General features: G+C 49.0%; 4 protein-coding genes across 9 annotated transcripts; 1 reads left to right on the top strand and 3 right to left on the bottom strand.

The window, feature by feature from the left end:
* Positions 1 to 73,914: 73,914 nt before the first annotated feature.
* Positions 73,915 to 109,286, top strand: NEURL1B (neuralized E3 ubiquitin protein ligase 1B). Its single transcript, XM_014891191.2, has 5 exons — positions 73,915 to 73,976; positions 99,506 to 100,066; positions 103,051 to 103,758; positions 104,976 to 105,101; positions 105,807 to 109,286. Exons 1-5 carry the CDS (start codon positions 73,946 to 73,948, stop codon positions 106,049 to 106,051), a joined length of 1,671 nt encoding a protein of 556 aa, XP_014746677.2. The 5' UTR covers positions 73,915 to 73,945; the 3' UTR covers positions 106,052 to 109,286.
* A 1,101-nt stretch (positions 109,287 to 110,387) lies between these two features.
* Positions 110,388 to 178,627, bottom strand: SH3PXD2B (SH3 and PX domains 2B). 4 transcript variants are annotated; one of them, XM_088173506.1, is made up of 15 exons: positions 178,525 to 178,627; positions 168,073 to 168,153; positions 151,842 to 151,917; positions 143,743 to 143,819; positions 140,287 to 140,378; positions 132,164 to 132,189; positions 131,844 to 131,879; positions 121,898 to 122,032; positions 120,479 to 120,583; positions 119,770 to 119,853; positions 118,535 to 118,652; positions 116,750 to 116,976; positions 115,828 to 115,877; positions 115,551 to 115,676; positions 110,388 to 114,746 (listed from the first exon to the last, which is right to left on the bottom strand). In XM_088173506.1, exons 1-15 carry the CDS (start codon positions 178,594 to 178,596, stop codon positions 113,265 to 113,267), a joined length of 2,787 nt encoding a protein of 928 aa, XP_088029632.1. In that variant the 5' UTR covers positions 178,597 to 178,627; the 3' UTR covers positions 110,388 to 113,264. The 4 variants fall into 4 exon arrangements, with proteins under 4 accessions (XP_088029632.1, XP_088029631.1, XP_014746683.1 ...); XM_088173505.1 differs by lacking the exon at positions 131,844 to 131,879 and having other exon boundaries at positions 110,390 to 114,746; XM_014891197.2 differs by lacking the exon at positions 119,770 to 119,853 and having other exon boundaries at positions 110,391 to 114,746.
* A 6,580-nt stretch (positions 178,628 to 185,207) lies between these two features.
* Positions 185,208 to 229,625, bottom strand: STK10 (serine/threonine kinase 10). 2 transcript variants are annotated; one of them, XM_088173503.1, is made up of 19 exons: positions 229,408 to 229,625; positions 218,840 to 219,004; positions 205,746 to 205,794; positions 201,671 to 201,820; positions 200,730 to 200,802; positions 199,045 to 199,239; positions 197,993 to 198,074; positions 196,904 to 197,038; positions 195,653 to 196,210; positions 194,294 to 194,424; positions 192,959 to 193,082; positions 191,753 to 191,932; positions 190,658 to 190,750; positions 190,339 to 190,468; positions 189,462 to 189,586; positions 188,663 to 188,851; positions 187,746 to 187,871; positions 187,406 to 187,519; positions 185,208 to 186,666 (listed from the first exon to the last, which is right to left on the bottom strand). In XM_088173503.1, the coding sequence occupies exons 1-19, from the start codon at positions 229,561 to 229,563 to the stop codon at positions 186,526 to 186,528; spliced, it is 2,916 nt and encodes a 971-aa protein (XP_088029629.1). In that variant the 5' UTR covers positions 229,564 to 229,625; the 3' UTR covers positions 185,208 to 186,525. The 2 variants fall into 2 exon arrangements, with proteins under 2 accessions (XP_088029629.1, XP_088029630.1); XM_088173504.1 differs by lacking the exons at positions 218,840 to 219,004; positions 229,408 to 229,625 and adding an exon at positions 205,973 to 206,019.
* A 7,270-nt stretch (positions 229,626 to 236,895) lies between these two features.
* Positions 236,896 to 279,195, bottom strand: UBTD2 (ubiquitin domain containing 2). 2 transcript variants are annotated; one of them, XM_088173502.1, is made up of 4 exons: positions 279,094 to 279,161; positions 262,169 to 262,264; positions 255,921 to 256,157; positions 236,896 to 242,747 (listed from the first exon to the last, which is right to left on the bottom strand). In XM_088173502.1, the coding sequence occupies exons 3-4, from the start codon at positions 256,093 to 256,095 to the stop codon at positions 242,350 to 242,352; spliced, it is 573 nt and encodes a 190-aa protein (XP_088029628.1). In that variant the 5' UTR covers positions 256,096 to 256,157; positions 262,169 to 262,264; positions 279,094 to 279,161; the 3' UTR covers positions 236,896 to 242,349. The 2 variants fall into 2 exon arrangements, with proteins under 2 accessions (XP_088029628.1, XP_014746676.2); XM_014891190.2 differs by lacking the exon at positions 262,169 to 262,264 and having other exon boundaries at positions 279,094 to 279,195.
* Positions 279,196 to 283,311: the final 4,116 nt, after the last annotated feature.

The raw sequence follows: 283,311 nt of genomic DNA, 5'->3' as shown, positions 1-283,311 counted from the left end.
GCTGTTTGCATTTGAGAATGTAAAACAGGGTTCCTTTTTTTAAAAGTCTCTGCAGTGCAGGCATAATTACAGGATCCCATTATGCAGCATTGTGTCTACGGTGAAGCCTGCCCTAATGGAATATTCTGCCTTCTGCTGAAGCCTTACCTGCTTTTTACCAAGACACTTAAGGACTTAATTAGCGTCATTATAGCCTGCCACCCCCTTCCCCAGCCCCGTGCATGAAGGGATAATGATCTGTCCAAGCTAGCAGCGTGTTCACTTCCCATGGTTAACAGCACTGTGTGCAGGGAGCGTTCTGGAGCTTGTTGCTGCTCTCCTGAATTGAACATGGAGGAGGAGGAGGGGGAAATGAAAGCATTTCCTAGAGCAATAAAGACACTCTGTGTTTACTTGGCCTGGGCCCTGCCACTGAGCTGGAGGGTGTTTGTCACTGGGACATCCCGTGGAGCTGCTCTGTGTGAGCCTCAGCTGAGCTCAGAGCAGCCCTGCAGGACACCCCAGCCTTCAGCAGAGTGCCTGGGGACAGCAGGAGCCCTGAGCGTGCCAAAACCTCACCACGGTGTCCCTGTGGATGTGCTACGTGTGGGCAGCATCTTCTACTGACCTGTGCATCCATCATCCATGGATCCATCATCCATGGATCCATCATCCATGGATCCATCATCCATGGATCCATCATCCATGGATCCATCATCCATGGATCCATCATCCATGGATCCATCATCCATCATCCATGGATCCATCATCCATCCATCCTCCATCATCCATCCTCCATCATCCATCCATCATCCATCCATCATCCATCATCCATCCATCATCCATCCATCATCCATCCATCATCCATCCATCATCCATCCATCATCCATCCATCATCCATCCATCATCCATCCATCATCCATCCATCATCCATCCATCCATCCATCATCCATCCATCATCCATCCATCCATCCATCATCCATCCATCCATCCATCATCCATCCATCCATCCATCATCCATCCATCCTCCATCATCCATCCATCATCCATCCATCCATCCATCATCCATCCATCATCCATCCATCCATCCATCATCCATCCATCATCCATCCATCCATCATCCATCCATCCATCCATCATCCATCCATCATCCATCCATCCATCATGTGGAATTAGAGTGGATGGAATGGTTTGGGTTGGGAGGGACCTTAAAGACCAGTTAAATTCCACCCCCTGCCAGTTAAATTTCACACCTTCCACTCTCCCAGGCTGCTCCAAGCCCCAATGTCCAGCCTGGCCTTGGACACTGCCAGGGATGGAGCAGCCACAGCTTCTCTGGACCCCCTGTGCCAGGGCCTCCCCACCCTCCCAGGGGACAATCCCTTCCCAAAATCCCATCTAAACCTAATCTAAACTGTTTCCTTCTTGCTGGACAGCAGCTGTGCTCAGTGGGTTGGAGTGACAGGAGGTGGTAGTGGCTTGAGGACACTGCTGTGATGCTGGGGAGGATCATCCTGCTGCCACAGGACAGCATCTGCAAAGCTCCTGTCAGCTGGAAGCTCAGGCCTGATCCCCAGAGGTAAACAACATTTGCACTGAGCTGCCCAACAGAGTTTTATAAACATCTGGGGGCTTTTTTTGTATTTTATGAGATGAGGAGTGTTGGCTTTTGTACCAGAGATGCGGCCAAAGGAGTTTTTATTGCTGGTTAGGTAACTTCTCTGGCATGTTGTGCTGGGAGCCCCAGCCATAATTAATGAGGTGTGGGAGTGCTGTGGTGCATGTGTTGTTTTGTGTGATGGCTGTTGCTGCTGTACCCCGTGCCAAGATGTTTTCCTTACAGATGGACAACCCTCAGCCCCCTGCACCTCCTGTGTCCATTCTGTGCTGGCATTTCTGCCCTACCTGCTCCTGGTTTTTTGCTCTCCCAGCAGTTTTTATCTGAAATTCTGCTAATATCTTGTAGGAAAATTCACCCCAAAACTCTGCTCTTTGCATTGGTTGGTTCAGGTGGGAAGGGGAACAGTGAGAGTGGTCAGGGATTTGGGAGCAGGTCCTGTGGGATGTGGCTCAGGGTTGATGTTTAAAGGCTTGTGGCTCATCTCTCATGAGAAGCAAAGACAGAAAAGAAGGAGCTGTGATGCTGATGGATTTCCCGTTTTCCTGGACTCACCCGGAGTCCTGAGCATCACCTGCTGCTCCCTCACCTCAGCAAATGTGGCCTGGGGTGGTGCAGGGAATTCACCCATGCTGGGAGCCTGCAAATCCCAGAGCTGCTCCAAGGTCCCATTTCCTGGCTTGTGAAAAGTGTCCCTGCCATGGCAGGGCGGTGGAAGCAGATGATCTTTAAGGTCCCTTCCAACCCAAACCATTCCATGATCTCTTGCTCTGCTTTGCTCATCCAGGCTGGCTCTCCTGCCCTGTCCATTCCCACAAAGGATTGGCTGCTGTGCCTGATATTATTTTTTTTTTTCCCCAAAAACCTCTTGCCTTTTCTCTGGCTTTTCCAGCCTCTGTCCTCAAGGAGAATGTGTGTGATCCCTGCTCAGAGAGCTGGGAACATCTCCTCAGCCCCACACAGGCACAGGAAGGTGCAGGCAGTGCTGGCCCCCAGCACAAAGCCCATCCAAGCTGCAGCTCCTCGTGTTTTCCAGGGAGGTGGCTGGAGGTGTCCAGCAGTGCCACGTTGCCTTTGGCTTCATAAACACTGAAAAATGGTGCCAGATGGATGGAGCTTTACAGGATCTGCCCTGTGCTCCGTGTATTTTAAACAAACCTGGGAGGGGGTTTGGGCTGGATCCTTGTTTGTTCTTGAAGGAATTGATGAGGGCTTCAGAGTCCTCGTCCATCCATCTTCCATATGGAGATAAAAAGTTTTGGCTGAACACTGCTAAATGTGCCGTCATCTATCACAGCGGAGGCGGGATTGTGTCAAGGAAAAATAATCCACCATCAGGCTCAAAAGGAGAAAAAAAGGGAAGGAAAAAAAAATAAAAAGGGAAAGAAATAAGATTTCCAGTAAAAAGCATCGCTTTTAAAAATCCAATTCACTCTTTGCCAAGTCATTGTTTGGTTTTAGACTTGTTTCACATGAAAGCAACCTTTAAAGGTTATTTTATCCCTCTTTAATGAGCTATAGAAATGAGGCTGGTCTGCTACAGGGCAGAGGGCAGGGCTGGGGCTGTGTGTGGAGCTGATGCTCCCCTTTGGAGCAGCTTTTTCTGCTGTGCCACAGCTCCCTGGCTGCCAGATCCTGCAGCCAGCAGCTTTCAGCAAGAGAAATGAAAGAGGATCATTGATGTGTATCTCTCCCCTTGCTGTGGTGGAAGTGATATGTGCTGCAGAGTGCGTGGGAGAGAGAATAGACAGGGCTGGCTGTGTTTTTCTGGAGTGTTCTGGGTGCTGGGGTTTGCACCCTGGGGACCAGCTTTGCTGACACCCCTCCTGTGCTGGCTGCTGAGCTCTTTTTGGAGATGTGACCCCAATGAAAGCTCTTGGCAACCTGATCCCTGCAGCGAGTGAGACCTGGCCACCAAACCCCCTGCCCAGGACAGCCCTGTGCTGCCCCTTCTTTCCTCCGTGGGGTGTTCAGGTGACAATGAGGGTGTCCCAGCACCTCTGCAGGGAGGGACTGTCCCAGCCTTGACCAGCAGGACACTCACAAAGCCTCCAGCTGTGCTCTAGGGCAGTGTGAAGGAGTGATGGGCAAGGTGGGCATGGGGTAGAGCTGCCCGTGGCTGCAGGAGCTGAGCAGGACTGGCAAACACAGCAGCAGGGTCTCTAAATGAGATTCATCAGTGTGGGTTGGGCTCTTCCTCCTCCTAGCAGATGATTTTTCCTGCCCAGGCATTGTGCAGGAGCAGACCCAGAGTCCCCCAGCCCAGCTGGGAACCCTCCCAGACCCTCCCAGTGCGGGGCTGCTGCATTTGCTCACTCTGCTCCCGAGGTCTGTGCTGCTGAAACCTCTCCCTCATTTTTCTCCCATTCACGTCACGTTGCCTGAAGCTTTTAGGGGAGCCCTGGCTGATGCAGGAGGAGCAGCAGTGGGGGGTAAACGAGCAGTGCTGTGCACAGAAAACCCGATGTGTTTGTGCTTCCTTGTGCTGCTGTGCATGGGGGACACAAACCTTGCATGGCCACGTCTGCTCCAGGGCTGAGGGCAGCTTGGGGACCATGGTGGCAGTGCCCCAAGGGGGGTGATTTTGACATCCCCACCCGATTTTTGACATCCCCACCTGATTTTTGACATCCTCACTGCTGGGATGCCAGCAGCAGTCTGCACTGGAGCTCTGGCCCTGCCTTTTGGAGATGCATTTTTCCTGAATCCTCTTTCCCAGCAGGAATCATCTCCATCTTCTGCATGGAGCCTTTTGTGTGGGAGGGGGTTTTGCACAGGAGGACTGTGATGCTCAGGCTGCTTTTGGTGCTGGGGTGTGAAGGCTCCCCCAGGGATGCTCAGTGTGAGCAGGATGTGGTGGCCTGGAGAGGAGCTGCCAGCTGGGAGAAATTCCCTCTGAAGCAGAGCTGAGGAGGATGCTGCTTTCTGTGGAAGTGTCAAGAGGCACTGAGCAACAGAGAGCAACTTTCCTATGGGAAAGTAAAGCCTTGTTCCATTTTTAACCCTTGGTAATTGAGTCCAGGGTGAAATGTGACCCCAGGTTACATAGCTGTAATGCCTTCCCTGTGTGCTGGGCTCTGGGCCCTCAGCAGGGGGAAGGAGCAGTCGTCTGCTGCTTTTGGCCCAGCTCCATGAAGAAGAAAATTTGTCAGTGCTTGTAAATAATGAAGATGGGGAGGCAGGAAGTGGACATCTCCTCTAGTGACATCGCCCTGGGTGGCTTTGGGGACACTCACCCTGCCAGTGTGTGTGGCCCAGAGTGGCAGGGGAGTTTGGGGTCCCTGGTGAGCCATGAGGTGGGAGCGTGTCCGTGGGGGAATCTGTGTCCTGGGAATCCCGTGGGCAGCAGGAAGGAAGGCAGCCCAGACAGCCCATAATTTTGGCAGGGGTCTCTCCCAGGTGTAATGACCTTCCCATGCTCAGCTTTGTGCTCCCTGCTCAGGGATGGGGCTGGGGAGTGACCCAAATCCTGTGGGGTCAGCAGTGCCAGTGATGCCCAAAGAGGCTCCCTGGAACAGAGGCTGGGCAGAGTTAATGGAATAAAACAGGGATTTATTAAAATCACTTCAAAGGATTCACCTTGGGCAGGGCAAGAGCCTGGCTGTGCCTCCACCATCCCACCCAAGATGGGCCCAAGTCCCGAGTTCTCACACTTTTATCAGTTTGGGTCCATTTCCATTTTGGGGTTCATTGTCCAATCCCAGCTCCAGGTTCTGCAGTCCCATCCTCCCAGATTCTCTCCCCCATTCTCTGCTGTTTGCACTTTTTGGGGCTGGAGCTGCAGCGTGTCCTTGGTTGTGGGGCTGGAAAAGGATTGTTCTGTGTGCCTGAGCTGGGAGGAGAACTTGGAACACTTGATATGGAGTTCAGAGTTCTATCCTAATGCACTGCAGAGCCTGGGAAATATAAAAGCTAAAACTTCAGGCATCATCCCTGGGAATTTGGGAGCCCTGCAGGCACTCCCAGGGCTTGGAAACCACACCCAGCAGGGACATCCCTCAGCCTTGTCAGCTGGGATCTCCTCCAGCTCCCTCCTGCCTCTGGTCTCCAGCAGGCTTTGTAATCTGATGATTACACTGAGACAACACCGATTAAAAATTTATTTGAGTGTTGTCATTAAAAATAGATGGCTGTAGCCTAAAGGTGACTTGTTGGGTGACTTGCTCGCTGTTCTGCTTTGTTATGAAGCCTGAAAAATTACTGCATTTTTTAGTGTTGCTTGTTTTCTTCACACTTCTTTCCAACCTTACAAATATTAAATATGCTATGTCAGGTTGGTTTTGTTGCAGTCTCTATGGAAGAGCTGCCCATTAGGAACTTTCTCTGCCCTGAGAATGTCAACAGATCATTTATCCACCACGAGGAAAACAACAGTTGACTGTAAAATGAGACCTTAAAAGTAAAAAAAAAAAAAAAAAAAATTAAGTGGAGAGTTAGCAACAGTCCTCAGTTCCTCAGGACTTGCTACTTCAAATATCCTGGTTGTGAATTCCCTGGAAAAAGGGTAGGGTACACAAGAGCTGAGTTTTTGGTGTTAAATACTTCCAGATCTCCATCAGGAGGGAGCAGGCCAGCTGTGGCTCCAGATGTTGCCTTGGGGAAAGGATCACCCACAGGAGCTGGATCACTGCAGCCTCTCTGCATGGTGTGAGGCATCCGGTGCATGAACCTTCTGGTGGTGTGAGGCAGCTTTGATGAGCCCTGCCTCCAAAAACGGCATGAGATCCATCTCTGGGGACGCTTGGGAATGTGGGGTGGGGAAGGAGAAGTGGCAAGAGCCCAGTGGAAACCCCAGAGGATGCTCCAGGCACAGGGGATGCCACAGGCAGGAGAGGACAGGACAAGAGTGTGGGTTCCACTGCCACCCCAATGTCCCTCTTTTGATGTGGAACAAGGAATTCTGTTCACCCTGCTCCCTGCTGAGCAGCCCAGGCACTCTCCCACCTCTTGGAAATCCTGGGAAATGCATGTTTTGGTGTTGGCACAGAGCAATTAGAAAGGGAGGTTTGTGTTTTCTTGCTGGATGTGCCTTTCCCCAGCTCCTGGATGAATCCTGGCTGCAGATGCTCACTGTCAGCTCAGCATTTGTGTGCATTGCCAGGGCCTGACCTGCATCTCCTACCAACAAAAGCAGATGAAACATCTGCTCGAGGGGGAAAGAAAACCCCGTGGTGTTTGCTGCCAGCTTGGCTGGCACAGAGGAAGGGACAGGAGGGCGGGGAGGGCACCGACCAGAGAATGTTCAGGGTGGAAAAATGCAATCTGGCTTCTCCATAACAAACTTGTGTCCCACAGGCTCTCTGCGACAGCACCAACAGGATTTTTGCAGTGACTGGAAAGCCCAAACCTCCCAGTCCCTGAGGCTGGTGAGGGGCTGGGTGGGAATGTCCTCCCCAAACCCTCTGGGGAGGTGCTGAAGAGGGTTTGGAGCTGGGATATGAGACAAAGGCCATCAGCCAGGCAGGGGACAGGGTGTGTGACACCGTGGCACGCTGGGGACATTAATTCCCAATGAAGTGTGAGTGCTGAAAGGCTGCATTGTTCCTCAGGGAGGGACAGATGAGGATCAAAGTCATCCTCGTTATTGCAGCTATTATTATTACTATTATTATTATTATTATTATTATTGCCGTTATTGCAGCTGCTGCTCACTGGGGACAGAGCCAGAATGCTGCTGGTGGCAGTGGCAGCCCCTGCTGAGGTCACCTGTGGTGACACCAGGCACAGAGCACCCAGGGACTTTTTATAAGTGACAGGAGAGCTGAGAGTGGGTTTGGACTGGATATTGGGGAAAAAGTTGTTCTCTGTGGAGATGGGGATGCCCCTGGATCCCTGGCAGTGCCCAAGGCCAGGTTGGAGCAGCCTGGGACAGTGGGAGGTGTCCCTGCCCATGGCAAAGGGATGGAACTGGATGATCCCAAACCATTCCGAGTTTCTGTGTGGTTTTTCAGGCAGCATCTGGCACGGGGGAGTTCAAAGGAGCAGTCCTAATGCCCCACAGGAGAAAGGGACACTCTAATAAACGAGTGAGTAGGAACCTGGGGGCTGCTGAGGCTTTGTGGACACCCGTGGATGTGTTTTGGATGAGTCAGCAGGGACAGACATCCCGGAGGTGACAGCAGACAGGGAGGGGGGACAGTGGTGTGTTCCAACTTGGGAAAAACTGCTCCAAAAGTGAAGTTTGCTTTGTCTGGAAATTGGTTCTGATGGAGCCTGTGGCTTTAGTGGACAGAAAGGAATAGTTTTTGTTCCTTTTCCAATGAGGAGCAATATTAGACCATCTTCAGGGCTTGACAGATCACCTTGCAAAATCACTGAGCAAGTTGCTATTTGCAGAAAGGTTTTGTGGAAAAGACATTTAACCCAGAGGAAGAGCTTTGGATTCCAGAGCAGCCAGCGTGGAGCTGTGTCCAGCTTCACAAAGTGAAGCTTTTCTCAGAGGTAAACATCACTTTAAAGCAGGATAAACCCAACCCAAAGCAGGGTTTAGGGTTAAGGGAGGGATGGCTCTTCCACAGGCACAGGTTAATGAGTGTGGAGCTCTAAAAAGGGCAACTCCTGCAGGCAGCTCCGTGCTCAGGTCCCTCAAGGGTCCCCCCCAGGGTCCCCCTGCCCAGGCTGAGCTGGGGAGGGATGAAAGAGCAGCAAAGAATTGACTGCTGAAAATTCCCTTTCCTCTGCTGGGAAGGATGAGTGAATCTTCACTTCCTCGGGGTGATTCACACTCCGTGCTCAGCTAATCCTGCTGCCTGTGCTGATAAACTCTCCAGACAACTCTGATGATTTTCCAGCATCTTTATTAGAAAAATAATGTCAGGACCGCTTGCAAGTCAATTATGTTTCGTGTGACTAATGTTAATTATTATTACTTTTGTTAGTTCACCTAATCCCCCAGGATTCTCCCATTAATAGATGTCACTACTTTGTTCCCAGAGGGCACTGTCTCCCACCAGTGGATTTTGGAGCATTTCCCCAAACTGCTCTCTATTTTTTTATTTAATGTAGCATAAAATTTGATTGGAAGTTAATTATTGTGAGCTGGAAGTTTCCACAGGCTCCTGTAAACATCAACTAAGCTTTGCACTCTGGGTTATTTTTACAACGTGTCAGGCAAAGAAACCCAGGATAACAGTTTGGGAATGCTGGGAGACATCTGATTGAAAATGGAAATTGGCAGATAAGTGATGTGGAAGAGCACATCCCTGTCTGTGCAGGAGGTAAGGAGTGTGATGGATGTGGGTGGAGCAAAAAGAGGGTTGAGATAACCTGAATTAATGCCCACAGGCACAGAGAGAAATCTGACTTCTCTCCGTGCTCTGGAGCACAAGGAGTTTTTGCATGGATGCTAAACAATGTAGGGATCATTAAGACAGTAGGCTGTATGTGGGAGAAAATCCTTGGATAAAAGCTTTTCCCTTGCTTCATTTTTAAAATTTCATTCACCCTTTTTTTTCTCTCCATGAGGCACCAGGGAAATCCAATGGATTTTGTGTGGTTTTGGATGTGGAGCAGCTGGCAAGTGGTGCCCATTCCCTGTCCAGTGCTGCTGGGGGGGATGGTTTGGTGCAGCCCACAAAGAGAACGGTTTAACAGACAATCTCTGTGACTGCAGCCTGTGTTCAAACCTTGTGCACAGTCCAGCACATCGAGCTGTGCTAACACAGCTCCTTGCCAGAGAGTGAAGTGTTTGTTTGGAGGTGGCACTGTGAGCCCTGCAGAGCTGGGCAGGGATTATTTTCATTCCTAACAAAATAACAAACCACAACACTATGGAATTTATCATATAGGAGCAGCAGGAGGAGGCCAGGGGCTGTCTGAGCACAGCACTGAGGGCTCTGCTTGTTGTGTTTGGCTTGGAGACAGAATTCCCAGTGGGATTTTTGGCACAGCAATCAATCCCTGCCTGCTTTTCTTTCTTTGATGGAGTGACAATACAAGTGTGTGCTGCCAGGTGGAGCCTGGTGCAGGATGGCACTGGGGGGGTACCAGGGATGGATTGGGCTGGGAGGGACCTGAAAGATCACCTGGGTGCAACCAGGGACACCTCCCACCATCCCAGGCTGCTCCAAACCCCAGTGTCCAACCTGGCCTTGGGCATTTCCAGGGATCCAGGGGCAGCCACAGCTGCTCTGTGCCCCCTGTGCCAGCCCTGCCCACCCTCATGAAGGCACAAGAGGAGCTCACCTTGTCCAAAACTTGTTGAGGCACTGGATAGTCAGTAATTTTATTTTTCTAAGCACAATTCTATCACTGGGTTTTTTTTTAAATAAGGACACCGCTTAGTTTTGTAGAGACTTTCAGGGCATCCTTTGCCTTGTGACTGATTGCCTGTGTGTCTGTTCTGGGGTTACTCAGCTTCCTGCCTCACATCTCCACCTCCAGTTGGCACAGTGTTGCTCATTTCCCACTTTTAGTTTGAAGTGCAACCTTAATGGAAATGTTAATTTACAGCAACTGCTTCCCAGTGCGTGATTTGGGAAAAAGCTCTCAAGTTTTCCATGTGGTTATCAGATGGTGACTGAATGTAAAACCCCAGCCCTCTCCTGGACCTGACAAAGGCCCTAACAATGGGTAGTGAAAATAACAGTGCCCTGCACTCAGCTCATGCCCTGTGGGGTTATTTATGGGCAGATTTCTTGAGAAGTATCATAAACTTTGTGATTAATTACTGGGAGAAAGGAATTAATGCTGTTGGGACACGATAGCAGTGGGGTTTCTCTGCCTGCAGCCTCGGGGCAGGGCAGCTGCTGCACAAAAGTTGCCCTTGCAAAATAACAAAGCAGAATCCTGGTTTATTTATTTGTCTTCTTGTTCTTAACACCCTGTAGGGGTTGGGAAGCTGAAGGGAAGCTCTTGCAGTGTTTTTGGAGGAGAGTTTTGCACGTGAGGAATCAGAGTATGGCACTCAGGCACTGAGCAAACCCCTGGGCAGGTTTTCAGAGCAAATTGGAGCAGCATCCCTCGGGCTGTCCTCGCAGTTCTCACTGTTTGGGAACAGGGATTTAGGAACCTCCTGCACTGCTTGGGGGCAGAGGAAGGATGCTCTGGTCTGGGACCGTCCCTTTTCTGCCTGCTGCTTCCAGTGCGGGCTTAGCTGGATCACTTATTCCTGCTCTGCTTTGCTTTCCCGCCTCAAAAACGGGAATAAAGCAGCTTTGTGCACTTAAATTCAGATATCAGCCCTGTTGTCTTAGACAAGGTGTGAACGAAATGAGATCTCTCTTAGCCTGCATCCCACTGGCTCCTTGTGAGTGGCCAGTCCAGAGCACGAGGAGATTTTTTGGGAGGTGATGCGGTGACACAAGGTGGCATGAGAATCAGGAGCTGGTTATTTTGGAGAGGGCAGCCCAGCAGGATTGCTCCTGGCTGGTGATATCCTCGTGTGACCAGCACAGCCCAGGACACCTCAGCCTTGCCTTTTTCCTCCGGGAGAAAAGAGAGAATTTTGCTGGAGGGTGCTGTGTTGGGTGCAGATGTTTCGTGTGCAGATGTTTTGTGTCTCCCATGCCTCGAGCTCAGCTGGAGTCCTGCCAGCACCAGTGAGGTGGGATGTGCAGCAGGGACCAAACCCTCCCTCAGACACCTCTGTGGGACTGCTCTGTGCTCTCTGAAGGATTTTTTTTGGCATCAGGGTACAGAGCTGAGCTGCTGGCGCTGGTGCCACATCACCCAGAGAAGAAGCTGTCCTGTGGCAGCACTGTCCCCATGGCAGGCTGGTGTCTGTGGAAAGCTGCAGATTACTCATTTCCCTCCTGAATTCCTGTCTTCCCTCCCTTTGGCCATCTCGCTGCCAGCACAATGCTCTTTGCTCACTCTATTTATAGAGAATTTAATAAGATATCAATTAAAGGAATGAAAGCAAACCGAAGATGCCTGTCAGCCGAGAAGCTGGAGGTTATCGGTAGCAGTTGTTTCAAATCTTGTCAGCTCTTTTTATAGGCGATCCCTGTTGTCGTGGGACAGCTGGGCTGGCCCTGTGTGTCCCAGCAGGTGGTGGCAGCCACCCTGTCCCTGTGCTGGGACCTTGTGCTGCCAGCTCCTGCCTCCCCTGCTCGTTAAAAAGGGCAGGGATGCTAATGAGAGAAGTGGGCTTGAGGGAGTCTCTCTTTGTGAAGCACGCTGTTAATTAGCTCTCCTGATTTACTGTTTTCCTGTTTGGGGGATTTGGTATTTATGGTCCTATGGGGAGGATGTGAGCTGGCACGGAGAGAGGAGATTTCTGCTCCTTCAAGGCTTTATGATCCTCCTTCCTCTTGAAAATTCCAGCTGTGGGGAGAGATCAGGAAATTGGAGATTTGTTTCTGACTGAGTGAATTAGTGTCTGTCTCTGTAAAATCTGTTTCCCTGGGTTTTGCTGCACCCTAAGTATTCTTTTGGCTCTCTGCCTGGCACCTCTGCAGTGTCAGCAGGGGGAGAGCCTCCTGCTGCAGTCTGAGGCCATCCCAAACCGTCTCCAGCTCTGTCTGGGATCTCTGGGATGTTCATTTGTTCCATGGTTTCGAGAGGCTGGGGGTGAACAGGCAGAAATCCTCCAAGCTCAGAGCTCCTCTCCTGCCCCAGTGGGCTCCAGGGTCCCCGAGGGTGTGCCAGCATCCCTGTCCCCCTTTTCCAAAGCTACCTGGAACAGATTATTTATCTTTAAAATTTGGAGGTGTTTTTGTTCTTTATTCCTGTATATTCTGTATTCTGTATTATTTTTATGAGAGTAGTGACAGGACGAGGGGGAATGGCTTCAAACTGACAGGGAGCAGCTTTAGATGGGATGTTGGGAAGAAATCCTTCCCTGGCAGTGCCCAAGGCCAGCTTGGAGCAGCCTGGGACAGTGGGAGGTGTCCCTGCCATGGCAGGGGTGGCACTGGGTGAGCTTTAAGGTCCCTCCCAACCCAAACCATTCCGTGATTCCCAGCCTGGGGATGTTATCCCTTGCCTGGTTCTCTCTCTGGGGACATTGTGATGAACTAAGCCAGATGAAGTCCCACTTGTCCCTCCTGTCACTGTCACCTCTTTCTAGAGCTTTCTGCTCCTTCTGTGCCCACCTCTGCTCCAGCTGCCTCTTATTTGTCAGGTACTTCCTCTCTCCTCCAATTCACTTCCCCAAAATTACCACACAGAGCAAAGCACCTTATCAAAAACACAAGGAAAATGTATCTGCACACCTCCTGGACTCCAGCTGATATTGTTTGATCAACTGAGAGCAAGAGGAAGGAAAACGCTGAGTTGGGGGAATTCAGAGAGAGATGTTAAAAAAAAAAATGAAAAGAAATGTCCAAAAGCACAAGCATGATCTCATGCAACATAGATGTTGTGATCTGGGAGCTACAGAGGGCTGAGCCTTTGTGTCTGGGCAAACAAAGGCACAGAAATAGCAACCCAGAAATGTTAATTCATTGTCAAAGTGATCCCCACTCCCTGGCCATATGATTTATATGGAGCAGAAACCAGGGCAGCTCTGCTTGGCTTCTTTCTGTAAGGGAAGAAGAGTGAAAAAAGTGAAAACTCATGAGTTGGGCTCAGCTCTGGGGGCTTCTGCTGTGGTCTCAGACATTGGAGTTTCTCCTTCATGCCTGTGTTAGAAAATCAACCCCCAAGTCATGCTGTGGCTGAAGTGCACTTGGGGCCACGCTGCTTCTAATTCAGGAATTGGATTTTATCAGACAAGCAGTGCTGGGTCCTGCCTTGGCATTTGCACACCCAGCTCGTCCTGGGGGCTGGCTCTGGCTCTGCTTCCTGCCACTGCCATTTCTGCCCAGGGAAACCATCCAAGGAGAAGAGCTGGGAAGGAGAATGAGGACAAACATGGTTCACAAAAAGCCCCGTGGGGACAGGGAGCTGGAGGGGCAGGAAGTGTTTCAGAGATTGGTCTTAATTTGGTTTATTTTCTATTTAGGCTGTCCCAGTTTATCCCAGTCCCTGTGTGTCCTCTGCTGTCCAGTCCCTACCTTGGACCAGCTCTGTAATGGGCCCTGGAAAGCCAAGGACATAAAGGGTAAAAAAGGGAGGTTAAAATAAAAATTAACAGGTAGAACTGGCACTGTGCTTGTGTGTCAGTGTGAGACCCTGCTCCAATGAACCATCTTCTTTTTGTCTTGTCATTTCCTGTGAAATAGTTTTTTTTTCCCCCTCTCAGGATCCCTTTTTATAAAAAACCACAATTTGATTTGGCTGCTGTGTCTGTGCAGATCAAACAACATCCTTCCATCATTACAAGGCAGTGAGTCACAAGGGCCACAATGGCTCTATCTTAAAAATAACCCCAAAGACCCCTTGCAGCAGCTCTGCAGGCTGGGATAAGTCCCTGCATTCCCCAGGCAAAGGCAGAGGCTGAGGAAGAGACACAGGGAGAGATGGTCACTGTCATGAAAAGGCTTTGATGACTTTTCATTTCAGCTTTTTGTCCTCTCTGCAGCTCTGCTTTATGCTCTGATGTGAGCTCTGTGAAATGGATGTTTCCTTTCAACCCTCCTCCACCTCCATTCCTTTTGCCTTTGTCTCCTTTTCTTCCCCCATTTCCTTTTTAAATTTTTTTTATTTTTAATTTTATTTTTTGGGGTTTTTTTTGGTATTTTTTCCAGGGGTGAGGAGAGGTGGGGGTGATTTAGAAAGATCTCATCTTTCTAAATAAGATAAATAATAATAAAAAAACCCTGCTCCAGCCACTTAACATCATGATATTCCAAATGCTCAGCTCCTTCTGAGGCAGTGGAAGAGGAGAAGCTGGATTATTTCCTGAAGATTCTTTATTGCAAAGAGTTTTGAATCCAGTTTTGATCCTTGGATTAAAGTGCAAACTTCCAGCTCTGAGTGTTTGGGGAAAGCTGCAGCTCGGTCTTGAGGTGATGCCCTTAAATTCTTGTGACATTGTTGTCTTTGTGGGAAATGTGGGATAACTCCTCTTCCCCCCACAATCGCTCCGTTTTGCAGTTCTTTGGGATGTCTGGACAGATCTTCCAACAAAAGAGGCTCCAGTGCAGCAGGAGATTTTCCAGAGGTGTTTTTTCCCGGAGGCAGGACAGTGCAGCACGTTTCTGTTTATCCCCAGGCTGGGAAGGGATAACAGCGCTGCAGGAAGGTTTAATTTAAAATCAGCTCCCACTCAGGGCTGACAGGGTTTTGTCATCAATGAAAAGAGAACCTGGGACACCCAACTGTTTTTCCTACCTCTCATGAGACCCAACCCATCATCATATCCCTGATTTGTTTTGAGCTGCTGATCCATGGATATCCAAGCTACAGCTCTGCCTCCAGCCTCTTACCTGTACCTGTATGCAATTCCTGACACAATTCTTCCAAGTCTTACCCCTCAGCATTTAGAAAATAAAATTTCATCCATGAAACATGCACTGAAAAGAAAGAGACCTCACCGAGACAAGGCTAAATACTGATCCTGTTTAAAACTAAGGAGTTGTGGGTTTAAATGGAAAGAAGGGAAATTTAGGTTGGATTTTGGGCAGGAATTGTTCCCTGGGAGGGTGGGCAGGGCTGGCACAGGTGCCCAGAGCAGTCCTGGATCCCTGGCAGTGCCCAAGGCCAGGTTGGACATTGGGACAGTGGAAGCTGTCCCTGCCCGTGGCAGGGTTTGAAACTCAGTGATCTTTAAGATCCTTTCCAACCCATTCCTATAATTCTATAAAAAATTGCTGAATAAATGTGATTTTTCACATAGATCTCCATGACAGTATGTTTTGTCCAGCTGCAGCCAGCAGCAGCTTTGGGCAGTTGTGCTTCTCAAAATTAATTCTCCTAAAACTCCTAAATTTCCTAATTTTTTTTTTTTTTTTCATGGAAGTTTCTCCGGGTGGTTATAAATTATTAGCAACTGTAGCTAATTAATCTCAAGGGTTTCATGGTAAGGTTGTCTAGCACACATAAGAGAAATGAACACTTTTATTTTCCTTGGCCATTTTTTAGTTTGCTCTCAGGATCTGCTCGTTCCTTAGGATGTGAATTTGGGCAGCGTGTGTCCCTTGCAGCTGAATTTTTTCCCCAGCACGTTAATGCTGGTAGCTCTTAAAGGCTTTTGTGGAGCACTTGGAATCTGTGAGAGATGAAAAACATAAATAAGCTACAAACTAGCCTTGGCTTAACTCCCTGAGCAGTGCATCTATTGATATGGGGGTTGGCTACAGATAAAAGTATCCTTCTGCCTTGATAGTGATATTTTTTTGGATGAGGTTTTAATCCAAGACTGTGAGGCCAGAGGAGACTTTTTCAAAGGAGTGTCTTCCCTTGGATCATTCACCAGCTTTGGAACCCTTAGAAGTCATTTTATGCCGTGGCTTTTTTTTTTATTTCTTTACTTGCTGGTTAAGTGTTAACAGAATATTTCTCTCCAAAGTATCTTAAGAGCCTAAATCTTGAAAACAAACGGGGTTAAAGTAACTAAGCTGTGATTAAATACTTAATTAAGAAAGCGTTAAAAAAAAAAAAAAAAACACTTAAATGATTTTGTTTGGATTTTTTGGGGGGAAGATGCTACATTTTAATTAAGTTTTGAGGTGTGCAGTGGCAGAATCAGAGGCAGCCACACTCGCTGCTCCCTGTGCTGAATGCACAGGGGATCGTGTTTTTACCTGGGGGACATTGGCATTCTCTGCCTCTCTGATGGGTTTCATTCTGCCCCAGCAGCAGCGATTTACACTTGGGAAATGAAATTCCCTTGCACACAAAGCATTTCGGGCTGTAGAGAGCAATAATGTGATTTCAAAGCCGTGTTCTGCTGAAGGACAGGCAGCAGTGGCAGAGCAGAGATTTGGAGCCCTGCTTTGTAAAATTCTGGCCCGGATTGTTGCCTCAATCCCACGGGGGAAAAGGAGCACAAAGGTGGCAGGGTGGGAAAGAAGAAAATTAGGAGAGGGTGGAAAGGCTCGCTGGTGGAGGGAGAGGGTGTGAAGTGGTGGGATTGGAGCAGAAAAATACACAAATTTCCTTTTTTGTCCTTAATTTGGGGGATTTGCCACATTTTAGCTGTGACATGTCTGTAATTCTGTTATGGGAATAAGGGCTGGAGAAGAATGGAGAGTGGTTTTGGGGTTTTTTAGAGTGGTTTTGGGGTTTTTTAGAGGGGTTTTGGGGTTTTATAGAGGGAGTTTGGGGTTTTATAGAGGGAGTTTGGGGTTTTATAGAGGGGGTGTTGGGGTTTTATAGAGAGAGTTTGGGGTTTTATAGAGGGGGTGTTGGGATTTTATAGAGTGGTTTTGGGGTTTTATAGAGAGGGTTTGGGGTTTTATAGAGGGGTTTTATAAATGGGGTTTTGGGGTTTTGTAGAGTGGTTTCGGGGTTTTATAGAGGGGGTATTGGGGTCTTTTAGAGGGGGTTTTATAGAAGGGGTTTTGGGGTTTTCTAGAGGGAGTTGGGGTTTTTTAGAGGGGGTATTGGGGTTTTTTAGAGGGGGTTTTATAGAGGGGGTGTTGGTGTTTTATAAAGTGGTTTTGTGGTTTTATAGAGTGATTTTGTGGTTTTATAGAGTGATTTTGTGGTTTTATAGAGTGATTTTGTGGTTTTATAGAGGGGTTTTGTGGTTTTATAGAGGGGTTTTGGGGTTTTGCAGAGGGGGTGCTCTGAGAAAGCAGCAGGACTTGCTCCCAGACAAGGATGTGAGGTAGAACACTCCCAATGTTTCTGGAACATTGCAGCCACCTCTGGAGGTTTTTTGGGGTTTTTTTGGTGGTTTTTTTTTTTCCTTTGGGATTTTTTTACACGTGCTTGTTGCTCTCCCTTTTTAGTTTCTTTGCCTTGCTGCTCCTCTGCCTGGTACATACGTCTGTGTTAATTAGAGAAAAAAAAATGAGTTATGCTTTTAAGTGTCTTAATTAAGATTTTTCTTAACACTCCCCCCCCCCCCAACGTTTTCTCAGCGCTTTTTTCACTGACATCTAAAACTGTTCTTAAAAGCTGGTGTCAAAATAATCTTGTGCTTAACAATTGATGTTTAGATATCTTTGCAATCCTTGAATCATTTACCTTCAAAGCACCACTGAGACCTGTAAAAGCCTTGCTTGAGGTGAACTGTGTCAGGTCAGAGGGAATTGGGATTGGATCCTCAAGTCTGGATCTTCTTGAAGAATGTCTCTAAGTACAGCTGGAAAGTTGGTTTGTGTTTAAAAAGTAAAATTATTGTTACTCATAGCACAGCCATTGCAGAAATTTGCATTTATTTGTTCAGTGTTAGGAATAAGGAGTTCCTTAATGGCCTGATGGAAAAGCTGCAGGGAATTCTCCTTGCAGCTGAAATTCTCTGGTGGGGATTGCAAACCTCTGCTCTGTGCTGGGTCTGTGTTTGTGCTGGGAAATTGAATTACAGCTTCTTATTCCCAGACAGCTCCAAGGAGACTCGAGTGACTTCAACCCAAATTCCTTGGGGTAACTGAGACATGTCTCTGCTCTCCCTGCTCCCCAAAGCCACCAAAAGCTCCTCACTCCTGGCCATTACCCTCAACAAAAGAGTGGGTGCTGCCAGTTTGGCATTTTGGGGTCCAGTTTGGCATTTTGGGGTCCAGTATGAAATTCTGGGATCCTTACAGCCTTGGGAGGAAAACCACTGTACTGAGGAAACCTTCCTTCCCAAGGTTGCTGTATCACACCTTGTCTAACTCTGAGAAACATCTGCAGCTCCTGTTCCCTGCTGACCAGGGTGTGGGGTGAATTCTCTGCTGTGGTTTGGTTTAAAGCAGATTCATCCCAGAACTTCTCCATGGTTTCCAGGTGGCTCCTCTGCTCCTTCTGATGTGGCCAAGACCCTGAGCAGGATCCTGGGGGCTGGTGGTAATTCCCTGGATCCTGGCTCTGTGGGGTTTTGGGAATTTGGAGAATTGGGAATTTGGAGTTTTGGTGAGAGTTGCTTATGGGAAAAAAAAGGTGCCTCCATTCCCCTGCTTGTAAAATGGAAATTCTGCTTCTCTAAACCTCCCTGTGCTCGCCAAATGTTTTCAGGTAAACAGATGAAAAGTTGCCCAGAGGAGGGATCTCAATTAGCCATCAGATAGCTGGAGTTAATGAGATGGAGAAGGAATAACCCCATGGGGGGGTCAGGCTACACTAACCCTGTACCTGTGTGCATAATTGATGATGCCCCCGTGCAGAGATCTGCTCCCCAGCCTTCTGCACCCTCAGCCACCTGGCACAGCTGAAATCCATCCCTCTGTGCCCACCTGGCAGCCAGGGCTGTGCCTCTGTCAGGGATTTGATGCCGTTCCTGCTCCTGGGGTTGGGTTCCCCAGCCTGGCACCGAGATGGGGAGGCAGAGCCCTCCCTGCTCAGCCCCTGGGAAGGAGCCTCAGTGTCCCAGAGCTGAAACCAGAGCCAGGAGCTGCTCCCTGAGTGCGAGTTTCTCCTTGGACAGTGGGTTTGGGTGTGCTGGGGGATTTCTTGGCTCGTGTGATAGCAGCTGAGGAAGGATCTGGGCACGATGTACGGCACCATGTCCCTGAGGAACGAAGCCCAGAGGGGGAAATGCAGCACCTTGCAAGGTAGGAATGCCAAATGTGCCCCAAACTGGTGTGATGAGCACAGCCAGGTGTCTGGCACAGTGGTTAGCTGTTGTTTTGGGGTTATGTGCAGTCCCTGCTAGAAGGTACAGAACAGTCAGATAACAAGTACAGAGCAGCACTTCAAACCCCTGGCATCTTTTCCTTTGGGTAGCTGTAAGACCTTGGTGTTCTGGACAAATTTTAGGGATTTTTTTTTTTTTTTTTTTTTTTTGAGACTGGAGAGGAAAAAAACCTGTATTTTCTCCCACTTTTACAGCTCCTTCCATTTGCAGTGTGCCTGTGTGCTGCTGAAGCAGCTGATGCCTTCTCCTGTGCTAGCAAGTGTTGGGTAGAACAGCCTCCCAGAGCACTGGGATGTGCTGGAAGGAGCCAGACAGACTGCACAAGTCACTGTTTACGTTCCAGATAGGACAGGCTGCACCCAGAGCTGAGTAATGGATCTGAATTAAATCCTCCTGGTAGGCTGAGGCACCTCGAGTGACTGAGCTCGGCTTACACAGCCTGGCAACGTGACTGTTGCTTTATTTCTGCATCTTCCTTTGGAAGTACTATCACTCCTCAGGGCAAAAAACTCCACTTTCCCCCAGTGGCTGGGCTGCTGAGGTTGGAGAATTTGATTTTTGGCTTCTGCAGAAAAGCTGGGCTGCCTCCCCTGCTCAGGGCTCTGGCCAGGCTGCAAATTGTGGAAAGGTCTGACTCAAGCAGATGCTTCCTGATCTAAAGCCAGCTCCTTAAGCTGAGTGTGCTTCCTAAGGAATGAGGTGGATTTTGTCAGGCTTTGGCCTCTGGGCTCAGCTACTTGATCTTCAACTTCTCCAGCACGCTCTGGGCTCTGGCAAGAAAATTGCTGATGTTTAGGCCTTGTCTTTGTGAGCAGAGTTTAAACAAACCAAGCTCAGCTTGTGCCAGTAAATTCATGTTTTATTAGGACCAGGAAAGGTTTCTTGTGGTGTGTCCTGGCCAGATGAGATGAACAGAAGAGGCCACTCCTGGCTCTTTTCTTTTCTCTGTCGTCTCCAGGTTCCCTTTATTGCATTTGGGTTTTGGTGAAGGATTTTAGAGCCTCTTGGTAATGAATTGATTGTGATTGATACCAGCAATTCTCAGATCCCTCCTCTGCCAGCAGAGCCTTATTGGCTTTGGTGCTGGGCATGGTAAGAAACCTGGAGAGAACGTGGCAGGGCTGTGGTTTATTGGTTTAGGGCTCTGAATTTCCATGGTTTATACTGAGTTTTGTGTTGAGACGCTGTAATTGTACAAGAGACAAACAAGCATTGCCCTGGTGCCTTGTCATGTGCTGTGTAAAAGGAGGAGGATGTGTGGTTTCTGAAATTTTCTGCTTCCCAGGCCGTTGAAATGCGATTTTTGAAGCAAATTTTCTTCCCTGACTGTTCATGGATCAAGAAAAGCCATGTTCTTTCTGGAGCTCTTTTGTAGGCTCCTATCTGCAGAAAAGCACAGGACAAATGCTTTTTAAATTTGGGACAGTAAATTCTGTTAAGAATGCTCAAATTCTGGGTGGGGAGGGGGAGGAAATGCTGCATTCTTTAGCTGAGAGCTTCCATCAGCTCCTCAATGACCAGCAGAAGTGTCCTTCAGACTGAGAACAAATCCTTGTGTCCATCTCCTTGGAGGTTCCTCTAGGAGGGGCTGGAGCGTGTCCAGGGCAGGGAATGGAGCTGGGAAGGAGCTGAGGGAGCTGGGAAGGGGCTCAGCCTGGAGAAAAGGAGGCTCAGGGGGGACCCTGTGGCTCTGCACAACTCCCTGACAGGAGGGGACAGCCAGGTGGCCATCCATGACAAGAGGGAACAGCCTCAGGCTGGGCCAGGGGAGCTCAGGGTGGACAGCAGCAGGAATTTCCCCATGGAAAGGGTGGGCAGGGATTGGAACTGCCCAGGGAGGTTTGGATCCCCATCCCTGGAGTGTCCAAGGAATTCCTGGAGGTGGCACTGAGTGCTCTGGGCTGGGGACAAGGTGGGGATGGGGCACAGCTTGACCCCGATATTCTGGGAGGGCTTTTCTCAGTGATCCTGGGATTTTTATGGTTTATGATTCTATAAGCACAACTGTCCTGATCCTTCTGAGTGTGAGTGACCTCCTCCAAAAACATCCTTCACCCTGGCTGCTCCCAGACACATCCAGCCTCTCTCAAAGTCCTTGCTTTAGGAGCCCTTGGGGTCATGCTGCAGAGCTAATTCCTGCAGCTTTTCTGTTCCTAGCAGCCATTTCCATGGGGGCACAGGGGGCACAGCTCCTTCCACGTGCAGGCTTCAGAGGCAGAGCTGGCACTCAGATTTTTTGGCTGTGTGCTGGCAAAAGTGGCTCTGCTGAGGCTGCAGGGACACACTGGGAGCCAGGGCAGCTGCCTGGCTTTTGGAGAAAGGTCCAAGGCACTTTTTAATCTCTCTGCCCTCCTCCCATGGCACACCCAGAGCCTGCAGATGCTCCAGGCATCCTTGTAGTGGGGCTGGGCTTAGGTAACAGCACAGCAAGAAAGAGGGAGATGAATCCAGGAGGCCACGTGTGTCTAATTTATTCATCCTGTCATCTCCTGGCTTCTCTTTCTCCCCCTGTTGTGTTGGAGGCTGTTTGGAGACGCTTGGGAAGGAGGCACAGAACGCACTGTGTGCTCAGTGATGAGCTGGCTGCAGGATAAACACAACAGCTCCAGCTCCATTTATTTCTCTGGGGGGGAATTTGTTATCTGGTCACAGCCAGCAGAGACTCAGAGCAGTGAAATGCAACATGCACTGACATGGGTAGGCTGTGGATTTAAAACCTTGGCTTGCCCACCCAGGCACATTTTAATTTTTTTTTTTTTCTTTTTTCTTGGTGTGTTCTCTGTTCCCCAGAATAGTAATCAGCTGGAGATCAGAGTTTTCTACCCACTCCTTTTCTCACAGGAGTTGTGCTGGTGGAGTGGATGCTGCCTGTGATAACCTCTCCTTCAAAACATGGGGTTTTTAAAATAGTCACTTTTGTAGTTTCCCCTTCCTTTCATTTCCCTTCCCAGTGTTTATTCAGGAAAAAAAAAAAAAAAAGTGAGATGTGGGTGAGCCTCCAAGGGCACCTCTGCTCTGAGTTAAAATGAACTGGAGGGGCTGTGGCAGGAGCTGTGCAGAATTTTGGCCATGGCAATCTCAAGCCACACATTTTCCTGGATCATTTCTTATTTCCTGGCCTTGGAGCCCTCCCAGCAGAAATTTTCAGGGTTTGTGTGCTCTGTCCCTGCTCCTGCACAGCCCAGAGCTGCTGCTGGCACACACAGCATCCCCGGGGGGATTTTGCTCAGCCATAGCTGTCAGAATTCCCTCCCCACTTTGAAGGTTTTAACAAGATTTCTGCTGTTGTTTTGTTTCGTTTTGTTTCCCCCTCCATTGATAATTTCTGACCTTTTTTTTTGACAGAAGCCAACGTTAACATCAAGAAAATAATTAAAGCAACTAAAATAGCATGAGAGAAATCTTGAGGAATCTGAGGTTTTTTTTCATTAAGCTCTCAAATTTTATAAAGAATAAGCAGGAAAACATGATCTTCCCTGTTGTAATTTCATTACAAGAAACAGCCTGGGCCCCATGTGTGGGGAAATGCTGTGGGGGATGTGTTTTCTGCAGGCTGTTGAGCACCAAAGAGATATTTGGGGCACAGGAGGAGGATGTTTCCCTCTCACAGGATGCTCACCCCTTACCCCACCACCAACACATTCTCCTGAGGCCCTCTCTTAACCTTCTACTCCAAAAATCACTTGGGTTTAGGTGTTTCCCCCCTAATTTTGGTTGAGAGAGAGTGAAATCTCTGTTAACCACAACGAGTGGAGGATTCCTGTCATCTCTGAGCTTGCAGCCCAGCCTGAGCTTTGGAGAACTTTGCATTTACAATTTAGGATTTTATAATAACCAGGAAACAAGAGACTCTTTCCCAGCCCCACACACACAAATACACACAGAGCAATGCTTAATTCTTGTCATCCCCTGGCCTGGGGGGCTGTTTATATCCAGCATTGCATGTTTATATGTGGAGTTCATCTCCTCAAGTGAAGACAGATTAAGCAGCAGGGTGAACAGACCAGTTATGTGAACTATGGGATTTCCAGCCTAGAAATTCTGCCAAGACCAAGCCAGACAAATTGGTAGCACAGCAGTGTTTCTCATTAATGTACATGGAAAGTTGTGCCTTGCTGATAATGCACAACAGCATCCTGTTGGGAGGCTTGGGAACCCATCTGGGAGCAGCTATCAGAGCTCTATTCCAGCCTGGATTGAGTTGTCTCACTTTCCTCTGTGTTTTCTCCTCTGACAAGGGGAAAAAAAAAAAAAAAAAAAAAAAGTGCAGCTCCCTCGCATTGACATCCTGAAATATGTGGGAATATTAGTGAGTGGTATGGTTTGCTGAACAGAAATGAGATTATTATACTCTCCTTTCCCTCCCTGCAGCAGTCCCTTGCTGTTTGTGGTTTTCTGGGTAAGTGGTTGTGGTGCCCATCTTCCATCCCAGGACAAATTATTTCCAACTTGAAAATAAGATTACCTGCCATAATTGCATGTGGTGGTTTCCTCTGCTGCTGCCAAGTGTGGATGCTGGTGCTCAGATTTGTGGGTTGGCTGCTGTTGCATTCTGCTTGGAGAATATCCCCCAGCACTGTTAACACTTCCAGGGGCAGCAGAAAAAGAGCCACAGCTTTGTGTCCTGACCTGGGAATTGGTGATGGTTTATTCTGCTGGGAACTTCAGAGCAAACACTCAGAGCAAAAGAAAGGAACCACGTCTCTCCGTTGCCATTCCTAATTAATTTTTTGTCCTAGTCTTCCCCCCCCTCACTCCTTCCTGTCTTGGAAAAATGCTTTTTAGTTCCAAATGCTTGTTTATGGCAGAGCAGAGGGTGTGTCCCCAGTGTCTGGCACAAAAGGTTCCAGTCCCCATCATCCAAAATAACGAGAGGCCACTTGGCCTCCTTGGTCAGGGACCAAACCCCCAGAAACCCCCAAAGGACCAGACTGGGAAGTGCCCAAATTCCCTGAGAATCTGAGTCTCCAAAACTGTCTCTTGGACTTGAGGCTTGCTGCCATTGCTGCTGGTGGTGTTCATCTCCAGGATGCTGTGATTTCAAACATTTGCCCTGATTTAAAGCACAGCTGCTATTTCTGGCACCTCCTGTACTGGAACCGTGGGGAAAAAACCCCTGATAAGGGAACACAATTGTGCCCAGAGGGGCTTTGTGTGCCAGCCTGGCTCCTGCCAGCCTTTGCCTCCTTTTGTGCTGGAGGAGGAAGCTGGAAAAGGGCAGGAATTGTTCAGGGCTGGATAAAAACTCCTGCCTCGGGTGGGGCTTTAGACACCCTGCCCATCGGGGTGGAGTTACAGGAATAGAAAGGATTAAAGAGCTTGGACTGTCCTGGAGTCTTGGAACCCTAAAACCTGGGAATTTTGAGATTTCTGTGCTTTCTGACACTGACCCCCAGCAGAACACTGCTTGTGACTTGAGGCCTTGGAGAAGGCTCCCAAATTTGAGTGGTGGAGTTAAAATCACTGGTGTGTAATTAAATACAAGTGTGTGGTGTCACATGGTGAAGGGTTTGGAATTTGGGGTTTTTAGGTATTACTATATGGGACCTATTACTACATATACTAGATTGGATTACTAAATAAGATGGAGGTTCTGGGATGTTCTCTCTTTCTGTCTTCTTCTTCCTTCTTCAGGTAGTTTTTGGTTGGATAGTTAGTTCTGCACTGCAGGTCACAGGAGTTTGGTTCTTGGGTCAAAAGTATAAATAATAGAGGTGTGAGCTCTTTATTGGACTGCTTAGCTTTAAAAGACCTTGTAACAACTAAATTCAGCTCCATTTTGCTCATTTTTAGCTGTTAGCTGGAAGTGTTGCAGAATTCTCTGTACTTTAGATAAGATTTAACAAACAATCGAGTCTGAAGGAGAAATTCATCTCCTTCTTGCTTTAATCCCAACTCTGAGTGAAGGCAGAGGAAAATGAAGACAAGGCATTAATTAAATGGTGCAACTGGGCCATTACACTGGGGGATGATGAGAACCCAGCAGGAGCCAAGGGTTAAACATCTCTGCATCAGCTCAGCAGCCCCATTCCCTGAAGTGGGATTTCCCACTGCTGCAGAGGCATCACTCATCTCATGAAGTGATAATACCAAAAGTTTCTGCCTGTTTGGAGCCATTTTTCATCCCATGAACACATTTCTCACTTCCCATCACAGCCATCCATTCAGGCAGTCACTAGGATCAATGTGGGGATGCTCCTTGAAGAGCTAAACAGCTGCAATTATTTTCTCTTTTTCTCATAATTTTTCTTGATCAATCTGGGGATGCTCCTTGAAGAGCTAAGAATCTGTAGCTGCAATTATTTTCTTTTTTTTTTCTCATAGTTTTTCTTGTTCAATGTGGGGATGCTCCTTGAGGAGCTAAAAAGCTGCAATAATTTTCTCTTTTTCTGATCGTTTTTCTTGAAGGAGGGGTTATGTTGGTTCAGGATGTGAAAAATATGTGTCAGCCAGTCCCCAAATCAGCCTGAATTCCTTCTGGTAATTGTCAGTGTCCAGCTGCCACGTTGTGCCTGACTGCTGAGAGGACAGAAGAGATAGCTCTGATTCATGGGAGGGAGGAAAAAAAAAGTGATTAAAGAGCTTGGACTCGGTTTGGAGATCTCACAGAAATGCCCAGGGATGAATAAATATGGTTTTGACCCTGAAAATGACAGTGATGTGCATGGAAACACCTTGTCCTGCAGGGCAGCCTGAATTCAGAGCAGTGTCTGGGGAGTTGTCCACTGAGCTGGAGTAAACTTGGGGAATATTTATGGGCCAGTGAGTGCTTCTCAAATATTTGGAGAGTTTAGCTTCATCTCACTATCCATGCTTTTCTTATTTTTTTTCTTTCTTTCTTATTTTTCTTTATTTTTCTTTTCTTTTTTTTTCTTTCTTTTTTCTTTCCTTTTCCTTTTTTCTTTCTTTTTTTTTATTTTTAATTTTCGTCTTTTTTCTTGAATTTTTTCTTTTTTTTTTTTATTTTTATTTTTAATTTTCTTCTTTTTTTTCTTTAATTTTTGCTTTTTAAATTTTTTTTTTTCCTATTCCTCTTATCTCTCCCAAATCTTGCTGAGTTCCCTCTGATTCTCAGCAGCAGCTGCCTGTGAGTCTCTGGCTGATGGAGAGTGAGCAGTGAGGGCTGCCCTGTGCTAGGAGTGGGATTGCAGAGTGTTCCAACTTGGCAAGAAACTCCTCTTGGCCTTTTAGTATTTTTTTTCCCTTTAGAAAAGCACAGTTCTTATCTTGTGAAAATATAGATATTTTCTCCATAAAGTCAGATTTTTCCTAGTTAAACATCCTGGCTCGTCTGCTCTAACAAACATCATCCCTTTGTTATTTGGGTTTATTTGCCAGATTTTTATAATTATTAAATAGAAACAGTGAATTTTCGTATTTTATGGGACTGGCTCAACTTTATAAAGATCTTAAATCTGTGAAAGCACCTTTCTCACTTGCTGTGGAGTTGCATAGCAACCACCTGCCCTCCAGGTCCTGCCTTGAACTGAGTATTTTTTGTGGAGAGGCTGAACTTGACTTAAAAATAGATATATTTTGCCCCTGATGAGTCATTTTTCCACGGGAAAAAATATGTAGTTGGAGTATGGCTAAACTAAACTTCCCAAATTCCATCTCCAGTGGACATTTCTTGACATTTCTCAAATGTTTGAGGGTGAATTGAACCTGAGGGTTGGGCTGAGTGATGTTGAGCTCCCATGCAGAGGCTTGAAGAGATGCCCAGAGCATGGAAGGGAATCCTTAGAGAATTCCACCAGGAGTATTTGTATGGGAGCATCCCTTGGGTGAGCTCCTGAACCCCTGGCTGGGGAGATTTTCAGTTGTTGTGGAGGAGTCTGATGTTTTAGAGTCAAATCCTTTGCCAAAATTCCCCCCAGTGCTCTGCTCAGGGACAAAGAAAACTTTGCATCTGAGCCATGTTAACAGTTCACACTCGAACAGAGGGGTTTGGGTGAGGTATTAAATAACAAATCTTTATTGGGAGGGTGGGCAGGCCCTGGCACAGGGTTCCCCTGGATCCCTGGAAATGTCCAAGGCCAGGCTGGATGGGTTTGGGATGGTGGAAAATGTCCCTACACGTGACAAGGGTCTGGCACTGGATGAGCTTTAGGGTCCTCCCAACCCATTCTGTGATTCTGTGACTCTTCCTTTTTTCTGTTCAGTAATGAGGAGAAAATAAAATGCTTTTGGGGTATTCAAAAATAAAATGCTTTTGGGGTATTCATCACTTGAAACTTGTTTCTGTCCCTGGCCCTGTTGCAGGAGAGGAAAACGTTCCTGATTTGCACAGCTCTGTTGTAAAATACATGGCCAGAACAGGAAAGATTGAGGAAAATGTGATTTTCCAGTGCCTTGTAACCCGAGGATCCTTCCCCAAATCCATGTCCCTTTGCAGAGTGGCTGTTTCCTCCTGGATGCTGGGGGGCAGCAGGGCTGGGAGGGGATGATGAGGATCCTTTGGAACCACAGCCAGCGTGGGGGAGATGAAAACTCCTCACAGGTGCTTCTGCCAAAGGCCAGCACCTGGTGGGACATGAACCAGAGCAGCTTTCCTGGACTTTTTTCAGGAGTTTGGCTCTGGTGTCCTTGTGTCCCTGCAGGCTGGGACAGGAATGGCTGCACTGTGGGTGCTGTGGGTGGAAATGCTCAGGCTCTGAAGGAATTGAGGCATTTTTGCACAGCCCTGACTTTGGGGATCACTCCCAAACCCAGGGGAGCCTCCGTGCCCCCCCAGCTCCACCCCACAGAGCTCCCTGCAGAATCCCAGCATGCCAGGGCTGGAAAAGCCCTCCCAGCCCATGGAGTCCAACCTGTGACCCATCCCCAGCCCCTCCCTGGACACCCCAAATCCAAACCTTCGATGCCTGACCCTCCCTTTCCCATGGAGAAATTTTCTCCTGGGTCTCCCCTGGCACAGCTTGAGGACATTTCCTCTCCTCCTGTCCCTGTGGTTTTCACTCTCCCAAGCCAGCTCAGCCATGGCTTTTCTTTTTGCCCATGAGCCTCTCTCCATCTCACTTTGAGCAAGCTATAAATACCTGTTCATAGCAGGACCTTCACATCATGCAAATTTGTTTAGATCTCGTTATGTCTGTTTTCCCTCACGGGATTTCTCTGGGAAATCTATTTGCTAAATGAGACTTTCATCCCCTAAGACCCTGCAAATTTCTTGTGCAGCCTCTGCCTTTGTGTTTTGCATTATGCCTGCATTTTTTTTTTTAAGGCTAAACAGATAACCTTGGGGCCCAGTGTGATTTTCTTTTACTGTTAGTCCTTTTATAAGACCACGGGACTCTGTGAAATATGGATTCTTCGGTGGTTATGAAGAAAAATAAAAATTCCAAGTATCCCCTGAGGAGGGGAAATAAAGGCAGCAGCAGGGTTTTGTTAACATTTAGGCAGAACCAGCCAGGAGAATGACACTGTCCAGATGGAAAGAGCCACTTCCTGGCTGTAAAGATAACTCACTAAAGGAAACATAAGCTGTGGCTGTGCTGGCAATGAGAAACACAAGCAGTGCCAAGAATTCACCCCAAGCCCGGTGGGAGCTGCCTCTTTCTTTCCCTCGTGCTAAGGGTTCAAGTTTACTTAGTTGGGAAATATTCCCAGCATTTCCTGAGGAGATGGGGTGGCCCTGGAGGCCCAGAGCTCGTGTGGACCCCCAGGAGCTGGGCTGGTTCATTGCTGTGCAAAAATCCCAGAGAATTCTGAGCTGGAAGGGACCCACAGCATCACCCAAATCCAACAATCCCATCCCTGGCAGAGGTGTCCAAGCTCTCCTTGGAGCTGTGCCCATTCCCTGGTACCCTCTGGGGGAAGAACCTTTCCCAAAAAATCCCAGCCAGACCTCTCCTGGCACAGCTTCATCCCATTCCCTGGGGCATCAGGGTGGGCATGAGCACAGCAGAGTTTTGGGGTCTCCTCTCAGTGGTGCCCCAAAGTGCAGCACAGCAGCTGCCAGCTCAGAATCCTGTCTCTGAAAAAGGATTTCACACTCTCCCTTAGTGTTGAGATTTCTATTAATTATATCATTAATATCCCTTTATATCTATAATATCTATAATTATATTAATAAAGGGATGGGGCTGTAGGTATGGCACTCTCAGAGTTTTTATTTCAGCACTTCAGTCTCATTACAGGGTGAGACACAGGAGATGGTGAAAGCTTTTGCCAAAACAGCAACAGCGAAATTTTTTTTCATGACAAGGTTTTTTTAGAGGTTTTTTTAGTTAATAGGATATTGTTAAAAGTTTATAGGTATTTAAGTTAATTACTAAAGTTACACGTACGCCTTGCTTTTAACAATGCTTGCTTGTTTCTAGCTTAAAAACAATGGATAAAGCTTCATTATTAAACTTAGATTTTTCTATTATCTTGCTTAATGTATTTTCTAAGGCCTATCTCTACACAGCTTAAAAACACAGCCTTATTGTTTCTTCTCTTTGCATGGCTGCATTTTTGCATTCTTCTATTCTGAGTTTTGCTTTCACACAGCTTTTTGAGAGATTTTTACCTTTTCCATTTCCCACACCTTAGGAAGAGGTTTTTTTTAGCAAAAAGGTGTGAAAGAAAAGCTCACATTTTTGGGGTTGGTTGTGGGGTTATGTCCACCAGGGTGTTTTCTTGGTTAATTATCTCTGAGCTGGCTGTGCCAAGGATCTGATGAGATCACATTTATCTGTGTTATTTTTCTTTCTCTCCAAGATATCCCAAAACCTTTTAACTCCCCAAAATTAACTGAGCAAATTGAATACCAGACCACAGACCAAGGACTATTTGCCTGTAATTTGACATGGAGGTGAACACAAGATGCATCACAGGGTGTATTTGACTCTCCAAATGTAGAGCCCCTCACTGTGCCGTGGATTTCACTCAGAATTCATCCCTGGTGTTGGCTCCATGCTGTGGGTGTGCCTCAGACTGGAGGTGTTTCACAGCTTTGCCTTTAATGCACTTGGATTTGGATGCTGCAGATTTTCCTGGATGTCAAATGAAGCCTAATGCATAGGCTGATGTGTAGGATAAATTTAAGACCTGTGAGTTTGTGTTGTTTTTTTTTTTTTTTTTTTTTTTTGGTGATGTTGGGTGCTCTGTGCCTCCTTTGTTAATTCAGTTCTCTCTGCCTGAATATTGCAAGTTGAATCTTAAAAATATCCTCTATGTGGGATCTATTTTGGTTTAGATTTTTATAGAAGTTTATGAATTTTATTTTTTTTTTTTGTCTCGAACAGATCTGGATTCAAATTCTTCTTGATCATCTTGGCTTTGCAGGCAAAGTGATGTAAAAAGTGGCACTGAGCACAAGTTCTCTGGGAAAACCAAGAGCCTGTTTGCAGGGAATGAGGAGGGATATAATATTTTCTTTTAGATGAGGTTTTGCAGTGGTTTGCCTGTTTCTCTGTGTTACAAAAACAATGCAAAAATCAATTTTCAGATAACACCACCTATCTGAAATGAGATTCCCAATGATTCTGCTCACCAGGAAGGATTTCAGGCAGATGTTCCACACAAGCTTTGGTTTTTCCAGCCCTGGCTGAGGCTGGAGCTGTATCAAGGCTGTCAACTCCTTTCAAAGCTTCTCCTTAATCCACACTTCCTCTCTCTTTTGGCACAAAACCTTCTGATACTTTTTCACCCATTGAAAGCAGCCCAGCAATTCTGCTCTTCTATTTATGGATTTTTCTATTGTCCCGTCAGAGCTGCTTAGGATCTGGCATGTCACAAATTCACCATTGTCTTCTGGTCCCCTCTTTGAGGGCACAATTTATCACGTTGAGCTCTGGAAAATCTCCATGTTGCATTTGCTGGTGCTTGGTCACCCTCTGTAGCACAGTGAGCTGGGGATGTTTTTTGTCACTTAAATATTCATTTTTTTTCCCTCTTCTCTCAGTTTTTTTTTTTTCCCGTATCTGTGTGAGTAAATCAGAAAGTTGGTATCACCCAGGGAGAACCTGGGCTCCCATCAGTTCTGAGATCACAGGGGGAAAGCAGCAAGGATGCTGTGCCTGACAGAAATAACCCTGCAATGTGGGTCAGTGTGACAGGACTGGCAGTTCCAGCAAAGAACAAACCAGAAAATGCTACAAGTCAACCCCGAGGTGTCTTGTCCAGGTGCCAGGAGAAAGGAAAAGCAGAGAATGGTGCAGATCAGAGCTGGGAGAGGTGGGAGCTGCTGCTCCAGCTGGCACTTGGCAGCCCCAGAGTGTTTTGGTTTTTTTCTGCAGATGGTGTGTGTGAGCTGCCGTGCCCTCAGTTGGCCACTTGCTCCTGATATTTCAAACACAACCATTCAGTCTCCTCTGGAACCTGAGAGATGGAGACTCTTTTGTGGACGCCAGAAAATCCACATTTCTGCCCACTTCACACTTCAGTCATTCCCCAAAGAATGTGTCAAGGGCAGAATAAAAAAAGAGGTTTCTGCCCCAAAATGTTGGCAGCTGAGAGGGTGGAGGCTGCAAGGAATAATGGCAAAGTGTCAGCGATCCCAAGTTCAGACTGAAGTGCCCTGGATTTGTTTAATTTCTCTGCTTCCCCCCCCCTTGTGTTTTCCTAATGCCTTCTGAAGGGGGAAAAATATATTTGTGAGGAACGTTTGGAGTAAATTGCTGGGAGAAGTTGGGAAAACATCATGCAGTGCCAGGGAAGGGATGGGGAGCTTTGGCTTGGGATGCAAGGAGCTGGTGGATGAGACCAGGGAGAGAAGCTGAGAGGTGACAAAAACTTTGAGGAAGGGAATTTGCTGCCTCTGGTTACTCCCTGTCCTGCCTCTGTGAGCTTTATGTGCTGCCTTTACTCTCTTCATCTGCCACCTCCTCCTTGGGGACACCACTCTCAACTTAAAGAGGGAATTAATAAACTCTTAAGGTCAAAGCTTTTGTTGCAGCAGAGGAATAATGCACTGGTAAATGCTTGAGCTGTGCTGGGGTCCCACTGGGCCTGAGCAGAGGATAAGGGAGATGTGTGATATAAAATGGATGCAGAAAATCAGGATGAGCTGTTGGCAGGGAGGAGGACATGGGCAATCATTTGTTACTCAGAGTCAAAAATAGCCTTGTCTTCATGCCTGGATCTGGGGGTAGTAACAGCCTCTAGAAATGCTGCATGTTTCTGAATATTCCCTGGATATTTAGGCTCTCCAGTCATCCCATGCTGGCAAGGAAAATGGGAGAAAATGTCTGAGGGAGCAAAGCGACTCCTTTGTGTCATCCCAGCACATCTCTCACGTACCATGGACAGATTGGTGTTTCTCCTGGGCTTGGAGACATCAGCCCTTCCAGCAGATCCTGCCAATTGTGGTTTGGAGCAGCCAGAGGATCCAGGTTTCCCGTGTGGGTCCCTTGGAGGAGCCCCTCAGGGTGTGGGTGATGAGCTCCCGTCTCTCCTGCTTTTTCTGTGCTGATAAACTCGGTGTGATCCAGGCAGATGAAGCCACACGATCTATTTCTGGTCTCAGCAGAGATCTTCCCATGCCTGAGAGGCAATCTGCCTGACTTAGCATCCCCAGGATGCTGCCAAGCACAGCAAAGCACGGAGGAAGTGGCTCCTGCCTGCACAAACAGAGGGGCCAGAGGGAAAAGGAGCCAGGCTGGTCCCTCCTGAGGCATCTCAGTGCTGAGCTCTGCTTGTGTTTGGCCACAATCCCATAAATGGGTCATTTGTCCTCCTGAACCCCCCTGCCTGCCTGGCCTGGAAGGTGACTGGGGAGAGAATGGATGTGCTGACCCCCGTGCCCTCCTTGTCAGCACACAAAGGCAGTCTGGAAATGGGCAGGCTCTAAAAAAGCTTTTCTTCCCTCTTTTCTTCTGGGTAGAGAAGACAAACTGATGGTGTTGTCCTCCCAGTTCTCTGTGCTCTGATGAGTGAGCAACCCAGAGTATTTTTGTTGAAAAGGGCAAAGAAAAGATGGAATATGAAATCTCTTCAGCCTGTCTTGAAGTTAAAAAAGTGAAATATCCTCTGCTCTCATCTTCCTCCTGTGTGTGTGTGTTGTTAAAGGTGCTTTCTCCTCCTCATTGCCAGCTCTCCTGTTATTTATCTCACCCCTGCTTTTCTTTATGAACCTCCAAGACATTTTCTGGCAATGCTGATTTAAGAAATGCCAGCCCAAGGGAAGGTCCCCAGCCTGTCCCTGGTGCTGATGTCCTGCACAGGTGAGAGGTGTCAGTGGTGTGACCAGACCTGCAATGTCTCCTCCTTTCCCAGCTCGTGTTCCAGGGATGTGAACTTGCAGCCACACACAGGATTTACAGGAACACACGCAGGATTTGCAGCATGCATGAGATTTGTAGGAACACACAGGATTTGCAGCCACAAACATGAGATTTGTAGGAACACACACAGGATTTTCAGTCACAAATAGGATTTTCAGGAACACACAGGATTTGCAGTCACACACATGAGATTTGCAGCCACATGTGAAATTTGCAGTCACACACAGGATTTGCAGCCACATGTGAAATTTGCAGCCACACACAGGATTTGCAGTCACACAGGATTTGCAGTCACACAGGATTTGCAGTCACACACAGGATTTGCAGTCACACACAGGATTTGCAGTCACACACAGGATTTGCAGTCACACACAAGTCTCTGACGGGAAAATAGAGTGGGTGGATTTTTGAAAAGGGCCAGGATTAATCTGACAACCTCTGCAGCTATAGATAGAGAGATGTCTGATAGAGCTGCTTCTTGGGGGGCGTGGGCAGAGGATTTTCATCCCCAAGGGTGTCAGAAAAGATGCAGTAAAGGTCCTGGTGTTGCTGAAGGACTCTCTCCCTCCAGAGGTATTAGGAATTCAGTGTGTGCTGGGGTGGGCTGGGCAGGCACAGTGATGAAAAATGATTTCTTGCATTCTCAGAAGGGATTTCCTGCTCACCTCAGCCTCACCTGGTTTCTCCTGAATGCTCCATCTGCATCCAGACAGTGCCTGCAGCACATCTGGGAGGAGCTGACCTTCTGCAAGGCTCCCTCTCCTCCCATCAAATCCTTCATTTTATATTTTCTGGGCATCTCAGCCATCTCCTTCCCCTGTTGGAATTCTTCTCCTGGTTGAAACATCACAGCTCAAGGGCTGATTTTCCCCTCCCCCAGTCTTTCACTTTTGTAGGTTCAACCTGTAGAGGAGGGGGATTTATGCCCATGATGTTGAGGCATCTGCAGGGGGTGTGTGGCCTGCACTGAGTCAGCTTGGAAAAGGAGGACGGGATATTTTAAATATCTCGATCTAAAATTGAATCCAATCTGTCTCTTTATGGCAGCAGGCTGAAATAATAACATTTCCAGGCAGGTGAGGAAAGCTGCCTGATGTGGAATTTGAGTGTGATCGTGGCTGACACGGATTTTGGGGCTGTTCCAAGGAGAAGACATGTATGAAAGTAAATCCTCTGGCAGCTCAGCAGCAGAGTGGCTTAGAGCCTGGGTAAAGGATTGCAAGAGGGGACATCTCAGGAATAATAAAGCTTCAGAAAGACTCTGCAGCAGGGAGATGCATCTGTGGAATGCATCAGTACCCTGAGCAGCGAGCCCAAAAATTGAAAAAAAAAATCCCCAAAAGAAGTGCAGCAAATAATCCCAGCAGCTTCCTGGTGCTGCCTGTGCCCCCCAGATAGGAGGGACAGACAATCTGCACTTGGAGGATGCCCAGGAGGAATGCAGAGCCTGTGGTCTCCCCTGCTTTTACTCAAAAAATGATTCCAAAATCTCTGCTGGTAAATGGAGAGGCACCTGATTCCCATGGCTGACTGTCTTTTCCTGAGTGGTTTTGTTTCTGCACTGGTAGTTTCACAGTCTAAGCAGAATAAGAATGCAAAGAGGAAATTACTGTCAAACAGACCTTTCTAAATTGCTGTCAGTGAGTGGCAGGAGACGAGCCAAAGAGATCCTGTTCTTGTCAGCCTCACTGGAGTAGCGTGCTGTCCTCATTCAAGGAGAGCCCTTGTCTTTTTTAGCTGTGTGTAGGATGGAGCAAATAGTAAGTGATGTAAATGATTGATTTGCTTTGCTGCAAATGATTGAAATGTGGCGAAGTGGCAGGAAAAAGGAGCGTGCAGTGCTTGGAGTGGATGAATAATGAATGGGGAAACAGTTTGCTGGGGAAATTGTGGCTCCTGGTTTTCAGCTGAGGTTTCCAGGGTTCCACCACACCATAACACACGAGGAGAGATGAGCATGGCCATGGTGACCCGTGTGTCCTCACCCCTCTGGTGACACCCCCTGCCCGTGCTGCACATCTGCACATGCACAGCTGCAGCAGTGCTGGGGGTGAGCAGCCTTGCAGCAGGGACAGGCCAGGGCGCTGTGATGAGCAAAGTGTGACTTCATGAAGCTTCAGGCTGGGTTTTCTCCCACACCATGTTTTTAGTGGTTTTTTTCCCAGTGCTGATTTCCCTTTCCTTTTCTCTCTCCCTCAAAATGCTGCTCTCACCTCTCCAATTCTTGCTCAGTCCCATACAAGAAGCAAAAGCCATTCTGGATACTCAGGGTGGTGAATGTTTGGAGTTCTGGGCCTCCCATCCAAGACAGGACCACAACCAAGGCTGGGCTCTCACGACTGAAGAGCACTGGCCCACATTCACCATGCCCTAATTTCCACCTTTGTCTCATATTTGCTGTTGGCAGATGCTGCTGAAAGCTGTGGGTCTTCCCACGGACCACAGGCTTGCAAATGAGGCAGAATTTAGGTCAGCTGAACCTGGGCCAAATGGTGTTGGGCTGTTCATGTGGTACAGCCCATCCCTTTGAGGGTGCATTCTCCTGCAGCTGCTTCCTGCTGGGGCTAGGAGAAAAGGAATTTTTTTGCCACCATTTTTTCTCTGGCTGGGTGGAAAAACAGTCTCTGTCCTGCCTAGGGGGCACGAATTTGGAGCAAAAATGTGTGATGGACACAAAGAGAATTAGGTGAGAGGATGTATCAGCAGTGATCTCTCCTTATTCCCAAGTGACAATCTCAGATTCTTTCCTGCCCTCGACTTTTTCACTGGTAATTTTTCAGAAAAACAGCCCTTAGACATTTCCTCACACTTTCGTTTGGGGAATGTCAGACGATTTTTGGAGGAGGGATCATCATCATCATCATCTCTGATTTGCAGTGGCCTTCAGCCCTTGCTGTTCACCTGATGTGCCACAGACCCTGTTCCCACAGGGATGGTTTTTGTGCACTTGTGCAGGTACATCCACATTTCACCTTTCTGGCCTGGAAACAGTTAAATTTCTGCTCCTCATGCTTCTGAGGAGAAAAATACATGCCTGAGGTCTGTAAACCTCATTGGAAAAAGTTGGGTTTAATTTTAGCACAATGTGCTGAAGGCAGGTCCTGAGGTTATGGTCCAGGATTTCCAGGGATTAAGCAAAGTAGGGCACAAATGATCTGGGTCATGGAAGGTCACCTGCTGCTGTACACTTGTCCCACAGCCCTCTGGGCTCTGCTCCCATGGGAGCTGCTGCCCTGCAGCTGTGGGAACATGGACATTGCATCACCAACCGTGCAAAGGACAGAAACTCCTTTCCCCAGAATAGTTGGGAAGAGTGAAAAAAAAAAAAAAAAAAAAAAAAGCTTATTTTCATTGAAATGAAAGTGAGATGAATTGAAAGAGTGGAGGGAGTGAGCAGATTCAAGGATCATGGAATAGTTTGGGTTGGAAGTTCAGCCTAGTCCCACACCCTAGAAAGAGCAGGGACGTTTTCAGCTTGACCAGGGTTGATCAAAGCCCTGTCCAAGTTGGCCCTGAACGTTTTCAGGGATGGGGCACCTGCCACCTCTGTGGGCAACCTGTTCAGTGTCTCACCACCCTGCTTTGAATTCTGCAGTCCCTGCCAATCCCTGAGCACCCTTTCCATGGGGAAATTCCTGCTGGTGTCCAACCTGAGCCTCCCCTGAGGCTGTTCCCTCTCATCCTGGCTGTCCCCTCCTGTCAGGGAGTTGTGCAGAGCCACAAGGTCCCCCCGAGCCTCCTTTTCTCCAGGCTGAGCCCCTTCCCAGCTCCCTCAGCTCCTTCCCAGCTCCATTCCCTTCCCTGGACACGCTCCAGCCCCTCCATGTCCATCCTGAATTGAGGGTCCCAGAACTGGACACAGCACTCCCAGTGTGAGCTCAGCAGTGCCAGCACAGGGGACAGTCCCTGCCCTGCTCCTGCTGCCACACTATTGCTGAGACAATATCGCTGTGCCATTGCCCTCCTGGGCACACCTGGGCACACCTGGGCACACCTGGGCACACCTGGGCACACCTGGGCACACCTGGGCTCGTGTTCAGCTGCTGTTGACCAACACCTCCAGGTCCTTTTCCCCCAGGAGCTTCCCAGCCTGGAGCTGCAGACAATTGTTGTGACCCAGGGGCAGGACCTGGCCCTTGTCCTTGTTGAACCTCACACCCTTCCCTCAGTCCATCAATCCAATTATTCAGATTCTCGGCAAGATTCTGGGCTGGGCTAAACCTGCCTGAGCTCTGCCCTCCCCGGTGCCCTGTCCAGGCTGGGCACAGCTGGCTCAGGAGCTGCAGATGTGCAGGGGGGTGATGGTGCTGCTGCATCCCTGCACATCCAGATGTGCTGGGAAGGAGCTCCCTGGACATGAAACATCTTTTTAGGCCAGAGCAGGAAGGGAGCTGGACAGGCCAGCTGGAGTGTGTGAAGGCAGAAGGACTGGGTGGGAGGGAAGGTGGCTGCGTTTGTCTAGACAGTGTCTGTAATGGCTTTTTTATGATTTATTTTATTTTTATAACCACTCTCTCTGGACAGTCCATTGCAGCCTGGTCCTGGCAGGGCTGGACTGGGCACCTCAGAGCTGGTACATGGCAGGCACAGCAGCCCTGTGGGTAGGGTGCTGTTTGTTGTCAGGATAAAAATACAGATGCAGCTTTCCTGGGAATGTGGAGTTTTTTTTCACTTTGTCTGCCTCGCTGAGCTGACACTGGGCTGTGCTGGCTTGACAGCTGTCACTCAGACTGGGAGGATGTGCCAATTAGCCAGGCTCATCAGGGCCTTTGGGATTTGTTGTGAGGGCTGTGCTGGCAAAAGCAGCCCTGTGAGGTTGCCCAAAACCCAACATCCTCCTGTCCATGGCAGGTTTGGAAGGAGCTGGGGCAGCACCTCCATTCTCAGCATCTCCATCCCCAGCAGCCTGAAATCCTGAAAATGTGTGAACTTTTGCCTGGCCCCTCTTCTGCAGCTCAAGGAGCCTGTCTGAGTCTGTCATTCCTGTCTGCATACTCATTTCTTGTTCTTCTGCTGCCTTTTGCACTTCCAGAGAGCACAATTCGGTGTTTCTCATGAAGGAAAAAAAAAAAAAAATCCCCATTTGGAGCTGCGCTGTTTCTTGACCCCCCCAGTCAGCAAAACCTCTCCAGGATTGTCCAAAGCCTTGCTGTACTCTTGTCTGGGACGGATTTGAGCTCCACAAGAGAGCATTCCTCATAATTGAATCACTTTAATGCTTAATTAGAAAAATTCGATGTTTCCTTGGGGAAGAGTGAAGCATACTGTAAGTGAGGGCAGGCAAGGCACTACTGTGCTCCTTAACCCAGCCCAGCATCCCTGTGGGAATGCAGTGGGAGAGCTGAGCTCTCCAAAAATGCAGCTTGTTCCTCGCCTTTTTTTGCCCTTTCTTCTCCCAGGACAGGAGGCTGGGGGGAGCTTGTGCTGAATTTGGTTTTTTTGTGAGGTACTGGCTGGAGAAAATGCTGATTTCTTCTTCTGCACAGCCCTGGCGACCTGGAGAAATCAAATAAAGGTTGCAGTGAGGTGGGAGCAGGGCTCTGCTCCAGGGAACAGGGACAGGAGGAGAGGGAACTGCCTCCAAGGGGAGCTCAGGGTGGACAGCAGCAGGAATTTCTCCATGGAAAGGGTGGGCAGGGATTGGAACTGCCCAGGGAGGTTTGGATCCCATCCCTGGAATATCCAAGGAATTCCTGGAGGTGGCACTGAGTGCTCTGGGCTGGGGACAAGGTGGGGAATCACAGCTTGGATTCCATGGTCTGGGGGGGCTTTTCCAACCTCGGGGATTCTGTGAATACCTGGAGATATTCCTTTGTCCAGGGGTTTCCAAGCAGAGCTTTCAGTGCAAACACAGACGAGCTGTGGTCAGAGATCAGCAGCAGAGCCATGATGAGGAATGACACCCAGCAGGAATGTTCCAGAGCAGGAGCATCCTTCAATTCTCTGTGTCCTGCTGAGGTTTTCTTTATTATGGAATTTCCATAACTCACTGTTCCTTAGCTGAAATCCCACCAGAAAAGCAGATGGGATCCTTTCCATAGGGAGGCAGGGATCCCAAATCCAGAGGTGCCAGGTGCTGAGGAGCTCACAGGTGCCCACAGCAGTTCCTTGGCCGCCAGAGGTGTCCCTGCTTGTCATTGTCACAGCTCCTGGCTCATGGTCCCAGCACGGAGCCGGGGTGGGAGCAGCCCCAGCCACTCCTCCAGCTCCATTCCCAGTCAGGTATCAGCTCACCTGGCTCTGGGACAGCCCTCCTGGTGGCCACCAGGCTTTTTTTCTGCCTCTCCCAGGTGATGCAGGTCCCTTGTGGCAGTGCCAGCCCAGCTCTCCCAGCTTTTCCCACCTTCCCTGCTCCCTCGGCTTGTGCCAAAGCATTCCTAGGGAAAGATCAGGGCGGTTTAGCAGATGGATAAAGGCTGAAGAGCAAATTGTTTTAACCGAGCTCCCCTTTTTTTTTTTTGAGGACACCAAGTTCTTACTGAAGTGGTGAAGCAGCTTTTCCCCCCACTCGTTTCCTGAGGATGAACCAGCCTCGACTCTGAGGAGTTTCTGGGGCTTTTTTGGATTCCTTTTTGGGGAATCAACTTGCACTGGCCTTTCCCCAGGGGCATTTGTGCTTGCTGCCAGTTCCAGGATATTTGAGGAATCCACAGATTTTATAAACCAGTGGGAAAAAAAGAATCAACTCCAGTCCCTCTGGGCATTGTGCTCCTCTGGAGAAGGTGCCAGGGACCATCTGGGGTTTTAGTGGTTTTGGGAAAAATGAGAGGTGGTTCCTGTCCAGCAAAGTGCCCTTAAATAAAGGAAAATAAAGGTGGGAATCTTGTTTCCTGCCCCAGCTGGCTGCTGTGGCCATTTCCAGGAGTTTCCCTGCTCTTCCAAGCAGGATTCCATAGAGAATTTCATTTGGAGTGAGCACAAATGAATCTTCTTGAGATGAGGATGGACAGGGATTGCTTTCCCTGGCTGTGCTCACAATCTGGCTCAATTGATGGGTGTTTAAAACCTGGTTTAGTCTGTGGGGGCTAAACCCCACAAAAAGGTGCTAAAATTCAGGAACTGTGGGCCACCAATGGCTTTTCCTTGGCATCAAAGGAACTGCATGCAAGGGGAAATTGTTAATTATCACAGCACACATTTTTATGGCTGACGATTTGGGTTGTTCTGAGTGGCAATAGGAACTGTCTGTGGCTGTGTGGGTGGGGAACAGATCCTTAGGAGATGCTATAATTTGTATTCCTGCTTTTGCTTGGCCAGCTCTGTCGTGGATCTGCTCTGCTCCATCGTTTGTGCTGTGCTGGGCTTTGTAAAACACGAAATTCCAAGGAGTTCATCACCTGGATCGTGCAGCCAGGACTGGAATTGTGGGAGAGCTTTGTCCTTTTATCCAAAGCTGTCTGCCTGGCCTGCCGTGGGTGATGTGCAGGGTCAGAGATCCCAGCTGTCAGCTGGATCCCACTGTGCCCCCTTTCCCTGGCAGCTCTGCAGGGCTCTGGGTATTTTCCCCACCTGATTTTCAGTATTTGGGAAGATGCTCTGCAGCTTTTCTTTCATTCTGCACCCTCCTGTGCCTCAGAGCTGCCCTCATCTCCTCCTGCCACAAATTCCTGCAGCCCCTGTCCCCCTGAGCAGCCAACCTTGACCCTTTTTTTGCTGCTAAATAAGAGCAAAATGAGGCATGGGGTTCCTCCTTTGTAGGTTATTTACACAGGGCACCATTTGTGCCATAGTTCAAAGAGGAGGGGGAGATGTTGGAGTCTGTAAATTAAGGCTCTCTCTGAATTTTTCAGAGAGAAATCGAAGAACAGGGATTAAATTACTATTTTGGGTGGATTAAAGGATATTAGGTTTTAATTTAATCCCTGTACTTTAATTTCTCTCTAAAAAAAATTCAAAAAGACCCTTAATTTACAAACTCCCTGCTCTCCCTGGTGTTTGTGGAAGGCTGGAAAAAGCTCCAAGAACTCCATGGAAATGTTCTCTGTGGGCTGGGTGGCCCCACTGCCACTGGGGACTGCAGCTTTGTCCCTGTAGACTGGAGGGACAACAAAGGAGGGGAAAAAAAAAAAAAGAGATTTTCTGCCCAATGCCTTCCACAGGAAAAAAAAAAAAAAAAGCCAATAAAATGCCAATAAAAATTCCAATAAAATGCCTTCAGGGTGGGTTTCTGCAGCCCCAGGAGAGGGGCTGGAGGGAAGGAAAAAGCCTTGGAGAGGGTGAAAAGCACCCTCCACCCCAGCTCCATGTTGGGTTGCTGCTGTTCAAATGTGACTAATGCTAAAAATAATTCTGGGGTTGCTATAGAAACTTGCAGGGTTGCTATGTGTGAACCTGGAGAGAATTGTACCCTCCTCAGAACATTGTTTTTCCCTTCCAGGACCAGCACAGCCTTGCTGGGTTGCCACAGATTTTTTTTTTGTTGTTGTTGTTGTTGTTGTTGTGCCAGAGGATGGAGATGAGAGGTCATTATTTTCCCCATCCTTATCCATCCATTTCTATTCCTTCCAGCTCCTTCTGACGTGGATTTTTGAGTCCATGTGTGCATCCCATCTCCTGCTCCTCCACCTCCTCAACCCTCTGCCAGGTTTTCCCTGCTTTCCATCTGTAGTGGAGGAAAAGGATTTGTTGGGAGCTTCCTTCAAGTCTGGAGATGAAAAGTGCTTTTATATTTATTAACTTTATAAGAATGCCCCAATCTTACATCCCCACCTTGCCATCCCTCCCAGTTCCTGTGCTGGAAGATGAGGTTTTCTAAGGTTTTTAGAAAAAAACCCAACCAACCAAACAAACAAAAAAAAACCAAACCAAACCAAAAAAAACCCCAACAAAACAAAAAAACAAACCAAACCAAAAAAATCCCCCCCCCAAAAAAACAAAATAAACCCAAGCAAGGTATCAATTCATGTTTTTCCAGGCTGGAATGACAAATGCTAGAAATTTCCACTTGTCCTAAACATTTGAGTCCTTGGGGTCAAATTCCCTGTTGTGACAGTGTCCCCCTGCAGTGACCTGGGGATGATGCAGAGGAAAGGACAGAGAAGAATTTCTGTTTCCTAGAAGAAAAAAAAAAATCTTTTCAAATCCTTTTCAAGTTTGTTGCTTTGAAAATCTTCTTCTTGCTTGGGAATTTTAGAAGGATTTTAGGATTTTTTTAGCTCACACCTGAGGGTTTGCATCCCTGCAGCAAATCCAGTCCTGGAGGTGATTCACAGCAGCAGAGGGGCTGCAGACCTTTCAGTCCAACCTCTGCTCAAAAGCAGCTGTTCCCTCACATCCACAACCCATTTCTCCACAAACCAGGTTTTTGGGACTGGGAAAAGCATTTCAGCCCTTGCCTTTCTGATGCTGGAGAGGCAAAAAGGCCCAGCTCTCTGCCAGCCTAGCAAGGGCTGCTTTTTTTCTGCTTTATTTTTCAGCTTTTCTACCAGCACCCAGACTTGTGATGGTGCCAGAGAAGGGTTAAGAATAGAAAGACAGATGAGACAAGCTTCTGGGAACTTCCCCTTCCACTGAGGCACAGGAACATGTGTTATTCCCTGCCCCTTTGGCAAACAGGGCCAGCATGACTCTCCCCACCTACACACATTTGCCAGCTGGTTCTTCTTTCTTTCTTTTCTTTTCTTTTCTTTCTTTTCTTTTCTTTCTGTCTGTCTTTCAGCATCTCGAGCTGGTTGAACCTGCCCTGCAGCCTCTCCACAAAGAAATCCTGAAATCTTTCTCCTGGCTCGTTGCCACCTCCTTCCCCACCTTTCTGCAGGGGACAGGGTCTTTCCCATGCCAAGGAAAAATCCCACGTGCCACAGGAGGGACAGGTTGTGTCCTGTCCCACCTCTGTGTCAGGTCACCCACAGCCCTCTTTTTGTTTAAAATTTGGCAGCCCAGCACTGCTTGCAGTCAGAAGGGTTTTGCTGTTGAACCATCAAATAGTTTGGTTAAATATCAAGCTGTGATTTGGCTTGTCCAAACATTGTTGAGGATGGATGGCCTCTTGTTTGGGATGTGGCTGATGAAGCAGAATCCAGAGATCTGACATGTTTTGTGGTTTTTAATGTGACTGTTGGACTTGAGTTTCCTTCCTCTGAAGTGATTGAAAATAGGATCCATGCTTAGGTCAAGTAGCTTTGGATAAAGAAGGAATCAGCCCAGACGTATGAATTGGCCTTAAAGAGAATTTCTTGAGAAATCTGAATTTAAAAAACCCCAACAAATAACATTGGCTTTTCTTGAAGTTGTTTCCATTTTCATAACCATGTGCAATTTCTGATGTCAAGCTCCTGACAGACACTGTCCTTTGGGAACTCCAGTCTGGCCCAAAGTAGGAGCTAAATCACAAGGAATTTATTCACAAGATTTATGGCCAATGGTACAGATGCCAAGGGTTTCGTTGCAGGAGGATCCAACACTTCTGTGCCTTGATTTTGGAGGATTCACAGTAATTAATACACCAACAGAAGTTAATTAGGGGCTGAAGAGGCAAGGATGTCTCTGAACTCCTTCCCTTGGCTGAAGTTATGATACCCAGGTCCTGACTTAGTCTTTTAACCTGGACTTTTTCATCTGGGTGGAATATTGAGAACTGGAGCTGTAACTTGAGCTCTCCCTGCTCCTCCTGTGGATTTCTGGAGGAAACCCAAGAGGTACAGAGCTGGAGTTCCTTCAAAGGACTCTGGAGCAGAGTGTCCTAAAAGTGGGATGGAAAACTCCATGAGAACCAGCTCCCCTGTGGTATCCCAATGTTTGGGATTGTCATCCCATGTAAATATAAATAAGCCCTTCCAGAAATCTTGATTCGAGTTCAATTCCAAAAGTGGCCCCAGGCCAATGTTTCTTTGGGACAAATCCTTCTAAAACCCTCCCAATTTTAGGACTCACCAGCTACCAGAGGATCAGTCTTGGACTCTCCAGGAACGAGTTTGGCAAGGGGGGACATTGCTGCTGTGTCACCCCAGCAGAGGTTTCAGGGAGTTTCCAAGGGAGGAGGGAGTGTTTTGATCTGCAGAACGTGGTGCTCTGTCCCTGTTTCATGTGGGTAATTTCTGTGCTCTCCCTGCCTCCATTTTCCATTGGTAGTTTGGATGTACTCACACACTGCTTCTATCGTGCCTCATCAGCCTCCTTTAATTAGGTGCTAAGATCATCAGGGGAAGAACATTTAGCACATAAGGCAGCTCCAGTACATTTAATGAATAATAACAAATGCGCTTTCTCAATTATTATTTTTTTTTTTTCATTCTCTTACAAAATAACGTGTTGGTGGCTTAGTCAGCAACCTGCCTCGTGCTGTGCCCCAGAGATGGGGGTCCTGAAGGGGCTCAGATCCTGCAGTTTGTGCTGCAGGTTTGGGATAGACTCTCTGGCAGGATGGGAGTGCTCCTGTGGGGTAACACCACTTCTCTGGTGAAGAGAACCAGGTTGGAAGGAACCTTAAAAAAAATCTCATTTCAACTCACTGCCATGGCCAGGGACACTTTCCCTCAGAGCCCTGTTCAGCCTGGCCTTGGACACTTCCAGGGCTGGGAACAACTTTGGGCATTCTGTGCCAGGACCTCACCTCCCTCACAGCAATGAATTTCTTCCTAATATCTAATCCAAACCCTGCTCTGTGTCAGTGTGGAGCCATTCCCCCTTGTCCTGTCACTCCAGGCTCTCTGAAAACTCTCTGTCTTTCTTGTAGGCTCCCTTCAGTTCCCATCCCTTGCTGATCACAATTAGGTCCCCCCATAACTTCTCCAGGTTAAACATTACAAATTCTTTTAGCTTTTCCTCACAGAAGTGTTCCCTCCCTGCGATCATGTTGGTGGAATCCAAGAGCTCCGTGTCCCTCCTGTGCTGGGGAAAAAGGGATTTCTTCTCACAGAGAGGTGCTCCTGTGAGCTGTGGGCAGCTGGATGTGACAGTGCCAGGCTGGGATATCCCAGCTGGGTTTCTTGTGTCTCCTGGCATTGGGTTGTTCATTTTACTTGGGCTGTCCTATTTCCTCTTGTCTCAATTATTATCCAGAACAACAACAACAAAAATAAATAAAAAAGGAGCTCAGGAATACTCAGCTTCTCCTGCAGAACTCTGTGAGATCCGTGGAAGAAAGCTGTCATATCTTAGGAAGCAGTCACATTAAAGTGGTAATTCTTGGTGTTTAAACAGGATCTGATGACAGATGGGATTAAATGCAAAGCAGCTTGTTATGAGGTTTTAATAACTGTGACAGACCTGGGGAAAGTGGTGTGGGGGGTGTGAGTGATCCAGAGAAGGCAGAAGCACATGATGCAGGATGACAGCTGATGGCATTGCCCGGGAGGGAGGAAGGATTATGCTGCAAGAAATTCGTGTGAGTGTTTTGGGGAGAAGGGAAGAGGAAGGGGAAAAAAAAAAAATAACCCAAACAGAGGAAAACTCCACGTTCCCACTGCTGTGCCATGTAACAGAGCTGCTCGTGACAGCACAGCAGTGAGTGCCAGGTAATGTGGCCACTAAATATAGGGGGAAAATATGTCAGTGTTAGTGTCAGGTTGGGGAATGAAGGGAAAAACAGATTCTGCTTCCTGTCAGAGCTGGGGACTGCAGAATTTGCAGGTTGTAAAGCAAAGAGAACGTTCTCTCCTTCACTCGTGCCCACTCTGTCTTGCAGTGTCTCCCTGAGGGTGAGGACAGGATGTCCCTGGGAGCTGAAAAATCCTGGTTTTGTGCTGTCTGGGGAGCAGTGGTGGGGCTGTGCCCTTGTAAAGGCTCTGTCCTGCAGCAGAGAGGAGGATGGAGGATGGAGCTGCCTGGTTTTGCTGAGGAAGGGTCTCCTGGGGGTGGAGGTGCTGCTTTGCTGGCTTGGAGGGAGCTCTGTGATGTCTGATTAGAGAGACAGAAATCACAGCACAGAATCCCAGAATAATTTAGGCTGGAAAAGCCCTCCCAGGCCACAGAGCCCACCCTGTGCCCCATCCCCACCTTGTCCCCAGAGCACTCAGTGCCACCTCCAGGAATTCCTTGGACACTCCAGGGATGGGGATCCAAACCCCCCTGGGCAGTTCCAATCCCTGCCCACCCTTTCCATGGGGAAATTCCTGCTGCTGTCCACCCTGAGCTCCCCTGGCCCAGCCTGAGGCCATTTCCTCTTTTCCTGTCAAACTCAATCTCGTGGTGAGGAGCTCAATGTCAGCAGTAACCCTTGTTTGGACCCATTAAAAACCATGGAAAAACTCCATTCAGTTTTCCACAGGGCTCGTGCATTTCACAATTTTGCCTCAAATCACAGCAGTCTGTGCTTTAAGGAGCTGGGATTGGCCATGGCCCAGCATTGAAGTTGAGTCTTTGACTGGGTGTGTTTGACCCATTCATTTTTTTGGCCTTTTGCAGCTGCCTCAAGGTGCTTGTGCCACCCCAATCTTGAAACTGGTCCGAGCTAGGGCCACCCCAAACCCACCTGAGGCACTTTGCAGGGGCTCACAGGTGATGCAGAGCTGCCTCTGCTTTTAATTCTGAGTTTCACCCAAGCAACATCTCCCATTTTGTACCTGCACCCTCTCTGTGGGGACATCCAGGATTGAGCCCCGTGGCTCCCAGGAGCTGCTCCCGTGTGCCAAGGGGACAGGAGGCTCCTCAGCTGGCTCCCACTTGTGTTCTGCTGCTTCAGGAAAGGGGCTCGAGTTAAAAGGCAGATCTGGAGCTGCCCCAATTTTAGCAATTCTGGAGTCCTGAGAGCTGGGGAGCTTCAATGAGTGAGCAGGAAGTGAGTTGGCTCCAAGCCTTAAAGGATCTGTCCTTACATCCAGGCTCCCTCTCTGGATATATCTCTGGGTGTGTATATATATATATATATATATATATATATATTTTATATGCATATATCCTTATATCTCTTTTTAGGTCATTTGAGATACTTCCTAGTCTATGGCAATTCCTAAAAAGAAGTTTTACAGCCTTCAGCCTGCTGTTAAGGAGCAGATGATGTTCTGATGATCATTCTCTTTCCCAGCCAGCTTCCTTTCATCTTCTGGATTTCTTTCATGGGGAATTTTCCCCCCCTCTCATGCTATATTCTGCTAAAGGCAGCTACATGGAACTGGAGGCTCAGTTGATCTTTTTGCTCATTTCCACCCACAGAAGTCTGTCTTTTTTAACATCCTAAATACCTTGGTAACAAGATCATGGGTCTTGACTTGAAATCAGTCTTTAAAAGATTTTTTTTTTTTTTTTAATCTCCGTTCTTTTCCCAGATCTGAACACCTTCACAGGGGTAAAGACGTGCACCTTCCCACAAAAAACTGAGAGGGTTTCAGGACCCAGGTTCCATTTGGCCCCTTTCAGGGAATTTAATTTAAGGTTTCTTCTTCCCCTGAGGAAAACTCTGGTAATTCAAAGCATTGCAGTGGAGGAGAAGACTTGGCTTCTGCAGTGTAAATCCTGGCATTACCTCCATGGGAAATCACAGAACCCTGGAATGGTTTGGGGTTGGAAGGGACCTCAAAGATCATCCAGTCCCAACCCCTGCCCAGGGGGGGTTTGCACAGATCATGGCTGGGCAGGATTTATCCCACTCTGGGCTCTGCTGGGGCCACCTGAGAGCACCTGGTGTGTCCCCAAATTCCACCTGCGAGCCCAAAGCCTCCCCCAGAGGCAGAGCTGCAGTCAAATGGGATCAGCACAAGCTCAGTCCTTGCTTTGTGCCACGCTGTGACCACTCTCCAGTCTCCACAGCAACGCTTTCTGCAGGCCTGGCAGGGGACTGGGGATAAATGTGTGGAGAAAAGGGCATTTTTTTGATGGATGAAGGTCTGTCTTATTAGAAAGCAAGTAAAAATAACACAGGGAACAGTCTGCAAGCTGCTGTCTGCATGAAGGTCTGGATTTTTGGGCTCTCAGCAGAGGGTCTGAAATGGTGTCAGCTTTGCATGGCTGGGGGTGGGATGAGAAGAGCTTTAAGGTCCCTTCCACCCTAAAGAATTGTGTGATTCTCTGAATGTACAGGTGTTTGCAGGGCTCAAATCTGAACATCTCCAGGCCCTTGATGGATGGTGATATTGTAATTGCAGAGTTTCAAGCAAACCTTTCCAAGTGCTTTGTACAGATCTGTGAACTGAATTCCTGTGAATAATTCTTGCAATTAAAGCAGAAGAACTGGAAGGTGGGGTCAGCAGTTCACGGGGCTGCACTCAGACATCCTGTGCAGGGGGTGAGTCAGGGCTAGCAGACACATCACATTCACTGGAACAGATTTGTTTTAGTGCAGACATTGGCCTGAGGTCATCCAGCCCAGCTCTCAGTGCCTTGTAAAATCCTCTGGTTCATGAGCACAGGCAGATGTGCCCCAAGGTGATTCCTATCTCTGCCTGCTGTCCCCCAGGTCACCCCGTGCTTTTGGAAATTGCCAGCAAATTCTGACTTAATGAGCACAAAGTCCTTCTGGATGAGGGTGTGGGGGGAACATTTCTGGCTTTTCCAGATTCTTCCTTCTCTGTCACAGCAGCTGGGAGCTTTCTTTGTCTCGGTGCTTAATCACTGTGCTCTCAGACCCAGCAAGGCTTGCTGTGCTGCCCAGAGATCCAAATGGGAACTTGGATCCCAGTTTGTGAATCAGACCTTCCCTTCCAATCCCACCCCACAGCCTGCATTTGGGACTCACACGGTGCTCTGGAATCCCACATGCATGGATTAACCTCGAAGAGCATCCAGGGAAAGAGTGGAAATTCACTGACTTCAGTCCCACTTTTCATTTTTCATTCTGTTGCCAGGACAAAAGGTGATTCCAGGGAGCAGAGCAGCCCTGGGGGTTAATCCTGGTGCAATAGGAGCAGGATGTGGCTCCAGCTGGTTTTAGGCTCTGTCCTCAGCAACTGTGAGGCTTTGGCAGTGGAAACTTTGGCCTTTCCATCTTTGTTCAATTGGCATCCTCATCTCCCAAAGACTTGGTGTAACAGGGAGATTTTTAACATTTTTAACATGGCCACGAACTCTAGTGAAGGAGAAAAGCCATACTCGTTGATGGTTATTTTCAATATTCCTTGGAATATTTGCCAGGCCTTTTGCCTGTCCATATTTCCATATTTCCAGCTGGCAGACCTTGGAGCATGGTGTGGGTATGGCCTGGGATCAATGGGACAATTAATTTTGCTGAATGTAAAGATGATTTCTCTTTTGGGGAAGAATATTTCCACAGGATAGCTCATGTTGGGACAAACCCCACGCAGTTCAGGGTTCCTTTTTCTCCTAGGAAGCTGAAAGGCAATGGTAAATAAAATGCATTTTCAGTAAAGGAAACAGAATGGATAGTTGTCCTGAAAAATCTAAGTGCAATAAAATAAGGGGCACCTGAAAAAAGAATGAGTGACCTCACCTGGAGAAGGTGGAGCCCCAGGGACAGGTACAGCTCACATTCACCTGAAAATTAGAAAATTAGAAAGTGAAAAGGAAAGTGAAGCTCTCTTCTGAAATATATTCCACAAATGAGGATTTGAGAGCTCCACACTGGGCAGGGGGTGACACCAAGGGGGTGACACCAAACAAACCCGAGTGCAAAACCCACCAGGAGCCCCAGGAATGACTGTGGGTGTTGAAAGCACAGAAGTACAAAACAAATGTACCCATAAATAAAACATAAGTGAGGAGGAAATTTGTTTTCTGAAGGCTTTTAGGAAGGAGAGAGAAAGAGGCAGAGAAGTGTTCCCATGGGAGTATTTGTGTGAGAGACAGAGCAAAATCCACCTGGAGCTGAAGAATAAATTCACCTGGAGGAAACTGCACATGGGAGATGTGGCTGCTGTCAAAATGATGCTAAAACTGATTTCTCTGTTACCCAAAACGATTTCTTTGTTCCTTGGTTTGGGTTGACACATTGCACGTGTTTACCAAACTATCAGAAGTTGTCAGCTGCCTTTCAGCTCCCTTTGTGCCTCCACAGCAACTGCACCCCAAGCACTGACTCCCTATCCCAGGGGAAGGTCCAGGATCCAGGAAAAAACATGACTGGGTGGTTCCAGCAGTTTGTAGGGTCTGTAGGACAGGCAAGGAGAGCATCCTGAATTGGTGACATCTCTCCTGACCATCCCAGAGTACAAAAAGGAGTCCCTGGGACTCCTCCCTGAGCAGGGCAGAGCGTGCCTTGCTGATTTAAAGTCACGTTTCCAGGGTGTCCTTGCTGATTTAAAATCGTGTTTCCAGGGTGTCCTTGCTGATTTAAAATCATGTTTCCAGGGTGTCCTTGCTGATTTAAAATCGTGTTTCCAGGGTGTCCCCAGTGTGGATGTGATTTTGGAAGTGCTGATTTTGGAGGAGGAGATGAACAAGGCAGAGCTGCTCTGGCACGTGGCCCCTGGGAAGGACAGCAAGTGGCTCAAGCTGATATTTTTCAAGTGGGAAAGGATGAAATCAATGGGGAAAAGAGTAATTGTTCCTAGTTCAGAAGAGCACGTTGCAGATGGTGGGGAGGAAAACCCATTTCCCCAGAGGAGTGTGCCTGGGCATTTTTCAGCTGAAGGATCCTGAGAGAAGCCAAAATTGATGATGTCCACTTGGAGGTGAAAGCTAAGATAACCACACTTTAAAAAATGATGATGATGTGAAGGTTTCTCCTACTCCCAATTTTGTTTTTTTTTTTTTTTTCCCTTATCTGATCTCCACCTGCAGCTGGGAGTTGGCTTGTTTTTTATTGTGTTGAAAGATCTGGTTTGCTTGAGATCCTTCCAGTAACATTTGCAGCAAGGTTTCCTTCCAGACTGTTGTCATGATTTCTCAGATACAGCTGGATCTGGATGGAAATTCAGCTTTTCTACCACAGACGTTCTCAGTGACCAAAATGCATCATGGCTGGAAATTTCTGGGGACGAGACAAAATAAAGCAGATTTTTCCCAGTCAGGAGGGTGGATATGGAGGATTTGGAGAGGACATCAAAGATCATTTCTACCCCCCAGCCAGGACAGAAACTCCCAAACCCTTAGATATTATTGAAAAGGAAGAGAATGTTGTTCAGATTTAATTTAGGGCCAGCCCAAAGGGATAGCCAGGAGAGTGGTAGGGAGCAGGAAATGTCACAGCAGAGATTCCCAGCATCACTGATCCCTTTGCATTTTGTGGATAATGGTGAAGAGAACATTTTTATTTTCGTGGCACATCAGCCATGTGCTTTGTGCCCACAGACAAAACTTAAATGCAACGTCCTTGCCCAAAGCAGCCTTGTACTGAACTTTTATTTTATAAAAATAAAAATGGCTGGAGAGAAACAAATTGCACTTAAATTTTCTTCCTTCTCACACCCATTGTTGTAGATGAGATGAAATTGGGCCAGTTGCTTGCATTGTCAGGTTCTGTCAAATCCTTCCATCTCTGCAAATGCTGCCCATGGGGATGTTCCAGAGGGCACAGCTGGGCATCTCCTTGGAAATATTAACAGCAGGATTTAGGATTTAGGATTTAGGATTTAGGGAGGAGCTCTCCCCATTCCTGCCCTTGCCAGTGCAGGCACCACTGGTGTGGAACCACATCAGGTGAGCTCTGGCTGTTGGTGACAGCATTTTAATTTAACATTCAGATTGCAGCCACAGGGAAAATGGAGCAAAATCTGTGTAGCCAGGAGTGGGCTTATCCTAAAGACTCCAATATCCTGATGTGAGGGAGGTCTGGAGGATATGAAAAGAAACGAGAGACACCAGGTTCAAAAGCACCTGCAGGGATGCAAACTCACATGCTTGCTTTCAGGGTAGAATATATTTTTATTCAAAATTCCTCATGACATGAGAGCTTCAACCTCTGCTTCAGGCAAGCCTTTTTTTCCAGCCTCTGAAGCAATCATGGAAAATTTGCTGCTTTGATTTGAGAGCTGTGCTGTGAAAAGGTGGCTGCACACCTGGTGTGGGAGAGTCACTGCTCTCCATTCCATTTATTTGGTTTTTTTTTCCCCCCTCCAAGCACAAGCTTTTGTGACCATTTAAGGCTGAGAGATTTGGTTTCCTGGTCATTATTTCTCCCAGCACTTGTTCTACCATGCCTGGCATTTCTGTTGGCTTCCTGCTAGTTAAGTTTTACATTTTCTATATCCAAACAGATAAGAGAGTAGGTTTAGATTATGGATTAGGAAGAAATTGTTCCCTGTGAGGGTGGGGAGGCCCTGGCACACAGAAGTTGTGGCTCCCCCATCCCTGGAAGTGCCCAAGGCCAGGCTGGATGGGGCTTGGAGTAACCTGGGACACTGGAATGTGTCCCTACCCATGGCAGGGGTGGGGCTGGATGAGATTTCCAACCCAAACCATCCCATCATTCCATGATCTTTCTCCATCAAACATGTTTTTCAATACTTGATGTTTGGGAATTCCCTAACTGTGTGTTTATCTGTTTATTCACTCTGCACTGCCCCTGCAGAGTTTGTGGGGAGCAGGACCCCAAGCTCTGAGCTCCTCCTGCAGGTTTGGGGCTCAGGTGCTTTTGTGCATCGATGTTTGCACAAGGACAGCAATAAATTTCAGGCTTTCGTGCCAATTAATTGTGCAGTTTGGCCTGGGATCATGTCCCAACCTCAACAACTGTTTGTTAATAGTTAATAAAGGCTTGACAGATTCTTAACTGGTTAATAAATAACTCAGGGGAAGAGTTCTTTTCTAAATTACAGATTAGTTTGCTTTATTTTTAATGATGTCCCTTGCGTGTGCCTTGTAAAATTTCTCAAGAGCATAAGTGAGTGACAGGCCAGTGGCACTGAAATCTCTTTTTTCTGTGTTTAGCCAAGGCAACTTCATTTCAGTCTCTTCCATCCTATGAAATATGGTACAGGGTTGAATATACTGCCATAAATAAAGCTTGAAAAGGCCTGTGCAACTGGGCCTCTTGCAAAATCCCAGGATTATGAATCCCAGGTGAAATCATCCCAGGTATGAAATCCTTCCAGCCAGCAGAGATCAGGTTATTTTCCTCATAGCATTCCTGAGAACCACTGCCTGTGAATCTGGGATCCTACAATTGATTTTGTTTCTCCATCTGTTGGAGCAGCCCTGGCAGAGAGTGCTCAGTCTCCCATCCCCCTGGATTATTTGGTGAATGTTTCTTTCATCTTAGATCACAGACAGACAAGCATCAGCTCACGAGGTGTCATGTACCAGCTACTGAATTTAGAGCTGCAAGAAGCACAAAACACAGGCTCTGCTTCTTTAATTAGTTCCTGCATCTGCTTTGTGAGCTGATCAGAAGTCCAGGAGCAGAAGGAGTATTTGGCCCAGGACACTGATAGCCCTGCAGTGAGATCATCAACAATTCTTTCCAAAAGGGAATTTTAAGGAGTCCTCCTTTGAGGTCCCAAAATAGATTTCCTGCTGAAAACCCAGAGAGTTTCACTATTTCAGTGTCACAGGACCACTTCTGGCCATTGTGAACCTCTGTGCAGTTCCTACCCTGGAGCACACGATTCCAGCAAACCCTCAGGCTGCAGCTGAGGCATCTCTTGGTGTCTCCCAGCAGCTCCTGAGCTGCTCATCCCCATCCTGCCACATCTCCCAAAGGACAAACCTGACCCAAGCACCCAGAGGTTTTGTTGGTTGGTCGATGCAAAGCTTTGAGTAACACGGGGAGAGGGTGAGATCAAAGCTTCTTGGTTGAGATTTTAATTTGGGGAAGGCACTTTGGGGTTTGTCAGCAGCGACACGTAGGAAATTCTCCTTCTGTGAGCAGGAAAAGCAACGTGAAGCAAAGATTGTGTGGATGGGATTTTTTGTAGTGAGCTGGTGGCTCTTCTCTACAGGACTAAAACTCAGCAGGCAGCAGGGGTGTCTTTGTAAGGAACCACAGGGAAAACAGATCAGTCTCATGCAGGTGAGGGTAATGCTGTTTTCTGGGAAATACCTGATTCTCTAGAACCTGGATTCTCTAGAACCACCAACTTCTGCTGCCCGTGTTGATCTGTTGGTAGGACAGGGTTCCATCCACATTTACTGCTCAGAATGAGAGCAGCCAGGCTGCTCAGCTTAGTATTGGGTTAAAATAGAATAATTACATGTGTTTAGTTCTCAATGTGATAAAATCAAGATCTGGCATGGTTGCTGGCCTTGTTTTTACCCTCACATCATGCACAGACTCCAGCTGAATACTAAGGATCAATTCTAAGCTGCAGGGGTGTCTGAGGTTAAGAACAGGGCTGATGATTGTGGGTTTTGTCCACATCCTGCCCACCACAGGATATGTTTAGGGCTCCCTTTTCCAAGCACATCCTTTCTATCTTTAGGCTTTGGGTTGAGAATATCTCTTTCCTGAGCTGCCCAGGGTCTGCAGTGCAGGTGCTGTGCTTTTATTTCAGGGGTTTCATTTCAAGGGCTGCTGCTGATTTCTGGGCACAGGGTCTGGCTGGCACTGGGAGCACTCAGCTGAGTCCCCAGTCCAACCAGGCTCCATGAGCTGTCCTGCAGATCGATTTAAAGCACAATTTATGTCATAAACTCTTTGCTGGAAGCTCCACACTCTTCCTGTCCTGTGCCACAGTTTGACTGTGAGCTGGAGCAGAGGCTCCTTTCTGAAACTGGGACCAGTTCCTTTCTCTGGTTCACAGGACTCCAGAGCAGTTTTATTGACTCAGATGAGAAAAGGAGGGATAGAAGCACATTTTGGCAGGACACAAGGGTGAGAAGGAGCAGCAGGGGCACAGGGCTGGCAGGGGACAGGGGCTGCCACACACCAGCTCTGCTCTGTGCCCCCCAGTTATCCCAAAAGGGACAAACTGGAGCAAAGTTAAGCCAGGCCTGGAATGCAGGGGTGCCACATGTGCAGACAGCAGAGCTCAGAGATGAGCAGATATCCTTGGCACTACAGTGCTCAGTCACACAAGGAAAACTGTCCCGGGTGAGCTCTTTTAACTCCCTCCAACCATTCCTGAACCTGGGAGGAGGCAAGTGGAGCTCAGGGCCCCACCTTGTAATTAAAGCAATCAGAGATGAGGAGCATGGAAGACAACAATTCCTAATCAGCAGCTGCCTGGGTTCAATGCCAGCTGGGTTTTACTGCTCAGTGATGGGGACAAGGTGAGGGACAGAGGGGGACAGCCTGGTGTGCAGCTCTCTCTGTCCCCATGGGGAGGGACAGCAGCCACTCTCAGCCCATTAATTCCAAGAGCTTTCCACTCTGAAGGGCACAAAGCAAATAACAAACAACAGATGTCGAACTTTGTGCCCTTTCCTGGAGCATTTCTTTGTGATTTTCATTGCACACAGATATTCTGGCTGTTGTGCTGCTTCTCCCCTTGCCCCTCCCTTGCTGTGACTTCATTTTTGGACAACAAGGGGACTATTCTTGGAGACCATCCTCATCCTAAAAATCCCAAACCTGGCAGCTGGCCTGGCCCTTTTGCTTGGAGTGGTCCTATCTGCAATGTTTGTGGCACATCAAAGGAGCCAACACGTGCAACACAAGCTCTGCTCTCTGCTGGGGACACGAGTGGCCTGTCCTCACTTACCAGGCTGCTCACAGAGTCTGGTTTACTGCAGCCCCATGGCCAAAAGCATCTTTAAAAGGAAATATTTGAAAAATAACGTCAGGCCAGCATAAATCACATCAGCACGTGAGTAACATGGGGAGAACTAGGAAATTCTAAGGGTGGGATTGGAAACTCTCACAGCCCAGAGTTCTGTCTGTATAAAATGACAGCTGTGTGTGGTAATTTTTGTTTGGTTTATAATTTTAAGAGACTTTTTGGTTCGCCCCCCTCATTAGCATTTCCTTAATAGGGATTTTTTTTTCTTGCCATCAGCCCTTTTAAAGATGAAGAATGAGAGAGATCCAGTGTAGGCTGGGGCAGCTGCAGGCTGTGTCCTGCTCCAGTGTTTGTCACTTGGCACCTGGGGACAGGGAATAGCCATGGCCTGGCCACACATTGCCCACTCAGAGGAGGTGCTGCCACTTCAGGCCATCACCTGGGCTCATTCACTGGGAATTTGTCCTCTTTGGAGATAAATAAATAGGTGAATTTTGAAAATTGTGATTTATTTCACCCCATCCCAAACTGTGCAGGGAGTGGCTTTTGAGAGCAGTGACTTTTCCCTCTCACACTCGCCTGTGTCCAGGGCAAGCACACAGTGCAAAACCTAAAGAATCACAGATTTCCAGCATGGACCCAGGGAAAATTCTGCTTGGTGTTGAATGGTTCTCATTAACGTGATTAACTCTGCTCTGAGTCAACTCAAACATCAACATTTTCAAAGCAGAAGTGATTTTACAAGAGTGAAACGCTGAGGAAAAGCCTTTTATTTTACACAACATTTCAGACTTTCTCACCAAAATCTTTGTTATTCTTGAGGAATTAATTTTCTCCTCTGAGCTGAATGTTTGGACAGAAAAATCCACCTCATTCTCATGAATTTTTTTGGCAGCACTGTCTCAGTGAGGAGCAGAGAGCAGGGCTGGTGTGCACGGAGCAACTCTTTGCTTTAGCAAATTCTCTGTAAAGCCTGGGCTATTCCTGAGGTTTTCTTTCCCTCCAGGCACTTGAATTCCTCACTGACACAAAATCCACTTGAGTGAGGAGTTCAGTGTGGGCCAGATTTGGCACCCACTGTTGCTCTGTGAGTAGTTTTAATTCTGGGATTAATTTCATCCCAATGGGACTCTTGGAAGGGTTGTGGATCCAGAGCAGCAGATAATGGCAGTGTGGTAAATTTTTGGGGTGATGGAGCTCAGAGGATGAGCAGTTTGAGTTTGGGACTGGGAAAATCTGCAAAGCAAAGGGTGGGAGCTCTGTTCCTTTGCACATTCTCTTCCTGCAGCTTTTTTGGGGGGATGAGGATCTGGGAGTTTTGTCAGGCTCCAGAAAGAGGGGAGCTGTGTTTGGGTCAATCACCCAGGGAATTCCAGGATCTTTTCCTGTTTTTTCCTACCCTCCTACAGACAACCTGCAACCCTCTGCAGCATCACTATCACTGGGAACAGCTTTGGGCCCAAAAAGCCAAACAAAAAAAAAAAACTGATGAAGGGATCAGCACAGCTGTAAAACCATAATATTTTCCTCTCCAAAGCACAAAAAAAAAATAAAAAAGAAAGAAAAAAGTCCTGAAAACATCTCCAGGTGTGGTGGAAGGGCCGGTGCCAGAGCAGAGGGAAGGATTTCTCCTGGGGGTGTTTGGCAGGGGCACGATGCACTGAGGTGATAATGAGCTCTGAGTCACTCCTCAAACACAGAACTGGCCAAACCAGAGCTCAGGGTGATGCCTGGGAGAGGCTGACCTGGAACAGAGGCTGGGCAGAGTTATAGGAATAAAACAGGGATTTATTAAAAACCCTTCAAAGGATTCACCTTGGGCAGTGCAAGAGCCTGGACATGGATGGACAAGATGGAACCAAATCACGAGTTCTCACACTTTTATCAGTTTGGGTCCATTTCCATTTTGGGGTTCATTGTCCAATCCCAGCTCCAGGTTCTGCAGTCCCATCCTCCCAGATTCTCTCCTCCATTCGCTGCTGTTTGCACTTTTTGGGGCTGGAGCTGCAGCGTGTCCTTGGTTGTGGGGCTGGAAAAGGATTGTTCTGTGTGCCTGAGCTGGGAGGAGAACTTGGAACACTTGATATGGAGTTCAGAGTTCTATCCTAATGCAGTGCAGAGCCTGGGAAATATAAAAGCTAAAACTTCAGGCATCAGGGGTATCTCAATTACCATGGCCTGGCTCACTGAAGGAGGGGAAATGAATGATTTTTTCAAGGGAACATCAGGGCAGTCACACTCTCCCAGGGACACTCCTGGCTGCTGTCAGGACATGGCCATGGCCTCTCTGGGGAAGCAAAGAGCAGCTTTTGATATCCTGGTACCAATTCAGTTCAGCAGCAGCATTTGTGGCTGAGCTGTTCTGCTGATGACTTTTCTTGTAGCTTTTATCAGCTCTTTCCACTCCAGCAAACCAGTTCTTCCCTTTCTGACTGAATGTCTGAATGAGGCTTTGTGGGAATGAGGGAAATCCCAGGAAATCCACTTTGCTGTAACCACAGAGTGGGGTTGGAGGGGACCTGGGGAAGAATTCCCAGTCCCAGGCAGGTTCCCCCAGAGCAGCTGTGCCCTGTGTGAGCTCAGGGGGCTCTGAGTGACCCAGAACAGCCCAAAGAGCTGCCAGCAGTCTCTGTGCTGTGCCTGCTGCTCCAATTCTGGCTCCAGCACAGAGTCCTCTGCACACCCCGTGGTTGTTCAGGTCGGGGCACATTCCTGGGAGCAGCTCTTGCCCTTTCTCAGCTCCTGCCTCAGCTGAGCTTGGCTGTGAAGTTTTCCCCAGTGGCTCCCCAGAACAAACCTGTCCTGTCATGAACTGCCCAGTTGGGTTTAAAAGTGATAAAACAGCAGGGTCTGAGCTGGGACAAGAGGAAAACAGAGACACAAGCATGGAAAGAGCCATGGGTGTGGCACTCAGGGCCCTGGGCAGGGGAGATACAGGCTGGGTATTAGGAAGAAGATTTTTACTGAAAGAATAATAAAATATTGGAATGTTTTGCCTGGGGAGGTGGTGGAATCACCATCCCTGGATGTGTTTAAAAAAAAACCCTGGATGTGGCACTCAGTGCCATGGTTTAGTTGAGGTTAGGGCATGGGTTTATTTAGGGCATGGGTTGGACTTGATGATCTTGGAGGTTTCTTCCTCCCCAGTGATTTTATGATTCAAGGTGGGGATCAGGCACAGCTTGGTCTTGGAGGGCTTTTCCAAACAATCCTGTGGCTCTCTGGTGGTGCCTCACTCCCCACCAAGAAGGTTTTTGAGACACCTCTGTTCTTCCTAGGTGAGGGGAAAATGTGTGAGTAAAGCAGGAAGGATTTCATTGGTCCTTGTAGGGTTTTAAAAAGCTTCCTCCATGAAAAAAAGAGTTTAGCAGTTTTCCAGCTGGATTTAACATCTGCAGCTCCCAAGGAATCTCTGGGTTCCTGAGCCATGCCTGTTGTCTTTTGTGACAGTCCCACCAGGTGTGTTTGGGTGGTTTATTTCCTCTTTTTGATTTAGGTGACACTGGTTTTTAAACCAGCTGGGCCAGAACTCCCTGAGCCTTCTGGATAAGCAGCATGTGCTGCTCAGCCTGTTCTGAAGGGAGAGCGGGGTCAGTGGTGTCAGGGCCAACCCCTCATTTCCAGAATATCCAATTTTAGCTGGTTTTGCCCCTGGAGGCCTGTCCAGGTCTGTGTCACATCTGAGGATGCTGAGCAGAGCTGGGCAAAGCTGCAGAGGGAATTGGTGCTGGAGAGGAGCAGGGTGAGGCTGTGCCCAGGAACAATCCCATGTCGTGGGGCTGTGTCTGAGGAAGGCTTTGCTCTGCTTGGAGCCCCTGGAAGGCTCTGCCTGGGCTGTGTTTGCCCTCCCAGACCCTGCTGGTGGCTTTTGGGCTGTGCTGCCCTTCCCTGCAGCAGCTCTGTGAGGTCTGAGCATCTCCCACTCCCACTCTGGTGCCACTTCCCAGCCCCTAAGAATTCTCCTACTCGTAGAAAAGGAGGGAGATGGAGCCAAGAGCATCTTCCTGCCCTGTGACACCACAACAGGGCTTGACCTGAGCCCCCAGCTCTGCCAGGAGGGACCAATTCCTCCCAGGGGACAAGTCCTGTCCTTCCATTTTAAGCCCGTTTGGAAAAGGAGGGCTCTTTTCAATTCCCCCCCCCCTTTCTTCTCTTGATGCCAGTCTCTATTGTTTAAGGAATCTCGTGCTAGGAAACTGGGGCTGGGGAAAAGGAAACTCAAAGACAGAGCAGCCAAACCCTCTGCAGGAATCTGCTCTCTTCTGAAGGTTAAAGCTTGTCATTTTTCTGATTTACTGGAAATGATTGGTGTTTCCTTTGTTCTCCTTTGTGGTGGCTGCTCTGATAAGCCCTCAGGGATACTTGCCTTGGACAGATCTGGAAATTTTACAGCAAAAAAAAATAAGGAAAGTAAACCCATGTCCTGTTTTCCCCTAGTCCGTTTCTTGTAAATTTTGCTTGTTTCAGTGAAGGACTCAGGGCTCTGTATCTGTCATTTCTGGGGGCTTTAAAAGGCTGCAGAAGGCTGCTGTGATGGGCGTGCTCTGAATGCACTGTGTGGTCTGACCTTTGGTTTTTGGAGCTTGGCTTCTGGGGCTGACACAGCTCAGAGATGGAGAGGTTTTGGAGCCTGATGTGAAGTTTGCTGGGAGCTCAGAGCCCTTTCCAGACAGAGTTCAACCCTGAGACCTTTCCAGGCCAGGGCAGGAGAGAGCTGCAGCTCCAGGCTGAGCAGGACTGTGTGTGGCCCAGAAATACAGAGATGCTGCAGGTCAAACCCCACTGATAAAGGAATGAATCCTGCTGATTTTAGGAACAAACGTCTTCTCCCAGGCTGGGTGAGGATGGTGAGTGGAGAGGGGCTTGGCCAACCATGGTGTGCCAAGGTGGGGTGCTCTGACACCCTGGGAGCTACTCCAGGGGTGCAACAGCACCTGATTCCCTGTGCCAGGGGATTCCCTGTGCCATGGTCTCACCTGTTCCAGGATCTCACCTGTGCCAAGGGATCCCCTGTGCCAGGGGCTATTCCCACATTCCCTCTGGAGCAGCAGGAGATTTCCCCAGTGCCTTCAGTGGGCTGCAGCCTGCTCTGTGCCACCTCTGTGCCCCTCTGTGCCACCTCTGTGCCACCTCTGTGCCACCTCTGTGCCACCTCTGTGCCCCTCTGTGCCACCTCTGTGCCTTGCTTTCCCAGGGTGGAATGCAGCCCCCACCTCCCCGGAGTGTTCTGGGGCAGTTTGGATTTTCTGGAGCTCTGATCTGGGAATTCTGTGTCAGGGAGGTCCCTCCTGGCCTAGAGGCTGCTGGCACCAAGCTTTGCTTGGAGAGAGGAAGAGAAAAGGACACTCTTGCTGTTTGGAGAGAGCTTAGACCAAAATGTGGAGTGTCCATCCTCCTCCACCCCTCCCCACAACTTGAAGACCTTTTTCTGCCCATGGGGAGGTTTTTTTATTTGTGCTGTGAGGACTTTTTGACTTTTTGAGGAGCTGGGCTTGGTACCACCCTCCTGCCTTCTCCCTTCACCAGCCAAGCTGCAGGGTGATGGCAGTGCCACCAAACCTCTGCAGGTGACCCAGAAAGCTGCCCTAGGTGGGTTAGTTTGGGTTTGTTTTTTTTTTTCAGCTGGCACACGTGGTGGGAGCAGCTGGAAGGAGACACCTGGCAGCACTGTTCATAAAAGTCCAGATGAAGGATGGAAACACCTGCTGGCACCAGGAAAAATGTTTGCTGTGGGACGCTAGGAATTACACCCCGTGGTGCACATGGCTGCTCTCATGCATAATTTCCTCCTCATTGGCAAATAAAAAGGCAGGTGATGGATGGGCTGGTGCAAGCCAAGAGCAGGGGGAAGGCTCAGCCCTTGCCAGGCAGTGGAGATGATGTCTTGCAAATTGTCCTTAATATCAAGAGGTATCACAAGTATTGTGAGACATCTCCTCCTTTTTACTGCACGATCTATAAAAGATGCTGCTTCCTCTTTTCTTGAAATAAAACTCTTCAGTGACAACGTGCTCGGCAAGGATGGGGCATTTCCTTCAGGATAGAAAGGAGTGGGATGGGGGTTTTCAAAGGGAAATGTTGACTGTCATCCCAAAATTTCAGTTTCAGAAGAAAGGCTTTAAAGTCCTCCTAAGTTTCGGAGCATCTTCATCACCTAAGAGGTCTTTGAGCCCAAACCCAGCCTGAGGGTGTGATGAGTTCAGTGTTCTCCCTCTGTTAAACAGCTCAGGTTGCTGTGGCTCTGTAAACATCCCCAAATCCACGTGCTGCTGGAGTAGCTGCGTTTCAGCTGCCTCTCCCAAAGTGACACAAATCCTGCATCCCCCTCCGAGTCAGCATTGAGATTCAGACCTCAACCTTGTATTAGGGGGAAAAAAAAAAATAGCCAATACAGGTGTAGGAAGATTTTATAACTGCAGAGATTTCAGCAGGATTGGAACAAAAATGATCTTTAAGGTTCCTTCCAGCTCAAGCCATTCCATGATTTATTGGAGTCTCTTTAAAACCACATTGCGTGACTCAAGGGTTGTTATCTCCAGCCTGAACTGTTGAGTCTCAAGGGGGTGCTTGGGATTTTTTTTTTTAATAAAAATATCCTGTCTTTATTTAATAGCTGAGATAGAAGGTTCAAGCCAGCATCTCTTGGGAAGACTCTAAAATTGGCAGCTAAAAAAGAAATCCCAGTAGGATTGAAGAATTACTGATGCTTTATAGGAGAATTACTGATATTTATAGAACGTGGATGTACATTTAATTTGGAGACAATTGTGCAGATGTGGCACATCTTGGCAATTGTTGTATTTTGCACAGGAGGGTGCACAGGGACAGGAGTGTCACTCCTTGGGACTTTCTGCTTTGTTCCTTCTGCCTCTTCCTTGTGGTGGCCTCGCTCAGATCCCACCTGCCTGTGCTCACTCAGGGCTCCACACCAGTCCTGCAGTGCTTTAGGATCCCTGGTTACAGTGCTTTAGGATCCCTGGTTACAGTGGTTTAGGATCCCTAGTTACAGTGATTTAGAACCCCTGGTTACACTGGGTTTAGGATCCCTGGTTAGAGTGGTTTAGGATCCCTGATTACAGTGATTTAAAATTCCTGGTTACAGTGCTTTAGGATCCCTGGTTTCAGTGGTTTAAGATCCCTGGTTACAGTGGTTTAGGATCCCTGTTTACACTGGTTTAAGGTCACTGGTAACAGTGGTTTAGGATCCCTGGTTACAGTGGTTTAGCATCCCTGGTTACAGTGGTTTAGGATCCCTGGTTTCAGTAGTTTAGGATTCCTGGTTAGAGTGGTTTAGGATCCCTGTTTACACTGGTTTAAGGTCACTGGTTATAGTGGTTTAGGATCCCTGGTTTCAGTGGTTTAGAATCCCTGGTTTCAGTGATTTAGGATCCCTGGTTATAGTGGTTTAGGATTCCTGGTTTCAGTGGTTTAGGATTCCTGGTTTCAGTGGTTTAGGATCCCTGGTTTCAGTGGTTTAGGATTCCTGGTTTCAGTGATTTAGGATCCCTGGTTACAGTGGTTTAGGATCCCTGGTTTCAGTGATTTAGGATCCCTGGTTAGAGTGGTTTAGGATCCCTGGTTTCAGTGGTTTAGGATCCCTGGTTAGAGTGGTTTAGGATCCCTGGTTTCAGTGGTTTAGGATCCCTGCTTCCACTGGGCACTGCCCCATTCCTGCCCTGAGCCAGCCCTGCAGGACAGTGATGATGGACGATCCCCTTGGACTCAGCTCTGGGTACCAGCTTTGCTCCTGCTGCCATCCCAGCGAGCTCCATTTCCTTTTCCAGCCCTTTGAGCACTCAACCCGTGCTGCCTCCAAAGGAATTTGATTTTTCCCGTGGCACTTGGTGAGCCCTGGAATGGGGAAATCCCTGCTGAGTTTGGTGCTGGGCTGCAGAGAACCTGCCAGACCCTGCCCTTTGGGTGGCTGTCAAGGGATAATTTGATTTTCATTACACACAAACACTTCTCCAAATTCCTGAACCCAGCCTTTGGGTCAAAAAGTCTAACCTGAAACCTCTTGCAGGATTTTTTTAAATTAAAGCAGCTACTCTGATTTTTTTTTTTTTCATGGCAGAAAAGCCAGCAAATCTCTAGGCTACCTGCTAGAGAAGAAAAACCAGGCACCATATGTAATGTAGCTCTTGCTCTAGCTCAGAAATGCCGAACTCTGGGAGAGAATTCGTCCCACCAAACGCCCACTGAGCACATTTTTTAAATCTGGTTTCTCAGCCTTTCAGGAAAGGAGAAGCAAAATCTTCTTGCCTGCTGGAACTGGGCCCCGTTTCATGAAATTAAATGGCTAAGGAGGGGGAAAAAAAAATATATCCAAGGCAAAGATGCTATTCTCAACAAAGGAAACAGTATATGCAACAGCTTCTGCAGCATTCCTGCAACATGATGTCTTTCCCTGCAGAGTCTCAGTCAGGAATTGATTGTCTAAGCAGAGAATTGCTCGATTCAGAAAGGCTTAAGGCACACTTCATGAACTGTTTGCTGAAAGGATGAATAGATGGGCATGTGTGTATATAAATCTATAAATCATGTCTTGTTCTGCCTGGAGAGGACAGCTGAGATTGGCTTCTTTGTCACTCGGTGTCTGTTCTCAGGGCTGGGGATAAAGGCAGCAGTGTCTCACACGTGGGGTCAGGGTTTGATGCCACAGCTCTGGAGGGACAATCTGTGAAAAGGGGAGGGGGCACTGATGTGAGAGCTGCAGCTCACAGAGGGCTCAGAGCACTCCTGCTGCTCTGATGGGCTCTCAGTTGAGGGGAAGTCTGGTGAGTGTCTCTCATTTGGGTTCTCTTCTATCCCAATTTTTTTTTTTTTTTCCCCCAAGTGATGCATGGATTGTGAGTTGAGCCCTGGGGGTGTTTGGTGGCACTGCTGCTGTGTTGTCACTGTCCACCCCAGCCCTTGGTGCCCTTCTGCTCGGGGATGCTCTGCTGTTTGGGCTGATTTGGCTGGAATTTGGATGAATTTTGCCCCACTGGGGGGTTCTGGAGGAGGGGTGGGAGCTGGCACCAACCTCAGAGCTGAGAGAGGACCTGTGCTGGGACCAGGGCTCCTCTGGGAGATGCTGAGCAGGGAGGGGAGGGTTCAGGAGCCAGGGGACCTGGGGAGCTGCCACATGTGTCCCCCTGAGAGCCCTCCTGCTCCCCAGGGCAGAAATGATGCTCTGTGTCCCCCTCCTTGGAGCAAGCCAGAGGAGCCCACAGCAGGGCAAACCTGAACCCCTCAGCCAAAACCTCTTTTGTGTCAGCTGGGGCTGTGCCAGGGGGGAATCTCTTCTAGGAAAACCCCCAGAGAAAAGCTGTGAGACCCCACAGGAATCCCTGCAGTGCCTGTGGGAGCAAATGTGAACCCCCAGCCGAGGCTGAGGGACACCCTGAGTGTCTCTCCATAAATCCCAGGCAAATATCTCAGTGGTTCTGTGTCCCTGGCTCACCCCATGTGCATTTTTCCTCAGAGGTGACACGCTGGGGACAGTCCCTGTGTGGCCCTGGCATGGCAGGTCCAGCTGGGCACAGCTTTGCTGGGCTGTGCTCTGTCCCTAACCCATGAAAAGTTGTTTATTTTTGGTTTTGCCCATCAGGTTTTTTGATGGTTTTGCCCATCAGGCAGTGGTTTTGTGCCTTGGGTAGCTGGCACAGGAGCACGGGCATCCCCTGGGCACAGAGCTTCTCGCTTATAAATTAACTACAAGTCACCAAGGGTCAGCTCCTTTTTACTCTATTGTGCATGAAAAGCTCGGGAAGGTCAAGCAAGGAGTCAAAAAATGTTTTTTTCCTTGATGGTTTTCTGCCTATCCAACAGCCCTGTGCCCTCTCTTGATGCTTCATTTCAAGACAATAACTCCTAAGCAGAGACTTAAGAAGTTTTAGAAGGTGACAGAGGCAGTAAACACAGGATTTGTCTTGGTTTGGTTTGTTTTCCCCATGAGCTGCTAAAATGTAAAATATTATCAACTGCTGCATTTAAAAGTGGCCTTTCAGTCATTGCCCTGCCTGGGGAAATCAGTAACAGGTGACAGAGCTCGAGGCAGGGGCACCTGAGCTCCTCTGTTTGTGTTTCTCACTTGTCAGCTGCCCCCCAAAGAGCTCCCAGAGGTCAAACAATTCTGTCTGCCTGCTTTGTGTGCCACTGAGACCTGTCCTGCTTTCCTGGGAAAAGCTGGGCTTTGGGCAGCCCCAGGACACCCCCAGACACCTCCCAGTTCTGACAGATTCGCCTTGGCTGCTTTTCACAGAGCTCAGGAGAAACCCTCCTGCCAGAAAATGTAGTTTTGGGGGGTTTTTTAATTTTTTTTTAAATTTTTTCATTTCCTCTGCAGAATTTTCTTCTTCCTTCTGGGAAGGATTTTTTCAGTCTTTCAAAATTTGTCATGTGTTGTTTGCGTCTCATGAAATGAATTTTGTTTGCTTGTGGAAATGCTGCTCTCTGCTAATCCCAGGCTGTGGGAATGGTGCAAAGGAAGGTGTAGGGATTCAGGGATGGGATGGATTTGGGAAAAATGGATTTGGGAATGGTGCAAAGGCAGATGTCAGGGATTTGGGGATGGGATGGGATGGATTTGGGATGGGATGATTTGGGAATGGTGCAAAGGAAGGTGCCAGGGATTCAGGGATGGGATGGATTTGGGAATGGGATAGATTTGGGATGGGATGGATTTGAGAATGGTGCAGAGGAAGGTGTCAGGGATTTGGGATGGGATGGATTTGGGAATGGTGCAAAGGCAGATGTCAGGGATTCAGGAATGGGATGGATTCAGGGATGGGATGATTTGAGAATGGGATAGATTGGGTATGGGATGGATTTGGGGATGGGATGGATTTGGGAATGGTGCAAAAGCAGATGTCAAGGATTTGGGGATGGGATGGATTTGGAATGGATTTGGGAATGGTGCAAAGGCAGATGTCAGGGATTCAGGGATGGGATGGATTTGGGAATGGTGCAAAAGCAGATGTCAAGGATTTGAGGATGGGATGGATTTAGGGATAGGATGGATTTGGAATGGATTTAGGAATGGTGCAAAGGCAGATGTCAGGGATTCAGGATGGGATGGATTTGGGAATGGGCACCAGCTCTCCTGCCTGCCCAGTGCCCCTTGGCACAGTTGATATTTCCCAGAAGCACAGGGAATGGGAAGCCTGGGGGGGTCAGGGGTAGCCCTTGCAGATGTTGCACTCTGGGTTTGTTTGTTTGGATCTCCAGAGCACGCTCTGATCCCAAACTTTTCCACTCTGGGTAAACTGATTGTGGAATTTTAGCCCAGCCTGAAGTGGACAAATGTCCCCAGCTCCTGATTCACACGCACTTCCCCTGCCCCCGTGGTGGCTGCTCATCAAACATTGACTCTGGGAGCCTCCCCAGGGAGAAGGGAAAGGAGAGAGGAGTTTCCCTTTCCTCAAGGGTTTTATTTGTTTATTTTATCAATATTTGTCAGAAATTATGCTCATTTTCCAGTCCCAGTTTGCAAACCTCCACGTTTCCTGTTAGGAATTCCTGTTCACCATCTGAAAATCCTTATCCCCATTTAGCTTGGGATTCGTATCCAGCACCCCGAGATTGGATCCAGTCCTTCCCAAGACCAGCCTGTTGCACTGGAAAGTCCTTCTGCATTCCTTCCCTTACTGAAATAATAATTTGCTTTTACATAATGTTCTTAAAACCTCCAGGGTGAGCATTAGCTGACCCTGCTGCAGACACAGGAGTGTTCCTGCTCTGCAGATGAAGGAAGGAGGGCAGGAGGACGATTCCAAATTCCTGAAGGTCACCCAGCAAAGCAGGAGCAGAGCTCAGATTGCAATTCCCCCCTGCTCCTTCCCTCCTGCTCCAGGCGCTGGCACACAGCACTGAGAGTCCAAATTAAGAGATTATAATGCATAATCCACACTGGTGTGCCAAGAATTCTCTAAATCATATTACAGTGTCACATAAAAATGATGACTCATTCGGTAACACAGCCCACAACCAGTTCCTTTATGTTAAAATTACGTGGACAAGACTGGGTTTAAAAAGAAAAAGGAGAGCTTGTTGTTGTGTGTAGTGAATGCTGAGTTATAGATGCTTTCATGGATGTTATTTTGGCTGATGCTGAAGGAGCATTTGTGAGCCTGTTTGTTGACAGTGGTGCTGGGGATGCTGACATTCCACTAACAATAATAGGAACTGCCTCTGTTTGTTTCTAAATTGGAAATTCTTCCTTCCATGGGCCCAGCCCACCCTCCACCCCCACAGGAGGAAAGGGCACTTGTCTGGCTGGCAAGGGAGCATCTCCCAGCAGGGCTGGAGGGGTTTTATTATTAATATTATTGTTATTATTGTTGTTGTTGTTGTTATTATTATTATTATTATTATTATTATTATTATTATTATTGGTTTTTTGGGGTTTTGGTTTTTGGGGTTTTTTTGGTTTTTTTTTTTTTTTTTTCTGGGCTGCAGGGATGGACCTGCCTTGCTCCATCATGGGAGCAGCCCCTCTCCTCCCCACACCCATGGCAAGGTGGAGAGAAAGCACCTTGGTTTATCCAAAACATGAATAAGTGGAATTAGCCTGGTTACACTTTTCCCAGGGAAGGATGCTGTCACCGTGTCCCTCTTGCTGCCTCTGCTCTCCTTCCTCCTCCCTGCATCATCATCCTCGCTGCCACCCCAGCTCCTGCCCTTCCTGGCAGCCTCTGCTGCTGTTTGGGGACTGTCATTATCCTTCCCAAAGCCACTTGGGACGTGGCTGCTGTGAGTGACACTGAGCTCTGTTTTGCTGTGCTGTGGTTTCACCATTTCCTCTTCCTCTCTCTGCCTGGCCTTTCATTCCTGCAGCTGAGGAATAATCCGTGGCAAAATCCCTTTCTGCCAGGAATGCCCACATTGTTCCTCAGCTCCGAGGAACTGGCACACACAGAGCTCTGTCAGGGCAGCTGCTCGCTGCTCCTTTGGAAGTTTGACCACAAAATCCATCCATCCATCCATCCATCCATCCATCCATCCATCCATCCATCCATCCATCCATCCATCCATCCATCCCTGCAGGCTTCCCTTCCCTGTCTGCACCACATCCTGTGGGTCAGCTCTGGCCCAGCAGCACTCTGCCCTATATTCCAGAAAGGATGGTTTAATCTCCCAGTTTTGGGTAAATAAGCCAAATGTCCAGCAGGCACCGAGGGCAAGGATCAGGAAACAGCTTCGTAGTCAAGGCCAGTTCAAGAAGTTCTTTGCAAGATTTTCCTACTGTTGTGCTGGAAGCTCCTGCTTCCCTTCGTTTCTTAGAGGGGAAAAAAAAAGTCAGAACCAGTTTGTGAGTGTGACCCGTGGAGACCCTGAGCATCCTGTGCTGGTGCTGGGAGCAGGGGAGGGAAGGAATTGCTTTCAGCAATCGGGAGGCGTGGGTGGAATGAGGGCTGTGTGTGGTGCTGGAGGATGCTCTGTACACGGATCCCTCCTGAACAAATACATCTTTAAATGTGTGTGATGGGAATTTACATGGATCCCTCCTGAACAAATACCTCTTTAAATGTGTGTGATGGGAATTCAGGGAACAGCGCTTTTTTTTTTTTTTTTTTCCTGTTTTTTCCACTCGTCTCCAAGTAGGAGAGAGGTTTATTAGTACTCTCCTTCCATAGGCAAGATGCGGAGGCTGGGAAGTTGTGAGACGAGTTACATTTGCTTTTATCAGGCAAATCTGCTCTCTCCTGGACAGTCCCTTCAGCCAGGGAGGAGGAGGAAAGAAAGCACAAGGTGCTGGCAGGAGCTTTAGGGGGAATCTCATAAAAAAAACCCAGCACAGCCACGGAAATGAACTCGTGGCAGGAGCAAGGAATTATTTCCATGCTGCTGCTTCCATGCTGGAAAAGCACCTGTTGAAGAAAATGTGTTGAATGTCACTGCTGTGCATTCAGAGGAGCTGCACTCTCTTGGACGTGGTGGTGTTTGTAATTTGGGAGGTAATTTGAGGCTGGGACAGTCACCTCACGTGTTTTTCCAGGGAATTTTCCATCTGCAGCCTCTGAGAATTCCCAGGGAGCTCCTGCTAAGCAGGGGAGGGAAAGGGAGGTTTCAAGGTGAGGTGTTTGGGCAGCCTCAGAGCTCCAGACAGATGGAGCTGGAAGAGAAATGGATGCTCTGAGCATCTCCTCAGATTTAGTGACAGAGAAAGGAAAAAAAAACAAACCAAACCCAGAGCTGAGAGTGCAGGGTGTGAAATGGGAGTGAGAGCTGGCAGTGCCCAGGTGTGGAGCAGGGCTGGGCACAGCTCTGCAAGCAGCACTCTGGTGTTTGGGAAAGACAGATCACTCTGGGAAGTCCCCAGGATTCCAGTGGAGCTGTGAACGAGACCAGTTTGAGAGGGGAGGAGCAGAACTGGTGTTTGCTGGGAGGCAGCTGGGAGCAGGAGCTCTGCTGGCCAGGGAAGGGGATCCCACCCTGAACTGGGATCTGGGATCTGGGATCTGGGGTCTGGGGTCTGGGATCTGAAATCTGGGGTCTGGGATCTGGGGTCTGGGATCTGGGATTTGGTGTCTGAGATCTGGGGTGTGGGGTCTGGGATCTGGGATTTGGGGTCTGAGATCTGGGGTCTGAGATCTGGGGTCTGGGGTCTGGGATCTGGGGTCTGGGGTCTGGGGTCTGAGATCTGGGGTCTGGGGTCTGAGATCTGGGGTCTGGGATCTGGGATCTGAGATCTGAGATCTAAGATCTGGGGTCTGGGGTCTGGGATGGGAGGAGACTCCCCTGGAGGGCAGGGGGCCTCCCTGCCCCACACCCAGACGGGTTCTCAGGGTTTTTTCTCGCTGCTGCTGGAGTCTGTCATTATTTACTGCCATCTGTTAGAGACACGAGTGGCAGCTGCTCCCACTGATACCTTACAGCTCACAGCAGCTTTCAGCCCCCAAAACTCGAGCCCCCGGGGGATTTACAAAGACAATGCAGCCCATTTGATACCCCCGGAGCTTGTAACAATCACTGGAAATGGAGCTGTTCTGTGTAGGCTCTTTGCATCTCTGGGAACATTACATTTATACAAATATGTTTATATGACTGATAATATTTCCCTCTGTGAGAGGCCTGGCCTGTGTGGGTGCTTACAGGAGGGTTTGTGTCAGATTCTTGTCTGCAACAAACCTCAAGTGGAATTCGTCACATTTTTGATTCAGAAAGAAATTTGTCTCTCTTTTCTCTCTTTTCCTATTTTTTTTTCTTTTTTTTTTTGGTCCATATTTGAAAGGCCTGGGTACACACCCCTGCTCAGTGAGATTTAGAAGTGATTACAGTGAGCTGGGAAGCAGCTGTCTGACATCAGCAGGGTACAGAAAGCCTCCCAAAGACTTTTTCCTTTGCATAATATTATCCTGATCCTACTCCACTGATCCTACTGCACTGATCCTACTAAGATGAAGTTGTTATGGGGAGCAATAAAAAATGCAGAGGGAGAAGCAACTAAAATGTGGGCAGCTAAAAGTGTCCAGTCCTGCAAGATGGATTCAGCTCAATTTTGTGGCCCTGCTCCCAAGTTTGCCAATGGCCAACCTGTGACCTTGTACAAATCTCCTTTGTGGCTTGGTTTCATCCCTTATGAAATAAGGATAATGTCACTCACCTTGTCTGCAAAACGGTTTGAGGTCTAGCGGTAAAAATTGCTAGGAAGGAGCTTAGGTGAGATGACAATTTTATATTTATGGGAGTGCAGATGGCAAAGCAAATGGTCAGGCTGTCCCCTGGTCAGAGAGGGAAGGGGATTTCTTACAGGAGCAGCCACGTGCCAGACACACAGAAAAAAATTGCTGAAGTGTGTTTTGATCAAGAGTTATCAAAACTTCCTGGAGCAGAAAGAATCTTAAAATGCTACTGAGCTTTCATCTGTGGAGCCTTGGTTGGGCCAGGCTGTGCTTTTCTCCAGGCTGACTTTGCAGTGCTGCTCAGTCCCTGCTCAGGGTCCAGTCCTGGCTCTTTTACTCTCTTTTTTACTCTCTCTTTTTTACTCTCTCTTTCTGGGGAGGGTGAAAACCCTCCTCGCTGAACCATTTCCCAGGGGTGTTGTTTTGCACTGTGAGAAGAAGGTTATTTTACCAAACTCTCAATTTTCCCAACGCCAAGAGCAGGAGCGTGGATTGCGTTCCTGCAGGCAGCCGGTCCAAGGATGAGCATTTCCATTTCATTGTCTTCTATTTTTACCTCGTTTTGGGGAGGAGGAAGGGCTGGGACACCCTTGGGACAGGCAGTCTGTGGGCTGGTGTGGCCGGGGTGTGGCAGGAGGGACAGGGACAGGGACAGGGAGGTGGCACCAGCCCGCACATGGCACACACATGACAGCTCCCGGCTGTGCAGAACCGGCTGCTGCCGCCGCCGCCGCCTTTTGAAGGCGAATTTAAGCCCTAAAATAACAACTGCCACTCCCTGCTGAGGGAAAGCAGCCGCGATTAGCGAAGCCTCCCATTCCCCGCTGCCTGGTGACACAAGGACTTTCCCCTCTGTGTCAAGAGGGTGACATTGCTGCCCTCCCCTTGTCCCCAAAGAGGAGCACGGGGCTCCTGCTGCCCTCCTGCACCGAAGGGAGTGGGAGACATGTGCTAACCTAAGGAGACAGCAGATGGGTGCAGGCGCTTTTAAGAACAGCTGCTGGTGTCTCATTCAATAATCCCATTTTTAACGAATCCGTATGATAGCGAAAAAAATGCTGGGAATTAGGTTTTTCTGTCCTCTCTCATCTCCCGAGCCACACTTGACCTGTTCAACATGATCTGGGGATTAAAGGCTTGTTATTTTAGCTTCTCTGTAATAGATCAGAGGCTGATCTCTGTCAGGTTATTGAGCTACTATTCCTCGGCTCTCCTCCTCTTCCCTCTTCTTCTTTCGTGTCCCAAGATATGTGACAGTCCAGAGATGTGACTCCTGCTAAGGGACACGGTGGCTTTTCCCCAAATACTGTGCACCATGTCGTGAGCCCAAGGTGTTGGCTGCAGAACATTTCGTAGCTCTGAGGTTCTCAATTCTAAAGTCTTAGAAGCTAATTGTAAACTCTGGAAGCTGCCTCAGGGGAGGAAGGCTCGGCATCCTCACTTCATCATCGTCACCCCTGGGGCAGCAGCAGTGTGGCCAGGAGGAGGGAGGGAGCCTTGCCCTTCTCCATTGGGGCTCTAAACGTGTTTTTTTTTTCTGTCTGAGATCCGAAGGAGGGAAATTGTGGAGCCGATATTGTCAATGCTGAGCTGTCGGCTGTGGGCTGATGTGTCCTTTGTCACCGTGCTTCCAGCTAATCATGCCTCTGCCGACACAACACTCCTGCTAATTCCCGCGGTTCCCAGGTGGGGAAGCCGTGTCACCGAGATGCAAAGTGGCTTATCCAAGGTCACCCGCAAGGAAATGGCAGGGAAAGAGGGAAAGAGCTCGGGTTTATCGGCTCCCAGTGTTCCCAGTGCAGCCGGTGCCCTTCGCGAAGGTGTTGCTGATGGACAGGTGTGGTTGTGCTACGGGACAAAAAGGATATATTTTTTTTTTTTTTTTCCTAGGAGGGAGAGGCAAAAGCTCTGTCGGGGATTTCTGAGGGAGAGAGCCGGGCCCGTGTTTGCCGGCTGGGAGCTCCTCCGACAGGTGCCAGGGGATGCTCCCCCGAGCGGCACATCCCGGAGAAGAACAGGGACAGGGATGGGGGCAGGACAGGGATAGGGATAGGGATAGGGATAGGGATAGGGATAGGGATAGGGATAGGGATAGGGATAGGGATAGGGATAGGGATAGGGATAGGGATAGGGATAGGGATAGGGATAGGGATAGGGATAGGGATAGGGATAGGGATAGGGATAGGGATAGGGATGGGGATGGGGATGGGGATGGGGATAGGGGCAGAACAGCACATCCTGGAGATACACCGGGACAGGGACAGGGATGAGGGCAGCACATCGCAGAGAGAAACAGGGACAGGGATGGGAACAGGGATCAGAGCACACATCCCGGAGAGGCACCGGGACAGGGAGCGGGGATCAGAGCAGCACATCCCGGACAGGAACAGCGACAGGGCCGGCGCTCAGAGCCGCACACCCGCGGCTCGGGCGGGGCGGCTCCGCGGGGCGGGGCGGGGGCGGGCGCGGAGCGGCTGCGGGAGGCGGGCGCTGTCCATGGCCCTGCGGAGCTCCGGGCGGCCCCGGGCTCCGCCGCGCCGCCGAGCGAGCGAGCGATGGGCAACACGGTGCACAAGACGCTGGCAGGTACCGGCGGGGACCGGGGGGCTGCGGGCTGGGGGCGCGTCCTGCCCCGGGGATGCTGCGGGCGAGCGGCGGCGGCTGTGCCGCCCTCCCGGTGCGGGGCTCCCCGGGGGAAGCCGAGCGTGTCAGGAATCCCTGGAGGAGCCGAGCGTGTCAGGAATCCCCGGAGGAGCCGAGCGTGTCAGCAATCCCCGGAGGAACCGGGCGTTTCAGGAATTTTGGCCATTCCCGTTGTCGGGGATGCTGAGCGCGGGGCGCGGGTGGAGCGGGGCTGATCCCGCAGCTGGAGCGGCGCTTCCCAGCCCTCGCAGCGAGTCCTTGCAGGGGCTCTCTGGTTCGTTTTCCCCTTCTCGTTATGTTTATTTCTTTTTTTTTAACGCAACTTTTTAATGGGGAGAGAGAGAGCTTGGTTGTTCGGAGTCGCCGGGAGAAAACTGCAGTGAGGTCTGAAATGTTCGGGGGGCTGCCCTGGCTTTAAAACTGCCTTTTTAGCCAGTTCTGCACTTACACAGGAGATGTACAGATTCTTTTCCCTTGCAAGTTCGTAGCTGTGGGGTTTTCTCCCCCCTCGGAGATTCTGTGCATAATAAAAGCAGTTGGTCTCTATAGAATCAACAGTGTTGAATTACTGAGCCCTTGCCAGGCTGTATCTTCAGCTACTTTGCTTTTCTTCTCTTTTCTGGTCTTGCAGAGCTCCTGCATTGCATCCTTTGTACTTCAGGCTCCCATAAATAAAAAGGGTATTATTAAACTTATTTAAAGAAGCAGGAGGACCTATTGAACACATACACGTCTGCCTGTAATCAGCCAGGGAGCTGAATATAGAAATAAAGAGAGGAATAGATTTGCATTTGGATGTGCCATATATTGTCTTTGCAAAGAGAGGGTGCCTGGGACCTTCAGGGCACAAAAGAAAGCTGCTAAGCTTGTGGTTTAGCTATGAAGCAGTGATTAGATTTCTTGTTGCATCTCCTCTCGCTCTCTGTTACATTTAAATGGGACATTAGCTCCTCTCACAGTAAGGAAGTTTTCATTTTTTTTCAATACTTCACCAATTGGCAAATAAAAGGCATGGCGAGGAGTGCATGACCTTGGAGAAAATTTATTTTGCGGGTTGGCTTTTCAGCTGGGGGCACGTGCAAAAAACCTGCGGGGGGGGGGAAAAAAAAACCAGGGAAAAACATCTTTGGGTCAGCAGAGGTTACCTGGGTCAGGCTGGAACTTCCTGAAGAAAAAAATATCTGTACCTGCTGGGCCGTGGGATCTTGCTGAGAGCTCTGTTCCAGAAGGAGTTGTATCAGCCCTTCTGCCTGGTGCTAGAACAGTCTCTCCTGAGCAGCCTCCACATGCTCAGCCTTCCACACGTGAATTTAAAAAAAGGGATGACATCAGCTGCACCGCAGCTCCGTGATTCAGGCCTTCCTCGCGGTGCTTTCAAAAGGAGTTGCTAAAGAGGAAAAAGTTTGATGGAGGGGAAAAAAAAAAAAAAAAAAAAAAAAAAAGAAGGTTTGATTTATGGAGACCTCCCAGCTCTAAGGTTTGTTGTGGTGGCCTAAAAAATGTCAGCGGTGTCCCTCCAGGTGGAGGCTGTCTGGGAGGATTGCACGGCTGGGGATGCTCCATTTGCAAACATTTGTCAAATTTCGCAAGGCAGAGCTATGCAGGACACTGGAATGCCTTTGCTGAGGGCTGGATGATGCTGGGAATGTGTCCTCTCCCCAAATTCAGGGCGCTTTTGACAAGAGTAATGACAGTCCAAAGGAGCTGTTAACCTGTGGCTGCCGGAGGAGCTTTGTGGATGTTTGCAATTTGGGAGTTTATAAACGTCCTTTGTCGGGTTGGACCCCGTTCAGCAATTTTTCATATGAAATTGAATTTCGGATGGATTGTTTGTCTTTCATTATCCAAATGGCATTGTGGAGGGAAGCAGGTTTAGAGCTGTTCTTGGAACAGTCCCTTTGAAAATTAGAAAGTTTTTCCGGCAGACTGAATGGTTGGATGAAGTCCTATTTATAATTGTGAGGGCTGTTTAGAATTACACCAAGATAATCAGTCAGAATTAAGACTTTCCTTTTCTTGGTCCAAAATGCACCCCTTTCTGAACGTTCATTTTGACAAACAGAGGAATTGATCTCTGTCCCATGGACTGAAGAAACTTCTCAATAAAACCCAAAGAACCGAACAGAACTTTGCTTCCTTGTGTTAAATTAATTCACTGCAGAATCACTTGGTAATTTTGTTCATCGTAAATAGCTTAAGGCAGAAAAAGCCTTTTCAATGAAATCAAAGGTAGGGGGAATGTGCAGGAACCTGGCTCCTGGAAAAGCCAAACAGGCAACAATTCAGCTTTTATATAGAAATGGCAATGCTCTTCTCAAGCAGCAGAATTCAATTGGAAATCCTACTGAAGACAACTCACTTTTAGACCTGACTTTGTCCAAATGTGCTTGAACAAACCGTTCTTGTTGCATCTTTAAATCCTTGCCCAGCCTCATCCGCTGCTGTGCACATTTCCGTGGGATGATACAAGAGCACACGCTATCGGTGCCGGAGGAATTTGTGCCGGGAGCTTGGGAAACTCGTGTTTGCCAAGGATCCGATGCTTGGCACACAATGGGCCGAGGTTTTGTCAAATTAACAGCGAGCTTCCAAGCGGAGAGGCACCGAAATGAGTAATGAGGCTGTGGCTTTAATGAGAGCAGCTCCGGAGGAGGCATTTGAAGGGAGAATTTGGGAGGGATGTGTCAGATAGGCTTAACAACAGGCCCGAGGTGCTGCTGGAAGTGCTTTTATCTGGGTGACAGCCAAATGACACCCGACACACGCGGATGTGCCTCCGGGCTGCCCCGCAGCCTTCGGGATGCTCCGGGACCGCGTCTCCAGCTCCGCCTGGGAATTCACGCTTGGATGTCGCTGTTCCCCGGCTGCCCCCGCCTCCCGTGGTCCGATTTGCGGGCGGGTGGATGAGGCAAAGAGGGAATTGTTGGTTCTTGGTGTTTTCCTGGCTCTGCAGGTGATGGGCAGCACCTGGCCTGGCCAGCGGAGTGAGCTGAGGGTTTTGTGGATTTATGGCTCTTTTCTTTATGGTTCTTCTCTTTTCTTTCCTGGGGTTTGCCGGGCAGTACAAATGTTGCCGTGTTGACACTTCTATCACCAACAGCAGATTTTCTGTGCTTGATAAGGGAAAAACTCTTTTCCACTTACCTGGGAGAACAGCACACTCCAAGTAAAACTGTTATTTATTTATAGAACAAAAGGGGAGGTACTTAGAGAAGATCAAGTGTGTAGAATGAAATTCTGCGGGGAATTCTGAGTTGAAGTGAGAGGGGCAGGAAGCAGCACAAACCACCCTGGTGTCATGGATGGGGCTCCTTTCTCACACACAGGGCTCAGAAAATGGTTAAAAACTAAAGGGAGCAGGAAGATGCTGGGACCTCAGCAGGGCAGAAGGGAAAATTCTGATCCAGGGAAATCCTTCTGAGGAGCTGGGACAGCAGCAGTGTCCCCGTGGTGACAGGGTGAAGGTGAACAGCTGCTGGGACACAGCAGGCACTCACCACCCCAAAAACTTTCCAGTTGGGATCCAGTTGTTGGTCCTGACCCAAATAGGGACATTGGTATTTAACAAAGGAGCCAAATTCCCTTTTTAGAGCCTGGCTGGGATCTGATTGCTGTGCTTCTCCCACAGCCTTGCTCACAACTGCGAGGAATACCAAGTATGAGTGGCATTTGTGTCTGGTAAACACGAGGGAGAATGGGGCTTGTTCTGGCAGAAGCGACTTTGTTGCAAGAAATTATTTTGTATTCTTGAGGAAAAGGCTTCTAATCATTAACCTGCTCTCAGCAAGGCACAATTCCCGAGTTTAGACCTTCAGCAGGCTGGTGCTCCCATCTGCCAGGCAAAACAGGGATGGTTGGAGGGTCCTGGTTAGGGCAGAGCAGCAGGAATTTACAGCTTGTGGGTAAAAAAAACCCCAACATTTCAGTGTCTTCCTTTTCAAAATAATGATTCAGTTCTCCCCTAAGAAACGAGGAGCAAAGTCCATGCAGCAGGGAAAGATGTCTCTGCCTTTTCCAGGGGCTAAAATCTCACTTTAAGGAGCGCTTCTGTTTAGATTTGTTTTCTGGCCCCTCCTCCTTCAGCTGCTGGTGATGCGCTGTGGGAGGAGTTCTTGTTATTGTCAGGAGTTCAGTAAATTGTTTGATTTGGCTCCAGTCATGACTTCAAAAAAACTACAAAATACCACTTCAGGTTGTTCTGGTTTGAGTGAAAAAGGTGCCTGTTCAGACCAGCTTTTGGTTTGGGTTTGGTTCATCACTGATCAGCGCTGAGTGCAGGTGTTAATCCAGCCCAATTTCGCCTGTTTTTTCTGCATCTTTTAGGCTGGGAGTTGAGGTTCTGAGAGTCTGGCACAGATTTTGTGTGACCTTTGAGCAAATGGCTTTATCACAGGATTGCTTTGAATGTAAGGAAAGCAGGAAACCCTGGCTCACATGGGGGTACAAGAGTTAATTAATTATGAAACATCTCCTGGAAGAAGGTCATAGAAGTGGAAAAAAAAAAAAAAAGAAGATTAATTCACTGCTTTCTTAGCAACCTTCTGCTTTTCCACTCTTCAAAAGGAAACGTGTGAAGCTGCTCAGGCTCGTGTGGGATTTAGAGCCGGAACACGTTGATTTTGTGCCGAGGGCTCTCTTGAAGCTCATTCCCAACGGGAGCTGCAGCCAGCTGGCACCGAGGGCTCAGCCCCTGGCACCGAGGGCTCAGCCCCTGGCACCTCGGCTCTGCCCCAGCCCGGCCATCACCTGCCAGCGTTCAGTGGAGCTGTGCCATGCCCCGTGCCCACGGGCTGTCACACACACTCTGCACCGTGCCAAGTGTGTCACTAAAGCCACTAAAGCTTTCCTTTGCTCTGCACTGGTTAGGCCTGGGCAGGTGCTTTTATTTTATTTTATTTTATTTTATTTTATTTTATTTTATTTTATTTTATTTTATTTTATTTTATTTTATTTTATTCTATTTTATTCTATTTTATTCTATTTTATTCTATTTTATTCTATTTTATTTTTATTGTTTCTGCTCCAGAGGGGAATTGGTTTGCTCAGAGGTCTGGCAAACAGCACTTTCCCCCTTTTTATTTTTTTTAATTTCTTTTAATTTCTTTTTTCCTTTTATTCTTTCTTATTTCTTTTTCTTTCTTTTTTCTTTCTTTTTTCCCCTTTTTTTCTCTTTTTAATTTCCTTTTAATTCTTCTTTTTTCCCTTTCCCCTTTTTTCTTTTTACTTTTTCCCCTTTTTCTTTTTTCCTTTTGTCTTTTTTTCTTTTTTTTCTTTTTGCCTTTTTAAAATTTCTTCTTATTTCTTTTTATTTGTTTTTTCCCCCTTTTATTTCTTTTTCCTTTTTATTTCTTTTATTTCTTTTTATTTAGTTTCTTTTTTGTTTTTTTTTTTCTTTTTTTTTCTTTTTCCCCCTTTTTATTTCTTTCTATTTAATCTTTCTTTCTTTCTTTCTTTCTTTCTTTCTTTCTTTCTTTCTTTCTTTCTTTCTTTCTTTCTTTCTTTCTTTCTTTCTTTCTTTCTTTCTTTCTTTCTTTCTTTCTTTCTTTCTTTCTTTCTTTTTTTCTTTTTTTCTTTTTTTCTTTTTTTCTTTTTTTCCCCCTTTTAAAAAATTTTATTTCTTCGGATAATTTCTGCCAGGTGTCACCACCTCACCCTCCTGAAAATCCCAGAGTGTGTGGAGAGCTTTCCCTGCAGGCAGAGGAAATCGCTGCTTTCCCAACGCTTTATCATTTGACAACCTATGGAAATGTTTCAGGATGTTCAGGGCGTTTCATTGGAGGCAGCCGGGTTTGAACGTGCGGGCATCGGTGTTTATTTGACAGGAGGTTGAGTCACTGCCAGGCTGTGCCGGGATTTTCTGCCCGTCCTGGTGAGGATCCTCCTTGCGCATCACATCTTAATTGCAATTAGGAATGCAAAAAAAAAAGAAAAATAAAAGAAGGAAAATGCAAATCAGCGCCTCAGTGCTGCCGGAGCTGCACTTTGGGGCAGTCGCTGTCCTGTTGCCTTGAAAGGAAACATTTTCCTGCAGCTCAGCGGGCGCTGTTTACAGAGGGATGCTGAGCTGGAGCGTGGCCGTCACCGAGAGGGATGTGCTGGGCTCGGGAGAACAGAGAGAAAAATGGGAAATGGGGAGAGCGAGGGAGAGCCCAGGGGCTGCAGGATGGATGAGATTCCCTGGAGCAGATCCCGCCTGAATTTCCCTGCGGGGAACGTGTGTGTCATCTCCTCCATCTCTTCCCTTTCTCTTCCCTTTCTCTTCCCTTTCTCTTCCCTTTCTCTTCCCTTTCTCTTCCCTTTCTCTTCTCTCTTCTCTCCTCCTTCTGCTTCTTTCCTTTCTCTCCTTCTCTCTTCTCTTCTCTTCTCTTCTCTTCTCTTCTCTTCTCTTCTCTTCTCTTCTCTTCTCTTCTCTTCTCTTCTCTTCTCTTCTCTTCTCTTCTCTTCTCTTCTCTTCTCTTCTCTTCTCTTCTCTTCTCTTCTCTTCTCTTCTCTTCTCTTCTCTTCTCTTCTCTTCTCCTCTCCTCTCCTCTCCTCTATTTTTCCACGTCTCTTATCTCCTGTTTGTCTCCCTTCCCCTGCCCCCGGCACTTTTTGGGATCAGGTTGGATTCCTGTTCCCCGCACAGCAGCCAAACCACGGGGCTGACTCAGACCTGCACCTTCCTCAGGAGCTCCTGGGCCACATTTGGGGCTCCCTGGCACCCAAATTCTGCAGATTTATCCGGAGGGCAGAGGGGTGCTCGGCTGCCAAGGAGTGAGGAAGGAGCTGGGAGCTCCGTGTCACATCTGGGGGAAGTTTCTCTGCTGCAGCAGCAGCTGGAGGAAGCGTTGCTGGAGGAGGAATTTCCATCCTTTGTTCTGTCCTCTCATTCAGGCAGCTTCTGCAGCCTTGCCCTGGTGTCACTGATCTGCTCTGTCCTGGAGGGGACAGACCCTGGGGTTTTTTTTGTGTTTTTTTCGGTGTTTTTTGGTTTATTTTGGTGTTTTTTGGTGCTCTTAGTGAGGTTCTACCACTTCTCCACATTCCTCCATTCCATTCCCATTCCATCTCTGCTCCCCAGAGGCATCAGCAGGGCCAGGCCCTTCCCAAGGCTCCCTCAGATAAGATCTGTGCCTAAGGGAGGACTTTTTTTGGGACTTTTTTTTTTTTGGTGGCAAGGAGATGCTGTTTACTCTGTGTTCCGTATCTTGATGGTGGCTGTGTTTGTTTTCCCTGTGCATGATAAAAAGAATGAATCACTGACAAAGCTTTATTTCATCTTACCTGTGCCAGCTTTTCCCTTCAGACCTGCATGCCCTGTTGTCTCAATTACTGAGTGCTGGAACATGAATTCCTGATGTCTGAGCAGTCAAACTGGGGCTTTGGGGAGGAGAAAGTGATTTCTTGCTTGTTAATTTGTTTTCCCCTCTGTGTCCAGGGAGATCTCCTCCTCTGCTTTGTGTAAGCAGGGCTTGCTTTCTACCCAGGAGTTTTTTTTTTTCTCCCTGGGTTCTTTCAGACCTCTGGCAATGGAGAAATCTCCTGATGAGAGGATCTGACCCAAATCCTTCCCCTTTTCCAGCAAAACCATGTCTTTTTTTTTTTTTTTTTTCTTTTCTGCACCTTCTGCTTCAAGGAAACCAAATCAGAAGATAAAAAAAATTACTTCTTGCTTCAATTGCCCAGGAAGATTCCTTAAAGACAAAACAATCCAACTGCACTTCCAAGCTTTCCAAGTGCAGCTGGGAAATCACATTTAGGATTTTTTTAAGAGCTGCTGATGCTTTGAGGGGAGAAAGATGGATGGAGTTGGGTTTGTAGGGTTCTTGGCTGGAGAGCTGCATGTAACAGGTTTAGTTTTTGAAGTTTGCTGGTTTTATTGTGGATTTTTACATAATAACGATAATTCTGTACTTTAGGAATTCTATTTTAACCATTTTCCTGTGATTGCACTCCTGATAGGATAATGTCTAATGGTTATGTGGGAGAAATAAATAGACTCATAAAAGTAAAGCTCTGATTTTTGTTGTCTGTGTGGCAACACAGGGAAAACGGTCAAGAAAGAATTTCCTTGAGCAAAACTTTTCCATCAGGTTTCCAAATGCCGGGGAATAAAAATTTTTGATTTTTGCCCTTCTCCATAACTCAAGCATTAAATCCTGCAGGCCCTGCCTGGAGAAGGCAAAGATAAAAGATAGAATATCCCATTTGGCAGCACAAATGAAATAATTTCATTCAAGTTTATCTTGCTCTGCTCAGAGATAACTGGCTCTGTGGCAGCAGCTTTCCTGAGCCTCTTATCTCCTCTGGTCTCATCGGGACACTGGCTGCTCTGCTTGATTCTTCTGGAATTTATGGAGTGCAGTTCAAAAGTTATCTCCTCAGCTTGAAAGCATAATTCCTAATGAGGGAAAATTGCTTTTCTTGGGGTCTTAAACTCGACACGGTTGGATGGAGCTTTTATTTTTTTTCTGGGAATGCAAAACTCTACTCGAGATCTGCCTGTTGTAGTGTTCTGGGGGTGGCTGAAATTCTGTTAGGAGGAGCAGCTAAGAGTGAATTTTGGGGTGAAGAGAGGACCAGGAATTTTGAGGATGTGCTCTCCAGAATGCAACCAGGCAGGTTGGCACTGATGCAAAGCCTTGGTGGGATACAATAAATAAGATCAGTTCTATCATTGGGGATCTTAAAGAACAAGTTCTTTTTATTTGTTATTTATCAGCTAGCAATGGAATGAGTAGAACTGGACTACCAGGGCTAAAGGAGGGTTTGGTAATCCCTGTGGGCTCCTGGCAAAAAGCTGTGTCCCCTTGTGACCTCTTTAGGGACTGTTCTGTTGTGGTCCTTTCCTCAGCACACTGGGAAAAAAAATCTTGATTATTTTGTCCTGTGAACCAAAAGCGTTTCCAAGAACGAAAACAGAAATAATTTTCTAAGTGGCTGTTGGTCTAGAGATAAAGATCATCTTCCCCTCGCAGGTGTTTCAGAATTCCAGGTATTTTGGTGGCTCTTTCCTGGAAGGGAGGTGTCCTGTGCAGGATCTCCACCCTGGCACCTCCTTTGTGAGGTTCAAGCAGCAATTCCCGGGTGTTTTGGCAGCTCAAGCTGCCCATGCCATCCAAGGCAGAGGCTGAGGAGGACTGAAGCTTCTCAAGGCTCAGTTTTGAGGAAATCCATCTGGGGTGAAGTTTCTACAAAGTGATCTCAGCCCCTGTGGCGTGGCTTTGAGCAGCCCAGGCTGGAGCAGAGGTTTGTGCCTGGGGATTGGGATTTTGGGAGGGATGGGAAGGGACACACACAGAGCACCACGCCCAGCCCAAACTCTGTTCAGTCACCAAAATCAACCTGCCGAGTCCGGGGCTTGCTGCAGAGGATGTCAGAGTGGCTCAGGGCACCGATTCCAGGGTGCTTTGCCCATCCTTGTGGCAGGCTGGGAGCCTTGGATGGATACAGGAAAACTCCCAAACTTCTCCCTGCCTTCCTCAGAGCTTGGACTCAATGATCTTAAGAGATGTAAACTCTGCCTCGTGCCTTCAGACACCTGACAAGTGCTTTATGTAAGACCTTGCAGATCCACGGAATTGTGCAGGAAGGCGGATTTATTTTATTTTATTTTATTTTATTTTTTTTTTTTTCCAAATGAGCTTAGTCTGCTGCTGACGTCACCCACTGTGCCAAATTCCAGGGTCTGCTCCCAAATGTGGCATCCATGGCTGTGCTGGCCCCGGGCACCCTGCCTGCTGCCAGAACTGTCTAGACAAAGGCTGCAGCTCACCTGCAGGGCTCAGCCATCCCCTCTGTTTGTTTTGCCAGTGCACAGTCATTAAGAGATGAATTTATATTAAAGGCTTCCAAGAAATGCCTCTGCAACCCCAATGTTTATGTAAGAGAGAGCGAGAAATTCATAATTTATTGAATTTGTGTGTGTTCTGCTTGGGATTATTCATTGGAGGAACATACTAAGTGATTTTTTTTTGTATCCTAGTAACCAACTGCAGTTGCTTTTCCATGAATAATCTTTATAGTTTAACTTGACCAGTCAAATCTAGAAGGGAAATCTCAAATTAAATTAATCAAGGCTCACGTAGCTTTTGCAGGTGAGAGAGAACACAGCTTTTTCTCCCTCATTTAACCACATAATGATCAGATTGACAGATGCTGTCTGGAGAGTTGGATTTTCCCAAGCAGAACAATGGTGGAAGTTTGATTCCTTAGGAGCTAAGCTTCAAAGCTCGATTTATTTAATATTCATAATTAATGAATTGGTTAAAATAGTCCTTTCCTCTCTCAATCTGATGGTTTCCAGGGCAGATTTTTAATAGCAATGCAGATTATTTCCCTTTTTTTAGGGAGCCCGGGGTGGGAGGTCTCCCATCAGCTTATGAGGACACTCAGATGGTTAATTAATCAAATTATTTGTTATTTATTTCTCCCTGCCATACCAGCCCTGTGTGGAACAGCTGGAGTTTATCACTTAATAAGAGCGCGTTCACATTTTTCTTCTTCAAAATTTATTTTGATTCAAAAGGAGCCCCTTTTCAAAGTTAAGTTTCGAGGGCTTGTGTTGCTTCCAAAATGCCTCTCGCTCTTAGAAATAATAAAATCTACTTTGAGAAGCAAAACAAAATTGAAGAATTTCCTTCCCAGCTCCCTGGGCGAGCTCCTTGTTTCTCCCACCCTGGTGGAGAGCTCAGCTGACCATCTCCAAAGCTGAGGGACATTCCTCCTTGAGAGGTCAACACCACTTCTCTTTTTAAACCAAACTCTTCCCGAAGCATCTTTTTGTATGCATTCCTATTTAAGTCAATGTTTACAGCCCCGTGCAAATTCACTGCACTCCTGGAAATACCAAAGTCTCTGGGCACGCTGCAGGAATCCTCTCCAAACCACGTCAAGCAGCCTTTAACCACTTGCTCAGATTTTCCTTGGAGATGACATTGATGGTGTGGCCTTGTTACACAGTCCCAGAAGGAGGGAGAAGCTTTCCCCGTGTTCCTCTGCGTTTTTGGTTTTATTTCTCCCCTCCCTGGCTCGCTCCCTGCCTCCTTGTCTTGGCCACGTGGAGCAATCCTGCTTTCCTCCTTTGCACACGAGGTGATGGGCAGAAATGTTGGGTGGGGCAGTGCTGAGGATGTTTCTGAGCTCATATTCCTGCATTTCCCCTTTCTGAGCTCATATTCCTGCATTTCCCCTTTCTGTGCTCATATTCCTGCATTTCCCCTTTCTGTGCTCGTATTCCTGCATTATCTTTTCTGTTCCCATTCCAGCATTTCTCTTTTCTGTGCTCGTATTCCTGCATTTCTCCTTTCTGTTCCCATTCCTGCATTTCCCCTTTCTGTGCTCATATTCCTGCATTTCCCCTTTCTGTGCTCATATTACTGCATTTCCCCTTTCTATGCTCATATTCCTGCATTTTCCCTTTCTGTTCCCATTCCTCCTTTTCCCCTTTCTGTGCTCATATTCCTGCATTTCTCCTTTCTGTGCCCATTCCTGCACAGAATTTTGGAGCTGTTGCTGTTGGGTATCTCCATCTGTCACTCCTCACCACACACTAAACATCTCACATCTCTGTCCCACCCAGCCAAGGCTCTTCCCAACCTCTCCCTGTCTTTTGGATAATCCTGGGATTTTACAGTGTCAGGAATCCTCAAATTCTGGAGAGGAAAATGCTGCTTGAACCTGGATCCCAGCAGAAGCGTTTCCTTCAGATTGGGAACAAATCCTTGCTGCCATCCCCTCGTGGATTTTGTTTTGAGTCCCATGAGGAGCAGCTGAGGGAGCTGGGAAGGGGCTCAGCCTGGAGAAAATGAGGCTCAGGGGGAATTTCTGGCTCTGCACAACTCCAGGATGAGAGGGAACAGCCTCAGGCTGGGCCAGGGGAGCTCAGGGTGGACAGCAGCAGGAATTTCCCCATGGAAAGGGTGGGCAGGGATTGGAACTGCCCAGGGAGGTTTGGATCCCCATCCCTGGAGTGTCCAAGGAATTCCTGGAGGTGACACTGAGTGCTCTGGGGACAAGGTGGGACTCGATGATCCAGGAGGGCTTTTCCAACCTCAGTGATTCTGGGATTCTTTGCTGATTTTCCTGCAGCTCCCCCTATTCTGATTTGGCATTTCGAGATGCTCCATGAGCAGTGAAACCCAGAACACTCCGTGTCTGATGGATTTGGGACCAGGGCAATCCCAGGGGTGGCTCTGTTTTGGTAACTTCAGGCTCTCTGTGCATTGGGGATCCCTTTTCCAGCTCAGAATCCCAGGAGATGATGCAAATGGGGAGCCTGTGGGTGCCCTGAATTTCGAAGGACTGGAGGGACAGTGTGGAGTTGTGTTTTATTGTGGCCAGAACCACAGTGGCTCTAAGCTGTCAACACATAATTGTGTCTTTAGTGTTTGGTAGTAAAATTTTGTTCTACCAGAAAAAAAAAAAAAAAAAAAAAAAAGAACAAGAACAAGAAGAACAGCCCAAAGAGCAACAAATTCTCTCCTCACAGCTTTTCAGATGTGATTTATAGGTGTGTTTTTCCAAGTCAGTCCAAACAAGGCCAGTGAAGGGCTCTGAATTAGTTTGATTCCGTTAATTGAAACAAGAACCATCTGGGTGGAAATGGGAGGGTTTAGGCAGCTGCTTTTGTTGTTTCATGTGGGATTTCTGATATTCCCAATTCCACTGTTACCAAGGAGTGCCTTTGGACTGTGCACTGGGGTTTAGAGGTGGAAATGCTCAATGAAAAATAAAACAAAACAAACCCAAAATACAGCCATAAAAATAACAACAACCTGCAGCTCTGCAGTGAACTCTTTGGAAGGTATTGACCAAAGGAATTCTGCTGAACAACAGTCCAAGCTTCTCATTAAAAAAGTGAGAAATCAGGGTGTAAATTAGGGCTTGGTACTGCCTGGACCCGGCCATTGCAGTGCTGTTTGCTTTATAATTCACACATTTATGATTATTTCCTCTGGGGCAGGGAGCAGGAAAAAAAAAAAAAAAAAAGGTTTTGGTCATTTTCTGACTCTTCAACAACGCAAGGAATTGTGTCTCATCTCCAGATTGTTTTTGGTTCACCTGCCTCTATCCTATTTTAGCTGTGATACCACAAAGACAGAAGGAGTAAAGGGAGAAAAATGTTGATGTTGATTTAGGTGTGCTGGGTTCAAACCCCACTGGAATTAAGGTTGAGACAGAGGCTTAAAAATAAACTTCTGTTGCTCAAATCCTTCTTGTGTTGAAATAATTGGAGACATTTGAGGTGAAGGAAGGGGGCTGAGGTCATGGTGTGTCCAGTATTGGTATGACTGTATTTTTATTTATTCATTTTTTTTTTGTTTGGACAGTTTAATGTCTTGAAGTGGGTCTTGTTTCCTCTGATTAATTCCTGCAAATATCACGGAAAAGGATCTCAGAGCTGAGCCAAGTGTTGCACAACCACCTGCCTCTCAGATTGCCTTCACAGCTTAGCAGAGAAATCTGCATTTTTAACAATCTCAGCTAAGGAAAAGAAGGATGCATCTTTTTTTAGTGGGATGTTTTCCTGTGTTTCTAGACCAGAACACTACTCTTTTTTTTCCCCTTGCTTTTTTCTTTTCCCTTTTATTTTTTTTTAATTTTTTTTTCTGAAGCATTTAGAAAAAAAAACCCAGCTTGTTTGCCTGAATATTTACTAAAACAGCCAACAAAATATGTGATGTTATTGTACAGGTTGGACTGTGCACGAGTTGAGTGAGGTCATCATCTCTTTGGGAAAGATAATTTGGCCAGCATTAAATTAATTGAAATCTCCCTGCTGGGACAGGGCTTGAGGCATCAGCCCACCATGAGAGCTCCCAGTGCCACCAGTGCCACCAGTGCCACCAGTGCCACTGTCCCTCAGCCTTTCCTCCAGGGAAGAGGAGCAGACCTGTGCTGTGCCCCTAATTTAATTATAACCAGTTATTAGCGTTGCTTTGCCTTGTTTTTGGATTCTTTACATATTGTTTTGGAACAGCTTAGTGGAATCACAGCCTTTGTATATATAAAATATAGAATGATTGAAGAGCTGGCCACTGCTTTATTTAACTTCCTCAGCCATGTGTTCCTCCCCAAGCATTTTCCCCTCCTGCTGCCAGATCACTGTTTAAATTGTGTGTAAATAGAGAAGGAACTGTGGACACAGTTAAAAAATGCTGGAAGTGGGGTTTACTGGGAAGAACACCTCCCTGGAGGCCCTTCCTCCACTTTTCCTGGGGTTTTTGGCTCTGTTAGGGGCAGATTTAAACCCTGTGTGGGTGCCACTGTTAAATCTGATGCCTCTCTGGTTATCTATCTCTGGACTGGAGTAGCTCCACTATTATTTTTTTTTCAGCTGAATTCTTTGGAGTGTAGAGAAGTTGTAATTAGGAGGAGAAAAAAAAAAAAAGGAACCTTAGAAACGTTGTGAGGAGTGATAAGGAAAAAGAGGCTTCTGTAAAAATGAGGAAGCAAAGAAAAATAGCAGGTTTGTTCCTTTTATCTTGAGGGGTTTTTTTTGGGAAAAGTTGGAGGTGGAATGAATGGCCAGGCTCTCCTTCCTGCACCTGCAGCATCACTCCAGGTGCTGATCTCACCCCTCACTGAATCCCAGAATGGTTTGGGTTGGAAGAGACTTAAAGATCATCTCCTTGCACCCCCTGCCATGGAAGGGACACCTTCACTAGCCCAGGTGCATCACCTGCAGCTTTTCTTCCTCCCTGGCCCTGGGGCTGGAGGATTCCTGTGCTCAGGGGGAAGTTTTGTGGTGTTTTCAGTGAGTGTGGAAATCACACTCCTGGCTGGAGCCTCACCTGAGTCATGCCCAGAGCCTGACAGCCCAGCTCAGGTCCTGGCCTTGCTCCAAACATGCTTTTGGGAGGTGGGGATTGTGTACAGCCCAAATCCAGAGGGATGAACATTAGGTAAACACAGCTTTTCGGGGAGCAGTGCATGGAAAAGTGAAGCTCAATTGCTGCTATCGCTCTTCAAATCTTCTTTTTTTATTTTTTTTTTTTTTAAATTTTCCCTGTGTCACAAGCTGCCCTCGTGGTGCAGTGCCTGTCTGTAGGGGATGGGTGGGTTTCCTGCATGGAAATGATTTCCCTCTTTGTGTTCCTGGATGGGCTGTGGCGAGGATGTGCCAGGTCCCAGCGCTTTTCCATGAGCGCTGCATTGAAACCGTGGCATGGAATGGAAGTGCAGCCCCGAGGAAATTAAAAGGGACTTGCAAGCCATCCTTCAGTCTCATTAAAAGCCATTACCATTGGAATGACATGGTCACTATTTATAAACCCTCGGTGCAGCTGGCCTGGAGAAAAGGCTCAATGGGAACAGGGAGTTGATTTGCATTAATGGCCCTGACGTGCTGCTCTGGCAGCAGGAGGAGGCTGAGGGCATGGAGCATTTCAGTGATTATGGCAGGCACAGGCTCTTGGAACTCTTCAACAAATCCCTGACTGGAAAAGGAGAACACCAGAATGATGTTTTTGAACCAGAGTGTTTTGAACCAATCCTCTCTGTGGGGCAGAAATTGTCTGGGAAGTGAGAGATGAACGGGGAGGATTTGGGGTAAGGAGACCAAGGCAGGTTTTTTAAAGTGTGAGGAATACTCTGATTTTTGCTGTGCAGAGGGATCAGTCAGGAGCAGGGCATGGGGCTCACACAGAGCCATGGGGTGGCCACGGGGCCAGCAGCACTCACTGACACAGGAGGTTTTTGGGGTCTCTTGGGTTGCTCTTAGGCTGTGTCTGTAATCTCACCTTGGACCCTGTTTCTGTAAACAGACCCCACAGAACATGAGGGTTTTGTTCACATCTCTGCTCCTCTCTTCCCATCTTGGGGTCCCCAGCTGTGTTCATTCCTCTCAGACCAGTCTTTCCACCTTCAAGTGTTGCATATCTTAATTTTCTCTCTGTTTTCTGGTGCACATTGGCTGTTCCTAGAAAACAACCAAAACAATAAATCACAGAAATAAGTATTTGAATCCCTGACTGACAATCACTGAGCATTTAGATTCGGAAAATATTGAGTCTTCCAACCTAGTGATGACCATTTCCCACGGAGCATTCCTCAGAAGCCATTTGTGGAGTTGCTCTAAGAGCTTTCTCGCTGCTTTTGGTCACCTCCCAAAACTCCGTGATGGACTCTGAGAAGATAAAGTGAGCTGAGCACACCTCTGCTCTCCCCAAGCCAAGCTTCACTTTCCAAAAAGGTAACAATTTTTCAGGACCACAGTACATCGGGTCAGGGGCAGGGCTTTGCTTTGCTGGTGTAGGAATTGAGTGTTGCACTGATGAGTGAGAGCACAGCCCAAAACTGCTCAGAGCTGCAGTGATCATTTCTGACAAGAAGTTTTTCTCTTTAGCCAGGAGCCAAAAGTTCTGATGAGTTTTGCTCGATGACTCTCACATCCCTGACATCCCTGGGAGCCACACGAGGCAGGAGCAGGGTGTGGAGGAGCTCAGGAGGAGCTGTGCCATTTCCAGGGCTCCTCATCCATCATGCAGCTGCTGTCATCGCTTGCACTGAAGGATTGAGGCAGGGATTATGGCACGAACTCTGCCTTTGCTCCATCCTGCTCGCTCTGGCTCTCATTAACCAGCTCTAAGAATTTGTTACTCGAGTTGCAGACTCATTGACCCAGATTCCCTAATCATACAGAGATTTTTTTTTTTTTTTTTCTGTGCTTAATCGCTGGCTTCTGTGTATACTTAGCGCTATTTATATGCAGGAGGACTAAAAGCCTGTAATAAAGATGGGGCCAACTTTGCAGCAAAATTCCAGAATGGGAGGCACAACAGGAGAGAGGCAGAGGTGAGTGTGGGTGGATGTTCCCATCCTTGCAGACCCAGCAGGTGGTTTTTTTGGGAAGCAAAAAAAAAAAACCTTTTTGCTTTTACATCCTGATCCACCAATATTGGTTCAGCTCAGGATTCCCCACTTTGCTCTGGGTCTCTCCATCAAAGCCATGCACTTTGATTATTTGAAATCATCTTTGCATTTGATTCTTTGAAATATTTGATTTCTTCTACCCCCCAAAGCAAAGCCAAGCAGAAGGGCTGGGAGAATATTCCTGCCTGGTTCTCCTCAGCCTTTGGGGCTCTTCTAGGTCATGGAGGATTTGCCATCAGCACTTCCCATCCTCAGAGCAGAGCTTCTGTCGTGGTTTATTTTCTGTCCTGAGCCAGCTGGGAGGGACACATCAGATTTTCAGCTGCTCTCCCCATTTTTTGGTGCTGCTGCCATGAGGATGTTGGGATAACCAGGAGAGTTAAGGATTGCTCTTGGCTTTCCTTTCAGGGCACTGTTCTTTTATGGGATGTGGCTGAGCTTTGGTGTGAGCTCCTCACGGCAAGAAAATTGAAAATTGTTCTTGCAAAGCAATGCAGGAATTCTTTCCTTGAGGACACAGTGGGACACAGGAGGTGGAGCAGCCTGGAAAATACAGTGGGAGATGGGAGGTGGAACAACCTGGAAATTACTGCAGGGTCCTGCTGGAGTTGCCTTTGCTGGTTTGAGAAAAAGGATCAGAACGAAAGGATTTTGCCTAATGCTGTTGGCAAATACCTCTCTGTTTTCATGGAGGAGCACCTAGAAGTCCAGAATAAATATGTCAATAGCCCCTGCCTGTAAAAAAAAAAAGGATTTTAGCATTTTTTTTAAAATCCCCCATAAAATGTTTGATTTCAAGCACTAGAGGGTTTTCTTGTGGAGACAGGCACGACTTGATTTTGTGAGTTAAAGTCAATCCCTGTTCTCTGGCAGGGATTTTTCTGAACTCTTCTGCAATGAGAAATGATGTGTGTCCATGAGATATTTGCATTGGGAGTTACCTCAATGCCACAACACAGCTTCTTTTAATGAAAAAGTGACTTTTGTCTGTTATTTCTCCTCCCCTCCTTCACAAGCATGTCTTCAAAAATTTCACATTCCCTGTAATTCATCACAAGCTCTTCTGTGCCCCCTTAACACCTCAATTTCTGTGTCACTCTCTTGCAAATGAACCTTTTCTGAATTCCCTGGAAGTTTGGTTCAGGTTAGAAGACTGGGCAAGGAGACATTCCATCAGAACAGACTGGTTGTGCAAACTATAGGAATTTACACGGGGGGTTTTATTAATTGCAATTTTCCAGCGTTTAAGCCAGCAAGACATTCAAAAATGAGGCAGATTTTTTTTTTTTTTGTTGGATTTGGTAACCCAGCTTTCCAAATCCACACCGTTGAGCATGGAATAGGCAACCCCAGTGCTTCCCACAGAGCTCCCTGACACATTTTCTGTATTAAAAAAAAAAAAAAAAAAAAAAGAAAGAAATGTCTAGACAGCACACTAAATTTATATGTGAGCAGATTTCTATCTCTTGTTGTCAGAAGATAAGATCCTGTCAGAGCAGGATCCTGTTTTGTGGTGCTGGGGATGTTTGGTGTGTGCAGGAACAGGATGGATTTCAGGATGGATTTCAGGATGGATTTTAGGATGGATTTTAGGATGGATTTCAGGATGGATTTCAGGCTGCACGCTGCTGCCTCTCCCCTAAACTTCTCAGCCTCTCTCTGAACCTTTCAGCCTCTCAGAACCTTTCAGCCTTTTTCTGAACCTTTCAGCCTTTCTCTGAATCTTTTAGCCCTTCTCTTAACCTTTCAGCCTTTTTCTGAATTTCAGCCTCTCCTCTGAATTTTTCAGCCTTTTTCTGAACCTTTCATCCTCGCCTCTGAATCCTTCAGTCTTTTCTGAACCTTTCACCCTCTCTCTGAACTTTTCAGCCTTTTTTGAACCTTTCAGCCCCTCTCTGACCAAGGGCAGATGTGCTCTCCCAGCACTGGCTGTGTCTGCTGCAATCTGTGGATGGTCCCAGTAATTTTCCCTTTCTGTATCCACTGCACAGCCCTGGTTGGCACCAAACTGCCCCTTTTTGATCTTTTGGGTCTTTTGTGATGGATTTACTTGGGAAAAGCCCTCAGGAAAAGGCTGTGGGACCCAGGGAAAGTGTTTGGTGACACATGAGGATGGCAGTGATCTCCTCCTCCTCTCAGGCTGCTCTCGCTGTAGCTCTGCTTCTCCCTCGTTTTAGGGGTATTATTCCTGCCTGGATTGTCAGGACAAGAGAAGGCAGGATCCATCTGGCTGGAGATCACTCCCCAGATGAGCAGCCTCCTCCATCCCATGGCCCTGGCAGAGCAGCAGCCTCAGACAGGGCTCTGGAGCTGAATTTTGTCTGCTGGGATTACAGTGCCACTGCAAACCTGGGGCCGGGAACAAATGGGTGAAAAAAAAAAAAAAAAAAGTTTATTTTTAGAATTGGAATCATGATAAATATGTGGAATTTGGCCAGGGTCTGCCTGCTGTACCTTTTTGAAATGCAAAGTGCATGTCTGTTAAAATACCTCTCCAAAGGTCAGCATAACCTCTGGAATGAGTGTGTGGCCTTTTGGAGAGCAGGTGAAGCTTCAGATGGGAGCACAGGCCCCAAATCTGCCTCAGTATCATCTGACACCACAAGGATGTGGCTGGAAATGCTGCCTTGCCAAAAGGGTTTATCCTTCAGGAGCCTCAGACCATTCCTCACCCTTCACTTCAGCTTCTCCTTCCATTTTCCTGCCTTTTTACATTTGCTCGTGCGTTTGAGGGATGTGCTGTGTTTGAAACTGGTGAGAGTGGGGATGAAAAATGAAAAACTGGAATAAAAAGAGGGATGGAACCTCAAGGCATCCCTCAGTGGGTTTGTGCTGCCCCGTGCTGATTGAAGTGTTTGAGAACCTTGCATTTTTCAATCCTTTGAGGTGGAGGAATGGTGTTATTCCCTTTTTTGACAGAGAAGGGAGGGAGAAAGAGAAGAAATGACTTCCCAAGTGTTGTAGGAATCTCACAGCTGAAAAATAAAAGAGTTGGTGTAGCTCTTCACTGCCTGTCAGGCACCCTGGGCTGGGGCTGCCCTTGTGCCACGAGCTTGGCTGTTGTCATCCACTTTTTGGGTGGGAATTGGGAATAATGCAAACCCCTCATCCCACTTTTTGGGTGAGAATTGAGAATCCACAGCCTCATCCCACTTTTTAGTTGGGAATTGGGAATTCCCAGCCGGGAGAGGAGAGGCTTTGGAGGAATAGCAGAGAGATCTAAGCGAGATCCAAAGTGTGGAAGCCGAGCTGCAAATTAGGGCAATTGAAAGGCACAATTGAAAGGCACAAACATCCTTCGTGTCCCTGTCAGCACCTAATGAGTCAAGCACATGCCCCAGCTCAGCCCCAGGCGTGTTCCAGTGGGAAAACTCTGCCTCCCTGCCTGGGGTTACAGCAGGTTTTATTCCACCAGCAGGTGTTCACATGATAGGGGGGGGGAACAGCGTTATAAATAAATTATCCATTCATTTCCATCGGGAGCTTTTCCTATTGTTTAGCCACAATATGCTTTCCTGTTTATTTAAAAAAGAAAACAAAACAAAAAGCGCCAGACCCCGAGTCCCTGTCTGGCAGGGTGGACCCAAAGCTGTGTTTGAAGTGGGTGCCAGTGTCCTCCTTGTCCTGTCACTGTGCTGGTGGCACTGCCACCTCTGTGCCTTCTGAGAGGGGCATGAGAAGACCCTGCCCGGGTGCAGTGCCAGGGGCATCCCCTCCCTCCCAGGAGCCTTTCCTCCATCAGGGGGCTGTGGGAGGAAGGCTGGTGCTGCACTGGGCTTGGAAAAGAGGGGATTTTGGGGATAGAAAAGAGAACAAAATCTGTCTTCCTTCCTTTTCCCTCCTTCCTCCTCCTGGCCGATGTGGGGACATTGAGGCCATGGCACTTGCAACAACAGGGGCGTTGTTTTAACCATTTTATAAGCAAAAAGCAGCTCAGTGGGTTATAAAAGGAGGGTTTCTCTGCCTGGGGAGGCTGTTGCCCAGCCAGGCAGGGTGTGAGGTGCCACTGAGCCCACCCAGTCCTGCAGGAGCCCCTTGGGATCCATCCCAGCTCTGCTGGACCCAGTTCCCATCTGAACAGCACAAAGGCTGTGAGAATCCCCATGGAAAAAGGGGTGCAGGGCCAGGAGAGGCTTCACCCTGCCCTGTGCTGGCTGTGTCCCTGGCTCAGGAGCCCCCAGTGCACTCTCCCCTTACAGCAGCAGCGTTTTCAGCAGCACCCACATGAGCCACGGGTGGGTAGTGCTGGCAGCAGCCATTTCTGCATTTTAGCTCTTCAGCAGGCAAGGAATGAGATTTCTCCTGGAAATCCACCAAGAAATGAATGCCCCTTCCTGGGGAGCCCCTCCTGTGCTGGGGGATGCATTGAACACCTGGGGAGGATTTTCCCTTCCCCATCCTCTCCAGGGCTCTTTTCCACAGCCCTGGCATGGAACTGTCACCCTCCCCTCACTGGCTGAGAGCAAGGATGGATGAATTTCCACTGGTGTTTGACAGGATTAACCATTGCACGGCGTGTCACCTGCAGGACAGACCAAGATACAAAACACTTTTCGATTTATTTCCATCTTGCTGCAAACAGGAGCTTTTTGCCTTCATTGCCCTTAGACTCCTGTTAAAGGTGCCTGATTTGAAGAGCTAATCCTGTGCTGCAACTTTCTTCTCTTTGCTTAGTGCAGCTCCCATCCTCTCCCTGCCCTGGCTTGATCTGGTTTTGCTTGCAAAAAAAAAAAAAAACACGCTGAAACCACTGCAGCCCTCCTGCCAGCTCAGCCAGCATCTTCTGGTGGGTTTTTTCCAACAGAGGAAAAGGGAAAAAAAAAAGAGGAAAATCCTTCCCTTGTCACGAAGCAAAGCCTGGGGTTGCACACAGGGAGGAAGCAGCTTGAAGGAAGGGTCTGGCAGGCGGCTGCTAAAGCTTCCAACGTGGCACAAGAGTGAAGAGAATGAATGTGAGCATGTGATGGGGTTTGATATTTAACAGTATGGCTTTGGGCATTCAGGAGGCGTTCCGTTTTTGCTTAAAAAAAAAAATCTACAAAGCCAGGTGCAGAGACAGGAGGAGAGGTGGAGTGGGTGGGGAATGGGGAGACCAAATTCCCTGGAACACCACGGTGTGGTGGGAGCCCAGGACCTGGAGCAAGTCCCCGTGTCCTCAGGGATATTCAAAAGACATTGTCTCCACCTCAGGGAGCTTCTAGCCAAGGTTTGAGATTCAAAGTTGAGCCTTTTCTCATTTCTGCTTCATGCCTGTGTGAACTTCACTTCAGGCCCCAAATCTGCTTTTCTTGAAGTCGGTCTCAGAATTGCTATTGACTTTAAATGCTGCAAGATCTCACCCATCAATTCTCCTTCTCCCATCTGTAGAATGGGGATGGCAGGAATTCTGTGCCATCTGCGGTGCTGTGAAGCTGAAAACAATCATCATTTATAAAGTGCTTTGAGCTCAAATGGGAGGTTCTGGGTAAAGGCAAGGCTGTGCAGGATGAAATGTTCCTGAATGTGCCAATTGCATCTGAAATCTGAGCCAGGGGCTGGGCTGAAGGTTTAGGAAGAACCTAAACACCTTTAGGTCTGGTGTTGCAGACATGCTCCAGCTGCTGAAAGTCTTGGATTATTTGTGCTGGTGAAAAGTTTCTGTTCATCATTACAAAATCAGGGCACAGAGGAGCTGGTGGCTGCATGTCCCACAAAAATCTCCTCAAAGCCACGCTCACCTCGAGTTTTTAACAGGCACAATCCTCAGGGCTCTGGCCACCATGGGAGTTAACAGCACGTGTACTGCAGGAGGAAACTCGGAGCTGCAGGTGTGGAGCTTTTCTGAGGGCAATAGGAAGCATCTGATGGGAACAAAGAATGTTCCTTCCTGTCCAGCTTTGCAGGGAAGCTGCCCAAGGTTCACTTGCCACGTTCTTGCAGAAAGTTGGGACAGCCAAGAGCACGTTGTGGCTAAACACGCTGGTTTAAGGTAAAACATTTCAGGTGCAAATCACAGCCAGGTGAGCCAAGACCTGGCTGGGGCCAAGCCCTGCTTGTAAGGGCTAAGCTGCACCACCTAATTAGTGCCTTCATTTTCTTCTGCTTTCACTCAGAGTCAGGACAAAGCATGAGAGAGACAGATTTCTCATTCGGATTTGGTTGTTTATTCAATCTTATCTGAAGTACAGAGAGTTCTGCAGCAGTTCTAGCTACCTACTAAAAGTGAGCAAAATGGAGCTGAATTCAGCAAATTGCAAGGTCTTCTAGACAGTCCAATAAAGAGCTCACACCTTTATTATTTATACTTTTGACCCAATAACCAAACACCTGTGACCCACAGTGCAGCACTGACTATTCAGCTAAAAACTATTACCTGAAACTGGAGGAAGAAGGAACAAAGAAGGAAGAGACAACACCCAAGAACTTCCATCTTGTCCCATACCTATTGCTATATTCTAAAAACCCCAAATTCCAAACCCTTCACCACATGGTGTCACATGGACCCCATGGTCCTTTCTGTTCTAACTACACACCAGTGATTTTAACTCCATCACTCAAATTTGGAAGCCTTCTCCAAGGCCTCAGGTCAAAAGCAGTGTTCCTCTGGGGGGGGGGTCAGTGTCAAAAAGCACAAAAAGTTGAAAATTCCCAGGTTTTAGGGTTCCAACACTCCTGAGAGGTGCCATGGTTGAGTTGAGGTGTCACACTCTGGAGCAGGAGGTTGAGATGTGGTTTGAGCTGTGGCTCCATGGCCTTTTTAGCTGTCAGGTTGTGTTTGAAGGAGGCAGGGAGGAGGGAGAGGTCTTTTGCATTGGATAAAAAAGGATTTGTCACTTTGGGGAATTTGCAGGGCAAAAGACAAAAATGGCAAAGGTCCAACAACTTAAATGTGGGGGAGGTTTAAGGGAAAGGTAGAACTTATTGGCAAATTGGAGAAATTCTGAGAAGGGGTAAAGGGTGGGGTTTACAAAGGCATTGTCCAGTGAGGGAGGTAGGGGGGAAAACTGGGTCACATGGACTAATGAGAAGTCCAGTTTTAGGGGATTTCCAAAGGGGAATTCCAAGCAGGGGCCTGGCACAAAGCAGGACTGACAGGTAATTCAGGATAAATTGACAAAGTGGGTGGGAGGGTGTAATTTTGGACTAAACCATGAACTTGGGCAATAACAGAGCGTACCATTAACAAGAAGCACGCTGCAACATTGATGATTTTGATGATCTCCCAGCCTTGTGATTGTGAGATGTTCCACAGTGATTGGTGTCATTATAGAAACACACCATGGGATCAATGTAAACAAGAATACTGAACTTAAAGCATGGACCTGAGACACAGGAAAATCTAATGATTTCATTAGATTTGTTTAAATCACTTTGCTATAAATTGTTGGCTTTTTGTTTTCATGTATTTTGAAATTATTTTGCCACTATAATTATGAATGGTATCCACTTTTTATGTGGACTCGTGTGGACATGAACAGGCTTGTCACTGCTGTCACCTGCTTGCTAGGAGTGGAACCTGACAACATGTTCAGGCTCAGACTTGTACCCCAGCACAGTAGGCATGACCAAAAACTGCCAATAAAAGGGGAAGTGACCAGGGGTAGGATGGATGTGTTGGTGGAGTGCGGACTCCCCGTGTCCCCAGCGCTGCTTGCCCATCCCTTATCAACAAATTAATAAATTGCCTTATTGTGAGATGTTGCATAGTGATTCATGTCATTATGAAAATATACCATGGACCAACATATAGAATGCTAAATGCAAAGTAAAATATGGATATGACATGCCATCCCCAGTGCTGCTTGCCCATTTCCTTATCAACAAATTAATAAATTGCCTTGTTGTGAGATGTTACGTAGTGATTCGTGTCATTATGAAAATATACCATGGACCAACATAAAGAATGCTAAATCCAGAGTAAAACATGGACACGACATGCCATCCTCAGCGCTGCTTGTCCATCCTTTATCAACAATTAATAAATTGCCTTGTTGTGAGATGTTACATAGTGATTCATGTCATTATAAAAATACACCTTGAGATCAACATAAAGAGTTTTAAATCCAAAGTAAAGCATGGACATGACATGCCATCCCCAGTGCTGCTTGCCTGTCCCTTATCAACAAATTAATAAATTGCCTTGTTGTGAGATGTTACGTAGTGATTCATGTCATTATGAAAATACACCATGAGATCAACATAAAGAGTTTTAAATCCAAAGTAAAGCATGGACATGACATGCCATCCCCAGCACTGCTTGCCCATCCTTTATCAACAAATTAATAAATTGCCTTGTTGTGAGATGTTACATAGTGATTGGTGTCATTATAAAAATAAACCATGAGATCAACATAAAGAATGCTAAATCCAGAGTAAAACATGGACACGACATGCCATCCTCAGCGCTGCTTGTCCATCCTTTATCAACAAATTAATAAATTGCGTTGTTGTGAGATGTTACATAGTGATTCATGTCATTATGAAAATACACCATGAGATCAACATAAAGAATGCTAAATGCAAAGTAAAGCATGGACATGACATGCCATCCCCAGCGCTGCCTGCCCATCCCTTATCAAACTAAATAAATTACCTCACTGACCGTGGCGAGTAACTTTATGCCGTGGTTCCTCCCGCAGACACGAGCCACCAGCCCCGCTCGGTGCCCAGCCGGCCCTACTACAGCCTTCCCAACAGCAGCCATGAGAGACGCTCGGTGCTGGCCGTGGCGGAGCCGCCGCGCTTCCACGCGCAGGCCAAGGGCAAGAACGTGCGGCTGGACGCGCACTCGCGGCGGGCCACGCGCAGGAACAGCTTCTGCAACGGCGTCACCTTCACCAACCGGCCCATCCACCTGTACGAGAAGGTGCGCCTCAAGCTGGTGGCCGTGCACCACGGCTGGAGCGGGGCCCTGCGCTTCGGCTTCACCATCCACGACCCCTCGCAGATGAGCTCCGAGGAGATACCAAAGTACGCCTGCCCCGACCTCGTCACCCGGCCCGGGTACTGGGCCAAGGCTCTGCCCGAGAGGTTCGCGGTCAGGGACAATATTTTGGCCTTCTGGGTGGACAAGCACGGCAGAGTTTTCTACAGTATTAATGATGAGGAGCCAATCTTGTTTCACTGTGGTATTAAAGTTTCCGGGCCTCTTTGGGCCCTCATAGACGTCTATGGAATTACCCACGAAGTGCAAATTCTAGGTAAGTGTGTCTTTGGGCCTGTGGGCTGCTCTTGTGGTTGTTCTTTCTGATCCTCCAGGAAAAGATGGATGGTCTGTGTGTGGTTACTGTGCTGCAAGGAGAGAGAAAGGACAACACACACGGGGCTCTTTGGGGAAAAAAGGCCAATTTATTGTACAGACAGCCCGGATTTAAAGTGTGTCAGTGCAGCCAGGACAGGACAGGAGCTCATTGGACAATTGGGACAAACATCCTTGGGACAGCACCTCAGGATGTGTCCCACGGGAAAGACACCAGGGGTTAATGTTGGTGATGAATTCCACTCTGTTTGTCACCGTGTTGTCACCCTGGGAGACTCCTCCCTAACTGAAGCTGCATCAGCTTGTCAGCCTGGGAATGGAGCTGAGAGTCAGGAGAAATCCAGGCCTGGAAAGAATTTCCAAGCTGTAATTCCCCAGCTCTCTAAATGTGTGTGTCCACAGTCTTGTGATTATTTCTATGGGACACTTAAGAAAATTAATTTGATGTTGGTTTTGTGCCTCCAGTTAATGATTTTTCTTCTGCCAGCAGTAGGGATGCAGAAAGCAATACATTCCAGAGGATGGCAGTGATGAAAAGTCCTAAGGCTGCATATTATGGGAAGGGATAAATGGAAATCTTTACTTGTAACTCCCGTGAGCTGGATGTGCTGCTTTGGCATGGAAAAACATGGAGCAAGGTCCCAGGGACCAGTTGTGACTCTATTCTTTCCCAGCTACCAGTTACTGCCAGTCCATTGGAACACCACCAGTAATAGGCCAAAAGTTTCCTGGAGCCCTTCCCCAGCCCCTCTCTCTGCTCTCGGCCGTGGTCCCACCCAGGCTGGCAGTTTGAGGGGCTGTGTTGGCATTGTGACCCTTCCCTGGCACAGGGACATCACTCCCAGCCCTGGAATCCAGGCTGGTTTACAGCCCCATCCTCAGGGAGGGCTGCAAGAGGGGAAGAATCTGTTCCCATTAGCGAGCCCAGCTGATGGCCATGGAATGATTTTCCTTTCATGGCTTTTACAGCATTGAAATTTCTAATGAATTCAACGTTAGATGGAGCGTTTGAACTGGGCTACACCACAGGGAGCACTTTTAAAATCCAAGAGAGTTGCCCTTTCCTGGAGGCTCCTTGGAGCTGATGGAGTTTTAACAGCCACAGCCAGCTGTACCTGCCCGAGGAGATGGTGCTGCCAGGCTGGCACAGAGCTGGCACCAGGGATAAGCTGTGGAATGGCGAGTCCAGAGGGCAGCAGCTCCATCACATCCCGCTGAACAGAGCCAATTATTTTACAGGCGAGAATGCCACACATAAACAACGCTTTTCCCTGTCTGCTGTGCCTCAAATGTGTAATTAAACCTCAGCAGCAGCTTGTCCTGTAATTGCAGTTGCAATTCTCTCCAGCCTCTGGTGCTCGTCACAGAGGAGAAGGAATGTTTGCTGTATTGGCCAAGGCAGCTGCTTCACCAGAGCTCTCCTTTCTCCTCATTAAATTGGAGTTTGAAAAATAAAATGTAGCTTCTTTCTGCTCCCTGCTCCAGTCCTGCCTGCAGCATCCAAGACTGATTTTCCAGTGAAAACTCAGGCTGAGAGCACCTGTACTCTGATGGGAGGATTTTTTATTGCAATACTGCCCCAGGAATCAGGGCCATGCTCAGCCATCTGGGGCACCAGGGGACCCAAACTCCTTGCCTGTCTCTGCCTCATCCTCCCAAAATGTTGTGAGTTGATAAAATTGTGAAATACAGCTCCAGTTCTGAGGCACAAAATGTGTCTTTCAGCATCATGAATCACAGAATGGTTTGGGCTGGAAGGGACCTTAGAGATCATCTCATTCCACCCCCTGCCATGGGCAGAGACACCTTCCACTATCCCAGGTTGTTCCAAGCCCTGTGCCTTGGACACTTCCCAGGGATGGGACATCCATCATGAACCTTGGATGTGTCTGACTCCTCTCTGGGAGCTTTCCTTGCCACACAAGCTGTGCTGGCTGAGAAGGAGCTGCTCCAGCCATCAGCCCACCCCAGTGGCCTCTCCTGCCTGGGATTCTGAGAGAGGCAGGTTCTGCTTTGCAGCTGCTGGGTGCATTTGGATGCTTTTTCCTTCTTTACCAAAAGCCTGGGGATTCTCTCCCCCAAGGAGCAGGCAGTGTTGGTGCTGGGCTGCTTCACCCCTCTCTATTTCTGGGAAGACCAGGAGTCATTCACACAGACTCTTAAATCCCACGTGCTTTGACTTTGCTCAGTGCATTAAACCTTTCAGAGTGAAGTGTCCAGGCTGCCTCAGGCAGGGCTGGAGGTAGAAAGGAAAACACTCCCAAACTTTCCCACACCTTTACATCACCCCCAAGCCTGGCATGGCTCAAGTGGAAACCTGGGAAATTAATTAAGGATCAACATCCTGACTTTCCCTTTGCTGTGAAAAGGGAGAACAGCCTTCTGCTGTCCAAGCTTTCCAACACCTGCAGGAAGGAGCTTTTGTGACAAATTCTCAATTCAAAACCCCTGAGATATGAGGCTTGAAGTGACCTCTCTTGGCCACACCTGTGCCTGGACACAGGTGTAAGGCAATGACAAGGAGTGTGGAAAGAACATCCATTCATCCTTGAGTTCCTTCACTTGTGGATTTGTGTTGCACAAGACCATATTGAGACTTTTTTAAATAGTGTAACCTCAGAGCTATCAGATGATTCTCCTCAGAAAGCTGTAGGACAGGACCATACTGGTTTGCAGCTTTTCCCAGTTCCCCAGTGCAGGGAAGTCCCAGATCACAGGAGTATTTTGGAACACTTGTTTTTCCCTGGCTGGTGCCAAGATGCAGGAGCTCTGTGCCTGCTCCACACGTGACTCTGCACCAGGAGCTGTTCATTAGTGGCTGACCCGTGGCTGATTTTTCCTTTTGGAGCCTGTAGGCTGCAATAATCACTGTAAGCACAAAAGCAGGCAGTTTTCTCTTGACTAACCGCCAGGTTTCTCTCACAGACAGCATGTTTGCAGAGACCATGACCACTGCCCGGCTCAGCACCGCCCGGCTCAGCACCTGCCTTCCCCAGAGCAACCACGACTCGGCCAACTTCAACAACAACGAGCTCGAGAACAACCAAGTGGTGGCCAAAATTGCAAACCTAAACCTGAGCCGGGTGCCAGGACTTGGGACTGACAACCACATCATCCCCTGCTGCCCCAACCGGCGGCAGCACGGCCAGGGGGTGCCGGCGTTCCTGGACACCGACCTGCGCTTCCACCCCACGCGCGGCCCCGACGTCACCTTCTCCCAGGACAGGATGGTGGCCTGCACCAACTGGCAGGAGAGCAATAGGACTTTGGTGTTCTCTGACCGGCCTTTGCACATCGGGGAGAGCCTCTTTGTGGAAGTGGGACACCTGGGGCTGCCCTACTACGGGGCGCTGTCGTTCGGCATCACCTCTTGTGATCCGAGCACTTTGCGGACAAACGAGCTCCCGGCGGATCCGGATTTTCTCCTGGACCGTAAGGAGTACTGGGTGGTTTATCGGGCGTTCCCTGTCCTCAATAATGGTGACATCCTCAGCTTCATGGTCCTGCCCAATGGAGAGGTGCACCACGGGGTCAACGGTGCCAGCCGGGGCATGCTCATGTGTGTGGACACCTCTCAGTCCCTCTGGGTGTTTTTTACAATCCACGGAGTGATCAACCAGCTCAAAATCCTGGGTAAGTGCAGCCAAGAGAGCACCTGGCTTGGGGAAGTTGCCTGGGTCAGAATCAGAGCTCTGGGTTTGCACTCAGTGCTCACTGGTGTGAGGATGCAGCTCCTTGCGTTTGCAAACAAGAGTGACAAAACGTGGAGCCTTGTCACAGAGATGTGTGCAGCCTCTGTGATTCCCCCAGGAAAGGATGAGACTTGAGAGATAAAACCAGCAGGCAGGGATGGCTGGGGGGGGGGCAGCTGTTTTTCAGTGGGTTTGATTTTCTAAGGGATTCTTTATAAACAGGGATGGTTGTGGGGAGCAGCTGTTTTTCAGTAGGTTTGATTTTAGAAGGGATTCTTTATAAACAGGGATGATTATGGGGGCAACTCTTTCAGTGGGTTTGATTTTAGAAGAGATTTTTTATAAACAAGGATGGTTGTGGGGAGCAGCTGTTTTTCAGTAGGTTTGATTTTAGAGGGGATTCTTTATAAACTCCCTATTCCAGCCAACAGGTATTAAACTGCCTTGGTAAGGATGGTGATTTTTGTGAGCCCAGCTCTGGTTTAAGCATGGACAGTAATTGCTCCTGAAGCACTGCCACAGCACAGGGATCAGCTGGCACTTCTGATCCATTGCTGGTGACCAGCTCCAGCCTTTCTGCTTTCCTCCTGTTAAGGATTCCATCGGAAAAGCAGATGTTAATGACTTTGTAAAGCAGGTTTTCTCCATCCAGAGCAATGGCCTTTCCCAGCTGACAGTGAGACAGCTGGAGCCCACTTCTGCTGGGGAGAGTGGGGAAGTGGAAAGGCAAATATTGGATAACCTGGTGCTTGCTGAAGCTGAACAGGAATCATACAAAGGAATAACGAGTGCACACCCTGGGGTCACATCCAGAATCTTGCCCTGTGTGGTTACCAAGGGGCAGCATTAACTCTGTGCAGCCCCTGTGCAGGTGGGGTGGCAGGAGGCTCTGGTCAGGGTTTGGGGTGTCAGCAGGCTGGGGGCTCTGGTCAGGGTTTGGGGTATCAGCAGGCTGAGGGTTTTGCCCAGGGTTTGGGGTGTCAGCAGGCTGAGGATTTTGCACAGGGTTGGGGTGTCAGCAGGTTGGGGGCTCTGTCCAGAGTTTGGGGTGTCAGCAGGCTGAAGGATTTGCCCAGGGTTTGGGTGTCACCTGTCTGGGGGCTCTGTCCAGGGTTTGGGGTGCCCCTGTGTGGGCTCAGCTCTCTCCTGTGTTCCCAGGCACGGTGCAGTCCAGCCCAGGGACGGTGTCTCCCTCAGGATCCCCCGGTGGCTCCCAGTATGACAGTGACTCGGACATGGCCTTCAGCGTCAACAGATCCTCATCAGCCTCCGAGTCCTCGCTGGGTAAGGACAGTCACCAGCTCCTGGGGCAGGGTTACCTCTCCTGCCAGGCCAGCAGAAGGAATGGGAAGAAAACACAGTGCTGGGAAGGTTTTCATGGCCTGAAGAAGGGCTGTGCATTGGTTGTGGCCAGCAGGAGCAGGACAGGGATTGTCCCCTGTGCTGGCACTGCTGAGGCTGCACCTCGAAGCTTGTGCCAATTCTGGGCCACTCGTGATGAGTAAGACATGGAGTGTGTCCAGAGAAAGGTCTGGAGCCCCAGGAGGGGCTGAGGGAGCTGGGAAGGGGCTCAGCCTGGAGAAAAGGAGGCTCCCTGACAGGAGGGGACAGCCAGGGGGGATTTGGGATGTGCTCCAGGGAGCAGGGACAGGATAGGAGGAAACAGCATCTAGTTGCAGCAGGAGTGGTTTAATTTGAATATAAGGAATAAACTCTTTATGGAAAGGGTGGTCAGGTAGCAAACAAACCACTCAGGGAACGGTGGAATCATCATCCCTACAAATGTTCAAAAAACGTGTGGATGTGGCACCTGCCCCGTGTGTAGAAAAGGGATAACAGGCTCTGCCCAGACCTGTGACTGCTGCAGGTTGGAACAGTGGGATTCATTCAGCCAGAGAACCGGGCAACGATTGAGGAGAGCCCTTAAAAACGAATTTAGGAGTGTTACACAGCGTCAGCTTTCATTCCCCCTTCCTCTTTTTTTTGCAGTGACTGCCCCCAGCTCCCCTTTGAGCCCCCCCATCTCTCCTGTCTTCTCCCCTCCGGAGCCATCGAGCAGCAAGAACGGGGAGTGCACCGTGTGCTTCGACAGCGAGGTGGACACGGTGATCTACACCTGCGGACACATGTGCCTCTGCAACACCTGCGGTCTTAAGCTGAAGAAGCAGCTCAACGCCTGCTGCCCCATCTGCAGAAGGGTGATCAAAGATGTGATTAAAATCTACCGCCCGTAGCGCCCGTCGGGGGCTGCAGGAAGGGGGAAACGCCGCTAGCAACACACGCCTTTCCGTCCCTGCTTATGGGTTATCGTGCTGGTCAGTCGTTATCAAAGTGGCTCGTTATCTGTGTTTCCTTATTTGACTGCTAGGGCACAATTCAGGGAGCAAAGCTGAGGATTGTGCTGGCCAGGCTGATCCAGGACCCGAGCCAGCTGCCAATGAGAAATTTCCCGTGCAAAGGCTCTTTTTTTTCCCTCCTCCTGCCGCGGGGGAGGCTCGCCGTGGCACGGCTTGGCGTGGGGAGGTTGCCACTTGGGCAGTGCCAGGTGCCACTGGGCTTCCTGACCCTAAAACCTGACAGCTCTGGGCTGCTGCTGCTGCCAGGGGCTTGTGCTGTGATGGAGCAAAACTGGGATGAGTTTTGGACGAGTTTTTGAACCCAGCGGGAGGGTTCAGAGTGGACAGAAGTGATCTGGAAATGTAAGGAGAGCTAGCTCAGGCCAAACTGTCACTTATTGGGGTTCTGTCCCCATGAACAGGCTCGTGGGGACATGGAGGAGCTGCTCTGGGCTTAGATAAAGCAGATTTTTCCTTCTGTGGCAGCACAGGGACTTCTGGCCATGGAGGCTGGGACCCAGGGAGCTGCTCTGGGGTAGCAGTGAGGAGCACGAGTCCAAGCAGAGCCATGAGGGGCAGCCCAGGCACTGCCCTGCTGCCTTCTGAAGCCATAAACTGCAGCCTGTGGACCACAGGGGTGTTTGGATGGGCACACTGCAGTGCTGGGGTTTGTCACCTCCAGGCACACCCCCTGCTCTTTGCTCTGCCCTCCTGGCACGGCTGTGTCACCCTGTCCTGTCACCTGTGCCACACCTTCCCTGCAGCCACTGCCATGGCAGGGCTCAGCCTTCCTCCCTTTTGGAGGCTCTGGTGAGAAATTCATTTCTGACCCAGTCGCCATCAGGCTCACCTTTATTTCTGGGGACTGTATGTGCTGGTTTTTACCTGTTCTCTCTCCAGCCTTTGCAGGTGTCCCAGCACAGCTGTCTGCACGCTGGGTCTCAACTGTAGCTGAGACCTTGTTGAGAAAAACAGGGACTATCCCACTTGGCTTTACTTAGGAGGAAAGAACAAGGCTCTGAGGCTGAATTAGATGGTGGGAAATAAAAGGTAAATGGGTTTTGGGTGTAATGTCAGCTACAGGCAGCACCTGGTGTGAGGAGCTCAGCATCCTCCTCCCTGCTGCCCTCCAGTCTCCGTCCTCTGCCCATGCACAGCCTCTATCCTGTCCTTCAGCCCGAGCCTGGCCAGTTTCCAGCTGCTCCAGGCTCATAAAGAGGGGGAAAAAAAGATGGAAATGGGAGGATGAGAGGAGCTGTCACTGTAGTGACCATGTGCTACCCAGTGCGTGAGAACAGCTTTTCAGAAAGGTGCAATTACCAATTACCACATTTGAGTCTGGAAAAAGGGGAAAAAATAGAATAATAAATAACTGCTGTACATTTCAGGGCTTCTGGGCACAGAGGGATGTGTGGCTGTTCCCTCTCTCCCCCAAGGCTGTGGGTGCGTGGTGCTGCTGCCCAGGTGGTTTGGCTGTGCCAGGAGAGCTGGGTTTGGGAACTGGGCTGTACCAGCCCTGTGCCAGCCCTGTGCCAGCCCTGTGCCACGCTGCCATCAGGGAGGGCACACCCCGCTCATCCTTCTCCCACAGCAGGGAGCTCACAGGGCACACAGAAACCTTTTGTTTTTTTTTTTTTTGCCTTGGAGAGCTGATGAACATTTTTATTGAGTGTATCAGTGAGAGGCTGCTGTGGAGTGAGACCTCTGAGCCTGGCACAAACTTTGCAGAACCCTTTTTGGAGCCCTGGCTGATGGCACTGGCTGTGCCACCACCCTCAGCAGAGCCACTGCACCTTTCCCTCCCACCTGTCCCCGAGGAGGAGCCAGGGCACAATCCCAATCCCAATCCCTGTCCCTGGAGCTTTCCTGCACCTCCCAGCTGTCCCCCACCCCAGGGACCACAGGCTTTGCATTCCCAGGGATCTCCCAGCCCCACGTGGGCAGATCCAGGTCCAGCTGTGGCCACTGGGCACAGCACCGAGGGTGCCAGGGGTGTGTCAGCACCTGCCTGGGCACTGCCAGCCTTGGGAAGCTTTTCCATGGGGAGGAATTCAAGGAAATCTGTGGGAATTCCCAGCCTGGATCAGGAGTTGCTGTCCCAGATTCAGGGGTGCCTCCATCAGCAGGGTGGGTGCAGCCTGGGTGGGTTATTTTTGGTTGTTTGTTTTTTTTTTGGTGTAGCTCTGTTTTGTATTTTTAAGCCAGCAAGGAGAAACACCAAATCCATGCCAGGAGCTGTTCAGGACTCGTTGCAGAGGCTGAATTTTTGCTGTAGCAGCCAAAACCAGTTTGCAAGAAGGGGCAGCACCCAGTGAGGCCAGCAAGGGAAGAAACGAGTGGGATGGGAGAGCAGTGGACTTGTGGTCCTGCCTGTCCAAGAGCAACAGGAATTTTCCAAAATAGGCCTCAAAAAATAAAATAAAAAAAAATTAAATATTTCCAGGAAAAGGTAGCCTCTTACAGATTTCATTGTTATTATTCGTATTGCTATTTTTTTTAAACAGTCCAATGATATATGATTTGTACAGAAGATCTGTTTGTGCCTTATAAAGGTGTCTGTGCACTTTTTATCCTTTTTAAAGCAACTTTTAAAAAGAAAAAAAAAAAAAAGATGGGGGGAGAAAACCAACACAGATCAATGGTAGTTTTATAGAATTTTGTGTTCACTGAGAATCCAGCTTTATATATATATATATATATGCATACATATATATATATATGAGTGAAAAAGTGTTTATTTCCATGGATTTTCCCCTCCTCTCCTCCTTAACCTTTGTTTGAAAATTTAAGAGAAAAAAAAAAAAGGAAGAAAAGGAAAAGATGGGGGAACTCTTTTACCTCTCCCCCTTTCTGAGGCAGTTCCTCTCTTGTCGTTCCCTTTATGATTCAATACTGTGACCTGTATTATCTTGTTGAAGCTGAAGCAGATTTTGGAACTCTGTATTAGGCTTTTCAAGCAAAATTTTGGGGGGCCTGGGGAGGGAGGGCATCGCACGAGGGAGGGGCTGCACCTCTACATGTCAGTGCTCTATAGTGTTCAGTGCTGTGTGTTTTCCTTTTGTCATTTTACCTGTTTTCCATGAATATAATTTGACTTGTTTATGAAACAAATAAACCTTTGGCTTGTACAGAGTGCTCTGGAGCGCTTCTAAGAGTTTGAGCTGAGGGGGGCAAGACTGATCCGGAGGGGCAGGGGCTCCCAAAATAAAACAAATAATAAAAAAAGACACTTTACAAACTTTTCCTGAGCTTTGCTTTGCTCCTGGGAGTCACTGCTCACTCCCTCCATGGGCTGGGAGGCTTTGCTGGCTCGTTTAACCCAGGAAATTTGGGGGACAAGGATGCATTTCAGGGCTACAGAGGTGAAAGGGTTTGGTGGCCCTCACAAAGAGCCCCGGATTTCTTATCCAATCTCAGGCAAAGCAGCTCCAGCCTGGCCCCCTCCTGTGCCCTGCAGGGGCTGTGGCCCAGGGGTGATGCAGGAGGGCTGATTGTCATTTTAATTTTTAAAATTTTTCCTTTTTTTCCCATTTTCTGTTTCCTTCCTCTTTTCCATTCCCTCTTCCCTTTTCCCCTTCCCTTCTCCCTTTCTTTTTTCCTTTCCTTTTTCCTGTTTCCTTTTCCTCTTGCCTTTCCCTTTCCTTTCCCCCTTTCCTATTTCCTCATCCTTTTTCCTGTTTCCTTTTCCTTTCCCTTTCCTTTTCCCTTTTCCTTTTTCCTTCATGTGGAGTGGAAAAATTAATTCACAATTCTGCCCTGCCAGAGCTGGGTGTTCACACAAACCCCTCACTCACTCTGGGTGCTGAAGGAGCCTGACAATTTCTACCAAAATGCTTTTTTGGACACTCTGCTGCCTCACTTTATCCCCAGATAAAGATAAAACTTTATCCCTGGCCACCCAGAACCCCCAAAGGCCCTCAGGACTGGCAGTGCCTCCTTCTCTCTCTCTGCACATCCCCAAAATCACCAAACTCTGCTGGTTTAAACCTCCACACTGCACTGCCCCATTTGTTGGGATATAAAGTTTGGGCACCAAGGAAGACACAAGGAGCTGTCAGGGTCCTCAGGGTCCCCATGAGCCTCCCTGCCAGGATGGATGGACAGACAGACCCCAAAGCAGCTCTGGACACCCCAGTTTGCAGCCCAGAATTGCACCAGCCATACACACAGGTTCACCAGGGTGCTTGAAACCAGTCAAGCAGTTTCTTTTTATTTCTTAAAAAAAAAAAAAAAAAAAAGAAAACTAAAGAAAAAAAACAAACAAACAAACAAACAAAAAAACCCCAAACCAAACAACCCCAAAACCCAGCAAATAAAAAAAAAAAAAATCCATCCCTTAAAGGTGAAGGTATAGACAGGGCATGGACACAGCTACATCTACCTTCTGCTGCCCCCCTCCCACCCCCAGTAATGGAGATTTATACATATTACATAATACAGACACACATGGACAAACAATTGGGCTTTGGGAGCCTGGCAGGGGCTGATGCCCACCCAGGATGTGCCCAGCCCAGCCTGTCCCCAAATCCTGGGCCCCAAGCCACAGCAGTGCCCCCCCTGCCACAACCTCAGGGCTGCTCTGGGAGGGGGTACCCCCGAGTTTGGGGTGCTTTTGGCCACCCTCCTCCTCCTCACGAGGTAGCAGGGAGGTGCAGGGAGGAGAGGCAGCCTGGCTTGGGGCACAGGGGCACAAATCAGACGGGGGACAAAGCCCTGGCAGCCCAGTGGCTCCTGGCATCTTCCCCACAGGAGCTTGGCCCCTTGGCAAACAGGAGAAAGGGGTAAGGCTGCAGGTGTGGGCACCTCCTGAGGGTGATCCCAGCGGGCCACTCCCTCTTGGAAGCTCTTTGGGAAGAAGGGAGCGATCCTGTCAAATACAGAAATACAGTACTTGTGTCAGGAAAACGGAGCACGACCAGTTCCGAGGCTCAGGCTGGGAGGGGAGAGGGAAGAGCCCTCGTTTAGAGGCCACACAAAAAGCACAGCCCTCTCTGAGGACTGCCAGGGCACTGAGGTCTCTGAGACACCGCTGAGATGAAAAGGACATTCAGCAAAGGCAGAGCAAGGACACGGTGCACAGGGAAAGGACACACACCCTGTGTCAAGAGCAGGGACACAGGGATTACAGGTCCAGCCCTTCCCGGATACCCTGGGAGCTGGATTTGGCTGTGGAGCAGCTCTGGATTAACTCATCCTGTCCCCAGTCCTTCCCAAAGCAGAAGGGATTGACTGGAGTGAGGCAGCGCTGTCTCAACCCACCCTGCAGCTCTGCCAGGAGCACATCAACACCTCCCGATGTGCCAGCAAGGAGCTCTGCTATTGCTTTGGGTTGCAAATTCGGTGCTTTTTGCCAGCTCAGGTGAGTCAGCCCCATCAGGGGCTGATGTGAGAAAACTGCAGGTGGGAGGGAGAGGAATCAGCCACACACCGGGGTGCGCGAATTCCCACGGCTAAAAATGAAATTTTGGGGCTTCTGGATGTGAGGATGGTCAGGATTTTTCTATCAGATCAATGTGCCCCCTCACCCTGCCAGAATGATCCTGGCCAGAGGCTGCAGAGTTTTTTTTTTCTGTGTGCACACAGAGGGATCTTTAACTCCACATTCCCAGAGTGGAAAATATGGGACAGAGAAGGAAGTGAGAATCTGGGGGATCTGGCTCAATTCAGCCAGCCTCAAATGAGAGGGAAAACCGTCATTATTTTCAGCAGCAAAACAATGTGGCTGCATTGCTCACAGTTGTAATTAGACCAGAGAGGGCAAACAGGGCTTGGTAAACACCAAACCTGACCTTGCTTTGGCAGGGGGGGCTGGACTGGATGAGCTCCAGAGGTCCCTTCCAGCCCCAGCAATTCTGTGGCTCTGTGAAACCCACAGACATCCAGGTTTAAAGCTCTTCTGGAGACAAACGTGGCCCTGAAGCTGCAAATAGCCAAAGACAGAAAGGAAAAAAAGCAGCAGTGGGGAACAACAGCTCATCCACACTCATCCTCCTGCTGGGATGAGCAGCACTGAGGGCAAGGCAGGAATGTCAGCATGGAAAAAAAAAACCCAGGCTCTGCTTGCCCAGAAGCCCCTCCGAGCCAGGGTGAACTGCAAGGACAGGCAGGTGGGGTGACAATGACAGCAGGCAGCCCCTGAGCACCAGACACACCTCAGAACTGGTGGTGACGAGGAGCTGAGCTCCCCCATTCTGGATTGCACTTGGTAATATCAGCACCGAGGGAAGGACCCAGCTCCCGGCTGCTGAGCCAGCCCGGGGAGCTCCGTGGGTCCTGGGGAGGGGTGATCCCCTCCTAGTCCAACAGGGAGGGCAGTCTGTGTGGGGACGAGAGCAAAGCATCCCTTTTTCCAGGGTTTTTGGGGTCGTTCTGGTCCTCTGTGCCTTGCATAGAATTCCTCAGCTCCGGCAGCAGAACCCCTCTGATGTTTGGTTGCAGAACTGCAGGGGAGAAGCCTGAGAGCTGTCCTGGACCAGCACAGACAGGAGATGTTCAATGAGGGTGGATTTTTCCCTTTTTTTTTTTTTTTTTTCCCACCAGGAGGATGTTGAAGTTAACACTTGTCATCGTAGAGCAGGGAAGGACCAAGGGATGATCCCTGTGCAGGCACAGCTCTTAACCAGAGACAGAGCTACAGGAACCTGTTCTCAGCAATCATTTCTCCTTTTTGCCACATTCCCCGTGGCTCTGCTACACCCCTGGACTAAGAAACATGTCCTGCAACTCTTGACTGTGACCCTGAGCTTCAGGGAAAGGCAAATCCTTCTGTGATTTCCTTCACTGGTACCACTCCACCTGGCTGCTGCTGGATTTCTCTCCAATTCACCACTGAGGTGCCAAAATGCCACTCGAGGTCCATCTCCCAAACACAGAGAACCACAGGGAGCCGAGTCCTTTGGGGAATGTGAGGAGGAGGAGGGGTGGGAGCACAGGGGTGTGGGCAGGGGAGGCTGAGCTGCTTCCTCCAGCTGCTGCTGAGAGGAGTGGGAATCTCAATTATTATCATCTCTTCTTTGAAAGCCAGCCTTACAGACAACTATAAATTAATCTGCTCATTAAATACTCAGGTGGGAGACCAGGGAGCCTTCTGGCCACGCAGGCTGAGGAGTGGCTATGGCTTCTTCCTCAGGTAATTGGAAGGGATCCAGCCCTCCCAGCACGGGCCCCCAGCCAGGACCTTGCAGAACCACCAGCCACTGCTGTTCTTCTCACGAACTTCAAACAGAGTCCCCTCCCTGAAGCTGTTGGTCTCCTCGTCACCTTCAAAATCCGCCACTGCCACGTAGAGAGCTTCCCTGGAGATGTCCTGGCTGGAGATGGGGGCTGAGCTTCTCTCCTTGGCCTCGCCTCTCTCCACGGCTTTGGAGATGACCTTTGGGTTTATGCTGCTTCTGGCTTTGGCTTCGTCTTGCACGGAGGCAGAGAGGAAGGGTTTGGCTTTGGGAGGGACCAGCATGGGCCTCCCTGGCACTGCAGAGGGTCTGACCTCGGGAGCTTCCCGTGCTGGGGCTCTGGGCTCGCTGGGGACGCAGGCAGGAGCCCCAATCTTTTTGGGAGGGGGTGGCCTGCGAGGTGGCACCACAGGGCGCTGCAGAGGGGCGTCCCTGGCACAGGGGGGGCTTGCTGGGCCCAGGGGAGATTTGGGCAGTGCCTCTTTGGGGGCACCGTCCAGTTTGGGCAGGGCTTTGCTCTCCGTGCCCGGCCGCTCCGGAAACCTCCCGCAAGGCTCCGGGGAGAGCACGGCACTGCTGAAGGAGCTTTCCCCACTGCACTCCTGCTCCAAGGGCTTCTCTGGGCACTTGGCAGGTCTCAGCTTGCTCCGCAGGCTGCAAATGTCCAGTTTGTCATCGGCTGGGGCTGGCTCAGCCCGGGGGGACGCAGCGGGTTTAGGCCTGATCTGAGGTCTGGACTTCAAGAACGGGTTCTGGGTGATGGGCTCAGGTTTGTCCTCCACGGGCTCAGCTTTTGGCTTGGTTGGCTTGACAATGGGCCGAAGGTTTGGCTTCTTCACCTCCTTGGCCGACACCTTGTGTCCACATTCCAGCCCCATCTCGTTTTTCAGCTGGAAGAGTTTGCCCTTCTCCGCTTTGAGCTCTGGCTTCTTGCTGTCCTTGGGGGCTGCCGACTGCTTGGGTGGGATCATGGGCAAAATCATGCCTGGGGGCTTGGGGGGAGGTCTCTGCCTCTCCAGTAACTCCCCTTCTGATTTAATGATGGATTCCTTCCTGGGTGGGAGGCTGGGCTTCTCCTCCGTGTCGCGGTCCGAGATCTCCTCGTAGCCCCCAGCAAAGGACAGGTCCCCGCTGTCAGGAGCCTCCTTCCCCTTCCAGTCCTTGCCCCACCTGCCAGCACAGTCCATGCCGTTGGGAGGAGCCTCTGGCAGAGGTCGGCAGGGCCCTGTCCCCTCCTCGCTGGCACTGCCATCGGTGTCACCGAGCCGCAGCTGCGCCAGCTCGTTGGGAAGGGGAGCCAGGAAATTGGGCCTGGAGGCATTGCTGGTTTTCTTGTACTTATCAATGAAGGTGGCAGGGGCCCAGCCTTCCTTCTCCTCGATCTGGATGTACCACCAGCCACTCAGGTTCTTCTCAATAACCTGCCAGGGGAGAAAGGAGACCTCAGACAGCTGCTCTGTGCTCAAGGGTCTTGGAAATGATGGCAGGGTGACACATGGCCAAAAGCCAAGGAATCCCAGGAGTGGCATCCTAAGGGGAGAGGCACCTGCTCCTGGCTGCCAGGGGAGGAAGAGGGATGAGGAAAAGCTGCTGAGCTGTCTCTGTCCCTCCTGAGCAGGGTGCCGGGTGCTGGCGGTGGCCACAGCGTGGCACTGTTGGAGCAATGAACCACATTGTTCCACAGCATTGGAGCCACAGCAGCATCCCCTGTGATCCCAACATCCCTGCAGGCCCAGGAACAGGGATGGGGCCTGGGAGGGGCTCCGTGGGGCAGCCCTGAAGGAAAAATCCTCTTAGAGAGGGGGAAATCACATCCACACACAGAAAAAGCAAAATCCTATCTCCAGGAGGGGTTCTGCCAGCAAAGAGGGTGTGCCAGGAATTTTGGAAGGGTTTTCAATTTTACACCTGGTCTAACTAAGAGGAAAAGCTTCCATCTCTGACCCTGTTTGTGGTGTGGGTTTATTTTCCATTCAAACAGAGCACTCACACCTGGGGGACAGGAGGCCACCAAGAGCAGTGTGGGGCCAAAGTCCCTTGAGCTCCTACAGGTTTTTATCCCACTCTCAGAGTCTGGAATATTAACAGAGACCAAACCATGCCTGGTTTGCAGCCAGAGCACCATGGGGAGCAGATCTCCCTGGCCTGAAACAGGTCCCAGGGCAATGGGAGCCAGGAGCACTGCCCTGAAGTGAAGATGTGTCAAGGGAAGGTGACAGTCTCACCTCTACTTTCATCCCAGCCTGGAAGCTGATGCCATCAGGGATGGTGGTCTGGAAGTCAGCAATGGTGTAATACTCCTCTTCAACTTGAGGGGGGACAGGAGGCTTGGGCAGGTTCAAACCACGGGGCTGTGACAGGAAAACAGAAAACCCATCAGTGTGTTTGTGTGTGACACCACATCCACGGGGACAAGATCCCAACCAGTGACCAGAGCTCCCTGCAGTGCTCCCCTCCCTCCCCCTGTGTCCCTGCTGCCCTCCCACACCAGCTGGCACTTACTATGGTGAGGTCTCGGCGAGGAGGTGGCCTCTGCCTCATCTTTGGTGACTCTGTGGAGGAAGAATTCCAGATGCTCTTGAGTTTCTGGCTTTTGAGCATGTGTTCATAAAAGACATGTGAGAGACAAAACAGAAAGGCAAGGACTAAACCTGTCCCAGGGGAAAGGAACCTGAAGGAGGAGCCCATCAGCCCAGAATCCATCAGTTCAGAATCTTGATCTCATTAGCCCAGAATCCATCAGCCCAGAACTCATCAGCTCCTCAGAATCCTGATCCCATCAGCCCAGAATCCTGATCCCATCAGCCCAGAACCCATCAGCTCCTCAGAATCCTGATCCCATCAGTCCAGAACCCATCAGCTCCTCAGAATCCTGATCCCATCAGCCCAGAATCCTGATCCCATCAGCCCAGAACCCATCAGCTCCTCAGAATCCTGATCCCATCAGTCCAGAACCCATCAGCTCCTCAGAATCCTGATCCCATCAGCTCCTCAGAATCCTGAGTGCCACAGGTCACCCAGGTCTCAAGGGTACCCCAGCTTTCAGGTTCTCCTGGGAAATGCAGCTGAGGTAACCACATTAAATTACTTTTGCATTGCAGGACTGACCCAGAGGATCTGGCCTGCAAAGGGGTTAAGATCACAGAATCCCAGAATCATGGAATTGCCTGGGTTGGAAGAAATCTCAAAGCCCATCCCATTCCAAATCCTGCCATGTGCAGGGACACCTTCCACTATCCCAGGTGGCTCCAAGCTCTGTCCAACCTGGCCTTGGACACTTTCAGGGATCCAGGGACAGCCACAGCTTCTCTGGGCACTCTCACAGGGAAGGATTTCTTCCCAATATCCCATCTTAACCTGCTCTCTGTGAGTTTGGAGCCCACCTGAGGCAGTTTGGAGCCCCCCAGTCCTGCCCCACACTTACTGCGTCGGATGTCAGCACTGGCCAGGGGCCGGCTCTCGAGCCTCCCGTCCCTCTGGCCCCCCAGCCCGTCCTTGTCCCTGCTGGCCAGCCCCTGCTGCCTGGAGATGCCATCCAGCTCCAGGGCACTCGAGTGAGCCGAGGAGCCCGAGCCCAGCTTGGGTGGGAGCACATCTCCATTGCCCTTCCTGAGGTAGGAGGCAGGGGCCCAGCCCTCCTGGCCCTGGTACCTGTGGGGTAAGTGTTGGATCTGTTATTATGGTATTATATACATTTTATATACAGCAATAATGGGGTGGAGCTGAAGGTTTGGCTTTTCTTTAGAGCTTTTATTCTGTTAAGTGTCATCAGCCTCATTTTGCAGAGTGAGGCACAGGAGATGGTGAAAGCCCTCACTGTGACAACAACAGCCAAACAAAACAAAATTCTCTTCATTATTAAATCTTTTTAAAAGATTTCTAGCCAATAAGATACTGTTAAAAGCTCACAGGTATTTGCTTAGGTCAATTATCAAAGCAGTGTGTACATCTTGCTTTCAAAAATGCTTGGTTTTAATAGCTTAAAAGCAATGGATAAAGGTTCATTATTAAACTTACATATTTCTACTATTTTGCTTAACGTTTTCCTATCTCCACACAGCTCACAGCCTTATTGTTTCTTGTCCTTGCATCTTCAGCATTTTTGCCTTCTTCCATTCTGAGATTTGCTTTCCCACAGCTTTTTGAGAGTTTTCTACCTTTTCCATTTCCCACAGGCGAGGACAGCAGTGTCACTGCACAGAGTTCCTGCTTCACAGCAGGGATGTGAGCCCAGAGCTCAGCACACACCTTGGCTGAGGGCACTGCCAGCTCTGGCAGCAGCAGCTTGCCAGGCTCTCCGTGGCACCAGGAGAGCTCCCTGGTGATTAATGCTCCCACACAGGCTGGTCCCAGCCAGGCCAAGGGCTGGGAGTGCTGTGAAGCCCAGTTTTCACCTCTGCAATGGCACCAGTTCAGGAATGAAGAGCTCTGGCAGGGAAAGCAGAGGGAAAAACCAGAGGGCTGCTGCTGGGATTGATGTACCTGGTGTTTGGAGAGAGCACAAGCCTGGATCCCTTCCCTGCTCTAAATCTGTTCAGGAGAGAAACCAGCCCCCGTGATCTGATTGAAAAATCACATCCAAGTGCCCCTGCCATGGCAGAGACTCTCCCTGCTGGCTGGGCTGCAGCCACCTCGCTCAGATGGCACCAACTCCTGAGCTTGTAATTGCCTTTGCAGCTCCTGGAGCAGCTCTGCTGTGCCTCAAACATCAGTGCATGTGTTTGTGGGGCTGTGCTGCTGCCAGGAGCACGGGTTCAGTGTAAGGTTAAGAAAATTGCAGCGTGTGCTCCCACCCTGAGCTGTTTGCTTGACCACAGAGAAGAGAAAATGAGCTTCCAGCAGGAAACAGCCCTGAGTTTGGGATGGGCCTTTGGCTCAGCACAGCCTGCACACAGCAGAGCTGGCCCAGACCTGGCCATTCCCTGCAGGAGCCTCCAACCAGAGCCAGGGGATCCAGCCTGCCCTGGGGCATTCCTGCCTTTCCCCATCAGCAGGATGTGACACCCCAGCAATGCTCTCACACCTTGGCACTGCTGGAGGGCACAGCCACCTGCCAGCACAGGAAATCAGGAAAATCTCGAAGATTTTCAACCCAAGCTGTGCTTGAACATCAAATCTGTCAGGATGGAGAGAAATAATTTCTGGTACTCTGCTCACAGGCTTGCCTTGGGGCTGGACATCCCACAGCCTGCAGTGTCTGGGACAGTACCTGATTTTCCACCAGCCCTCCAGGTTCTTCTGGATCACCACCACCACAGCCCCTTTGTCCAGGTTCATTTCATCCTGGTCTCTTGCAGTGTAGGGGTAAATAACCGTGTACTTCTCCTCTGTTGGAAAGAAAGAGCAGTTTCAGGGAGGAGCTGTTTGATGGAAACATGGCCTCAGCTGAAAAAACCGCTATGAAGTGCTTTATACAAATGGTAATTCTTGTAATTTAAGTGCAAACACACACAGCTACATGATCATTCAAAGGGAAATGACAGTGAAATGTATTTGGAAATGTAAACTTTGGAGAGCTATTCTGGCCCAAGAGGTTCTCTAAAACAGTTTCTCCTCTCCCTTAGGACTAAAGACTTTTCACAACTCATCACAGAAGCTCTTCCATGCATCCACTTCAGCTCAGATTTCATTCTCAGAGTCTTTAAAGAGGAACTGTCCTCTGTAAGGGGGGAGAAATCCCCCAGGTATGAGAGGGCAGCCCCATGAACACAGAGGTGTCCTCAAACTGCTCCAGAGCAGCAGATCTGCAGGAACTTCACCATATAACCCCCAGGACATTGGCCAAAGCCATGTGGGGAGCCTGGAGAAGAGCCTGATGTCCTGTCCACCACAACAAGGGACGTTAAGCAGGGATGGGGATGTTCTTCCCCTCAGGAGGAAGGAGAAACATCCTAAAAGCCATGCAGATGTGTCAGACAAATGGGTCCATCCATCCTCCCCTCTCCCTCAGCTTCCTCTCCGAAGAAACACAGGGGAATAATTGCCTGTGAGTGCCACAACAGGGTGAAGGCCTTTTTTTTTTTAGAAAAATCTGCCTCCAAAATCCACCCCTCTGGACATCTCTGTATCCCCACCATGAGGGTTTCCTGGATTTTTCTTCTGGGAGTGGCACAGCTCTGGAAGGGTCTGATTTCCCACCCCCTTCATGCAGAGGAGACCAAGCAGAGAGAATGCCCTGTCACATCCAGCAAGAACTTCTCCTCCTGACCCCACCTTGAGGCACCAAGCCCAGGGCTCATGGTTAGTCCAGGAATTAAGGCAGAATTCTGCTGGGGAAAAGCAGGAGCTGCACTTTGTGAGCCCAAAACCAAACGTGAGAAGGAAGAGCTGAGAGAGGAGAGGGACGTGCACACAAGGGGAGGCTGAGGAGCAGGGGTGACACATGCACAGCAAACCAACATGCACACAAGGCTCCAGGCACGGGAAATGCTCGGTGTGCTCCACCTTGACCCCATCCACTGGTGTACAAGTCCCCAAGGGTCCGGCGGCGGCCGAGGTGCCTGGGCAGGGACCAGTACCTCCATGGCACTGGGAACAGCATGGGGGGCAGCAGGAGAACGACAAGAGAGGACGTAAGGAGGTGGCAACTTCAGCTCCAGGGCTGACACAGAGACTCTGCTCAGCTGGAGCCCTCCCCAGGCTGAGCCCCCCTCCAGCTCCAGCTGCCCAGACGAGGGGCTGAGCCCCTCCTGAGCTGAGCTGCTGCTCTGCTCTGGGCACCCCGAGTCACTGGGAAGGATGTGTTATGCAGGGACACTTTGGATTTGCTCCAAGGAAAGGCTGGAACCTCGTTATTCCCTCACTGTGGGCTCTTTGTTCTGTGTTGAGGTCACACGCATTGCCCAAGGACCTGGGCTTTGCTCCTCCTCCATCCAGGGCAGGTAAAAAAACTCCCTGGGCCAAAAGGAGGCCCTGGGGTGAGCATTCCTTGGAGGTGGCAGCTCTGTGGAGGAGCAGAAAGGCCAGTGGACACACCAGCAGTGTATCCATGCAGCGCTGGGCAGGCAGGGCCATTCCTGGGGTTTCATCCCTTTCCCCAGGTTTTGCTCCTGGGTTTTTCCTCCCCCAGGATCGTGCCCTGCCCCATCCAGGGTGGATGATGCAGTGCTCCCAGCAGAGAAAGCTGGGGCAGATGCCTCCAGCAGCTTCTTACCTTCATCAGGCTGCATGGAGAGCTCATCCTGGACTCCATCCTGGGCCTCCAGGCAGGTGGCTGGTACCCAGCCTTGCTCCTCCAACGTGCTCACAAACCACCAGCCTGAGGAGAAAACAGCAGGAGCCTCAACCAAAGGCTCACACCAGACAAAAACTCCCTCTCTCCATCCGAACCACGTGCCTGGGGGGCTGTGACCCCTTCTTGCATCTCCACGGGAAGCTGGGGTGACCCCAAAGCAACAGAGCCAAGCACAGGAGAACAGCTTGAGTGACATCTGAAAGTGTAATTCCCTCCCCAGGAAAAGCAGGCGAGGCTCTGGGAGCTGAATGGCTCCAGCCACTGCATTTGCTTTCGGTTTTTTCTGCCCCTTCATGGTTCATTTTCCCTCAGTGTGGGTCAGCAAGCCTGGGCTAATTAGCAGAGATGAATACCCTGGGTGTGAATCGATAGCTGAGTCCTGCTGCGCTCGCCTTCTTTACATTTGAGGAAACAGCAAAACTGAAAAGCTATGAGCAAATGCAGGATTTAAAACATCAGCTCTCCCAGTGGAAGCCCAGCCAGCTCCAGAGAGGCCACAAGCAATTCTGGCCCCCCTGTGTGCCCAATCAAAACCAACGCTTGCTGCTCGTTATTAAAAGCACAATTTGTGTCTTTAGGGGAGAAAATAAAGACTGAGTATTACCCTCAGAACCCCCCCAGTGAGTCATTTAGAAAGACAACTAGATTGTCAGGGAGGGAATCAGCTACCTGCATGGGAGGGAAAAGCAGGGCTGATCTTTGATAAATAAATTATTTTCCACAGTTTTTGAGCTGGCTGTGCTAATCGTTTCATTTGCTTCAGGGTTGCTTTCATTTCTCTCGTCCTCAAGCAGAGCTGCTGGTGCAACTGATCCTCTGGGGACCAGCTCTCCAAAATGTGAAAATCTATTTTCATGGTTTAACTCCCTCCTACAAGCATTTTCTGTAAGCTTCAGGGAATCAATTCTCCACAAGCTCCAGGAGCTGGGTCCACAGCATGGCTCAGTCCCTTTGCAGAGGTTAAGAGCAAGTTTAAGTTCTGAAGCAAGCGAAGAGCTCGGCTACTGCCTACAGGAATTGTGAATGCACCAAGGGGGCTTTTCCACCACGAGAGTCTGTCACTAAAACCAGTGACAGAGGACAGTGATTTGTCCCCAGGACACACCAGCCAAGACTTTCACCACAAATAGAGAGTGACAAAGGTGGACGGCACTGGGGGAAATCAGCCCTGCAGCCTCGTCCACACTCACAGACCAACGCTGCTTCCTCCACGTTCCCACCTCAGCTCACCGTGCCCGTGGGGTGCCTGGGGGCTGGCTGGCATTGAGAAAACACTGACAACACAGGACTGCTCCTGTGCAGCCCCAGAACCCTGTGCAGAGCCCCAGCTCCCTGTACCTGATTCGTTCTTCTCAATGATATCCACCACCTGGCCCACGCACAGGCTGATCTCCGAGCTCTCCTGCTTCTGGTAGTCGGCCACCACGACATACTGCTCCAGCACCAGGGGCTCTGCCGAGGCACCGTCAGCTCCTGCACGGGGAGGGGGGACAAGAACCGACCCGTGTGCCAGGTCAGCACCGTCCCCAGGGCACGGCCACCATACCCAGCAGCTCCAGGACACCCCGGGGTGTGAGAGGGGTGAGATTGGGGCACAGTGAGAGGGACAGGGATCAAACCAGCAGCCAGGTGAGATGGGGACAAGCCAGGTGAGACTTTCTGCTGCTGCACACCGGAGCCATCCAAGCAACCTCCACCAGCCACCACCTCTCAGCAGCCTGGGCCTGCCCGGGGTTTTGGGGACACTCCTGTGTCAGCTGCCCCAAAACACGGAGCCTGCAGCGGGTTCTGCTGGGCTGAAGAGCCGCAGTGGGAGTGTTTGTAGGACAGGGCAGCGTCCCCTGTGCTCATGGTGGCCCCGCTGGGCTCATCCCCCTGCCCAGTTTGGCTCCTGACACAGCCAAGGGGCTGCACAAGGCTGAGCTGCTGAATTTTGGGGTAAAATGACACTCAAGGGCGGATATGGGGTAGGTAGTTCAGGAAGTTTGTTCCTTCCCGGTACCTGCCCAGCTCCTCCAGTTTCCTGGGAAAAAGATACCCCGAGGAGGAGCAGAGGGGGCAGAACGCAGCGGGAACAAAGAGTTCCTGTGGCCAGAAAGGGAAGAGTCGGGAGCTGCGGGATCCCGGGAGCTGCGGGATCGCCGGGAACGGAGCTGGACCGGCGGCAGGTGGCACTGCGGGATAAGGCGGGGTCACCATGGGATAACCGGGACAAGTGCGGGATAACCGGGACAACTGCGGGATAACCGGGACACCGGGACAACTGCGGGTAACCGGGAGAATTGCGGGTAACCGGGACACCGGGAGAACTGCGGGATAAAGCTGGGATACCGGGAGAACTGCGGGATAACCGGGAGAGCTGCGGGATACGGTCGGGATACCAGAACTGCAGAAAAACGGGGATACTGTTTTTTTTCTGGGGAAACCGGGTTAACCATGGGATAACCGGGAACCAGGAGAACTGCAGGATAGGACCGGGACACCGGGAAAACTGCGGAATAGGACCAGGACACCGGGAGAACTGCGGGATACGGTCGGGATACCAGAACTGCAGAAAAACCGGGATACTGGGGGCACTGCAGGACACCGAGGGGAACTGAAGGATAGGACCAAGACACCGGGACAGCTACGAGATAACCGGGACACCGGGAGCACTGTAGGATAACTGGGAGAACTGTAGGATAACCGGGAGCACTGTAGGATAACCTGGGCACTGGGATCACTGCAGGATAATCGGAATACCGGGATCACTGCAGGATAATCGGGACACACGGGACCATTCCAGCCCCTGCTGGCACTGGAGGGGAGCGAGGCCAGCCCGGTGCCCGGTTTGTGCTTTGCAGCACGTTCTCCTTTAGGACAGAGCCGTGGATAGGGATCCCCCTGGCCTGGCAGAACTCCCCGTTTACATCTGTCACCACCCCACAAACAGGAGTGTCCCCTCGGTTACATCCCCCATGAAGCAGGCACGGGGCACTCAGGTACCCAAAGCACCACAGCACTTCCTCCAAAAAACTCCACGAAGCGCAAAAGTCTCAAAAAAAAATCCTTGTCCTCCACCGGGATGAGAGGAAAGCAAATGTCTCTACAAACCATTCAATGGGTGAAGGGATGGGTGTTAACATCTTTGAAATGGGTCTCAGTGTCTCTGCTGACTTTGGGCAGCACAGCCCTGAGAGTTTGGCTCCTGACACAGCCTGAAGTTCTGAATTTTGGGGTAAAATGACACTCAAAGGGGGATATGGGGTAGGTAGGTCAGGAAGGCTGCTCCTCCCTGGTACCTCAGCAATGGGGAAAGGAAGAGGGCACCATGCAGCCAGGAGTCTGGGATAAAAGGAGGCTGTGCCTTCTGTGAGAATTGGGTTTGTAAAGGATTCTCCAAGCCTGACTGAAAGCTCACACGTGCATGCAAACTCTGAGATAAGGTGTGCTGACTTAGAAAGGCCATGGAATAGAGGGGACATTGTTGACAGAGAGATTGAACTAGAAACGAGTTTCAAATGATGGCCTTGCAAAAAGACCCAGATCTTTTGGAGAATTAGAACTGTGAAAGATTCATTGTGACAAAACCACGTGGGGTAAAATAATAGGGGATTGGTGTTGGAAGTATTAGCAGCATTGTGTGGCAAAAGCTAATAGGCTGAAAAACATTTATAAGGTATTGTAACCAGGAAATAAGTTGGCTTCTGATAGAATGGTGTGGAGTTTTACATCTTAGATTTCACCCTTCAATGAGACTAAGAATGGAATAAAATATTTTATAAAAATGCCTCTCAGAGCTGGGATTTTCCAACAGCCCTCCAAAACCCCGAGAGAGAAAACCTTCAGGCCTGTGCCCCAGTGACCTCTCCCTTTATTCAAACAAAGTTGCACAACTCCTGTATCTCCTTTTCGGGCATAGACCTCTGGGGTTTGTGGATTTTCCTGACAATAAGGGGATTGCTCTGGGATGCTCCCACCACCCAGGGTGATTGAGGGGGTACCTGCCTTGGGCTGCAATGCAGGATGTGACCAAAAGTAAGAATTGTGTCACCATCTGTTAACCCAGCTGTGGCAGTGACCCTGATCTCTGGGGGGATCTCTGCTGTTCATGTTCCAGCTGTTAACCCAGCTGTGGCAGTGACCCTGATCTCTGTGGGGATCTCTGCTGTTCATGTTCCAGCTGTTAACCCAGCTGTGGCAGTGACCCTGATCTCTGTGGGTGTCTCTGCTGTTCATGTTCCAGCTGTTCACCCAGCTGTTGCAGTGTTCTTTATCTTTCCCATCCTTATCTCCAGGGGAGATATCTTCTGTTCATGGGCCATCTGTTAAAATCCAGGTTATCTTTTTTTATCTTCCCCACAGCCCATCCTCCCTCCAGGAGATCTCTCCTGTCCATGGCCATGCAGTCCCAGGGCAGGGCTGATCAAATTCCATCATCCCATTGGGAGATGCTCCAGCCAGGGCAGGAGCCGAGCATTTCCTACCCAGATCAAAGGGGAGATTTGGAACAGCAGAGCAGCCTTTTCCCACTGGATCCCAGAGGAAAACCAGAGCCTTGCACATCATCCCTGCAGCTTTGGAGGAAAAGTGCACCTTGTGCAGGAGCCCTGCTCCAGCAGAGCCACATCTGTCACTGCAGGAGGATGCAGCCACCATGGAATGGGACTGCACCAACCCTGCCTGACTGACGGGGGCACCTTGGATTCTCACTCTGACACTGCTCTGGGTTTGGGCTTTTTTTGTATTACTGTATTTTTATTTTATCTTTTTTTTTACTTCATAAAGAACTGTTATTCCCATTTCTTTGCCTGAGAGTTCCTCAATTTCAAAATGATAATAATTTAGAGGGAAGGGGTTTACATTCTCCATTTCAAGAGAGGCTCCTGCCTTTCTTAACCAAAACCTGTCTTTGACAGTACCTGAGACTGTCCAGGACCCAGATGAGAGGAGGACCAGGGGGATTTGTGAAGGGGTCTGCAGGGAAGGACCACTGGATGCCCAGAGAGGGCACTAAGGTGTTACAAATCACTTTATAATTGTTGGCTCTTGCATTTAAGCATCGACTTTTGCAAATTATTATTAATCACAACGATATTGATATTAAAAAAAAGTGCAAACAGCAGCGAACGGAGGAGAGAATCTGGGAGGATGGGACTGCAGAACCTGGAGCTGGGATTGGACAATGAACCCCAAAATGGAAATGGACCAAAACTGATAAAAGTGTGAGAACTCATGATTGGGGGTCCATCTTGGGTGGAGCCTCTTCCAGGCTCTTGTGCTGCCCAAGGTGAATCCTTTGAAGGGTTTTTAATAAATCTCTACTTTATTTGTTTAACTCTGTCCAACCTCTCTGGCCACCAGCAGCTGTGGGAGGCTGAGCCCACAGACAGGAGAGGTGGCCAAGTGGGCCCTTGCAGTCATTGGTTAAAAAGACATCTGAGATATATAAAATAAATGAAAAAAGGGATGAGGAAAAGGTGAAGGCACAGGAAAATCACAGCACAGATTTTACAACTCCTGATGGGAAGAAGAACAGGGAACCCCAGGACAAAAGGGAAGGGGGAGGCCACCAGGACAGCAACTGGGAAGGAATGGATGTGCCATTTGTAAAAAAGAACTTTAGAAAGAATTGTTAAAGGTGCCAGGATCTGCTGTTCCACCCAGGCTCACCACACTGGAGCCCCTGCTGGACCCACAACTGTGTTTCCAAGTAGACACAGGAACTTCTGTGTCTCATTTGACTTTTATGCCAAAGGGGGGACAATTGTTCAAATGTTTTTTGCCAAGTGGGAAAGATGAGCAGGTGCTTTTTATTCAACCACCATTGGTGAGTGTGTGTGTGAGGGCATTGGAGTCCCTCAGAGGGGCTACTTTAGGTGATTTGGGGTTATTTGAGATAATTTAAGTCCCTGAGAGGGGCTACTTTAGGTAATTTGGGGTTATTTTAGGTCATTTGGGGTTATTTTAATTCATTTGGGGTTACTTGAGGTCTTTGGTGTCTTTTTTAATTGATTCAGGGGTTACTTGAGGTCATTTGAGGCCCTCATTGGGGTTACTTGAGGTCCTTGGAATCTTTTTTAATTGATTCAGGGGTTACTTGAGGTCATTTGAGCCCTGCTTGGGGTTACTTGAGGTCAAAGGGGTTACTTGAGGTCATTTGTGTCTTTTTTTTATTCACCCAGGGGTTACTTGAGGTCATTTGCAGCCCTGATCAAGGTTACTTGAGGTCATTTGGGGTTACTTGAGGTCATTTGTGGTTTTTTTTATTGATCCAGGGGTTACTTGAGGTCATTTGAGGCCTGCTTGGGGTTACTTGAGGTCACAGGGGTTACTCGAGGTCATTGGAGTCCTTTTAAATTGATCCAGGGGTTACTTGAGATCATTGAAGTATTTTTAAATTGATCTTTTAAATTGATCTCTAATGCCCTGGAGATTTGGGACTTCTCAGCTGGAAGAAAAGGATGGGAGACCTTGGCTATCAGTAGCCACAGCTCATCTACAAAGATTACTAATATGAACTGTCATTTTCTACTTTATTCTCTGGATTTATTTGGCACACCTGGTGCAGAGACCCCACAGACACAGAGAAGTCAGGAGGGGGAGTGAAACAAATATTCCAGGTTGTTAAAAACTGGGATTTGTAAAGAAAAATTGAGAGATAAGAGGAGAGATTGAGAGGAGAGATGTGAGCTGATGTCTTTCCAAACAATTTGGTGGGTGGAGGGATGGGTGTTAACCTTTGAGATGGGGCTGAATGTCTCTGCTGACTTTGGGCAGCAGGATTGTTGTAGATCCCTGAGAGTTTGGCTCCTGACACAGCCAAGGGGCTGCACAAGGCTGAACTCCTGAATTTTGGGGTAAAAGGTCAAGTTTGAGGTGGGATATGTGGAAGGTCGTTCATGAAGGCTGCACCTTCCTGGTACTCAGCAATGGGGGAAGGAAGAGGGCACCACGAGGCTGGGAGTTAAAAAAGGAGCTGCATCCTCAAAAACCTCAGGAGGGAAAAATCCATGGGCATGTGCCCCAGTGGAATCTCTCCCTTTATTCAAATAAAGTTCCACTGTCTCCTTTTTGGACATTTTCCTTTTTTTGACATTTTCCTGACCCCACACTCTGTTCCTGCAGCTTCCCAACCTGCCAAGGAAGACACTGTTACATTATTCCAGGCTCCCCTGGTGTGGTAAGGTTTAATTAATTCTTGAAAAGTGCTGTGGAAATAGCAGAGTGTTCATTACTACAGCACCAGTGATACAAAGCAATCACACACCTGATTGCAGGTGTTGAGTTCAGTTTACAGGGCCTGTGTTTACTCTGAGTCTCAAATTTTTGGCAGGGCAGAAATGACATCTGGGCCAGGCACAGCAGAAATACAGAACAATCCCCCCCCAGTCTCCAAGAAATTCCACAGACAGAGGTGGTTCCTTGGGTGAAATGCAACAAAGAAATTCAGATTCACACCAGGAACGAGTTTCCACGGCCAATACACCTGCACCAGGTGTTCCCCAGCCACATCAGAGCTCTTTCCTATGGGAGAACCTATTTCAGGGCATGGGACACCTAAGGTGCCATCCTCATCCTGAAGGACAAGCTCCAGCAGCTCCTCAGGATTCCCAGGATGTTCTGCTGCCTCCTGGAGAAGTTCTCAACAGGTCACAGCCTCTCCCTCAGCTGGTTCTGAGAATGCCAGACCACAACCAAGATTGAAATGAAGCATGTGTCTGCAGGGCAGGGTTATTTAAAGGAGAAGAAGGAAATTGTCAGTGTCCATCTGCTATAAACAGCTCTCTGCAGGGCTCCAGGTGAGCTGGCCAAGTGCACAGGATCTGTTCGTGCTCATGAAACTTTCCTCCACACCAAAACCCCGAGGTGGGGCAGCAGACAGAGTTAAAAATAACCCTCCAAAGTGAATGGTGAATGCTGGAACAGATAGTCCCAACATCCCAATTAAAGGTTTGTGCTTAAAGAGATCTGAGGATCTACCCAGCCCCCGAGAGAAGAAAAACAACTGTAGGAAGAGATAAGTACTCCCCTTTGTGTAATTACACCCCTGCCTCCGAGGCTATTTGTAGTTTCAGCAGCCAATTCTGGATCCTCCAATGTACCCATTAAACCAGCAAGGGAAGTGGTAAAGTGAGCTTGGAGGAAGAGGTAGGCGTTCATTTTGGGATCATCTACACCTGGCCTAATCATCCTGAACCACAAAAACACACCCTGGGGTGAGCAACAGCATCCTGAGCACACATCCAACATCCTGGGCACAGCCAGGGTTCCCCAAAATAGCAACGGAGAGGTGGGAGATGGGAGGTGGGAGACAGCACCTGCAGTGGGGAGGAGGAATTTGTCCCACAGGAGAGGGGGTTTGCAGACAGGAGCACACACTGTGCATCCTCAGCTGTGACAATGACACAAATGAGGGCTAGGAAAGGAGAATCCATCGAGCCAAGGGAACCACTGAGCCCTTGGGCTGGGCTGGCATAAGGGATGCTCACCCTGAATGCAGGAGAGACCCTCAGCACATCCCAGAGCCAACCCAGAGCAGGGGCCTGGCTCTCAGCCAGCCCAAAAATCCCTGCAGGTTTTGCCTGGCCAGAAACTTGGCCTTTCACCCAAGGGTTGAGATGTACAAACCCAGCAGGAAATCTCACAGGTATGGGGCTGCTTGTGATGTTTTCAGCCTCTCCAGCTCCTGGCTTTGCAAGTGCCAAAAGTGAGGAACTTGTGACAGAGCTTTGGTGCTCTCAGAGGGAAATAAAGAGCTCAGCACTGAATTAGGACACGGATATTTGGGTTTGAAACCTGTTGTACATTGCAGCCTTTGCCTAATGCATGTCCCCAAAATGTCATTCTTTAATGACAAGTCCCTTCCTCCCGTGCCTGTGTGGATCAGATGCAGAGCTCCTCTTCTTCCAAACCTGAGGAGTTTGGGGTGACCACCACTGCAAGGGGGACCTTCCTGCTGCTCTCATTTCTCAGTGAAATAGGCACTGAAAAATCTGCTGAATTCTTTGCAAACTCTCTCATCCCTCCAGGGATTATTCCAGAATTTGGAAAACAATCACATGGAAATACCATCCACCGGTGGAGTTTCAGAAAGCTCCCCTGTGTTTTCCCTGCCTCTCCTCAGAGCAAGCACTGCAGTTTGGGATCTCTCTGCCACTGCAGGGACATTCAACAGCACAGCAAAAGGGACGTGGGCACACAAGCAAGCAGCTCAAATCAAACTGGCAGAGGGGCATCTGAGGTCTCTGCCAGCCTCCCTGGGCAGCTCCACCCAAATATAAACTCTGGAGGCAGTTTCAGGCTGGCTTGCACGAACCTGTGACTCTCCATCTGTGCTTTCTGTGCAACTGTGAGAGGCTGAGAGAACAGAAATGCTCAGAACAGTCTCAGGGACTGATGGGATGACTACTTTTAGACGTGCCTAAATCAGTGGCCAAGGCAGAGCCCCCAAGTCTGGGGAATAATCCACCCCCTGCAAGCTGCAGGCTGTGCAGAGCCCACGCCTCAGCCCCAGCCAGGTGGGATTACAAATGCTGGTGAAACAAGCTAAGCAAAGAAAACAGATTTTATTTCCAGTGCTCACGCACACGGGGCCCTCCTCAAAACTCCAAATGTCATCTGAGTCTCGTGGTCACAACAGGAGCAGCACTTTAACCCACTCTGCCTCCCAGTGTTTGCTCAAATCCCATTTCCAAACCCAGCTTGCTGCTGCCAGGACCTCAGAGCTCTTTCCAACTCTACTCAAGAGCAGTTCCCCCCTCCCCCCCTCTGGAAATTGGGAAATTGCTTTTTGGGAAATCCTCGTGATTTTTGTTTGTTAGCAGCTGTTGCATGACCCCTCCTTAGGGACATCCTGGATTGAAGGAGCATTTTTTGTGCCTTGCTGAACATTTGCTACCTCAAAGCAGGACCCAATGAACCATCAGGGATTTCCTCAAGGTGTAAAAGGAGTTGGGGTGACAACAGCTGAACCAAATTCTGTTTCTGCTGCCAGCAAATGCAAGACAGTGAGATGAATCTCTGAACACCTCTGGCATCAGCCCTGTGTGATGTTACTGAGAACAAACACCTTTCCCCTGCTGCCAGGGGCAGATCAGCACATCCTGCCCTGCCAGAGCAGGCTCTGCCTTGGATGTGATCCAGACTCTTCCTTCTCAATGGAGAACTCCTCCTTCTCTAACAGGCAGGGCCCTCAAATTGAATTTTGCCCTCATTCAACTGAATTCTGCAGGAGAAATTTTCTTCCTCTTTTCAATCCTAGAGAAGCTTTCCCTTCTCTTGTCCCCAGCACTTCAGAACAAAGCCAAGCTTTAATTTGCCTTTAATTTGCCTTTAATTTACCATTGTGCTTGCAAATGGCTCATGAGAGCTTTAAAAATCACCACCCCAATGTCCTGCTTGGACAGAGAGCAGCCAGAGACTGAGCAGAAAATGCTGTGCAAAGGTTTAAACCAACCTGGTAAAACCCTGTGAGTCCCACAGGGGATCACCCAGCCCATGAGAACAGATCAAAGCCAGGAGCCACCAACAGCACCAGAGCTTCCCACCTGCATCCTGCCACCGGTGTCAGAGGAGACACTGGGGCACCATCAGCTCCTGCAGGAGGGATGATCTGCAATTCCTTTGGGAAAGGAAATGGAATCAGATCTCTGAGTGCCTCCTGTGCCTCTCCTCTCTCCTGCAGGAGGAACCCCCTCACACGGGTGATGGCAGTGCCAGTTCTTTGCCCCAAATCCTTCCCATCACCGATTTCAGCAGAATCTCCACGCAGCCAAAGCTCAGAGCTTCCTCCCCAAAGAACCTCACACCATTTTTAAACCTTCTGCAGCTCCAGCAGCTGGAAGATTCCTCCTTAACCCACGGATCAAAGGCTCTTCCACTCCTCCCTGCTCTTTTTGGGAAGCTCAAACAACCCTAAACCACAAGGGGGTCTTTCAGAGATGTTCCCCCAGACCCAGCCACCTTCCCCAGGGCTCCCAGCTGGTGCCCTGGTGAAGGAGAACATCCTTCTGCACAGGGACACCTCCAGCCCCACGCTGCTCCCCAGGCAGCTCACACATCCCTCTGCACTCCTGAAATTCGGCATCCCCACCCCTGCAGCCCTTCAGCAGGAGCTGGGCCACGTCCCCTGCACCAAGAGCCAAGCCCTGTGCCACCACCCCGTGTCCACCAGCCACCACAGAAAGCCACAGGGGATGTGACAGCTTCTGGCAAGGGTGACAAGCTTCTCACGCCCTCCCAGCTGAGCAGGTGACCCCAGAGAAAGGCAGAGCAGAGCGAGGGCAGGAGCAGCTGTTAGTACCTCTGTGCAGGAAAGAGGCCGTTCTCTGGATAATCCCTGATGAGGAACAAAAGGACATTGGGAGACCAGGCATGAGGGGGGGGACTGGGGGGGTCCAGGGCAGTGCTGAGAGCTGAGGGTACCTGACCCACCTTGGGGAGCACCACAGAGCTCAGGGGATATGGGATGGGGGCCTGGAGGCTGCAGTGAGATCCCAGAGGATGGAGGGGGGGGGGTCACTGAGCTGGGGACCCCCATGGGGGAGCAGAGCAGGGGCTGGGACCTCAGCTCTGGGTGAAGGAGGAGTTGGTGCAACCAGCAGAGAGGAAAGGATTCCTTACCAGACCTCTTCTTCCCAATGGGCTCCCTGAAAAAGAGAAGGAAGAGTGTCAGCAGAGCGAGGGGACAATTGGGGTGTTGGCCAAGTGACAAACCCAGCCAGGCTCTGGTGGGGCCACTGACCCCCCTCAACCAGCTCGTGTCTCCATGGGCATCACCCACCCTGCAAACAGCCCCTGCCCCTTCCTTTCATTTAGAAATTTAATGTTTTGTCCTTCCCTCAGTGCTGGCCTGGCCTTGCAGCTCCCACCAAGTGGTGCCACCTCAGGCACTCATCCGTGGAATATCAATAAAATAAAATAAAATAAAATAAAATGGAGCCAAGGTGGAGTGGAAGCAAACAGGACATTGTTAGAGAAATTGGAGCTTGCTGAGTTCAGAGACCACAGAATGTGCAGAGACCAACAGAGGAATCGATGGGACACAGCATCCCAAAGATTTCTAAAGAGAGAAATTACAGAGCTAAATCTGAGTTAATTAATAAGCCCCATTAAAACTCCCCCAGTTCAGAGGTACAGAGGGGAGGGAAGCAAAGCCAGGCCAGAGGAGCAGGCTGGAGATCAGCAGGTGGGAATGGCACCCTGGTGCTGATGGCAATAACTGGTGTTTTTCCCTTTTTCCCTTTCCTTCTGCTAAACCCATCACTGTAACTCATCCCCTGCTTCCTTTCTCTGCTGTGTCTGAGTGAGGGGGCAAGGCAGGAGCTGCAATTTCACTTTGCTGCTGGGATGTTCCTGGCAGGGACACAAAGAAATGCAAGGTCTGAAGAGCTGCAGCCCCAGCCCAAGCACCTCAGAGGGGACAGGAGCTCAGACAAGACAGGAAACAGCAATAAAAGCAATAAACTCCAGGCAGCATCTCCTCCTCCTCCTCCTCCTCCTCCTCCTCCCTGGGAACTCCAGCAGAAGAGAAGGAAAATCCACTCTGCCTCTCACTGTGAATCTCATTGCCAGTTCCCCCAGCAGCCAGGGCACAACTGTGACAGGGGGACACCAAGCAGCCCCACAGAGGAGCTAAAACCCAGGAATGCTCCTCCAGCTGCTTCCCAGAACTCTGAAGGCAAGGATTGCTGAGTGACTGGAGCCTCACTAAAAGCTCTGAGCCCACACCACAGTCTCAGTGGGCTCAGCTCAGTGTCCTTCAAGAACCTCAGAATCCCCTGAAAGGAAACTTTGACACATGGAGAACTCTTAGCATATTCAATAATCCCCCATGCTATGTTTTTTTTCTTTTTTTTTTTTTTTTTTTTTAGGAAAAGAGAGTCAGCTTTCTCAAGCATCTTCTCTAGGCAGCATCCCTGTGGATCCAGGGGTGGGAAGGGGTGAGATGGGGAGCAGCAAAGTGAGCAGGCTGGGAGGTGAATTAAAACCAAAATTAAAACCAAAAAACACGAAGAGGCTGCCTTTCAACAGCCTGTAAGACAACTGCTAAACTACTCACTGCAGGATGCTGGGGACACTGAGATTCTTCATGGACTTACAAGGTCAAAATTCAGGCAAGAAATGTTAATTAAAAGTCATCAATTATAAACCCAGGTCTAAAGAAGAGTTGTTACAAGCTGACTTGAGTTTTTGAACTCTTTCCTAAGGCACATTTGGTGGCTGCTGGGCCAGGCAGGTCCCAGAGCTGCAGGGAGGTTTTCACACAGAAAAACACACCTTGCAGTGGCACTCACAGGAAAAAAGTGCCCCCAAATGTGGCTTTTGGGCCACATTTTGTGGCCAGCTCGTGGAATAGGTGAAGGACTGGAGCACCAACACAAAGGAAACAACTCCAGCTGCTGTAAACCCACGCAGGAGCCACATCAAAAGGAACGGATCTGAGGTCAGCATTCCCAGAAAATATCTCCCTCATATTAAAAAAAAAAAAACCTCTCTTGTAAAAAAAAAAAAAAATCTTGCTGCAATACAGTCATGCCACCAAAATAACTGTCAGGAGAGGGTTCATCTCCTAAGCATTCAGCCAGCTTGGAGATGTTTGCAAAATTTATGGAGGAGAGGAACGGGGTACAAGAGGAGCCTTGTTTGGGAGAAGTGATGTTTAGGAAATGCTGCAGCAGCACTGAAAGGAGCCCCTGTCCCACACCCCAGGGCCACTGCAGAGCTGGCCAAGCTGAGCCCTCAGGCTCAGAACCTGCCCTGGTAGCTCAGAAAACCCAGTGCTCTGTCCAGGGAGCTGGCACAAAGCAGGATTGTGCAGAAATTTGGTTTTTCTGGCTGCTGTCATCCAGGAAAGGCAGTTCTCAGCAGAAAGGGGAGGAGGAGGAGGAGGAGGAGGAGGAGGAGGATGTTCTGGAGCTGGGATCTGGCCTGAACTCCTGGTCAATGTGCTTTGGGCACCAGGAGAAATGCAAAACAAACTTTGTGTACAAGCTGTGATCTGTCTGGAGAGCAGGACACGACCCCAGAGCTAGGAGCCAGCAAGAATCCTTATCCAAACCAACATCCATCAACTCCTGGTTCACCAGCAAAAGCTCCTGGAGTGGCTTCCTGCAGCCCCTCCATCCTACAGCAAGGACAAAGCTCAAAGCAGCAACTTCTACAAGTGTCTTGTACATGATGGGCTGCTCAGCTCCCCCCAAAAAAACCCGTGGAAAATGTTTTTAATTGAAAGGATTTCTCATTTCCCATCCCCAGCCTCTGGGAACAGCACCACAACAGCTCCTTCTTCACCACATCCCACTTGTAACTGTGGGAAATTAATAAATACCTATTTGATAATATTAATAACTTGTTAGTCATTAATTGTTGCTATAGACTTTGTGTTAAGAGATAGAAATGAGATACACTCTTGTTCATGCAGTGAAAGGAAGTTTTGGGTTATTTTCACATCCTAATTTACAGGGTTTTACAAAATATTGTGCAAAAACATATTTACAAAATATCTCTGATTGGTTAGTAATTAGTTAATCTGTTTGATTAGCCAGCACACAAGAGGTGCCTGTGTGCTGGCAAATGTCTCTTTTTAGATATTGTTTTTATACTTTTTTGTAACTGTTCAGGACAGTTTTCACAGATGTTACTGTTACAGTCTCAGGATTCTTTGTGATGAGAACAAGCTGTTTTCTGCTTTTCCAGGATTCCATTCTCAGGAAAAACTGGTGGGTTTCTCATGGGTACTTATTGGTACTTAGTCAAGTTTATTAGTACTTGGTCCAGCTATTAGCTTAGCTGAGTAATAAAGCTTGATTTTACAAGGCCTTTCTTTTATAGGGTTTTTACCTCTATGTAACAATTAATAACTTATTAATAACTATTAGGGGCTTGTTTCTCTAGAGTTAAGCTGTGCTCCCTCATGTCCCAGAGCTGAAATTGAGCTGGAGCAGAGAGCAGCTGAATGCTTTGACTCAGCAGTGGCTCCGTGCCCAGCCCTTCAGATTTCCCCAGCTTTATTCCAGCACCTCTGCTGTGGTTAAAAGCAGCTCTGAAGTGCAGAAGGGTGGTGGGAGCACACAGCAACCTCCCACCTCAGCATCCTGTGCTGGCCAGACCTGCTGAGAGAGTGGGGAGCAGGAATTTGATGATTTCTCTTCTTTGAAGCTGCAGGGCTCCCATCCAACACTGGGGAGAAAAATCCCACATCCCCCCCCCCAAGATTGCTAACTTTCCAGAGATTTCTTTTTCCACAACCATTTCTCTTCTCCTTTTTCCCTCACTGCTCTTCACGAATTCCTCTGGATTCAGCCTCACTCTGACCCACACTGGGCAGCCCTGTGGGTTGGAAGCAGGGGAGGAATTCCAGCCCAGAGCTGCCTGGACAGGGATCCACATCACAAAAGCCACCAGTTTGAAACCCTGCCACCTCCCTCTGCTCTCCTGCTCCACGTGGTCCCTGCAGGCAGGAGCACACGGGGAAGAGAGGATGAGGAAGGAGGGGATGAGGAAGGGCTTCACCTCCCTCTTGCACCCACCAAATCCCGTCTCAACTCCACCCCTGGCTGTGACATCCTGCCCAGCTGGGAGAAATGTTAGAAAGAAGAGGAATAAAGTCAGAATTGGTGCCTTTCCCTCTCCTCGGGACAGGCTGGGGCTTGGAGAGCAGGTGGGAGGTTGGGAAGGGGCTTGGACCTCAGCTGAGAGGCAGCAGTGACCAGCTGGTGTTGGTCAGCACGGCAGGAAAAGCTGGAGAGCCCTGGCTCAGCCCAGGGCCAGCTCCAGCTCTGGGGAAAACAACTCCAGAGGGGCCTGGAGAGAAATGACTGGGCTGTCCAACTCCTCTTTCCATTCCCAAACACTGCCAGAAACAAGGACTGAATACACAAACTGCAGTTAAACCAGAATTCCACAAACTGCAGTTAAACCAGAGCTCCAAGGACTGCAGTTAAACCACAATTCCACAAACTGCAGTTAAACCAAAATTCCATGAATTGCAGTTAAATCAGAATTCCAAGAACTGCAGTTAAACTAGAATTCCATGAACTGCAGTTAAATCAGAGCTCCATGACTGCATTTAAACCAGAATTCCAAGGCCTGCAGATAAACCAGAGCTCCAAGGACTGCAGTTATACCAGAATTCCATGACTGCATTTAAACCACAATTCCACAAACTGCAGTTAAACCAGAGTTCCATAAACTGCAGTTAAACCAGAGTTCCAAGGCCTGCAGTTAAACCAAAATTCCAAGGACTGCAATTAAACCAGGATTCCATGAACTGCAGTTAAATCAGAATTCCATGACTGCATTTAAACCAGAATTCCAAGGACTGCAGTTAAACCAGAATTCCATGAACTGCAGTTAAACCAGAATTCCATGAGTGCAGTTAAACCAGAATTCCATGAACTGCAGTTAAATCAGAGCTCCATGAGCTGCAGTTAAACCAGAAATACATAAACTGCAGTGAAACCAGAGCTCCATGAATTGTAGTTAAACCAGAATTCCATGAGTGCAGTTAAACCAGAATTCCATGAGTGCAGTGAAACCAGAACTCCAAGAATTGCAGTTAAACCAAAATTCCAAGGCCTGCAGTTAAACCAGAGCTCCATAAACTGCAGTTAAACCAGAGCTCCAAGGACTGCATTTAAACCAAAATTCCAAGGACTGCAATTAAACCAGGATTCCATGAACTGCAATTAAACCAGAATTCCATGAACTGCAGTTAAACCAGAGTTCCAAGGCCTGCAGCCAGCTGTGGCCCCTGGCAGGGTGTGACACCCCAGGGGTGACATCCTGGGTGTGACACCCTGGGGTGACATCCTTGGGTTCAGCCCCACCTGCACCCCGGACAGAACCAGCACAGGGTGGATCCAACAGCACCCACAGCCACGACCCCTCCACTGCCACCAGCTGCCACCCCAGGGGGCAGGGGGTGACCAGAGGTGGCAGCCAGGGAAGGGACAGGGAGCAGGAAGGATCCTATGAGAGCCTTTGTCCCTTCCCTCATTGCCACCCTTCAGCCACCCAGCAAAAAAATCGGTCTTTTCCTTTTTTTTTTCTTTTTTTGTTTTGTGTTGTTTTGGGGTTTTTTTCTGTTTGTTTTTTTTTTTTGTTTTGTTTTGGTTTTTTTTTGTTTTTTTTTTTTTTTGTTGTTGTTGTTTTGGGGGTTTTTTTGGTTTTTTTTGTTTTGTTTTGGGGTTTTTTTGGTTGTTGTTGGTTTGGGGTTTTGTTCGTTTGTTTGTTTGGGGGGGTTTGCTTTTGTTTTTTATTTAGTTTTTGGGTTTTTTCGTGTTTTTTTTTTGTTTTGGGGTTTTTTTTGCTTTTGTTTTTTGGTTTGTTTTATTTTTGGTGGGGTTTTTTTTGTTTTTGGTTTTTTGGTTTGGTTTGGTTTTTTTCCCTTTTTTTTTGTTGTTGTTTTTTAGTTTGTTCTTTTTTTTTTTTTCCTTTCCCCCACTCCATCCATTCATAGCCTGGCTCCCTTTCAAATTCCCAGAGCAAAGTATTTATCTGCTGGATGAAGGATGACATCCAGCCAAAGCCCAGCCACGCCACCACGTCTGAGCACAGCTCCCATCTCGTTAGTGCTGAGCTGGCAGCACTCCAGGCCTCGGGAATGGGCTCCCAACCCCTCCAGAGGAGAGAGTCAAGGACTTTTATTAATTAGCATTTTGAATTGGAGCTAATAAACACCCCTGTGGCGTTTGGAATGGGAGGGGGGACACAACGGGGATGTCCTGGAGATGCTCTAGGGTTGGGCTGCTGGAGGAAAGGGACAAGGGGCACCCACTGAGGGCCTTTGTGCCTGCAGGCCTGAATCTCCAAGGGGAACAGCACATTCTGCATGGAGGGGAGGAGAAAGGAAAGCAGGATATTGTCCATGGAGAGGAGAAAGGAAAGCAGGATATTGTCCATGGAGAGGAGAAAGGAAAGCAGGATATTGTTTATGGGGAGCAGAGAGGGAAGCAGGACATTCTAAATGGAGAGGAGGAGAAAGGAAAGCAGGACATTGTCCATGGAGAGAAGAAAAGGGAGCAGCACATTGTCCATGGAAAGGAGAAGGAAAAGCAGCACAGTGTCCATGGAGAGGAAAAAGGGAGCAGCACAGTGTCCATGGAGAGGAGAAGGAAAAGCAGAACAGTGTCCATGGAGAGCAGAAAGGGAGCAGCACAGTGTCCATTGTCCATGGAAAGGAGGAGAAAGGGAAGCAGCGTGACCATCACTGGATTCAGCAGCACCCACTCGCCCACCCTGCCCTGCAATGGCCAAAAAACTCACCAACACACAGAATTTTGCACCCAGTGCCCCACATCCCAAAACAGCCCCACCCCATAATACCCCTCCTCTGATGTCCCTGCAAGCTCATCTTGTCCTGGTGTCCCTTGTTTGCCCCTGAGCTGAGCCCTCCCTAAAGGATGACATTCCCTAAAGGATGACATTCCCTAAGGGATGACATTCCCTAAAGGATAAACTTCCCTAAAGGATGACCTTTCCTAAAGGATGACATTCCCTGAGGGATGACATTCCCTGAGGGATGACCTTTCCTAAAGGATGACATTCCCTGAGGGATGACCCAGGTTAAGTGGTGAGCAATAGCTGGGCAGGACAGATGGGAGCATCAGTGACAGCAAGCAATTAGTTAATGGGCTCTGGGGCTCTCAGACCAGTCTCGTCAGTGACCAGGAACAATGATGAAATGATGAAATGATGAAATGATGACAGGCCAAGCCAATAGAAACAGGAGCCAAAGGAGGAAAGCAGGGATGGGGGAAGGGGGAATTAAGAGAGGGAATGAAAAGAATAAAAAAAAAGCAGGGAGAAGATGCAGTCCACCCCAGCACTATACTGAGCTGGAGACCTGACAGGGGAGAAAAACAAAATCCCTTTATGTACCTCCACACCCTTCCAATAGAGAATGGTGTCAAATCAATTTATTGCCTTTCCCCTCACAATCCACCAGCCTCCTCCAGTGCCCAGGCTCTGCTGGAGCCGTGTCACACGCAGCAGGGACAGGGAGAGCAGGGAGCAGGGCATGCAGGAGGCTGCTCAGATTTATGCTGCTCGTGATTAGTAAGAGATGGGTGGCTCCTGGCCAGAGCAGCTCATAGTCACAAGACACAGAAGCACTCTGAGTTGTGTAAGGCACACAAGATTCCCTGCAAACCTTCCTGGGCTTGCATGGAGAGGCTCTGGAGCTTTGTTATGGATGGGACTCGTGGATCTGGCTGGGGGAAAAAGCCTTTGCAACGAGGCAGAGGTTGTTGTAAATGTGTGAAGGGAGGGATTTCAGCCTGAGCATGTTCCTGAGATTGGTATTTACAAGTAGAAAGAGGCTCAGGAAGAGACCAACACTTCATGGGGTCCCAGTGAAGTGTTTCCACTTCCCCACTGGAGGAAGAGCTGTCCACCCTGAGCAGCACAGCCCCTCCACGAATGTCCCCAAATCCCACATCTGTCACTCGCAAGGGAATTGCTGCTGGACACCAGAGTCGTGGATATCAGCGAGTCCAAGGCAGTTTGTGTCTCATCACCATCCCAGTTCATATCTCATCATCATCCCAGTTTGTCCCATCACCATCCCAGTTCCTGTCTCACATCATCCCAGTTTGTCTTACTACCATCCTAGTTTGTGTCCCATCATCATCCCAGTTTCTCTCATCATCCCAGTTCATATCTCACCACCATCCCAGTTTGTCCCACACCCTCCCAGTTTGTCTCACACCCTCCCAGCAGTGGCAGCCACCCTCCCCACTCACTCTTTGGGGGGGGTCAGGTCATCAGGCCGTGTCTCGAAGAACTGCAGCACCTCCTCGCACTGGGAGATGTAGGGAGGGAGCTGGATCAGAGCCTGAGGAGCAAACAGAGACACCAGTGATGGGAAACTCCAAAACTGTGCCAGGAGCCCAGGGAGGAGTGCAGGGACTGCAGGGACTGGGACAAGAGTGGCACCCAAAGGGTTCCCAGCACAGGCAGGACAGAACCACAGCAAACCCAGAGAGCCCCAATTCCACCACCCCAGCCTGCTGCAGGTAACACTAAAGGAGGATAAGCTGAGACTGCCCAGGCCTGGCTTAGCCAGCTCCTTTTTTTGGGCAGATGTTGTGTCAGAGCTGAGAGCCACAGGGTGTCCCTCCATTCTCCCAGCTCAGTTTCCCAGTGTGGAGCAGCCATCCTGGGGAAAGGCCGGGCAGTTCACACGTGGCACACTCCCAGTGCCAGCCCAGCACATCCTAAAAATGCTCCCCTGGGCAATGGCAGCTTGGGAAAGGGCAGGGAGAGAAGCAAGGGAGGCAAAAGCACAGACATCAGGGCAGGGGGCTGCTGTGGAATGGCAGGAGATGTAAAATTCCCTCTGCTTCTTTCCCTTCAAGAATCCATTGTAAAAAAGCTTCAACAGTGGGACCTGCAGGGTGAGAGTGGCAGTGGAATAAAGGAGCATTTAAAATCAGGGAGCAGAGCTACAGCCTGACCTGGAGCAGATTTATAACCAGTTTTCTGCATAATTCCCCCTCCCCTCTGTGTTCTGTCCCTGCAGCCTCGTGACAGCAGCATGAGCAAAGCAAACTTCCCCTCATTTCCCTCCTGGAGACAAAGCCACAGCTGCAAAGCCTCGGGGGTGACCACAGACATCAGATGTGGCTCCTGCTTGCCCCAAGTGCTGGCCCCCAAAGCCCTTCCAGGCACTGAGCAGCCAGCACAGCAGACTGTCAGACCACTAATGATGGGCCAGCATCATGTGAGACACAGCAGACAGAAAACCACTCCCTCCATGGCTTTTGGGCCCAGGGAAGGGCTATTCAAATATCAGGTTTTGCATGGATGCCATTCCCATGTGGTACCACTCCCCAGCTCCAGCATCCCATGATCTAAGCGATTTCCCTCGTGCCAAAATCTGGGATTTTGTGGCCTGGAGAAGCCTCTGTGCCCTCTAAAAGCAGGGGAAGATCCCAGAGAACACCCTGTGCTGGAAGGAGGAGAGACAAAGCTCACAGCTCCTTTTCCAGGATGTTTTAAACCAATCCCACCTAGAGCTGAGCCAAGCAGGCCACCCTGCTGTCCTGCTGGCCACAGCTGCTGTGGCCACTACATCAAAACCAGTGGCACAAAGAGCCTGATGTGTGTCCCACCTCTGGGCCTGCCACCCAAAGCTGTGACCTGGGCAGGGCCATCAGGACTCAGTTTTGGCTCATGGTGTTGCAGCCACAGCAAAGTCACCTTCCCCAAAGAGAGGAGAAAGGACCAAAGACAGAGAATCCTTGCTGGATTAAAATCCATTTTGCAGGCAGTGAGAAAGGATTATTCTCCAGCAGCAGTATTTTCAGTGAGCCACCCAAAGTCTTTGGGGTAGAGCATCACCAGTCCTCCATCAACCCCCCTCTAAAAATCCCAAAAATCCCTTAGGCAGGAGGAGGGCAGATCCCACACCACAAGAAAGACTGACAGATGTGGAACACAAAGAGAATGAACTGGGAAGACATTTCAGCCTCTGCTCCCTCTCCTTGCCAATCCCATGGCTGAATTCTCATTTAACTACTCATTGTTTTTACCAGTTGCTCTGATTCCTTCGCTGCTTTTCCTGCACTTTATTTTGAATTTCCAGGTTTTTCAGTGCCACAGGAGCTGGCACAGTGCCCTGTGAAAGCAGTGGATCCCTCCTCGCTCCTCTTCCCTGCTTCCACCCCAAATCTCACCCATCCCCTTTGCAGAGAACAAAGACGCCCAACATCCCTCAGAGGAGATGGCAATAAAGCAGAAACTTCCTCACACGGCTCTCTCCTGCTAATTCCTTGCTGATTTTACATCTCTGCAGCCCCTGGCCAGTCCCACACCCACCTGAGCTCAGCTGCTTTCCGGGTAAGCAGCAGCAGCAGCTCAAGGCCAGGCAGGGAGAGCTCAGAATTCCTGGGTGATGCATTAACGGGAGGAGGAGGAGGAGGAGGAGAGCACAGCTCCCTAAGTGGGTCATATAACATCAGCCATTACGTTCCAGTTGTTAAGTCAAATGGGTTCATTATATTTTATGCCACTAATGGCATCTCTCTGGAAGAGGCAGCTGCAGCATTTTATCACTGAGAGACGTTTTCCTCCCCAAAATTGAATTTACGGGCGCGTCTGTGTGTGTGGCTGACACAGCTCAGTGGCTCGGGAGACAAGGGGCCAAGCAGCACCAGCTTCCCTCAGAGCACACCCTGTACCACATCTCCATCACTCTGCCCCCTCTGCAGAGCTGCCAAGATGCATTTCCTAATCCATCTCCATCCCTGGAGTTGTTATTCCAGCCACGGCATCGCTGCCACGGGCCTGGCTGAGCCCCAAACCCCTGCCACACCTCCCTCACTAAGGGATGGATATTTCACCATTGCCCCATCTTCTCCCATCTGTGGATATATTTCCAACAACATTCAGACTGGATTTTGGAGGTGCCAGTCCTGCCATGGCTGCTACAAGTGTTAATGCACGTCTTTGACATGACCAGACGTGACACACTTGATTTGTGTGAAAATAATTTTTCAGTATTTTGTTTCTCCTGCCAAAAAAAAAAAAAAAAAAGTCTGCCCTAAAATCATAATTTCCCTTCAGCTCAGTTTTACATCCTTCAAGAGTATGGAGCAAACTGTCTCAGCCTTCTCTCTGCTCCAGTAATTTTCTGAGGTTCAAGTCACCTTGCCCTGTTTTTGTAACCAGTAACTGGAGTTTGTTTGGAAGCACCCCACCATCCTACAGCCCCAAGTGCTGTCTGCTACAGAAAACAGGAGGTGTTTTCCCAAGAGATGGGAAAGGAAAGGTTCTGTTTGAGGTTTGAGGAGCTGAGTCCTTCAAACCAAGTCCTGCGTGTGACCATTTCACTCCAAACCTGTGGTGATGGACACAGCCTTGGACCTTGATGGACACAGGTCCTTTCCAGCCCTCCCAGAGCTGGTTCTGCTTTGCAGCTGGAGAAAAGGACAGGAGGAAGGGAAAAAAAAAAAGGAAAAAAACAGCAGCAAGGTGCAAACTGGAGTGGGGCTGGGCACCTTTCTCTCCTGCAAGCCCCCAGCATGAACCAGGAGGAGAGAAAACCTAAACCAAGGTGGGTTTGAACCCAAAAAAGGGACTGACAGTGGGGCTGGCCATGCTGTCAGCAGGGCACACCACGAGATGCTGTCAGCCCAGCAGGATGGAGCTGGATGAGGCTGGGATTGGCCGTGGAGGGGGCGGGGAGCCCCCCTTACCTTGCAGTACTCATCAATGGGGATCAGGCGCTTGACGGCGACGTCGCGGATGTGGCTCCGGCGGAACAGGATCTTCCCTGGAACACAGGAGGGGACACAGAGCCACGTCAGCACAACACAGCTGGGAATCACCCTGCCAGCACCTTATCCCAAAAGCACCACACCCCCAAAAATTCCCATTTTCCTCACACACATGAAATACCTGTCAGAATCGGGCACAGGTAATGGTGGCAAGGACCAAATGTCCCAAGGACATTCCGGGAGAGAGGAGAGGAAACAGTTCCCAGCAAAATGCATCCCCCCGGTCTGTCACCAGTGTGACAATGATGAGGAGCATCCCCTGCTCTGTCACCAGTGTGACAATGGTGAGGAGCATCCCCTGGTCCCTCACCAGTGTGACAATGGTGAGGAGCATCCCCTGCTCTGTACCAGTGTGACAATGGTGAGGAGCATCCCCTGGTCTGTCACAGTGTGACAATGGTGAGGAGCATCCCCTGCTCTGTCACAGTGTGACAATGGTGAGGAGCATCCCCTGCTCTGTCACAGTGTGACAATGGTGAGGAGCAGCCCCTGCTCTGTCACAGTGTGACAATGGTGAGGAGCATCCCCCCAGTCTGTCACCAGTGTGACAATGGTGAGGAGCATCCCCCCAGTCTGTCACCAGTGTGACAATGGTGAGGAGCATCCCCTGCTCTGTACCAGTGTGACAATGATGAGGAGCATCCCCTGCTCTGTCACCAGTGTGACAATGGTGAGGAGCATCCCCTGCTCCTGTACCAGTGTGACAATGACGAGGAGCATCCCCTGGTCCCTCACCAGTGTGACAATGATGAGGAGCATCCCCTGCTCTGTCACCAGTGTGACAATGGTGAGGAGCATCCCCTGCTCCTGTACCAGTGTGACAATGACGAGGAGCATCCCCTGCTCCTGTACCAGTGTGACAATGGTGAGGAGCATCCCCTGCTCTGTACCAGTGTGACAATGACGAGGAGCATCCCCTGGTCCCTCACCAGTGTGACAATGGTGAGGAACATCCCCTGCTCTGTACCAGTGTGACAATGGTGAGGAACATCCCCTGGTCCCTCACCAGTGTGACAATGGTGAGGAACATCCCCTGCTCTGTACCAGTGTGACAATGGTGAGGAGCATCCCCTGCTCTGTACCAGTGTGACAATGGTGAGGAGCAGCCCCCATCAAAGCCTGGCACCTCTCCGTTTGCTGCTCTAGGCTGAACAAAATCCCTGCAAACGCTGGCAGGACATCCCCTGTGCCATTGCCCAGGGTGTGCAGGGTTGGTGTGGGCAGCAGCCAAGCCCAGAGGGTTTTTCCCTGTGCAGCTCCTGGAAGCCACAGTGTCGGGCCTGCAGCTCTGAGTCAGACCTATAGAATTTTCCTTCCTGTCTGGGGTTTATTTTTATTCTCCATTAATGGGATCCTCTGGCCACTCTGTTTCCTCCCCTCTGGCTTATGGTACAGGCCTCTTTCCTTTGAAGCCTAATGAGTCCTAAATGCTTCAAGCTGCTCTCTCAGAGCACAGCTTCTCTGGTTTAACGAGACAAAAGCCATTAGCAGGCAGTGAAACAGATACGTGATCAAAAGGGCTGGGACGTGGCAGGATTTCTGACCACTTCCCAAAGCTCCAGGAGCTGGCACTGCTCTGCAACACAATCACCTGGAAAATTGTGGTTTGGGGGGTTGGTTGGTGATGAAGTTCCCTCGAGTTCCTCCTGGCATCTCCAACACCACAGGAAAGTTTTTTTTTGTGCCTGCTTGGGTTTCCAATCCCATCCTTGAACCCAAGGAGAGCAACGACCCCTTCCTTTATCAAAGGGGTCACCATGGGGTAACCCAGAACCAAACTCCCCTCAGTCCATCCTGCAAACCACAGAGAGCAGGGAAAAAGCACTTGGAGAGTCACCCCATGGCTTTGTCCCTGCTGTGGGTCCTCTCAGGAGCCCTGGAATTACTGAAACCAGGGGCTGGATGCTAGAACAGGACACAGCATTATGTCAATAATTATGTCAATAATAAGGACACAGGATTATGACAATTTTAAATCCAGGGCTGAGTCATTGATCAGAATTTTAAATCCAGGGCTGGGTGATTTATCCCAATTTTAAATTCAGGGCTGAGTCATTGATCAGAATTTGAAATCCAGGGCTGGGTGATTTATCCCAATTTCAATTCCAGGGCTGGGTCACCCCCTGTGCTTCTCCCTGACTTGGCCAGGAGCTGCATCACGGGTGACTCGTGCAAGCTGCCAATGCATTTTTGAAGCAGAGAGGAACTAAAGCCGAGCCAAGCTCAGCTTGCAAAGAGCAAGAACCTTCTGGAGGAGCCAGATCTCTCCCTCCAAAGCTCAGTTAATGCTTTGAAAGAGGAGCACACAGCGAATCCACTCAGAGCCAGCCCCATCCTTGCCCTGCAGTGACAGGGATGGGGTCAGGCCAGGATTGCTCCTCATTTCTGGGCTCTTGGCAGCAGGGCTGGGACACTGATGGGGGAAATGCTCTGCTGTGCAGTGCAATCCTTCTCAAAGCTTGCCAACCAAGAGCCAAATCTGGCAGCCTGTGTGATGGAGTAAAAACAAAACCCCCCCTCTATTCAATATTTTTCTGTTTTGAGGGTGAATAGCCTGGGAACAGAGAATTTGTCTGGAAAGACTGGGAAAAGCACCCAGGCTGCAGCCCTGAGCAATTATTTTCCATCTGACAAGAGAATGATCAAGTTTTCCCCTTTGCATCAGCAATCCCAGTGTGTTTGCTGCCGAGGATTCTGCCTGAATGATGATTGCTAAAAAGATGAATGGATCACACCAGTTCTGCTGGCAGTGGTGAAGAGTGGCTGCTTTGGTTCCAGGTCTGCCAAAATGAAATCACTGATGGGTGGGTAGGTTACAAATGGCTGAAATAATAAGCTCTGGGTGTGGGAATATTGAAATGTTTAACAAACATATGCTAGTGAGTAATAATAAAAAGAATAAGGTTTGGGGGAATAAATTCATCACAAGTGATCTTAAATTAGCCCAGGCACGGAGCATATGAACCAGCAGGAAATCCAGCTCCTCTCTCCATTTGCTCTAAATCTGGTATTTTTCAACAAGGAAGTTTATTTTCTAACAAAAAGCTGACTTTAATCAAAATGCCTAATTAACATAATTGCAGCCCCTTCAGTGCTGCCAAATCCAGCAATAGAAACCCTTGACTTGACAGGCAGGAGGGAGCAGGAAACCACTTTTCTCCTGGAAGGGAAAGGTGGGCAGCCAGCAGGGTCAGGGAGATGCAGCATTTCCCTGGGCAGGTTTTCCTTGGCCCAGACCTAAATCTGGGAACAGCAGAGCCTTTCCCGTGGCCAAAGACAACAAAACACAAGGGAAACTGAGGAGCAGGAGGGGGGCAGAGAGCACAGGAATAACGTGCAAGGGGATGGTTCCCAGCACCTCATTCCCAGCACTCTCTCCCTGAGGATTTTTTGGCTGCTTCCAGAACTGGTGAGGATGCTGGAAATGTCCAAGGAGCAGCCTGGGATAGGGGAGGGTTTAACCATGGCAGGGCTGGGATGAGGTGACCTTTAAGGTCCCTTCCAACCCAAACCATTCCATGGCTCCAGGATTCCAAACTCATTTTTGCCCCTCCCAGCAAGGACCAGGCCCGTGAAGGGAGGCAGCTCTGCTGATAAAAGAGCTTTTCCATGTTTCCCATCAGCTGCAAAGGTCAGTGCTGCTGCAGGCTCCACTTGCCCAGCTTCTCTCTTTTGTCACAATCCCAGGACTCAGAAATAATTAGGTTTTTCTTATTTACATCGATAATGTTATGCATGAGCAATCAGGCTCCATCCCTGCTGGCACCAGGAACTCCCTGGAGCAGGAAATGTGGTAAAATACACTGTCCTTTACACAAACAAAGCTAAGGGAGGACTGAGCATTTATCACCCAGGAATGTGTCCAACAAGTTGATTTTGGAAAAAGACGACTGAGATAAGGCACTAACACACAATGGCTGCCCTGGCTGTGCAAGCACCCACACTCCAGGCTGTGCTGCTTGCTTTTTTTGGACTTTAAAAACCTGTTAATCCCTACAAAAAAAAAAAAAAAAAAAAAAAAAAAAAAAAAGAGAAGCTCTGCTGAAGGTATTCTGTCTGGCCATGAAAATTCCTCTGGTGCCAGAAAGGATCTGTTCTCCCAGGAGTGGAAGAACCAAACTCCTCTGTGCTTAATCAAGGTTGGTTTGATTGACCCAGAGCAAAAATTGATGGAGCAGCTCCCAAAGAGGGGCTGGGAAAAAAAAAAAAGGGGCAGCTTGGCTTTCACTGCCTTTACTGGGATTGAAAAGTGTCAGGAAATGTTGGGGAAAAGGCTGATAAGGAATTTGGGTGTCCAGCAGTGTGAGACAGAGCAGGCAGGCCACAGGAGGTGTAAATCCCTCCAAACAAACAAAAACAGGGAAACAGGGCTCTGCAAATTGTTCCCTCCTGTGGGAATTCTCCAGGCAGAGCTGGAGTTATAGTGGGAGCAAGGAGCTGGGGGGAAAAAAAAAACAACAACAACAACAACAACAACAACAAAAAAAAAAAAAAAAAAAAAAAAAAAAAAAAAAAAAAAAAAAAAAAAAAAGCAGAGGGACCTCAAGCAGCAAAATTGTGGAGCCAAAAGCTGGATCTGAAGTGAGTTGAGAAGCTCAAACATCCCCCTGGGCATCCCAGCTGTGCAGCAAGGCAGGGATTCCAGGAGTGGAAAAGCAGCTGAGCCTCCTGCTTCACCCTGCAGGACTGCCCCCACCCCACAGCCTCGGAAAGAATTCACTTCTCTGCACCTTTCAAATCACATCCAGATTTTCCCTGGCACGGGTTCCAAACTCTCTTCAGAGAGAGAGAAAAAAAAAAAAAAAAAAAAAAAAAAGGCAGCCCTGAATGTACACATAATTAATCCCAGCCCCTGGAGCAGCCAGCTATTCCTGGGATGGGGGATCAGGAATGGGAGATGGTGTTTGCAGGAGTCCTGCACTCAGCATTGCTCTGTGCAGGGGTTCAGCCAGCCTGGGACTGCCCTCCCAACCTGCCAGAGCAGAGATCCCATCTCAACAGAGCAGAAAATTACAATGAGGAGCCTTGTCCCATCTCCAGCTCACAGGAAGATGCATCAGGACTGAGCCAAGTCAGGTACCACAGCTGGAAAATGTGTGAGTTTTCCCCCACTGCCTTCACAGAGGTTTTGTGGGGTGCTAAAGCACCCTCACAGTTGTTCTGGGAGAAAAAACCCAAGTTTTTGGGTGGCACTGATGCCCACACCCAGCAGGTTGATGGGCTGGGAAGGGAGCAGAAAGGAGGCCTAAAAAAGATTAATTAATTCTGGTTTTAAAAATGACCTCCCCAAGACCCCTTTTCTCCTACTCCCTTCTTGGGAATTCACTCCTGTCCACAGCTAAATCTTCCTAAAAAGCAATTTTACAGCCAAAGTGAGCTCAGCCTCAGGCAACCCCTCCTTGCTGAGGCTCACGTTTCCAACGAGGCAGCAAAACTGGCCAGGATCTGCTGGGGCTGCAGAGTTTGGAAAGCTCCACGTTCCTTAAGAAAAAAAAAAGCTAAAAAAAAAAAAAAAAAAAAGCTAAAAAAGCGAAAAAAGCTGTTTCCTGAAGGATCTGGCACAGCCCTCCCCAGCAGGCCCAGCTGAGCTCTTTTGTTTTCTCAGCTCCATCTTTGCTGGGGTCTCCACGCTGTCACATCCCAGCCAGGGAGGGTGGAAATTCCAGCTGGGCACCAGCAGGGCTCTGCTCCTCTCCAGCTGTGCCAGGGCCACGGGCTGGCTGCTGCCACAGCACCACCAAAAAAAAAAAAAAAAAAAACCCAAAAAAACCCTGCCAAGGGCTCCAGGCCAGCTCAGAGAGCTCCAAGAGCATTTCAAACTCCCCTTGTGTGGCAGCAGAGATTTCCAGGCACGGGGCAGGAGCACTGCCAGGAAAATCCAAACCCCAGCAGGCTCTGGAAGGGACAATTCCTGGCCCCAAAACTCAAGGGCTCTGCTTTGGAGGACCCAGCTCTGGCTCCACAAGAGCTGAGTGGGCTGAAGGATTTGCACTTAAAAAAGTCCCTTCTGATCGTATCAAAGAGCTGCTTCAAGAGGCCAGAGTCTGCAGAAATTTCCCATAAAAAGTCAAATCCTCAAGGCCACAGCTCACAAAACGAGGCAGCACGAAGCAAGCAGAGTTCCTGTGGGCTGGCTGTTGTCATGTGGGGTAATCCTGGAATTCTTTCCCATTCCAGGGAAGCAGCCTGACAGACAGAGCTGACAGACAGAGCTCACAGACTGACCCAGGACACCTTCCCAGGTCGTGGTGGTGACCCTGAGCTTGGGACACTCCAGGGTTCGCTAAGGAAGCCAAAGTTGCATTTTTGGGAACTGGCCACAACTCCTGATGCTGCTCTGCGAGGGGTTCCCAGAAAGCAGAGCACTTGCAGGAAAACACTGCAGCCAAATCTCCCCTGCTGTAATGAAATTCAGATGCTCAGAATGGGATTGGGAACAAACTCCAGTATTCCCAGAAGCTGGACACAATCAAAACCCCAGCAATTCTAGGGAGACAGAAGCACATTTTTGCAGGAAAACAATCCCAGGCTACCTGGCTGAGCTCACCTGGGTGGCCCCTGGGCTGAGAGACAAAGCTGGGCTTCAGCTGTACCAAAACTTGCTGTCACCCCAAACTGGGAAAGCCAAGAACTGCTCCAGGAAGGAATCAGCCTCCAGCACAGCCAGCAAATATTAAAAGAGCCAGGTGAAATTGTCTTTCAGAAGCAGAGCTTGCCCTCCCTGTCACTGGGGAGGGTCTGGCTCACTGAAGGGCTCCAGGGAAAGGCAGCAGCTCCTGGCTGCTCCAGGAGGGCAAAAGCACCACGATCCCAACTCCAAGAACACAATTTCCCCGAAGCACAGGGCTCCTGCAGCTTTCCCAGCTTTTATTTCCCAGCAATTTCCACCCCCTTTTTTTTCCCGCAGTGGAAATCCCAGTGACACGTTTCTGAGCAAAGGGAAACTATTCCAACACCAAGGAGAAACAAATATTGGTGAGTGTGAGCAGCACAGCTCCCACCAGGCTTCCCTTCCCAAAACAGCAGCGTTTTGGTGGGAATTTTCTGCAAGTGCAGCACAGCCAAAGCACAACTCCAATTTTTCCAAGTGATGCCCTTTGCCAGTTTGGCTTCCATCTCTCCCTGCTGGCAGGAGCACTTGTACAGCAAGGGCTTTTCTGCTCTAAATCAGGTGAGCTTTGCTTTTGCTGATGTTACAATGCCAGAATCACAAACCCAGACCAGATTCTCTTGCTCAGAAAGGGGTGGAAATGATTTTTTTCTTTTTTTTTTTTTTTCCTTCACAGCACTCAGAAAAAAAGCAAAGCCCATAAAGGCCTTTATGTTTCTAGAAGAGCCAGGAGGCAGAGCACAGCACAAAGGGCTGCACTAAGCAGACCTGACAGCCACTGGAAATGATTATGGTGCCGTGACATTCCTAAATATCCTCATTAGCTACTCAGGGGTGGGGGCAAAGACAACTCTGTGGTCAAACAGATTCCCTGCAGGCTGCTTGTTTTCCCAAGGCATATCAGGGTTCTTTTTTTATCCCCCCACAGCAGCAGCCACCAGCAATCCCCCCCAGCACAAAGTGCCACGGATTATCTCATCAGTTCTTTGGGCATGAAACCACTGGTGCTGGGCATGCCAGGGCACAGAAATCCTGGTTTTGAGCAGCCACTCCCAAACACCACGGGAATCTGTCCCTCAGCTGGAATCCCATTGTTCTTTCCTTCTCTCTGGATGTCCCCTGGAGCTGCCCAGGGCAGGGAAAGCAATTTTGGGGAGTCTCACACCCACCCTGTGCCGTGCCTGTGGGGTTCTTGGTCTTCCAGTGCAGAATTCTGGAGGGGTTTAACCCTCCCTGGGAACACTGCTAACAAATCCAGAGGTTTTAAAGGACGTGCTGCAGGCCAAGAACTCGCTGTAGCTCAGATAGTTCAGCAGATAAAAGTTAAATTATGTGTGTGCTCCCACACAGACTGGGAAAAAAACAGTGCCAAAACCTGCGTGGATTTTTGTGGAGCCCCCTCTCCTACCTGGCAGAAAGGGGATGATCCTTTGCTTGGGATCCTTCTGGCCTCCTTCCATGGGGAACTTGTCCAGCATCTGCATCTAGAAAAGGAAAATGCAAGAGAGGTGAGGGAAGGCAGAGCACAAAGCCACTGTGCCCAAGAGGGGACGGAGCAGGAGAGGAGACAGAACATGCCCAGAGATTTCCAACCATTCCCTCCTTTGGAAAGGAGGGAGATGCAAACCCTCCCTTGCTTTCCCTAGGGAATGGATCTGAAGGGTCTCCCAGGATTTCTGCAGCTCCCTGGTCCCCAGGGTACTGAAATGGGTCTGACTGTCTCTGCTCTATAAATAATTCAGCATTTATGGAAAAAAAAATTCAGCATTTATGGAAGCTCTGGAGTGTCCTGGGCACCTGGAAAGTCAATTCAGCCCTCTGCAGCCCTGCCATGCAGTATTTGCACTTTTTTTTCCTTAGATCTTTAGACACTGGGATAAATTATTGAGGTTTGGTGCAGAGGGGACAGACAGAAGGAGGTATTTTCTCCTAAATGAGAAGAAATTAAAAACTCCCCCAAGAGTCCCAAAGACAACAGGAAAACCAGAAAGAGCTCTCAGAGTGAAAACAACTCAGAACCAGGGTGTTCACAGCTGCTTCTCCAAACTACTGGGAGGAGTTGGTAAGGGAGAAAATGTCCCCAGACCTGGGGACAGCTTGTTTGTGGAGACAAATCTGACTTTCCTCTCAGCTTATCCACGGGAGCCAGTTTGGGAGAGCAGATCCACAGAAACCCAGCCTGGGGCTGAGGGCTCCTCCAGAGCACCACACACATAAAAAAACACGAATGAGAGTGGAAAAGATCAGCTCCAGACCCAAGGGATGGCACCAGACACAAGGAAAAGCTGGCAGGGCTCCAGGTTTGGAGGTTCCCTGTGTCCTGATTCTGCAGGATGGGGATGCAGCACAGGTTGTCACTCTGCTCTTAAAGCCAAAGAAAGCAGCCCCAGCTCTGGAAAAGGGATGGGAAAAGGAAAAAAACTACAAACCCCACGGGAGGGACACAGGGACAGGCAGCAGAAGATGATGTGCAGCTTCCAGTGCCAGATTTTTTGGCAGAGCAGCCTTTTCCCAGGCAGGCAGGCAGGCAGGCACAGGAGCTGTGGCAGGGAGGAGGTTGGCATTGGAGGGGGGGGAGACTCTCACAAACCCTCCTGGCTGCAATCCAAGCTCCAAACTGCTCACATCACATTCCCAAAAGGGGCCAGGGAGATGGGCAGGAGAGCTGCAGACAGACACAAAACATGGGAGAGCACAGAGGGGCCAAGTCTTGCACTCAGCCAGCTCAGGGAGAAAAATGCAGGAAAAAAACCAAAAAACAACAAACCACCCCAGCGACAATTAATCTATTGTTTCTCCCTTTCCAAGATTATTCTCAAGTATCTGTGACAGAGAAGGAAAAAGAAAAAGGTTGGAGTGGATGCTTTTTGAAGGATTTTGGGGTCTTTAATGACGTGGGAAGCTGTTGTATCCCAATTTTTACTGAGCCCTTTGCAGCAGGGAGAGGGATCACAGCTTCCCACACCCTGGAGCCAGGAGTGGGGCACAGAAACCCAAGTGGGGTATCCAGGCCAGGCTTCCCACACCAGCACAGGGCACATTTATCCACATTTATCCACATTTATCTACATTTATCTACATTTATCTCCACCACCAACTAATCTTATCAGCGAGCTGTTTTCCTTAGCCAGGAATGTCTGGGCAGTGAGTCTGGAGTGAGGCACAGTGTGAGAACTCCCTGTCCCCATCCTGAGCTGCCCATTAACAGGAAAATACAGGGAAAAAAAAAGAAACCAAAATAAACCAAGATAACACCCCCCAGGGATGGGCAGCCCTTGAAAAGCAGCTTTGTACCAACAGCCCTCACACTGGCAGAGAGCTGCTTCAGCAACGGGAAACTCCCAAGATAAAATCCTAATTAGAGCAATTAAGAGTGCTGCAGGGGATCCTAGGGAGAGGGGAATGTCCCTGCCCGGCAGGATTCCCGGTGAGCAGAGGGCTTTGCCCAAAAAGGAGCTGAAGGAGCAGTGCCAGAGGGTTTTACATGTCACCATGCAGAGACAGGGTGACCCCAGGGACCTGGAGAGGGCCCCGGGTGTCACAGCCTGCAAGCAGGACGTGTCACTTCCCAGCTGGAAAAAGCTTGGAGAAATCACTGCCAAAAAAACCCCACAAGTGCCAGCAGGTAACAAAGGTGAGCCATGCTTTGCTCCTGCTCTGGTTTCCACAATGCACTGGAAGGGTTTTTTTCCCCTTTTCAAGAGGATTTGTTGCATGAGACAAGAGGAATGGGCAGGAACTGATGCTCAGAAAGTTCCACCTGAACACAGGGAAGAAATTCTTCCCTGCTGAGTGCCCAGCCCTGAGCAGATCCCACAGAGGGGATGGAATCTCCTCCCTGGGGATATCCCAGAGCTGCTGTGCCCTGGGATGGAGCAGGGAGGTGACACCAGTGACCCTCTGTGCTCCCTTCCAGCCTGACCCATCCTGGGATTCTGGGATTGCCAGCTTTTGACACCACTCGAAGGGAAAAGGGGAGAAAAAAAAAAAAAAAAAAAAAAAAAGAGTTCAACAAGAGGCTTCCCAGTCTGGCAGAATCACAAGAGACTCTTTGTGAGAGCAGCAGCAGGGGAAGGCTGGGGGAAGGCACAGACAGCACAAAAGCAGCTGCCAGGGAGCAGAGATGGGGCTGCTCTCATCCCACACCCCCCAGCTCCCCACAGCCCGTCCCTGGGGAGCAGGGAATGCCACAAGCACAGCCTGTGTGTCCTGCACCCCACAGGGGACATTCCCTGCACTGCTCCCCCTGACCCCACTGCCCAGCAGCCAGGGGAGCAGGGCTGATCCAAACTGGGGTCACCAGGGTCCAAACTGGGCTCACCAGGATCCAAACTGGGGTCACCAGGGTCCAAACTGGGCTCACCAGGGTCCAAACTGGGGTCACCAGGATCCAGAATGGGCTCACCAGAGTCCAAACTGGGATCCTCAGTGTCCAAACTGGGATCCCCAGGGTCCAAATTGGAGTCCCTAGTGTCCAGACTGGGGTCCCCAGGGTCCAAACTGGAGTCCCCAGTGTCCAGACTGGGCTCACCAGGGTCCAAATTGGAGTCCCTAGTGTCCAGATTGGGGTCCCCAGGGTCCAAACTGGGATTCCCAGGGTCCAAACTGGGATTACAAGTGTCCAAACTGGAGTCCTCAGTGTCTAGACTGGGGTCCCCAGAGTCCAAACTGGGCTCACCAGGATCCAAACTGGGATCCCCAGTGTCCAAACTGGGGTCCCCAGAGTCCAAACTGGGATCCCCAGTGTCCAAACTGGGGTCCCCAGAGTCCAAACTGGGATCCCCAGGGTCCAAACTGGGGTCCCCAGTGTGTCACAGGTGCCCAGGTGAGGTGGGAAAGGGACCCAGGTCCTGCCATCCGTGCCAGGGTGGGAGCACCGTGGGGACAGCAGGGACACAGCTGCAGGCTGGGAATCAGGGACTGCTCCAAGTGTTCCTGCAGATCCAAACACTGGAATCAGCTGCTCTGGGAAATCTCTGCCAGCAACAATCTGGGAAAGGAACATCTGGCAGCCCCTGATGTTTAGTCTCTTTGAGCTCCTACAAGAGGCACCTTCCCTGCAGCCTCAAGGGCTGGCTGAACAAACAGGGGGTGGAAAAAAAAACCCCACAGCAGCCCACAAGACAGAAGGATTAACAAAGAGATCCCAAAAGTGGGGATGTCAGTCCTGGGGAAGGGCTCCAGTGGTGCCACATCAGCCCCATTCTGTGGTCCAGGGGTGTTCACACAACTGAGCAGTGTGAGGAGTTCCAGTGCATTTCACACACACCAGGAGAGGCAATCCCGACCTCCCCAGCACCAGGAAATGGCATCACACAGGCTGGATTGTGAAAACCTCATGGAAAACTTGAAGCATGGCTCAGCAATCGACCAAAAAAAAAAAAAAAAAAACTGAGTTGGAGGGGGTAAAAAAATTTTAAAAAAAAAAAGGGCCACACAACTCGTCAGCAGAGAAGTTTCCTGTGAAATCACAGGAAGCATCAGGCACACACTGGTGCCTGTGAACAGCTGCTGAGGACACACCACGGGCACCCCAGGACTGAGCCAGCACCAGCTCTGGGTCACCCCCATAAAGCACAGGGGACAAAGCCAGGGAGCTGGGGGGGCTCTGAGGACGTGGCAGCTTCACATCTCCAGGTTTGGGCAGGGTACAACTGAGCCCACAAAGCTTCCACTGCCCGGGGCAGGAGATCTTTCCTGCCTGAGCACTCCCAGAATCTCAATTCCACAGAATCCCAGCCTGGTTTGGGTTGGGAGGGACCTTAAAGCTCACCCAGTGCCACCCCTGCCATGGCAGGGACACCTCCCACTGCCCCAGGCTGCTCCAGCCTGGCCTTGGGCACTGCCAGGGATCCAGGGACAGCCAGAGCTTCTCTGGGAAATGTGCCAGGGCCTGCCCACCCTGCCAGGGAACAATTCCTTCCCAAAATCCCATCTCAAGCTGCTCCCTGTCAGTTTGAAGCCATTCCATTGGTGTCGAGCCCTGAAAGTCACTTTTCTCATTACACTTCTTCCCTAATCCATTCCCCATTTATAATTTCTGGTAATTGCAGCCTCTGTTTGGCACTGGGGTGGCTGCAGGGATGATCCCAGAAAGGAGCAGAGCACGAAGCCCCCAAAGCCCTGCACCCCTAACCCAGCTGTGGGAATGACCCCCAGTGACAAACGTGGGGACAGAGCAGCAATACCCGGGGTTCTGCTGGTCTGAGCCACTTCCTCTTCCCCATCCCAGCCATGGGAACATCCCTGCAGCACAGCTGGGGCTGTGTCACACAGGATGGATCCCTGGGAACAACCCTGGGAAGAGCTGGTGCCAAAATCCACAGAGTCATCGCTGGAGATGCCACAGCCGTCAGGAAATCTGCACAGAGGAGTCGTGCTCACCCACATCCCCCTCTCCAGCATCCCAAAATATCTCAAAACAGCATCTCCCCAAGTGCTAGGAAGGTTGGGAATGCATAAGATTTTAGTTTTGTTGTGGAAATGAAAACAGCGTGGAGGAACAGCAACAAATCTGCCCCATTTCACGAGGGACAGGGACAGGGACAGGGACAGGGACAGGGCTGTGCTCACAGCTCCCCCCAGATCCAGTTTCACACCTCACACGCTGCTTCACACCCAGAGCCAACCCCCCTGAAACATTTCAGGGTCACAGAGAGGCTCCAAAACCTCAACCTGTGCCCAGCTGCTCCCCAGGCAGCTCCTGATCTGATTCCTCCTCCACCCTCCCTTCCCCAAACCCTCCCCTACTCAGGATGAGCAGTGTGCATTCCTTCCCTGGGATTAATAGCCACGTTTAGACCTGTGACAGGCCCAGACATGATGGGACAGAGGAGGAGGCAGGGTCTGAGTGGGGCTAAACTCAGCAACAGCAACCTCATGACCTTCTTGCATCACAATTCTTGCTAAGCATCGATTTCCCCTTCTGTTCCCCTCTTTTCCCATCTATTTCCCTTCTTTTCCCATCTATTTTCCCATTTATTTCCCTTCTGTTCCCCTCTTTTCCCATCTATTTTCCCATCTTCTATTTCCCCTTCTGTTCCCATCTTTTCCCATTTATTTCCCATCTTTTCCCATCGATTTCCCCTTTTCTTCTCCTCCTTTCCCATTATCTATTTCCCTTCTGTTCCCCTCTTTTCCCGTCTATTTCCCCTCTTTCCCCCTCTATTTCCCATCTTTTCCCATCTATTTTCCCATCTATTTCCCCTTCTGTTCCCCTCCAAGTGTCACCTCACCACAGGGACACAAAAAGGGAAATTCTGGGAAGCCTCTGGCCAAATTCACTGCCTGCTAAAAACCCAGCACAGTTCTGGGTTCAGAAAAGGGCAAAGCTGTCATCCCCCCCAAATGGGAACCTCAGAGCTCCTGGGAACCTTCCAAGGGGACTTTTTTATTTCCTGTAGCTGGGAGGGGAACTGGAAAAATGCTGATTTGCCCAGAAGAAAGATCAGCAGGTGAGGATTCATTACAATTAACGTTTCAATGTGAACTGCTGAAATTAAAAGGCCTTTTTTTTTTTTTTTAATGTTTTAAGCGACTCATCAAGGAGAAAGCTTTTCTTAAGAATATTAATAGTGAAAAAAAAAAACCAAGAGAATGTTTTATACAGGCTGAACTGAGCTTTCCTTGCTCAAATTTAAACACTGACTCTCCTCCCCTTTGGAGGAGCTTCCCAGCTGGTTTAGCTCTTTACGTGGCTGAGCACAGAAACTTCTTTAGGGCAGTCAAAAAAATATGGGATTGCAAAGTTCTGTTGACTGAGATGGGGTGAGAACTCCGAGATTTTGGATCCCCTGGCAGTTTCCACAGCCCAGGGGCAGCACAGGGGCAATGCCTGCTGCCAGCAGTGGCTCCAAGGGCAGAAATCCTCAGACAGGGAGGGAGAACCACGATTTCATTTGCTAAAAATCATTTCCTCCATTTTTCCAGCAAAAAAAAAATAAAAAAATTCCCAAATCAATCTGGAGCTGCAAGGTTGAGCTCCTCAGCATCACCACGATGCTCTGCAGTGCCCAGGGCAAGAGTGAAGTTGCACAGAAAAGTTGAAGAACCTGAATTTGAGCCTTCAGCACAAAGATCTCACCTCCATCCACCTCCTTCTCCTCATTCCTGACTCTCCAGGAATTCCAAGCTGTTTTTTCTGCCACTTTGGGGCAGGGGATCAGTCCCAGAAGAGTCTCAAATGTTCTTTTTTAACACCCAAACTCCTCACTGAGGGAGGTATTCCTCAAAATCTGCTACAACAACTCATTTTCTTCCTCTCCAGAAATGCCAAGTACCAGCCCATGGCTGTTGGTAAAGGATCAGAGGAAAATGGGAGAGCACAAGGAATTCTCCACAAATTACACAACAGCACCTTGTGTGCTGAAAAACACCTGGTTTGGCTAATTTACCTTGGTGAAAAATGGCATCCAAGTGAAACCCTAAACGTTCAGTCAAAGGCAGTATTAAAACAATCAATTCACCTCCCTTAATTACACCTCCAAGATCTGATTTCCACGCTGCCAGGTGAAGACAGCCACAAATCTCATTTATAATTCACTACTCAGGGACTCACCCCTCCTGCAAAGGCCTCAAAGTGTGGCCCCAGCAAGGCAGAAAGGCTCGGGGAGGTGCAGTTGTGACAGGGAAGGTGCTGGGTGTCCCCATGCCACCAAAACCCATTTTTGACGTGGGTTATTGCTCACTTTGCACCCCCAGAAATGACCAGAACGTGGAAGTCACCACAGCAGGGTGTGGGGCAGCACCCTGGGGATGGGAAGAAGGAAAACCCTGGAGTCAGCATGGCACCACAGAGCCCTGCAGCATCCACCCACTTTTAGCCTTTTCCTGGCTAAAAAGGTTCCCTCCCCACTGGAAGCTGTGGATCCCAGGGGAAAGGCAAATCCTGAGCTCTCCCCTCATCCAGCTGGGGGATCCAGCCTTCCTCACACCCAGGAAAAGCCTGTGCTGCATCCCAGTGATGGGAAGGAGGAGACAGGCAGGGCTCAGGGCATGCTGGATAATGGGAAGTAAGGAACGAGGAGCATCACTTGTTGGATGGAGCAAAACCTGAGGTTAAATTGTTCCCCTGTGCCCAGGCCCCCTGCAGAGGCTCACAGACCCCAAACTGCCAGAAATCCCTCACCAAAAGCACAGGGGCAGTGATTTAGAGCCTGGTAGCCCTGTGAGAACCTGATGTCACCCCCTGGAAGGGATGGGAAAGGAGAGGGGAATCAGGAGTGTGGGGAAACTCCTTCAGCTTCATCACCTTCCCCTGCAGGACAAGCCCAGCTGTTATTTCTGTGTCCCAGTCCCCACCCAGCTGCACAGATCCACTCCCTGGCTGCCCAGGGTGGGTGCTCAGAGCAGTCTGAGCTGGACCAGGAGGATTTAACAATAGAAACAGGTCCTGGCCATTGCACTCAAAATCCCCCACTCTGAGACACAGCTCTCCTTCACACTGATTTACTGCTCTCCGTCCTCAGCTTCTCCCCAGGCAGCATCAATCAGCTTGAAACTGGTTCATTTTGGATCCAGGGCTGCTGCCACATGATATAAATTGCGGGTCTTTCCACCGGCAAAGTGGCTGTGTTAGATTGATTAAAAGCACACGGAGACGCTGGGTCTCACGTCAGCCCAGACCCAAAAAACCTCCCCAAAGCCCCCAGGGCACAGGGAGGCACCTCCCCAGGGACAGACCCCATGGCAGGGGCAGGAGAGGGGTCACCAGGGCCCTGGCAGGAAGGAGGAGCTGAATTTCCAGAGCTTTTGCAAGAATAAAGAGCTGGGGAGTGGAAGGGCATCAGCTCACCCCTGGCTCAGGGAAGAGAGGAAACAGGAAAATCTTTAACCATTGCATTATCCCAACTCTGCCCCCCAAAAATCCACACTGGATTGTCAGCACCTCAGCTCCATCCCCAGGGGACAGAACTTTTCTCCCTCCCATCCTTTTGGCTCCGTGGGTTTCACTCAGGCTCCCTCCCAGCTCAGACCCTGCCGAGTTTCCCCTGGGATGTGCTGTCTCCTGCAGCTGCTCTGCCAAGTTTCCAGAGGGAAGGAGAGCAGGGCTGCCAGGAGGGATGAATGGACAGAGAACAGGCTCAGGAGCCAGCCCTGCTTTGCCTTGGGTGCAGCTGGGAACAAAGGGAATCCGGAGGGAATTGGTGGAGATGGACTCACAACAAACAGAGTGGCACACTCAGAGCAGAACGAGAGGGAGAGGAGCTTGGAATAAACCAGGAGCCCTGGAGTGCTGTTCCCAAACTGGAATAAACCATAGAGTGCCATTCCCAGCCTGGAATAAACCATGGAGTGCTGTTCCCAAACTGGAATAAACCAAGAATTGCTGTTCCCAGCCTGGAATAAACCATGGAGTGCTGTTCCCAACATGGAATAAGCCACTGGGTACTGTCCCCAACCTGGAATAAATCAAGAATTACTGTTCTCAGTCTGGAATAAGCCACTGGGTGCTGTTCCCAATCTGGAATAAGCCATAGGGTGCTGTTTCCAACCTGGAATAAACCAAGAATTGCTTTTCCCATCCTGGAATAAACCATGGAGTGCTGTTCCCAACATGGACTAAGCCACTGGGTGCAGTTTCCAACCTGGAATAAACCATTGGATGCTGTTCCCAGTCTGGAATAAGCCACTGGGTGCTGTTCCCAGCACTGCTGGACACAGGTTTTAGCCCCAGGCACTGAAGGTGATGTCCCCTGTGGACACACTGCCCAGCACTGCTGCGTGTCCCTGCTGTGTGCTGGCCTGGGAATGCTCACCCAGCAGCACTGCAGGGAATCCAGGCTGCTGATTCCCAGGGGCAGGCCCAGAAAGATTCCCTTTGGCTGCCAGGCACGGAGGGGGTGCCAGCTCCAGCCCCTGCTCAGTCCCTGAGCTGCCCCTGGCACGCTCAGGAATGCACCAGCTGCTGCTGCCAAAGGCTGGAACGCTATAAATGGGAGACATTTGGAGAGACAAAACACGAAGGAGCCAACTTTTAACTGGGCTGGAGTGCATTGGACTGTGCATGTTCTTGGTGGAGAGTGATGAAGGTCTTTGATGCACTGCTGGAAAAATACTGGCTTTTCCTTCTGCAAACAGAAGGAGCCCTTATTTAATGGAAAGTGTTCCTCCTCCTGAGTTCCAGGATGGGAATTCACTATTCCTACACTTGTGCCTGTGGGGTTTGAGCTCGTGGCTCTGGGTGCAGCCAGGGCACAGAGGACTGTGCAGTTGCTGATGCTTTGTAGCTGGAGGAAGCTGTGGGTTTTTCCCCTGTCCTGCCTTTCCTGATCCAACTGCCTGAGAGCAAGATCCTGCTGATTTATTTTTGTGGGAGGGTGAAACCACGAAGTTCATTGTGTACACAACTGCTCAGAATTTTGCTGAACTCCATAAACCCTGGAGGGGGAAAAAAAAAATAAAAAAATCTCCAAAGTGTTGAAATAAGATTCCTGTTACGAAAGCACTACTGAGAGAGCCCTGTTTACCATCCCTGGACACACAAAACCAAGCAGCTCCTGCAGCCACAGCCTGGCTGAGCTCCCTCAGGACTTGGCCATCAAAGAGGCTGCCCAGAGCAGGAATGATCCAGGAGAGGGGGGGAATCCAGGCTGGCATTCCCAGCTGCAGGAGCCCTGTGCTGCTGGGGGCACATTGCTCAGCACGGCTGTTCTTTGCTCTCCAGATCAAGAGGATTAAGATAAAACTCACTTCACCTCTGCAAACTCCTGCCAGGAGCCTGGGTTAAATAATGGAGGAGGAGGAAGGGAAGGAGACAGAGGAAGGCAAGCTCTGAGCTCACAGTAATGGAAGCAAGAGGCTCATTTTAATTTTTCAAGCCTGAAACAAGCTGATGAGAACAATTCCTCTTTGTGTGCCAGCTCCAGTCTTCAGAGCCCATTAAACTTGGTGGATTATTTAAAACCTCTCTGAACCCCTGAGACACAGACTGTCCCCTCTCCCTGGAGCCTGTGTGCACACTCCAGGTGAGGAACCCCCTCCAGAAGGACCAGGCTCTGTTCCACATGGACATGGCAGGCACACACCACTGCCTGCTGCCAATTTTCTCATGGAAGTAGGCACCATTTCAACAGGCTATTTATTTTTTGGTGTTCCACACAAAGCTGTTGGCCCCAGGGCTGCAGGACTCTCTCCAACATGACACAGCTCCAGGTGGGTCAAAGCTGAGAGTTTCCAGCAAAGAACCTTGAAAGAGTTGTTAAACATATGGAAAAACAAGAGAACTGGGAAACACACAGACAGACAGGAATGGGAGGGAGAGCCAGAGCCAATTTTAATGTTGCTTCAAATTCTCAGTTTTTCTGTCCCTGAATTGTGCAGTGAGCACATTTGTGCTCCAGCCCTGGCCTCAAAATGAAAGCTCAATGCAGAGAAGCAGCCACAGAACATCACCCTCTGCTGCAGCTCCAGATGGGACAAGGAATGAAGGGAAGGATTTTAACTGCAAGGGAAAAAGCCTTGGGGTAACCTGTCCCAAAGAGGGGCACCCCTGAAACACCCAGGGGGGTCAGGCTCTGCTCCCAGGGAACAGGGACAGGAAGAAAGGGAATGGCCTCAGGTTGGACAGCAGCAGGAATTTCTCCATGGAAAGGGTGCTCAGGGATTGGAACTGCCCAGGGAGGTTTGGATCCCCATCCCTGGAGTGTCCAAGGAATTCCTGGAGGTGACACTGAGTGCTCTGGGCTGGGGACAAGGTTGGGGATCAGGTGGGATTCAAAGATTTTTTTTTAATTTTTTTTTTCCCAACCTCAGTAATTCTGGGATTCTGAGGATGTGGCTGCAGCCAAAAGGCTGAGACATGGAGTGGGGCTCCATGGGGACAGCACAGGGGGCTGGCAATAGCAGGAAAGGTGTAAAAGGGTTGGATTTGGGATGTTTTAGGAGTGCAGCCAACCAACAATGGCTCTTGGTCACATGAAAACCTGAAGTGACTGCCAGCCGTGCCTGATGAGCTCAGAATGACAAAGGGGGGAAAAAATGTTTCTTTTTGGGGGTTTCCACAAGAAACCACAAGAGACCAGCCAGAATCTGTTCTCTAACCAGCAGTGCCAGTGGTTTCAAGAGAATCCTTCCAAGGCTCCTCCCTTGTGGAGCATCCAGAGGAGATGGAAGGGAGCTCTCAGTCACTGCACGGCTTCTCCACTTCTGGCAGGGCTGGAAGCACCTCCCAGGCAGGATCAGACCCTGATCCCTTCTCTCTGCCCAGCACAGAAACCATTCCCGTGCCTGATCAGCCCTTCCACGCCTGCTGATATTGCCAGCATCCCTGCCAGCCCCAATTACTGCCCTGGCTACCCTGCAAGCATCAATCCCATTGCCTTGATTTCTTAGGAACAGCACCCAACTGCTCCCAGCAGCTCACATCTGCAATTGGGAGGGTTCAAAGAGCCTCAGTCCTGTTTGAAGGAAATTATTCCTCCAGCCAAGGGATTTATGCAGAACCGAGTTTAGCATTTGGAGTTACAAATTCACTACAAATCCCACAGTAACCCCAGGTTCTGCATGGTTTCAAATTCACAAATTTTCATTGCAGAGCATCTTAATACATGACAACCAATCAATATTTTACCATTACCTATAGTCTATCATAACTACTAACATCACCATTTTCATGTTATGATTTTCCAATCACAAAAGTCAGTTTGTTAAAGTTAGAAGTTCTTTCTCAGTTTTCTTGCAGGGGAAAATTCTGAGATCTTTTCTCTACTTGCATCATTGGCTTTCTTGTTTCCCTGTGAAAATCTTTTTGCTTGGTAGAAACATCTTTTGTTTGAGGTGGATTTATCCTTTGTTCTAAGCCATAAAAGCCTCTTCCAACTCACTTTGCTTTTTGCCTTTTAGTTTTCCAGTCAGACTGGCCCAGCAATTCTTTTCTTCTATATCAAACCTTGCTCTCATTTCTATTCCTTCTCCAGATTCTGCATTCAAAGATCTTTGTGTTACACAAACACATCTGTGAGACCTTCCTGCCCAATCCTCATCCTTCCCAGCACCCCTGGGTGACACTGTGTGGCCCCTGGGGTGGCACCAGGGATGGAAACAGGCAACTAGGAGAAGAGAAAGGCAGAGTGGGGCTTGGAAAAGCTGCTGCAGCCACGAGCTGGAAATTTGGAATCCTGCAGGACAAGGAGGGGCTTAAGGGGGAGCAAGGAGGGGCTTAGGGGCACTAAGGATGGGCTCAGGGGAGCAAGGACAGGAAAGGGAAGAGCTCTGCAAGGCCACAGTGCTCGGGCAAAGCCTCAAATGCTCCTGGCTGGAGCCTGTGGCATCACTGTGACCAGCAAGGTGGCTTTTGCCATTCCTCATTCCAGCATGGGGAATGCAGCTGCTCTGAGGTGTCCAAGGCAAAGGAATTTCCCCATGGAAAGGGTGATCAGGGAGTGGAGCTGCCCAGGGAGGTTTGGATCCCCATCCCTGGAGGTGTCACCTGGAGGTGGCACCGAGTGTCCTGGGCTGGGGACAAGGATGGGGCACAGCTTGGATTCTGATCCTGGAGCTCTTTCCCAACCCCAAGGATTCCGTGCAGACTCCAGGCTTCACTCCTGGGTCAGTTTGTGTTTGGAATGTCCTTCCTGCCTGCCTGGGGACGGGAGGACACGTTGGGGAGGACACTTTGGGGAGGACACTTTGCCCCGTGGCTCTGCTGTCAGCACTTACCAGTGCTCGTGTTTTCCTTGGCCCTGCTCCTGAAATAATTGTTTAGCCACAATGGAAGGTGACAAACGATTCAGCTGTGGCCCCACTGGGAATATCAGGAGAAAGTCCCCAGCCACTCACAGTGAACTGCAGCATCTCCTCAGCCCCACCAAGCTCCTCTCTCCCACTTGGATCCAGAAACTTCCACATCCCTGCCAAGGAACAGCCTCTGGCAGCCAAGGAGGGTGCACCAACCTTCACTCAATGTTTGAAAAAACAAACCCAGCTCAGCCTCTGACAGGAGCATGGAAAGTGCAGCCAGAGCCACTGGGAACATTGATATTAAATGAACAAATATCTGACCCAAACATGCATGTACTGGGATTGCTCAAGGCTGTGAGGATGGATAAACCTGGATGGATTTTCCCTGGATAACATAAAAGACAGATTCTTGACACAGACATCACCTGAGACTCAAATTTCCAATTCTTCCTCCAGCACATCAAAAAGATCATCAGAACTAGACCTAGGAAAAATATTTTCCCCTCTTGCTGTTTTCAGAAGCAGCTGAACCCTTTCAGTCCCGCACTTATTCTGTGGGGGGCTGTGTGGAATTTTTCTTTTTTTCTTTTTTTTTTACATAACCAGCAGCATGAATAATTTCCAGCATGGAAAATTTCTGCCTAAAGAGCTAAAATTGGCATAGAATCATCCAAGAGTCACACGAGAAAGGCCTCCAGCAATGGCAACAGCCACTGCTACCAAGCCTACCTAGAGCATTTTTTCCCACTGTGCTCAGAGGATCTGTTCCACTCCTCGCCTCTCAATCCAATTTCCACTGTCCTGCAGCACAAATTTAAAATAAGGACACCAGGAAGCATGTGTGATAAGGGGGAAGGAAGGGGAAAACCACAGCTTCTTTCATTCTTTCAACAGAGCCAGAAAGGAGTGGTTGTAAAAATTTTTTAAATTTTTTTTTTTTAAGAAAAAGCTGCAGGGAACAGCAAAGGGGGGAGATGTTTGCTTTAAACTTCCCCACCTCCACCATGATATCTATCTGTATGTAAAAATAAAATATCTCTGCTTCTAAAGGTGTTTTGCAGAGGCCCTGGCTCCTGTGATGATGTTTCCCACCTTAGGAGTGTGCACAGCTCCAGCCAGGATGGAGAGAGGAGGAGCCAGGGATGGAGATCCTGGATCCAGCCAGGGATGGGGATCCTGGACCCAGCCAGGGATGGGGATCCCGGACCCAGCCAGGGATGGGGATCCCGGACCCAGCCAGGGATGGGGACCCTGGACCCAGCCAGGGATGGGGATCCCGGACCCAGCCAGGGATGGGGATCCCGGACCCAGCCAGGGATGGGGATCCCGGACCCAGCCAGGGATGGGGATCCCGGACCCAGCCAGGGATGGGGACCCTGGACCCAGCCAGGGATGGAGACCCTGGACCCAGCCAGGGATGGGGATCCTGGATCCAGCCAGGGATGGAGAGAAGTGGAGCCACAATTCCCCACATTCCCTCCCCAGCCCAGGGGAACAGCTGGAGGCACCAACACCCCCAAAACTGAGCCCCCCTTGCAGCAGGGAGTGGAAAGAGCTCGGCCACCACCTTGGAGCAGCATGGAGAGGAGATGCTGCAGAGAAGGAAGCACGAGTTCCATTTCCTTCCAGCCCTGGCTGCTGCCCAACAGCTGTTCCCTGTTTATTTACTTTCATATTTCCTTGGTTACACAAGCTCCCAGCTTTAACCCCTGCACTGCTTGGGCCACCCTCCCTGGGGCTGTGACAGCAGGGACACCAGAGCTGTCACCTCAGCCTGCTGTGCCGCTGGGCAGGGGACAGGACAGCACTGCTGGGAGCAGCATCTGCCCCCATGCCACACTGTGCAGGAGCTGGGAAATCCATCTGCATTCCCAAGGGCTGGCTCTGCTGGCCAGGCTGGAATTCCAGCTGTGTGTTTGTGTCTGGATGCACACAAGGCTCTCTCTCCTTCCCCTCTGGAACTCAGCCCCCAGCGATGCTCAGCTCACAGGAGAGGGTTTGGGGGGCAGAGGGTGCCCAGCTCCTCCCCTGGTGCCACAAAGAGCCCAGGAAGGGCATTCCAGGGGCCCCTCTGGCAGCTGCTGCCAGCCCAGACATCCCTTTGTGCATTTTCCTTTCTCCTCTGCACGGAGCCTGTTCCAGAGCTCAGTTTGTGTTTTGGCTCATAAAGCCCAGCCAGACCCCTTGGCTCATCTCCACCAAGGAGGAGGTGGAGAACACCCTTTGCTCACCCCGAGCAGGGTTTGGGTTTTCTGCAGCCCAGCCTGTCCCAATTGCCTTTCCAGCCTCCCCCCTCCCACTTCCATTTTCCTCCTGGCTCCCTCCTGCACCAGGATGGAATTAAATCAGAATCATGGAATGGCTTGGGTTGGAAAGGACCTTACAGATCATTTAGTTCCAACACCCTGCCATGAACAGGGACATTTTTTACCACACCAGCTTGCTCAGAGCTGCATCCAACTTTTTCTTGGACACTGCCAGGGATCCAGGGGTAGCCACAGCTTCTCTGGGCACCCTGTGCCAGGGCCTGCCCACCCTCACAGCCAGGAATTCTTTCCTGATATCTGATCTCAACCACTCTCTCAGTTTGAAGCCATTCCCCAAGTAGAAAAGCTAGAACCCAAGGAATCACTGTCACTTCATGCTTTTGTAAAAAGTCATTCTCCATCATTCCTGTTCTCTGGGCTGGCAGGGGGAGTGGGCACTTCCCCAGGGAAGTGGGGAAATTGCTCCAGGGAATCAAACATTTTCCAGTGGCAGCCCTGGTTTGCTGTGACAGCAGCTGGGAAAGCCACAGGAATGGAATTTGGACCTAACTCCAACAAAATCCTCCCCCAGAGCAAACAAACCCCCCCTCAATAAAAGCCCCAGCAGTTGCAGAGATAAAGCAGAACCCAAGAGCTCAATTGAGCTCAGCCTTTCATCCTCCCCAGCAGAGGCAGAGCTGCAGGAGTCCCCACCTGCAGGTCGAAGAACTTGCTGTACCGTCGGTAAATGACCTCGGTGGCTCCATTGGACCAGGTGACCTTGATGATGTAAACCTGGAGGGAACAGAGGCAGAAATCAGAGCAGGGGAATCCAAAAAATCCTCACCACAACCCAAAAAGCTGCCAGTGCTGCTCTAACAGCTGGGTGACAAGCAGGGGAACACTTCAGATCACTTCAACACCACAGCTTAGGTGAGCCTGGGTTACTGAGCCCCACTGCTGCAGCTTAAACAAATGTTTATTTCCAGTGGAGAACTGAGCTCTGTGGCCCTGAAGAGGGGCACACATTGAATGTGAAATGATTCTTCTGTGTAAAAACACAGCACAAATCCCTCCAGACACAGGAGTTAATAACCAAACCTTGGCCAGCCCATTTACAGCTGCTGCACCAAATTGGATGTTGAGATCCAAGGGCAGCACCTGCACCAGCCTGGAACTGAAACTCCACCTGTTTGGCTTTCTTGCACTTACTAGGGTGGAAATCAGCGTCCTGATCCTTAAAATGCCACAAAATCAACCCCAGTCATTGCAGGTTATTCACAGACCCCCCCCTGACCGGGATTTAACTGGTGATGAATGCAAAACAAAACACCAAACCCAGCCCATTTCATCATGAATTCTGTGAAGGACAAGCAAATCACAGGATGAGGCAATTACTGATTTAATGTCCTCCCTTGTTTTTCACAGAAAGCAGAGATAACCCTTGATGAGGTGCCAGTGTAACACCCAAGTGATACAAATCTCAAATTGACAACAGATTGACTGAGCAGAACCAAAGGTGTTTTTTTTTTTTATTTTCTCCAATTTCCACCAGAAATTCAAGGATCAATTCCTTGAAGAAGGACCAAGGTGTTCAGAAGCCCAGGGGAAGGGACCTGCCAGAACTTCTGCTAGCAAAATCAAGCATGAAGGATCAAGCATCTTGAAAGCTGATGTTTTGGTATTTAAAACAGAATCCCTCAGGAGTTTCACAAGGTTTTTCCCACTGAGATGCCCATTTTCCCAGATTCTGGAATGTGACCAACATCCTAAATCGGTATCCAAACTCAAACACCACGACAGAGCAACACTCAGGTATTTGAGTTTATCAAAACTATTCAAATCCTGCTTTGAAAATCTGTTCTCAAATCCCACTCTGCTGCTCAGAGGGCTGAGCCACCAAGGTGAGGACACTCCTGAGGGTGACAAACTCTTCCCAGTGGAATCACTTCCAAATCAAGACAGAAAACGAGGCAGCAAGAGGGATCAAGTTCTTATTGCTAAAATAACTTCCCTACGTTCAAACCAGAAATTCAAGATCCACTCTTGTCGAACTTGGGTTGGAAGGGACCTTAAACATCCAGAGCCACCCCCTCCCATGGGCAGGGACACCTTCCACTGTCCCGGGGTGATCAAACATCTGGCCTTGGACACCCCCAGGGGCAGCCACAGCTTCCACCCCACCCTCACAGGGGAGAATCCCCTCCCAAAATCCCATCCAAAAAGAAAAGAGCCATTCTCTGCTCTGCTTGCATTCACAAACTCTTATTTTGAGACAAAGGCCCTGCACTTTCCCTGTATGAACACAAGGAAGACAGATGGATTCTCCAAGCCAACATCTGCTCCAGCTGTGCTCCAAGGGAGGGAACGCTCCTCCAGCAAACCAAGGGTTAACCTGATGGTAGCACACGTTCAAACTCCTTCACCCTCTCCCCAGGACTTGCTGCTGGGCCAGCATGAGCTCATGTGGGCTGGAAGCTCAGCTGATATCCCGGTTTTCTCCGCAGTCCCCAGCACTCCTCGGGGTTATATCACTGCTGGCTGCCTGCCTGGACACGGCCTTCCACTGGGGCAGCAGGAGGAGCCAACTTTTCTTCATTGTTTATTCCTATCCTGCCTTTATTTGGAGTCAACAGCTTATTAGACTGGGATTTTAATCAGGATGTGGATATACTCCAGCCAAAATAATTCTGAGCTCTTCAGGGTAATAAAGCCACGAGGTTTGAGGGCACACCAGGCTTCCCTGTGTCCTCTGCAGCTGAGGGAAGCAGTGAGTGATGAGCTCAGTGCTGCTCTGCTGAAATGCAGATCTCCCAGGGCTCAGGAGAAGAGTTTCTTGCACATCCCTTTCCAAGAGCACAAAGGTCTCCAGGGGGATCTCCTCAACCTACTTCTGGAAAGCAGAGAAGATGGGGAAACCCACGGGAACAGGAGCTCCTGGGTATCTGTAAAACCTGGGAAAAACCAATTTCCTCTCTCCTTGTGGGTATTCCAACAGCCCCATCCCACCAAGGGTCAGAGCTTGGTCTCTCCCAATACCTAATCCAGTGCCAGAAATAAAAACACAATTCTGGTGCTCAGACGACAAGTGCAGGTTTGGAAAGGTGTGAACAGTGCACTCAGCCACCCAGAGAGCATTTCCAGAGGACTGGACATGAGGCACTGAGCTCCCACAGACCCAAAATTCCCTTCCTCAGGTGCTTTTGGAAGGCACTTCCAATGATCCAGAGAGCTTTAAACCCATTGCACTTGGTCTGAAGTTTCCCCTCCTGGCCTGGCACTGCACCATGTCCTGCCAGGAGCAGCCAGCATGAAGCAGCAACACAAATAACCCAAATAACCCAAATTTTGTCCCATAGGTGCCACCCCAACAGCTGCCCCACCCCAGCCTCCAAGAAGAGGATTTTTCCCAGCCCATGTGTGGGTGAGAATATGTGGAAGCAGCAATTCCGTGGGTCTTCTCCACCTCTGATTTCTCCAGCTCTGATTTCTCCTGCAGGGCTTTTCCAAGGAGATCCCCCAGGGCTGCCCCTGGCACAGCTCAGGGTTTTGCACCCACAGGGATGGGGCTGGCATTTGGATCCTGCTCCAGGGATTCCTGAGGGATGGGGGAGCTCAGGGGACACCAGGGAGGGGTGGCTTGGGCTGAGCCCCTGGCCAAAACCAACAGCTGAGCTGTCCAAATCCCAAAAATCCAAATATCTGCAGCCCTTCCCAGCCAGCTGTGGGGTCTGTACAGGGAAGGGAAGGAGCTGAGCTGGTGAAATCAGGAAATGTGATTCCCTCTGGAAAGGACACCCTGCCCTTCTCCCACCCTGAGAGCCTCCAGTCCCGGGAGGTACAGAAGCCACAGGAATAATTTTGGATGTTGTTTAATGCCAGGTCAGAGGGGCATTTCTCACCAACACCAAACCCTCTCCATGCTCCCATCCCTTAGAGGACAGAAATGGAGCAGATCCTTCACAGGAAATGGAAACTTGCAGATGGAAAAGGCTGAGTACAACAGACTCCACTGGAATTGGGCTCCCAAACTCCTTGGGGTCCCTACACCACAAGGAAATGGTCCCAAACCATTAAAAGTTGCCAGTTGAGCAGTGTGACATCAGGACCACCAACCAGTGCCCAAGGTTCTCCTCGGTCACATTAAATGGAAATAAAACATGGAAAAAAGCCCAGGGGATGTTGCACCATGAGCTTGGTCCCCTCCATCATCACCAGCATCTGTCACTGCTGTCCCCTCCCCAGCACCTCTCTGAGAGTGGAAAATGGGGCTGAAAACCTTTGGGAGGGAACTGTCAGGAAAACGACAGCTTGGCTGCAAGAAATGCAAACAGCACCTGGCCAAGTGAAGCAGAGCTGCCAGGGGCAGCTGAGAGGGCTCCACAGCCCAGGGGACACTGGTGACAGGAGAGAGCCCCAGGCACATCCAGGACATCCCTCCTGGGCACGGGGAGAGAGCTCTGGGAGCTCAGACACATCCAGAGCCACGGGAGTCACGGGGACAGAGGGGAGGAGAAGCCAGCACGAATCTGAAAAGGGCAGCCAGAGATTTTTTTTTTTTTTTTTTTTTTTTTTTTTTTTTTTTTTCTCTTGAAGAAATGAAGCAGCAAGCCCTGGGAGCAGTCAGGCACCAGAAATGTTTCTGCAGGGACTGCTGGAAATGCCTGGTGCTGCACACAGCAGTGGCTCCTGCTGACTCCCACTGCTCAAAGGGCACCAGAGCCATTCCCAAATCCTCAGTTTTGCCCTTCCCAAAGAGGCAAAAAAGTCCCACACAACAGCACGGGCAGAGAGAGGAGCTGATTCAAACTGCTGACTCGAGGCAAGGAAATTAAGAACAGATACTGGAAAAAAAAAAAAAAAAACAACAAACCAAACCAAAATAACAGAACCAGTTTCCCGTTTTCAAACACGAGGCTGTGTGACCTCGCAGAAGAATCACTTTGGACTCCTTGCATAAACACACCAGGACAAGCTGGGAAGCAGCCTGGACTGCTTAAATGTGAGCAGGAAAAAGGCAGAGTGAAGGTGAGAAAATCCTAGAGCTGCAGCTTCAGCTTCTCTCCTCCCGCAGGAGTTTTCCAAAGTTTTTCATGGAGATTTGCACGGAAAGCTGGCTGGGGGGGGACACAGAAATCTCACAGGAAAGGGAACTCTGCCTGGTACCCAGCTCAGCAGCACCCAGATGTGCCAGGGGAGCCCAGGAGCAGCCCAGCCATGCCAACATCAGCCCTCCTGGCATGGCACAGCCTTCCCTGGGTGTGCCAGGGCAGCCCAGCCATGCCAACATCAGCCCTCCTGGCATGGCACAGCCTTCCCTGGGTGTGCCAGGGCAACCCAGCCATGCCAACATCAGCCCTCCTGGCATGGCACAGCCTTCCCTGGGCAACCCAGCCATGCCAACATCAGCCCTCCTGGCATGGCACAGCCTTCCCTGGGTGTGCCAGGGCAACCCAGCCATGCCAACATCAGCCCTCCTGGCATGGCACAGCCTTCCCTGGGTGGCTCTGAACCATCCCAGAGCTTCCCTGGCATCCCTGTGCCCACAGCTCGTCCACACTGACGTGGGCAGGGTGCAGAACAACACCATGGTCACTTGGAAAGAGACCTGCAGAGCAATGCAGGGACACCAGGGAAGGTCCCCAGCCTCCAGCAGAGCAGCTCCAGACAGAGGAGCCTCCAGAGCTGTCTGCAGAGCTCTTTCCAAAGTCTGTGTGGTCTCAGGTCCAGGGAGACTCTGCACAATAAACCTCTCTGTGGAAAACTCCACATATTTAAAGCATCTTTCACCAGCAAAGAGGAAAAGCATCAGTCAAAAGCATCAGACTTTTGATTTCACCCACGCTAGCCCGACCCTGAAATGAGGGGAGATGTGAGAGCCTCACCCTCCCACTGCATGAGAAACCCAAAGGGGCAGAGAAACCAAAGGAGCCAAACCAGAGTGGGTTTAATACAGAAAAGGGAGTGGGAAATTCTAAGAGGAAAAAAAAAAATAAAAGGAGGGAGGTGGCTGGAAACAAAGAAAGTTCTTGGCACCAAGCTGCTGTGCTTGGCCCCTCTCCATCAGCTCTCAGTGCTGCAGGCGTGCAGGGCTGGGGAGGGGACATGGGGGCTCTTGTGCCATGGGGTGGCAAAGCTGGGAGCAGGAGAGGGACAGCCAAGGCCCAGCTCAGTGAGCAGACAGCTTGTGACCCCCTCCCTCCAGGCTGGGAGCTGGGAGGGGTCTCCATGTCATGCTGGCACAGAGAAGGATTTCCAGCAGCAGGGATGCTGCCCTGGGTCTTGTGGCAGAGGGGAGGCAGAAGCAGCAAGGCAGGGCTGCAGGGAGCTGGGAGAGAGGGATGGAGGCAGCAGCAGGGCAGGGAAATCCTCACCAGCACTGAGAGCAGCCAGCTCCAGCTCATCCCTGCAGCTGCACCCTCCTCCTGCCACCCCAGAGCCCGAGCACAGCCCCAGCACTGCTGGGGTGCCAAGGGCACACACACAGGGCTGTGCCAAGGGCAGGACACCCCAGCACAGCCTGCTCACACCCCTCAGAGTGTCACACGGCACGTGAAGGTCACCCCAGCCACACTGAAGGTCACGTTATGGATTCTCCTGTTTCCTATTTCCCACTGTGACACCACAGGGCCGGAAGACAGAGACACCCTCCAAAGCAAAGCTGTGGGGATCAAGGTCACAGAGCTGGGGGCAGGCAGAGGCCAGGGGTGGCCCCAGAGCTGCTGGAATCCAGTGTGAGCATCAGCTTCCCACTCAGAGCTGCTCCTGCCTCAGCAGCCAAAGGGCCAGGCAGGATTTGGCCCTTCCACATTCCAGCTTTTCAACAGCTCTGAGAAAACGTGGCTGGGGAAGAAAAACAAAGGACAGCTTGAGTTTGAGTGCTGGTTTTCATCCACAAAGCTGAGAGTGCTCCATTAAACCCCAACTCTGCTGAGAGGTGAGGAGGAAAGACTGGTGAGCTGTGTGGAGCAGAGCAAGGACACGGCAGAATTCCTAAAAACTCCCTGCTCGTTGGGACAGCATCATCCAGCTGACAGGAAATGGGATGAGACAAGGCACAGCCACAGGATACAGCAGCAAAAAAAACCACTGAGGATGCTGAGAAAGGCCTCAAACCTTCAGAGGCCACCGGGAGCCAAACTGCAGCTTGCCCTGGCTCGCTGTCACTCCTCTGGTTTGGTGACACTGCACGGATTTCACATTATTCATGCCAACCTCCTCCTTCCTCACTCAGCTCCTCTGGCTGCCCACAGGACATTCCCACCATTCCAAGGGCATGGTCACCCTTCCCAGGGAGGGACAAATCATCCCCTGACACCCTCTGGAAGCCAAACAACCAGAATGATTCACCGGGGTAGAAACGACACCAAAAATCCACGGGAATTGCTCGGCTGGGCAAGGTGACACAGTGCCAGGTGGCCACCGAGCTCTGGGCAAGCAGGGGACCACCAAACACAGCCCATGGGGCATTTCCTCAGGAATTCCTTCAGCCCTAGAAACACAAGGCACTAAAGGAGCACTGAAGCTGTGGATTGGCAGCTCTGTCCTCCTGTCCTTCAAACACTCCATAACCCAGATGAGCAGTGGGGCTGGGCTGCAGGAGAATGAAAGCACAAATGGCCTCACCACCATCACAGCACAAATTCCACATCAAAAATATAACACCTTATTCCTCAAATTTGTTTCAAAATACCTGTAGATCTCATTAGCCAGATTCCACCACGCACTGTTAATTACTTTCACAACCCAGCTCCCACAAATGATGTCTTCACCTTGTTTAAAGTTTTGCCATCTTGTTCGCTGGGCTTGCAAAATAAATGTGTGCTGCACACTTTGGTTAAATTTCCCATTTTCATGGATATTTCCCATTTCCATGGAGGCTGGGAATGAAGTCCTGCGAGAACATAATCCAATTTTTTTTCCCAAAAATTTAACCCACCCAAACAGCATGCTGTTGAATGGATATCTACAATTTTGGATGGTGCTCCAGAACAACTATTTAAACCTATATTACTATGGAAATATTCCTGGTAGGCAGAAATGGAGATGGGATTCAATGGCACTGCTGTTAACACACAGAAAACACACACATTGCAGCTGTAACAAAATGAAACATCCTGAAGCTTGCCCAAAGGAAAGAAAACCAAATCTGGATTTAGTAAGAAAAAGCTTTATTTTAGGGCTTCTACTCGAGAAAAACAAACACAATATCACAAAAAGGTCTTGCATAAAGTCCTTTAAAGGAAAATCCATTCTGTTTCAACTCTAGCTTTGTTTTGGGTCTTTTCTGAATAAACATTCATTTATCAGAGACTTGGCCAGACCAGAGAAATGACAGTCTGCTACTCTGTCTCTCACAACGATTATTTTTAAACTTTACTCTTGGATTTTTCCTTCTCAGATTTGCAGGATGGCCCCGGAGCCCTCGCTGGCAGCATCCCTGAGCTGTGATCACTTCATGTAGGACTGTGGGAAATGTCACTGAAAATGTCACCTCAGCCACTGCCTGCAGGATGGAGTCCCCTTTCCACTTGGATAATGGGCTGCCACGAGCCAGAGCATCCTGCAACAAACACCTGCACAAGGATCATCCTCAGTGCCCCTGCCAGGTAATGCCCATGAAAAAAAAAAAAAAAGCATAAAAACACAAGTGGAGTTTGAGGGCTGAGCCCTAACACTGAGCTCAGTACCCAGCTACCCAAACCCTGCCCAGCACCTTGCTGGGTCCTTGCCCTGCAATTTGGGGAAATATTCTGCCTCCTGCTTCATAGCAGAGCTGCAGAACAAACAACTTTTTGTCTCAGGCAATGCAATTTTGGTTGTATCAATTACCCAGGTGAAAAGCAAACCACAGCAGCCTGAATAGAGCCAGCCCTCCCCACTGCAGGTGTGACCAGACTCTGAAACTCTGCCTCGACCTCACTTTGCTGGGAAAGTGGAATTCATAACTTTGTGCTGTGGCCTCATCAGGATCAACACAATCACAGCTTTGTCCAGCAAAGAGAAGCCTCTGGCTGATGGACAGGAGCCTGAGCAGGGCAGATCATCACAGAGGAAACAGGAGGAAAAGCCAGCGTGGTCCTCCAGCCTCTCCAGGGCCAGGGAATCCTCCAGGATCCCCGGGGACAGGGAATCCTCCAGGATCCTCAGGGCCAGAGAGTCTTCCAGGATCACCAGTGCCAGGGAATCCTCCAGGATCCCCGGGGACAAGGAATCCTCCAGGATCCTCAGGGATAGGGAGCCCTCCAGGATCCTCGGGGACAGAGAATCCTCCAGGATCCCCGGGGACAGAGAATCCTCCAGGATCCCCGGGGACAGAGAATCCTCCAGGATCCCCGGGGACAGAGAATCCTCCAGGATCCCCGGGGACAGGAGTGCTGCCTCAGGGATGGAGCACAGCACATCTGTGTGATGGGACAAGACAGAGGGCAAAGGTTTTACACAGATTCACGCTGTGCCAGCAGCCACCGTCTACAAATGATTCAGCCATGATTTGCTGCCTCTCCCTCTCTTTGCAGGAAAAAAAAAAAAAAAAAAAAAAGGTTTGGTTTCATATAATTAACCGGCTTTGTGGATCTGCCCGGTTCTATTGATTCTCCAGCAAGGCGAGCTCTCCCATTCACTCCAGCTGCCTGCAAGCTGCCGGCCCCTCCCTGGGCTCAGCCCTGTGCGAGCCACGCTGGCTCCTGCTGCTGGATTTCGGTCCAAGACAAGTCCAGGGAAAGGCTGAAGCAGAGGGATCCGCGGAGGAGCTGAGCGGCCGGGCTGCACAGATGTCACCCACCGCCTCTGCCAGCGCTCCCGGAGCTCCTGCTCCGCTGTCCCCACCCTCTGCCCCGCCACCCAGCTCTCAGAAAACATCGCTGTCCCAGTTTTGCAGCCTCACAGGGATTATTTGTGCTATGCCCAACTCCACCCGGCTCTCCGTGCCGGGCGGAGGGCGAGCGCACAAAGCGGATCGTGCGCGGCACTGGGGGTGCGTGTCCCTGCCGGGGGGACACGGCTCCTGCGGGCACAGCGGGGACTGTGGGGACATCCCTGAGGCCATCCCAGCCCGGCCTCGCAGCGGGACCTGGCGGAGAAACCCCGGATCCGCCAAGACAAACAGCACAGAGCACAGAGCGCAGAGCTCCGCACGTACGCGCTGCTCCGGAGCGGGGCACGGCACAGCCGCGATGGGCACGGCAGGAAAAGGGCACATCTGGAGCCGGTGCCAGGCTCAGCCAAGGCTGGTAAAGCTCCAGGAAAGGCGGCAGGAAGGAGGGGTGATAAGGGAGTGGGTGGCAGCAGCCACGCCACATCCCTGATGTAAGGGGAGACCCCTCTGCCCTCCCCTCCTGGAGCTGGCTGCCCTCAGCTTTCCTCCAATTGTTGCTCAATGCCACAAACCAGCCGAGGGCACCTGGAGGAGCCCTTGATCTCCCAAGAGCTCTGAAACCCTGGCTCTTCTGACAAGTGACTCCAGCCAGAGCAAACACCACATCTACACAACCCAAATGTGCCACGAACAGTGTGTCACTGGGTCACCCTGCTCTACGGCAAAACGGGAGGGAGGAAATTTCGGTCTTTGTTTTATGGCTGTTGCCAGGATTCACCCGCAAGCTTTCCACGGGTGCCTGGAAACACACCAAAGTTGAAATCTTAAAAAAAAAAAAAAAAAAAAAAAAAAAGAAGAAAGAAAGAAAGAAAACCACTTTCAAAAATAGACAAACCCACAACAGTTTGGAGCACGCAGGAAGGCTGGTGGGGAGGATGCAGAGGACACGAGGGATCCTTCCTAGGGACCGAGCACTATCCAGGGAGGAGAAAGCAGGAGCCGGGTGGTCCCTTTGCCCCGGGACTCTGCGACCAACAGGTCCCATGGCCCCGGCTGAAGCTGCAGGAGCGGGGACGCTTCACCGCCGTGCCCGTGGCCGCTGCCCGGTGTGCACAACCCCCGCCCGCATCCCCCGGGCATCCCCCGCGGGGCCGGCGGCTGCGGGCAGCGCCGGAGCATCCCCAGGCTGGCACGGGGCACGGTGAGACCCTTCAGGACACCCGTGAGAGGCACCCCCGGCAGCGCTGCCGCCCTCTTTCTCTTTCTCCTCCTCCGTCCTCCCTTCCCGGAGCTCCGCGCGGGAGCAGCGCCCGGCCTTTGTTCGCCCAGGGCCGGGCTGGGGCACTCACATAGTGCTTGTTGGGGATGCGCCGCTTCTGCACGTCCAGCACCTTCACCTCGGCGATGCTCCGCCTGGGCATCGCCGCTGCCGTGCCCCTCGGGGAGCGGGGACGCTCTGGCGCTCGCCGCCGGCACCGGAGGCTGCAGCGCGGCCGAACCTCCCCGCGCCGCCCGCTCCGGGGGCGGGAGGCGGCCCCGGCCCGGCCCGGCCTATCCCGGCCGGCGGGGCGGCCCCACCGCCGCTCGCTTAAAGGGGCGGCCGGCCCGAGCCTCTCCCGGTGAGCCCCGAGCTTTTCCCGGTGCGCGCTCCGAGTTTTTCCCCGGTGCGCCTCGATCCTTCCCCCGGTGCGCCCCGATCCTCTCCCGGTGCGCCCCGATCCTCCGCCGGTGCGCCCCAGTCCTTCCCCCGGTGCACGCCGATCCCCCCTCGGAGCGCCCCGATCCTCTCCCGGTGCGCCCCGATCCTCCGCCGGTGCGCCCCAGTCCTTCCCTCGGTGCACGCCGATCCCCCCTCGGAGCGCCCCGATCCTCTCCCGGTGCACCCCGAGCCTCTCCCGGTGCGCCCCGATCCTCTCCCGGTGCGCCCCGAGCTCGGCGCTGCGGTACCGGGATGGCTCAGAGGGCGCAGTGCCCGCCGGTGCCTCCCGGGGAGGGGTCCCGGTGTGCCCCCCTCCCTTACCTGTGCGTGCGCTCCGTCACCCCGTGATGGTTCTGCCCCCCGGGCTGGACGGTTCTTGTCCCATCACAGCACTCCCCGTGGGTTAGCGCATCCCTAAAGGAGGAGGAAACGAGCAGGAAAGGTTTGTGGTGCTGCCTTGCCCGGGACGCGGCGCATACCTGCGGGGAGAGACTTTGTTTACAAGGGCGTGTGGTGACAGGACGAGGGGGAATGGCTCCAAACTGAGAGCAGGTTAAGATTCGTTATCAGTTAGGAATTTACCGTGAGCCTGCGGAGGACAGGGAAGTTCCATCCCTGGAGGTGCCCAAGGCCGGGCTGGGACAGTGGACCCTGGGGTAGTGAAGGTGTCCCCGCCCATGGAATGGGATGATCTTTAAGGTCCCTTCCAGCCCGTGATTCCATCCCTGTGAGCCAGGAGCTGACCCAGTGCACCCAACCTCTCCTCGTGCCACGCTCTGTGCCCTGGTGCCAACACAGGAGCCAGGGCAGTGCCCAGGCTCTTTACATCACCACTTACCCGTGGCCTCCGTCTTCCCAGCAGCTCAACACGTGCCATAACCACAGCTCTCTCCCCCGTTGGGCTTTTAATTACATTATAAAGTTACTCAAGGCTTACACTGGCAGGTCATTAGTTTTCATATGAATTTAATTTAATCATAAACAACTCATCTCACTCCTTAGCGGCTCCTTAAATGTGGCTCTTTTTAATACTATTAACTTTGCTGCAGCCGCCCCAGGGAATTAATGGAGGTGCAGGCAGCTTGCCAGTGCCTTATTGCCCCTCCCCAAGGGCTCGTCTTCATCCTCCTCCCCCTCAGCAAAGCCCCAGGGCACGGTGTCCCTGCAGGGGTGGCTGCAGAGAGGTTTTCTGGGCTGGTTGAAGGGGACATCAGGCCACTGGGGACCTCGGTGGTGCAGACACAGGGTACTGGTGGAGCAGCTGCATTGTCACCCCCCCAGGTCACACCCTGACATCAGCCTCAGGCAGGTGTGTTTCCAAGGCAGGAGGACGTGGAGATGAGCTGTGGAATCCTCCCTTCCTTCTGGCATCCTGACATTCATGTGGGATGCTGGAAGAGCTCATGGGATAGCAGCCACATCTGGAACTGTGTTGGAAGCCTGGAAATTGGAATTTTAGACTTTCTGTGCTGACCAGCACTGACCACCAGGAAAACGCTACTTTTGACCTAAGGCCATAAAGAAAACTTCCAAAATGAAATAATAACACTAAGATCACAGGTGCGTAGTTTGAATGAAAGTGTGTAATATCACGTGGTAGAAAACTTAGATTTTGAGGTTTTAAAATAGTGTAATATAATATATATAAAACAAAATAAAAATTGTAGGGCAGAGGTTTCTTTCTTCTTCACCTTCTTCACGAGTCTAAGTCATCATGTTTAATTAGATAAAAAATTCCACATTGCAGACCACGGGTAGTTAGTTATTAAGTTAAAAGTAAAAATAATTTAGCTAGCTTTTCTTAATTAAACACCCCTTAAAAGGCCTTGTAAAAAAAAGAGACGTCTCCATTTTTAACTTGTTGGCTTAAAGTGCTATGAAACTCACACTTTGAGAAAATATAATATAAATAAAAATTAATAAACATCTAAGTCCAAACAAGAAATACTGTCTCAAACTTTTAATCCCGACTGTAACAGAAATAAAAAAAACCAATGCAATACAGTGGTGCTCTGTGTGAGGATCAAACTCACAACATTCAGATGATGAGACTTTTTGCATGCATGCAAGATAATGATACAGAACTGCAGCTCCTGATGTTGTGTGGAGTGTCCAGGCTGGAGCAGAGGAAGTTTTATTGGTTTAAAAGCCCTGAGAGAGGCACAAATCCTCCAGAGGATGGTGAGGAAAACACCCAAAGCAGCTGGTGAGAGAGGGAGTGTACACTGAGATGTGGAGCAAGGGAGAAAGCTGATGAAGAGAGGAATGAAACAGTTTCTGTTCTTCACATGCTGAAAAGAAGAATTAAGGTATTAATGAATGAATGAATTCAGCATCAGCATTGTCTTCCCCCCTGAGCTGCTGCAGGGATTCCAGCACTGGCTGAGCCTCCCAGCTAATGAGCACCCAGGAACAGCAGGGCTTGGAGAGAACTCAGCCCAGGCTGCAAAATGGCTCCTGTGTTTAATTAACAAGTCTAATGAGGGGAGTGGAGAGTGGCTTTGCATGCTGACCACATCACCTCCCCGGCGGGAGAAACGGCTGTGGAGAGGCAGAGCCTGCCTGGGGCTCTGCTGTGCCCTGCTCATTTATCAAGGAACGTGTCAAGGATTTCTCAGGGAGCCCAAAGGAGGGGTTTGTGGTGACCTGGGAGCCCTGTGCTCGGCCCACACCTCTGGGGATGCTGCTGCAGGACGGCGGGGATGTGGCAGCAGCACATCCCCCAGAAAGGTGGGGTGCTGCAGGTGAGAATGAGGGGAGTTTCAGGATAAACATTCATCTCCTCCCTAAGCGGAGGCTGAAGCTTCATGAAGCCAAATAAAATAAAATAACTGTGATAAAATAACTACACAGGAGAGGTCACAACCTACACAAGAGTCAGGCTCGTGCACTCTCCCTTGTGTGTGCCAGGATCAGCTGAGCAATTTAAAACAAGAGGGCAAACGACTTCTGAGAAACCATCCCTCAAGCTCGGACGGACAAATGGGTTTCTGCACGGCTGTAAGTGGATTCCAGCTGTTTGGGCACAGCTGGGCGGTCGCCGAGGTCAGCCTGGTGTCAGGGAGGGAGTTGGAATGAGAAAGGAGTGCCCCAGCATCAGCCCTGGCTGCAGGGGGAACACTGCAGTCATCCCGGCATGGAGAGCCCAGGAGGAGCTCACTCCTCAGTTTTAATTTTAATTTAGGGAGATGGTGCCAGCTGACTGAATGTCCTGCTCCTCCCTGTGCACAGAACAAATGCATCCATCTTCCCTGAGCCACCTCACAAAAATCAGTCAAAAATGATGCTCCTACCCCCAGAGATGGAGCCCAGCTCAGCAGAGATTCCCCATTTCACCAGGGCTGGATCTCTCTGATTCTCAGCAGGAATGATTTTCCACTGCTGTGACCCCCGAATTGCAGGGTTTGCACCCACCCTGCCCAGGGAGAACAGAACTCACACAGGGGATGCTCAGCCCTCAAATGGGGGAGCCCTGGGAAAATCCTGAGGGCAACAAAAGTACTGAAACCCCGAGGAGAAGCAGAGATCTGATGGAAGAGGTGCCACAGAGAGTGCCAAATCCAGGGAAAAAACCCAGAGAGCCCTTCAGGAGCTCCAGTGTTGTGCCATCTAGTGAGGGAGAGGAAGAGCAGCAAACATCCAGCTCCTGCCAGCCTGGAAATCGGGTCCAGAGCAGTCCAGGATGGGAGTGTGTCCCCAAAATCCAGCCCCATCCCAGCCAGGAGAGGGGCAACACCTCCAGAGGGGCTTGGATTGCTCCTGGGGAGCTGGAGAATAAACCAGTGGCCACTGCAGCAGCAACAGCAGCAGCACACAGCAGCGTTTGGCTTTGGAGGGTGGAGGTGACTGTCAGGGAGTCCTGCAGAGACAAAGGGAGCTCAGATCCGGGAGGAAAAAACTCAGGCACAAACCCCGAGACTCTGCCTGCCCGCCCTGCTTTTCCTCCCGCAGGGAATTCCATCATCAGCAACTGCAAAAGCCCCTGGGCAGCCCAGAGGAGTTTGGAGCCCAGATGTGACAGGACCTAAACCTCAGGGGATGCTGCAGCTGCTGCAGCACCAGGAACTTCTCAGGGCTGTCAGCTCTGGCTTTAAAAATGAAGAAATATTTTTACTGTCTCTCTGTTTTCAGCACAGCACCCAGACGGAATGGTAGTTAACAGTTATTTCTGGGATATACAGTACTTCTAAATATATGTTAAATCCTCATGGTTGAAGATCCCCTCAGGCACTGCCAAGGACATGCAGTTAAAATTAAATATTCCCAGGAGATCTCCTGCTTCCCTGGGATACACTGAGTGAGACCAGTGTGTCCCAGGGGACAGTGCAGTCCTGCTGTACATAAACAAAATGATTAATTCCGAGTGCTCAGCTACTCCATTCTGCACTGTCTTGTGGAGCAAGGAGACAGGAACCCTCAGGCTTTGCTCATCCTTCTCTCCCCGCTCATTTAAAACCTTACACTCCCAATTCCATCTCCTTTCCAGCACCTCAGCTGAACTCACGTCCTGCACTTTTACCTGGGGTGGACACTGCCAGCGAGGTCATTTCCAGCACGAAATCCAAGGTTAAATTGGCAGCTTCTGGCAAAAAAAAACCTTCCAAAATTGAGGGTAAACCCACACCAGCTCCATGGGCTCGTGTCCAAGCTGCCCTAATTTAATGTGGTGTGTCCTTGAGAGAAATCGATGAAAGCAGCAGTGAGAAGTTCTGAGCAGGGAACAAACATTTGGGTTCATTTGGGAGCTTTTCTCTGCAGCCCAGGGGAGGAGGCACAGATTTCTCCTGCACCCATGGGACAAAACATGACTTTTTTTTCTCCTCCTGAGCATGGGAAGAGCCAGGGAGGCATCCCAAAACAAGGGAACCGAATCCTCTGCCTGAGATTGCTGTTAAAGCCAGGCCAGCTGATTAAAAAGGAAGAAATGCATGCAGAAATGCATGCAGAAATGCATACAGAAATGCACGCGGAAATGCTGGGCTCTCAGGGTGCAATACTCACTCCTCACCAAGCAGGGTCAGCCCAGCACCATCTGAACACACCGTGGAGTCACCCAGGCTGCTTTGCTTCAGCTCCACCACAATTTCAGCTTGGTGGCAAAGATGTCCCTGCCCCAGAGCAGCAGGAGAGGCTCCAGCTCTTGCTTTGAAAGAACTGCAGGCTCAGCCTCGCAAAGTCCAAATGCCAGAAGTTTTTCTAAGCCAGTATAACCCAGAGCAGAAGCAAAGCTGATCTGAATTCATAGCTGGCACAAAATCAGACCCATGCCCAGGTTTTATCAGTCTGTTACTTTATTAGAGAGGTTTTTACATCATGGTGGTGGCCTCGCTGAGGATATTTTACAAAATATTTTAAAAAACCCTTTTTATTCGAAGCCACATTTTTTAAAATCGTGTCCCACCCCCCTCGAAAAGCAAGCTGGGTTTAATTGTGGTTCCTTCTGAACAGGGAATAATAAAAAAAAAAAAATCCTTTTTTGAAAAGAGGGAAGATGATAACCACGCTGTAAACATGACAATCATGATGATGTGCCCCCCTTCTAAGTGACTGAGCCTGGCACACCAGGGAGAGAACACAAAATACAAAAAATGAGTGGACAGAGCCATTCCTACCTCTGTTAGCAGGGCTGTGCTGCTCTCTGAAAACCAGCTGGAGTGGAGGAAAGGAAAACTCATTTCCCACAGGGGCATTGCATCAGCTTTGGGAAATGGTTTAAAACTGGTTTAAAACCCTGAAATGGTTTTTAAATGTCCAGAGAGGGTTGATGCTCCCTGGGCTGGTGGGGAAGGCAGCAGTGCCCTTCAGCTGAGGGAGGTGACAGTGACAGAGTGCTGCAGGACAGGACTGGGCTCTGATTCCTGTGACACAGAACAGCCCCAGCCTGAGCCCAGCAAGAACAGAACCAGAACCACTGGGGCTGCTGTGACATTCCCAAGGTGATTCAAAGCCTCCAATCTGCCCCTTGTCCCATTCAGGAACGTCCCTGTGCATTCATTAACCTGACATCAGCTCCCAGCCTGGTGTTCTCACAGCTGAAAGGAACAATCCACACCCTTGGAGATGGGGCAGGAACCCTTCCTATGTTTATTAACAGAGACATCAGTGCTGTGAAACCTGCAATGGCCCAGAGACAGAGTCTTGCTACATTGCAGGAAGCTTATAAATATGGATCAGGAGCTCGAAAAGGGTAGGAAATGCTTTCCCCAGATAAAGACCTGGGGGCTGCCTCCTTCAGCCCAGGACCTAGAAGTGGGGCACATCACATACCACCTTTCCCTGAAATGCCACTAAATCAACAGAGGGCACTTGAAAATAACAACTTTTTTTCTGATATTTTCTTTCTTTTTTTTTAAGCAGAAATATTTTTTTCTTGCTAAAGAAACAGGTCTAAAACAAACAATGCTGTCCAGAGAGAAACTTAAGTGCCTTACACCTTTGGGTTGTGTAAAGAAGAAGGTGCTGCCAGTGAGGTCCCTGACCCCCTCCCCAGCTCTGTGCTCCCAGTCCCACCCAGCAGCTCAGCCAAGCCCTGCCCTGTGCAGGTGGAGGGGACAGAAAGGACAGAGGACCTGCTCTGCCACTCTGCCCACGCCTCCCAGCCAGGAGAACCATCCAAAAATCTGTGGCACATCACAAGGAGATGCTGGGAGCAACAAGCCCCCTCTGCATCTCCTCTTCCCTTGTTTCTCTGCTCTTTGTTCCTCCCAAAGGATGCTCTGAGCCATAACCCCCTGGCCAGGCTGCCCGACCCACATGGCCCCACACAGAAAGGATTTCAAATCCAGCCTCAAGCTCCTGTGTGATCGTGAGAGCTCTTCACACCCTTCACCCCCCACTCACGCCATCCCAGAGGCACATGACAGTGACAGACACTTCACCGTGTCCCTGCAGGACCGAGTGCTGTCCCCAACCTCTGCCCCTGCACTTCCACTTCCCCCAGACCCAAACCCTGCAGCCAGCTGGGCAGTGTAGCCACCCCAAAACCCATCCTCTGATAGCAGAGTGCTGGCTCAGTGCCAGAGGGGCTGTGGTGCCAGGGGTGACAGCAAAGGGAGAGCAGAGACATCTCTGGGAGGACACCCAGCCCCTTTCTGCACTGTCTGTGTGGGGAGGAGGAGGAAAGAAAAAACCCAGCCCCCCTCCCTAGGCAAAAAAAACCCCAAATTTCTGCCTCTCTGTGGCAACAAATGGGCCACAGTGGAGAGGAATAATTCTAAGGCCAAGGTGAGTTTAAGACAACGCCAAAGCTGCTGTGGCCCAGGCCAGGCCTTACAAAGGACTGGGACAGGAGCAGCCAGGGTGGACAGGGAGGTGACAGCCCTGTCACCTGGGGGGCTGCTTCTCCTGAGCAGCGTGGTCACTGCCCCAGCCTGAGCTGACAAACCCAGAGAGCACCAGGCTCGCCCAGGAATCACCCAGCCAACAGTGCCAGGACAATCCAGAGAGGATCCTGCCCCAATTCCCAGCCTGGAGCTCCTGGGAAAGCCACCCCAAGTTCCAGCCAGCACCCCTCAGTGCAGTGATCCCACAGAGCACGGGGACAGGAGGGTGCTGTGGTGACAAGGGGCTGCTGAGAGGGTCTTGCCAGTCCAAGTTGCCCCCCTGCAGCCCAGGAGGACGTGGCCAGTACCAGCTGGTGGCCTGCCAGGTGTTACAAACTCTCTGAGGAGCTGAAGGGGACGAACTTGGCGTGTTTGGTTGGGGACACTGGCACCTGTCCATCGGCCTCCTCGCTCAGCTTGAAGAACATCTCCTGCTCACGTTTCTTCTGGTTCAGCTCATCCTCCAGGGCCTTTGGGCAAAGAGAACAACACAAGAGATGTGTTTGAGGTCGTTCTGGGGTGTTGGATGTCAGAAATGTGGAGTTTTTGAGCTTGCTGTGCTTCCAGGCACAGACCCCCCCTGGAAAACACTGCTCTGGAGCTGGAACCTTGGAGAAGGCTTGGAAATATAAATAATGAGTTAGGAAATGTGAATAATGAGTTAGGAAATGTGAATAATGAGTTAGAAATCACAAATGTGCAGTGGGTCAGATGTGTGTGTTTTCACTGGGGGATGGGGTTTTAAATTTGAGGTTTTTACAGTATAGGGGTGGATATGGGACAAAATGGAGAATTTGGGGTGGTGTCTTTTTCTTTGTTCATCTTCTTCACAGAACTCGGGCAGTGACCTTTGGTTGGTCAATGTCACTCTAAGGGTGGTGGGAATCTATTATTGGGTCAAAAGGATAAATAATGGAGGTGTAAAACTTCTATTGGTTTGTTTGGCTTTAAAAGGCCTTAAAACAGGCTGGTCTGAGCCATTTTCCCCCTTTTAACAAGGAGCTGGAGGTGCTGTTGTACTTTCTGTAATTTTTGGTAAGTTATAATAAACATCCAAGCCTGAACACGAGAATCACCTCAGTCGTGTTTCCATTAATCATGAAAACACACGAGACTGATGGACAAACCACTGATAAATGGTGCAAATCCCAGCTTACACCCCCCACACTGGAGCTGTGGGCGCTGTCCCCTCCAGCCAGGAGCCCTCACCTTCTTCCGTGGTCTCAGCTTGTCTCGCCACTCCTTCATGTGCTGGTTGTGGTTCTCATCCAGGGACTTCAGCTTCTGGGTCTCGTGCTCGATCAGGAGGTGACACTTCTCATTCTAAAAACACATCAGCCAAGCACAACAGCCATGAAGGAGCTGGAACTGCACACCCAGCGCTCACACAGGGCTTGCCTCGGGCAGAGACACTCAGAGCTCTGAGCTCAGACACGGCAACAAAAAACCTCTCGGGGCAAGAGCAAGGGGACATCGACTCCTGACAGTTCTCTGCACCTCCAGAGCCTGAGACTGCACGGGCAGCTCTGGGAGACCAAGCCATGAGTACCTGGAGGTGCTGGAGCTCGTGGGTGTTGCTCTCACACTGGGCCTGCATGTCCTTCATCTGCGACTCGTGTTTCTGCTGCTGGTGCAGCCGCTCTGCCTTCTGCCTCTTGTCCTCCTGCAGAGCAAACTGCCAGAGACAAAAGCAGGTGTAGGCAGCACTGCCCTGGGCTCTGGGGCTGGCTCAGACACCAGCCCAGCTTCCATTAGCACACAGGAAAGGAGGAAAAGCCCCGAGGATGCTTCCCAATGCAAGCGGAGACAGCGCTGGAAACCACACGTGATGGCACAAACCAGAGAATTCACAAAATTCACAGAATTCACAGAATCTCTGGGTTGGAAGAGACCTTCAAGATCATCGAGTCCAAGCCAGCCCTAACACCTCACCCAGCCCATGGCACCCAGTGCCACATCCAGGCTTTTTTAAACACACCCAGGGATGGTGACTCCACCACCTCCCTGGGAAAAACATCCCAGAACTTTACCACTCTTTCCATTAAAAACTTTTTCCTAATATCCAACCTAATTTTCCTTTGAGAACTGTGTCCTCTGGTTCTGTCAGTGCTGCCTGGAGACAGAGACCAACCCCAGGTGACACAGGCACCTTTCAGGAGTTGTGAGAGTGATGAAATCACCCCTGAGTCTCCTTTTCTGCAGGATCAACACCCCCAGCTCCCTCAGTTGTTCCTCACAGGGTTTGTTCCAAGCCCCTCCCCAGCCTTGTTGCCTCCTCTGGATGAACTCAAGCATCTCAATGTCCTCCCTAAACTGAGGGCCCAGAACTGGACACAGCACTCAAGGTGTGACCCAGAGCCCTCGAACCCAGCAGTAAGTTCAAACCTGGAAACAGCTGCATTTCCCAAACCCCCTCCTCCCCACACCAATCCAAACTCAACTCCTGGTGCCTTCCCAGGCCCTGACCTGTTTGATTTTCTCCCTCTGCTCGGAGGCACTGCCACTGGAGTGGATGTGGAGGCTCTTCTTGTACATGGCCATGCGTGTCTTGCCCTCGCTGCGCTGGATTTTGGGCAGCCGGGCTCTCTCCTGCTGCTGCCTCACCTTCAGCTGCTCCAGCATGCGCTGGTTGTAGCGCTGCATCTGCTCCCTTTCCTGCAGGCACACACGGGTCAGAGGAGCAGGGACACGTCCCCAAACGCCTGAGAGGAACAGGGACAGCTGGAGGGCAGATTGGGGTGTGGCGTGGAAGTGGTTGGTGACAATCGAAGGGACAAGAGGGGGTGGCAAGGATTGGACAGGCTGGGACAGCAGAGGAGAAGTGCCAGGCTTCACACTCTGGGAATCAACCATGCCAAATTCTAGGCATGGCAGATTTCCAGTAAAGCCCCCCACCCCAAAATTCCCAACTTCTTGCACATTAAATGCAAACAACACAGAGCAAACATCCCAAGCAACAAGGCTTTATTGCCTTCTTGACACCAGATTTATTCTGCTCCTTTTTCACTAATAATGAAACTAATCGGACTAGTCATTGGTTTGGTCATTGGACTAATAACGACCAAGCCCTTTAACACCCTTAGAACCACAGAATTCACAGAATTCCAGAATATTCTGAGTTGGAAGGGACCCACAAGGATCGTGAATGGCCCATATAGGGATGGAACACACACCCTTGGTGATTCCCCCCCTTTCAGCCTGGGAGGGGAACACCCAGGGACACTTTGCTGACCCACACCAGGGTGGGAAGGTGCAAATCTTTCACCTTCTCATGTTTTCGGAGCAGCTCGTGCCTCTGGAGGAAATATTGATCCTTCAGCTGCTGCTTGATGAGCTGGTGTTTCTCCTGCTGCTGACGCTCTTCCAGATCCCAGATGCAAGCTTCCCTGTCTGTGGGGAGCAGAAGGAGCAGGACATCACCCACCCTGGCCTCTCCTCCTGGTCACACCAAGCATGCCAAGCTCAAGAGACCTCTGTGCACACCAACACTGCAGCAGATGTTGGGGGGGTGTAGCTGTGGAAAGGGGTTTTAACCCTTTAAGTGTGGTGGAAATAGGATGTACAGCTACATGGTTGTATACACTTGGTTTTATAGCATGACTGCAACTCCAAGAGTAGAGAAAAGTTGATTGGTTCAGAGAGAAGGCATCTTATTTTTAGGGTTTGGTTACACACCACAACAGGTGCTTTATTTTGTTATTAATTCCTTTTCATTTTGACCAAATTATCACCCTGGGAGAAATTCTCCCTAGCCTTGAGCTGGACCAGCTTATGGGCTGGGAACAGAGCTGAAAAGCTCCAGCCTGGAATATCTTTCAGGCTGTAATTTTCTTACTTTCCCAATATGTGTCCCACAGGGGTGATCATTCACCTCCTGTTTTCCAAGAGAAATCAGGTTGCAAAACCATATTGGAGCCTGATTTCTCGCAATTACGAAGCCTAATTGGTTCGTATTTGTAAAGCACTTGGAAGATTAAAGCACTAAGTATTATTATTGTTAAACATTTAGACAGGACCTGGCAAGGCTGGGTTTTTTCCACATCCCATCCTGCCAGCTTGCAGCTCTGTCACAGCATCTGCTGCGTGGGAAGAGGCAGGGCTGGATAAAGCCATGGTTACAGAGCTCAGCCTTTGCCACCCACCTCTCATCAGCTGCTGCTTCTTGTTGAGGCACTCCCGTTCCTTGTCACAGATCTCTCTTTTGTTCTGGGCAGTGATGTTCTTCATGGCCAGCTCCAGGTCCTCCTTCTGCTTGGCCAAAAATTCCTGCTCCTGTTTGCAAAAAAAAAACCCAAAAAACCCAGCAGTGCCACCATGAGCCTTCCTTCTTCTGCAGCTTGGGAAGTTTCAGAACTGAGCTTTGGTGTTTCTGAACCAGTCCTTCCAGCAGGAAGGATTTTTTTATTCTCCTGCACATTTCCCAATCTTGGAATTTGGGGGGGAATCTCCCCTGGGTCTCACCATGGTTTGTTTTTTCTGGGTGAAGTCGTCCATCTTTGTCTTCAGGTTCCCTTTGCGCTGCTGCCGTGGCAGCTTCTCCACCTCGTTCTTGACCTGTGGGGAGGAAATTAAATTTCTCTGCAGGTCACATAAGGTCAGAAACATCCCCCACCTCGAGTCACTGAACAGCTCAGGAATCGCCAAAAAAACACAGCAGGAATCACCCAAAAATACCTCAGGAATTACCGAAAAAGAACCTCAGGAATCATCCAAAACACCTCAGGAACCACCCAAAATATACCTCAGGAATCACCAAAAACACCTCAGGAACCACTCAAAACACAATTCAGGAATCACCCAAAAAATACCTCAGGAATCACTCAAGAGCACCCCAAGAATCACCCAAAACAATTCAGGAACCCAAAACACCTCAGGAATCACCCAGAACCATTCAGGATTCACCATAAACACTTCTGGAATCACCCAAAACACCTCAGGAACACAAAACACATCAGGCATCACCTAAGAGCACCTCAGGAACCACCAAAAAACACTTCAGGAACCACCCAACGTCAAGACTTTCCCCCATAAACCACCAACTGCTTTCCTCCTGAAGTTCTACCAGCAATAAACACTGGAGCTTGCCCTGAATGCAAAAATGCAGGAAATCACCTCCCCTCGATGCCTCTTTTGTATCTCCTTCTTCATCCTCTGAATGCAGAGGTGCAGGAAATCACCTCCCCTCCTTGTCCTGCCCATTTTTTACCTTCTTCTTCATCCCCCTGAATGCAGAAATGCAGGAAATCACCTCCCCTCGATGCCCCTTTTTTATCTCCTTCTTCATCCTCTGAATGCAGAGGTGCAGGAAATCACCTCCCCTCGGTGTCCTACCCATTTTTTACCTCCTTCTTCATCCCCCTGAATGCAGAAGTGCAGGAAATCACCTTCCCTCGGTGTCCTGCTCATTTTTTACCACCTTCTTTTTCCCCCTGAATGCAGAAATGCAGGAAATCACCTTCCCTCGGTGTCCTGCTCATTTTTTACCACCTTCTTTTTCCCCCTGAATATAGAGATGCAGGAAATCACCTCCCCTCGGTGTCCTGCCCATTTTTTTACCTCCTTCTTCATCTGCTTGAGCTGCTCGAGGAAGCGGGCGTGGTCGCGCTCCTGCTCCAGGCGGATTCTCTTTGCCTCCTCCCTCCGGCGCAGGGAATGCTCCTGCTCCATCCTCTCGATCTGCTGCTTCTGCTGCCGCTCCAGGTTCTCCAGCTCCGTGTCGTAGAACTTCTTCTTGGCCTGTAAAATGGGGGAAACGGGTCGGCATCCGCTCTGCTTCGCTGCCTTCCCGAAGTTTGGAAAGAAAAGTGGGAAGAGAGAGGGCAAGAGGAAAGGGAAAAGAGAGGGCAAGAGGAAAGGGAAAAGAGAAGGGGAAAAAGAAAAGTGAGGGAAAAAAGAAAAGTGAAAAGAGAAGGGAAAAAAAGGGAGAAGTTCTGAGAAAGGAAGGGAAAGGAAGGGAAAGGAAGGGAAAGGAAGGGAAAGGAAGGGAAAGGAAGGGAAAGGAAGGAAGAGAAAGGAAGGAAGAGAAAGGAAGGAAGAGAAAGGAAGGAAGAGAAAGGAAGGAAGAGAAAGGAAGGAAGAGAAAGGAAGGAAGAGAAAGGAAGGAAGAGAAAGGAAGGAAGAGAAAGGAAGGAAGAGAAAGGAAGGAAGAGAAAGGAAGGAAGAGAAAGGAAGGAAGAGAAAGGGGAAAAGGGATTGCTCCTGCTTGGATTGAGCCTGGATTGAGGAGGGAAGCTTCCAACCAACACCTCACAAAGTTTGAAGCTCTGTGCTCCAGCAGTGCCCTCGTGCCATGGAAGGAGATCTTTAAGGTCCCTTCTAACCCAAACCATTCTGTGATTAACTACAATATTATTTTATTTCAACAGAAGGGAGCCCAGTTTATTCAATTTACACTCAGAGCCTTGCCAGATTTCCTGCTGTCACACTCAGCCCTTGCTCCTTTCTTATTTAAAGGCTTGTTGTGTTGTTTTTTTTTTCTGTGAATTACAACAGCACTATAAACTGTTTCTCACAGTAGCCATGAACAGACATAAAAGAGATCATTAAAGAGAGAAAGTCCAGAACAACCCTTTCCCAGCAAAGGCTGCCAGTGCTTCCCAAGCTGCAGGATGCTCAATGCCCACAAAACCTCCATCCTCAAATCCCAAAGGGCTTCCTGTGATGCCCAAGGCTGCTGCAACCCCGAGAGCATCCCCATGTGGGGCACGTGCAGAGGAATTGGAATTCCCAGCTGATTCCCAGGGCTCCTCCCTGCCCTCCTACCATCATCTCCTGCTCGAAGCGCCGCAGCATCTGCTCCAGCTGCAGCTGGTGCTTGCTGTTCAGCTGGGCCTGGTTCCTGTGCTCCTCCTTCTGCAGCAAACGCAGCTCCCGCAGCTCCTGGCGCCTGCACAGGGGCAGGGAGGGGCAGGGGGACACAGAAATGCAGGGTCAGGAGTGGCCAGAGGGCTGTGATGGGCGGGGATGGTCACATCCAGCAGCAGGGCATTGCAGAAGGGAGTGGGGGCTGCATCCCACAGATCCCACCCTGTCCCCACTCTATCCCAGCTTCCTGATGTGCTCCAGGCTCTGGGACACTGTGGGAGCTCTATTTCCATCCCACAGCTCCTGCTCTGAGCACAGGCAGGAGGGACATCCAATGTCCTGATGTGCTCCAGGCACTGGGACACTGCAGGAAGCTCCTCATGGGAACTGCTGGAAAACCATCAGCTCCCACAGGTGTTCCCTTAGCATTCCCAGCTCCTCAAACAAGCCCTGGCGAGGCTCCTGGGGTGATTCTGCAGCATTGGGGTCCCCCAAACACCCACTGTGCCAGCTGGGTCAGTGCTCACTGGTCCCCAAATCCCAAGCTGGGCTGCTCTGGCCTGGCCTCTATGCTCTGTGTCCATTCTTATTCACATCTGGGTGGCAAAAAGGGCAGTTTTCCCAAATTCTGACTCAAATTCCCTCCCCTCATCCAGCTCACCATTAAATGAGCTCTGCTAATGAGCTTTTACATCAATCTGATATTGGGGCTGAGGAATAAGGCAGCCACAGGGACACAAAGTGTTTAGGACAAATTATCCTCCCAAGAGCAGCACGAGGGAGCCTGGAATTGGGCATCAAAAGAAATAATTTGTGTTTTAATTATTTAAAGGGCCTTTTCATTTCAGTGCTAGAAACAGCAGCTCCTGCTTCTGAGAATAAGCCAGGGAGGTTTGAAAGCTGTAAGATCTGCAGAGGAGTCATCAAGGAGGGAGGATGCACCCATGAATATTAAATAATGCTCCAGGAGTTTACAACTCCCTTGGCCTTTCTGTTAATGAAGTCTGAGGAGACTGGAGAACAAAAGGGGAGAGGAACATCTTGAGAAGATTTCTGAGCTAATTTCCACTGAGCAAGCCCTGGGGACACATTCAGTCATCCCCAGAGGACAGAGCCAGCCAGAGCAAAGCTCCCCTTGGCACAGTCTTGCTGCACCTTGAGCTGAATCCCTCCTTCCCTTGTCCAAATGGGACCAAGAGAGGACAAGAGGACTTCAGGTCACCCCTGGATTAGCTCAGAGAGGAAAACCCTGCCCTCCCTCCATCCCTGCCTCCATCCCAGTGCCCCACTTGCCTGAGAAACCTCATTTCTTCATCCTTCTTCTCGTCCTCACTGATGATTTTGGAGGTGGTGACGCTCACCTCCACCCCGTCCACCACGAATTTTCGGGTCCGCTTCAGGGTCTTCTTGTGCATCTGGGAGTCCTGGGGTGGGCAGGGAGGGGAGGGGTCCATGAACAGCTCCCCAGGGCTGCAACAGCAGGGCTGGAGCCCTCAGAGCAATTTTAATGCTGTTGTTCACGAAGAACGTACACAAGGAATCCACACGGAGCACAAACCATCAGTGAATTTGGAGATCCTGCCAAGCCACGGAGCAGCGGGGCTTCCACCCTGAAGAAACCTGACCCACCCCCCAAAGACCCTTCCTCACCATGACCTATCCCCGAAAAACCCAAAAAAAACCCTTATCCCTCCTAAAGAACCAACTCAGAGAGCAAATCTACGTGTGGCATCGTATTCCTCCTCCTCGAGGAGACCAGGCTGTGGGGAGAGGGAAATTCCTGTCCAAGAGCATCACATTTCCAACCATCAGGGACTGCAGGCTCCTCTGGGGGATGTTGGCTCTCCAGCTCCCAACAGGAGGTGGGGAAAGTTTTGCCAAAAAAAGGTTTTTAGGCACGTTTGTGTGCCGGGAAGTTCTCACTCCTGCAGGCAACGTGACAAAGATCTTGTGCAACACATCCCTCAACTCACAACATTTCTTCTCCTGGAGCTCAGCAAATACCATTCCAGTTATTTTGCCTCTTCCTCTAAGCCCTGCTGGCCTGGGCAGCTCCAGGTCAAGCATTCCCAGCTTCCAGGAAGCTTTAGCAAAAGCCAAATAATGAAATAAAGAAGCCTGGGAGGTCTTAGTGCAGTCCCTGCTGACACAAACCAGGCCAGATGTAGGGCAGGTTGGGAAAACTGAGAGGCACGAGCCCAGACGAACTTTCTCCTGGCCAGGTGTTCTAGGGAAGAGCAGCAGAGTGATGGGCTGTGGATAAAGTTTAGGAAATCCCATTTGGAGTTTCACACTTGAGCAAAGGCAAGTCAGGCTTGTGAAGTCATGGCTTCACACAAAATAGACACAAGACATCAGATTTCCCTAGACTGCAGTGGCCTGGACCTGAAGAGGACACACAGCAGCTCCACCAGGAGCTTCTCCTTCATTAGAGGACCTGGCACATGCCCCAGGCACTGAAGAGGACAAAATTAAACCTTCAGCAGCTCCACCAAGAGCTTCTCCTTCATTAGAGGACCTGGCACAGCTCAGCCCAGCTGTAAACGCTGTGCTGGGACAGACAACATGGGAAATAAACCCTTGGAAATCTTTCCCTAGGGAAGGGCTCCTCCCTCCTCCGTGGTCTCCAGCACCCCCTGGCACCACTCTCACCTTGAGGGAGATGGAGCCGCTCTCCCTGTTGAGGGCCAGGTCAGCAGACAGGGAGATGCTGAGGTCCATGCTCTCAGAGGCTGAAGTGCTGCCAGAATCCGAGTCCCTTTTGGAGTGGCTGCCAGGGAACGGCCCCAGGGGCTCCAGGCTTCCATTGGCCAGCTTCTCCTCGCTGAAATTCTCCAGGAGAACGCTCTCTGGTCGCTCCACGATGCTCTTCCTCTCCCCAGTGCTCTTCCTCTCCACGATGCTCTTCCTCTCCTCCCTGCCCAGCTCCTTGTTCCCCTCGGTTGAGTTACCCAAATGTTCTGGCTGCAGGATGATGTCTGGCTTGTCCTGGGTGGCCGAGCTGGGTTTTGTGGAGTGGCTGCCCTCCAGTTTGTCACTGTCACTGCTGATCCCTTTCGCTGGAGCTTTGTGGCTCTGGCTCTCTGTGCTGTCCTTGCCAGTCCCCACGGAGCCGTTCACAGCTTTGGGCAAGGAGGAGTCTGGAGGTTTCTCCCCATCAAAACTCAGCTGGCTCGCCTCAGAGGGGTCCCTCTTGTGCTTCCCAGGGGGCTGCAGAGACAGGGAAAGGCAGATGTTGGGGTTTGCCCAGCACTCAACACAACTGCAAGGCCCCTCTGCACAGCAAAGTCACCCTGAACTAAAGGGAGGGGATTTCCCTTTTAGGATATCTGCCCTGGGATGTTTCCATCTTTGCCCAGGTTTGTGGCCCCAGGGACTGCAGATCCTGGGTGGAAGGAAGGGGAACAATGACAAAGCCCCAGAAGCTGCACAGCCTTAAGAGGCACATGAGGAATTTGCACACCCAACTCCTTTTGCCATGGCTAACTGCCCTGTGGATGAACCACTTCCCTTTGGGACGCAGGAGGGAGGTCGAGACATGTCCCCAAGCCCCTCTGAGATGTCCCCTTCAAAGAGCCAAGCCCAGGGGAAGATCTGCCCAGCTCCCTCCTCAGGCTGGTGGTCTCTCCACATGCTGCCACTCCAGCCTGCATCAGGGCTTATTTTCCATTTTTCCCCCCTTTTTCCTTTTGTTTTTTAACCATTTTTCACCTGTGAGTGAGCACTGAGCCACTCCCCAGCACCATTATTTCTCCACACCCTTGGCAGCCACCAAAATCCAGCCCTTCCCTGGCCAAGCAACCACTCCCCCCTCCACCTGATGTGACCCAGAGCAGTTTTTCGAGTCCGGAAAAGTTTCCAGGTTGTTTCCCCCAGCACGGCCAGGGTGGTGAAGCTGCTCACCGAGGCAGACTCTGAGGAATCATCCTCCTCTGCTTCATCCCGACTCTCCTCGATCTCCTCCATCACCTCAGCCTTGGCCTCTGCCACCAGCTCCCGCAGGGCCCTGTTGCTGGTGACCTTGCTGACAAAAGGATGCTGAAAACACAGCACAGTGAAAAATGTGGGGTGGCCAAAATCACATCTTGTGAGCTCAAGGATGAATTTTGCCTCTCAAAGACCTGAGGGTGCCTGCGAGCAAGGAAACAGCTCAGCCTCCCTCCTCTCTGCTGAATTCCCAAAGTGTGAAAAGAAAAGTGAAAAGAGGGAGAGGAGAGGAGAGGAGAGGAGAGGAGAGGAGAGGAGAGGAGAGGAGAGGAGAGGAGAGGAGAGGAGAGGAGAGGAGAGGAGAGGAGAGGAGAGGAGAGGAGAGGAGAGGAGAGGAGAGGAGAGGAGAGGAGAGGAGAGGAGAGGAGAGGAGAGGAGAGGAGAGGAGAGGAGAGGAGAGGAGAGGAGAGGAGAGGAGAGTTCCAGGGTCACTGGGATTTACCCCCAAAGGAATTCACAGGAGAGAAGTAGGGCTGAGGTTCAGGGCACGCTCTGCACACAGATGCTCCCCAAAGCTGCTTTATGGCAGCAGCACCACCCAGAAGAAAAAAAAAAAAAAAAAAGGAAAAAAAAAGGAAAGCAGCAGCATTTAAACAAGGAGATATCTGCTCACAAATATCACCAGGAGCAGTCTGCAGGAGCAAACAGAGCCTGGGGGAAGGTTTAATTGGAATGGGAATGGGATTGGTCTGAGCACACAGTGAGGGAGATGCAGCCAGCAGGGAACAGCAGCTTCCAGGTTTTTGCTGTGATTTTGGGAAGGGACAGGAGGAGAGGAATTGAATTTCAATCAGGGCTAAGCAGGTACAGCCCATGGTGCCACGTGGGGGATTTCAGGCAGCAGGAGCTGATTCTGTTCCAGGTGTTGTCCAAAGGGGTTCTGCAGCTTGCTCCAAAAGGAAAAATCATTGCTGATCCTTTGTGGAGCATGAAAAGTGCTGTGAACTTTCTAAACAAGACAGAAATGATCTGAAACCAGTCTGGGGTCTCTGGTCTGGTCCCTACCTCCAGCAGCTGGGCAGCACTGGGCCGGGTCTCTGGGTTCTTGTCCAGCGCCTTCTTCAGGAAATCTCTGAACTCCTGGGACCTTAAAACACAGCTGGTGGTGAGAAATTCGGCAGAGGAAAAGCCTCAAACATCACAGGGATCAGCTTGATCCCTCAGCACGTTCTGTCCCAGCCTGCAACTGGCCACAATCAGCATTTTGCTCTCATGGGAAACCCTGTGCTCAGTAATTCTGATTATTTCTATGAGAAACAACAACAGGGCTGGGTCAGGGACAAGGTTTTGCCTTTACCTGTGCTGGCAGCAGAGGGTGGGGACTGAGCCCCAGCCCCTGTGCCCCAGGCAGAGGCAGGGCAGGACACAGCAGTTGTCCCCAAAGGCAGGAGCTGCTTGGGGACAAGGAGCCACCCCCAGAGCCCCAGTGGCAAAGGGTGGCTGGGAAGGACCAGGAACCCCATGGGAGGGCACCCTCAGCCTGCAAAGTGCAGCCCAGAGCTCCCTGATGTCACTTCTGGCTCCAGAGGCAGCGTCCCCACCCTGCCTGTGACAATGACTGTGACAATGCTGTGACAATGCTGTGACTCCAGTGCTCTGCCAGCAATTTGCTGCTGGCTGACCTGCAGCAGCGTTGATGATTTGAAAATAAGTAAATAAAATAAATAAAGAAATAAATAAAGTGGCTAGTATTCTTTTACATGCAGGAGGGGCTTCCCAGACTTCAGGGAAAACAATTCTGGAGCTCTTGGCCATGTCCAGCTTTAGAGAAAAATCTGCCTTGCATACACAAGGGTTGTTTTGAGAACAGCCAAGGGGTCAGCCCTGGTTTTGGGGGGGATTTGGGGGGTCTGTGGGTGAGGAGCAGCTCCCCCTGTGCTGCCTGTGAGCACAGTGTGACCATCCTGCCCCGGGCCAGCAGAGCCTTCCCAGCCCCTTGCACACAGCTGGGCTTGAAACACAGCTCAAAGCCGACTCAAATGACAGAAAACTGTGAAAAATGAGTGTTGTGTGTGTGTGTGTGTGGGCTGGGGGATGTCCCCGTGCTGCCCCCTCACCATTTGGAAGGACAGCTGAGCGTGGGTGGGTCGGACTTGGCGATTTTCAGCAGGACCCTCATGGGGTTGAGCTCGTGGTGGGGTGGCTCAATCTGGGCCATCTCGATCAGGGTGATGCCCAGGGACCAGATGTCAGCCTTGTAGTCGTAGGGAGTGTCCTTCATGGTCTCACACATCACCACCTCCGGGGCCATCCTGCCAAGGGCACAGCACGGCTGGGCTGACACTGCTGCCAGCCTGGCGTGAGCCTGGCAGCAGCGATTAAACCCCAAATCAGCCCCAGCGCTGCAGAAAATGCAGATTTTCCCTCCCAGCTCCGGGCTGCTGCAGCAGCAGCAGCAGCAGCAGCATCTTTGCCAAACCCTCATCTTTGTGCAAACCCTCCCTCCTCCTCAGAGCAGCCCCTGCAGACCCCCCAGGCCGTTAACATCTGGCACAGATGTTGCTTCAGAGCATCAATTAATCCCTGCAATTCCAGCCCCTCAGCAAGTGACATTAAATATTAGACATTAGATAGTAGATAGTAGATATTACATATTAGATATTAGATATTAGATAGTAGATATTAAATAGTAGATAGTAGATATTTGTTAGTTATTAGATATTAGATAATTATTAGATACTAGATAATTATTAGATATTAGATATTTATTAAACATTAGATATTCGATATTAGATTTTAGATTTTAGCTCTCTCTGCTCTCCCCACCCCAGGGGTGGGATGGGCTTTGAAGCCACTCCAAGCACATGGGAACGAGTCCCTGCCCCAGAAATACAACCCCTAAATCACCCCAGAAACACAACCTAAAAATCCCTCTAGAAACACAACCTATAAATCACCCGACTTTTATACAACACTTGGTGATTCTTTTTGTGTAAATATGGCATTAGCAGCTGTGCAATCCAATAGAGGAATAATATATATATATATTAACAAAGGAGACCTGTAGCAGTCAAAGATTTTACTGATTTACTGAAAGCAAGAGAATGAATTAAGGTTTTGGGGGGAGTTTGTTTTTTCCTTCTGTAATTCTGCATTTAAGTTCACATGAATCAAGATTTTAGAATCTGGAACACAAAGACATTGTTATAGTCACAAGCTGGGAATACTGTTAAGAACAAGCACTATACTATTGGCATGAAATTTATTGCTTCCCTTTTCTTATGCTGGATTTCCTTTTTTATTATTAAATTGATAAAACTTTGTTTCCATTGCATTCATAATGTTCTATTATACATAACAATAAAATGTTCATTAAAATCAATGTTGGGCTGCTTCTCCTTTCATTCCATTTAACGTTTATGAGAGCATTTTTGGGAGAAAAAAAAATAATTATAATTTGGGCCAAGTAATTTTTATAAATAATTTAAAATTGTTTAATGACTTCTTATCTGAAACCTTTCCTATCTGGCTCTATTGTTAGGAATTCAAAATGAAGCAGGCAAGATATTCTGACCATGCTCCAAACCTGGACATCTCTGAGACCCCTCTGAGCACCACACAGAGCTCACACATCACTGAGCCTTTGCTCAGGCAAGGAAAACCCTTGAAAATGCAGAAAATAGCCAAGAATCCTCATTAAAATCCTCCCACTTTAATGCACCGTGGTCCATCAGAGCAAACCCGATTTTCAGGAGTGAAAATCCTTTGTGAGCAGAGGATTTCTCAGCAAGCAGGGACTCACCAGTAAGGGGTCCCGATGAAGGAATCTCGTTTCTGCAAGGTTTTCATGTTCCTGGCAGACACTCCAAAGTCAGCTGCAAAGAGCAGTGATGTCAGAGGCCAGAGGAAAACTGAAAATTCACTCAAGAGCATCTCAGGAATCACGACAAAGGAGCTCGGGAATCACTCAAAATAATTCAGGAATCATTCAAAATAATTCAGGAATCACCTAAAGAACACCTCAGGAATCACCCAAAAAACATCTCAGAAATCACCCAAAATAATTCAGAAATCACCAAAAAAACAATTAAGGAATCAACCAAAACAATTCAGGGATAACCAAAACAATTCAGGGATAACCAAAACAATTCAGGAATTACCCAAACCACTTCAGGAATCACCAAAAAAACACCTCAGGAATCACCCCCCAAAAAAATCAGGAATCACCCAAAAAAACAATTCAGGAATCATCCAAAAACACCTCAGGAAAATCCAAATGCTGTTACATTCCTCCATAGCAGATTTCAGGATTTATTTCCTGATTTCCAGATTCCCTTCTCTCCAGATTTCAGGATTTATTTCCTGATTTCCAGATTCCCTTCTCTCCAGATTTCAGGATTTATTTCCTGATTTCCAGATTCCCTTCTTTCCAGATTTTAGGATTTATTTCCTGATTTCCACATTCCCTTATTTCCGGATTTCAGGATTTATTTCCTGATTTCCAGATTCCCTTCTTCCCACATTTCAGGATTTATTTCCTAGCCAAAACCCCGAGTGTGGCTGTGGGCTCAGCACATCACACAGCTCCATTTGCGCTGCTCCATTTCTGTGCCTAAAATCTCCTCCTCCTTGTCCTGCTGCTCCTTTTGGACAATTCCCTGAATCCCAACACACTCAGGGACACCCAAACCCCACAATCCAAGCCCGGCTGTCCTTGGTGGGGGTGTGGAGTGAGGGACTCACCCAGCTTGATGTCCCCATCCTGGGTGAGGAGAACATTCCCAGCCTTCAGGTCCCTGTGGATGATCCTTTTGCTGTGCAGGTACTGGAGAGCTTCCAACATCTGGCGGCAAATCACCTGGATCTGAGGCTCGGTCAGGCCCCTGTCCAGCTCTGCAGGGAGGGACAGGGCTCTTAAAAAGGACAGGGATCATAAAGTGATGCTCACCTGAGGGCCAGGTAAGGCAGGAGGGCTCAGCAAAGCTGCTGTCCCTGTGTCAGGGCAGGGGATTTGTGGAATTGCCCAGGGGAATGTTTAGTGTGAACACAGAGGTCTCCCAGGAGCTGGCCTGGGTGCAGAGAATTTCCCAGGAACAAAAAAAAGGCACCTGCTACTGTTTATTTTGATGTTTACAGAGTGAGAATTTTGATTTTTAGAGTGTGCATTTTGAGAACTCTGTTGCTTACAATGAAAACATCTGTGCAAGAGGCACTGCCTGCTCTGTAAGGTAGGGTTACAATAAAGTCAGATAGATTTCATGGATGTATCAGGTATGAGAAAATATTCTGGTTAAGGGTTAAGAGATTTTGGGTTTATGGTGCTTTTTATTATTGTATTAGCTATAGTAGATTTTCTTATTGGATTAGAAACAATATTCTGCAGCCTCTTGCAAAAAAGAGCAGCAAGGTGTGAATATTCAAGGTATCTTCAAGTCTCTTGCACGGGGCCCTGCAGCAGACTGCAAACACTTCTTTTTTTTTCTTTTTTCCTAAATAAAAAGGGGTGACCTGTGGAAGCCCCTGGGACAGTTTAGTGTGAACACAGAGGTCTCCCTGGGAGCAGAGGATTTCCCAGGAGCAAACAAAGGCACCTGTTTATTTCGATGTTTACAGAGTGTGCATTTTGAGAACTCTGTTGTTTATAATTAAAACATTTGTATGAGAGGTGTTTCTTGCTCCAGCCAATCAGCTCTGTTCTGCCCCTGGAGTAGTGAGTCACTGTGCTTAAGCAAGGTGTGTTAGAATAAAGTTCTAATTAGAATAAAATTCGAATAAAGTTCGAATAAAGTTCTCTTTCCTATCTTGAGACCATGTTGCTGTGTGTCTTATTACCACCGTTCAAAGGGTTAATTCCCTAACTAATCGTGACACTCACCTTGCCAGCATAGGGTTAAAATGTTTCTAAAATCATGGGAATTGCCTACAATGGATTCAGGGGGTGGGAAGGAAGGTTGGGTCTGGTAGGGCTGGGAAAGGGAACTGGGCCCTGGGAAGGAATATTGAGCTTTGTTTATCTCTAGATCATGTGAAGCTCCACCTGTGTAATCATCATGTGATCAATGATGTGATTGTTAAATGTAATGATTGGTAATTGAATATAATTATTGTTTAATCGTAATAAGAATCATGAGAAATGATGTGATCATAACAAGAATCATGAGAAAGGATATTTGGGGGGGCTTAATGAAAATGACAAGAATTAATGCTTGGATAAAATCAATGTATCCAATAGAACAATATGGGTTTAATAATTAATATCTAGTTAAATAACAAAAAGGGTATAAAAACATGTCCATGTGGGATCCATGTTGGAGCTAGATTTGCACCCCTGATTCCCAGAGCTCCTCAATAAAATCACTCTGGGATTTTGTGTTCCAGCACTAACAACCTGAGCAGCAGCAAGGGCCAGGTCAGCCAGCAGAGCCCAGCAAAGTGGCAGAGCAGGAGATGATGGAAATTAAGGTGATTATTGAAGGTGATTTATTCCCTAAGCAGGATTGCCACCTCTGGGAGCTGCTGGGAATGCTCAGGGCCTGGGACAGAGGATGAGGAGGAGGCAGAAATGTTTGGGATGGGGTTTGAACTGCAAATTTGGGATGACAGACAGGAGAGAGCTGAACTGGGCTGCAGGGACAAACACAGGCATGAGCATTCGTTCCCCAGGGAACAGGGGAAATTAGGGAATTATCCCTGCTCTGGGGATGCAGTGTAGCCCCCTAAACATCAGGAGGGACACACCAAAGGAGCAAGACTGAAATCTCTGCAGGGTTATCCCCACCCACTGCTCTGAGCTGGTGTTTTTAGCACCATTCCCAGAGTTTGAGGAGTGTTTGGACACTCTCAGACACGTGATGGGATTCTTGAGGCTGCCCTGGGCAGGGTCATGAGCTGGATTTTGTGTGTCCCTTCCAGCTCAGGACGTTCTGTGACTCTGGGATTCTATTCCTGGTGCTCGTGTGACCTCCCTGCTGAGCTGTGCTGGGCCACCTCCACCAGCCCAGGGTGACAGCTCTGCAAAGCCTCAGCCCTGCACATGGGCAGCATCTCCTGAGCTGCCCTCCCTCCCTCCCTCCCTCCCTCTGCAGTGCAGACCCCTCCTCCAGCAGGGCACAGCAGGGCTCACACAGCACCGGATGGGGCTCATGGAGGCACCCTAACAGCTGGGACAGATGTTTGTTCAGAGCAGGGATCTTAATGGAGGCACCCCTAACAGCTGGGACAGATGTTTGTTCAGAGCAGGGATCTTAATCACAGCCTGGGGGTGCTGGCTCAGTCACGTTGTCCCTCCTTTCCTCACCAACATCCCCCCTGCCCTGGGAAAATCTGATTATTTTCACCCTCCATGGAGCATCTGGCAAAAGTTTTTTGGACCTAAGATTTTGAAGGGCAAACCCCAGCTGCTGGTGGGGATGGGGAGGTGGAACAGGCAGGATTCAGCATTTCGGAAATTCTGGGATTTACTAATTCTGAATTTATTAAATTCTGGGATTTATCAATTCTGAATTTACCAATTCTGAATTTACCAATTCTGAATTTACTAATTCTGGGAGCATTCCAGAGCTCCAGCTCCTCCTCACCCTCACTCAGGGGTCACAGAGCTACAGCCAGGCCACTCTCTCATGGTTTTTTTTTGTGCTGCCCCTGCCTCCAGAGAGGAGCCAGGAATGCTCAGGAACATTTTTATGGGTAAAATTCCCCCTTGCTGAGGTTTTCCACAGGGAAAACCATCATTCCCTCCAGCACTTCAGGAAAAGGATTTTTTTCCCTGCAGTGATTTGGAGCCACTTTAAAGAAGTTCCCCAAAGAAGATTTAAGGGCTGAGTTAAAGATGATAAATTTGGTTCCTGGAAATAAAAAGAAAGCAAGGAAAGATCAGGGCTGACAAGGAATAACCCCCAGGGAGATGTGGCTCTGTCCCAGGGCAGGGTGATGTCACATCTGCTGTGCAGAGGGGATGTCACCCCCAGTGCCACCCTCAGTGCCACCAGCCAGGGCTCTTTTGGGGTCCAGCCACCCATCCCTGCTCCCAGCAGCTGTGTCTGTGTGGGAGGGAGGAGTTCAGAAAGGGCAGATCGTTGCAAACTGCACTTCATCAGAGCTCTGCTGCCTCACCAAATGACTGATACCATACGGAGAAGTCAGCAAAAAGAAAGATCTGGGGAAATTCATCTTGACAGGAACCCAGCTCAAACATCCCAGCCCTGCTGGGAGCTGTGGGAACGGGACCCCGAGCACTTGGTGCCCCCAGCAGACAAATATTTAAATTCAGCTTTCCCCTGCAGCCAGACTCTCCCTTCTCCCCATGCCTTGTGATCTGCTGATCCCAGCAGCATCTAAATCACAAAAGGATTTTAAAGCACCTCCAAAACTCCCCAGGGGCTGCCACACCTTCTGCTCAGGGGATGAAAATAGGCAAACTCCTGGGAGAGAAAGGGCAGCTGTGGCACCCATGCCTGCCATCTGTCTGAGGGTCGTGCCAGGGAGGATGGAAATGCCCTGTGGGCATCACTCTGGGCACAGGGCAGAGCTGCACTCACTCAGGGTAGTGCCAGGGAGGATGGAAATGTCCTCTGGGCATCACCCCGGGCACAGGACAGAGCTGCACTCACTCAGGGTAGTACCAGGGGGCTGAAAATGTCCTCTGGGCATCAGCACGAGGCAGAGCATCACTCACCCAGCATCGTGGGGTTGTGCCAGGGAGGATGGAAATGCCCTGTGGGTATCACCCTGGGCACAGGACAGAGTTGCACTCACTCAGGGTTGTGCCAGGGGGATGGAAATGCCCTGTGGGCATCACCCCGGGCACAGCTGCACTCACCCAGCATCGTGGCATCCACGGCCCCTCCAGGGCAGAACTCGATCATGATCTGGGGGAACAAAGAGAGAATTGAAGCCAGGCTGTGTCTTCTCACTGGTGAAAGGAGAGAAAAGCTGGGTTTGATTCCCTGCATGGCAAAGCTGCCCCTGAGCCCCAGCCCAGGCTCAGAGCCCACACTGAGGGTCCCAGGGACCCTCCCGTGGCTGTGGCACCCCCGTGCCCCGTACCTGATGCCCACCCCAGCGGCAGCTTCAGGATTTCCAGCTCCCCCAGTTTCCATGCCTCGCCCTGGCAGCAGGATGGGATCACTGTCATAGCTGCGAGCTGACGTGGCTGAGAGACACCAGGCTGGCTTTTCCCTGCCAAATGAGCCATGGGGAGGGCTCTCATGTCTTTTTTTTTTTTAACTATTTTTATTTCCCCACATTGCTCAGTAGTTCATTGCTCTCTTATTTTGAGGGGAAGCTGTGTCAATAGAGGGTGAGCACATTCCCCAGATGTTGCCATTTCCCTCCAGGGATGTGCAGATCCCTGCCCTGTCCCTGCCATCCCTGCCAGCTGTTCCCAGATGCAGATCCTCTCCCCTCTGCTCTGCACAGGCTCAGGCAGAGCTGGCCTCAGCTCCCTGCTCCCCTCTGGGGCTGCTGACATAAACTGATTACAATTTCAAGCAGCCAGGGATCACAAGGGACAAGAGATGCTTCACCTCTCCAAGAAGCTCTCCTCCTTGTGGAGGTGACACAGGGCAGCGTTCCGGAGCAGTGAAATGCCAGGGCTGACTCTGAGGACAGCCCCGAGCAGTGTTTACCAGCTCAGCTCTCTAAACCCATCAAGAGGGGGTCACGTTACCCAAAGCAGCTCCAGGAGCACAGGGGACAAGGTTCAAGCTCCCTGTTTGCTCCAGGAAAGCCACATCCCACCCTCCAGGCGCTCTGCATGGGCAGGGGAAATGCACTTATCACCTGGTGGGGACAACTGCTTTGTTCTGGAGAGCAGGGATGCAGCAAAGCTGGAATTGCTCCGTGGGGATCAGCCCAGGTGCAAAGAGGCAGAGAGGGACAAAAAACCCAGGCAGGTGTGACAGAGGCACCATCAGAGGAGAGGAACCAGGAGGAGAATTTGAAACAGGCAGGTGGAGAGAAGCAATGGGGAAGACAAGTGAACCATTCCCAAACCAGGAGAACCAATGCCCACCTGGCACAGCCCAGTCTGGCAGGAGGGATGGGGCCAGCAGAGCATCAATGGGACACATCAACACTTTTTTTTCTCGTTTAATACCTTGAAGCAGAGCATCAGCAGCTTCCTGAGCAAATAGAAAGGCAGGAATTGTCTCCCCAAACAGCTCCAGGAGTAATTCCAACTCTTTATTTTTGTGTTCCTCATCACATCCATCAGAGCAGACTAAAACCAAGAGTGGCCACCAGCCTTTCCTGGGCTCCTCAGAGCAAACCTCACAAAATTCCAGCCAGGTTTGCAGCCTGGCAATGAGAGAATGAGGAGAGCCAGTCCCTCTGAAACGCAGCCCGTGTGTTTATCCAGGCACAGCAGGCTGCAGCCGGGCACTGGGAACACGGGAAACACGGAAAACTCCAAAATATGCATTCTCAACAAGCACAGCGATGCCAAAGAATAATTCTGGGTGTGGCCAGATGTGGTCTGAGTAGCTAAAAAAATAACGAGCTCGTTTCAGCCCCCCAAAAAAAAAAAAAATCCGATTTAAACAAACAGAGCTGGCGATCTCCCAGATCACCCTCCAAGCACACTTCCTTCCAGGAGCAGGGCCAGCCTGCAGAGGGTTTGGCCACGGAGGCAGAGGGGAGGCAGGGCTGGTGACATCAGTGTGTGTGTGTGTGTGAGCTGGGAGCACCCACACCTCGTCCTGCTGCTGCTCTGGAGTGGGGCTGCAGCAAACATCCTGTCCCTAATGATCTCCTGTGCCCCAGAAATCCAGGGATTTCCTCACCCTGTGTCACCCCAGGGTTCCTGTGCCTCATCAAAGCTCCTAAAAATCCACTATTGGTGTTTTAGTCACCGTTACAACCACCCCAAAATTCACTGCTAGCTCCATTTCTGGGTTCTTTGAGCAACACAAGTGACAGCCACAGCCAGAGCCCCCAGCCCCAAATCACAACCCAGCCCCCAGCCAAGGAACTCCCAACAATCCCAGCCCCAAGGGATGCTCTGCCTGCACACACAGAACAGATTTGGGCAGCTGGGTTGAAAGAGAAAGGAACTTGCTCTCACTACCTCTGAAAACCTTCGTGACAGTTTAAATAAAAAGGGTCCTTTCCTCCTACACGTTTAACAAAACAAAAATGCAGAGGTCTGCATGCAGACACCACGAAATCTTTCTTTTGCAAAAAAAAAACTTTGCAACATTACATTTAAATTTGAAATTGCACTCGAGTTAAAGGGCTTTGCTGGTCACCTCGATTTTTTCCCATGGCTCATCTTAATCCTGTGTTAACCCACAGCAGGATCTGGAGGCATTTTAGGTCTGACAAACCAGAACCAGGTACCAAGGTGCCCCCAAGCTGGCACCCAGCTCGCTCCTCCCAGCCTGGTCAGGACAGCTCCTGCCTCCTGGGTGTGTCTGGAACTTTCTGTATCAGCTAAAACAAAAAAGAAAAACCACCCACAAGAAGCTTATCTCGAAAGATAATTTCACCAAACACTGCCCAGGCCCAAGGGTGGTTACAAACTGATGGCTCTGAGCAGGGTTTGGCTCTCACTCACCTGGCTGGCACTCAGAGGGGCAGTGCCCACCAACTTTTTCCTGCCCTTTCCAGCAGGGCAGAAAAGCCTCTGGCAGGCAGAAAGGGACAAGAAAAGAAGAGCCATCAGGTGGGAAAGGTGAGGGCAGCTCCTGGCAGGGGTGGCCCTGTGTGCCAGGCACTCCCCACGGGCACCAGGGGCCACCAGGTGCCCCGAGCACAGAGCAGCCTTGGCTGGCAGCCCAGAGGCTGCCAAGGCACTGCAGGTGAGGGCTGCCTGCAGCTTTTCCTGGCACTTTGCACCTTGGGGTCACAGAGGGACTCCAGAGCTCCCAGGGCCATTCCCGTGTGAGGATTTGTTTCCTCCATGCTCTGTGGGCCAAGCCAAGCAGGAATGGTTTCCAAAGGTGCAGGGCACCCACGAGTTTTCTGAACGACCTGGACTGGTGTTCCTGAATATTCTGTAGGCACACGTGTGGTTATAGTGAAATCTGAGCTGCATGTCAGTCTGCAGTGCACCCTTGCAGCAATTAGGGAATCTCATTAAGAGCTTTCAGGTCATGGAAGGGGTTTAGACCCCTCTGCCCATCATTTGTCAGGGCAGGAGGGAGGGGTGGGAGGGTTGGAGCACATGTCACACAGTGGGGGATTGCAGGGGCTGGGATTGTCCAGGCTGCCTCTGGGGACATTCCAGATTTGAGGTTTTAACTGTCTTAATAAATTAATTTTAACTTGGGGGGGGGGTCCAGTGCAGGATCAGGAGCTGGGCTTTGATGATCCTTGCGGGTTCCTTCCAGCTCAGGATATTCTGTGATTCTGTGATGATTCTGTGATGATTCTGTGACAAGAACTGAATCCTCCAGCAGGCACAGGGCCCTGTCTGTACCCCCAGCACCCCAGTGCCCCCACATCCACCCTGCCAGGGCCCAAAAACTGCAGCACAACTGACCCAGCTCAGCAATTCCCCGCCCTGCTGTGCAGCACAGGAGCTCACGTTGTTTGTGTGAGCAGCTGCTGGAAGCCACAGCATCCTGTGCCACAGCCACCCACGTTTCTGGGGTGGCTCTGAGGTGTCCTTGTGACCCAGAACGGAAAGAACCCCCCAGCACAGCCTTGTGCTGCCACAGAGGGGCCGTGGAGACAAGAAAAACAAATGTGATAAAGGAAACCACGCTCTTGCAGAGAGAGCTGGGGAAGGAAATGCTGCCAGGTTCCCTCCTGGCCACCTGGTTCATCTTCTCTCTACCCAGAGTGTGGAGTGGGCACAAAGTTCCCGGGGGTTGCAGCAGAAATTCCCACCTGGGTGTTTTCCAGTTTGGAGCAGGGCATGGAAAAGGAGAGGCTGTGCCAGAACTGGCCCCAGAGGGTTCGGTGACACTGCAGGGACACCACGGTGGTGCCTGGGCTGAGCTGGGGTGGAGAGGCAGCAGGAAGGAGCCAGATGTGCCCAGATGTGCCCCTCAGCACGGCAGGGCAGGGCTTTCCTGGCATCACCACCCACTTACAGGAACAGCAGACAAAACCCAGCACCCCAAACACAGGCAGCACACCTCACACCATTCCCTGGCCATGCAGGAGGAGCACCCCCAACCCAAAACATTCCCTGGTTTGGCACAGGCACAGCGTTTCCCTTCAGTGCAATGAGCCCAGCACAAGGCTGGGCTTGCTGGAGGCTCCTCACAGAGCCCATGGCATGGCATGGCATGGGAACACTGCCCTGGCATCACAGGGGGTGCTGGGAGGCAGCAGGAAATGCTCCAGACCTGCCCATGAGTGGCACAGGAGTCACAGCAAGGCTGGTCCCTGCTCCCAGCCCTGGGATCACAGCCAGGCTCCTGCCCCAGCCCTGCAGGAGCCCAGACAGGCTGCAGGGCTTTTGGTCTTGACTCAGAGGCAGAAGAGACTGAGCAAGCCCAGGAGAGCATCTCCCTGCAGCCCTCAGGCCTGGCTTTAGCAGTGCAGGAGCTTCCCTGCCCCTTTAGCCACGGAATTCCAGCTTTTCCCTGGCATCAGTGGCACCCAGCAGCTTCCCTCACCTCTGCCAAGCCCCACAAAACAGATGCTGTGGAAAAGAAAGGGCAGAGGCAGCAGCTGGATCTGTTTTTCAACTCTGCACATCACCACAGCACTGAGAGGACTCTGACAAGGCACCAGGGGCCAACATCCACACAAATGCCATGGAGGGCATGATCCTGGCCCAGCAATTACAGAGCACGAAACACTGATGGTCATTTGTCCAAAAGACTGCCAGGAAAATGATGGACACAGACTGGAGGCCCCATCCCGAGAGCACTGGGAGCCAGAGGCACAGCCCTGCACACACCATGGCCACGGGGACACAGGCAGCAATCTCCTGTGTCCTCCAAAATTCCAGAAGCTTCTGCAGGGCTCGGCTGTGGCCTGGATATGTGAGCAGCTCCTCTCCAGCCTCACTGACCTGTCAGGGATTTCACCAACACCTCCAAACCTGACTCACTTGGCTCCATCTCCTGTCCCCACAAACCCATGACATCCCCTGGGCTGAGCCCAGCAAAATCTTGGGACACGTTTCTACTTCCAGGATTGAGAAAGGGGCTTCAGACACAGACACCACACACAGAGCCATTCCTCACTGGTGGGGAGAACACAGGGATATATTTAGGCACAGGAACCACATTTAGTGAGGGTCAAGAGGCACATCCTTTATCCGTGTGACATCTGAACCCAAGTTCTGGTGCTTAACAGTGAAGCTGCACTGTCCTGGTGGCTGCAAGAGGAGGCAGGATAAGAAATATGGGATCAGAACCTCCAGGAGCAGATCAGAACTGGATCAGAACCTCCAGGAGCAGATCAGAACCGGATCAGACCTTTTGGGAGCTGCTCCCCTCTCCCCTCAGAGCCCTGGGGCGTGCAGGAGCACAGGGGTGGATTTGGGGACACCACGTTGGCTTTTGCAGCCCATTTGGTCAGACTCCTCTGTCCTCACAGTCAGGCTGATCCATTATCCATTATCCATTATCCATTATCCATTATCCCCATCATCTCCCCAGCCTGCCCTGCTCCCAGCCAAGGATTCAGTTAAATCAGGGAGCAGAAGGAGGAGGTGGCTCCCATCCCTACACCTTCCCCACCATCCTCCTGCCCCACACATGCCAAGGGGCTGGCAGAAATCGGGGAGCACATTGTGCCAGCATGGCTCACAAACCATCAAAAGGGCTCACCCAGAGCTGCTGCTGCTGCTCTTTGCTGGGGGCTGAACACAGGGCAAGGCACAAAATCCTTCCCAGCCTCATTCCCCACCAAGACAAAAGGGGACAACACCCAAAAGCCACCAGGAGCTGCAAAAGCCACCAGCTCTGGCTGCAGCTGGCACTCAGCAGCCACCAGAGAGGGCACAAAACAATCCAGAAGCCACCAAAAAGCCTCCCAGAGCAGCACAAATGTCAAAAGCTGGCCTGACATGGCAAGTATGCTGTAGGTGGAAGTGAAATAATTCACCCTCTGTAAGAGAAGGCTCCAAGCTTGCCAATTTTCCCCTCTCGGACAAGGACACCATTCAGAGACTTTAAATATAATAAACCTTTTCTGCCTTTTTTTTTTTCTGGACAAAATAACCTACAGAGAAAAATATTTGGAAGTCAGAAACGAAAAAAGGCTGTCCCCATAAGGGGTGTGGGGGGGGAAAGATGCAGGGCAGGGAACAAGGAACACAAAGTTTAGGGAGTTTCAGAGCAAGAAAACTTTATGGAGAACAAAGTCAATACCCCTGGCGAAGCTCAGAGCTCCCTGCTGATCTGAAGGACACTGGAGACAAGTTCTTCACATTTAAATCACTGCAAGATGACAAAATATTTCCTTGGACTGTCCCTCGCAGTTGGCAGAAATATTCCCACCCCTTCTGCAATTTTGGCAGAACAAATGAAAACTCCTTTGAGTTCAACCAAACGGTTTTGATGTTGCAAAAAGCATCCTTTGCTGCTTGGAGGGCTGTGAGTGGGATCCCTTTTCTCACCAAGTTATCAGCATTTGGAGGCCACTGAGTTCACTTTGTTACGGGATGGGAAGAAAAACTCCAAGGAGTTTCATTTCAAATATAAATATTAAAAAAAAAATAAAAATAAATATAGCAAAAAGGAAGAAGTTGCTGCTTCAGTGGGAAGATTCCTCGACCTCAAGTGCCCCGAGTGTGTGTCAGCATTAGCAGAGATGATGCATCTCAGAAGGGCAAAGCTCACACTGAGAGCTGGAGTTTGACCCAGGCCAAGTTCCCTGCTGGCTTTGATGAACTCAGCAGTTCCAGCACAGCCCCAAAGCCTCGCCTGGCCACGGGGACAATTCACTGAAGGGGAGCCAAAGGGCTTGGTGAGTGTTCCACTCCTGCCTGGCATCTCCCTAATTCATCCTAATCAGCCCCAAAAACCCAGCCCAAGGAGCCTGGACCCATCACACAGCCTGAGTGGTGCTGCTGAACAGTTTCAGTGAGGGCTTTGATGTCAGTGATCACTCCAGGCCACGAGCTCTGCTAAAGGATGTCCCTCCCTCCCTCCAAATGACAACTTTCAGGCTATATCTGAACCAGAATAAAGTTTAAACCTGCAAGCTATCCCTCACTGCAGGGTTTAGGCTGAAGCTGGGTTTCAAGGTGCTGTCTCCTATCCGTGGGGAGCTCATAAATATTCCTTTCTATGCAAACACTGCTCTTTAGCATTCCCTTGGAGATCCAGCCAAGTGGGAACGTGGCTTATTGCAATTCAGTCCTAAACAAAGTTTTCAAGTGCTTTGAAAACTGATTTGCCTATGAGGCTTCTTGTCTGCTCTGCTTTTCTTTTCATGAAACTCTGGCCTCCTGTTCTAACCCTGGGATTCAGCATCCAATTCCCAAGTGCCATTTACCCCCCGGGGAAACTTTAGGCAAATCCCTGTCTGTGCCTTCACCCTCAGAGGCAGGATAATGACACCAGGTCTTTTATAAAGCATTCCAGGGTGTTCAGATGACAAGGCCGTGCAATCACAAGGAATTATTAGAGCTTCAATAACCTCTTCAAGCAACGTTATCCTGTGCAAAGGGTGGCAGACAAAGGTTTCTGTTCTCCTTTGGGTGTCGTGTTGGTACCTGTAGGAGCACTCTGGAACTTGGCTGGGCTGTGGCAATTTGCCTGATACCGAAATCATTTTTGGGGGTTGCTAAAAATCATTCTGTTTCCCTCTGTTTTAAGGGAAAACCCCCCAGTTTTCCCCAGAATAGGATTTGGAGTGACTTGCCAAGAGGCTGAATGCCAAAGCTCACGTTCACTGCAAAGGAGGGGGCTCGTGGAACCTGCTGCCCACATTTCCAGAGGAAGAGGATTTGGACTTCCAGGTCTTTGGGAATGACCAGGCAGGGAGAAGGGACAGAGGATGTCACCCAGGGAGAGAGAAGGGAAGGAGGATTGTCACCCAGGCAGGGAAAAAGGACAAAAGATGTCACCCAGGGAGAAGGGAAGGGACAGAGGATGTCACCCAGACATCTGATCCACAGCATCCCAGCTGGCAGGGCCATGATCCCAAAGCTGGAGCAGAAGTGACCACCCACTTCAACTCTGCTCCTCTGAACAGCAAACTGCTGACCCTGGAAATGCAGGGAAGTGCCAAAAAACCACTGGGCTGCATCACTTTTTCCACTTTGCAGCTCTGGCCGAGATGAGGAGCTGCCCCTGAGGACACAGGGAGAGGACACTGTGATGTCCTTGCTGCATTCCCAGCTCGCAGGGCCAAGCAATGCCCTGTGCCATTGCCTGCTGATATCTGCCCACACCTGCTCCTCTCCTACCCACCCTGCTCAAGTTCCTGGGGGTGTTTTGCAGTTCTGCCCAAATTCTGGACTGGTAGGAATTTGGAAACCGGTCCAGCAAACCCCACCCCCACACTGGTTTTCCCAGCGGGGCTGATCCTGCAGCAGCTCCCATGTCCCAAGGAACAGCCAGATCTGGGAGGGATTGGGATTTATGTTCCTGCAGCTGGGGCAAGGAGGAAGGGAAAGGATTGTTGTCCCTCTAGGATGCTGGCCAGCCCTTTAGCAAAGTTTGGGATCACTTTGTTTTCCCGGGTTTTCCCTTGGCTGCGTCCGACTCCCGCGAGCTGCAAACAACAAAGTTCAAGAACTTCTGGGGGAAGTTTGGGACAAAGCTCCAGGAGCAGGAGGCCAAGTAGGAAGGGCTGCAGCTCTGCTGCCAAGTGGAGTTTTCAAGGGACACAAAAGGCCATGGGATTCCTCAGGGGCCGAGCCTGCTCTGGTCCAGCATTCACACAAACACATCCCCACAGGCATCCAGCCAAGCTCGGGCTGCTCACCCTGCAAGACATCCCTGCAAGTTGTGATAACCTCCCTTTGCTAAGGAAAACTGTGGGGAATCCGCTGCTGCTGCTGCCAGCTCCCTTTGCTGTTTGTTTGAAAGGAAAGGTATTGCCAGCCTCACAGAACCAAACGCTGCAGATGCTTTACATAGCCCAGCAGTCAGTGCATGGGGTAATGAACATTTCTTTATGCTACAGGATTTTCAAGAATGCCCAAATCTCCTGTCGACATCCATATCAAAGGGGGAGCAATCCAAAAAGTCCCTGGCTGAACAGGTCAGGGCTTGCCCACAGAAAATGCAAAGGGATTTTTTTTAAAGTGAGCACAAAGAGCAGCACAGAGCTGCAGTGTCTGTGCCAGCTGCACGGGTTTGTAGGCACACAGGAGAAGCCCTAAGCTGGTTAAATGAACCATTCCCCCCATGGCCCAGGCAGGCAGCGTTACCTGCACACAGCAATCCCTGCTTTGATCTCCAGGAAATGCTCTTTATTCCAAACCCCTTTTGCCACGACAACCGTGGGGCAGGGAGAAGGAGGGAGGGGGACACAATTCCCCAGGGCTTCCCTAAAAAAGCTGTCCCACCCCCAGCACAGTGCTTCAGTACCCGGGGCCAGATGATATTTTAATAAATTCCTAGAGATTCCTGCAGACTCGGTGCTGGAGCATCTCAGGCTCCCGGGTTTCCTGTGTGGGCACAGCCTCCATCCCCTGGGAGCAGAGGTTTCCTGCAGGGAAGGTCAAGTTCTTCACAGCAAACAAAACTCTCCTCCCTTCTCCTCTTATCACAGCTCTGGCTGCGGGAGGAGACACTCAGAAACAGCAGAAGGATTCAGCAGCAACCCATCAAAAGTTCCTCCCTTCCTCTGAGCTCTCAGCCTTTTTTTTTTTTTTTTTTAATTGTTGTTGTTTTGGAAGGGGAAAAAAAAAAAAACAACTCCCAAACACGCAGCCCTTGAGAGGGACACAAGAGCTGTTGTTTTTCTTTCCCATGTTGGAATAATTATCAGGGAAAAATTCTGTTCAAAGCAAGCAAACCCCATTTCAGTCCCATTCCTAAGCCACAAAAAACTTTTAAAAGTCCATTTTAAAAGCGTTATACTGGGTGAGGGGGATTTGCTTCTCTATTTCCAAGTCCTGCATCACACTGCAGGAAAAGAGACTTGAAAATGTGTCCCAGCCACAAGGACTCAAACCAAACTCTTTTTTTTTTTTTTTTTTTAAAGTATGAGAATCTCAGCTTTCATTTGGTGCCCCCATTTCCAGCAGGCAGGATTTATGCAAAAGAACATGAAATGCCACGGGGCTTGTAATAAAAATAAAATAAAACCCTGAAAGCTCCCACCAGGGCAGTTTTGCAGCTTCCCTGGGCTGTTTTCAACCAGCACAAGACTTCTTGGCCTCTGCCACGAGCAAAGAAAAGGAGATGGAGGGGGATGGAAGGAGATAGGAGCTGCTGGCAGGGCACAGCCTCTCTGCAGAGGATTTAAATGCCAAGAAAGTTCATGCTGGATGCTGTTATCTCATCGGTTTTGTTCCTGGGAGCTCGCTGGGCTTCTCCAAAGCCTCGCTCACAGTGGGCTTTGCTCCATCCCACACAACAACTGGGGTTTCCCTCCTTTTATACTCGATGCCAAATCGGGTTTAAAACCCAGAGGAGCTGTCTGGTTTGTGCTTTCCTTTCAGGGCTGTGGATTTCCGAGCAGCTGCTGGAGGATGAGCCCCTTCCCCTAGCACGGAAAGGTTTTCTGCTCCATAAATATTTCATTTTCCCTCCCGTGGCAGAGGAGCCAGAGGGACCTGACACAGCTCAGGGGGACCAGGAGGGCTCCTCACACATTTTCCTTGTTAATTCAAGGAGGGAACAGCCAGATTGATTTAGGAAGAGGCTGCTCGTGGCACTGAGCTGTGAATTATTCAAGAGCCAAAGAGCTCATCCAGGAGCTTGGGCACATCTGGACCTGCTCACCTGGAATATTCTCTTGCCGTGCTGGAAACCAGCAAGGAAAGCACAGCGGGTTCCTGAGCAGACAGGCACCCCCAGAGCCACCCTGAGAATCCAGGCACCCACCATGCAAATGATCCAGGAAAATGCTGCTTCCAACAACTGCACGGGCAGAAAGGAGGATGGGATGTGGGCAGAACAATAAAAGCCGCTGTTTATATTTGGATGCAAATTTTCCCCAGCAGCGCTGGTCACCAAGAAGAGGAAGGTTTTTGACTTTAGGGACTGAAAGCCTTGCAGAAGTAAAACAGCCTGGCTTAGTGACTCCCCTCCAAGCCAGGAAAACACTGGAGCATTAATAAAAGCAGCCCGGGCAATGACATGCAAATGTCACTTCAACAATGACATAAAGAGAAGGATCCTGCTCGCAGAACAATGGCTGGGGCTGGAGCGTGGATTTGACACAATGCCAGCCCTCGTGGGACAGCCCCACGCACAGGAGGCTCCTGCTGCAGGGGTTCCAGAGAGGCTGGATAATTTTAGGAGGTTCATTTTAGGAGGTTGGTGAGCCCTTGACATCACAAAGCGCTCTCAGGACAAAGGCAGAGCTCAGGAACTCCGCAATCCATTTTCCCTCCAGGAAGGAAGGAAGGAAGGAAGGAAGGAGGGCAAAGCTTCCTAAGGCAGGGAGGGGGCTGACATTTCAGAAAGGAGCAAGGCAGAGCAGGGAGGTGAGGCCAGGAGAGGAGGGGAGCAGGTGGAGCAGCCTCGTCTCCCAGCCTGGCTCACGGAGTGTTTGCCCTTTGACTTGAGCCCAGATTAATCCTGCTGCAGTTACAATCCATCCAAATCCCAAGTCCCCTCCTAGGAGGGATGTTTGTCCTTCCCCTGCTTAGCAGAGTACACATTTACTTTGCTCTTTAACGTACCCAGGGCTCAGCATCCACCCAAAATACCAAGTGGACAACTCAGCTCCCTCGAGACCAGCAGGCAGAGCAGAAACACTCCAGCACTCCAAGCTGGGTGTCCCACAGAACTCAGGGGCTCTATCCATGGATTTTTAAATAGAAATACACATCCTGACATTGCAAAAGGTGCTTGTTGAATCAGCCCAAAAAAAACCCCCATTCCTGTTCTGGAATGAACCAGACTGGGATTTTATCCCAGCTCAGCACCACAGGCAGGGACTGGCAGCTCCAACAGCTCAGCTCACACAAGTGCAAGCCCCAAAAAGCCGAGATCTCTTCTTTAACTCTGTTAAATTGACTCAGGGGAGGCCACAAAGATATCTGAAACATGAAAAACAGGAAGGAAAAGGCAGCAGAGCTGCTGAACGCACCCTTTGCCACCCTGACTTCCTGCAGTTAAAGGAGGAGCAGACGAAGTGGCTGAGATGGGTTTGGAAATCCCTCCTGTTCAGCCCCTTGCCACAACCCTGACACGGGCACAGAGGGTTGAATGAACCCCCTCAGCCTCTCCATGGCCTGCACACAGCACAGGAAGGTGCCTTTCACGCTCAGCTTCCTCTGCTGCCAGGCACTCAGAGAGAGCAGCAGGCAGGGGAAATAAAAAATCATATAGAAACCTGCCGGGCTAGGGGAGAGAGCTGCAGGAACCTGCTGTTCCAGCCCTTGCACCAACCCATTCCATTGTATTTTATGTCCCTGCACCTCCACAGCCACGGGAAATGGAGCTCTTGCTATCAGCTCTGCATTGCAAGTGCTGAGCCACAAATCAGCCCCAAAATCCAGAAAAATCAGTTGGAAGATTTTCTTCCAGCTTCCTTTCTTCAAATCAGCGTTCAGATTTTCTTCACCACCTTCCAGCTGGTGTTTTAAAAGAGAGGGGAACTTCTTGGTGATGCTTTTTCTACTCTTACAAACCCTTGATGGTGGGAAAAAACACAACTCCCACTTCCCTGTGAAGATCCCTTGGGTTTTTTTACAAGCAGCTTTAGCTAGAAGAGAGTTTGGTGACGAAGCCAGCAGGGAAAATCCAGAGCACAGAGCGAGCTCATGACTCATTTCTGATGTTCAAGCAGCTCCAGAGGTTTTGTTCCACCCTGAGCAGCCCCTTCCCCTGAGCAGAGTGAGGATGTGCCAGTCCCAGCTGGGCCAGCCCTTACCCACAGTTTGCCATCCCAGTAGAAGGCTCCCAGCAGTTTGACGATGTGGGGGTGGTCACAAGTGGCCAGGATCTCAATCTCCACCATGTAATCCTCCAGCTCATCCTCACTCTTGGTCTCGATGACCTTGGCAGCTGCCAAAGCTCCCGTTTCCTTGTTCTTGGCCTGGAAGGGAAAAGCCAGGGTGAGTCCAGAGGAAAATGGGGAGCACAAAATCCCTGCTGCTCCAATTGCTGCTCTCAGCTTGGCTGGCCCCAGAAATCACACCAGGAGGGAAACTTGCAGAGGCATTTCTGCTTCCTAAAGCTCCCACAGCTTGGCAGAGTGGCTGGATCCTCCCTCCAGGCTCCAAAGCCCAAACCCCATCCCAGGGAGATGGAAACTTTTAGGAAAGGAGATGTATCCTGTTGTTTGTAGCATGGAGGGGGGGGAAAGGGAAGCAAGGAATAGATAATCCAAGATTATCTATCCAAGGAATAGATAATCCAAGATTATCTATCCAAGGAATAGATAATCCAAGCAAGACCCATCTGAGAGTGGGGATGGGGATCTGCTCCAGGGAACAGGGACAGGAGGAGAGGGAACGGCCCCAGGCTGGGCCAGGGGAGCTCAGGGTGGACAGCAGCAGGAATTTCCCCATGGAAAGGGTGCTCAGGGATTGGAACTGCCCAGGGAGGTTTGGATCCCCATCCCTGGAGTGTCTGAGGAATTCCTGGAGGTGACACTCAGAGCTCTGGGCTGGGGCACAGATCAGACCTGATGATGCTGAAGTCTTTTCCAACCTCAGTGATTCTGTGATTTTGTAAAATTCCCAGTCCAGCTGCACCAGCAGATGTGTCACACGTGGGAGAGGGGTGAGACAGGAGCTGCTGACTCAGGAGCATCCAGACATTCCCAGAAGTTCATTGAGTCAGCAGATCAAGGCACAGAATTCCCTCCAGCTCACCCACAGCTCCCCACTGACACAATTCCATCTCCTTTTCTTTTTTCCTTCCCCCAGGGAAACAATTCCCACCGTGGATGGAATCCCTGGAGGAGCTGGCCAAGCTCTGCCTGTGACCTTTCTTCCCACTCTGCAGTTTACATCTCAGTGTTTGGAAAAAGCTACAGGGGAGCTTACAGGAGGATTAATTCCTGCTGTAAACACCACAAACCCCTCGGAAATAGCTTTACACAGCTTGGGTGACACTCCAACCACGTCCCAAAGGACAGGAGGAAGGAATAGTGGGAAAATCCTACAGCAGAGGGAGGGAAATGAGGGATCTCTGCTGTGTTTGGAAGTCTTGCTGCATTCCAGGAGTTGGCAGGGACAGCCACGTCCTTACCACGGGGGACAAATCCATTTCCATCTGGGCTCGCTGCCCAAAGGCAGGAGAGCAGCTCCTGCTGGTTTCAGGAGAAATCAGAGGGGTTCTGGTTGGGTTCTCAGCAAGCCAGCACCAGATGCTGTCACACGGAGAGCAGGGCAGGGGGAGACGTGGAAGGAGCACAAAAACAGGAGCAAGAAGTGCCCCACTGTGTTTGCTGTGCACTTAGGGAGCTGGGAGAGCTCCAAGGAGGGGAAGTAAATATTGTGAGAAGAGGTGGGGCTTCCCCCCGGAGCTCTGCTTCCCACCAGCAGGGGCCCTGCAGGATGCTGGGGCCCAGCAGGCACCTGGAAAAACCCAGGAGCAAAGCACAGAGCTGGGCTGGGGGTCAGGGTTTGCAAACCAGGCTGCAAAATGCCCCATGGCAGGGGTGAGCAGCCCAGTGAGTCCCTGCCCACCTGGGAGCCCACCTGACCTACCTGGTGCTCACAACACAGCTCCCTCTGCATCTCTCCCCCACTCTGAGCTGTCCCGAACAAATGTTCACCCAGCCCTGCCCATTTCCTTGTCCCTGAGCTCCAAAGGGACCCCACGAGCTCCAAAGGGAGCCCTTCCCACGTCCCAACAATTCCTCAGCCCAGAGGAAATGAGAGAAGCATCTCCGAGGAAAAATGAGCTCAGGACATGACCAGGAACAACATTTTGGGGGCAGCCCCCGTGGGCAGGGGTGGCACAGGGGTGGTGTGGGCATGGCCCTGTGACAATGTCACTGTGCCACCAAGGGCAGTGGCCAGAAGGGACCAAACTGATGCTCAGGATGGCAGAAAGAGCTGAAGGAGGAAGGAGAGCTGAGATCGTGGGGTGAGCAGGAGGAAAATGATGTTCCCTGTAGTGCAGAGAAGACACTGCTCACCCCACACAGCAGCTTTGGGGGGATCAACACTGGTACAGGCTGGGCAGTCCTTCCCTTCCTGAGCTCTCCATGGCCCCTCTGAGCCCAAATTCCCTCTGTCCCGTTCCTACCACACAAGCCAGAGGGAGATGAACAGTGCCTGGCACGGGCAATCCTGAACTGAGCCCAGCAGGAATCATGGAAGCTCTGAAATTCCAAGGATCTCCTGCCCCAGCCCTGACACCAGGCTACAGCCACGTCCCAGCAGCCTCCCAGACTCTGAGATCCCATTAAACTGGTGGATGCCAATTCCATCTTTTAGCTCCTCCACTCCTGGACGTTTCAATCCCACGGATAATTTGTCCTTGGGGTGCTAATTAGCACCAAAAAATTAAAAATTCGAGCAGACAGCTGCCAGCACGGTGCCCAGGAAGTGCTGCTGAACTCCAGGGGGGTTCACTGGAGTCATTTAAAGCCCCCAAAAAAACCCCTCGTGGCCACCAGCAGCCCCCGAGCAAGTGACAGGTCAGTGCAGGAACAGGGCTGGAATGTGCATTCCACAAATGCCACATAAAAGTTACTCAGTAAACCAATTCCAGAGAGCCATGCCAGGGGCCAGGCAGGAAACAGCACAAAGGATCTTCCTGGAGGACTCTGGAGCAAGGTGGGTGCTGGCCCTGCTATTGCCAGAGCACCCTGGGAATTGCAGGAAATTTGGGATGAGCAGGATTGCTCCTGGAAGGCACAGAAGGGAAGCAGCGCTGGGTTTAGGATCTGAGGGGTGAGAGGAGCCTGCTCAGGTGACAGAAGAGGCTCTTTGGCCTCTGCCTGTGACTCAGCCCGCAGCTATTGTGAAATCCCCACTGTGACAAACACAGGAACTATTTTAAGCCCTGAAAGAACACATTACAGGAAGGCTGGATGGTTCAGGACGGCCAGTTTCTAGGTGAGGCAGAGGAAAACCCTGCCTGAACTCTGAGTGCCACAAAAGGGAGAACTGAGAGCTCCCCACCATCTCAGCTCTTTGCACCCAGTATCTTCCCAAGCCACGGCACCATCCTCTCAGGCTATCATGCCACCATATTTTTTTGGTGGCAGCTCTTCTTCCCCTCCTTGCCGGCCTTGTCCCCATGCCAGGAGAGCTGATGCTTCAGATATCACCAAATGAGAGCCCCAGAGAGAGCGTGGAGGTGGCAGGGATGCTGCATTTGGGGGGGGGTGATAGCTGGGGCTGCCCCACCCTGCTCCTGCTCTGTGTGACATTGCTCCCTCACACACATTTCCCAGGGATTAAAGAATGATTAATTGCCTCCTGATGAACCTGGCCTGAGCTCTCTGCATCAATAAACAAACACAGAATAGCCAGGTTTGAGTCAGTGCTCCTGGTGGTAAATAGCAATATTGATCAAATAATCAAAGGGAGCTGGAATGGAGGTGCCTCCCCTACGGGCACAGGCTGAGAAATTGGAGAAATTGGGGCTGCTCAGCCTGGAGAAGTGAAGCTTTGGGGTGACACAATTGTGGCCTTCCAATGCCTGAAGGGCTACCAAAAAAAAAAATAAAAAAAAAAAAATAGAGAGGGATTGTTCCTCAGGAATGGGAGTGACAGGACACAGGGTGACAGAGAAGGGCTGGATGGGATCTGGGGAAGGAATTGTTCCTTCCAGAGAAGCTGTGGCTGCCCCTGGACCCCTGGGAATGCCCAAGGCTTGGAGCACCCTGGGCTAGTGAAGGTGTCCCTGCCCATGGGAGGGGTGGAACCGGATGAGCTTTAAGGTCCCTTCCATCCCAAACCTGACAGAACCACTTCAGTTTGCCACCAGAAATGAATCCCATGGTGGGTTTTGTTGGAAAGGCAGCACTCAGGCCCTGGTGCCACCAAACAGAGCAGCTGGTGACACGTGGGCAGGGGACAGCAGCACAGCCCTGTCCCACAGCCCCCACCACTGCTGCTCTGGCAGCTGTGGAGACGTTTCAGCAAGAAGGAAGGGGAAGTGGCTTGTGAAATACCCCGAAAACCGTTAAAAAAAACCCCAAAACAACAAAAAAAAAAACCCATTAAAAAGCAGAAATGCCTTCCTTTGGTTTGACAAGCAAAGGGCAGGGAAAGCAACCCCACCAGAGAGCTCAGCTAGAGCCACGGAGCTGCCAAACAAAAGTGTGACCAAAGCACAGCACCAACAGCTCTCCTGCCTTTAAAAGCTGGGCAGTGGCAGAGATGAGAAACCCACAGGGCAGCACAGCTCCACGTGATGCTTCAGACCTTGCACCCAAACACAGGCAGAGGCACTGAGAGAGGGTTTGGGGCTCCTGTGTTGTGCTGGAACCACCCACAGAAACCAGGCAGAGCTCGTGGGTTGAGTGGGTGCAAATAAACAGGCAAGGCTGGAGGGAAGCTCTACGTTGAGCCAACATCTTCAGCCTAAATAAAAAAAAAAAAAAAAAAAAGCACCAAAAATCCTCCAAATCAGGGCTCCCTGGAAGAGCACTGTGCTCTCCAAGTGAGCATTCCTGGGCTGGTTTTCATTCAGAAAATGCCACAAGGTTGGGGAAAAAAAATAAATAAATAAAGGGGAAAAAAAGCCATCCAGCCAGTTCTGAGTTTCCTAGCAACTCCCTGCAACAAATTTGGTCCACAGAGGGACCTTGAGTGGCTGTGACACCCCAGAGCCAAGGAATGGGTTTAGGCTGGCACTGGCAGCTCTGGTTGGCTGGCAGCCCTCTCTTCACTGGGCTGGGAAGCAGCAGCTCAGCAAGGTCCTGGTAGGGGAATAAAACACTCAGCTCTTCCCTGTCCCCAGAGCCCTGGGCTGCCAGGGTGGCCCAGCACTGCTGGCACTTGCCATTTCAAAAGGAATAAGGGGCAGGAGCAGCAGATCCAAGGTGTGAGGAGAAGCAGGAGCAGCTGGGCACAGCCTCCATCTCTGCCTCTGCCACCTCCAGACACCACCCACATTTTGGCTGAGCGAATAAAGCCAGGGACAGGAGCACAGGGAGGTGGGAAACGCCAGGGAGGAGCAGTTTGGGAGGTGATTTTCTCCAGCCAGGCTCTGCTCTGTGCCAGGGACACGCTGCCCCTTCCAGCCCCAGTCCTGGGGGTGGCACATCCTGGAGGGAGCTGCCCCCTCCTTTCCCCATGGCAGCAGAGCTTCCCTCTCTCCTCTTGCTGAAGCTTTTTTCTCTCTGGATCCAGGCCCAGCCAGGCTGGCAGTGCCACCCCCATAGCCCTTGGGGACACCCAGCCACGGGGGAGAACCCCATTTTTACAGGCAGCAGCACCCCAAGGGCAAGGAAAAAACCTTTTCTGCAAGGAAACTGGATTTTCAGGAGACAGAAACATTTAAAAAAGTCGGGAGATGTGCAGGGAGTTTTTCTGAGCAGCAACAATTGCCACGTGCTCGAGGGTGAGAGCTCATCTGAGCTGCCCACAGCTCCCACTGCCAAGATCTGGGCTGTGCCACTGAAGTCATTGTCAAAATATTTAGGCCATGGAGATCTGTCCCTGTCCCCTGTCACAGCCACAGAGCACGGGGATGGAGCATCCCACGTCTCCATCCACTGAAAGTGAAAATCAAGTTAAAAGTTCAGCCTTAAACCTTCCCGTTTCTCTTTCCCAAGCAAAAAAGATTTTAATTAAACCCTTCAGCTGCTCTAAAGGACAAGACCATGATTTGAGCCTGCATTTTTGGTGGCCAATCAGCCCAAACTTCCCCTGCTTCTGTTTTCCTTCCCTTTTCTTTTCAAAGTTAACTCAGCAGATTAACATCTCTCCGTGACACCCTTTCCAGGAATTACAGATTAAATTGCAGAACCACAGAAGGATTTGGGCTGGAAGAGACCTTTAATGCTCATTTTGTTGCCATGGGCAGGGCCACCTTCCATAGCCCAGGGTGCTCCAAGCTGGCCTGGGACATTTCCAGGGATCCAGGGACAGCCACAGCTTCTCTGTGCCCCCTGTGCCAGGGCATCCCCACCCTCCCAGGGAACAATTCCTTCCCAAAATCCCACCTACACCTGCTGAGCCTGAATCTCCCGAGCCAACGCAGGTTGGGGGTGATGAGCAGAAGGGTCTGGGGGTGCCAGGGCCACCCTGGTGCCCACAAACATCCCCACAAACATGCCCAGTGCTGCCGGGCAGCTGCACAACACCACCCAACAATCGACCCTTTTATTCCCCCCCTGTCAAAGGCGCCTTTCCAGCCCGCGGCGTGCTCAGCACCGATAGCAGCACAACCCATCAGATAACCCAAATTCGCCTTTTTTTTTTAAGAGAGAAGAAAGGAGAACAACACAAAAAGCTGCGCCGGTGGCTCGCTGTGGCCCCGGAGCTGTTTGAAGGCGATTTTGAAGCGAATAAAGTGAATAATAAACCCTTTCCCAGCGTGCGGGGGGCTGGGGGCTGTGTCCCCACCCTGCCTTATCGAGGAGCCAATGTCCCCATCAGCAGGCGCTGGGCTGGGCAGATAGGGCTGCACAAGAGGCACAGGGACAGCCAAAGAATCCCCCAGGAGAAAGGCAGGGGGGTCCGGGCTGTCCTGTCTCTGTGCCCACCAGGGCATCGCTGTGCAGGCAGCAGAAACCATTTCTGGAGCAGAGACCAACCCCCAGAGAGGGGATAAAAAAAAAAAAAAAATGGTTTGATTAGAGTGATTAATATCAAGGAGCATCTCACCCCACTGTAGACCCCCGTGTTATCTTTCTGTAATTTTAGTGGTGCATTTTCCTCTTAGATAATTTTCTCTTTTTTTTCCCTAAAGTCCTTTGTGAATTGGTTAGTTATAGAATTCCTTTGGTCATTGGTGCAAAATACAAAACCCTTAAACCCTATAAAAAAGCCCCTTAAAACCCCACCCGGGGGGATTTGCTGGACTGGACCCCCTTCGTAGAAGAAATAAAAACTCTATGGAATCATCTCGTCTTTAAGTCTCGATCTCCTCCTCTGCTGGCTCCAAAGGCAAATTGTGAGCCTCAATTCTACCTGGGCAAGGCTTGCAAGAACTGCCTGGGCACTTTTGGGGTCTCACTGAGGCTCCCATTACCAGCAGCACATCACCAGCAGGGGATGCAGTGAATTCTCCATTTTTCAGGGGATGCAGTGAATTCTCCATTTTTCAGGGGATGCAGCACTGCTGGTTTCACGCTGAGCATCCTCCCTGAGAGCTCTCCCAAAATGATGCCAGCTCTGAAGTGACAACACTGGGTTTATCTCAGGTGTTCTGGGTATCTCAGGTGGTTTTTTTTCCCAGAAAAATAACTTTGCTTTTCTTCTTGGGAAGGGTCTGAGTGAGGAATTTTTACAGGTCCCCAACCCTGGGTGGGCTGGAGCCTCCCCAGTGCTGGATTTAAGCTTTGGATGAGGTGGTGACAAAGCTTTGTCACCTGTGGGCTGCCACCACGTCCTCCTTGGACCTCTGGCCTTGCCAAAACCACAGCATTCACAGAATAAGAACTAGAAAGAAATATTTCCTCCCCATCCCCTCTTACTTTTCAGCTTCATTACCCTCTGTTCAACTGGTTCCTCATGCAGGCAGATCCTCTTTTGCTGAAAAAAGACTTTCTATAAAAACAGGGAAATCCCAGCTGTTGTCTCTGCTGGCCACAGGTTTTTTAGGTCTGCTCTCTACGATCCAGACTCCACTATAAATTTCGGGTTTTTTTAATGAATGTGTATTTAAATGAAGCCTGTCCTACTTTTGGAAGAACTGTGTGAAGCTTTGCTCAGCCCAGGACAAAGCTCCAGACAGGATTCCACAGGGCAGGAATACCCCAAAATCCCTGAGCCCTCCTTCCTCCTGCTCACATCCAACCCCATAAACCCAAATCCTACTAAACCCAGCTTATTTTTCCATCTTTCCACATTTCAATTTCTCCCTGTCTGACTTTGTCCAGAGTACAAAGCCCCTTTCCAAGGGGACACAGCATATGGCACACGGGACAGGATGCAGGCACAGGATTCTGTCACCTCCCCACGCTTCCGGGTGTGGAAAAGGGGCGGAAAAGAGGCAGGAATTCAATGCAACATCCTGAAATCCTCAGGGCTCTGCAAACACTCAGCCTGGCTCCAAGCAGTGCCTTTAGAGAGAAAATCAAATTGATTTGAGGTCAAGAGAACGAGTCGAATTGTTCACGGAATTTTGGGTTCTCCTGGAGCACAGGGGGGGTCATTCAGCTGCTTTTTTGGTGGGTTATTCTGCATTTTTTGGTGGGTTATTCTGCATTTTTTGGTGGGTTATTCTGCAGTTTTTGGTGGGTCATTCTGAAAATTTTTGGCAGCTGAGCAGCACAAAAAGTCAAACCCTTTCACATCTCACCTTACACTCATCCCTACCCCGGTTATAAAAATAAGAAAGGATGACAAAAAAAAACCAAACTTAGGTGAAGGGTAAATGTGTCTCTGGTTATTACCTAAAATAAGGATTTATAGCACAGGACCTCCAAATAATCTGGGATTCTTAAATGAACAAACAAACTCTTGGATGAGAATTCAAAATCCAACCATGACCATTTGCCAGATGGAACGGAGAACAGGTGGAGAACAGATCAAAGCAATGGAGAAATGAAATGTTGCTAAATGCAATAAAATAACCCTTTGATTTCTGGCACGATGTTAAACCTCACCCTGCCTAACAGGGTTAAAACTCCACAAAAGCAAAAATCTGCCTGAATATTCAAGTTCCAGGAGGAGTGAATTTCTGGTTGTAAACACATGGTGTCCACTGGGAGATTTTTATTCTCATTTGGGTCAAAATGGGGATGAAAGGAGCTGAAGATGAGATATTATTGCCTGGCAGGCTGAATGCTTTACCTACAGTAATAAAGTTACTGTGACAAAGGTTTCCTCGGTGTGAGGCTGGGGTTAATAACTGAGGCATTCAGACTAAAAACCAAACCAGGCACCTCTAAAGCAGCTTTGTTCTCTAAGTCACCTACTTTGGGTACATTGATACCTGTTTAAAATAGAAAGTATTTTCATAATTATTTAAGTTTTCCTTTCTCTCAGAGGCCAATGAAGTCATTTTACAGTGTTTACCTGGTTCCTGTCACTGCTTGAGCAAATAAAAGCAAGGAATCATCCAGGAGTGAGTGTTGCTACACACAAATGTGTTTCCAATGCACCTCACACAGCAGAATTTTTACTGATGCTGCTTTCAGAAGGATACATGGAGAAGGGATTTAAGCATGATTTTTAGGAATTGTGTTTTATTAGAAGATAGAATTAGATTAGAAACTTCACGAAAAAGTTTTTCTCAATGGGTATTTAGCACTCAGTTTTTTAGAGTTTCTGTTAAATAATGTGACAGAGAGGAGAACAAAGACCAACCCCCCCTGTCCAGTCACCTGCCTCCCTTCCTGTTTATTTCTCTTTTTTTTTTTTTTTTAAAGGCAACACCTTCCCAAATGATCTCACGAGGCCATCAGAGCCCGGCTGCCCACCCCCATTCCAAACCGCGCCTGTCACACACACACAGGTGTCCCCGGGATGTCACACAGGTGTGCCCGGGATGTCACACAGGTGATCCTGAGACGTCACACAGGTGTGCCCGGGATGTCACACACACACAGGTGTCCCCGGGATGTCACACACACACAGGTGTCCCCGGGATGTCACACAGGTGTCCCCGGGATGTCACACACACACAGGTGTGCCCGGGATGTCACACAGGTGTGCCTGGGATGTCACACAGGTGTGCCCGGGATGTCACACAGGTGATCCTGAGACGTCACACAGGTGTGCCCGGGATGTCACACACACACACAGGTGTCCCCGGGATGTCACACAGGTGTCCCCGGGATTTCACACGCACACACACAGGTGTCCCCGAATGTCACACAGGTGTTCCCGGGAGCCTCCAGATGGCCACGCGGCTCCTTCAGCCCGAACCCCCCCGGCTCAAGCCCGCACAGAACAATTTCAGAGCCGCTGCTTTGGAGCTCAAAGTCCAGAGAATCTTTGGTCCTTCAAATCCCCGTCCCTAAAGCCCGAGGTTAAACATTCACAGCACTGGACCCGGCTCCTCTCGGCCCTCCCAAGTTTCCAACCGCGGGGATACAAATCCCGTGTTACCCCTGGAGACTCCAAAAAAACTTGGAGACAGCGCTGGAAGTGCCGATTTCCAAGAAATCTCGCTCTCCATTCATTCAGCGGGCTTGGCAGCCAGCGCCGGGGTCTCCCCATAAAAGCACCGCTCTGAAAACGGGCGATTCAGGGCGACCAAAAAATAAAAAGGAGTAAAAAAAAAAAAAAAAAGGCAGGAAAATAAAAAAAAAGAAAGAAGCTTTTCTCCTTCTTTTCGCCTTCCCGGAGCGCTGCGCTCCCAAACCCGGCTCCTCCCGGCTAACGGGACGCTGTGTCCGGACCGAGCACCCACCTTGTAGACTTTTCCAAAAGCTCCATCTCCCAGCTCTCCCACCACCTCCCACACCTCGCCGGGGTCCAGGTCACGGCGGACGTGCTCGTATTCCTTGGAGCGGCGCTTCTCGAAGGCGGAGAGGCGCAGGATGCGGCGGAAATTGGCGAAAGCCATCCCGGAGAGCGGCCCCGGCACGACCGAGCCGCTCGATGAGCCCGGGGAGCGGCGAGGCGGGACCGGCACCGGGGCCGCCCCCAGAGCGCACATGGAACGGAGCCGCTCCACCTGCTGGGCTGGGCTGGGCCGGGCTGGGCTAGGAAAGAGTTATTGGCTGCCTGAGCTCTCTGCCCGCCCGGCCGGCACCGCCCGGCTCCGCTCGGTTTGGGCTGGGTATGGAACGGATAGGGCACGGCCCGGGTATGGCACACACAGGGCACAGTCCGGACACGGCACGGCATGGCACACACAGACAGGGCTCGGTCCGGCTAGGGTATAGACCGGGCACGGCACCGCCCTGCACGGCTCGGCTCGGTCCGGGTATGGCACAGACAGGGCTCGGTCCGGGTATGGCACGGCCCGGCTCGGCTTGGCTTGGTCCGGATATGGCACAGACAGGGCTCGGTCCGGCTAGGGTATAGACCGGGCACGGCACCGCCCTGCACGGCTCGGCTCGGTCCGGGTATGGCACAGACAGGGCTCGGTCCTGATATGGCACGGACAGGGTTCGGTCCGGGTATGGCACGGCCCGGCTCGGCTTGGTTCGGTCCGGGTATGGCACAGACAGGGCACAGTCCGGGTATGGCACGGATAGGGCACAGTCCGGGTATGGCACCACCCGGTTCGGCTCGGTTTGGTCCGGGGATGGCACAGACAGGTCTCGGTCCAGGCACGGCACCGCCCGGCTCGGCTCCACTTGGCTCGGTCCGGGTATGGCACACACAGGGCTCGGTCCGGGTATGGCACAGACAGGGCACGGTCCGGACACGGCACCACCCGGCTCGGCTCGGTTTGGTCCGGGGATGGCACAGACAGGGCACGGCACCGCCCAGCACGGCTCAGACCGGGTATGGCACAGACAGGGCATGGTCCGGGCACGGCACCGCCCGGCTCGGCTCGGTCCGGGTATGGCACACACTGGGCACTGCCCACCCGGACTGTCACAGCTCATCCCGGGCACGCTTCACCCTGGGCACGGCTCTGCCCTGGCACGGCACGGTTCGGTTTGGATACAGCCCAGCTCTGCCCAGCTGGGTCCAGGTCCGCCCTGACCGGCACGGCTCAGCCCGGGTTCGCTTCTGCCACGTCGTCTTGGCACGGTTCAGCCCGGGCACAGCCCGGTTCTGCCCAGCCTGGCACGGTTCAGCCCGGGCACAGCCCGGTTCTGCCTGGCACGGTACAGCCCGGCTCGGTTCGGCCGTGCCCGATGCCCGCATGGAAAACCCAAATCCCGGGGCTGCCCTGGCAGCGGCTCCCGCTCGGAATCCCGGGATAACAGACTGGCACGGCTCGTCTGCAACTGCCGGGAAGGCGAATTCCAGGGAATTCCCGGGAATTCCAGGCGTGGCTTTGGGGGATGTCACCCAGCCGTGTGACATTTCCAGCCCTCCCCAGCCGTGACCGCCATCCCGTGTGGAATGGGGACATCTAGGGGACCCCCCCGGCGCTGCAGGGACAGCGCAAAAACCGACAGATCACCCCCAAAATCCGCGAAGTTACCCCCAAATTACCCCAAAATTCCACGAAATTGCCCCAAAATCTGAGAAATTCCCCCAAAAATCAGCGAAATTACCCCCCAAATCCACGAAGTTACCCCAAAATTACCCCAAAATGCGCGAAATTACCCCCAAAATCCACGAAGTTACCCCAAAATTTGCTAAATTACCCCAAAAATCCACGAAATTAACCCAAAATCCGCGAAATTACCCCCAAAATCCACGAAGTTACTCCCAAACCCGCCAAATTACCCCCAAACCAGTGAAATTACCCCCAAAATCCATTAAATTACCCCTAAATCCATTAAATTACCCCCAAATCCGTGAAATTACCCCCAAATCTGCGAAATTACCCCCAAAATCAGTGAAATTACCCCAAAAATATGTGAAAGTACCCCACAATCCACGAAGTTACCCAAAATCCATGAAATTACCCTAAAATCCGGAAAATTACCGCGAAATTTCCCCAAAAATCCACGAAATTATCCCAAAATCCGTGAAATTACCCCCAAACCCGTGAAGTTACCCCCGAAAATATGTGAAATTACCCCAAAATCCGAAAAATTACCCCAAAAATCCACATCCCAAAACTCAGCACTGGCTCCCTCTTTGAGAACATCTCATTAACAGGATGTCTGCCTGGTGTGGGTCTTGTGTTGGAGATAAAATAAAATATTTGGGTTTTTTTTTAATAGTTAATTTTTTATTGTGGGTACTTTATTTTTATATGGTACTGAAGGTATTGGGTTTGAATTTAATTGGTGAGTAGTTTATTGAAACTTGGTTTATTGGTCGATAAGGGTTATTGTATATGTTGATTAAATATTTTTTTAGATGTGTTTATATGTATTTTTACGGGATAGATTTTTGGTTTTTATAGATGTGGATTATTTGTTTTTATAAGAATAGATTGTTGTGTTAATTGATTTTTATTTTTATGGTTTGGGGGTTTTTTTAATGGCAACCTAATAGGCAGCTTAGCCAGAATAGAAAGCCTTGATTTTTTTAAGGCCTTTCTTTTACATATATGCAACATTTTAACAATAATTCCATAAAACATTGAGCTCATTCTCATCTTTCCCTGTCCTTGCTGTTAAAAAAAAAAAAAAAAGTACTGACAGCATTTCCGGCTCCCAGGTGTTGATTAAAAGAATCACCTGAGCAGTAAATTCTCCTAAAAATGAGATTTGCATTAAAGCTCTAAAATTACAGCCCCTGTGTGAAGTTTTGGGAAGGGACATCACCTGGGATTTAAAAATGTGGTTTTTTTCCTAGTGTTTGTGGTTTGCTGGAAAAAAAAAAAATTATTCCTCCAGTGATGAGGTGGGAAAAAAGGTAGGAGAAGAAAACAAGGAGAGAAGAGAGGAATGAACACCCATCACATTTTCCCTGGGCAGAAATCACACGTGGCTCTCTCATAAATCATTTTATTCATATTTTAATACTGCCCGTGAGTTCTGTCCCGGGCTGTCAGCTGTGTGTGCAGGGAGCACCGGGCATTTCAAATCAAAGAAATGCTGCTCCTTATCGCTCTCGGCTCCCTGCTCTCCTCGGGACAAGATTTCTCTTTCTCCAGGGTGGGGCCGAGCCGAATAAAGGTGAGAGGCTGCTGCTCTTGCCCCCACTCGGGGGCAGTGCTGGGGGGAGGCAGAGCGCTGCTAAAGCCACGATTATCCCTAAAGCTCAGCTTTGATGGGGGGGCCTGACCTGCAGCTCTGCGCTGGTGCAGGAGCCTGGCCCAGGATCAGAATTGGGGTGTCCCTGTACAGGATTAACTTTGGGGTGTCCTGGTCCAGGATCAGAATTGGGGTGTCCCTGTACAGGATTAACTTTGGGGTGTCCCTGTCCAGGATCAACATTGGGGTGTCCCTGTACAGGATTAACTTTGGGGTGTCCCTGTCCAGGATCAGAATTGGGGTGTCCTGGCCCAGGATCAGAATTGGGGTGTCCTGGCCCAGGATTAACTTTGGGGTGTCCCTGTAAAGAATTAACTTTGGGGTGTCCCTGTCCTGGATCAGAATTGGGGTGTCCCTGTCTAGGATCAGCACTGGGGTGTCCTTGTCCATGATCAATTCTGGGGTGTCCTGGTCCAGGATTATTAACATTGGGGTGTCCCTGTCCTGGATCAATTTTGGATTAACTAGGATTAACATTGGGGTGTCCAGGATCAGCTTTGGGGTGTCCCTGTACAGGATCAGAATTGGGGTGTCCCTGTACAGGATCAGAATTGGGGTGTCCTGGCCCAGGATTAACTTTGGGGTGTCCCTGTAAAGAATTAACTTTGGGGTGTCCCTGTCCTGGATCAGAATTGGGGTGTGCCTGTCCTGGATCAATTTTGGATTAACATTGGGGTGTCCAGGATCAGCTTTGGGGTGTCCCTGTCTAGGATCAATTTTGGGGTGTCCTGGTTCAGGATTAACATTGGGGTGTCCTTGTCCAGGATCAGCTTTGGGGTGTCCTTGTCCAGGATCAGAATTGGGGTGTCCCTGTCCTGGATTTATTCCCCCCTGGATTTTTTTCTCCCCCTGGATTTATTCACCCCCCTGGATTTACTCCTTCCTGGATTTATTCCCCCTGGATTAATTCACCTCTGGATTTTCCCCCCCTGGATTTTTTTCTCCCTGGATTTATTCCCCCCCTGGATTAATTCCCCCCCTGGATTTTTTCTCCCTGGATTTTTCCCCCCCTGGATTTATTCAACCCTGGATTAATTCCCCGCCTGGATTTATTCATCCCTGGATTTATTCTCCCTCTGGATTAATTCACTCTCTGGATTTATTCACCCCTGGATTTATTCACCCCTGGATTTTTTCTCCCCTGGATTAATTCACCTCTGGATTAATTCCCCCCTGGATTTATTCACTCCTGGATTTATTCATCCCTGGATTTATTCCCCCTCTGGATTAATTCACCCCCTGAATTAATTCACCTCTGGATTTATTCCCCCCCTGGATTTATTCCCCCCTGGATTTTTTCCCCCCTGGATTTATTCCCCCTCTCACCCAGCCCAAGACACCACAGAACCCCCTCCAAACACTCATTAAATTTCTAATTAAATTAGAAAATTCCAGCCTCCCCTGGCCTTTCCCAAACCTTTCTGAGTTGCTTGGAGCAATCTGGGATAGTGGAAAATGTCCCATGGCAAAAGTTTGAGCAATATTTTCTTTAAGGTCCTCTCCATCCTGTGGTTTTATTTCAAGGCTTTGCACCTTGAATTTTATCAATATCTATTAAAAAAAAGGGAATATGGGTTAATTAAAGACACTGTATTGTGCACACTCCCATATAAAAGGAAATTATGTATTTTTACATCTGGAAAGGGAAAATTTCCAGGAAAATCACACCCTTGTTTGTTTGTAACTCACACCCCAAATTCTGCACTGAAATCACCCGAATTTCCTGAATTTTGATTTTTAAAAATGGAAATATTTAGCTGTGGCCTACAAAGAATTATTCCTACTCCTCTGACACCTCTGGTAGTTAATCAAGACTTTAAAAAAGTGCTGACCTGAATGAAGACAAAGTGTCAGGGAATGTAATTACAGGACAATTATCCAGATCCATTATTTTTGTTCAGCCAGGAGCTGATCCCCAGAGCCAGGCCCTGCCTTCCCCACGGATTTCACACCTTGTCTGCAAGATAAAACATTGTCCCAAATTCACATTAAAATGGGTCCCTTAAGGGTATCAGAGGTAATGGAGAAATGGGAGAATTCCAGCTCCCAGGTAAAAAAAAAAAAAAGAGGAAAAAACCCCCAACATTGAGTGTATTTCTTAAGGTGTGGCACAGCCAGGATTATTTTTATTTTTTAAAAGGGGGAAAAAAAAAAGTTCGATTATTTTTTTGTTTTGTTATAAATACAGGAAATTTTGCCCAGCGTTTCCATTGGAAATTCAGGGTGGTTTGGGCTCAGCAGTAAAAAATCTTCCCTAGGATAAGAAATAATTGAAATTATTTAGCCTGGAGATAACCTGTGAGGTGTTAATATAAAATCCCACAAAGCAGTTTGGAAGTTACCTGGTGTTCAAAGCAGGATAAAAATTGGAATTCTGGAATTCTTCCTTGACCAGGGAGGGGAACAATATTATAAAACCTATTTGACACAAATATTTTATTTTCAAAGTGTTCCTAAAAGTTAGAGGGGAAAGAAACAGCCCCATCCCTGGAACAAACCTGGGTGTTTCCTGGGAAATCCCAAATCCAGCAGCAGATCCCAAGAAACAGGAAAGTCAATCCCAAATTCATCCCAAGGAACAGGAAAGTCAATCCCAAATTGGGAATGGCAATCCTAAACCCATCCCAAGGAACAGCAATGTCAATCCCAAATTTATCCCAATAACAGGAATAGCAATCCCAAATTTATCCCAAGAACAGCAATGTCAATCCCAAATCCATCCCAAGGAACAGGAAAATCAATCCCAAATCTATCCCAAAGAACAGGAATGTCAATCCCAAATCCATCCCAAGAACAGCAATGTCAATCCTAAATCCATCCCAAGGAACAGGAATGGCAATCCCAAATTTATCCCAAGGAACAGGAATGTCAATCATAAATCCATCCTAAGGAACAGGAAAATCAATCCCAAACCCATCCCAAGGCACAGGAAAATCAATCCCAAATCTATCCCAAAGAACAGCAATGTCAATCCCAAATCCATCCCAAGAACAGGAATGTCAATCCCAAACCTAAGGAACAGCAATGTCAATCCCACAGCACAAAGGAACACACCCCAGGAGTTTTTTTTCCATAAAAATGAAAGTTTTTATTCAAGAAGTACAAATTTGATGGTACCAGCCATCTTTGAAAGCCATTCCCGAGGCAGAGAGGACACAGAGCGAGTCCCTGCTCAGAGCACACGGGGCCAAGGTGTCCCCAAGGTGTCCCCAAGGTGTCCCCAAGGTGTCCCCAAGGTGTCCTCAGGGTGTCCCCAGGTGCCACCAGCGCCGTCCTGGCCAGCATTGCTCAAATCCACCTCTTTTGAAACATTCCCTGGACTTGAGAGGCACAAATGGGGGTTTTTTAGCCAAGACCAGTTTGTTGTTTTCATAAAAGCCACCAGCTCCAATTTGTTTTGTTTTTCATTGCCTTAAATTGTCTCCAGCCTTTGGAGCAGATTTTTTTTCCTAATTGGGGGGGAGAAAAAAAAAAAGAAAAAAGAAAAAAAAAAGGGATGTGGGAATGAGCAGGTGCAGGATTTTCTGGAGCTCAAGATGAATCAAAGGTTTTTAAGGCAGGAGTCAGGGTTTGAAATTCTCTTTGCCCCATGGCTCTGACTGAGTGGTCTTCATGTGGAAAATGTAGAAACCCAGAGTTCCTCTGGACAAATTTTCCATGGAAAATCCAGCAGCCACGTTGGTTAAAAGTCTCCAAGTCCACTTTAAGAAACCTTTTGGTACAAATATTTCCTTTTTCCAGCTGCCTGCCTGGTGTAGGCTCAGTGAAATGTCTCCCTTGGGAAGGAGAATCCCAATTCCATCCCTTACACGAGGATCCACGTGGATGGAGAGGGGAGAGGCACCTGCAGGACACAGAAATCCCAAAGAATATTCCTGGGAAAGGAAATCCTGGAGCACATTCGTGTATCCAAACCATCACGGGGGGGGTTGGTGGCTGCACAGGGAGCAGGAGGACATTCAGCATTTGGGGAGGAAACACAAAAATGTGGGTGCTGGGAAATGCAAGTGCAGGGAATCTGCAAAGCAGCCACGACATCCAGGGGGGGTTGGAACAGGATTTGTTGTTTTCCAGGGAAGCTGCAGAGTGGACAAAGCTCATCTCCACAGCCAAGGCAGGTTTGTTTTGTTGTTTTTTTTTTTTAAAAACACTTTTCTCAAGCACCTCTAATCCCAGTCCAGAAGAGTCCAAGCTGTCCCAGAGCTTCCAGCCATAATCCAGGAGGGATTTGATTACAGGGAAGGGCAAAAAAACCCCAAAAAACGAAAAAAACCAAACCAAACAACCCAAACAAAAAAGCCCCTTTTTCTAACAGAGAATACTTTCATTTCAAAGTAACAGGATCTGAGCAGCACAGGGAAAAAGCCAAAAAAAAAAAAAAAGAAAAATTCCTTTTTTTTTTTTTTTTTTTTAATGTAAACATTCTCTGCATAAGGTGCAGGGTCTCAGATGTCTGTACAGGAATATGGAAAAGTTTGGAAAAGAGCTCCAGAGCCAAAAATTCAGCTGCCCCTTCCATTTCTGAAACATCACAGACATGGAGAAACGTTCAGCATTCACTTTGTCAACACCTACACAGCAAAAATGCTTCCAGAACTCCATGGCTAAAAAGCATCCCACCATTGTAACAAAGAGTATTTTTGTATTTTTAATACTTTCTAAAAAAAAAAAAAAAAAAATTAAAAAAAAATAAATTTTACATTATTTACTAGCAATGGATATATATGCAGAAGCACATCACACTACAGCAATATTTTATCAAGTTATCATTGACCTTCACCAAACATTATGCACAGTTGCTCCAAAGATTCCCTCTTTCCTCTCCTCCCCAAACTTTCTGTGGAAGGCAAAGAAAAGCTGGGGTTGGTTTGGTTGCTCCTGGGCTGAGGTTTTGGTTTTTTTTTTTTTTTTTTTTTTTTTTTTGGTGTTGTCACACCCCAAATTCAAGGTTTCTATTAAAAACCCAATTTACTACACCACCAACTCATCTTCCAAAACATTCCCCAGCTCCAGAAAAGCAAAGGCTTTCAGGAAATGCATCCCAAGCTGTGTTTTGTGGAGAGGACCCCCCCAAAAAAAAAAACCTGCATGGAGGCAGGCAGGGAATTTTGGGGGGCTCTGAAAGAGCAGCTGTCACTGGGGTGGGGGAGAAGACCCTGAGCACCTTCTGCAGTGCCCCAAATGGACCTGCAGCACACCTGGGGGGTTTTTTTGGGTTTTTTTTTTTTTTTGGGGGCTCCCTGGCCCTGGCAGGCTCAGGGTTTGTGCCTCTCTGCCCTTCAAGCTGTTCAGGAGTGTGACTTCAATCACGTCCTGACTTCTGGCTCGGGCAGAAGTGACAAGAAAGAGTAGAAAAGTCTGAGCTGTGTCAAACAGAGCTGTCACTGACAGGGTAAAAAAGGTTGGTTGTTTTTTTTTTTTTTTTTTGGTTGTTTTTTTTTTTTTTTTTCTCTCCTGGCATCAATTCCCAGCCAGAGCTGAGCAGGAATGGCACAGAGGGCTGAGAATTAAAAATTTAAAAAGCTCCAAATTGATTCCTCCTCATTTGTGTTGTGTGCGTTAAAATTCTGTTACATCCTTTATCCCCCAGGGGTATAAATTTATAAATCTCATTTATCCCCCGGGGTCTGAGGGTGAGGACAGCAGCCCAAGGGCCAAAACCCAGCCAGGACGTGCTGCCAGCACCCTCCTGCTGCAATCCAGGGCTTCCCCATCCTCTCCTGGGGGTCCCTGTCCTATCCTGGGGTTCTCCATCCTTTCCTGGGGTTCCCCATCCTATCCAGGGGTTCCCCATTCTCTCCTGGGATTCTTCATCCTATCCAGAGGTTCCCCATCCCCTCTTGGGACTCTCAATCCTTTCCAGGGGTTCCCCATCCCCTCCTGGGGTTCCCCCATCGTCTCCTGGGGTTTCCCCATCCTTTTCTGGGGTTCTCTATCCTATCCAGGGGTTCTCCATCCCCTCCTGGGTTCCCCATCCTTTCCTGAGGTTCCCCATCCTCTCCAGGGGTTTCCCCATTCTCTCCTGGGTTCTCCATCCTTTCCAGGGATTCTCCATCCCCTCCTGAGGTTCCCCATCCTTTCCTGGGATTCCCCATTTTCTGAAGGGGTTCTCCATCCTATCCAGGAGTTCCCCATCCCCTCTTGGGATTCTCCATCCTTTCCTGGTGTTACCCATCCTCTCTTGGGGTTCCCTATCCCTTCCAGGGATTCTCCATCCCCTCCTGAGGTTCCCCATCCTCTCTTGAGGTTCCCCATCGTCTCCTGGGGTTTCCCCAACCTTTCCAGGGATTCTCCATCCCCTCCTGGGGTTCCCCCATCCCTTCCTGGGGTTCCCCATCCTTTCCTGGGGTTCCCCCTCCTTTCCTGGGGTTCCCCATCCTCTCCTGGGGTTCTCCATCCCCTCCCAAGCAGACACCAACCCTCAAAGGAGAGTTCCTGATTAGTTCCACTTCAGCCATAAATAAATTTCAAATAAATTTCCCCCCCTCAGGGGACACCCCCAAAACTCACCCCACACTCCCAGCCTTCCCCCCTGCACTGGAATCTGCACCAAACCCCAACTTTTAGGGCAAACTCAATCATTTGAGACACAAATATTCTCTGTTATGTCACAATTTCCAGTTCTATGCCTGGCCCTGTCAGCCATGTGCCTTTACAGCTTGTTACTGATATTTTTAACAGGTATTTTGAAATTTAAAATTCTTTCCTAATAGGAATCTTGTAAAATTGTGTTTGTGCAGAGTGTGCTCAGTACTGCTGTCACTTTATACAGAGAGGGTCAAAGTCTTCACTGTCACCTCTAAAAGCATTTTACCATTGAATTCTTTCAGGTTTTGATATGTGATTAAAGAGGGGGAGGCTGTTAAAGAGAATTTTCATGAACAAAGTCTCTGTTCTACTCAGAACCCACTCACAACATGGCCTTCAGAGCATCACCTTTTCTCCCTGCCATAAAAGCAATTAAAATAAAGCTTGATCATGTGGGACAGTGTCAGAAAACTGAGCTCAGAGTGGGGAGAGGGAAAGGAGGAGCAATCCCAGCCCCTACATCTCCAAACCAGCACCTGGTGATAAATTGCCTGAATGAAAATAGATAAAAATAATTAAAAAAAAAAGAAAAAAAAAAAAGGATGCTACAAAAATTAAAAAAAGCAGTGTTTTAGTGTTCACAACTCCAGGTTTGCTCCTCCTTAACCCATCAGAATTTCCTCCCTTTCCAGGAGGGACTGCAGGGAAATGACACCATAAAGAGCATTTATCCAGAAATATAAATTATGCCTTGTAAGACAAGGGGTGTCTTCCTGGCATGAACCCATCCTTTGCCCAGAGAAAACCCAAGAGAGATTTTTGATTTGTTTATGTAGCAAATATTTCCCCTCTCCCCTGGAATGCAAAAGATTTTGCTGCAAAACACCTCAAGTACAGGGAATCAAATTTGCTTTTAAAAAAAAAAAAACCTCCACGATAGAAAACTTGTTCTAGGTTAGTGTTGATCAGCTCACTTTCACCTTTAAAAATAAAGGAATTAAAGAAGAGAACAGAAAAGCAAAGCAAGTCACTTTGGTGATTATGAGAACAGGGGAATTCATTTTCCTTCCTGCAGCTCTGCCACTGCATTTCAGGCATCCTGTACCAAGTGGGGCCAGTGGAGCTGTCAGAAACCCAAAGGTTTGGTACAAAATGAGGACCAAAAAGAAAAAAAAAAAGCTGTGGTTGGGAGTGGTGGGGTGGGAAATGCAAATAAAACGTGGCTCTGCTTCCCAACCCTCAATGAAATTTTGCTTCCTCCTGCTGGGATGTCCCTGCTCGTCCTGACTCTGCTGCAGGAACTCCCTCGGAGCTCCTGAGTGCCAGGAATTTGATTTCTATGGAATTAGTGAAGGAGCAGAAGTTTAAAATTGTCGAGGGAATCCCACAGTTTCACTTAATTCACAGAGGGAAGCCAGAAACCAGGGGGGGAAAAAAAAAAAAATCTGCAATTCCCATATTAAGAGCACATTTGACTTTGGAAGAAGTGATTTCAATGATGGCTTAAACCCCAAGGAAACAAAAACGCTGATTAAAAGAGGCAGGTGACACGGTGACCCAGAGCAGCTCCACCTGGGGGGACAAACGGGATCCCCCAGCCCCAAGAGGGTCTTTGAGACTAAAGAAGGATTTGTCATGTGCTGAAAGGGCCCCTGTTACATTCTGGACGGGGAGCCCACGGTCACCAGAGCACGCTGGTGACAGCAGTGACACCCCAAAAGCTGCCAGCTGTGTCCTCAGCATCCCCCGGGCCCTGTGCCCTGCAGGGAGCTGCAATCCAGCAAAGCTGGGAGCATTTCAGAGCCTCCTGAATGCAGGAATTCAGTCCCTGGCCCAGGGATGCTGTGGGACACAGCTCACCTGGGCTCACCTGGGCTCACCTGGGCTCACCTGGGATCCGAGGGACAGGAATTGAGCAGGGACAGCCCCAGGTGAGGCAGGAGCTGAGGCTGTCAGGGTTGGAGCAGTAAATTACAGTACAGAACACAGGAGACAGGGCTCAGTTATTGCCACAGGGCTCTCTGCCACCTTGGAATGTTCAACTGCTCACTGTGAGCATCACCAGGAGCTGGCACAGCAAAGCCCAGCCCAGTGCCAGGGCAGCCTGTGCCCACCAGAGCTGGCACAGCAAAGCCCAGCCCAGTGCCAGGGCAGCCTGTGCCCACCAGAGCTGGCACAGCAAAGCCCAGCTCAGTGCCAGGGCAGCCTGTGCCCACCAGAGCTGGCACAGCAAAGCCCAGCTCAGTGCCAGGGCTGCCTGTGCCCACCAGAGCTGGCACAGCAAAGCCCAGCCCAGTGCCAGGGCTGCCTGTGCCCACCAGAGCTGGCACAGCAAAGCCCAGCTCAGTGCCAGGGCTGTCTGTGCCCACCAGAGCTGGCACAGCAAAGCCCAGCTCAGTGCCAGGGCTGTCTGTGCCCATTAGAACTGACACAAAGCCCAGCCCAGCTCAGTGCCAGGGCTGCCTGTGCCCATCAGAACTGACACAAAGCCCAGCCCAGCTCAGTGCCAGGGCTGCCTGTGCCCACCAGAGCCTGGGCACACCCAGGGGCATCCCCTGAGCAGGCTCCTTGCTGCAGGAACTGTGCTGATATGGAACTGGAGACATGGATTCCTGTTGAAGTTGGTTTTTTAAATAGAAGTGCTCTCTGTTGCTGCAGCCTGACGGATCAGGACACCTCTGATGATTTCAGGATCATTCCACATCTGTATTAAGTGAACAATCTCTGCCCTCCCTCTTTTCCCTTCCCTTCCTTTGCCCTGTTCCTCTTGCTGTCGTGTTCAATAGGAGATCAGGCAAACCCCAGAGGCCAGGTCACATTTTGACGTTTTTTGGGGATTTTTTGCAGATCTCCATGGCAGACAGAGAATTCTTTTGCTGGTCATTTCTTGAAGCCCATCCACAGGAGCAGGACAACCCCAAAGAGAAGAAGAGAGGGCAGCAAAACCAAACCCCACAACAGAGACGCGGGAGAGCAAAACCAACAAAACGAGCGGAGAGAGAGGGGGGAGAAAAAAAAAAAAAAAAAAAAATTAAAAAAAAAAATCAATTTTCCACCGGGGTGGGATTTGCTAAAGGCTGGCTCACGATGACTTGCACCACGTAATCCTTAGGGATTTTCAACTCCTCCAGTTTCATTTTATCTGCCAAAGGTCTCCCAGAGAAGAACCAACGTTGGCTGGCCGGCTCCACTCCCTCCACGGCGTGCAGCCTCCGTTTCATGTGGTACACGGTGTCCATGCTGCGCACCTGCAGCTTCAGGTCCCTGCCCGTGGACAGGCGCAGGCGGAGCTGGCACTCGTGGCCGCAGTTGGGAGGGGGATCCGGGATATCCAGGCTCTCCAGGTCTCCCTTCTCCTCGATCATGTTGATGGGGGGAGCCAGGCAGTACACGGGCAGCTGGTAGCGGTTGCCGAGCTCGTCGTAACATTCGGTGAGAGAGCCTGGAGAGGGGAGAGGGAAAAACAAAATAAAAAAAAAAATAAAAGAGGGAGTCAGGGTGGGTGGGGGGAGAGTTCTGGAGTGTTTTGTGAGAGGGGGGGATTTCTGGAATAATTCGTGATCGAGGGGAATTCCTGGAGTATTTCACAATGAGGGGGAATTCCTGGCGCAATTCACACTGGAATGGTCACTCTGCAAAGTGGGAGAAATCAGTGGGAATTCCTGGCACAATTCACAATCAGTGGGAATTCCTGGAATATTTCACACTAGAATGGGAATTCCTGGCACATTTCACATTGATCACTCTCTGGAGAACTGGGGAAAAATCAGTGCGAATTCCTGGCGCATTTCACACTGGAATGGTCATTCTGCAAAGTGGGAGAAATCAGTGGGAATTCCTGGAATATTTCACAATGAGTGGGAATTCTTGGCACATTTCACATTGGAATGGTCATTCTGTAAAGTGGGAGAAATCAGTGGGAATTCCTGGAATATTTTGTGATCAGTGGGAATTCCTGGTACAATTCACACTGGAATGGTGACTCTGAGAACCAGGGGAAAATCAGTGGGAATTCCTGGAATATTTTGGGATCAGTGGGAATTCCTGGAATATTTCATAATCAGTGGGAATTCCTGGAATATTTTGGGATCAGTGGGAATTCCTGGAATATTTAATAATCAGTGGGAATTCCTGGCACATTTCACACTGATCACTCTGGAATGGTCACTCTGAGAACTGGGAAAAAATCAGTGGGAATTCCTGGAATATTTCACCCTGGAGTGCTCACTCGGATAAGTTTTGTCAAAATTCAGGCTTTAAAGGACCAAACAAAAATCATCAATGCCCCATCTTGTGCACAGAGAAACTTGGGGTTGAGAGAGAAGCATTCCCTAAAAGCCAAACATCCTCTCCAGATAAACTCCCAGAACATATAAAATCTATAAAAATATAGGAATGGATTTCTGTATAAATAAATAAACACATGCTGGTGTATAAAAAAATAAAAATGCCACTTGGACCAATCCCACCACGCTGACCCCGAGCTGTGAAAATGCAGGAGAGCTCCAGGAAAAGAAGATTTTTTTTTTCATTTTCTCCCAACACCCCCAAATTGCTGAGCTGGTTTTTATAAGGCAGGACAAACAAAACTCGGCCACCCAAACCTGCAGCTCCATCAGCACCACAGCAACAACACCCAGCAAGGATTTTTTTTATTTCCCTAAATTCCCTTTGGGATAATCTGGATTAACTCAGGAATTCTGCCAAGTGCTGAAGTATCAAATACAAGCTCTGAGTTTTTCACAGTGTGACTTCCTAAAATCGAGTTTTACTTTATAAAACAGATTTTAAGTGCTACACTAGAAAAGCAGCAGCGTTTTTCCTGTGCTGTTTTAAGAATTCCATTTAAGAGCAGGCTGAAAGCAGAGCCTGGGGAGCTGAGGAAGCTGCATCCCAAATCCCAGCAGGAATCCTCACTGTGCTTCAAGCCCCTCTCCCTGGTCTGAATTTACCTGCAGAAACAATTTTCCAAGTTTTGCCAAATTACCCATTCCTGTGGAGCTGGCAAGGTTTGAAGTGGAGCCAAATCCTTGAGTTACAGAATATTAAAAATCTTTTTTATTCTGTTCTGTACACAGCAGCCAAATGCTCCTTGTTAAAAATTTTTAATTTGGAGGTTTTTGTTCATGCTGTCACTGAGTTGTCTTAAACTTTGCTGTTTGATCAGCAAAATTACCACAATATAAAATAAAAACTCAGTGTAACAGTGTATAACAGCCAGGGTAACAGCAGCATCTTCTGCTGGAAATCTTTTGGATAGAAATCCTCTTTTATTAAAGATAATTTGTGTTTGTGAAAACACATAGAGGAAATCAATCAAAAGGCTTTTTGTTTTTTCTTTTCCTTTTTTTTTTAATTTTTCATTTTTTTAGGCTTTCTGTTTGTACAGGTAGCACCAAGGCATGAGATTTGTGAGAGAACAAAACAAGAAATGAAATGATATAATTACATCAACTCATTGCAGTGTTTGACCATTAATAAATTTCAGAGCAAACCAACTTTTATCAAAAGTTGGACCCAAACCCTTTTATCGTTTTTTTTGTCATTTACAGACCCAAGGCTGAAGTTCCCACACTTCAATTTTGTTTTTCACTCCTCATCTATTTGCTAAATGTCACAGGTCTAAATTCCAGACATAAAAACAAGTTTGCTGCTAAAAAAAAAAAAAAAAAAAGCCAAAATCCAAACCTCAACAGCCTTTCAATGTAGCTAAAGCAGCTAAAATTTCTTCAAAAGCCATTTCTCTTAGAAAGAATGCATCAGCTCAAAGAGTTCATTTTAAATAAAATGGGGGGAGCTTGCTGAGGAATTTCTTCATCATTTTTTTTGGTTGCCCAGCTGAACTAACATGGAGGTCAAAGCTGATGCTACAAACACTGAATTCTTTAATCATCACCAGATAATCAATATTAAACCAAATCCTCTCCAACAGCAGCTAAAAAAAAAAAAAAATAAATAAGAAAAGACACAGCAGGGGAAAGCTCACACCAATAAAATTCACAGTCCCATCCCAGAGTGAGAAATTGTTTATAACAAATTATTAATGGAAGACCAGGTTATTGCAAAGCTCACCAGTAATCCCAGTTTTCCATTCATCCTGCTGAAAATGTCCCTGTCCCAAATCCCCAAACATCCCAAATAAAAAAAAAACAATTCCAAGCATTGCTGTTTGAACTGAAAATCAAACTCAGGAATTCTCAACTTTGCTGTTCTAACTGAGAATCCCAGGAAATCAAACATCCCAATTAAAAAACTAAAAATTCCCAACTTTGCTGCTCTAACTGAAAATCCCATTTTTGATCCTGCCTGCAGGACACAGCAGCTTGGACCACATTTAGCTGGAAGGGGCACTAAAAGAATATCAAATTTTAATGAGAAAGTGAAAAACAAGAAAAAAAGACTTTTTTTTTAGGTTTTTTTTTTCTGTTTCTTAGGCAATCGGGGCTTCATTTCCCTTCCCTGCTCCCCTTTTCCATCCCCAAACCAAAATGAAAAAGGAAAATTTTGACTTTTCCCTGCTGGATCATCAAAAAAAAAAAAAAAAAAAACAAAACCAAAAAAACCAAACCTGGAAGGGGAAGATTTGGGGAGGAAAACAGCAGGAAGGAAGGGTGGGAGACAAAAAGATACAATACAAAAAAAATTAAAATAAAATAAAATAAAATAAAATAAAATAAAATAAAATAAAATAAAATAAAATAAAATAAAATAAAAAACAACAGCAGATGGGATTATTTTAATATTTCAGAACTAACACTGGCTTGGAGAATGAGGAATTCTGGAAGGAACTACAAGGCAAAGCTTCTTGTTGGTTGTTATCCAGGTAGGAGACAGCTTGAGAATTTCAGAGGGAAAAATAAGCAGATGTGATCATCAAGCACAAGGAAAGGGAACATTTTGAAATTAATTGCCTTGGCAGCCACAAAAACTTTGTTTTCTGAAGATTGTGAGGATGTTTCACTGGGTTTAAAAGGGAAAACATTAAAAAGGATTGGTTGAAATATTGCTCACACCCCATAGAAGATCAGAGTTTGGACTTTTTTTTTTTTTAATTTTCCTGCAGGACCAACAATTTAAGAGATGGCAGTGACAGCAAAATCAACTTTGGCTTTTTTGAGTTGTTAAGTCAAGCAAATGTTGCCACACTCACCTGAAAACACACAAAAAAAGTTTTCATGCATTTGAAATGGCATTTTTGGCATTTCTTTAAGTTCACACCATTCTCTTCAGGAAAAAAGCAGGAAAATTCTCATTTTCTGTTCATGAAATGCTTTCTACTTTTAAGTTTTAGAGCAATCTTGAGGAGCATTGCTCAGAAACACCCAAAACTTCAGAACTGAGCAGATTCCCATCTTTATTTTTTTGGTTTTTTTTCCCCTTCTCCCACACAGATTTGCTGCAATTAAGAGAAATTAAGACAACCCAACCCAAAATACAACATTGCAGTGAGACTCAGCGAATTTAAGGAGATTTAAGGATGTGTGTGGAACACATTTACCCAAGGAACAGCTGGTGCAGTTGTTTTTCTGACTGAAAAAAAAAAAATCTCCATTCCAAAGCCAAGCTGAGGCTGGATTGTTGAATAAATTGGGGAACAGCAGAGCTTTCACCTGTGGATTATTGATTTGGAGCCAATCTAAATCATTAATGAAATTCAGTGAGAAAACAAAGGAGTCTCGGGGTCTTACAGCAGCTCTCAGAGAGCAAAGATGAGGCAGAAAAGCTGAATTATCTCTTCATCTTTATTAGCTGCTGATTCCAGGTCTGAAGTGGGAAATGCAGGGTTTTATGAGGAAATAAATCTTTTTTTTTTTTTAATTTTTGCTGTGCCGGTGTCAGGAGCACGTGGGAGAGGAGCAGGGCTGGGACAAGAACAAACACGCAGAGTTTTGTTCCACACAGCCCAAAGTGGGAGGAGCTCACACCAAAAAAAAAAAACTTTTCCTGACTTAATCCCGACAAGAACTGCTCAGTTCATCCCTGGGAGTGTCCAGCAGCCTGGATTTCCTATTTTCCAGGGGGAAATGTGTGGGAATACTGGTGCAAGTCAGTGCCTTGCACAGAGAACAATAAAGCAGCCACAAGAATTTAATGGTGTGGGGGAAAACACTTGATAATAAACCACTGCTATAAAACCTCTCCCGTGCTCATTCCACATGAAATTTCCATGATTTTTGCAGATTTGAAAGCTCCTGGACAAAGGTGCAGTTTGGATTCTAAGTGCTCTGCTCTCATCCCCTTTGTCAGCTCTTTAAAAAAAAATGGGGTTTGCAGATAATGAGTGTGGAGCATTTAATAATTCTCATTTCAAATCCACGGGGAAAAAAAAAAATAAAAATCAGCTCTTCCATTATGGGAACATTATTGGTCTGGCTCCATTCCATGCTGGAGAACAATTCCCAGAGCCAGCAGGAGATTCCAGGAGCTCCAGGACCACTTGTGGCAACTGGAATGAGACACACACAGGAATTGAAACTGAAAAGAGGGGAAAAAAAGGGGACTCTGAACATCCTCCCCAACCTCCAGGATCCCACCTGAAAAGAGGGAAAAGAAAAGAAGGGGGACTCTGACATCCTCCCCAACCTCCAGGATCCCATCCAGCTGCTTTTCCTGCCATCACACAATGGTTGGGGTTGGAAGGGACCTCTGGAGATCACCCAGTCCAACCCCTCCCAGTCCAGGGTCACCTGGGGCAGGTGACACAGGGACACATCCAGGTGGCTTTGGGATGTCCCCAGAGAGGGAATTCCACAACTTCCCCGGGCAGCTGTGCCACTCTGCACAGAAAGAACTTTTTCCTCGTGCTGTAATACCAAAATAATCATTTTAAAGAGCAAATCCCAGCTGGAGTGAGGTGGATCCAAGCCATCCTGCCTCCAACTAAGAATAACAAACCCTAACCCAGGGCAGGTTCCTAAGGGCACAGAGTGTCCAGAGAAGCTGGGGCTGCCCCATCCCTGCAAGTGTCCAGGGCCAGGAAAAGCTGGGACAGTGCAAAGTGTCCCTACCCATGGCTGGATGAGCTTTGAGGTCCCAAATTTTGGGAAAAGCCTGCAGCACGTGTGCCACGTGCATCACTGGGCTTGCTGATCCCCTCCCTTCATCACAGCAGAGCAGCAGCATCGCTTCCTTCATTAGCACTAATTAACGAGGCTGAAGGTGAGAGATAATTAACACAGGTTTCTGAAATGAAGGAATTTCTGCTCCAGCTAAATGAGCCACTTTGGTTCAGATTTTAGCCCCCAGCAGAGGGAACAGGGATGGGACACTCTGCAAAGGGATGCTCAGGGCCATGAACCAAATCCCTCAAAATTCCTCTTAAAAATCCACATCAATGCCAACAGCAGCAGTGACAATCCTGGAATTGGAGGATTCCAGAGGAGCTGGAATCTGTCACCTCACCTTTCTGACCTGATGGAAAAAGGGGAGACCAGGGAAAGCTCCGAATTTCACAGCAGTGGAACTTCCACAAACAACCCAACCCTTCCTTAAAACAGCTTTAGCAGAGCTCACATTCCTGCAGCCTGTGCAGTTCATTGCCTTTCCATCAGTGGCTTTGATAAATAAAGTAATTATGCATTAATGCTCGGTAGTTGTCATGTTAACAACACCATATGTACTGCCACTTCCATTTCCCTGTAAAACTTGGATGGAATATTGCATGGAGGGAAGAGCTTCCAAGAAATATTCCAGCAGGGTTCAAAGATGACAAGTCATTTCACTAATGAAGTATTCATCTACTACTCTGCTTTGCATGTCATGAAAATAGATGCCTGTCTAGACAGGCTTCTTAGATAAAAATTTAAAAAGAAAATAGTTGGTAAAAGAGCTTCTCTGTGTACATTCTTCATTTACATTTGATGCTCTGCATTATGGAGCTGCTTGCAGGGGCTGGAGGGTTTTGGAGGAGAAAAGGAAAGCAGAATTTATCATCACCCCCCGAGGCTGCACTGCTTCCCTCCAGGCACAGCTCACCAGGTCACCTGCTCAGGTGAGCTCACCTTTACACAAGTTGTCACTGCCTTGGTTACCATTGATTTCTCCAGTCTGCTCTTCCCATCAATCCAGAGTGAGCACCTGGCACTCAGCATCCCAAATCCCACAAGTGCCACGGTCCAAAGGGAAAACCAAACGGGAGGTTCCCCTTTTACACCTGATAGAGATTTCCTTTTTCTTGCCAGCCACACACACAGACAGATTTTGTCCCTGCAATACAAAGTGTCACCTCCAGGAATTCCTTGGACACTCCAGGGATGGGATCCAACCTTCCCTGGGCACCTTTTCCATGGGGAAATTCCTGCTGTTGCCCACCCTGAGCTGAGGCCATTCCCTCTCCTCCTGTCCCTGTTCCCTGGCTCCAACATTCCAGGGAATTGCAGAGAGAGCAGGCACAGCCTGACCACGACTTTTTGGGATGTTCAATCAGCAATTGGTGACCACAGAACTCGAGCTTTTCCCATCTCTTTTGCACTCCAGGCAGGGAAATCAAGCTCCAAACAACCCCCTGCCCATCGGTGCCTGCACAAAACGAGATTTCAGAGAGCTCCAAGTGGATCTGGAAGGAAATTTGGGTCGATAGAGCATTTGGTAAAGCTCCAGCAACACCCCTCAGACTGAACACCCAACAAATGGTGGCTCTGGTGGAGTGTGGAGCTGTTTGCAAGGAGAACAAGAGGTTCTTGTTTAAAATTTAAAATTAAAAAAAAAAAAAAAAAAAAAAAAGAGGGAAAATGATTGATTAAGAAGAAAGGTGGAAGATTGAATGTTGGTGCTGCAGGCTGAACAGACGGGGAGAACCCAGAAATCTGGAAAAATCCAAGGCCTTGCTGTAGCTCTGACCTTCTGTAAAAACCTTCCTTGATCACTCAGGAATTATTCAAATCCACCTCAGAGGTTTCATTGTTCCTGTGCAGCTCCAAGGAGTCAAAACAAGGATGGAAAACCCAGAGTTCATTTTGCTGCAGGTTTTCTTTGCAATAAAGCTACAAACCAAACATTGTTTGCTCTGGGCTGGGCTCAGGTGTGGCTCAGCAAAAAAAAAAAAAATAAAAAAAAAAGCTTTTTTCTCAGTGATAACTGGCAGCAAAAAGCAGCTCTAGGTGCAAGAAAATTCTTCAAAATTAGGATTTTTCCACAGGTCCAGCTGTCTGTAACACACCCAGTGAATGACTTAATTCACTGTAATCTATCATGTGACATATAATGATAAAACAGAAATCAGGAATTTATCAGCCTGAGTGTTTATTGAAGGAGGTTGTGGGATATTTAAAAAAAAAAATACTGAAATACCTCCTGAGTGGTGCCCATGTTCTCTGTGACACCTCAGCATTTCCTCAGCCCTTACCTGCCCCTAAAAGGTGAAAGGGAGGAGATTTCTGGAGCTCACACATTTCTGGCCATAACAACTATTTCACCTTGGTTTTGGAGAAAAGTTACCATCTAATTCTTATTTCAATTCCTGAAGCTAAAGCAGCAGAAGATTCCAAATGTTTTGGCCACAATCAATTGGAGATCATGGAAGAGGAGCCAGAAAAAAAAAGTGAGATATCCAAAAGCTGCCTGAGCCCCTCATTTACCAACCTGAGGACACCAATTCCCCCAGGAACACCGAATTTACTGCAAAATAAAGCCCAGAAAGCAGCAAAGGCACCCCTGGACATCCCCAGGGAAAACTCAGAGGGCTCTCACTGCAATCTTCAGTGGGGGGGGGGATTAAAAATCTTCAATTTTAAACCTCAATTTCTCACATTTTAAAACACTTCCTATTTGTTTTTTCTCATTTCCCAAGCAGGCAGCAAGGCTGATCCTCAGCTCCTCCATTGGAAGCAGCAAATAATGGAGTAAAAGTCCATTTATTTATTTAATATATTTAATTTAGCAGACATCATGTCCTGACCACTATCACATACCACAGGATTATTATTCACCTAAACCAGACACAAACCTGTCTGGAATATCAGCAACAGCCAGATCAAAAAGCAGCTTCCTACACGAGGAATTTGAGATTTTATTTTGTCACAAATCTGGGTTTGTTTTGAGCATCTCGTGGCCACTTTGGGTTTGCTGCTTTTTGTTTTGTTTTTTTTTTTTATTTTTTTTCCCTTTAAAGGAATGAGCTGCAATTTTCTGGTCACACATTCATGTTTAAAAAAAAAAAAGCCCTGAAACAGCATTTTGAAAAAATATTGCATAGAAAAGACAAACTGAAACCAAAGGCAGGAAATACAGAGGCAAGGGGAAGAGACTTGAGAAGAGTCCAAGGAATTCTGTTGACAAAGCTCCTCAAAATACCTTTCAAAACACAAGAGAAATTCAAGATATTTCAGGAAAACAACTGTAGGATGGAGCCATAAGTGGAGTTTTTATTTGAAGGGTTGAGAGTTTCTAACCTGCACTTAGATTTATAAATATTCCAGCCAGCCACAATTGCTCGACATCCTGAGGATTTGATTCATTTTCCTTCCACTTGGGAGAAAAATTTGGGAATTCAGCATCCCTCAGAAAGGATGTTGTGATCTATTTTAAAAAATATTCATCACAGCAGAAAAGATGGAGAGCAACATCTACATCGGAGGAGGCTGCTGAGGAAAAGGGATTCTTTTGCAAGGTTAAGAGGAATTTGGAGAAACAACAACAAAGCAAATGTGAAAAAGGGATTTTTGGAGGAGTTGAGCCCCCCCCCCCCAATGTCAGGAATGGATTTTGCGGTGAGCTGGGCTCCTCTGCTATAGGAAATGGATTTTGGGGTGAGCTGGGCTCCCCCACTCTCAGGAATGGATTTTGGGGTGATCTGAGATCCCCCAGTCTCAGAAATGGATTTTGGGGTGAGCTGGATTCCCCAATTTCAGAAATGGATTTTGGGGTGATCTGGGCTCCCCCAATCTCAGGAATGGATTTTGGGGTGATCTGAGCTCCCCCAGTGTCAGGAATGGATTTTGGGGTGATCTGGGCTCCCCCAGTGTCAGAAATGGATTTTGGGGTGATCTGGGCTCCCCCAGTGTCAGGAATGGATTTTGGGGTGAGCTGGGCTCCCCCAGTGTCAGAAATGGATTTTGGGTGATCTGGGCTCCCCCAATTTTAGGAATGGATTTTGGGGTGATCTGGGCTCCCCCAGTGTCAGGAATGGATTTTGGGGTGATCTGAGATCCCCCAGTCTCAGGAATGGATTTTGGGGTGAGCTGGATTCCCCAATTTCAGAAATGGATTTTGGGGTGATCTGGGCTCCCCCACTCTCAGGAATGGATTTTGGGGTGATCTGGGCTCCCCCACTCTCAGAAATGGATTTTGGGGTGATCTGGGCTCCCCCACTCTCAGGAATGGATTTTGGGGTGATCTGGGCTCCCCCAGTGTCAGGAATGGATTTTGGGGTGATCTGGGCTCCCCCATTCTCAGGAATGGATTTTGGGGTGATCTGGGCTGCCCCACACCCTGGCAGGAGCCCAGGCCAGCAGAGCACCCCAGCAGTGCCGTTTGTTGTCACTTTTGTCACCCTGCCCTGTGCTGACAAGGCTGCAGAGCCTCAGCCCAGCAGCAAAATCGGGATCAGCTCCCACCCCTTCCCCAGAGCACCCCTGGGTGCTGGCAGGCAGGAAGGGATTCAAGCAGCATTTTAGGAAAAATTCCATTTATTCACTCCCCAACTTCAGCCCAGTTCAGCCCACAGAGGGGACCTGACGTCAAAAACCCTTAAAAATAGCCATGGATGTGTAGAAAAAAAAAAAAAAAAAAGCAAAATAAAAGCACTCTCCTAATGCACACACAGTGCCAGCAGCAGCTTGTCTGCTTCCTCACAAGACAGCAGCAATTTTGGGTTTTAATCCCTGCCTTTTGGGCTTTTTTTTTTTTTTTTTACTGAACTAAAAACAAACCAGAAAAACCTTCCCTTGAACTAATAACTGCTGTCTCCTGAGCAGTAAAAAAAAAAAAAAAAATAAAATAAATAAAAAACAACCCCAAAGCAACAAACCAGGAGGCTCAGCTGTAAATTTGATTCTGTTCACGACAGATTTTTAGAGTTTCTTTAACTTTAACTTTCCCAGCACCCACACACACACACTCACCAAAATATCATTTATTCCCCTTTTAAAGGGGCATTAGAGAAACCCACAGAGTATTTGGTATCCTCACAGAAAAAAAAAAAACAAACATTGTCCAATAATGTTTTATATGTTTGTAGAGAATGTAATCCGTCAAAAATAGGATTTTTAATGGTAATTAAAAATCAAAATAGGCAAGCAATTCTTACAGCTTTAATTCCCAGCAATGGATACAGCGATTTTCAAGGACAAGAGGAAAAAAAAAAAAAATCCCACAGGGACAAGGGCAGCAGTTCACAGGGAATTCAATTTAAATGCTAAAGGTTCCACAGGAAAATTCACTGTACAGATGCACTCCGTGAGAAATTCATCAATACAAAATGTAATTCCAATATTGCCACTACACACACACACACACAAAAAATAAAGAAAAAAAAAAAAAAGGGGCAAAGTTCCACTTCTGGAACTGCTGAATTTACAGGAAGCATCCATGGAATGGTCAGTGTTAAAATCCTGCTACATTTTATAGTTTGGCATCACCAGCAAATAAAATAGATGGACTCAAAAAATGGAGATTTTCATGGACTCAATAAATGGGGATTTTCGTGGACTCAATAAATGGGGATTTTCATCAACATAAATAAAAAAAGGGAATTTTCAACATAACAAAAGGGCAACTTTTTATATGAAGTGTTAAATAAACCACAGATTGCAGTTTTGTGTTTCTGCTGGAATTCAGGCAGAATTCCTGAGGTGGAATTCTGTAATTTTGCTTTTTTTTTTTTTTTGTGTGAAGGCAATACTGGAGCTGGGTTTGAAGGCCCAGAAAAACTGAAAATTCAGAAATTTTTTTTTTTTTATCACTCAAACAACATGAAAGGAATTAAACCCAAATATCCTGAGAGCTGTGCAGCAGGTGAAGTGTCCATGGTGGAATTTACTGCCTGGAAAGGGTTAAAAATATCCACAACCCAAAGCTGATGGTGGAGAGGCTTTAAAGGTAAAGGTAAACTGTATTTTATTATTTATTAAAGGTAATCTGTATTTTATTATCTATTAAAAGTAATCTGTATTTTTATTATTTATTAAAGGTAATCTGCATTTTATTATTTATTAAAGGTAATCTGCATTTTATTCCAACTTCTCCCCTGTATAAATTGAGTTTTTCTGCCATCTCCAATTTATATTTTAGCAATTTAAACAATTCCTGGGAATTTTGTTGCAGCACATGAAATGTCCAACCTGTAAATTTCAAAATTCCACTTTACCCCAGCCAGACTTTAATTAATATTAATGATTTGCAGGTCAAGTTCATCTCAATATTAACATTATTATAAAATTCCACACACTCCAAGATTTCCTGTTTGAGAGCTGGGAAATCTGGAAAAGTTTTCTTGATCAAATTGAAATTGGCTCATTAATAAAATATGGAGGATGTGCTACTTTAAAGACAGGAGGAGAGAGGGGGAAAAAAAAAATATAAATTGGTGATAACGTTATTTCTATTTTTAAATCCATCCCACAGAGTCACCCAAGATAGATGAGAAGTGCTAAGCCCATCCCACGAGCTTATTTTTATTTATTTATTTAATACTTCTTCCATGCTATTTTTAACAGCAGAAGCCAGCAAAAAAAAAAAAAAAAAAAATCATCCATTAGAAAAAAAAAAAATTTACCCTGGTGAGAATCTTCCTCACCCCAGAGAAATGAGAGATCTGCCTGAGAGCAGCCTCAAAAAATAGATTTTTTTTCCTTTTTTTTTCCTGTAAGATTCTGGAATAAAAATTAAAAAAATAATTAAAAAAAAAAAATTTCTTTTTGCAGCATCAGCTAAGCTGGAGTGTCTATGTACAAATTTTTTCTCTCTCATTTCTTCTTACTCATTTCCCCAACTCCTGTAAAATTTTATTTCCTCAGGAATTCATGGCTGGAACATGTAGGGTTTATTTTTATTTTTATATTTTTTTTTTAAGCCTCTCCTACACACAAAAAAAATAAATGTAAATAAACATCCCAGCTCGTGGTATAGCAACATTTTGCAGAGGGGGAAAAAAATGAGTGAAAAATCTTTTTTTTTTTTCTCTCTGTAGATTTAAAGGAATTTATCCAACAAATGTTGGGTTTTCTTGGGAAAATTTTTAGATTCTCACCATGAATTCAGAGCACTGAGTGCCACAACCAGGAATTCCTTGGATACTCCAAGCTGCAGAAATTATTAAAAAAACCCCAAATTTTCTTAATAAAGATCAGCCTCCATGGACCAGCTCATCCATTCCAGCTACAGGAATTATTAAAAAAACCCATATTTTCTTTGTAAAGATCAGCCTGAAACTGAGGATTCCCATGGAAAACTCATCCATTGTGGCTACAGAAATTATTAAAAAAACCAAATTTTTCTCAGTCTCTCTATACCTTAACACCACTTTACTCAAAAACTCCAAACACGAACACACCCACACTTAAACGCAGACATTTTAAACCCACCCACCGATTTTTTTTTTTAATTTTTTTTTTTTTTTTTGGGGGGGGGGGGGTGGAAAGCAGGAAAAAAAAAAAAAAAAAAATTCTTTGAAACGTACCGTGGGGCAGGGTGATGTTTGCACCATCAATGATTGCCTGGGCCAGCTCGTGGTCGTTGCTCTCAAAGGCGTGGGCAGCAGCTTTGAGGGCATCCCAAATTTCCTTCCTGCCCTCAAAAGCTGGGGCTGTGTCCCAAAATTCATCCCTTTTACTGCGGAGCTGCCCGTCAGTCATGGGGTAATCGCTCTTCCATTTGGGTTTCTCTTTCTTCAGGGGTTGGTTACGACCCAGAGCCACTGTAAGGGACAGGGGGGAAAAGGGGGATTCATCAAAATGAACAATTAAACAATTTAAAAGGGACAGAGGGAAAGGGGGACTGATCAAAATGAACAATTAAACATTTTAAAAGAGACAGAGGGAAAAGGGGATTGATCAAAATGAACAATTAAACAATTTAAAAGAGAGAGAGGGAAAGGGGGTTGATCAAAATGAACAATTTAAACAATTTAAGAGGGACAGAGGGAAAAGGGGGACTGATCAAAATAAACAATTAAACAATTTAAAAGGGACAGGGGGAAAAGGGGGTTGATCAAAATGAACAATTTAACGACATCACGAAATTGTTTTTTTTGTGGTAACTGTGCTGCAAAGAGGGAGAAAAGACAGCAACACACACGGAGCTCTTTGGGGAAAAAAAAAAGCCAAATTTATTGTACAGACAGCCCCTATTTAAAGTGTGTTATGTGTGGACACACACATTTAGAGAGCTGGGGAATTCCAGCTTGGGAATTCCTTTCCAGGCCTGGATTTCTCCTGACTCTCAGCTCCATTCCCAGGCTGACAAGCTGACTGCAGCTTCAGTTAGGGAGGAGTCTCCCAGGGTGACAACACGGTGACAAACAGAGTGGAATTCATCACCAACATTAACCCCTGGTGTCTTTCCCGTGGGACACATCCTGAGGTGCTGTCCCAAGGATGTTTTTCCCAATTGTCCCATGAGCTCCTGTCCTGTCCTGGCTGCACTGACACACTTTAAATCCGGGCTGGCTGTACAATAAATTGTTCTTTTTTCCTCTGCAGTGCAGTGACCACACTCAGCCTGTTCCCTGTCAGTGTGAGGCCATTCCCCCTCATCCTGTCACTCCATCCCTTGGGAATCCTCTCTCCCTCCACCTGCAGCTCCACGGTGGCACTGAGGTCACACCTGTGTCCCCCCACCAAAGCTTCTCCTGCCCAGGCTGAACAATCCCAGAAACAAATCCAGCTCCTAATTAAAAGGAGCAAATGACAATTGCATGGCCCACATCCACCCCTCCATGCCCCACGCACAACCCAGCCACAATAAACTTCTCAACCCTTCCAAGTGACCACAAAACATTTACTGCTTTTTGTTTCCACGGGCTTGCTTCCATTTGCTTTTCAAAGGAGTGCTGACCATTTAGCAGCAAGCCCCAGCGTTTAGAAAACACCAAATTTCCTGGCAGAGCTCAGCTTTATCCAGTCCAAGGCTCAGCTCAGCACACGATGATGGGGTTATGCATTAAACCCTGCACATTTTAAAACTCTAAAAACATATGTGAGAAAACATTCCACCAAGGAATTGTTTCCTTAGGAAGGTTTAGCAGCCAGAGCATGAAATTTTCAGCCAGACAGAGCAAGAAATTTGGGTCAGTGGGTATCTTTAATTTTCCATCCCACTTCAGCTCCCATCTGTTTGCACATGCACTCAGTGGATGCTCATTTGTCCCACAGGGCCCCCTCCTTGTCCCCAAACATCAATTATGGAAGCAGGTTAAAGGCACTTCCAACATCCCATCCCATGCCCCAAAACAGCACCAGATTGATTGGAAATGGATTTCTCCTCCCTCCAGCAGAGGCTCAGATCCTCACAGCCTCCAATAACTCCTCCCTGGAGCTCCCATCCTTCCTACACACACAGCAGTGATGATAAACTCGCTGATAAATTCTTGTTTTTTTTTTTTTTTTTTCCCCCCAGCTGGAAGGATGGGTGGTGGAAGAAAGTGACTCTCCAAATGGCTCAAAAGCCAAATCCACTTTAACAAGCCATCCATCCCAGCACTGAGCCTTTAAACACAACTTGGCTTCAGCACAAACCAGTATTTAAAAAGATCTTTGGTGTGTTTATCATTTATTAGAAGTGCTTCAAGGATCCCCAAAAAGCTTGATGCCTTCCCTGAAGAAATATTCATTATTTAGCTCTGTGGATAGATGGGGCAGAAAGGATGGGAGAAACTTATACCATGTAAAAAAAAAAAAAAAAAGTGTAAAAAGGCCTAAATATTTCTCTTTCCAGCCCATGTTTTAGTCACTAAAGCAAAACACACGAATTTTCTACGACCAAACTTTTGGACCACATCAAAGGACTTTCCCTTTTCTGTTAACAAGGCTGATAAAGAAACAAACATCAACAGTCTGAACCACTTAAAAGTATTTACAGTGTCAGTTTTCTGCTCCTCACTTTGGAAGGAAATTAGAGCTCAAAAAGAAACCTTGACTTCATTCCAGACCATCCAGCTTGCAGGATCCAGAAGAGAAAGCAGCATCCACATGAATTTTTCATCTTACATCACTTCAACACAAGTAAGAAATTATTAATACCCTGCTTGAGAGCAGGAATTGTTTTCTAAATGCCAAGAAGGCACATTGGCTTGGAAGCAATTCTCAAAGTCACCACTCAGCAGAGGCCACTGGGTGAGATTTTTGGGGAGGGATTTATTTAGAAGGGAATATGAAAATCAGTACAGGTCTGCTTTGGAAAAAGTGAAATATCAGCAGTGACACTCCAAAATAAACCAGGTTGTTGTTGTTCCAGCAGCTCGGGTGGTGCTGTGCATCCCAAAGAAAGGAATCCACAGAATTTCGGGTGGAAAAGCCCTCCCAGCCCATGGGGCCAAGCTGTGCCCCATCCCCACCTTGTCCCCAGAGCTCTGAGTGTCACCCCCAGGAATTCCCTGGGCACCTCCAGGGATGGGGATCCAAACCTGCCTGGGCAGTTCCAATATCTGCATGAAAAGGTGGTGATGGATCAAAGACTGGACACAAACTCTTGGAGTTATTTTTAATTCTGTCTAATGCCTCAGAACACCCCAAAGCAGTGGCACACAAGCCATGGGCTGCCCTTTAGGATGGAGCAGCAGGATTTGTTTTCCCCCTGGCATCCTCGAGGATCTGCTCCTGTGTGCCCCACTGACCTCCTGCCAGCCTACAAAGTCTTATTTTGAAAAGGAAAAACGTGTTTCTGCAATCCTTGCAGACTGCTTTATAACCTGAATTGTGAATTTATTCCCCTTCCCCGCAGCTTCCCATCAAAGCAATGAATCTGTAAAGTTATCTCTGCTCCTTTTCAGTGAGCTTATGCAGATAAACCCAGATATTTAAATCAGTTTCTTAAGAGAACGTCAGGAAATGTCTCAGTGGAAGTTGTCTGCAGCAGCTGGGGTGTTTGTTATGCTGCTATCACTGTGGATATCACTGTGCAATCACTGCTGCCTCTTCTGAGGGGCACCACATGAGCAGGAGCAGCTGCTACCACAAGATTCTTGTATTAAAAACCAATATCCATCTACACAATCCATAATTCTTAATTGATACCCCCCTGAATTACGGCCCTCCGTCACTAAATTGGGAATATTTCAGCCTCAGAGGGTTTTGTGTCAAACCAAAAAGGCAAAGCTGAGCCAGGGGACAGCTCAGAGCTCTGGAGAAGGGCAGGATTTCTGCTTTAGATTTTTCCTCCTCTCCAGTTTCTGACCTGCCAGGTAATTCTGTATGAAACCCCACACCTGAAACAGCCCTGAGGCAGCTGAGCTCGAATTATTTTAATATTTCTTAATTATTTGTAGAAACACCTCTGCTGTCATCAACCTTACCCTGAGTTTTCCTTCCCACCCCATCCTTCAAACATCTTTCACCTATTTCTAAAAATAAAATTAGGACTCAGATTTGGCTCTTCCATCCCTGCAAGTGCTCCACAGTGAATTTCTTCCTTTTCCTTGCAAACACAAGCATATGTTGCTGCTTGCAGCATTAGCCTTTTGCAGCTTTTGTAAAAAGCTGAGGAAACTGGCCCAGGCTGGTGGTGGAAAAATTTCCAGGCACACAAAACCCAACCAGGGCATGGAAAACCCAGAAGGGGCCACCTGGATTGGACAAACTCCACTTCAGGATGTTGTTCTCCAGGGATTTATCAGCAGCTGCATCCTGGAATTACAAACCTGCTTCCCAATCCCTGCAGATTTGTGGGAAGATGGAAACACAACCAGAAAGCACCAGGGAGGGACATCCCAGAACTGGAAAACCAGTTAAGAGCAGATACAGGCAAATATTCCAAGATCAAAATGGTGAAATAGGAGAATCTGGCAAGAAATAACAGTAATAATAATAATAATAATAGTAATAATAATAATAATAATAATAATTATTATTATTATTATTTCTTTTTCTCTTTTTTTCTTTGCCTTGATTAAGAAAATATCCAAGAGATGAAGGCAACTGCTTAAAGAGAGCTGAGGAAGGTTTGCAGTGAGCTGTGAGGAAGAGAAGGATAAAAAATCACCACAAGTCTCTGTGAATGGCAATGATGCTCAGGAGCTGCTGTGGGTGGAAAAGCTGGGATTTGGGGTTGTTTTCCATAGGAAAAGAACAGAAATGAGGAGCTGAGAAGGGAACACCTGAGAGCCAGAGGTGCCAGGGATGAGAACAGGCAGGTCCTGCCTGGCTGGAGGCTGCAAACACTCCCCAGTGTCCAGGGATGTCCAGGCAAGAAACATCTGGAGAAACCTCAGGAATGACTCGAAGCCAGCCAGGAGAAGCTGATTTGTAAATGTTTTACAAATTGAGCCAATGATCAAAACTATTTTCTTCACCAGATTGCTTCCCTGTTGAGGCTCAGCCTCTAACAAAGTATTTTTCCATCACAAATGAAATGCAAATAACAGTTTGCTACCCAGAAAGTTTCTTTTAGTCATAGTCCCAAGGGCTCCCCTCCCCACAATCACCAAGCACTTCTCTACTTCATCAAATGAGCCCCATTTTAAATCCATTTTGCTCCAATTTCCTCATAAGGTACTTGGTAATTTGGTATCAATATCACACAATTCATCCTAAACATTTTCTTTGTGTCGTTCTCCAGCGTAATCCTGAATTACAACCGAGCTTGGAAGAGCCAGGACAAAGGAAAAAGTGCAAAAACCCAGGGAAAACATTGAGGGAGAAAAGGGAAAATTCACTGCATTTAAGCAGCAGACAATTTGAATTACATTAAGCAACCCAAGGCTTACACAATTTAAATTACATTAAATAGCACAGGCGTACCCAACAACAGGAAAATGGCAGAATTTTATCTGTTTATTGCTAATTTTCAGCAATTTTCTTCTCAAGGTGGTTACATTTTTCCAATGCCAGAAGGGGATTTTGGAACAGAAGTGGCACTGGACAGTGGCAAAGCCTTAAAGGTGAAATACTAGGACAGTGAGGTTTTCCTAACAAGGAAATGAATTAACATTTCTAGGGAGCCTGTGTGAACTTTGCAAATAAATACAGATAGACAGAAAGATAATGCCAGGAACTAAGTCAAGTTTTATGGTTTTTATGAGGGTAAAATGAACTCTGCTTCTCTGCTAGAAATTCAAGTTATATCTTGAAATAGTTGTGTACTAAAACACCAGGCTGCAGACTCAAAGCAATATCACTAAAGTGTAAGCAAAGGTATCAATTTTGAGCCAAATAACAAAAAACTGTGAAGCTTTTCAGAGAGAGCAAACCCAGCAGAGAAACATCTGCACACAAGAAAAAAAACAAAAAAACCCTGACCAACTCCTGAGCAATTTTCCCCTTTTCCCCACCTGTAAGGAGGTGAAGAAAGAAAGAAAATAAAGCAAAAAAAAAAAAAAAATCAGATGGAGAGGGAAGAACCAGCAGGACCATCAGGATGAGCAGCAGCACTTAAAGCCAGGCTGGTGCTGAATGATGGATTTGGTGCCTCTGGGGACAAAGGGACAATAAATCACCGGTGCCACCCCAGTGCTGGGCAGGGAATCCTTCCCTGCTCCTCCTCACTTCTTACCCAACACCAAACAATTGCCCAGAAGAGGCTGCAGAGAGTAAAATGTGAGCTCCTCTGGAAATTCCAGGCAACTCTGGACAAGTTTTCCATGCACAATTTATCCCTCCCTGCACATTAAAGCTTCCCTGAGTCCACCCAGGGCTTCCCAGCACGGGAGGTAAAACAGGAGAGGATGAGGGTGTAGGAATGAGCTGGACAAAGAGAAAAACTGACTCTAATTACCAGCTATTCCAGTGTATTTTCAGCAGAAATTGTAGAAGAAATCAGGAGATTTCCAGGCAGCTCATCACTCACCACCCCTGAAAGGAGCCAGAAGAGCTGCAGGAAGAAATAAAAGCTTCAGCTTTGGAAATTTGCTCCCTGGGTGGCATTCCAGAAATCCCACCTCATCCCAGCACAGGCAGCATCTGCTCAGAAAATCTCAGCCCTGGGACACCCTGAACAACACAGGGACTGAAACCAGGCCAGGGCATTTGGTGTCACCTGAGGGTGCATTCCCAGCCCACAGCCAGCTGGCAAAGGGGAATTCAGAATGGATATTAGGAATAAATCCTTCCTTGGGAGGGTGTGAGGCCCTGGCACAGGGTGCCCAGAGAAATTGTGGCTGCCCCTGGATCCCTGGAAGTGACCAGGCTGGATGGGCTTGGAGCACCCTGGGACATTGGAATGTCCAAAGCCAGGCTGGACATTGGGATTTGGAGCACTCTGGGACATTGGAATGTCCAAAGCCAGGCTGGACACTGGGGTTTGGATCAGGCTGGACACTGGAATGTCCAAAGCCAGGCTGGATATTGAGTTTGGATCAGCCTGGGACATTGGGATGTCCAAAGCCAGGCTGGACACTGGGGTTTGGATCAGGCTGGACATTGGATTTGGAGCACCCTGGGACAGTGGAAGGTGTCCCTGCCCTGAACAAGATGATTTTTTAAGGTCCCTTCCAACCCAAACCATTCTTTGTTTCTATGATTATTATTTCCAAAAGCTCTGTGGCTACTCCTGAGTCCTGCCCGCCCACCTAAAGCACGAGCAGAGGATTCTTGATAAAACCCATGATACAACAGCTCCTCTGGACAGAGAAAAATGTCCCAGGCAGGGAAAACCTTTGTGGGGTCACCAGACCCTCAGTGCTTCAATCAAGGGATGCTGCCAGGCAGGGCACAGGCCAGGGGATGCCCATCTGTCCCTGTTATTTCTCCAGGAACCCCAAACTCAGCTTGCCCAGGCAGCAGGAGCTGTAAAACCCAGCTCAGCCTGCCAGGGAAGTTCACAGCTCCAGGGGACAGACATTATCAACACAATTACCTGTCAGCACTGTTTACACTGGCGTTTAAGCCTCTCCTATCTCTGGCAGATGAAATGCTTGCAGCACAGGATAAAGATTTAGCCATTGCCAGCTCTCAGTGTGTGAGCAGCAAGGCCTTCAGTGTGCACCATGCACAGAGCACAGCCAGGCTGCCTTTTTTAAAAGCTATGACAAGACCCATTAAGGGAGCTGTCAGCAGCATGAAAAATGTTCTGTGTGAGATGGGGCTGCACAAAGCTCACGTTTGTTGTGACTTCTGCAGTGCGTGGTTCGAGCTCCAAGTCAAGTGCAGCCCAGGGCTTGGCACCAGGGCAGCCCAAAACACAGAACAAGAGCAGCAAAGAGCTGGGGAATGCAGTGGGAAGCTGCACAGAGCTCATCTGCAAGGAAAAAAAAAACCAACAACAACAAAAAAACCACCCAAAAAACCACCCCAGCGCTTTCTGTATCTCAGCATGAGGAAGAATGCAACTCAGCAACTTCGCTTTTCAAGCACTAAAAGCCTTTTGTGTCTCGCTGCCCTCTCAGTGCACAGGGAAACTTTAGACACATCAGATAAAAGTGCAAAGGGTGAATTCCTGACTGTGCTGGGACAGGGCACTGCCCACTGCTCCGGGCTCATGTGCAGCGTGGATTTAGCACCAGCAAACATCGGATTTAGCACGAGCAAACACCCAGCTCCAGCTGCAAATGAGCAGTTCGGGATCACCAATTGACATTGTTCTCCCTCTGACCTCTGCATAACAAGCAGCTGCATGAACTGCTAAAAAAAAAAAAATAAAAAAAAAAAAGTGATTTAAAGTTCACTGGGGGCTGACATCACAGAATAAATGAGGTTGGAAAAAACCCTCCAAGACCACCAAGTCCAAGCTGTGTCCAATGATCAAATTGTCACCAGCCCAGAGCCCTGAGTGCCACATCCAGGGAAAAAAACATCCAAAATCTCCCAACTCCAAGTGCTTTCCCACACGCTGACAGCTGAGTTCTGAGTGCTTTGAGCAAGGCTAAAGCAGGGTTTAGTTCAGCAGGGTTTAAAACAAAGCCTGGCTTTTCTGCTGGCCCGAGCCATGGGAGTGCTGTGGCCAGTGCTGGCCTCTGTCACACGAAGCCACCAAGAATTCTGAGCTGGGGAAATGACCCAGAACCATCTGTTGGGACATCTGGGCTGTGTTTAACACACCAACATTGGCAAAATTTTCAGGGAGGGGGGGAAAAAAAAAATAAAAATAATCAAAGGCAGCCTTATCTTTCACCCTGCCAGAATAAGAAAAAAATACTCAGCTGATGGTTTTCTTCAAAGCCTGGTGAGGTGTGATGGTGCTGAAAGCCAGCCAGGACACCCTGCTCAGCACAGGGTGTTTAACTTCTGCATGATGCCACCAGGGAATTTATTTCATTCCCAGCAAACCCAGATGTCATAAATTCATTGGATGGTTTGGGTTTGAAGGGCAAGGACAGTTTCCACTATCCCAGGCTGCTCCAAGCCACAAATTTGGATATTTCCATGGATGGAACAGCCACAGCTGCTGTGGGAAATCCATTCCAGAGTCCTCTCCATCCTCACAGGGAAGAATTCCTTCCCAAAATCCCTTTTAAACCTCCTCTCTTATCAGTGTGAACCCATTCCCCTTGTCCTGTCACTCCAGGCTTTGGTAAAATTCCCTCTCATGTTCCTCACATTTTTCCCTCAGGTGCCAGCAGAGCGTTCAGACCCCACCTCAGCACAGCATTCCTTTGGCTTTGCTGCATTAAACCCTAAAATCTGGGTAATTCAAGGTATAATGCCCAGGACAGATGGCCAACTCCATGCTCCCAAGGGTGTCACTGCTGCCAGCACAGCAGTCACAAATTCCAGGAGGGAACAACCCCAAAAAAAAAAAAAAAAAAAAAAAAGCCCTCAAGTTGGTGGCTGTTTTTACAATGACCAATGATTAAATTAGCTGAGTTAAAGGATCTAACACCGTGTCTTGAATTTATTCCAGTGTCACAGTTATTGGCAGGGATAAAGTTTCACATGAGCCAATTAACTAAATGCACTATTACTGTATCTCAGCTGCTTAAGCTCATCAGTTAATTAAGAGCTCAGTGTAAGCTGAAAATAGGAATCTTACCTGACACACATCCCAAACATACATTATCTTAATGATTTAATTTTACACTTCCATATTCCCTTCCTCACGTGCCTGAGGAAAACTGAAAGGCAATTGCTTGGTTTGAAGAAAAGTGAAAGCGAAAGTCACAGAAACATTTACAGATTTCATCTAAGAAATTGGATTTCTCAGAACAACACTTGCTGTTTTATTCAGCCCTATTTTAGTAGCTTTTCATAGTAAAGTTAATATTTCACGTTCAATTTTGGAACTCAACTCTATTCTCCTGATCAGTCATTCCCCAGGAAAACTGGATAAAACTCAACAACACATGACAAACCTGGCCACAAGGAATTCCCGCCCTTCAAGTACACATTTGGTGAAGAAATCCACATTTATCCCCGAGTTAGAGACAAGTAATAACAGATAAGGACATCAGTGGATTGCTCAGGTAATTAAAAAGCAATCTAAGCTAAAATGAAAAACGTGCAAGCTTTTGTTGTGACTTGTACAAATACCTGGATGTCTTGTACATCCAGGGGAAAGAAAAACCCCCAAATCCTATAAATGGCAGCACGTGAGCAAAACAACCTTAAAACTCCATCTTTCCAAGGCCTTTTTATCCCCCCTGTGGATGTACTTGGGGGGGAAAAAAATAACCCTGTTCCAGCCTCAAGGATTATTGATGTCACCAGAGAACGGTTTGGGTTGGAGGGGACATTGAGGGACACCCAGTGCCACCCCCTGCCCTGAGCAAGGACATTGTCCCAGGTGGCTCCAAGCTCCAATCCTCGGCCACCTCCAGGCACCCAGGGGCAGCCCCAGCTTCTCTGTGCCAATAAATCCAACCCGAAGAGTTTTCAAATCCTCCCAATCCAAATCAGGAACCGGATCAGAGCTTGCTCCTGGCAGCGATGCCGAGCACAGGCAGCGCCCTGTGACATGGAAGGAGCTTGGGGGGCAAGCACAGCAAAGCGTTTTCTCTTCATTTCAATTGCTGAAACGAAGCGAGATTAAAGCAGGCAGAGCCTTTCCACCTTTAGCAAATTAATCTGATCTCTTTCAGGAGTCCCTGAGCACACGAGGCTTTAGCTCTATTAATGGTGATGCCTGCTCGCCGTTTCCAATGGACACAGCAGCCCTTAAGTAACTCCCTTGTCAAAGGAAAGGCAGCACAGCATTGGATTGGATTGGATTGGAAATGCATTTCATTCTCCACGACTCCAAAGTGGCAGCACAGCGATGATGTTGGCAGTGCTCTCAGTCGTGACATGTCCAGCAGGAGCTGGAGCAGGGCTTGGCCATGGGCTGTGCTGGTTTTTTCTCAAAAGGTCCTCACCTTTAGCTTAAGGAGCTTATTTCTCCTGTGGGACCCACTGCAAAGCAAGAGCAGAGCTCTCTGTCAGGACAGAATCATTTTCCTACTTTTTCCTATTATTTAAGACGTAATTGATGTAATAAAAAAAATAAATAAGTGCGTGAAGATGCTGGGCTTTAAAGTGTCTGCAAGAAAAGTTCTGTGTTCAAGCAGAAGTCTCCACTATTACACAGAGCCTCTTGTCAGCCCTGCTCCCCCTTGCTGCAAGGGAAAAGAATTTCAAATTGAAGGATTTTTCAAACTGACTGGTAATGAGAATGCATTATTAAAATGAGATTCTTATTTCAGCCACCTGAAAACAAGAGCCCACCTCTCCCAGGTGTGATTATTTTGGTTCAGGTAAAGGAACTCCTGAAAGCCTTGGGGAAATCAAACCCCAGCATCCAAACCTGCTGATTTAAGTGCAGCACTTAAAAGGGTTCATAAGAATGGCTGGATGCAAGTCCATGACAAATTCACTAATTACTGTGCTCTAATGAGCAAACCGTGCCCAGGAAATGCTGATTGCACAGCTCTGAACAAAGGCACCTCAAAGCCCAGAGCACCAGAACTGGGGCCACTTTCAGACCTGTGCAAAAGCTGAGGATGAGCAGGAGGAAAACGCATCAAAAATAATTTTCCCATCTGAGCAGCATCCCCCACTCACAGGAGCATCAAAACTGCCTTTAACACACAATAATCTCTGAAATATCTCGATAGAAAAATGTTCTGTGAATAAAATAAAAAAAAAAAGGGCTCCTAATTTATTAATCTTCGACATAAACCGGCAAAAGTTGGAAAGTTTCAAGAAAGAAAAAAAAAAAAGGTGCAGATCCCTAAACCTGAATTGCACTGCAAGAATCCCCTGAGCTGGAAAAAAAAAAATCCCCTGATAAATTTATAATAACGAAACAAGACATGTGAAGGAAGGAAAGGTGAATGCAGTGAGCAGAGAGAAATGCACTTTATCAAAGGCAGATGAATTGAGCCTGGAAATTTGGCAGGCAGAGCAATCAGATAGAGACAGAATCCTGGAGCAGGAAAACCTGGAAAGAGTTTCAAGGCAAGATTCCATCAGCTGGTAGAATTTCTAAGGCAGAAAATTCTGTTTGACACAGCACTGAAGCAGAGATACAGAAGATTTTGCCATTTTTGGACTTTGTTCTAAGCTGAATTGTGATTATTTCATAAAATGGGCTTTTAACTACTTAATAAAATGGGTTTTTTAACAGGCTCAATTATCAGCTCAGCATCCCTCTGGACAGAGCTGCCAAGAGATGTTAAAGCAGGACATTGGCAGCGACCAAAATGTTTCTTCCCCCAGCCTTAAATATCAACAATATTTTCCTAACTGATGTGAGCTCAATGCAAATGATTAACTGTTGGTAATAAGTTTCCCAGTACAATAAGATAAAATGTTAATGGGGTTCTTTCCCCAGTGCTGCAGCACAGCAATCATCACAGGAAAAACACCATCACAAAAATTTGCAGTTGCATTCCTAAGATAAAATACCTATTTTTGGGATGGATAAAGCAGAAAAATTAAATTTTATAAAGGAACCTGTTGATTTCCCAAAGCAATATTGTGAAGGAGTTGTGGTAAGCATGAATTTAAATAAGTTTAACTTCAAAATTCTTGAGGAAATTTGCTCTGTGAGAACCGATTGTGACTGATGCTGGGATGGATGAAGGTTGGGATTGGGGAGTGTTTGGAGCCCACCCATTCCTCTCACGTTAAAGACAAAAAAAAAAAAAAAAAAAAGAGAAATTTCCTGGTTTCCACTACTGAGCACCAACACTCCAAAACCCAGCAGATTATTTCCATTTTCAAGCTCAAATTTCAATTTTCAAGCCGCCAGAGTGACAAATTTAATCAAAAGCCACGACTTCTCCTCCTCACCTTAAACCTAATGCCCACAGCACCAATATTTAGGAGAAAAAGCACAAAAAAGCACAAAAAACTTCCCAGGGAGACAGAGCACACACATTGAGATTCACCTTTAACAACAGAGAAAAAAAAAACTGTTCATATTTTCTAAAGGCTTGTGTTATTTAGGAGAATAAAAACCCAACATAAAGTTCAAATGTTTTTGGAGGTTTACAAAAAATAATTTCTGTCTACACTCACTTAGAAAGTCTCCATGGCAAGGCAGAGCTCAAGAACTAAAAGCTTATTTAGAACTAAAAGATTTTTATTCTTGTAACACCAAACCACAGCAGCCACACTCCCTTGTTGTGACAATGCTGCTGCTCCTTTTTTTTATTCCCAGCTGCCAGACTCCAATCTTCAATTCCCTCTTCTATTTAGCAGGAGTTTCTGATAAAGCCAAAGCCGTGCCTGAAGGATTTTTGGAGGTTTTTTTTAGTATTTTAAGGAGAGCTCTGGATACACACAAGGAATGGGATGTGTTGGGATGCACAGGCAGCAAAAAAAATGAGATTTTGCTGTAAAATCCACGTGGGGCCATCCAATCTGTGACTGAGTGGAAGTGTGTGACTTCAGTCAAGCAATAATCATGTGGTTTTCTGTTGAAATTCGAGCTTTTTTTTTTTTTTTTTTTTTTTTTTTTGGCACCAGAACTACTTTTAGATCTGGATAAACACACAATGGAGATCTATGGATGTGAAAAACACACAAAAGAGTGAGAACTCATCTCAAATGAGCATTTAAACCTGTCTCAGGATAATATCCAATATTGATCAGCACTTCACAGAAGGTATTTTTGTTCTAAAAGCACTCGTATTTATAGCAACCCATGTGCTTTTAACGAACTTATGTGGGCACAGAGCAAAAAAAAAATCACCAAAAAAAAAAAAATCAGTCTGCTACGTGTTTCACTGAGCCAAGTCATCAACATGCAAGAGTGAAATGTAACTCGCCAAAAAAATAAAATTTAAATAGCTCTGTGCAGGTTTTTTTTCTTCTCCAGCCATCCCAGTGCTCCCCCTCAGCTGGGAGCTGGGATTTGCCACTTTTTTAGGAGAAAATTTGGTCATTTCAGACACTGGGAGGATGGAAATGCCCAGGGAAAATGAGATATTGGATCATCCTCAGCCACTGGGGCAAATTTGGGAATGCTGCTCCTTGGAAATGGGAAACACTGGAGTGCTGGGACTCTGCTGCCACCAAATATCTCCTTTATATAGAAAGAAATATTAATTTATTCCACTGGGGAATAAATCCAGCCAGAGAATCTGCATCCAACTTTTGGATAACCATGGAGCTTTCCAAACTGTGCCATGCTCTGCTTCCCAAAAACTGAAACACTTCCCAAAAAAAAAAATAAAAATAAAACACTGCCCAAAAACTCTTCCCAACTCCTTCCCCTCTCTTCCCAGCCTGGGGAGTGGCAACAAACTGGGAGCAGCCACAATTATGTAAATTATTGTTAGAAATACAGATTATGGTATTGGCTTTTTGCAAATATTAGGAATTTTTAGGTATATTATATATATCTGTGTATATTTATATTATATATATGTATATATATAATATATATTACACTACATTATTATTACATATTATAATATATAATATTATATATATTATATATAACGAATAATAATGCATATTATACATATTCCACTATATATACATATATTATTATTATTACATATATTATTATTAATGTATATTGCACTATATGTGTAATATACATGTATTACCCTAGATGTATTTAAATGGTTTTTAAGGTATAGTTTTCTTTAAGAATAACATAAAATAACAAAGTGTCTTTATAGCAAATGAACTTCCTGCTTAAGTTAAATAACACCAATAAAAACAACTTCAATTACCAGCACCAACTGTCTGTAAAAATTGAAGAGCACAACCCAAATTAAGATTGATAAAAAAAATTAAATTAAAACCACACGTGCTCTAAAAAGGCAGACTCAAAGAGTGACCATGTAAAACACCTAAAAATATAAAAAATAGTTTACAAAGAGGTCTGAAAATGTATGATAGATCTATGAATATACAACAGGATAATAAATTTAAAGGGTGTCTCCAAGCACCCAGCCATTATAAATGTTTACTTTATTATTTGTCTCTTATTGCTTTTATGAAACTTTTTAAAATCTACCAAGAAAGTAAACCTTGTTTTTCACAGTAGGAATTTTCACAGGGATTTGTACCTGCATGAAATAAAATATTTCAAATACATTGGAAGATTTGAGTGTCCCCACTCAGGGCATGTCCCCTCTGAGGGACAGGGATGCAATGGCTCAGGAGAAGCTGAAAGCTCAATATTCTGTATTAAAGACATTTTTTGGACATTCCCAAAATGTGTGTGTGCACCTGAGATGGAGAAAAAAAAAACCCAAACCACTCTAAAAGAACAAATGTAGCACGTGTGACACAGGCAGGGCTTTTCCAGGAAATTCTTTGTGCAGCCAGAGCAATGAAAATTAGTATTTTTTTTTTTTATTTTAAATTTATTTAATTTTTTAAAATAATTTTTTAATTTCTTTTCTTCATTTGAAATTCTCCAGCCAGCCATTATCCTGTGCTTGCTGATGCTCTGCTGCAGGCTCAGGATGCTCCCACAACAGCGTGGGGCCAAAAAAAATCCAATTGGCAGAGAGGAAAAAAAAAAAAAAAAAAGACATTTTAGCTGCAGGTACCCTCTGCTATTTTCTAGGTGCTCTTTTACAAAGAATTTCTATTTACCCACAAAGGCAGGAAAAAATCACAGGAGACCCGTGGAAGGGGAAATAAAGCAACAAAGTAAATGGCACAGAGAGAGATTTTTGTGCTGAATCCACAGTGCCCTTCATCCCAGCATGGCAGCAGAGATGGAGCTTCAGGAGTGAATTTTAAAAATAGAAAAGTAACAAGCTTCCAATCCCAAAGTGCTGCTCCCAATGCCATTCCAGGCCCTGGGAGTGTTCCCAAAGAACACACAGCTCCTCTGGGAAAAGGTGAAAAAAAAAAAAAAAAAAAAAAAAAAAATTCCTCCCTCCATCATGCGTTGTGTGCGAGACTAAGAGAATTATTTATAGTTGTTACATTTATTATACATTATTATAAAAGCGGGAGCTGTTAGGAGCTATAAAGTGTTTATCATTTCAAGGCATGAAAAGTAATTTCTGGATAGAGAAGTGGTGGCAATGCTAGAATGGATATATGTGTTTTAAGAGTAAACTTTCCCCTGTTGAACATGTGCAGAGCTGCCACGCAATGCACAGCTCTGTGTGACACATTTTCCCATTTTAGCCTCTAATCTTTTCCCCCTGGGCACTACCTGTTCTTGCAGCAAACTACTGAAGCATTTTTCACTCCCGTTTGTGAAGTGCCTCTGCTTTCATGGTTGAGAATGTGGGGGAAGAAAAAAAAAAAAACAAAACAAAACAAAAAATAAAAAACAAACCCACATGACAGATCATGCAGAAACTCCCCAAATCCCCTCCCTTCCACCTAATCTGCAGCACAAGGATGTCTTTATACACACATTTATGGAAAGACAGGCACACAGAAAATCCTCCAGCACATCTGAGATTCTCCAGAAAGGGAAAAAAAAAAATAAAAAAAATTAAAAAAAAAATCAGCGTTTCAGAGCTGTGCCCATCTCCTCCCACAAATGGCTTTCAAGCAGGGCTTTTGAATTTCCCTTTTAAATCCTGCTCACTGAGCAGAGGGGGAGATGGGCAGGGAAAAGGACACTGAGAAGAAAAAGGCTGAAGGGAGGAGCTGCTAAAAACTGCTCGAATCCACAATCCCAGCAGCGTTTCTGCTTTGGGAAGAACAATTTCCAAATATTTTCCATCGGGGACTGAGAGGTCAACTGGATGTGGAGCAAATTGAGAGCAGCCAATAATTGCTCCTGCATTTATTACCTGCAGTGCCCTTGCTGGGAAGCCTCAGGATGAGGCTACTGATGGTATTTTAAATATTTAAGGTAGTCTAAGAAACTTCAGCCTCATTCAGCATTTAAAGACAGTTTTTAATTTACTCCCAAAACAGGGAACAGAATAAAAAAAAAAAAAAAAAAAACACACCTCCTGCAGTTTGCTGTGCCCCAGCTTTTGTCCTGCATTAATCTGAGTGGGCCAGGGCCAGAAAATGCAAAAATTCAGGTTCCAGCTGAACCTTAAATAAAGCAGAAAGGAGATTTTTCCCTGCACAAACAGAGCAGTTCCAGTGACATCCTGTGCTGGAGGTGTTTTCCACACCAGCCCTGCAGGATGCTTTTATCCATCACCTCTTCTGCCATTGATAATTCAGGCTGAAAAAAACTGAATTACACTGCAAACAAATCCTCAGGTAAGGGGAAACCTTGTTTTCTTAAAAAAAAAAAAAAATCCTAAGGAAATTGATAGTTCACTTACTTCCTAAGCAATGGAACATTTCTGTTTTGTCCACTCGAAATTGCCAGACAACAAAATGTCAGAGTGCAAGAAAAGTGTTTTATTCTACAGCCAGGAATTCGGGAATTTTTCCTGCTTTTTTTATTCCCCCCCCAGATTTCCCTCCTGATTTTGGGTGATTGAACCTCAGCATTCTCATAATGAATCTTGCAAAAGAAAGAACCTCCAGAGCTTCCAGAAAACCCCAAATATATATCTTATATATCTTATATATCTTATATAGCCAAAGGATCCTCCCTGGCTGGACATTCCATACCCAGGACATTCCCCATGGACACTTCCCTGCTCCATCCTGACTTCTGGGGGGAAAAAAATTCTCCCCCACAAAAAAAAATCCTACAGTTTCTTGTAGGAGTCATAAGTGATTTGGGAAAAAAAAAAACAAAAACAAAATTAAAAAAAAAAAAAAAAAAAAAAAAAAAAAAGATTAAGGGATAAAACCCAACTGAAATATTTGCAGCAAAGGAGGTTGAATTTTAAGGGAGTGAAAGTCAAGATGGCAAGTTGAAAATAATTTGTTTAAAAATCTATCAGACATTTACACACGGTGTCTGTGCAGAAAAGAGGATGAAGGTGATTATTACACCACACTCTAAATTATAAAGAGTTCAATTCCCTTCTCCATCACGGTCATTTGGTCATGAACTTTCCAGATCTTTATATTCTTTCTTTTTCAGAGGTAACAAAAGCAATTAAGGCCAACTTGACCCTTCTTTGTACCTGCAAGAAGACTCACAGGAATTTGCAACTTGACTGCAAGGCAAATCTGTATTTCAGGCTACAACTGTATTATAATTTGTGACTCATAAATTATATTATCCAACATTCACATCAAAAATAATAGCTATCATATTACTTGCTGCAATGAGAGTGGATGGCTGCTTTGGAGAGTTTATTCAAACTGGCAACTGATAATATTTTCCATTTATCAAAAATCTCCAAAGCACAATGATTGTTCAATTTATTGTATTTAACATTCAGTGAAGGAGGATGTTGTCGTTTTCAACACTGCAATCCCAAACAGAGAAATTAAAATAAATCACTTCATCTAGAAGCCAAACAAACAATTACATGGAGGAACCAGCCAAAAAGGAAACCAAACAGCTTCGTTTGCCAGCCCTTATTAACAGCAAAAATAACACTTTATTTCAATTTCTGAGAGCTCCTTGTTATCACCTGGAAAACAAAACCGAGTCTTGTAGTTTACCACTGAAAATTGTCACAGCAGCAGAGTGACACGCCAGGAGATGAATACTTGGGATTGAATTATCAGGGGTTGTCAGCACCAATTCCAGATCCCAATAATCTCCAAGAGGCTGTGGGTGCCCAGCCCTCAGGAAATCAAAGTTATTAAAGGCTACTTTTATTCCAAAGCCCTGATAAAACCCACACAGAACTCTGGTGGAAATCACAGACTCATTGAGATTGGAAAAGACCTTCAGGATCATTGTCAACCCAGCCCTGCCACCTCTAAACTCCATCTACACATCCTTTAAACACACCCAGGCACGGAGCAGGGAGGATTTGGAGCAAGTTTCAGAGCCATGCTAAGCTTTTTTGGTTATTCCATTAAAAAAAAAAAAAACAGAACAAAACCCCAACAAAATCAAAACAACTCACACAAAACACCCCACAGTAAGACCTAACAGCAAAAGCCAGCTCTGATTTATGAATGTTTTTGCCAGCCCTGTATTCCAGACCAGCAGGAACTACCTGAAATCCAGATGTGCCTCTTTCAGATGGCACTGGAAAGCCCAGCCAGGTGCTGGATGCAGGAAAAACCATCACAGCCTGCACCCAACAGCTCCAACCCAGTGAAAAAAATCCCTCTGGGAGATTCTTTGTGTGCTCCAGTACAAAAGGGAGGCACCAAAAGCTCTAAAGTGCTCAGTCATGAGCTGCTTGTTTAACCCCCCCGTGCCAGCCGAGCAGAGCCCTGCTGTATTAATGCAATTGTGAGCAACAAATCTCACTGCTTAATATGCAAATTCCCCGGGTCAGTCTCGCAGAGAAGCACCATGAAAGCATTTATTGTGACTTCCAATTAGCCATGTGATAGCCAGCCCTGCTCAGCACTCCAGGAAAATATTTAAGAAACTGTTGTCCAGTTGCTGAGAGCAGAGGTGGAGCACAATGTTTGCTTTTCTCCGACTTAATGAAGCTCCAGCACTGCATCAAACTCCACGGCAGGAATTGATAGTTGGAATAATCTCCCATCCTGGCAGCTCCATTTCCACTTGGCCCTGCTCTCGCTGCTGGGTGATGGGGGCAGAAAGGAAAGAAGACAAATTTCAAACACAATCAGCATCTTTGCTCCCAAGGAAGGGTGATAAGAGCTGCAGCAGGCAGGAGAGCATGGTGTCAAGGGGAGCTCAGCAGCAATCAGACAGCTCCAGCCAAAAGCCTTAATCTGGGATGATTGGTGCTCCCAGGCACTGCATTCCCTGCTTTTCCCTCACTCCACACAAGTCACTGTCTCACTGAGCTTCACCAGGTCACACAAAGTGATCTGCACCTTCTGAGAGGGGTGAGAGCTTGCCACGAGACAATGAACAGCTTCCTCCTTTTCCTCCTTGGAAAAGAGAGAAGAAATTGAGGAGCCCACCAGGAAGGACCTGCCTGTGGGGATGGCAGCTGGCACAACTGCACATACCTGATGGACAGGCACAAGGGCAGAGCTTTCCAGCACTTAATTCCAAGGCCAAAGCTGTTCCAAAAACACAAGTGGAGAGGTCACACAGCCTGGGAAGTGGCTGCAGAACAATTATTTGTCCCCTGCTCTCACCATCGTGCAGGAACTCGGTCACCTCTGACAGGGCACAGCTGGAAGAGATGCAGAGATGCCTGAAACCTTGGACTGTTAGTGGGAGACAGCTGAAGGGATGAAGTGGGGAAAACCTGTGTTTGTAAAGCAGTTAATGATGTCCTTTAATGACTCCCCAATAAATCTACCCACCACAATTTGGTTCTGCTGGGCTACAACACACCGAGCATCCAGACAGGAACTTTTCCTGTCTGTGCCAAACAACGTCCTGGTGAAATGAAAACTTGCTAAAAAGAGCAGTGCTAATGAAACAGCTGGTACCAATCTGCAAAGCCATTTCATTTCCAGCCTGATGGGCAGAGCAGCATCTGTTAAATTCTTGGTGAGGAGCAGCCTCCTCCTGCTCTGGTCAGTGCAAACAGAGCTGTGCAATAAGCTGGGTTTTGGATTAGCTCCATCTCACACACACCTGAGGATCCACAGCAGCTCTCCTGACACACACACACACACACACAGGAATCCTGACCTTGAAAAATGCCCAGAGTAAGAGACAAAGGAAGCACACGTGGCCAGGACATGCCGTCAGCTCTGCCAAGCTGCACACGAGTAACGGGAAGTGCTGGCCATGGACAAAAACACCGAGGAGAATACAGGGATGTGACAAATCCTCCTCTCCACTCCACTGACACAATTGAGCACGATTTTGCCACTCCCCACTGCCCTGGAATAAATTGAAACTGGGATGAATCAGACTTGAGAGCTGGCTCCTACTTTCACCCAGCATTGCACACGGTCACTGCTGTCTAACCAAGCTCTCGCAATTCTCCAGGAAACTTTTCCATTCCGGGGAAAAGACAAAGCCTCTCCAAAACAAGCCCACCACTGGCAAGTTGGAACCATCACGTTCCAAAAGACCTTCCTAAGATTTCGAAACGTTCTGGCCCTGCTCACTGACAGCAATGTGACAGCGAATGTAGTGGGGTTAGGTCACAACTCCAAGCAGAGCTGGAGGAAACGAGCCTCACTTGGGGAGCAGGAAAAACTCATCTCTCTGCACAGCTCCAAACTCCAAATCGTGTTCACTTGTGCTTCAGCCGATCCAGTGGCTGATGCCTCCAGACAGAAGCTCCCCTGAGACAGCAAGTCAGGTTTCAGACTTGGTGAGGGCACGTCGGCACGATCTGTAAAGCTCCGAATCAGCGCAGGCTGGACTTTGACATCTGGGGAGTCACGTTTAGAGAAGATACTCAGAGCTTCTCCCAGCTTAACCTACCCCCCCTTTCCTCCTTGTGGAGAGGCAGGAACAGATCTGTAGCATTACAAAACAGGCTATTGCACACTGGAGCTGATTGTTTAAGACAGTCCTAAGAAGCTCGTAATTCAAGTGAAATTTCAGCGCTTCTCACTTCAGCGAGACAACCTTAAGGAACATTACCCTGAGAGCATGAATCAACACGAGCCAGCTGACACGAATTTCACATCTCTTACATCTCGAAAGGCCAGCTGCTGTTGTAATGCAGCAGGCACAATGGGTTATTTAACCCCAGAGCAGCAGAGTGCCATGCTCTGGGAGCACCACACAAACCCTGCCCACCTCTCATGCTGCTCTGGGTGTGGAATCTGTTTTACAATATCACCCAAAGCCTCATCGTGTTCTTCTTCTCCTCTCTCATTCACTCGATATCACAGGTGAGATAAGAGCAAGGAAATTAAACCGAGCCTATTTCTGTGACATGATCTCACCTCATAACACCAAAGTATATCTCAGGACAAGCACCAGTGGAGCTTTTAATGCTGTTTTTTGGTCAATATTTTGGGGTATGTGATGATTCTTGCTGTTCTTTTTCTTTCACTGGTCCGTTCTGCTCAGCACTCTTGCAGGTTTTCACAGGTTGGTAAATCTGCTTAGTACAGATGCATTTTAGGTAACCCACTTCTTCCCTTTTTACTAATACAATAAGGAAGACTCATACTACTCAAAGCTATAAAATTCCTTTTAATGACACCGATGTGATTAAATCCACAGGAGGTTGTGGAGCCTCCCTCTCTGGAGACATTCCAAACCCACCTGGATGTGTCCCTGTGTCACCTGCTCTGCATGACCCTGCCTCAGCAGGGGGGTTGGACTGGATGATCTCCAGAGGTCACTCCCAACCCCAACTGTTCTGGGATTCTGTGAAATCCCACACAGCTCCTAGCAGCTGGAATTCTGGTATTTCCATGAACTCCGTATCTGCCATTAATCAGCAGATGGTTGGTTCAGACACAACCCCAAGTACTGCATATTTTTACATCGTGGAATGACAGCAAAGTCACCGACAGAAAGAACACCCATCAGCTGGGACATCCGAAATAAAACCAGACTGATAAATAACATTCTGTAAGACGCGAGGGAAAACACAGACCTAGACCAGCAATTCTCCTCCTGACATCTGTGTACCCTGGACCACTTATAAATGAAGTGTCCTGTTGGTAGGCTGACTTTAAATGAGTATAAATGACTATAAAACATACACAGCTCAGCTGGAGAACACCAGAAATCCACAAACCTGAGAGCATTGAAAAAGCAACCATTGAGGCGTTTAGCCGGAGAAAAACACGACGGCAAAAGGCTGCTGGCACTGCGGCAATGTTTGCACACTGGCTTTGCTCCCCGAGCCGGGAGTGCAACGGAGACCACGCTGCTCCAGCATCTCCAGGAGCCGGGAATCGCTCCCTCCGCACGGGGAGCGGAGCGGCTCTCCCGGCTGGAAAACAAGCCCCGGGCGGGCAGCGGTGCCAGGATCCGAGATGAGGAATCATTTTCCGCACAGCACGAGGAGCGGAGCCCGAGGAAAACAAACTTCGGGAGCCGCGGGCAGGCCCTTTCCCCCAGCCTGGCTTTATTTCAGCAGGGGTGGAATAGGAATATCCCCGAGCCCCCCGGCACTGCCCAGCGAGACAGAGCCGGCACCGCTCCCCGGTGCTGCCCAGTGGCAGAACGGCCCGGGAGAAGCGTCGGTACAGCCCCGGTACCGCCGGTACCGGGCCGGGGGCTGTGCCCGTGCGGCAGCGCCCGTGAGCACCGCCCGGCAAAGTTCGGGCGAATCCGGGGCACGACCCGGGGGATGAAGCCGGGGATGATCCGGGGGACGAACCGGGGGATGGTTCGGGGATGGTCCGGGGGTGCAGCCGGACGCGGCTCCCCCGCCCGCCGCAGGCCCCGGCCCGCAGCGCCCGCCCCGGGGTCCCCCCCGCCGTTCCCCCCGGCGCGGTGCCGGCGCTCACCTCCGGTACCGTCCGAGTTCTCGTTGAGGCTGCCCGAGGAGTCGTGGTGGGAGCCCACACACCCGCCCATGGGGCCCGCAGACCCGCCGCCGAGCCGCCCCCCGCCCCCCTCCCCTGCACCGAGCTCCGCCGCCGGCCGGGCAGGCGCGATGGCTCCGGAGCCGCCTCCCCGCTGCCAACACCGCCCCCGGGGCGCGGCCTCGGCCCGCCCGGCCCCGCACGGCGCGGCACCGCCCACGGCACCGGGAACGGCAGCGGGAACGGGAACGGGAATGGGACCGGGACCGGGGATGGGAACGGGGATGGGAACGGGGATGGGAATAGGAATGGGAATGGGACCGGGGATGGGAATAGGAATGGGACCGGGGATGGGAACGGGAACGGCACCGGGAATGGGAATGGGAACGGAAACGGCACCGGGACCGGGACGGGGGATGGGAACGGGAATGGGAATGGGAATGGGAACGGCAACGGCAACGGCACCGGGACTGGGAACGGCACCGGGACCGGCACCAGCACCGAGAATGGCACCGGGATTGGCACCGGCACCGGGACCGGGACTGGGAACGGCACCGGTACCGGCACCAGCACCGAGAATGGCACCGGGATTGGCACCGGCACCGGGACCGGGACTGGGAACGGCACCGGGACTGGCACCGGAACTGGCGCCGCCTCCGGGACTGGGAACAGCACCGCGACCGCCCCGACACCGGGACAGGGAACGGGACCGGGACTGGCACCGGCACCGAGACCGTCCCGGGACCGGGACTGGCACCGGGACAGCCCTGACACCGGCACCGGCACCGGGTCCAGGACCGCCCCGACACCGGAACCAGCACAGGGACCTCCCCGACACCGGCACCGGGACTGGGACCGGCACCGCCTCCGGCACCGGGACTTGGAATGGGACCCACACCGGCACAGCGAGTGATTCCGGCACCGTCTCCGGTCCGCGGAACCGCCCCGGCACCGGGACTGGAACCGACACCGGCACCGGCACTGCGACCGACACCGGCACCGAGACTGGAACCGGCACCGGCATCGATACCGGGTCCAGGACCGAGACCGCCCCGGCACCGGCACCGCTTGCGACCCACGAGACCGTCCCGGCACCGACAGCAGAACCGATACCGGGGCTGCCCCGATATCAACACCGACATTGGGACCGCCCCAGAACCAACACCGGCACCGACACCCAGGACCGGGACTGCCCTGGCACCGCCACTGGGACCACACCGGCACCGGGACCACCCCGGCACCGGCACCGGGATGCGGGGCTGTCCCCACGCCCCAGCCCCGCAGGGTCCCCGCGGCCGTGGGTGCCGGGCTGTGTTTATTTATTTATTCCCTGCTCCCCTGCTCTGCTCTGGCCCATCTGGAGCGTTCAGGGATGAAGCTCTGAGCATCCCTGGCTAGTGAAAGGTCCCTGCCCGTGGAACAAGAAGATCCACAAGGTCCCTCCCAACCCAAACCGTTCTGTAATTCCATGGTTTGTCTCTGCACACGAAAAGAAAATCCACACTCAGATAAATCCCTGGTCCACTACCCAGCCACCCACCCCTGTGTTATCAGTTTGAAATAAAAACTAAGCAAACTCGGTGGTTTTTGGTCCATCTGAGTGAGCAGGCTTCAGCTCTCTGAGAAGAAAAGTTCAACTTTTGTGCTCTTAATGCCCAGCTGAGTTATCTCATTTCAGCAGCAATCCCGCCCTGGGTTGGGGAATTACAGTTCCTACACTATCAGATGCACTGGAGCACCTCGGAATAATCAGCAGTAAGTCAGAACACTGAAAAATGGGAGCAGACAGTGCAAAAAATAAAGTGTGGTAACAGACTGTGCTCTGGGTTCCCCACACGCTCTGCTATACACGGCAGCTTCATGTTCTCGTACACAGAGCAGCACAAAACAAAACTCAAGCTGAGCATATTTTTCCTCCATAAAGATGACATTGCAAATGTGGGGTTTTTTTGGAATTAAAATAGCATAGCTGTTCATAAAGTTTCTAGTCACCACAGTGAAAAGAGCTGATGGACAAAGGCGTTTTTCTGCCATTAATTTCTCTACGTAATCTTCATACCAAAAAGCCCAGCCAGCCTTTGGGAGGGCTCTTGTGTTGATAATTAAAATCCCAAACGTATGAGATAAGCTGAGTGCCAAATGCCAAGCACTTTGTCATGTGAGAACAAAAAGGCACAGAGCTCAGCTGCTTTTATTGGGTCCAAATGGGAAGGTCAGGCCTGGTAAGAAAGTCTAAAGAACAATTATTAGAGTCTGAGCACATGGCCACTAATTACAACAAAAGCAAAAATTCCTTGTCTGTGCAGACATTTAAACCAGATCAAGGAGCCACACAGAGCTCAGTTGGGTTTTTCTTCAGATTTTATCTGAGGGCCACGTGGGAGTTTGCCCATATATACACTGTATAATCAAAGATATTAGAGAATCACAAAACCAGGTTGGAAAAGAGCTCCAAGACCCTGGAGTGCCACCTGTGCCTGATGCCCACCTTGTCCCCAGCCCAGAGCCCTGAGTGCCACCTCCAGGGAATGTGCACTCCAAACCTCCCTGGGCATCCCATTCCCTGAGATATGTCAGGCTGGGGTGGGGAGGGATTGAATATTATTTATTCAAAACTGCAAGGAATTTGGAAGGCAGTTGCAAATTTTCCTAGAAGTAGGTGTTGATGTGAATATTTTATCATCAGAACATGTAACTCTGCATGGAAATCATGGATTGTGGGGATGGATTCTCCCTGTGGATATTTGCTGCCCAGTGAGATCTCCAAACTGGTGGAAATCCAAGTGACTCTGTTCCATAACAGGGTGGCTGCAGGACTGTGAGTTGGTGTGGGAAAGTCTGTCCCACCAGGCAGCACTGGAGCCTTGGAAAAACACCAAAAACACCCCAGAGTTTGTTATTCTGCTGTTTGGGACTGAACTCTGTCACTGGTACCTCGTTGTTCTCTCACACAGGGTATGGAGCACATGGAAATGTGTTTGTGTGCATAGAACCACCCAGGATGGGCCAAAGTGAATATTTACAGCCTGACCCCACGGATCAGGATGTGCTTGCAATGTACTAATAAAGTACTGAAAAAAAACCCAATTTTTTTTTTTTCTGAATGAATTATTTATTTTGAAGGTTATTCCTTCTCAAAATAAGTTTCCCTGAGCTTTGCAATCAGAGTTTTTGCACTTCAGTCTCAGCTCTGCTCCTACACTGTGGCCTTGGAAGAGTCAGTAACCTTGGCTGCTGTGTTTCTATCAGAAAATCAGTGTTTGTCTGCACATCTCGTGGGGGTATGGCCAGGATTAATTAATTCCTGCTCCTTATGTCTTTCTAACTGCCTGCAATGCGTGGGATGCAAAACATTGATGATCAAAAGTGACTTTTCACCATTCAAAGGTGTCGTGGATTGACTGTTCCACGGAGGTAGCACTGCCCTATGATTCTCAGTGTCTAGGGAGCTCTCTAATATCATATCAGCTATGCCAGGGAAAAACAAAAAAAAAACCAGCCAAGGTGATCAAAGGGCTGGAGCAGCTCTGCTGGGAGGGAAGGCGGGGAGAGATGGGATCGTTCACCTGGACAGGAGAATTTTGGGGTGACAAAATTGTGACCTCAGTGCCTGAAGGAGCTGCAGGGAAGATGGAGAGAGAAAATTTCCAAGGGATGGAGCAGGCAACGGATTTAAACTGACAGAGACTGGGGTTAGATGGGGTATTGGAAAGAATATTTCCAATGTGAGGGTGGTGAGAAGGTGCCCAGAGCAGCTGTGGATCCCTGGCAGTGCCCAAGGCCAGGCTGGAGCCCCCTGGGACAGTGGGAGGTGTCCCTGCCCGTGCCAAAGGGATTGGAACTGGCTGATCTTTAAAGTCCCTCCCAACCCATTCCATGGCTCTGTGATTGTCAGGTTATTTCCCATATAATCCTAGCTAGTAAAATATTTTCTGCACTTCTCCAGTTTTTCTCTCCAGCTGGGCTCTGGCTGTTTGCTCAGTCAGTGGTGGTGGGTTTTGCCATCACATGATGATCCAGAGTGATCAATCCCTGTTCTCTGATGATTCAGCTCTGTGTGGGAACAGGGATGAGATGCTGACAAATTGCATCAGCACTGCAACTCCTCTCTCAGGAATCCACATTTTGATTTTTTAGCAGCGCTGTCCAGGACAGCACTATCCAAGTATTCACATTTTAAGTGAAAGTCTTCCCAGATTT

This window comes from Sturnus vulgaris, chromosome 15, assembly GCF_052056855.1.
Source record: "Sturnus vulgaris isolate bStuVul1 chromosome 15, bStuVul1.hap1, whole genome shotgun sequence".
Taxonomy (NCBI): domain Eukaryota; kingdom Metazoa; phylum Chordata; class Aves; order Passeriformes; family Sturnidae; genus Sturnus; species Sturnus vulgaris.
Note: the sequence above shows the minus strand (reverse complement) of the source record. Positions and strands in the feature narration are given on the sequence as shown.

Coding starts and splice junctions, on each gene's coding strand:
- NEURL1B (XM_014891191.2), top strand. CDS start 73,946: ATGGGCAACACGGTGCACAAGACGCTGGCAG. Junction 73,977..99,505: donor GGTGCACAAGACGCTGGCAG/GTACCGGCGGGG, acceptor TTCCTCCCGCAG/ACACGAGCCACCAGCCCCGC. Junction 103,759..104,975: donor CAACCAGCTCAAAATCCTGG/GTAAGTGCAGCC, acceptor CTGTGTTCCCAG/GCACGGTGCAGTCCAGCCCA.
- SH3PXD2B (XM_088173506.1), bottom strand. CDS start 178,596: ATGCCCAGGCGGAGCATCGCCGAGGTGAAGGTGCTGGACGTGCAGAAG. Junction 140,379..143,742: donor CCATTGATGAGTACTGCAAG/GTAAGGGGGGCT, acceptor TTTGCTCCTCAG/GCTCTGATCCAGCTCCCTCC. Junction 114,747..115,550: donor AGGCTGGGATGAAAGTAGAG/GTGAGACTGTCA, acceptor CTCCCCTGGCAG/GTTATTGAGAAGAACCTGAG.
- STK10 (XM_088173503.1), bottom strand. CDS start 229,563: ATGGCTTTCGCCAATTTCCGCCGCATCCTGCGCCTCTCCGCCTTCGAG. Junction 191,933..192,958: donor GCTTCGAGCAGGAGATGATG/GTAGGAGGGCAG, acceptor CCCATTTTACAG/GCCAAGAAGAAGTTCTACGA. Junction 186,667..187,405: donor AGCTGAGACCACGGAAGAAG/GTGAGGGCTCCT, acceptor CTTTGCCCAAAG/GCCCTGGAGGATGAGCTGAA.
- UBTD2 (XM_014891190.2), bottom strand. CDS start 279,163: ATGGGCGGGTGTGTGGGCTCCCACCACGACTCCTCGGGCAGCCTCAAC. Junction 256,158..279,093: donor GAACTCGGACGGTACCGGAG/GTGAGCGCCGGC, acceptor TGTCCCTTACAG/TGGCTCTGGGTCGTAACCAA. Junction 242,748..255,920: donor AAACATCACCCTGCCCCACG/GTACGTTTCAAA, acceptor TCCCCTCTCCAG/GCTCTCTCACCGAATGTTAC.